General features: G+C 39.6%; 1 protein-coding gene and 1 long non-coding RNA gene across 11 annotated transcripts; one reads left to right on the forward strand and one right to left on the reverse strand.

Moving 5' to 3' along the window:
- The first annotated feature begins 13,453 nt into the window (after positions 1-13,453).
- On the forward strand, positions 13,454-234,868 carry SIPA1L1 (signal induced proliferation associated 1 like 1). 10 transcript variants are annotated; one of them, XM_065064464.1, is made up of 24 exons: positions 13,454-13,609; positions 14,066-14,289; positions 85,890-85,986; positions 105,032-105,108; positions 156,485-158,305; positions 167,575-167,705; positions 168,346-168,534; positions 175,378-175,552; positions 183,801-183,904; positions 186,386-186,543; positions 189,661-190,237; positions 191,361-191,635; positions 195,008-195,286; positions 203,650-203,799; positions 208,821-208,945; positions 211,673-211,791; positions 214,251-214,690; positions 220,900-221,139; positions 222,187-222,352; positions 225,606-225,849; positions 228,749-228,895; positions 231,369-231,483; positions 231,968-232,049; positions 232,756-234,868. In XM_065064464.1, the coding sequence occupies exons 5-24, from the start codon at positions 156,808-156,810 to the stop codon at positions 232,897-232,899; spliced, it is 5,358 nt and encodes a 1,785-aa protein (XP_064920536.1). In that variant the 5' UTR covers positions 13,454-13,609; positions 14,066-14,289; positions 85,890-85,986; positions 105,032-105,108; positions 156,485-156,807; the 3' UTR covers positions 232,900-234,868. The 10 variants fall into 10 exon arrangements, with proteins under 10 accessions (XP_064920536.1, XP_064920538.1, XP_064920534.1 ...); XM_065064463.1 differs by lacking the exon at positions 14,066-14,289 and adding an exon at positions 35,473-35,576 and having other exon boundaries at positions 13,475-13,609; XM_065064472.1 differs by lacking the exon at positions 14,066-14,289 and adding an exon at positions 35,473-35,576 and having other exon boundaries at positions 13,485-13,609; positions 225,627-225,849.
- Positions 234,869-243,246: 8,378 nt separating this feature from the next.
- Positions 243,247-247,629, reverse strand: LOC135579582 (uncharacterized). The gene is made up of 2 exons (XR_010472983.1): positions 247,228-247,629; positions 243,247-246,332 (listed from the first exon to the last, which is right to left on the reverse strand). It is a non-coding gene; the product is annotated as an uncharacterized LOC135579582 (long non-coding RNA).
- Positions 247,630-288,358: the final 40,729 nt, after the last annotated feature.

Genomic DNA, 288,358 nt, shown 5'->3' on the forward strand with positions numbered 1-288,358 from the left:
GAGGAGCTCAGACACTGCTTTCATATCTTTACGTGACTGTGGGTTCTGTAACAGGGCTCCCAGCTAGCTGGAAGCCACGTAATTTCATACCTGTCGCTAAAGTTTGTAATATACAGCACATTGCAAAGAGGTGCTTGTGTACTTCGGCTGTTGCTGGAAATGCATGACACAGTGGAAGATTTTGAAGATATCCTGCATAAACAACTAATAAGGGATTTTCACTCATTCATGAAGAATCCAACAGCAGAGGAAATGAAATGCTATCTCCTCTAGGAGAACCTGCTGAGATACATTTAAAGCCTCCGCTAATATGTTACACAGATGTCTGTTCTGACTGTTTATAACAATCCTCTATGGCCGATGGCACCACTCGCAGGAATGTGATGTCTGCAAGAGATTTTCTTCAAGATGAGTAGGATTTCTATTAATCCAAGTTGATATTACAGAATATCACGTTTGCTGGTAGCATAATACATGACAAAGGTGTCGAATGACTAATAACTGCATAAATTTTACTATAACCAGGTTGTAATACAGAGTTTTGAACCCCTGTTTATTCAGGTTTACTACTTTGTTGCTTACTTATTGACATCTTTTATTGTGATAACTGGCTGGCTGCTAGTCTGACTTTTCCCTTCAAAGGTTTTTTTCGTCTAATTAGGTTTTATAAAATTTTGAAATCCTACTGCTCCCTTTTCTGTTTTCCCATATGGTTTTAGGCCATGGCCTCAGATGCACATTGTGGACATTACTTCTCGTTAACACTGAACTGCCCCTTTTACAGCACTGTGGTAATGTCATTTATTTCCACCTCTCAGGCCATTGGAGCCACAGAGGCATCTTTGTGTAAGCAACAATCAGGCCCCATGAATCCAGACGTGAGGTCCTCTTGGCTATGGCTGTGTTTAGGAGTATGATAACAGAAATAACATTAAGCAAAATGAGCAAATATTGGCTCATTTAGTGTCACATCAGCAGTACTTTGGGTCACCATGCAGGAAAGCAGGATGTTGGGGAGACTGAGTTGCAGAGCGGTGGGAAGACAGGCTCGTTAGGGAAGACAAGTGGTTTAACATGGCCCTTCACGGTAAGTGCCTGCAGCCTGCTGATTGCTAAAGCAGCACTGAGAGGATCTGTAGAGGAGATTATACAACCAAACAGGCCAGCTAGCAAAGTCTGCTACAATGGCAACAGTTACAGCAGTTTCCATTGGAAAAGAGGGTGATTCCTGCTAGCAATGCTCTTATGACTCTGAAGATCACCTAGAGTAAGCATCACTTGGTTTACCTTGTTTATAAGCTTTTTTTTTGTAGTTTGTTTCTTTTGCCAGTTCAAAGAGGATTGCATTAATTTTTGCTCCTTCACATGTCTCTATCAGTTATCCTTAAGACGAGCCTTCCCACTTCAGCTGCATACGGAGACTGGAACCCTGATCATGTGAGTTGTAGGACAAACATTAAAATCTGTGGGGCTGATCGTGATTAAAGTCAGGAATGTGCGTGTTCTCTGGTGAAAGAGGTGGGAGAAAATGTCCTGTCACAAGAACTCATATTTGATCAGCCAACAGAGGTAGCTACAGAGTAGATGCTCTTCAGGTAGCACTCTTAAAATCAAATAACCAAAACCAAATATTGCGGTAGCTGCACAGAATGCTATCCACAGACCATGAGGCCAGTCCATAAAAGTACAGCTAATGATAACATCTGATTTTTTTCAAATGTGATTTTTCCAACCACCAACCATAAAAGACAATAATAGTCTCAAAAATTAGCAGATAGACAGTGTCTTGTTCTTGCCTGGTCCTGGTTGCTTTGTTGGAGTGACTGGCAAGCACTAAACCTTAAAGGGTTGCATAAAATTTATACCAAATACCCTGACAGAGTCAAGGTTGAATTCTTGGTAGGTTTAATGGTAAGGTTACTTGTGTTTTGTAGCTTTACAGTGTTACCAAGAAATCCTTCTACTGCCAATAAGAAATGACTGTAAATGGTAGAGGTGCGCCAAGAGCCACAAAGCACTGTACAAACCTGATCCTGTTCCTGCCAGGACTCAGATGGGTAGTGACTCCCACTGAACTGACCTGTCATGTGCATTAAGCTGCGACAATATGTGCATATTGACACAAAAAGGGCCTAGATCAATATAGCCACTTGCAAAATGAAGGGCATAGACTGATTCAGAACTAATCTTATACAATGTAAGAGAGAAAATTTGAGCCAAAAACATTAGTACAAATACTGGAGACAGTCAGAAGTGTCATGGGATGTTTAATATTCACACAGAATACAGCACTACGGTGCTAAAGCTCGTCACCTGGAAGATAACATCAGGAATATTTCACTCTGTGAGCTTGCATTAATTGTGTGTTTACATTTTTAAAAGGGCAGCAGGGACCTATTTAAAAGCAGATGGAAAATAATCCTTCATCAGCAACCATATCTGACTTCTAACCAAATGCATTTCTCTGATGTTAGAGCGGGAATCTGATTTCTATTAAACCAGTATAAATCTTAAAAACCTGTCAGTCAAATTTTATGTTGGTGATGGGTTACACTGAAGAACTTTCCTCTCCCACATTTCTTAGAAGCAATAAAGATAGTTGAAAAATAAACGCTGGAGGATTTGCAGCAGGAAAAACCTGCAAAATTATTGCATGTGCTTTTTCGGTTATGATGATCATGTACAATCATGAACTATTTGATTGCTTGCAAGAAATGTGAAGTGTTATTTGTTCCTTACATAATTGTCATATTTGCTTTGTCAAGGCTTAAAATTATTAATATAAGCAAGTTTTCAAGCAGTGACCCAGTACAAAAATAATGAATTTTTATGCTATTTGTCAACAAATTATAATGAAGAAGAGATAAGGACATGAAAACAAAAGGGGAAAACAAATTGGAAAAGGGATCTAAAAGTATTTGTACATGAAACTAATTTCTTGTACTTTTTAAAGTCCAATCTCAGTAAAGGTCGTTTAAGTATTTAGGCAAGAAATACACGCTAGGAAAAATGCACTGCTGCATTTACAACTATCGCCTTCAATTTGGAGGGCATTGCCAAAAACACCACTTTAATCTGCTTAAGTATAGATTTTTTAATTACTACCCCTGGGGCAACTACCACAGAGAATGGCCACATATAGGATGTCTAGACAACTAACGCTTACCTCATTTTTACAATACGCTTACATTTCTATTGAGCCTAGAGATCACAGGAGGCCAGACATAAAAGTTACTAATCCATTAATGTTCCTTGTTTGTTTCGTGCAGGGGTTATGAATTGTTGCAGTGTTGAAATACAGTGACTTCAGGGGTTATCAACAGATGTCTCAGATTAATGAGTCATAATTGCTGTGATTCAGCTAGGTTATGGGTTTTTTTTTACAGAAAAGAAATTAACTCCATCACACAATATCATAGAACAACCGCTGCAAATTTAACTGCAATATCTGCCTAGTGGGGCAAAAATGGAACTTCTATATGTATTCCCAGTGCAGAAAAGAACCATACAGAATTGAAATTGTGTAAAAAAAGGCAAAAATCACAAAACTTGTAAGGAAGATGTTAAGACAGGAAGTCCTGCAATCCATGTGCCTCATAAAGAGATCAGCAGACCCATCTGTGTCATTAGGTGGCTTAAGAGACACAGCAACTGAAAGAACATATATTATTCTGCTAAATGGCGTATGAAATCCTGTGTGCGATTTTTGTAAATATAAAACCTTGAAATTTGGAAAAGAGGGATAATATTTTGTTGAAACTCAAAATACCTATAGAACCAGTGCGGAAAATATTGGGTGTTTCAGGCCATTGGAAGTGAGGGAAAATCTAAAGTAAGTCTGGAGATGGGGGTGCAATGCTGTCACTGGGATGTCTCATTAAGGCAGACAGTCTTAGATTTTAATCCCAGGAGGGCTTTCAGAAAACTAAGAAAGAAACATAAGAATTTATTCACCAGAAACTGGGACAGAGAATTCTGCAGTTATGACAACAGCCTGAAGTACAAGTGTGGCAGCTGCTCTAGACCAGAACTGTTAAGAATATAATGAACTCTTCCTCTGAGTTTTAATTGAGGGGAATATATACCTACATGTAAAATAGCTCCATTAATTTCTGAATAGTTTTTGTACAGCATTATGCAGGGCTTTTACCTTTTCTTGAATGAAAATGAAAGATAACTTTTTCTTCAGTTTATAAAGCTTTTGACTCTTAAAATCCATTGTTTTCCAGTTTTGAAAATGAAAAAGGTTGAAATACATTTCTTCTCTGCTTTCACTGAAATGAAATGCACATTTTTGCAGCAGGACTTTGGCTGGCATTCTGAGATATAGTTCATTAGTCCCTTGGCAATTGCAGAAGATTTTTTCTTAAAACAGCGTCTCCAGGCAATTTTTTTTCTCAGCTCCCTCCCCCAGATAATTGCCAGAGCCCCCATTTTACAAGCTCCTCTGTATTTTTTTTTCCTGAGGTTCTGATACCACTGGGATTTGATAAAGTGCTGTCAGTACCTCTGGCTCTCAAAGCTCCAGCCATGTATTCAAGCTCAACGAGCTCTGTGGCCACATACATCTATAGCTTACACAAGTATACTTGGGCTTCCTCCTGTAAATAATTTTTGTCTGATTGTATAAGCTAATTGAAAAACCATTCAGCACTGAATGAACATTTATGTCAACGAATCATATTCCTCTATTCTGAAACCACAATTTATGATTAAAAAAATAAATTTTATTGATTCTGCTTGTGAAACTTTGGTGAAGTTTGAACAAGGACGGATAGGCAGGATGGAATATTCGACCCTTGAGAAGAAAATTTTTGTTAAGTAGCAAGAGGATTTCCCTAGAGAATATTGTCTTCAGGCCACAGGATACTTTCAAAGCTTCTGTGATTCTGCAGACCTGGAGGAGCTTTAGGCTAGGCCAGACCCTTCTGTTTTATTTCTTAGCAGCAAAAATAAATCTATATTGGTGCATTCATATTACTGAAAAGTGATACATCATACTTACTTGCTCATTGATTTACTTCAGATAACTCCTTAGTTTCTGCAGTTATGCTGGGTATAGGTTAACATAGGTGTTATTACAACATAACTAGTTAATAAAAAGCTTGCAACACATATTTGTAACTTTACAGCATGTTGAAGAATCTTATGGTGAAGATGTACTATGGCACAAGACAAAAATGCAATTCTCCCTCTCGCATGTATTTCATATGTAATATAAGCTGCAAAAAAGGAATAAAGAACTGTGTACATACCTGGCACATTTCCTTTACAGATTCCTGCACCTGTCTTTTAAAGATAACTTCAGTTTCCTCTTTGTTCTTAAGTTGAATTCCGATTGCAGTTCTAAGTTTAATTGCAGTTGTAAGTTGAATTGCAGCTGCAGTTCTAACATGTTCCTTTTTCAGTGGAGGCTTCTTTGGCAAAACATTTGGAAGATGACTGCATAGCAGCTGAAGCCTGCTGCACACACAGCAAGTGAAGAGGGAAGTGGACATTGAGTTTTGGACAGCACAAAGATTAGATGGCCTTATGAGATCTTAATTTATTAATTGCTTACAGGTAACCTCTACATCCTGCAATCAGATTTTCAGACCCTGTGGAGGCAGAAAGGCCAATCAGAACCAAAGGGTGCAAGGGTGGTTGCTGGAGCAAAGTCATACAGTTGCTGGAAACCCTAGGGAGCAGATACTGGGGGAGAGAAAATTATTATTTCCCTTCCTCCCACCCCATATTTGTGTTGACAGAGTGGACATGAGATGGGAAGGTCTTTTCCAGACAGAAAAGGTGGGATTCAAGTCTGAGATCTACAGAAAAATTTGGTGATAGATGGTGATCTAGGTTGAGCCACACAAAGCTGAATAACCAAAATAGAAGTCTAGTTACAAAGCATAGCTTGCTTCATTCACTTAATGTACTTTGTGAGTATAAATATGCTTTTAAAATATGCACAGTAACTAGAGATGGCTTAACTCTTTAAAATTGTGGAAAATAATTTCACATTTTAGCCATGTTCCAGAATATTTTTGTCAGTTTGGGAATGTCAAGAATCACAACGTGTGTTTTCCCTCTTCCTCCTGCTATATGAAATCTTCAGACAAACAACAGAATGACTAACAGTCTTTGCTATGGAAAGAATGAAATTGAGTATTCAGAGTTGCCAAATACAGAATAAACAAACTGATATAATAATTTCCCCCTCTTTATCCATTATGGTGATCTCAGTTTGAGTTTCAACATCAGTACAGAAATCCTCAGACAGAACAGATTTCTGAGCAGATAACATCTCCTTAAAAGCCATATTAGAAGAAGCAACTTACTCTGCTGAAAAGTTGAAGTCAGTGATACCACAACATTACCCTCTCTTGGTAATGATACCATCTCCTCTCCAAAGTAATTGTTTTTTCCACAACAATTTAAGCAACAAAAGCCTGTGACTGCAATTTGTGATTCTAAGAGAGTTCTCGGAACATATCCCAGAACTCCTGGTGATTGGCAGCTCTGTAAAAAGCAATAGCTAGCCCAACTATCCATCAAACAAATGAGTGGTAAGTCATTTGGAATCTCTCCCAATGCTATTCGGTTTTCTGTAGAATTTAATTCTGTTGTGTGTAGGAGAGGTTTCCCAAAGGTTAATAACCGTGTCATTTTATATTTCGCTCAGAAAACTGAGAGCTAGAAAACTGTATTTCAGGCTAAATGCGTATAAAATAGTTTTGAAAATAGTCACCTTGAATTATGGACATACAAAAATGAAATGTATATGAAGGCTTTTTATTTTATGTTTTCAAGAATGAATCATTCAAGTTTGTTTAAGAATTCTGCTCAAACTTACTAGACATTGCTAACCATACTGGTTTTTGGTTTCCCCTCTTGTTAAATGAATCTACTATTAAAGTCCAATATAAGAATAGGAGATACCTCCATTCCTTAGTATTCAGAGCCTGAAATTCTTTGCTGAGGATAAATGCTTATTACAAGTAGAAATGAGAAGCCGCTCTTTCATTTTGAGATGTTGCCAGCAGAAGAGTGCTGCTCTTTCCTGCCTGGACAAAACTTGCCTTGAAAATGGGGCACTTAAGTTAGATTTCTCTGTGGACCATATGAATCTCCAGCTACATCTCCCACTTTCCAGGCACATGCTGTAAGTATGCTGTTGTGAGCTGTTCTTGGTGGGAATGTTCTCTCTGACTTCTGAAATTTTGCCATTTCCTCAAAAGGAAGACAGGATTTCTGGTGCCAGAGAAAGACCATAAAATTCAGTCCTGAGACACTGTCTTTGGACAGTTTCTGAATATCATCCACAACATGTTCTTCATAAAAGACAGAAACAACCCTTGGAGCAAGAAGCTAAACACATTTCCTCCTTTCAGCTGACTTGTCTTAAATTGTACACTCATTTGCAGAATAAAATGGACTTCCTTTTCTAGATATAAGCTGTTCAGGAAAGCTATGAAGAGGAATGCCAATTTAGATATTACATTTGAACTCAGTGTACAAGTACCATCAGTGAAGAGAAGCACAAAGAAGCAAGACTCAAGGGAAAATGGTTAAGAAAGCAGAGTCAGGCAAAGTTTGGTAGTCTCAAGGTAAAAGGGCAGCTGGAATTGTGACCTCTTCCACCCCTATCACTCTCTACTTCAGCTTCTGTGAATTTTCCCTAAGTCTAGTCCTTGAGCCAAACTTTTTAATTAATGCTTTTGTGCCTCTCATGATGAAGTTCAACACTTCTGTGCAGAGTAGGCTGACACTACCATTAAGCAAAGGAATCCTACTTACCTGCCCTCTTGGTTGTCTGTTCCTGTATCTGTATCATGTTCTCTCCTGTACCAAGAGAAGCATTTATGAGGCATTCAAGACCTGCCTGGACGACTTCCTGTGTAACCTCATCTAGGTGTTCCTGCTCTGGCAGGGGATTGGACTAGATGATCTTTCAAGGTCCCTTCCAATCCCTAACATTCTGTGATTCTGTGAGGCCACACTGTAAACTGGATCTGGCTGCAAGCTAGTGGTATTTTTCCTGCTGGGTTGGTTTCTGGTTGATTTCTCAGAGTCAGTTGGCTGTAGAGTCACGTGAACACTTGTGCAGCACAAAGGTTGAGGCAGCACAGGGGTAAGAACAAGCAGCCAGGAGGGAGAAGGAGCAAGGTGTGGAGAGGACAGATCTGCCTGTTCCACTAGCAGTGCCTGTGTATGCTGTCTTGAAGTGTCATGTAAGCCACAGTTACTCTAGAGTGCCTGGGGTTTGATTTGCAGAAGCATTCACAATTACAAGTGAATTCCTGGGGATATGTGCTTCCTTGAAAAGAAGAGCTATTCCTTGCTAACCATATTGGAAAACCAGGTGCTAGCTATTTGATCTGCAAAATGGGGATAATAAAATCACCTCACAGAAAAGGGGTAAAAATTCACTTGTTGCTGCTCGTGAAACATTCTGTTCTGATAAAAGCTCCAGATCTACCTAGTTGGCAATGCAACCACCTGTCTTCAGAGCTAATGGACAACAGCATGGAGAAAGGGAGGTGTTGAGATAAGCTCTGATTCCTCAGGCTTCAGAGAAATTGTAGAGAAAGTTGTGTAATCATGTAATTGCAATTTGTATTACAGAGTGTATATGTCCAAGAAGTCTCAAACAAAGGTATAAGCAGGTAGTATTTGGTGCTTGTTACTTTTGAGTGTTCGACTTTTCACCCCTAATGTTTTAATGTATGGGAGGGGAGTTTTGTGTTAAATACAGTCTATAAAAGCACTTTGGAATTCTGCTTGTTTTTGAATACTTGAATAGTACACTTCTATGACTGACATTGTGTCGCATCACTTGAAAATTTGAAATAAAAGAACCTTCCCTCCACAATCGTCCCCTTTGCATCATCATCATCACAGTATCACAGAATGTTAGGGATTGGAAGGGACCTCAAAAGATCATCTAGTTCAATCCCCCTGCTGGAGCAGGAACGCCTAAGTGAGGTCCCACAGGAACATGTCCAGGCGGGTTTTGAATGTCTCCAGAGAAGGAGACTCCACAACCCCCCTGGGCAGCCTCTTCCAGTGCTCTGTCACCCTTACTGAGAAGAAGTTTCTTCTCAAATTTAAGTGGAACCTCTTGTGTTCCAGCTTGATCCCATTACCCCTTGTCCTATCATTGTTTGCCACCGAGAAGAGCCTGGCTCCATCCTCATGGCACTCACCCTTTATATATTTATAAACATTAATAAGGTCCCCCCTTAGTCTCCTCTTCTCCAAACCAAAGAGACCCAGCTCCCTCCACCTTTCTTCATAAGGGAGATCATCTCAGACAAGGAAAATTTCTAATTTTCCTTCTCGTTTCTTGCACTTTCTCTTAAGTCTGTAGTACTACAACTACTTGATACGTTATGCTGAATTAGTGAGCATTGGTCTAACCAGATATGTCCTTGTTCCAAGTACTGAATGAAAAAAAAAAAAAAAGTAACACCAAAACAATATTCTTAAGTATTCTGGTGTGCATCCTTTTTTTTTTTTTTTTTTTACAGTAGTCAAGGTTATTAACTGTGCCTTTACTATTGAGAAGCCTTCTTGATTCATTAAGTTAATGTGTATGTGCTTTGGTACCTCTATAAATGCAGACTTGAGACATATTCTGAGCGTGTGTTTTGCTACTTCTTTTCTGAGGATTATCTAGCTATGTAGGTACTAAGTGTCTCTCAGTACGTTTTCTGGGCCTCTCTTCTCTATTTCAGTAGTTTGGCAGTCCACTGAAAAAAAGAACAACGTGGATCCTTGCGAATGATGGGAAAGAGCCTACTGACTGCAGAACATGACAGACAGGCTTGGCAGGAGGAAACTGCAATGTGGATGGGTTCCTCTGTGAGCCCATGTACAGCTGAGAGGTCACAATTCTGGCCTGCCAGACTTGACACTGATCATTTCATTTTGTACTTCCTACTTGACAATCCCTTTGCAACAGCCTTCAGGCTCACCCACACACTTTTTTCTATGCTGCTGCTTTGACACAAATGCTCCTGTAACCTTTCTTTCTTTTCAAATCCTTTTTGAAGGAAATTATTCAATATTTCTACTAAGTTAAATATACCAAAGTCAGAAATGTTTCTTTGCATTTATTGAAAAATACATTTTCCCCACTTTTAGCTAATGTCTATTTCTCACTTTGAGTTTTAATGACCTTGAATACTTTATGCCCAATTAGTAATTACCCATGCCAATTAAATGGAAGAGATTTACTTGAGGGCGAATTCCTGTAAGCTGCAGAGAGGGTTGCTTGAAGATGCCTGTGAAGTCCCTTAGAGAGCTCAATGGTGACCGTACAAGTTGCTGGAAGTTATAACTGAAGTCAGAGATTTCATGTCAGAAAATGCCGGTTGGTGAGTAAAAAAAAGAACACAAAAGTTATAGTTCACAAGACACTGCCTTTCCTGCCAAAGCTGGCTAAAGAAGTTGCCTCTTATTCCTGCCCACAGTGCTTCAAAGCAAAACTAGAGTTTTCGTATGTCAGTGTAACTGTTTATATGTTATCAACTGGATCACTGAAATGATCCATGTTAAAGACAATCCTCTAAAACCCCCAAGCCAATAATGCTAGAAAATACTTTAAGACCCTAAAACCTTCCCCCATACACTGACTTCCTGGGACCATGAATGAGATTATGGACCTTTTCCATATCCTGAAACTCACTGATCTTGGGCTCTAACAAATATCTCTACACGAATTACTTCATCTATTTTTTCTGGTGTGTTGTATATCCAAATCATAATACTTCTTGGAAGGGTGTGCTGTGTACAAACTTTCACATGTTCATTGTTCATCAGTGAATAAATTACGCACTCTGTTTCAGGGTGGTTCAGATTCTTAGTCAAATTTTCCCTGTACTTCCAGTAGCTCTGGCCAGCCCTAATCAGAAACAGTCCTACTACTTACTCTTTCATAAAGCCAAACGTTCAGAGAGCAACATAAATGTTAATTAATTTACTCGCACTTTGCTCCTCTGAGGTAAATAACTGTATCATTTTCTCTTTCTCTTTAAAGGAGACTATTAAAACAGAAATTAAGTGACTTGCTTATGGTAACACAGCAAATTAGTGGCAGAAGAAGGGTTGGCATTCAGAAATTCTTGGGGTTCTTGGGGCTTCTCTACACAGAGAAACTGGAACATTGGCTGTGCGTCCTTTATTCTGCAACAGCTAGTCAAGCAGAGGCCAGTGTGTGAGCACTCTGTCAAAGGGATGAGAGTCCTTCTGTTCTGGAATTAATTGTGCATTATTGAGGCAAGGTAATTATTTTGAAATAAAACCCCTCTTATCCCTCTTATTCTAGATCAGCATTCTGATTCTCTTATATAGGCAGGAGGTAAACTCTAAATTCTCCTCCTCTCCCCCCTCTCCAAACTTAGTTTATTATTGCTTAAACATAAAGGCACAAAAATGTTTGTACTTCCATATAAAGAAAATAAAGGAGTTCTGAGTACCCTGAGACTTGTGAGAACATGCATCGTTCCTGAGGGCTGCTGCCCGCCTAACCGCAGTTCTAGACACCATACACATGCAGGATGTGGTGAGCACATCAGCTCGGCTGTGCCTCCCGCCAGCAGCCCCCACGCTGTGACCCCAGCGCTGGCGGATGTTGACCCCTTAGACCCGGGATACAGGGAGAGGCAGCAAGGCCTGGGAGCAGCAGCCAGCTCCAGCACTGGGCTGCGGCCAAGGGTGTTGCCTCCACCATGGTCTCATCGCAGATAGCACGTAGACTGGGCTGGTGCTCGGTGTCAAAGCATCTCCCTCCCTGTGTGACCCTTCTGAACATCTCCCTCATCTCATGTTCTGACACATCAGCACTGTGTGAAGGAAGATCACAGAGACAGTTTGGGAATGCACTGGCCTCATTAACCTCATTACAGAGCTTGCAAGCCACAACTTCCCTACCTGAATTCTTCTGATGAAGACAAATTCAGTAACTGCATATCACTGTTCCTGATGCTGCAGTCACATCCAGCACTGTTGTGCTTATACTCCTGAGGACTATAAGCCTGTTTGGACTTTTCTTTGTAAGAGTGGAGCTAGAGCTGCCATTAAAAAACTTTTCATTTATGTAAAATATGCTGAGCTTTTCAGATGGGTGATGTAAGATAAATGTATTTAAATACCACAAATGTTCCAATCTGTTTTTCTGGATTTCTAATTCTCTCTTTTTTTTTTTTTTTTTTTTTCACGCCAGAGCAGCACTGGAATTGGTTCTTCATCCATCCAGAACATTCCTTCTGCTCAGCATGATGAGACGGGGAGTGTTTTTGTGACCCCGTAACACCTGCAAGTGTTATGACCTCAAGCTGTGGAACCTCTAAGGGAGTGATTGCACTCTGGAAATCCACACAGGTATTTTTACAGTACCTAACACTGTGGTATTTAAAGAGCAGTACTAAAGATCCATTAGGAACATCTTCAGAAGCTTGCAAGCCATTTGGATATGTATTTTTGGTGGTCTTTGCTGTCCAGACATTCCTGGAAAGTGGACAGGGGCGAATCTAGCATCTCAGGAGTGGAGCAGCTGCTCACCACGGCTCCATTGCTCTGGCTATCACTGTGCTGCACAGTGCTGGAATGTCGCCAGCCCAAATCAGAGGTGTTTTCTGGAGTGTCCTAATTTCAGAGGCAGCTCAGGGAAAGCTTCACTTACTTTGGTTGAACTGAGATTGTTAACATTCTGTCAAGCCAAGGACGATAACAACAACCAGCAGAATATTCAGAAAGGCCCACCCACAGCTGATCTTGTTCAAAATGTGTGCCATTTGCAAACAGACTGGTGTTCCTGCAGAACAAGGGGTGATGCTGATGCATGCTTTTTTATTTTTTCCATGTGCCTACCCATGCCATTAATTAGTTAACTATGGTGAATACCTAGAGAAATAATTAATTTCACTTTCACTGTCATTAAAAGAGTTCCATGTATACTGTCTGTACAGTACTAGAGGGTTTTGCCCATGTGTCAGCAGCTACAGTGATGTCCTCCCTATAGGTCTCCAGGAAGCTGGGATTTGATCTAATGATCAAAAAGAAAAAAAAAAAAAGAGCATTTTAATGCAAAAAGTTCTGAGAAGTGCAACACTAAAGTGTATTCGGCATGCCCCGAAGAGTCGAGTTGCCGAGCCTGCACATACAGGTCGCTGATACGAGTGACCTTGGCTCTGTACCCAGCCCACGGCTGGTTCCGTGCGCGCTGCTCCGCCCGGGGCAGACACGCACCACGGCGCCGCTGCCCGCGGCACCTCAGCGCCCCGGCTCCCGCCTCCAAACTCACAGCGACCCCGCGGGGGAGGCGGGCGGGGCGAGGGCAGCTGGAGCGGAGCGCGCCCGGCGCAGGCCGCCCGCTAGGCCGAGCGCTTGGCCGTTGCTATGGGAACGCGCGCGGGGCCGCTCGGCCCCGCCCCTCGCTGTCGGAGCGCGGGCGGCGGGGCAGCCACTCTCGCGAGAGCTGCGGCGGCGGTGGGCGGGGCCGAGCGGAGCGGAGCGGTGGAGTGAGCTCATCCCGGGCGCGGGCGGGAGCGCCGCGCAGCGCAGCAGAGCTGAGCCCGGCACAGCCGAGCGGAGCTGAGACGAGACACCGCGGCAACTTTGTTGGGTGAGTTACGAGCGGGACCGCCGAGCCGGGGCGGGCGGCGTGCTGTTCCCCTTCGTCCTGCCGCCTAGCCGGGCGCGGGGAGCCGCCGTGCCGCTCACCGAGGGGGTGTGTGGGTGGGTGTGCTCGAGGGGAGCGGCCCCCAGCCCCGGGGCGGCGCGGCCCCCTGCCCGCCAGCCGGCGCCCCGGGGCTGACGGGGGCGCGAGGAGGCGCTGGGGGCCCGACGAAAGTGGTCTGCACAGCCCCTCACCGCCGCAGCGCCCAGAGACCCGCTCCTCTGCCGGGCAGGGGGCGTCCGGCCCGTACACACCCGGGGCGGCGGGGGCCCTCCGAGCCGCTGCCTGGGGCGTCCCCCCGCCTTGCCGGCAGCCCCGGGGCGAGGGCGGGTCGGGCGCGGGTCTCTCCGGAGCGAGCCGAACCGGGTGCTGTTTTCCAGATTTGTGTCTTTTTCTCCTCAGGAAAGGCAGCCCGGAGCGGGAGCAGCGCGGGCGGGCGGGCGGCCGGAGGCGGCGGTGAGTGGCTGCCGCTCCGTTCCGCGCCGTGCCGCTCCGTGCCGCTCGGCGGCGGCTCCCGCGCTGCCCGTCCCCGGCGGAGGCGGCCGCCGCCGAGGGCGCGCTCCCCCGCGGGCCGGGAGCGGCACGCTGCCGGCGTTCCGGGCTCGATAAATAACTTCTTCGGCGCTGTAAGTTGTACTTCAGCCTCGTTTCTTTCTTGACTCTCTATGGCTAGCGGGGCGGTGTGCAGTCGTGCTGTTTTTGTTCTGAGCCGGTGCTGAGACCACGCTAATGATAACAATTAGGTAACTGGGAGGCAATGCCGGTGGGGATGTTCTGAAAGCTCAGCTCATGAAAGAGGGGGTGGAGGAACAAAGTGTTTGCGGATGGTTGATTTCTTCACTAGTAGCCTGGAAAAGTGGAAAAACAGGGAATGCCTTAAACTGACTCTTACTGAGAGGGAGGAGGAGATGTTGGTGGAGAAGCAAGGAAGGGTGGAAGAGAAATGGATAGCCTTCCTCAGCTGAGTTTGTTTTCTCTTACCCCGTTTTATGTGGCATGAAGTCTCGATATTGATGTTCTCGTGCTATATGTAAAAATAACTATTGTTTGCATTGAGTAACTCGGTTGCAACTTCAGTTTGTTTAATGAGTTCACTCATTCATGTCTGGTAAAGCAGTGATACAATATGAGAATTGCTCAACTTAATGAAGATCTCCTTGTATAACCTTGGCCACAAGATCTGCCTGCTTTAGGTGGAGGCGGCATGATTTTTACCCAAAGAAGAGTACAGGGGCATTTTTGGGATAATGTTGTTTATGAAATCGCTCTTAAAAATTTTGTGTGCAAAATTACTTTTAAAAATTTTAGCGATGATGCTTTAATGAACCCATTACTGCATGCTGAATGAAGTGCATCTGTGAGCACGGAGCCTTAGTTGGTAATACAATGCAAATTTGTTTTCAGAGTAAAGGTGTCAGATTTCATTAGGTTCCAGATCTGTATGGTTGAACCAAGATTGACGTTTTCTTTAGAAAGCAGTTCTTTCATGGTGGTGTTTTGATTGAGGTGTTTTTTTTTTTTTTACTAGTTAACTATTGGAATGAAGCATTAGTTGTCTTTTATTTAAGGCATAAACCAGTTTTGTAAAAGAGAAGAGAGTCTCTCCCCCCCTGCTTTTTGCCTGTTGTCACTGCAAGTACTAACTGGAGAGTGAGTTTGGTTGTTATTTATTTGGAAGATATTACTGGGCTAACCTCTCTTGTCCTTCAGCTGGAGTGGTGGGAGAGGCAAGTGAAAGCACTAAGATAGAAGTTTGTGGCAGTTGTAATCACAGAGATCTATAAGTTGTATTTCACTCTCTTGGCTTTCATGCCTTAAGCCATCAGATGCCACACCAGTTATTAATCCAGAAAGAGTGTGGGAACTTCAGATTTCCTTTTTTTCTTGTTTATAAAAATGCATATGTTTGATTTAGGTAAACTGAAAAAGAAAAGTTTCATGATTGAATTCTTTATGTAAATACTATGTCCCTACTTTATTAATAGGTAGCTAGGGACAGAAGATTTTTTTTTCGTTCTTTAACAGCATTTATTTATGACCAGTTGATTAAAGGAGTGCATTTAGTTGCTCAACAGTGTATTAAGAAGGTATTATTGATGCTAATAAAATGCTTAGTTTTAATGTTGCTACTTTCAGTTGTGGTTCATAGAACCACTTAGCTCATGAAGTTAGAAGCAAAATGGGATGTCAGCTCTGTTGTAGGGCTTCAAAAGTTGCTTGACTAAAAAGGTGAGCAGGTGTAGAGGTAGGCACTGTCACAGAACTCTGACAGTATGGAGCTGCAGTAAGGAATAAAAACTTAATAAATAAGCGTGTTATTAATAATCTACTTTTTCTATAATAAAATGTATGATTGTTATTTCACTTATGCATAATTGGGTAGGTTTGAAGATCTCTCCTTTCCGCCCCCCACCCCGATTCCATGTTCATCTGAAATGTTATTTTAATGTTTGGGATTAACTTGTTAGTAGCTGTTGTTTTAAAAACCATGGCCTCTTCCTCCCACCAGGTTTTCAAGGAGATTTATTTTTTTATCATGCTTATAAGCATTCTGCTGCTGCTTTGGGTGTTTTGTTCTTATGTAGCTCTTTTTGTCTTCTCAGTTTCATAAATGTGTCTCAAATACATCCTTTAAAATGTCTATTTCAGAATTATCAAGTCTGCCACTATAAACACATCTTTTATTTCTATGATAGGAGAACAAAACTTAAATTAAGAACATAAAATACTCTTAATAGTTATTTTGAATTTTAGTAAGGTCGTGTTCTTCCAGTTAAGGAGGATTATTTTGAATATACATTGGGAAAATGAGGGGTAGGTTAGTAAGAGGTTGAGGCCCATTTGAATTTCTCTTCTGTTCCTCTATCTGTCTTGTCCTATAGCATGCCATGTCTGTTCTAGAGAAGAAAAAGGAGCAGTTTTCTCTGTATCAGTAGTTTAATCCTTTCAGCAAGGGGGTTGCTGCAAGCTATGAATTTCTAGCAGCTACCGATTGGAAATCCTGAGTACCCTACTGGAGTAAAGCAGCAGACCTTCTGCCTGCATCAAAATTTCAGTCATACAAGTTGGCTTCCCTAATTCTGACATTTTTAGAGGTTTAAGTTTATTCTTGTTGACCTTAAGTGTTGGCTGTTTGGCAAACAATTTTGATTTGTTGTTTCCTTGGCTTTCTTAGCTTCAGGCAGATTCCTTTTATTCCTCAGCAGCTCCTTAATTTAAATATTTTAAAAGTCAGTAAGATATTATTCAATTATCTGTTAGTATCATTTTATATCTTTGCTTTATTTACTTAACTATTCATCTTTTAGATTTTTATTTTATTAATTTATTCTGACACCCGTTTGTTTAACTTGTTAATAAGTTATGACAGAAATACAGCAATCCTAAGTGCAGCTATTTGTTTATCAGTATAAATTTATATATTCTAGGTGAGGCTTCTGTTGGTTTGGCATGTAAAATTAATTGTATGTTAAGTATCTGTAAGTGGGGGGAAAAAATGTTGTAATGTTCTGTGTTTTGTGTTTCCATGGAGATATGACTTCAGTGACTTGATTTCAAGTATATCCCTCTAAACAGCAACTTTAAAGTAGTCTAAGCTTTATATTTCACTGAGCTCAGTTTAACATTGGAACGAAGACTCTCAATCAGAAGGTTTCAAAGTAAGATTTTATGGGCCTATGAGAGTTGAGATATTCTTTATTTAATGAAAGGCAATCAGTATTTTCTGGCAGTGGAATATTATCAGCAGTTGTTAACTGAAGGCACAGTTGTAAAACTGCAAAATGTGGCCATGGGTGAGGCTAAGTGACAATAACTTAATGATTTTGGCTAATGATCCTTAATCTTTACACAGTTGGCAGTGCAAGACTAACACAGTCTTGTCGCAGTTTTGGTTTTAGCTTTGGTAGTAGTTTTGTACTCTGAACTTTGGGAAATCCTTTAGGAGTCACAAAGGCAGTAGAATTCATTGGTTATTTGACTCTGTTTTTGGACATGAATTAGAAGATAAAGTGGTTTTACAAGCCTGGGTTTGCATGTGTAAAGCTAAATTATGTCATTGTCTTAGTCTCTTTAATTTTGACTTCTGTGGCACCAGTTTGCTGGGTGGGTTGCTTGATTTAGATTATGCCACATGTGTTGTATGCTGAGACTAAGCGTTTACAAGTCTTTGTTTTCTTTATGGAAGCATATTTCAAGGAGCACTTCATTTGAATGTGGTAACATAACACTTTTAATGATCTCAATAGTTGGTGAATTGTGTGATCTCTAACCGAGTATTTGTCAGTGTTTCAGAAGTCTGAGTGTATAAGTGGATCCTCTCTTGAAAACTTGTGTTTGATTAGTAGATCAAAATAAATCGTGACTTTGTCTATTCGTACTAGTTAATCTCGTGTCGGATGCTGTGGTTCTTGTTCCCTGCACGGCAGATGGATGGATGCCTGTTTTGAAGAGAGACATCAAGTTCCTGACAAATACATTACTGTACAGAACAACTTTTCTGAATGTGAGTTATTTAAAACCATAATACAGAGAGAAGAGTTGTTACTGGGCATAGTGGATCATGCTTAGGCCTGAGAGGCACTTTCAAATTATTTGTTGATGTTTTAATATTCTTTTGGCTTTTGTCTCAGACTCTGTAGAAAGGGAAGGGTGCGTTATTCAGATGGATGTTAAAGATTAGTGAAGTGCTTTTTAAAACCAAGTTTTGTTTCATAAGTTGTCAAAATTGAAACTACTGGCATATAGCATGCAGTTGTTTTAAAGTTGGATTGTTCTTCATTGTTCCTTATGGCTTACCTTCAGTACTTGAGAACATTTTGGTGATGTTTTTTTCAATTTTTGTGTTGATTGTTTACTTTTTGAGATAATTTTTTTTTACCTCTACTCATTTAGACCTTGGAGAGACTGGTTTTTATGCAAATGTTGAACTTGTACATAAATGTGGACTTTTATCTTAGTGAAAGCATTTCATGTTAATCCTGAAATAGTTCTTATTTTTTGCGATTGATGATGTTACAGTGGATTAAAAACCTCAGCTAGCCAAAATCAGCAGAAAGCAAGCTCTTATTCCAGCCTGCTGGAAAGCACAGGTCAGAAGTTGAGTGTAACTTGGGAAAAGTTGCCTGTTGAGTCTGCTTGGGAGACTTAGTTATATTTAAAATACTTGGCTGGCATTATTTTGTGAATTTTCACTATTTAATTTCTGGGTGGGGGGAATTGTCAAGCATCTTCCTTTGCTCTGTAGCTCACTTTGCTGCCTGTCTCTTTGCAGCGGACAGTGGGGTTCCAGGAGGTGCAAGGGCTGCTCTTGTAGCACAGCTCTGCTCTCTGAATTTCTTGAGTCACCATGCATTTTAGAACACCATCAGCTAAATTAGTTGTCTTTTGACCTTTTAATTCAAATGACAGGCTTATTGTGTGCTGATGGGATGTGAAAATGGATTAATACAGAACTTTTTGTAATAGTAGCAGATAATATCTGTCAAACAACTGCTGTGGTGGCAGAACTTTCTGTATGCCGGTTGCTCACGTCAGCAGCTCTGATAGATATCTTGCGTTTTCTTGTTGGTGGTAATACAGACAGCTCTCTTTAGAGAGTTAGATGTTTTTTAAACACCTACGTTTGTTGGTTTGACCTGAAGTTGCGTAGCCCCAAGAACATTTTGATGTTGTTCTTGCAGCTTTTTGAAATTACTGAAGTTGTATTTTTGTATTGCCTGTTTTTTTTTTTTTTTTTTGGTCCTGTAATAAGCTACTGGTCTTCATGCTCACTCAGCATGGTAACTTCATACTGTCATATAAAGTATTTGGTGCAGGTCCATGATGGCTGGTGTTTTACAAGAGAGATTAGAGTTTTCTGCTTTATAACTATTTTCCCCTTTCTTCCTGGTTCAAAGAGTGCTTCTTTCCTTCATCTGACTTCTGTATTGCTCTCTGTGTGTTTGGCTTTGTCACTTGGTCTTACACTGGCAAATAATTTGGCAGAGTAGAATTAGAGCTCTGGCTGAAGGTGGGGGTGGTGAATCTCCCAGATCAACACTGTTAATATTTCAGTAATTTTCCTTTAGATAGAATGTAGTCTGGCCTCCTAAATTGGATGTCCCTAACACAGATGTGGTTTGTTGGTTTGGATGGTGATGACCATCAAGGGCTGGGCCAGGTTTGCTGAACTTCTGGGGAGGAATTTCTAGCTTAGTTTCCTCTAGGAGGAATTCAGATTATGCAAACTGAAACCAAATGCTGGTGTAGATACAGTTCAAAGATCTTTTAAAAATAAATGCCATCCTTGTAGCATTTTTTTTTTTTTTTTTCCTCTTAATGCGAACCAGTTTTACTTTGGTGTCCAGCTCCTGTCATGTCTTCTGCTTGGTTAGCAGTGCTACCACCCATGTCACTTTGTCATGGCTTCCTAGTGCTGGCTCTCAGGTTGCAAACCTGCAGCAGGAAACCCTATTTCCTTTATCTGTGGGCCGGCAAGAAAGGAGGGTTATTTATTTTTGCACAAGAGGAAACTTGTGCTTCTTGAACACTTATATTTTGGCAGGTCCAGAGCACAAATTTGCTTTTGCTGAATAAACTGTGGCAAAAATCAGAATGTGTGGTGATTTTTTTTTTAAAAATGTTTTTCCACATTTCTGAAATGCAACATGATTTTATCTCCATGTTTAAAAGAAAAAAATACAATGGGTGATGAAACTTAAACTGTAGGCTTAAATGTGTTACTGTTACACAAAAGTCATTACATTTCTTATCTCTGAACTATTTAAAGATCTCTTTATCTTTGCGGACTAGGCTTTTCACTTTCTGAATTACCCATCTGATTTAAAAAAAAAAAAAGTTTTAAAAACTAAAATGTTTGCTACTATTTTGGGAATATTGTTGCATGTGTTAGAAGACAATATGAGACTCCTCCACCAAATAAATCTTAGAGGGCCGTCCCTGTTTCTGCTGGATGCCGTTTAGTGCTGCATAATTGGACAGAAGAAAGCTATGGCTTAACATACTCATGCCTTGAAAATAAACATCTTTATGAATTACATGATACTGGCACTGAGCTTTTACTTTGCAAATGTATTTATCAGCTTATTGCATGACTCTTAATAAACTAGTTCAGTAGACTGAACTGTATTGATTGTAACAGCATTTAAAATAAAGAGTGAAATCTGATGCCTTCCCCCAGCTTTTTAAAACAAACATTTAGAAGTGAAAAAAGATAGGACATACTTCTGTAAATCTGTCTGTGTAGTTTGTCCTTTCCTTGGATTCTTTTTTTCCCACTCTTTCCCTCCTTTTGCAGTCCTTGAAGAAGACAGTGTTGACAGAAAGTCAGTTTTAATTTCCCCCCCATTGACTTGTGCAGCATCTTGCAGGGTAGTCAGCATATTGTACTTGATGTAACTCTGGGAATTCCTGTGATGTCCCAAATCTGGTATTGTTTTTTGCATTGCCATACAGAGAGACAGTAGGAGAATTTTGCTAGGATATTTTTGTTAATATAAACAAAAGGAAAATGCTAATACAGTCTTAAAACATGCCATTCATTCGAAATTGAAAAGGCCTTTTTGGGATTTTGAGCTCTGTGGGTTTTTAGGGCATGTCTGTGCAGTGAAATGAATGGCCTTTGGGACTGGAATGCTGCCTGACACAGACACTTCCACTTTGCAATTTGAACTGTGGGAGAAGCTCTATGGAATAATTTGAGAGCCATAAGTTAATTCTTGCCTTATTGTACAATTGCCTCCCTATCTAGACGGAGCCAGGAGATCTGCAGAGCCACGTTGGTGATTTATTTTTTTTTCTTTTTGTAGTGTACTAAAATTGTCAAGGCTTTAAAAATTTTAATCCTGTACTATTGTACTTCTATTTTTTGGCAGAGGACTTTTAATGTTAATTAAAATGCTAGATGACATTTGAGAACAGAAGAGGTTATTCTGTCTCCAAACAACAGCATTAGGATGGGGTATGAATGTGCAACAGTGTGCTATATATTCCAGATTTTAATCACTTGTATATATGTAGTGTTGATGCAGTAAAGACTTTCAAATTTGTTGGTAATTTAAAGCACATCTCCAGTAAAACAAAGGTATGATAATAAGCAGTAATTAAATGTTGCAAAGAGTGTTCATCACTGTTATTTTAACAGAAGTTAAGTCATTATCTGTTGATTGCTGGCATCATTAAATCTAAATTTTTAGTATGCAAGTCAGTGCTCACATACCTGAGCAGCTCAACTGAGGTTTTTTGTTCTTGCATCATTGAAGTATCTTTTTTACGGTTGGATCTTAAGTCTAATGACTTACCTCAAACTGCCAAGAACTTTATGCCTTCCAAGGCTTAGAGTGCAAATGTTGTGAATGTGGCCTTTAATTAAGAGATACAATGTGTCTTTTCTGAAAATTGAGGCAAGAGGAGCAGTCAGTTTCATTCAGCACAATTTTGCAGTTGTGCAGAGCTGACCACATGAAAAATAAGGGTTAGGGTAGCAAGGTAGACGTTGCTTCTTGTACAAAATGCTCCGAGCTAGAAAATATCTGAAGTGCTGGGGGAAGGAGGAGACTTTTGCTGTTTCTTATTTTTTCTAAACCTGCACTTTGCTTAAAAACAAACCCAAAGCAATTTATAGTAGCTGCTAAATATTTCCAAGTATGACACAGTCAAACTTTAGGTGACAGGTTTCTTCAAGTTCTTGAGTTGGGGGGTTAAGTGATTTGGGGCTAAATAAGAGGCATCACAAACTGATAAGGAATTTGTGGATAAAATCCTAATTTCATCTTTCGGTTACACGTAATAGGAGAAGGCAATTTTAATTAACAAGGGTCAACCTTGAAGAAATAATTGATGAAACTGAGAGCTAGTGGATTGCTTACTTGTTTGGAACAGGTTGTAAGGGAAGGTAGTGTCGTGAACATTAGGGAATCTGGGGAGGGTAATAACAGTAAGAATTTTTAGGTCATTGACTATTTAGGTAGAAATAAATTGGTTCAGATAGGAGGAATTGTAAGTCATCGTAGTGTCGTTTGCTTTACCATTGTCAATTTTTCTAATGTGGAGGACTAAAAGATCTTTGGCAGAACAATGATCTTCTATTTGACATGTTGTTAAAGCATCCAGAATAAGCATGACTTAGACTTACTTTCTGATAGATAACAGTACTGAAAAAGCAGTTTTTTGTGTTTAAATATTGGAGCTGAAACTGTACGAACAAGTGAATTGTATCATATTTTTCTCCTTCTCCTGCCCTCTTTTTCCTCAGTGTTATAATTTAGAAAAGAAGGGTTCAAAGATGCCTCTGATTTTTCTAGTGTTAGAGAAGAATTGAAGATCTATTTGAAAGCAGGTGGGAGGAGAATCATTAGAACTGTATACAGATGAAGCTAAATGCTTCCAACTGTGACTGGTCTCTTAAATTTGAATCCTGCTTACCTTTGGAATGACTTGCTTTTTTTCAGTGTTGCCAGAAAAGATGTCTAGAAGGAATTCTTACTTGAAACTTAGCTACAAATTAGAACTTCATTGCTTGTGACAGATAAGTACATGAGGAGTAGCATAGACAGTCATACCTGGTTTGTGTGGTCTTTTATATTCTTTTTTTACATGGGGGAAGAAAATGGCTTGTGGAACAGTGCTGCTCTATTACAGTAGCATTTTACAGGTGGCAACAACAACTCTTGGTTCTGTGGCAGTATGTGGGTGTTACGTGCTTGCAGGTAATTTAATGTTAGCATTTAATAGTACTTTTGAAAATGAAGTAGTTGTATGCATAGTATAATGCAAAATACCCTTAATTCTTCATTATGCTATTTTCTTGTTGCTGATAAAGGAGGTACAAAAACCTTTCTATCTTAGCAGTTCAAAGCAATTCTCCTGGGCAGAAAAATTGTCTTTGTAAAGGTGGTGGGTTTTTTTTTTCTTTTTCTTTTTTTAATGCTGTGTTAGTGCTGAGTGACTTTTCTGTTTGCACTGGGTTTCTGACTTTAAAATGTTGATAGCAGTATCTGTCTTGTTTGCTGTAGCCCTTCTTTGTTATCACTTTAGTACTCAGCTGAGTTGCCAAAAGCTCTCGAAATATATGGAAGCTTCAGTTTGGTTAGCCGTTTTAGTAACGGCACCCTGGGTTGCAAAGCAATGTGTTGTGTTTATCCCTGTGTTCAAAAATTGGAATTGAAGATATAGGAAACTATTGAAGTGCCACTGCTATTCAGCTTAACACCATGTTAATTAGTGCTGGATGTCACTGAGATGAACATATGCAATATTAATAAAACTACTTGTGAAATTCAACTGCTGACGGGATCTCATTGAATAGTTTTACTGAAAAGTTGCTTGACTCTTCCCCAGAAGAAAGGTAGTTACAATGTGTCTCTTGGGAACAGATCATCTGGTCTCAGGTTGCCTCTTCTATGCAAGATGCTGAATGGTCGGAGATATGGCTGCTGGGACTGTTAAAATAGCAGTATACAGTTTTGAGACTGCTCTCTTGTCATGGCCTGTTCTTGTCTTGTGAACAAAAAACAGTTGTCCCAGTGTCATGATTACATGTGAGGGGAAGGCTGTTGCTTCTGGTAAAGTTAATATGATCTGATCGGCTCTTTTTCTGCTGATGGAAAGAAGGGGGGTGTGTGGGTAAGGTTCTGTAAATTGCTTCTACTGGTGTTGGACAGTAAAGCTGCAGGTAAAAAATTGCTTCTGCTGGTGGTAGAAGCAATTACATCTGGGGTAGAGTTTGATTTCCTTACACACCTCAGCTTAGTTTTGGACAATAATACTACCTAACTTGATCTTTAAAAAGAAGGGGGGGGGGGGGGGGGGAGTGAATCAAGCAGGATAATTACAACATTGACAATATGTAAGTATTTTATACTTATGTCTGTACTTACATGGGCTGGAAAGGGCCAGAGCCCTAATCTGATATTTTAGGCAAAATGTGGAATCATGTACATAGCTAATGTGATGCAGTGTAGTTGCATTATAATTGTGCTGTTTTGCATTGAGTGCACTCGACTTTACTCATTTATGGATACTAATGAGATTGTATTTTGATGTGACATTACAGTAATATCAGTGCCTCACATTCATTCATTAGTTTACCTCATTGACTTGGTGAAATAAGGAAATGCGGATGCCCTTGAGCAAGTTGTTTTAATACATGCATGAGAAATCTGTAATAATGTTCAGAGCAGAAGCTGCCTTGGGCTTTAGATTTCATCTTTGTATGGACAAATATATTCATAACTAGCTGTGAAGCTGTACTGGAGACTCTTGAGCCAGCTCTGAGGAATCTAGGGACTTTGTCTGCACTTGTCTGCAGCCTGTTTTCTGCTCTGAAGAGGGGCTCTGCATGGCTGAAACCCCTCCTGTTTGCTGGGAACAGCCCTTAGTCCTGTGCAATCTCCTGTACATCAATGTCTATTAATAAACTTGAAGAAAACCATGCTGGAACATGTGGTAACAGTTTACTGGTATGGACACTTGTGGGTTAGTGCTCAAACCTGTGCACTGGCCTTACCTGATTTATTGTTATAGCTTTAGCTCACAGTGCCTATGTGGCTTAATGCAACACTGCTGAGTTGGTGGCTTGCATCCGCATGGCATTTACTAGCAGTGGCACAGCGTTGCGTATGAACTGACCAGCACAATGCTGTCCCCGAGCTCAATAAGCCCTGCTGAAGGGGGAGGCTAATGTGGCTCTTGCATTTCTGGCTCTGGTGTTAGGCCAGCGGGTTTAGCTTAAAGGTCGGAAGATCAGTGTTGCCAATGTAATAGCTGGCGTGCTACAAATAAAGTAATACTGGAATAGATTGCTTTTCATTTTAATTGCCTGTGAAATGTCCCTGTCTTAGTGAACTCTTACACATCTTGACTTCTAGGAATAGCGAATGAGATCGTCTATAAAACTACAAAAAGAATAAAATGAACTGCACACTAAAAGAGTAAATGAAATGTGTAGAAATTGTCAATTCTGAGGCCATTAAAATATAGGTAAAGTATTCCTTTATATCTGGATTAATATCTGGTGTGGGCTCTCAAATTGTTGTCAGGAAGAATTGTGTTCAACAGTTACATGTGAAGTACTGCCTGGCTGTACCGCAGAGAATGTCTGTACTGATGCTGTGCTTTCTGAGAGTCAGCCAATGTGCCTCATGTTGTCACTCCTGCAGGTTTTCCATTTGAGTTTTCGTGTAGTTCTAGCAAATGTGTGGATAGTGTTCTTTAGCTCAAAGCTAGCTCAAGTATCTGTGCTGCACGGCAGTCACTGCTGGGATTGCACAGTCTCTGTATCCTGGATTTCTGATAACAGATTTGAGGCAGGATTGCCCTCCAAGTTATTGGTTTTCTGTAGAAATTAACTTGTGTGGTTATGCTCTGTGCATGCCTGCCTGTTTGCTTTTTTCCTCTCCAACACTTCTTCCTTCTCCCCAGTCTCCTAAATATTTTGAATTCAAAGGCTGTTGTTCTAGCCCCTTATGCACACCTGAGGTCCAACAGGTTTTGTATGAAAGGACTGAGTGAGACTGAGCCAGTGGTGACAAGAGATGCAGCATGCACAAAGGTCTTGTTAGTCGCCAAAGAAGCTGTGTGGTAAACATAGTTGTGTGGGAGATAACCAGATTTGGTAGCTCCAGCTGAAGTAAGTATGACAGAAAGACTTGAAAGTACCAAGCTTTGTTATAATAGCTCATGCATAGACTTCTGTCAGGTCTTCCTTCCAAAAAATGAAGTGCTAATGATGAAATGCTGTGGGGAGCTTGAAGTGAAATCTGTATTAAAACTGCTTAATAGTTTTGACAGTTAAGTGTCCTGTGAGGGCTTTTTTTCCCCTTCTCTCCAGAATTGTTCACAGTACTATGTGAATAGCTTTTGTGTTGTGTGTGTGTTGATGTTTTTCTTCAGCCCCTTATGTAGCTGTTATTGATGAAAAATGGAACATTGGTTACCAGTAGCTTTCTCATACCAGCTTTTTTCGAGAATAATCATATCCAGGTGCTACTGAGATGTATGAGTGTTTTAAGGCCAGGCTCATCCTGCAGACATCCATCAGAGCAGCACAAACACAAATGGGATCCTGTTCTCTCACAGTCCTACCAATTCACTGTCTCCAGATGCTCCTGGCTTCCTTGCAGATGACTGGTGTTTACTGGCAAGTTACTTTAAGGCTTTGTTGAAAGGAGGTGATGTGATGGGTGTGAAAGATTTTTTTTTTTTTTTTTTTTTTTTGTTCTTGCTTTTGCTTGTCTGACCAGCTAAAACTTTGGCGTTTTTCTTGTCCAGATTCTTTCTGTTCTGTTTGAGAAGCCAAGCAGGTTGATTTGGTACCTAGTCAAGGGATTCAGAGACTAATTGTTCTGGTCTCTGGGAGACCATCCAAAGAGGACAACTGGACTCTGGGGAAAGATTTTTATCTTCTGCACTTGCAACACTTTTGAGTGTTGGACAATAAGGCTGCAGGTAAAGCAGGGTTTATAATGATTTTTTTTAAAACTTGGGATTGATTACAAGGTAGGTTTGCAATGTGAGATATGTCCCTTTTTAGGGCGGCAAAACAAAGTGTTTATGTATATCAGAGAGGGGAAGTGTTTAAATAAGCTATGTATTGACCTAAGTTGGCTGTGACAGCAGCACCATGTGAAGCAGTAAGGGGGCCAGACTCCTCTCCTTGCCGTTCAGCCCTCCATTTCATCCTCTTGATCTCAGCAGCTGCCGTAGGATGTGCAGTCTGGGCTCAGTAAGCTGTCATTGCTCCTGAGAGCAGAGATCTTTGATCCCTATTTTCTTAAAGAGTCAAGGATTATACTAGTCTCTTCAGTTACACTGACTATTTGAAAGGCTTAATACTAGACCATGAGGATTCATGTATTCTCTAGGATAATAACTTTTTTCATTTTTTGGGGTGCCCTGTTAACACAGATTTGCAGTTTAGGTGACAGTAGTCTGTCAAAAAGAATGAACCTTTTTTAGCCATTCAGTGTCAATCAGCACTGGAGTGTTGGGCTGTAGAGCTGCTGCAACACATCGCAGTTTTAACTTTCCTCTTTGTAAAAGGAGGAGAGAAAAATACTGCAGAATACTGTTAGTTGGTGGGAAGAGTATGTAATAACATATCCAAACTTATCTTAACCTTACAAAGTTAGAACATTGGTTTAACAGTGCTACAAGCAGGGCTTTAGGACTCCCAATACTGGATAAAAAGTAAAGTGGTCATATGTAAAGTATTAATCTCATAAAATTTTTGTTTGCTTTAATTGAAGCAAAAATAAAATGCATATCAGGTTGCAGCGTGACTTATTTGCATTAGGCGTTTTAGACCACTGTGATTTTATACTGGATTAGATAATAAGCACTTTCCTGCCACTGATACCAATTTGGTATCATGTTCTGGCACACTTGAAAAAAGTCTCATTTGGCTCAAACTTACCCTGGTCAGTGATGTGGTACTGCAGAGATTTGCTGTTAATGGTTGTGAAACCACCACTTCATCTTCTCTAAATTCCTGACAAATTTATCTCTAGAAATGGTTGAGAAACTTTACTTTGTTTTTTCTTTTTTTTTTTTTTTTTATTTGTAACTAGTAAGTGACTTCAAATACTGTTTGTTTTTATTCAGTGTTTGAATGATTAAAGAAGTGATGCTCTTTGCGTGCACTGTACAACCACTATTGCCTGGATTGTGGAAGGATGCTTTTAGATGTGGTAAACACTAATCTTCATTACGTTTATCTTCATTTTGTTCATTACCTATTCTTAATGTTATGCCAAAAACAAAGCCTGTTTCTAGTTTGTAAAAGGAGGGCAAGAAAAAAGTCCTAGTGAAGCAGATTGTTTCTTGAATTCTTTTAAATTTCCTTGATAGATGTAAAACCACGAATCTTTTATCTGGAGAATGTTTTTTTTTAAAAAAGGGGCCATTACACGAAAAGCTTTTAATGGGATCATAAATGTTCAATTTGGATGTCTTATTAGACATGGCTTTGAAATGGAATCTTCTTCGGAAGGCATTTACATATTCAAAGTTCTCAGTAATTGACCTGAATATACTAGGAGCTGCTATTTATGTTTCGAGACACGAATTGGTCTTATCTTTCAAAGTCTTTTGACCTTTCTTTGGAAAAAGGGGGAACAATCTGCTAAGGGTTGTGACTAAGTGTATTTTTTTTCCATACTCAAAAAATTCCAATAGGACATTTTCCAACAGAAGAGGAGATACTGAGGTTTGTATGTAGTGTCATGGGTGCTACAGAATGTGTCTGAATCTCCAGTGTCAAAAAGTGCAAGGTGAGGGGATTTATCTGTTGTTGTAGCGGTGGGAAAGTTTTGACAAAATGTTTAAGGACATGGCTTTAGATTTAATTTTTAATTTATTTTGATCTATGGCAGGTTTTAAAAATTTCCAATTATTTTCATAGGCATTGCATTTAAATTTTATCTTTAAAAGAAAAATATAAATCCTCAGTAGCATTTATCAGTAATGTTTAGAAAAAGGGAGAAATACTTGTTTCCTTCAGTGTTTTTTCGTGTGCAATGAAACAGAGGTGTGTTCTATTTACATCTTCTACAAGCTGAGGAGTTTTCGCTTGGCTTGATTATTGGATTTCAGTAACTTAAATTTATGATCAAGTCTAGAGGCATAAAACATACACAAAATATGATGCAAGTTTACCTCAGATTCTGCAGATTGATGTGTGTGTACAGACTCTCCCATTTTTCTGGAGGCCGATCTTCACTGGCTCTGCAGACGTAGTCACCTCAGCAGTTCTGGGTTGTTATGTGGCGGGAACCTCTGGAGATCCTCTAGTCCAACTGCGCTGCTCAAAGCTGGGTCAGCCAGAGCAGCTTCCTTGGGACACTGGCCAGCTGGGCTCTGTACATCTCCGGGGCTGCAAACTCCACAGTCTGAGTGAGCTGTTTCAGTGTTTAGTCACCTTTAAAGTATTTTTCTTTTAATGTTTACAGGATATTTCTGGTGTTTAACCTGTTGCAGTTGTTCAGTATTTCTGAACACTGCTTCAGCACGGTGCCTGTGAAGGGAAAAGATTCTCCAGGATACTATTCAGAAATTGTTTCATTGTTTGATTTCTATTATTTTTCTGTTTGTGAGCCACATAACAATGCCAAGCTAGTGCTGTTCTTTGGGTCTCTCAGTTAGATAAGCAACAGAATGATAAATTCACTTTTTGATCTACTAGTCTGATACAGCTCTTATCTAATATGTTAGGCTTTCTGAAAAGCTTTTAAGGAATGTCATCTATATCATTGGTGTTCTGCTGGCCTGTAGAAGCAGGTGACATAGTCCTTCTGCAGGTGTGCACAGAAATGTCCAGTCTTTCTGTGGAAGGTTGACACACACATGCTCTAGATCTGAACCTTGCATTTAAAGGGTGTTGATGCACACATGTGAGTCAGTCTCCTAGAGGTCTGTGTGGTGGTGTTTGTTGTTTTTTTTGGTTTTGTTTGTTTTTTCTCCTGAAGATGCAGGGTCTTTTTTTCCCTCATGAAAATGGTGGAAAAATGCATAGCAGACAGTTTATTGCTTTATCTCTGTACCTCCCCAAAAGCTCAGTATTGTAGTCTGAACTGTACTTTTTCAGGGAAAGTGATATTTTGTGTGCCTTGCTGTTAATTTTTCTGTTGACCCCACTTCTAATTGTAACTAAAGCATAGCTCGCATTTTAGGTGATGGTGGTTTTGTATCAAATAGGATGCTGCACAGCTGGTTTTAAAAACCTTTCTCTTTCCATGCAGTCAGTAATTTCTAGATATCTTGCTTTGCACTGTAGCAATTCAATAACTTCAGTAGTCAGAAAGCAGCATCATAATTGGGATGAACATTTTGATGGGCAGTCTCAGAGCTGTAGCTGATTTAGGCTGAAAGGGACCTCTGGAGATTGTCTGGTCTAACCCCTCATGCTCAAAGCATGAGCAATGTAAATCAAAGGTGTACAGTGGTAGTGAGTGCAGCTTAATCTTCGCTATATTCTTCCTTTAGGTAGATGTAGAAAGCAAGGTGATCATCCAAACATTTTGCAGAGTAACAAACCCAGGTGTCTCAGCCTGTCCTTGTTCCTCACACCCTTCAGCCCCCTAATCGCTCGCTGGTCTCTTTTCGCTGAACTTGCTTTGATGCGTCTTGCAGATACTGGGCAGCGTAGAGCTGGACACACTGGTTCAGCTGAGCTCTCGCTGAAGCTGAGGAAAAGTGTCTCTCGCTGGGTTTAGGCACAGTGCTGACAAGCTCTGCAATGCAAATACTGTAACTTAATCTTCCCTACAGCTTGAGATGGTGTATTTTCAGAAATGTCTATTTTTATTCTTAGAGTCATGAGGAGCCTTTGACTGAATAATTTTTTACCATATCAGTGTTTCCAGAAAGGATTATTTACATTATTTGGCTTGAAATAGATGTTCTAATTTGTAGCCAAACTTGTTTCATGCAGCTGCAAATTTAATCAATATATTTCTCTGCTCTTTGAAGTTGTGTTTTTTTTTTTTTCTACATTGAACGGGGTAATCACACATCATTTTAGTTATTTTGCTGTGTGTGGCATGATATATTGGTTTATATTGTATCTCTTCAAGCCAGACATCAAACAAACCATCCTTGTTGTCTGACTTTGAGTGGAAAAAGTAGTTTTCTGCTTGCTTTATTCTTTCTGTCGGCTTCCAATTTATAAATTACTGTTTGTTTATTTGATCTGCGTGCAGGGATGCACTTTGTACAATATTTTAATGTGTCATCGTTAAAATCAATAGAAGTCATGGCAGAATGAATGTCTGTGGGAGAAATCTGAAAGTGGGCATTCTCAAAAACACGGAGTATGGGAACAAAGCAGTGTTGGGAACAGTGAAGCGACAGCATGTGTGTTTTTGTCCAGGGTTGATCAATCTTCCACGTGAACCAGTGAGAGAAGACACTTGGTCCTTGCCACTTATGTCTTTTACCAAATTGCTTGTGACATCCTGCAGGCTGCACGGCACTGCCAGAGCAGGAGCTGGGCGTGACACAAGCTGTCCTGGTGTGTAGTCCGGGTCACACGGAATTCAGAATCCAACCCTTGAGTTGGGTTCAGGCCTCTCCTATGCTAATGTTTTCAGTCATATGACTTTGATTTTGGCCAAACACTAACTTTAGCTAAAACGTGCAGGGACCCGCACAACATTATTTTTTTTGGCAACTGCAGCACTTGTGCCACGGGCTGTAAGCAGCTTGGATCACTAGCTTTGTTTTTTAGATACCACGTGGTGTTTCAGGACGTAAACAGAGTATGCAAGCTGATTTGTCCTTGTCACAGCTGTCTTGCCTTTCACCTCATGGGAGAAGATTTATCAGGCATAATTATGTCTAATTGAGCCACTCTTGCTATCTTGCCAGTGTTACTTTTTTTTTCTGTTAATTTGATCGGGGGGACACAGATGAGATAAAAATGTAAACAGTGCTTATTTGAATGGCTTCATGCTTCTTGGATTATTTAATTGATTCTTTTAATCTGCCATGAAATTATGTGGGTTGTCATGTGGAGTGTCAACTAACTTCAGTTTTCTACCTCTTACAGTTTTACTCCCATGAGGAAGGCTTATTCTTTTATCACTAGTACAGGACAAACATATTTTTGTAATGCACCTGCAGCCTGCTTTCTGCAGTCATGAGTATGGGCTTTCTGAACTACAATTTGTCCTTTAAAACAACTTGTAAAAGTGTGCACTGTTCATGAGAGACTGGTCTGTGTTAAAACTGCAGTGAAAGGCTTGTCCAAGACGTATTTTTAAACTGTCAGAGGAGTGTATGTCTGTCTTAGTTTTCTTTCATATCAGCTCCAGGTGAACATTGACTGCCCGCTCATTGTCCCCCTGCCTTTTGCTTTTTTCATGTCACCAAGAAAAAAGCACACCTGCAGTGTTCATGGTTACAAACTTCTTAAAGTTTGAAACTATTAAATGCATTTTTTTACTGAAACTTCACTGTTCAGGAGCTTTTAAAATAACACTAAAGGCTTATCAGCTAAGATGTTAATATAGCTAATGGTGGTGCTTTCTGTTTCGTTTTAATAGATTTCAATTTTGTTGCTTAGATTCCGAACCTCAATTTTGAAATAATCTTTATAGTAGATTTGGGTTTACTGAAGCTCAGTAAACTTGTAGCAAACTACATTTTGGTTTATACTTGTAATTCACAGAATTGCAGAATGGTTTGGGTTGGAAAGGACCTCTAGAGATCAGCTAGTCTGAAAGCAATGCTGCATTTTAGGGTGGGGAGTCTCTGACTTCATTTATATGAAATACGGGTGGCTTTTGTATGGGAAGCTGTAAAGGTGTTATTGTTTCTGGGTGAAGGTCTGGATATCCTGAAATACAAATAGTATTTGTATTTTGAGGACTCAGTGATCAAGACGTGAAAATAAGAGGAAAGGGAAATAAGACTTGTTATTTCAGATTTGAGTTTCCTTATGTTTGAACTGTTCTGTATGTGGAATTGTTTATAGGGTGGAAAAGCTGAAGAACACTGCAGTATTATAAACGTGAATTCATTTTTCTTTCTGTGCCACTAAGTGTAGTATTAAATGGTTGTTCTTGTTAAAACTGGATATTCTTAGTGGCAAAATATTAGAATGTCTAGAAATATGACTTGGAGCCTAAGCCAATCTGTAGTTGGAGAGGGAGGTTTGCATATGTGTGGCAATTATTCTAAAACTGTGTTCTGTCATTGTTTTCTTCTGGGACAGTGCTCTACACCAGATAAACATTTAGTATATATTTTGACTGGAACATGTGAATTATGCAGTTGGCTTGTTTTTGCTTTTGAAGATCTTGCTGGCTGTACTTGCATTTCAGTATATACCAAATGCAGGTTTAGTTATAGAAACTAAACCTGCTTTAAAGCAACTGCAGCCAAGGTGAATGCAGGCCTGTTTCTCTTCAGTCCCTGGCTTCCCAACTGGGGCATTCTGAGAAATAATCTAGCAACTGTAAATTTGTTCTTGTTTTTGGTTTCCACACCCACAAATAATATGAAATACCACCCAACCTCCCAAAAGCTGCCAGGAAAAAGTCAGTTCCTGGTTAAAATACCTCTTCTCTCTTGGCAATCATACGGTGTGGGAGAGCTGCACTTCCCATGCTGGTGTGCTTGTAGAGGGTCTGCCCTGGCAGCTCCTGCAATGCTCTTATCAGGGAGCGTCTGGGGAACGGGGGCTATTGGGCTGTGATCTGCATTTCACAAAAGTAATGGGTCAGCCTGGAGGGAACTGAATGCCTTCCTCGTATGTCACGTATGAAACTGTAAGGGATGCCTATTTTTAAAGTTTCTTACACTTGGTTCATAAATTTGTATTCTTAGTTGCTTGTGACTTCATCAGATTGATGTAAAATTGCTTGAGCAAACAAGAGTACGGGTTTAGTGCTGAGGAGCAGAAGTCAACAGTGCGGCACTGGTGTTGTTTTGCAAAGGCAACATGAGGTTCTGTGGCAGGTAGTCAGCATTGCTAGTGCATTTTATTTTCTTTTTTAAGCTGATGCTTTTGAGATGTTGTGTAAGAATTGGTTCAATTTAATGAGTTTGATCCTTCGTTTGACAAGTCTGTCTTTCCATTTTCACGGTGGGAGAAAACATGATACAGACTGCTAGCTTGTTTAGTGTTGATTTTCATGTGTTTTAGTAGATAAAAAGGAGAATGTTCTTAAAAGCCAAATTCCACTTTGCATGAGTGCACCCATACTAAGTGAGTATATCAAACAGTAATTAATGGAACCATTGGCTAATGAACACTGGAAGAGGAGGTAAGTTAATGGGCAGGAGGGATGTGCTGCTATTGAACTCTAGACCTGTACCAGGATGTCTTTTGGCTGAGAGCCTTTAAGAAAAATATGCTACTAATTTGGCATACAGCTTTACAGCGTGACTGTGCTGATCAGTGCATCTCCTGAAAGATAGACCGTAACTCCAACCTGCAAAAAGAAGTAAAAACTGATATTAGAATATGCTTTCCAGGTACAATCACATTTCCATATTTTTAAATGTAGGCTAGTAATAAACATTAATGCTTGTAATTTTTGCACTTAATTGTGATAATGACTTTCAGTTAAATTGTATGCCAGAAACTTCTTGGCTGTATAAATTTTCTGGGACATAAACATTTCATTTTTAGAACTTACTCAAATGCAGTTCTTGGCATGTGTAAAGTAAGAAGGAAACAGAGTTACAAAACTTAAAGTAGCTTTGTAGAGCTAAGGCTACAGCCATACTACTGCTGAGAGAGTTTGGTAAAGGTCATCTTAAGTAATCAGAGGAAGATTAATTATGGGGGAAAAAGAACCCACCAAGCTTGTTATGACTGGTTATTTCTGCTAATAAACATATGGATCTGGCAAGTTTTCCAGTCTTCAGATTTCTATTCCTTTAGCAGAACTAAGTGGTTCAGAGCTGTGTTGCTCCTCTGCTTGTTTAAGTTACCGCTGTGGGATGTGAATGGGTGATGTTTTCAGCAGTTAAGTGTTCAAACTGATGGTTCAGCTAAAGGATGATCTTTCCAAAAGGGCTTTTTTGTTTTGAACAAATTGCACAAATTGATTCCTTTTGTATACCTAAAGGAATATTGAAGCATATGGTGCATCCATAATTGAACTTGCCATGTAGTCTTAGTTTATAACTTGGCTCTGTGAATTGCTTATATGGTTACAACTGTGATTAAATTTTTTCTTGATAAAGCTTTTACAAAAGAAGAGAACACATATAGAATATTTACTTTGGAAGAAGGTATTTTTGTGTGTGTGTCATGATGCTGTTGCCATAAAATCAAATCTCCAACTTTTCATATGTTTTAGGAGAAAACTGTTCTTTGGACTTGACCAGATAGTAACTCTGACAGGAATGAAAATAGGAAGATTTTTTTTGAACCTACAACTATCTAAAGGAGTTGATGAGCAGGGTAAGAATTCACTTATCTTGCATAAAGCTTACTTTTGCAGATATCTGGCTAGTGTAAAATAGAAGGTGCTGCTTCCTGCCGTGTAAGTGGAAGGAACAAAGGAAATTATGAAGAGTAAAGACTGCAGTCAAATTCAGTCTTTCTCCATTCTAGCATAAGGCAAAATCGTTGTTCTAAATAGTTAAACCTGGAAATTGTATTGGCAGACATGAAGGGCTTTCCACAGTACAGATATGTGGTGGCAGAACACTAAGGTGGATGAGGGCAAAAAGGTGAATTTTTTGCTGTCTGTTCATTTTGAAATGTAAGAATAAAGGGAAGTGCCATATTGGTTATGAAACCTGAGGGAAGCAGCACATTTTTTAGTATATTTAATATATGGAGGTCATGACTATTACTGAGAAATAACTTCAGGGTTGCTTCCGGTTTGAAATGTTGCAAAATGCATTTCATTTGAATTTGAAAAGGTTTTTTTTTCCTCTCGGATATTGAAGTTTTGCCTGATAAATTTTTGGCACAGAGTAGAAAGCTCACATTGTGAAGAAACTTGAACAAAAGCGGGCTGGGAATTAAACTATCTATTACTTTTGAAGATTTATTCCACAGTGTATAGCTAAACCATATCTGGATTTTTCTGTTATTTTGCTTCTTTAAGTTCATAGTCGTAGGTGATTCATCACAACAGTTTCTGACCTTTCATTCTTGTGGCCTCTGTTAATGGACTCAAAAGTAGAATGACTTTTTAAAAAATGGTAGGAATTAAGAAGGGTCTTGATGGCCAGGGAAGACCATTCTGTGGCAAAATGGACTTTACTAGTGCAGTGACTTTACACTTTTAAGCTCTTTGACTGCTACCAAAGAAAATGTAATTCCTGCAATGTAGTGCTAACATGGATTTGGCTTATTTTTTTTAAAAATGTGGAGCATTTCTGTGTTTGACATGATGGAGCAGCAGAAACTATTTTGCCTGTGTGCAGGTGGATTTTTTTCATGTTTTCTGAAACAAGGACAGCTGAGGGAGGAGTAAAGGTGCTGTTAACATACACTGTGGTGTTACAGATAAGCTAACAATAGTTTAGGTTGTCTTTGCTCCTTGTAGATTAGAAGATTATTGAAAATGCTACGTTTTTCTTTAGTGCCTTCTTCTGAGGAGTACTTAGGAAAGCTCTTCAGTGTAATGAGTTGAGTTATTCTTCCTTTGTCTTTAATTGCAGTTTGGGCTGTTTTTAATAGAAGGGTATTTTGTGAATTTTCAAAGTTTCTTAGGTAACTGCTACCAAAGAGAAACTTTACAGACATATCCCTTGTTAATCTGTTGCGTGACAAACAGCTCTTTTCTGAACGGTTGTGAGCCGGTTTTATGTGCCCCAAGGAGTGATGCATGGTTAAGACAGAATATAGTGTTTATTTTATTTGAAAGCTCTAAGCTTACATAAGTGCCTTAGACTGAAATGTGCTTCAGTGCAGGGTTTGGAGGCCAGGATTTCACTTGCTCTCCTTTGCAGTTTTGACATTGAGAGAAGTGTCTCCCCAATCTGTTTGACAGCCTGGGAAAGGGAATCACAACTTAATATAATATACTTAATGATGAACCAGAGTGCCTTATGTGTCAGATCTACACCTGAAACTACCTTATGAGTGGCCTCTTTTACTGGTCTCTCTCCCCAGCACATCACAGCTGTGGGAGTCAGAGTCATTTTGCTGTCTCTGTCCTCCCCACCTCGTACATACTTGTGCAATTGAGAAGGCAGTAGAGAGGCAAGAAGCTGCACCAAAAGATTTGCTCATCAAACCACATACTAAAAATAGTGTGGGAAGTTTAGGTGTTTCTGGGTCTCTCTATGTTGCCTTCTCTGAAGACCAGCAGAGCCAGTAAATACATCTTTAAAGAGCAGCGAATCAAACTGGGAATTACTTATCTGAAAATTTGAAAGCTGGTGTAACTTTTATTTGTAAAATAAGGAGAACGTAAATTGTAACAAATACAGCCTTGTGAGTATAGTGCAGCTGCTGTCTCCGTTCTGAGAGAAATTCGTAGACACAATTATTCTGTAATTCTTTTGTTTTCATGTGCTTCTGCATGAGACTGCTGTGGGTCATTTTGGATGTTAGGAACTGGAATGAGACAAAGTCTCTTTACACAAAACACAGCTGTTGGATGAGAATATTATGTTTAATCTGTGCTAGAAATCGATAGGTGGCAGATTCTTTTTCCTTTTTTTTTTTATCCCTTCTGTTTGAAGTGTGTCAATTCTTTCATTTCTGACTGCAGTTCTGAGGGGGATCAAGGAGAAACAACCCACCTAAACAGTGTCAGTGATCTGAGGCACTTATGAATTTTCTGTGTGTTCCTATAATGAAACTTACTTTTTTTTTTCCCCTCTTTCAAATTTGTATTACAATGGCATCGGTATCACTGCCAGCTCTGTACATGGCAGATTGCTTCTGTGAACGCATTCCAACAGGTGTGTTGTTTTTGTTTTTCTAGCGTTTATTTTGCAATTTAGTATGAACATAATACTTTACATCTGTATTTCAGTCTAGTTCGAACAAGTTTAGCTCAAGTAGTGGTTGAGTTGTGGTTTTTATGGAATGATTGTTTGGCAAGCTTTGTCTGTAAACACTTTGGTGCTTTCAGCACATAATATTTTGGGGCAGCCATAATGCAGTTGCATAATCTTAAATTATGTTTTTTACAAACAAGAGATGTTTATAAGTATTGAATGCAAGCCTTGAGCAGTTGAAAATTTGGTAGATGAAAAAGAATGTAACTTCTTGTCAGTATCCCAGGCTTTATTTTAAAAACTTTTTTTGTTGTTTTTTCATTATGTGCATATTTCAGTGTAATATGGATCTTCTGATGATACAGGAATGTGTGGGAATTGTTTCAGGTTTTATAGGGGCTCCTTAATGCAGCATGTTGTTCAACTTTGATTGTTGGTCTGTAGTTTCAGGTGTCTCATTTGGGACCCTTGTGACATTTTGCCCCCTCCCCTGCCCCAAATGGTGGCTAGAAAACTATGATTTAATAAGAGAAAGTTCTGGCAGCATTCAGGAAATGCAGAATATCATACATACCATAAAATGAGAGAACAACACTTCTTTTGATAATCTGAGGGTGACAGATGTTTATTCATCAAAACTGATTTACATGTATTGGTTTTGGGAACTGTTAAATTGAAGCCTTAAATACCGCTAAAACAGTACCTAACAGTACAATGTTTTAATAGTGTTCTGCTAGCTGTGGGACTGCCGGTGCTGGGGATGACACACTTGGGGCTGTTAATGTTAAAAAGCACTTGATCTTCCATGGATTAACTTCCTGAATCAAACTATAATTCTGACCCTGATGATGTCTTGTGATCACAATTACAATTTGTGGAGACAAAAATTGCCCTTAAATTCCTTGTTAACGTCTGGTTATCTTATTGAGATTTCACCAATTGTTGTATGCCATGGATAACTGTTTCCTGTTTTGTGTTCATGATTTTAGTTGTCTTTTTTTTAATCCCACCAAGGCCACAGTTGTCCATAATTTTTGTTTATATGGAAACTGTGCTGTATCTCTGTCACTTTTTCTCTAGTCCCTCTATTACCTCTTTGAACAATGCGAGTTGCAAACAGTCAAGAAGAACCATGGCAGATTGTTTGTGGCAAAGACTTCTGTTTTAGTTTCCTTTCTAAAATAGCCCAGTTCTCTTCACTTGCCTTTTGATGGTGTAAAGATGATAACGTTCAATGAATTATCCATATTGACTCCAAGTCTTTTTCTGAAGGGTTAACAACAAATGTGAAGCCTTTAAACATGTAGATTCACTTGAGGCTGTTTTACCCTTCCATGCCTTTATTGGCAATGAATTTCATCTAATGTTTTATTTCCCAATCAGCCCATCACTGCAAACCTTCTGTAGCCGTACACAGTGACTTTCAGACAAGGTTATTCTAATTCCGAATCTGACTCTCAAACTTTTTAGCTTTGCATGGTTTACAAAAGTTTGTCAGTTTACTCTATGTTTATGAGTATAGGTCAAAGTGTAGATCTGTGAGAAGGGTTATTGATGCACCATCCTCTTCCCTTTTCATTTTTTTTCCACCCTTGGTCAGCATTTAAAAAAACTTTTTGCTTCTGTTTATCTGCCACTTCACATTTGTTGGTTGGTTATAATTTCCAGGTAATTGTTGCTCTATCATCTTATGAGGACTTGGTTTCTTTAAGGCCCTTCCATGAGAGATCTTGCTTTTCTCTTAAACTTCCACTTGTGTTATTGAAGATTTTGGATGTATTATATGGAACATTATTTTATATGCTCACTGTCTCCTTTAGCAAATCCTATAATAAATGGTTGGACTTCACTCCATGGCAATCAGGGTGCTTTACCTTATTGTAAAGCATTGATGATGTTTTCCTTTGAACAGGCAAGCAAAGTAAGCTGAATAATAAAGAGTATGTCTCGCAGAGCCAAAAGGCACACCTTGTAGTTGTGGCAATGACATGAGATAACTCCGAATGTGTTTTGACCTGTTGTGTTGTGCTACCCTAAACCCGAGCTCCTGCACAGTAGAACTGGAAATATTTGCAAGACACATGTTCTTCCCTGCCAGCTGGGAGGCAACCACACCCTGACGGGTTTGCTACGCCTGTGAAGGTGCAGTTTTAATATATTGTGAACAGTTCCTCGCCTTTGCTGTGTAATGAGAAGCTGATTTAATTAAATTTTTGAAAGGAACAAGTACTGTAAATCTCAGCTTTACTTAACAGGTTCTTTTGTTTCAAGGCTTTAAACTGTTGAATAAAATGTGTGACTGCAATTAATTGCATGTGTTTAGGACTGTGAAAGAGCCCAGGTAGCACTTTGTGCCTGTTCCCTGCACCTGGTGCTGCTTTCCCTGAACCTTTCTCCTCACCTGCCAGATAAATCAATATTCTGCGAATACAGAGGTGTCAGTGTCCCTGTAGCTGGCTGATGGTCAGAGCTGTGCCATGTAGAGAGGGGGCTGGTGCTGCGTGTTTTGAAAGCCAATACAGTAATGACAAATAATCATTTGCACTCGATTTTGAGGGCATCTGAGAGGCATTATGTTGCAGTTCAGATAGCAAGGAGAAGATGCTTTGGATAATTATAGTCAGTTTTCCTCTAGAAGTATTTCTCTGGGACTTTTAGATAATATAAAAACAAGGAAATCTGTGGCTGGGCTCTGGGGTTGCAAAATGCCGTATGTAGTACTTGTGAAGCAGTTCATGATTGAAGTTGTTTCTGATAGTGTCTCAAGTGATATATGTTAATTTTAGAATGATATTCTGAAAAACCACATAATAATCCTCACGTAATTAGTGTTTCATGGATGGTAATGTTCTGTGTAAGTTTACTTTGCTTTTGAAAATTAATTGCAATTACAGAATGATGCTCAGTGATACTTCTGAGATGTCTGTTCTTTTGTGTTGTAAAAAAAATAATTACATGACTACAAGATAAACCGAACAAATCCTCTTAAAGTTTCATATTGGTATCCACAAAGATAAAGTTATCTGTTCTGGCCTGTTCTTGGGCGTGAAGTCATGGGAATAACAAGGATATTTACTGCTTTTAATTGTACCCAAATAATGATTTTGTGTGTGTGTGGTTGATGGCTACATTGTTTTCTCGTCTTTTATTTCTTAGTGCTTTTATAGTTAGAAATCGTGCCCGATGGAGAAAATACAGAAGTGTTGATCTCTGAAGATATGCTCCCAAACATAATTATTGCTCAGTAATATAGTGAGATCTTAGTAATATAATAATGCTTCTTCCATTGTTCTGTAGGTTCCTGTGGTGGTACTTTTACCAATTCTGTTACTTTGAAACAAATTCTTATATGCCAAATCATTGTTGCAGATATTCAACAAGCATACATTTTTATTTTTGAAGTTATTTGCTGTTTTAAGGAATCAATCAAACTTTTGTTGATGGAAGCTCAAGTGCTAGAACACAAAATGGCAGTTTCCAACAGAAAGTGCCGCCTCATTGAACTGCTGTGGAGTGACTAAATGTGGTTCTATCTGATTCCTGAAGAAGATAGCAAACTATCTAACTGGACATGTCGTTCTTCTGTGTACTCGACGGCCATCAGTTTACCTGATTTATGCTTTGATTACTGCTTGTCCTTTGTTATTTTTGGTATTCCATACCCAGGTGGGTCCTGGGATCATACTGCACTTCAGAAGACGGTAATTTAGAAGAGTCAGTCAGTGGTTTCAGCACCTAAGAATCTGCCTCATCTTTCATAGAGGAGGTGGTCAGTAGGTAAATTTTAGTATTAAAAAAAAGGGGAGAGGAAATACCCCAAAACAGTTTTTACTGGTAAATTTCCTTAATTAAATATGAGCTCTCTTGTATCTACCTTTTAGTTTGAAGTTGATGCTTATAAGGTTCTTACAAGATATTTATTGCCGCTAATTTGCTCTGCTGATGCTATTTGTTCGTCGTGGCAACTTGTGAATAGGGAGCTGACACATAAACTGTAGGCAGACCATGAACCGAAAATAATCGGTAAACTCACTACTTCAGCTGGTAAGTTACTGGGAGGCAAAATGATCCTTCCAAATTACCTGGTTGCAATTATGTCTTGAAACAGAGCAGTTTGGGGTAATCTGGGAGAATACAAAAGTTAAGATTTGTGTGCTATTCCTGGATTTTGAGTAAAACTCTACTATCACTGATGAATATTTACTGTGTTTTTGAATGCAACACCCTCCTCCCCCCCTTCTGTTTTATAAAGAGCAGTACTACTTTCTGCTCTCTTTCTTGTTAAATATTCAAGGAGGAAGCAAAGAGTGTGATATGATTAACCTACATTAAAATAATTAAAACCATACTTGTATAGTGGTTCTTCACTGATAAAAGAACAATTTAAACGTATTTCTCTTTGTAATTAGGTTAATTAGCTGCATTTCCATTACACTTCTACAATTACCTGTTTTTAAAACAGAAGCAATATTATCTCAGTATGCCATGTTACTGTGTGTAATGGGCTATAATAATAAAACAAAAATTCTAATTTTGAAACGATATTCAACACCACTATAACATTTGGAGTTTTGTGCGCCAGTGAAGAAATTTTAGCAAGCTTTTTGTCGATGAGGAAGACCTTACTTAGTGGATTTGGCAATAAAAATATTTTGGAATGGATTCTGGTAATCTGAGGCAAGTTTGACACATTCAGGAAAACAAAGAAATATAATGTATGTACATTTTAATTGTGGATGACATCAAACCTCACTAGGTACATGATGAAGGCAATTGAAACTACATGGTGTTTAGCATTGGAGTTGAATCTCTGTGGGCTGCCTGATGCAGAACATTGTATTTTTCTAATGACTGGTTCTATTTCTGAACTTCCCTTGGCAAGTTGCAGTTGGCTAGTGAGGTTGAAAGATTTAGTATAAAGACTTCTAGCTTCTAAAACTACATATTAAATTTTAGGAATAGCTTGTAAGATTGTGAAATTGCAAAGTTTGTAAAACAGTGTTTCTTTCTAAAACATTTTCAAAGTAGGCCACTTATGAAAAAATTATAAACCCATAAAAATTGTAAAACTTGAAACCTGCTAAGCATACATGACTCTTCATCTCCACTGATAATTAGGAACAGCTCTGTTGGATATTTCAAGGTCTCATCTATGTACTCTACTAAGGCCTCCTGACTCTTAAGTGGCTTTGTATTCTTGGATTTCTAGAAAGGTGTAATTATCAGATGGATCTAAAAGCCAGACTTTGTTGCCGTGACCAGTTAGTATAGAACAGTGTTATACTGCCAAATTATGTTAAGATCGGTACTGGTAATAAGTATTGCAATTTTAGACTAATTTCATTTTTCAGACTTTGCATTTCTAGGGTAGATGAGCTTTTTATTTTAAACTTTGAAATGGTTGTAAACAGCCTCACAAAAAGATTTTGTTATTTCTCAGGGAGAATTTTCAAAGATATCTTTTAATCTTGAGTATGCAAATAGATGAATGATTTGTTATAGTGATTTTTATTTACAATTGTACACTTGTGCTTACTGTCTTAACATGTTTTGCCAAATACAAGTTGTTTTATTGTTGCCTTTTGTTAAAAGTGGCTTTCATTACTTTTTTTTTTTTTAAATATAACCCATAAGCAGAAGGCTGATAAGCGTTACAACCTTTTAAGTTCACTTGTTGCCACAGCATAATTGCATGAAAATATACAGATATTTACACAAGGAAGTTTTGAGTTGCTAAGAGTTGTATGTGGATAATGAGCAGAAGACTGCTTTAATGTGTCATACAGCTGTGGTGACCGTGAACGAATGCTTTGAGCTTTCATTTGTTGCCTAGCTTATTAACTGCCTTCTCTTTGTGGGGAACACAGTCTTATATTTTGCATGGTAATATTTTTTACTTTGCAGTGTAGATTGGGGTGGAACATCTTTTGGAGCCAAATAGTTTGATCCAGTTAGCTTACAGGTGCATAAAAAACAGGTATAGATTTAAAAGAGCAAAATTCAATTAACAAATAATTTTTTCCCCCTACCAGTTTCTAGAAAAATTATAGGAACAAGTAATGCAGAACAATGTAAGAACTTTGTTCATGTACTAAACATTACGCCACAAAGACCAACTTCTACATTATTGTAACAATGTATATTATTATAACCATAAATAACAGTGTATTTTATATAGCCTATATGCGTATTTCAGAGTGCTTATGGTCTTCATACTCTAGGAGAGAGTTGCTGCGTGCTGTACCTATAAAGGTTATTTTCTCTCATGTCTGGTCACTGAGTCTATTTCGTCTAAAAAGTCTGTTAGTTCCTGAAAATAATATCAGCTTGTAGAAATCTGAGTAGGATAGTCCATCCAGTAGCTTGAGCTCTGAGTTACGCTTGTAGCTGGGTGGAAATACTGGATTTCAGGGAGTCAGCTTTTGAGGAATTGGGCAATAGGAAGATGGTGATTTTCTCACTGTGTTTCATTTAGTGCTTCTATATACTGCTACTGATAGTCCTATCAGAATTATATTACTCTGCGAAAGATGAGCTGAGCTGAAAAACTTTTATCACTTACTATGCATTTCTAAGGGAACAAAATTAATGTGCAGACCTCCGGTACTATTCTTTTTATCCTTTTTATGAAGCAATCTTTCTTTCTACTCAAGCTACAATTCCTCATCTGTTTCCAATGTCAAAAGATAGACAAAGAGCTTTGAAAGCAATAATTACTTAAAGGCATGTGAGAGAGAGATATCTTGCACTGGAATCTTCAGTCTATTTTTGCTCATCCTGTCCATTAGTGGTTTTTGTATTTTGTCCACTCTTTAGCATGTTTTTTTCCAGTTAAAAGTGAAGTGTGGAGTGCCACAAACTCTGTAAATTCTTCCTTTTGAGTTACAAGGCCTTTGAAGACTTTGACCACTCATCAAGAGAAATGAATTTTCAGAGTATGAATTCTGATGCTTGTATGTATTTTACAAACTAGGCTTCACTTTGGGGCAACATTTTACTGGCATCTGTCATTGCGTAGCACAGAGCTGCCTTGTGAGGAGCACCGACTTCTTTGTGGGCTGCCAAGAAGTGTATGTGGGTTGGCGGCATGAATGCCATCTTTGGATGAAAATTTTCATGCCAAGATTAAGCCGCAAAAAGTGGAAGAAAAAAACCAGCAATGCTGAGCCTGTTATTTAAAAAAATACATTTAAGTAAGTTAGTCTTTCAGTATAGAAATGCTGAAAAATAAAGGCCAGCAGTTGCTTCATGTTGCTTCACATTTAGAGACTTTAACCTTTTCTAAAACAATTTGAAATTTCTGAGTGATTTGTTTAAAAAAGGGTATTTCATTTGCATGGTGAGCAAGCAGGAAATTTTGAAAGTGAATATTATCTAGTTCAGTGAAGTTCTTTGGCTACTGCCTTTATGTAGAATTTTAGAGTTATTAGGTGCTTTGTAATTCAGCTTTTGGTTTCTCATCTCAAGTGGGAGTAATACTAAAGTCACTGTGTTCCTTGACCCACAGTTTTGTGGTAATTGTATAATTCACTTAGAATTTGTGAACACAAAAGATGAAGTGAAGTGCAAATCACGTAAGTTATTTAATGAATGCAATGGGATTTAAAGTGTCTGAGAGTATCATGTTTGCATTAAATATCCCATTTGCTACTACATAGTTTTCCAATATAGATTCTGATTTCCCTAGTGGAAACACGTTGTTCTGAAACCATGTGCAAAAAGTAGTTTAGCTAAAATTTGGCAAAGAGTCCTAAAATTAAGTTTAAAGCCTGTATTGAAACTGAGATTTGATCTTTGTGGTAGGTTACAGAACTGACTGATTCCAGACCTTGTGTTCAAAAGTCAACTCCCACAGCACATCCAGTTGGAGTGTCCTGTGTAGTTACTGCTTCAGCCAGAGATAAACCAGGATCCCATGCACAAGGTGAGGCTTTGTGGTGGAGGCAACCTAAAATTGCACTGCTGCTGCTACATAATTCTGCTGGAGCATTTTGGTTACTTTTCTTGCAATAGTACTAATATACTAGCATAGAGACAGTGAATCAGATCAGCTCATGGATCAACAGTGTGGTCCGACTTGCTGCCTACTAGTGTGGACGCAAGGGATGATTGAGACTGTGTGGCTGAGACTCAGCATCTTCTGCCAACAACCGCAGTGCTGGATGGTCCTAATACCATTGTAAAATTTCAGTGTTTCACTGCTTATGGTGTCAGAATTTTGCTTTGCATGTCTTCTTAATATAGTAAAATAATCTAGCTATAGAAAATTTAAGCTTAATCAGTTTAGCTGTATTCTGAAATCGTCTAAGAAAATCTGACAAATTCTGAGTAGCTCTTTTCCTTCCTTCCTTTTTCTCCTCTGTAAAAAAAACCCAAACCAACCAACCAAAAATAAAAAACAAAACCAAAAAAACTGAAAACAACAACACTCTGAACTATTTCATGCTATTTTGTTGCATCAACTTCCTTTTTGTGTATGATCATTATTTCCAGAAAGCAGAGAACTATGATAGGTTAGTGTATTTTTTTTCATTTTAAAATATTTGTAAGGCAAGAAAATGCTGTATAACTGCTAGGGCGTATGCAATTAAAGCAAAAAAAGTAATTTTTTTTATTTAAACTAGTGATAAGCACAGCATATCATCACGGAACAGATGTTTTCTACTGATGACAGGTTTTTTTTGAGGGAATGTATTCCAAGTAATGCAAGAGAATTGTATCAAAATTGTAATCACTTTTGTAAGGTACACAGCATTTTCTGCATATTTAGTTATTTATTTTCATATTCCCGTTTGGTATTTTGTTTTGCTTGCTATACTTCCATAAAAGATTGCTGTATTGTGCCATCACTAAACACTAAATGTTGCTTTTTATAAAATGCATTGTGTAACTTGTTTGTGGCTTGGCTTCCTTATTGAAAGGATGTCCTGTATTTGTTTACCTCTGTGGATTGTCATATTTTCTTGTCAATTTTATAAATGCCATTGCATTTAATATTCTCATGTTTTCTATCTTATGACAAAAAGATTTGATGATAGTGAGTTATTGGACTGTTCCTTATTACACATGCTTTGAAGAGAGAGCTTGACTAGAAGTAAACATTGAAGTTAGCAAATATTTCTGAAATGTGTTTGAGTGTGTTAGACTGGGGGGTGTTTAGAATGGGCACACATGGGCTGTGGGAAGAGGTGTAAAGCAGAGAAAAACTCAGAACACGTAAGTATCACACAGAATCACAGAATGTTAGGGATTGTTAAGGAAAGGAGACTGATGTAGTGGCCCTGTATGACCAGAACAAGGAGGTGCAGCAGTGTTGTGGTAGCAGTGGATGTGCTTCCTCTTCCTTTCCTGTTTGTACCTTCTCCAAAAAAAAGTAACAGTGATTGGACTATTCAGTAGAGCTTCTTTTAGGCAGCAGGTACACTTATTTGGAAAGTAAGAATGGCAGAGTGCCTCTGGTTTTGTGTCGGTTTCCCTGTCTCTTGCTTCCAAGTGGGTGGTTATCAGGAAATCTTGCAGTCTTGTGTCTGGGAGGGGTAAGAGTAAAGCATGGATGCTGGGAAACAGTTTAAGTCACTTACATGAAACCTAACTTGAGATTCTGCTTTAGGAAAAATGTCCATATGCTGAAAAATGTCAACACATGTTCATAGAAATGAGTAATTATGAAGTGGAACTTGACTGAGTCTCCCTTAATGTTCATATTCATTTAAAAAAACCATAAAATTACTTTTTCTAAAGTAAATTGCTAAAGTTTATTTGTCTGGTCCTTTAGATAACTAAATCTTGTTGATATGGAATAGTACATTATTGGGCTGTGAAATAGAAAAGTATGATTTTGAAATGAATATGCTAAAAATAATTTTCCAGAGTGTAGACATGAGTGTTACTGTGAAGATGGTGCAGATGCTCATAATTGGATCAGTGAACATGATGTCGTCTTATCCTGTTTTAAAAAATGGTAATGAAATGTGCTCAGTCACTGGTGTTGAATGCACTGTTGCATTAGTAATTCACAGTTTTGTCTCAGTTTGGGAGAATCTCAGGCTTTAGTTTGTCATAGAGCTGAAAAGGCTTGAGTGCCTTTTGATGGTGTGGGGCAGATGGGGCTGTATCCAGGATTATCTGGCCTCTGTGTTGGTGCAGAAGGATATCAGCTGCACTTCCCCCTTCCCCCCCCCCCCCCCCAAAAAAAAATATTCATAACAGTTTGCTGTCAAAGCAACTGTGAATTTTGGAACTGCAGGCAAGAGCTTGGTTTGCTTTTGTGTATTAGTTCAGTCATAATAGAATGTTGTTTTCTACAGGTATTGTGAGACTCTACCTGCGAATAGATAAAGAGCAGTGAGGACTGAAATAGGTATTGGATGCTTAGGCTTGTTCTTAGATGCTTATATTCATAAACATTTATTGTTTCCTTGGGTTTCTCTTGTCTTATCATGTTTTAACTGCATCTCCATTTATTATAAAAAGTATTTTTAAGCTCTCAGTTGGTATAGTGTGTCTTCATCTTCAATGCTAGCTATTTAATAATAGCTTGGACTATAGTGTAATGAATGCTGTAAATTTTAATATGCTTTTTTGAAGTTCTATTAATTTGTTCACCTTCTTTGTCAGGTCACTATAAATAAAAGGGTGTTGCCTTTTAATTTTAAGTTTAATATCTGCTAAATTACTTGTAGCCGTGTGGTTATTTTTAAAGTATAAAACAATATGGAATGGTGAAAAGGAGGGTTTGCCTATACAAAGCTTTATTAGAGACTACTTTCTACCTGGCTTGAGAAAACTTTATGAAGGTAGGAGGGATGATGTGAAGTGGTTTAAAGTGCTGGATTCTTTCATTATTATTACCCTACAATTCTTCATCTTATGCCTTTGTGCAGGTGAAAAAGATGTCTACACCTGTTGGTGCATGCCATTGCAGTGTGACTTCTCCAATTCTCAGAGAAAAAACACCATATTGAGACAGACCAAAGCTGGCTTTGAAAAGGGCCCTGTGCTTTTCTCACCACCACATAGTCCCCTGTTCCCATCTTCCTGATTTCAGCTGCAGGGATTCTGAGAGTGGTGTTTATCTAAGATAGGCTTGGCTTGGCTCCTGCCTAACCTGCTGCTTGACTCTGCCCTGAATAAGTGAGGTCTCACTTGTGTTAACCTTGGCTGTGAGCAAGTGCTTTGGGTTATTACTATCTCCAGATAAGCTGACCGTGTACAAAACAAGTTTGCCTGGGACCTGTGTTTGCACAGTGAGGTTTGGTTAGACTTTTTCTTCTCTGCCTGGTTCAAATGTCTGCTCCCCAGGGCACAACATGACAACCAAGGTCACTTTTGTCATATGCAGAGGTGACAATAGCATGTATAAGGAAGACAGCAAAGTGCCTTCTTTTCAAAATATAGCCTTTGTCTTCTACTGTTTTCACATGCAGAGGATGGATTTGATGTTCCCAATTATTCATTTTATGCAGTGTTAATTGGAATGATTCATGGAATGGTTTGGGTTGGAAGGGAACTTTAAAGGTTTAAAATATTCATCAGAATGTTGCTGAAATGGAGCCTGGATTTATGTTTGTTTGTACAGGCCTGTTTTCATTGTGATGTGCTTTCAAGGAAAGGATGGGCCTGAAGTCTTAACTTTCTTTTTGAATTAAATTAATGTCCTTTGTTGCAAGTTTAGTTCCTACAAATCTTAATGTGCATTGCTGGAGTCAAGAGTTTTAGACAGGCTGGATTTAGCAGCACTGTTGCTCAACTGTAATAAGAATGCTTTCTTTAATATGCTTTGGTCCTAATACAAAGAAAACCTGACAGTTTATTTGAAGAACAGTTTCTCTGCAGTTAGATTGGTCTGGTAAATATTTTTAAAGTGTGTGTTTAGATGTCTATAGTAAGTGTTTTTAGAGCTCTCTGAGGGAGTCCAGAGAACACCCAGGTGAGTGCTGGGCAGCACAGCAGTGAGGAACATATATGCAGGTTCTGGTTGAGACAGGGCATTGTCTTGCATCAGGTTTCTGTCTGAGAGTTGTCTTTGTTTAGAAAGATGGAAAACTGCCGTTTCTTTTATAAGGCCTAACTCGAAGTTTCTGAAAAGCTTTGAGTTTAACAACTGTGTGTAATGTGTCATTGTATCACACAGAATAATAGAGGGTAGGAGGAGAAAAATTTGCAATGTAGTTCTTGCAGCATTGTGAAAACTTAAAGTTTTGTTCTTTTTCAAATACTGTCTTTACATTTAAACAACTTTTCTGCTCCTGCTTCCCTCTAATCTTTAGCTCTTCTAATAACAAAACAAGTGTCCTGGTTTTGGCTGAGATAATTTTCTTCCTAGTAGCTGGTATAGCTCTATGTTTTGGATTTAGGATGATAACACAGGGATGTTTTAGTTGTTGCTGAGTGGTGCTTACACTAAGTCAAGGACTTGTCAGCTTCTCATACTGCTCTGCCAGTGAGCAGGCTGGGGGTGCAAAAGAAGTTGGGAGGGGACACAGCCAAGACAGCTGAGCCCAACTGACCAAAGGGATATTCCATACTATATAATGTCATACTCAGTGTATAAAAACTAGGGAAAGTTGGCTGGGGGGTGACGACCATTGCTCAGGGAGTGGCTGGATGTTGGTCAGTGGGTGGTGAGCAACTGCATTGTGCATCAGTTGGTTTCTATGTTCTGTTATTATTATTTAATTTGTTTATTTTGACTTTTCTGTCCTATTAAACTGTCTTTATCTCAAACCACGAGTTTTACCTTTTTTCGAATTGCCTTCACCTGTCTAACTGGGGGCAAGTGAGTGAATGGCTGCATGGTGTTCAGCTGCCTGCCAGATTAAACCACAAGAAGAAGAGGTAGAAGAACAGTGGAACATCTGTATGCAGTTTTGGCTGGTTGGTGTGGTGGTGGTTTGTTGTTTGTTTTTTTTTTTTTTTTTTTTTTTTTTAAAAGATGCCAGGAACTGGTGAAATTAAAATTGTTTGCAGTACTGGTTGCTTATCTTTTCATACAGCTGTAGAACAGTGCTCTGCCCCTCGTAGTTTAAAATTGAGTGGGTATTGGTTTGAACTGCAGATGCTGATTTTACCCTCTTTCCCCTCCCTGTTTTTTCAGATTGTCATTTACCATGGTAACCTCTTGGCTAGGGTTTTTTAGTTGCTAGGACTAGCACTAGATGGAATTCTTCTGTTTTTGATTTTTTTCTTTTTTTAAATTAAAAATAAATGGGAACCCAGTAGGTGCAAATAATATACTGGAGGCAGAAGCCAATGGGGCAACTTAGAAACTCACCCATCAAGGTGCTAACCATGGACTACTTCCATTGGCAAGAATTCTGCAAGAGAAATAACACGTGGTTTATCAGCTTGAATATAAGTGGCTAGCAAGCATTAATGTGCACACTAGCATTTTTTGTCATTAGTGATCTTGGAATATAATGAAAAACAGTAATACTGGAGAACCACCGCTTTTTCTGGGAGCTTACCTGTGGGAGGCTTGTGGTGAACAGGAGACTTTCTTCTGAAGAAGTTTTGTCATCAGTGTAGTTTGAGAGAAGAACAGGTTGCTTTGGTAGAAATATTAACTTTTTCCCAAATGGTCTTCTCTTTAACATTTAAATCCGAAGTTGACGCTACTGAGCAATAAATTCTTGCTTTCTCCAAGAATGTTGTGTTTTGAGAAACACACAGAAATATTACTTTTTGCACTGTATTTAAACACCTTTGTAGTGAGTGAAGAAATGAAGCAGCTTAAGTATCTGAACCTCTTATGGGGGAAAAAAAAAAAAGCAACGCAAACAAAACCAACCAACCAAAACCAAAAAACCCAACAAAACCAAACTCTTTGCTTTCTTCCTTAGCACAGTAAAATTTTCTTTGTCTGAAGTGAAACACATTTTGGTTCAGTTGCTTAAACATTCAGCCCCATTACAGTGTCACAGTTGCAGACTGTTTCTCAGAGGCGGTTTGGAGAAGGGTAGCCGTCCTGTGGTCTAAAGATGTATTGTGGTTGAAGTTGAGGCCAGTAGGCAGTTGCAGATTGTATTTTGGTCACATGATTTAGTTCACAAAAATATAAATTACAGTATTAGATTTATGTACACGTATGAAAGTGTTTCATTTGGCATTTCAGGTTTGTCTGCACTCTTTCCTCTGAGTTTTAATAGCACTCAAAATTGTTAAAAAAATAATTTAGAATGCAAGAAACACCATTTAGCTGGAAGAGACACCATTACACTTTTTTTTTCCACAAGAAGTGTAGCAATGCTTCTGCAGGCCTTTATGATATGAAGACGATGTAAGACGCCTTTCTACTTGTTTGGAATATATAAATTCCAATACATAAAATGTGGACTAAACATTGCTTTTAAAAAGGCATATGTGAGTGGTGAAACAAGAATTTTCAAGTAACTACAAAAAATAAATGGCAAATGCAAGAACAAGGAGGAGAGTATGAGGAAAGCAGAGGTAAACTAGACTGTAAAGATATGGCTTGAACCATTTTAAAGCAGGTGTTGTGTTTGGAATGTTTTTCGGGTTGTGACAACAGGGCAACAGCAGCAACAGTGTGTTTTCTCTTGAATTAACTCCGAACTTTACTTAAAACCTATTTTATTAGTAATAGAGTGCCCAGACCTGCTGTTTCTGCTCTGCTGTCATTCTTGCTGCCTGCATGCTTCATGGGTTAAGAGAGGGTTGCAGATTTCAGTTGGAGGTGGGAAAGGATTCCAAGGAAGATTCACATTTTAATCAATTTAAAATTTATTCCTGGTTGCAGTAGAACATGGACTACTTTTTTTTAATGATTAGTACATTCAGCCGTGATGGACTCAGTCAACTGTTGGAACTGAAAAGCAGAGAGTGCTTTGTTGTGAAAGTATGTATGTTTTCTACGGTAAGGAAATCTTGGTCAGTGACAGCACAATGTTTACAGTAATTACAGAAAACAAAAGGCATATTCATTCTTGATGAAAGATTTGGCTGATATGTAGGAGTTGTTGTATACAGAGCCTAACACCAATTACCAGCCTGTATTTCAAGACATTGTACAATCGTCAGTGGTGCCAAAGTTCAGATTCTGGTGGCCAAGAAACAATTAGAAGTTTATCACCTGCTGTTTCACTGGGTTACCATTGTATTTTGTCCTGAGTCTTGCTATCTTTTAAACTGTAACAGTAATAAAGTATGTGAAATTAAAATACTTTATCAATCTGTTCATTTACATCTTCCTTGCTCCATGCTTTTTTTCCTTTTCTGGGTAAACAAACAAAACCAAAAACATTGTTTGTTTAACAAACTGAGATATGGTGCTGTAATTTAAGTGTTGAGTTTTGTCAGTTATCATAGTCAATATTGCTTAAGTCTAGCTGATGTTAGCGTAACAAAACCATTGTGTACTATGAACAAATGAGTTGCAATTGTTTTTGGATGGGATAATTCTGGGTTATACAGAAGTAAGATGATGGACAGAAGATACAGTATCACATAGAAATTATTCACAGTCTTAGCAACTTTAAAGTAAAATTTTCTTTGGAATATTTGTACTTTTTACCCCTTTATGAAGTTCAACATAGGCAACATAGTAGAGAAAATGGTAGGAGAAGATGAACTCTGTGTGCATCAGCTACTTGATAAGGCCACAGACTTCAGTTTGGACAGTGGTGGTGTCTTGGGGTAGTGCTATATGACCAGGGAACAAAACCAGTAAGATGCAACTGAAGGTTTAGCACTTCTTGTCTAATGATGAAAGGTCATAAGGTTTTAAAACTGAATTCTTTATACTGAAGGGCATGCTTCCTTATAAACTTGAGCAGTTTCCTAGGACAAAATTCAGGTGTACCAAATTATGCCAAACAAGCTTTTTAAAAATGAAGTGTTTATTACTTGTTAGCAGGGAAAGATTAGCTTTTCCTCGTGAGCAACATGGGTAGTGTAGATACAGTTTTAATGTACCAGTTTTCTTCTTCACTGTTACAAGCTTTCTTGGGCGCACTTGGAAAACTCGTTACTACTTTTTATTTCATCTTGTTTTTTGCCATTTTCTGAAATTGAAAGCTGTTATTAATATTGTCATGTTTTAAAAAATGAATCAATTTTTATTAAACTCCAAGCCCCAAGGGCTAGTCAGTTGAAGCTGTTATAAGACCAAAAGCCTGAGATTGGTGGAGTTTGGGAAACATTGTGTTTGTGCCCTCTGAAAGTAAGTCAGACTTTCTGCTTTTAAAGGTAACCTATCAGAAAAACCCCCTGGAAGTCGGGCTTGCGTGGCTTTGACCTGCTACTTTGACAACCACTGCTGCTCGCTTTATAAAAAAGCCTTTTTTTAACCCTGTGTTGTGAGCATTGTATGTGTTGGTTCCCTTTTTCTTTAAGGCTTATATGCTTCACGGAGTCTCTCAAGTTTTACTTTTTAAGGGCTTATCAGAGAGGCCAAAATGTACCTGTTACTGTAAGTAACAAATCCCATTATGAGATAACTGGAAAACCCCTTAATCACTGCTTCTCCAGTACCTCGTCTTTCCCAGGTCTTCTGCTGCAGCCATATAACCATCAAGCTGTTTCACCAGCACTTTGCCTGTTGTTTTGTGTGCTGTCACTTGGCCAGGTGACTGCCAGTTGGGGATTATTTTTGTGTTGTCTTTGCCAGGCAATAGAGCCTCATAGAGGCCGACTGTGTGGGAGACAGCAGCAGGGAGGGGAAGTCTTTATGGAGGTGAAATATATATATTTGAAAGTTCAAAGAATCACTTTTTGTAAGCGTAGGCTAATGTGTTATTTTCCCGGAGGGTAACCTGTCTTTCTGTAGTTCAGTGGAATTAGCCAACAGTGTTTATGGGGATAAGCTGAAAACAATATGAAAGTTATATAGCTCTTTTAAAAGGTTATTTTCTAAATGCTTATCTTAAACTGTTGAAGCAATTAGTATTTTTTTTTTTTAAGCCCCTTTAAAAAGACATTCTCCCACTTCTGTCAAAGTTTGTGTGTAAATGGTTGCAGTGTGGAATAAAAAGCCTGAAAGATAAATAGGACAGCTGCTACTTACAGCAGAAGGGAAAAAAATGTACTTTATAATTCTTGCATACATTTAAAAATTGGTTCACTGGGATTTTTCACTAATTAATTTTCTGAAGTAATTTGGCCCTTGGGATAACTTTAGGGGGCTGCAAATACTCAGAGTGGTGGAGTTGAAAGAGCATTTTTCATGTGTTTGCAGAACTAATTCCTTAAATGTTCTCCTGACAGTTCATTTTTCACATTGTGAATGGTGGTCCTGATCAATATCTTGCCTTTCACAGGTACCCTGCTGTACCATTTTTGGGGGGAGCCCCACACCTGAATTGGAATAATAGAGGTGAAATGAAGAAGCCTTACTGAGAAATGGTGTACCAGTTGTTGGAAAATAAATACTTTTTACTTTTTTGACTTTCTTAGAAAAACATATTTAATTGATGGGATGATGAAAGAACTGCTTTCTTGTTTCTTGGTAGAAAAGGCTCAAATTTTGAATATTAGAACAGAGTTTGATTAGAAGATCTGTTCTAACTGATTAAAGGTGTGATATTTGCATATCAAAAACCCCAAACCAACTTAGCAGCAATGTATTTTGCTAGGGAGTTTAGGAGGAGTCTGTGGTGCTCTGGTGTGGTGCTTCCCAACAGCAAAGCAGAATCATCTGAATGTTTTCTGTATCTCTTGTTCCTGTTCTTTTTCAAACTACATATGTAGAAATAGATGCTGTCACTTCAGGGAACTATTGAATGTATTGTGGTCCTGCTGCAAATTCTCTGGGGAAATGTTAGCTTTGAAGAAGTTCACCTTCAGGCAGCATGAGGAGCTGCACAGCATTTGATGTCATAGTGGCCCTGGATTGATTTGTTTGTTTTGAGTTTTTTCTTTTGTTTTTCTCTCCTGTCTCCCTCCCCCCTTAACTTTAGATGTAGTCAGGACACATTAAGGACTTGAATGTTCTGCCTGAATGTATGCAGCAACATTTGTCAGTATTTATCCAGGGTTTGTCCTCAAAGGGCAAATGAGGTCACCACTGTCACTAGTATGGGAATTGGGCTGTGAGCTGGAGGTGCAGTGGATGGCACAGCCCTGCAGCCTGGTCCCTTCAGGTAGTGCTGCCTGAGGAGCACCAGGTCATTGTGTGCGGTGAGGTGGCTCTCAGGGTTGCTTTGAGTTGGCCATGGGTAACTTCCTTTGTAACACCGCTCCTGGTGCAATTACAAAGTTGGTTTTGGTTTTTGCCATCATCAAGCAACGATGGGTGCAGTAATTTGGCTCAGACTGGTAGAAAATACTTCTGAGCATTGATGGAGTGGAAGGGGCTTAAAAGCCTGAGGGTATAAATTTAGGAATTTGAAACAGATTTCCATCACTGGTGTGGGTAAAGTAGCTTTAAAGTCACTTCCAGAAATTGTTTTACCTGCCTGCATTGCTGTGTCTGAGTCTGAGTCTTTTGTGGATCAGGTGTGTGTTACTAGGGAGATGATGAATTCCGGAGCTCTGACTGCAACAGCTTAAACCAACTGAAACACAGGGATTTGCGTGCTGTATAATTAAATGATAACTTTACAGAATTTATGCAGATCAGATAGAAAGAAGCAATCCAAACAAGGCGTTGCACAATAGAAAATGAACTTGTACACCCTTAACTATATGGCATCTTTCCCTCTGGCAGAGACAACACGGTTTCAGTATTAATTGCCTAATGCTCACAGTATATCAAGTAGTTTAGGTAATTATCCCAGGAACTGGCTTTGTTTTTTCTGCACCTAATACAAAGTAGGTCCTATTTTGATTGAATTTGTTATGTGCTATAGTAATAGAAGTATTTAATAGTGTTTAATTCTTACTATGTGTGCTTTAGAATAACAGTCATAAGGAATTTTTATGACCCTTGAGGAACATTTGATACTCTTGTTCCTGAAGTCTAACTACCACGTTTCCCAATAAAGTCAAACACTTTATGCTACAGCCTGTATTTCATGTAGCTGCTGCTCCTGAGCATGCATTCACATTCCGTAATTGCCCTGTGACTATTCAGATATAAATCTTTTCCCATTTCTTGTCTAAATCATCTTGAGGGTGGTGGGATTTTTGTGGGTTTTTTTTTGTTTGTTTATGGGTTTTTTTGTTTGTTTGTGGGGTTTTTTTGTTTGTTTGTGTGTTTTTTTTTAATCTGTATGGCATGGCATATCAAAGCATTAATTTACTGTATGATAGACAGGTGGCATAACTTGTTACATGAGATTTTTTTGTAGCTCACCAGAAGAGAGAATTGTGATGTGTGATATTTATGCACACACACATCCTTCTTTAGGTGTTTGCCATTGTCATTGCATAGCGCATTTCTTGGGTTTCATCGTCACATTCAAGGCAGACTTGGGCACTTCATTGCAGCTGGATGGATTTGAGTAATAGCCAAGCGTCTCTCAGGGAGGGACCTGCAAAGCAAAGCTGCTCAAAGTTGAAAGCAAATATTTTGTCGTCTTTCTGAACTGGCATCTGAAAGAAATAAGATTAGCTGGTGCTTCAGCCCTGTTTCATGGATTTTTAAAAACAGAATGAATGAAGAAAACCCCTCTTTGAGCCAAAAGCTCCGTCAAAAGATTCTTCTAAAATAGCACGTTATCTTGGCTCTTTCTATTCTGTGATTTAATAGTCAAGGTGAAGGTAGAAATGCTGAATGAAGTGGCCATTTAATGTATTTTTCTCTTACGGGAACAAGAGTTTATATAGTAAAATTAATTTTACTTTTTCAACTAAGAGATTCATTGGTTTTGCTAACTCATTTGAAATTGGAAAATAACAGTATTTTTAAAAGGGTAACCAGTTGTATTAATTTGGTGCTTGAAGAAGTGATATTATACTCAAAGGCATAATATAAATGTTTTTCCCTTGAGCCTTTAGCACAAGTGCGTTTTAAATATATATGTGCCCAACATTCAGGCTATAAATGGTTATGCCATGGAAAGGGGGAGATGTAATAACTAAGACACAGGAAACTGTGATACATGAAATGGAAGGTGACATTGTGCTGCTTCTGATGACTGGAAGCCTAAATTATACTATGGATTTTGTGCTTTAGAATGGCTGTGCCATTTTCTGAGTATGTAGTGGGATTCCCAGTAATGTGCTTTTTATTTCTGTTTTCCGAAGCCTGGAGAGCCTCTGGGCCATCTATTATGAAGAGGCACTAGAAAAGAAAAGGCATGCCAAAAGCCAATGTGCTGGGAATCGCATGTGCACAAACATATTTTCTCTTCAGATTTTCTCAAGTCTCCCATGTACCTTCCCACTTCTGAACTTGTTGTAATTCCTAAATCTTTATTATGTTGCTCCTGTCTCTCTGCTGGTATTTCTTTCCTATTTAGAGAAAGAACATCCTAGTTGTGATCTTAGGATCCTCAGAGTGGGTGCTCTTCAAAATCTCACATGGCTTCAGTTTCTGTTGTTTTCTTTTGGAGGTCAATATACTTCTGCCTGACTTGAAAGCCTTGCATAACTCTTTGTGGCTGTGTTTGTTGTTCTAGTGAGTAAGGATTTGATTCTGGTGGTAGGAGGAGATATATATATGTGTGTGTATATATATATATATATATATATAAAAGCATGCAACTACCTATATAGAGATGAGTTATGCTAGTGCAGGCTTCATTAATGCAGTGATTGTTTAGAAGTCTAGGTCTTGGTTTATAAGCAGCTGTACTTGATTTTAAGTGTAAAACTTAAGGTAACGATACAGTTTTTGTGCAACAGTGTGTGGATCTCCTCAGTAGTACTAAAGTTAAAATTTTAATTGCTTGGAGGAAACTTAGAGAAGCTGAAATATGGACAGTGTTTCTCCCTGTTGCTAGGAGCAGGGTGACAAGCTGATGAGCACTCTCCTCCTGCTGTAAGACTATTTCAGGTTTGACAGCAACTAAACTGATCTGGTCTAAGAGGAAGAGCAAGGACTGACAGGACATCTTTTCCGTCTGGGATAGGCCATTCCTGCGAATTTGCAGTTTGAATGTAATCTTGTATGGCTTAAAGCTGAAGTGTATAGTCATAGTAAATGTGACACCTCAAGGCAAAGGGAGAGTTTTGTTCATAGTTGTGTCTTGAAATAGAATTGTGTTTTGGCACTGAAGTACACGTTTGGCATACAATTGAAGTCCATAAGTCGTATTTCCAGGATTGCTTTGTCTCTTTCTTTTTTTGGATGTTACAAAATGCATGCTTCATTGGTAACAAAAGATTATACCACCATGAATGTGGAGAAAATTAATTAGGAATGGTTGCTTTTCTAATTAATTATGATAAAAATCAGAAGACTTGAGCCTGAAAATGAGAAGTCTTGGATCTAGATTTTGTTCTTGTCTGTTCATCTCTTGTCCAATGTTTTATATTAATTAAACCAGATCTAATGTTGCTCTTGCCTTTCTAATGTATGCTGGTGCTGTTCAATGAATAAAGTGTCTGTTAGTAATGCAGTAAGTTTAAGCCAGGAAAATCCATTGGTATGGCAAGACTCTTAACTAACGATTGTAGTGATAATCTCAGGACTGTTTTGGTGGTTGTAGTCTAATTGGCATTTTTTAAAGTGTTGATGGAAAATATTAGTGGATTATTGAGTGTAGTTACACATGAGTTTACTAGTAGTCTGGCTAGTATAAAGAAATATTTGGGTTGTTGGAAATGTATTTCTATCACGTGTACATACAAAATTGAATGTGTTTGAGATGTTAAAAGATAATGGGTTGGAAGGGGCTACTAGAAGTCCCGTAGTCCAGTACCAGGATGAAGTTAATCCAGGTTGCTCAGGACTTTTTCCAGATAAGCACTGACTGTTTCCAAGGGTGGAGTTTCTACAAACCCTTGAGGTGGCTTGTAGCAGTGTGTTTGATGTTCCTGTCCAGTTAAGAATTTGCTCTGTATTCATTTTGGCATTTTGTTTCTGTGTTTCTGAAGGCTTCTGGATTCTTGAGGTCTGTAAGAACTGTGTAGCACTGGACCTCTGTGGTATCTCTGGTTGGGGTGCAGGTTTGGATGAACCTTTGGATCCACTACGGTTGTGGAGAATGTAGCCAGGACTGAACTTCAGAGTTCATTGATTTGGTCAGTGATGGCAATGAAAGTCACAGCAGATACTTTGTCTACAAAGCAATGTACAGATGGAAAGACTCATTGGAGAAATGAAGTAAGTAACTGACTTCTAATTAAGGATTATTTGTGCCCTCATCTGAACCACTCATTTCATTCTTTGACCTCATATTGTCCATACTTTTGGTAAGGTAAGATATATGCGACATTTATTACATGCAAATGTAAGCTACATGTTTTGTTTTATTCATGGTTACCCAATTTACTATTTCTCTTCTCACCTTTGCTTTGATACTTGACACGTGACTCTATCTAGAAACTTTCTTGGTTGGTTTCCTCTCTTCTTATTAAAAGAGATGGAGTGGCTAGTCAAAATTAAGACAGCTTATGTCAAAAATCATATGCTTAATTACTTGCTTTTCCCTCAACTTTGGTCTAAACATACTTATCTGGAAATCATCATTGTCCTAATACTGTACTACTCCTTGGATGATTGCTCCCAGCATTTGGTAATTTAGTAGTTGCAGGAGGGCAAAGAATGCCCACTATTTAAAGTAATTAAAAAAATCCATTTCTGTCTTAATTTATTGGTAGTGTGTTTCCATTTACATAAAAATAAAAGTGGCTCTTGAGCAACAGCAAATTGCTAAGTTTGTGTTCTGGGTTGGTGGTCTGGGCAAGCTTTGTACATTGCCTGAGAGCATGAAAGCTGAAAACCATAGCATGCTGGCTGTGAACTCCCAGTAACTGACTTTCTTCTCGTGTCCCAGCAAAGTGCTCCCTTGAGACCAATTACAACAGGATGTGTTTCTTTCTTTACTCTGTATTTTGTGGTCAAATGACTAGACAGGATGTTCCTGACCATCTTGGGTTGTCTGTTGGTTAGAACAAGAGCTTGTAATAAGTTGTAGAATCCTTCTGTTAGTTGACATGCATTCAGTTGTGTAGTTTTTACGATAGTCGGGTTGGGACTGCCCTATCAAAAAGCCATTCTTAGCCTAATGCTGAAACTGCCATCTGAATCTTCAGTTTATGTTGCCGTGTCTTGTGTGTAAACTGGAGCCTTTGCTCTTGTTACCCTTTGCAACAGAGGGGAGTAGTGGGGACTGTTGAGCTTCCAGAGGTATGTAAATGTGACCATGTCAACCGTAACTGCCAAGAGATATTCCAAGAGAAAGGAAGCTGTTAAGCTTGAGAACAATATTTAATTTGTCATTAAATTTTATGTTGGTCTTTCTAGGGAGCTATTAGCTAATATTATGGGGGGAAAAAAAAAATTTAGTCCAGGAAACACATGGGGCTTTGAAACTTGGAAACTTAACATCAAGCACATCCCCAGTGTGACCAAATGTGGGTGTCCAAGCCTGCATTCAAATCTTGCTTACAAGATGGAAGAACCTGTCTGTCTGTTACTGAGAAGTTTTAATCATACCTTTACATTGTTTCTGGAGCCTGTCTTTTGCAGGTGACTCAACCAAAGCTCTAAAGCAGAGGTGTCAAAGCCATTTTCACCAGGGGCCCCATCAGCCTCGTGGTTGCCTTCAAAGGGCTGAATGTAATTTTAGGACTGTATAAATGTAACTACGTTTATACATATAGTATGCATATGTGTATACACACACTATATCCCTGCTCTAAAGTGTTCCGTTTAACTCTGGTATTGCAAAAATTTGCATAATCCAGACTCTATAGATTTGTCGATATGTGTGAAGTGTGTAACACTGGGCATTGCATTCCTGTCTGTCCATGTAACTTTGGAAACCACAGATGCAGACAATAATTTTAAGGAGGTTTTGCTTGTAATTAAATCTTTAAATGTTAATGCATCATGTAGTAGATAAAAATGTCTGTTTGATTTTTTTTTTTTTTTAATTTTTCATTAAAACAGCATGTCTGGTATTTAAAATAATCCTCAGTTTGAATTTTTTGTTTTTTTTTTTTCTCCTTCCGTAAGATATACCATTGAAAAAGAAATGTGCAATTTTCCTTTTTCTAAAAAAATGTGTGTTAGTTCTAGGGTGCTCTAATCAGTTTTTCAATTAAGATGCACCTTAAAATAAAGCCATTGGATTTCTCAATTTGGGAAAAGTTCTTCCTAGAAAACATTGGGAAGTCTTCAGGTTCTGAAGTGCAAATGAAAGCAATTGCAAATGAAAATTTGAGATCTCTTGTGAGGGGCAGTCGTGTGGTATCCATGTTACAGAACGCTCCTTTCTCTCATCAAAACATATCTGTGCTTGCATTTCAAAAGTGTTGGCTTTTTTTTGTTATGGGTGGTCTGTATGTTTGGTAAGTTGGTTTGTGGGCTAAAGTTTGGTAATACCGTTGAAACACTCAAATATTTAGATATGTGCTGGGGTTGGGGGCTAGACTGACCTATTGGTTCACTGAAAGTTTTGCAAAGTATCTGATTCAAACAATTAAAGCCATATGGTGTTTCAGATCTTCAAGACCAAATCATGAAAACTCCAGCCCTTTTCTGCAGTGTCTCCAAACCCAGTTGGTCTGTGGGCCTGAGATGTTGGCCTTGTTGTAGCTCTCTTTTTTTCTAAATGAGTTGGGTCGCTTTGAAGCATTTTGTCATTCTTTTTGGTTTAGGGCATGTCATGTTACTGTTTTCACTGCAGTCTACATGTACTTTTTTTTTCACCAGGTGTGTGTTCTTGCTTACTGTTTGTTCTAAGGGATGTAACCATGCAATGGCATAGGTGGGAACAGAGACTGCTCTGTATGGTTTCTTCAAAGGAGTGCAGAAATGCATGCAGAAGGAAATCGATGATAATATGGCAGAACGGTCATACTGGTGTGGGCATGAACAAAATAAGCTCATGTTTTAGGTTACTCCTGAATGGAGAAGAGCAGGATTTCTTGGAATTAGGGACAAAATCCAAAGTGGTACTGGAGTTAAAATCACGCATAGTATGTGTGGTGCATAGAAAGAATCTGAAGTGGTCGAGGCTTCAAGCTAGTTTTCTGCACTTAGTAGCCCACTTTTTGGGTTGTTGCAATCCAAATCTATTGGCTTATTTCTGTTACCTGCATTTTTCTAGTTTGACCACTAGAATTCTTAGGTAAACACTGATTTAAGTATTTTGATGTAAAGGATGTTAGAAGTACTACAGCAATTGTCTTTTAACATGTATTTAAATCTCTATTCTGAGAGATCTGTTTCCTTCTTAAAAGGAGAGTGAAATACAGGCATTTGATATCTAGGCATGCGTTTGTTTGTGGTCAGTTAGATTTATTAATATCTCTATCCTATTTGCTTTTTCTCATGAACAGGAAAGTCATTTGAAATGCATCACAATCCCAAGGAATGTGAGGATTTCAGTGACTCATCTGTTTACTCTAAAACGTACTGTGAATAGGTTCTATGCTAACTGAGAGGGTATGACTTCAATGAAGTTCTGACTATTTGGAAATCAAGGCCCGAATATACAAAAGCAATTAATGTGAGATCTGGTGTTGTTTTGTGTGTTCCACTTCTGGGAAGCACCAGAGGGAATTTCACCAGGTACAATTAGGAGCAATCCTGCACCACTTCCTACGGCTCTGTCATTCCTCTGAAATTTGCTAAGGGTGAGGTGACAAAAATTGATATGGCAGTGTCTGCTCTGCCTGATTTCTGTCCAAACACAACAATTTTGCTCTTGAATTTCAGATCAGAACTGCAACCGCAGGGAGTGCCAGTTCTGATTGATGTGATGGGCACACCCAGGGTGTATGCTTAGGGAGGGAGTATCAGGGGTTTGTAACTCCTACTCATGATGTTTCATTAGTTTATCTTAGAATAGAGGAATATCTCATAGCTCATCTGTTTTTACCCTTAGCTACCTGGACTGTAGGACTGAAAAGGAAACTGCAGTTGTAGAAATGTAAACTCTAGAATCCATTATTGGGGGCCAGGGGAAACCAAACAAACCTCTCCCCTCCCCCCTCCAAAAAAAAAAAAAAAACAACCACCAAACCCGAAAACCAAACCAAACCTAAAACAAAAAAGCGAACCTGAAAATATTAGCTACAGTGGCATTCAGCTGAATGTTATTTACACAGGGCTGGGTGTAGCTGCGGGCTGGGAGAGCAGAGGGAGAGGTGCAGCTGTGCAGACACGAGCCAGAGCAAATACCTGCCTGGTGATCCCGGCAGGGCTGCATTAGCCCTTCATATACAACACCAGCAGACCTGGACTTATCTCTGAGCAGACACCTGGGAGCGATAGCAGCATGGCATTGCTGAAAATGAGCTTTTTAGTGATAAATTTAATCTTGCTTGAGGGGCATGTGAAAGTTGTTTTCAAGCAATGAAGAGCACTGCTCGTTTGCTCTGGTGTAGCCAGTGGATTTCTCTTGGACCGGGAAGTGATGAGATGTTCCTTGCTTCGTTTGTCAGTCAACAGTTGTAAAAGAGCTCTTTTATGTTGGCAAAACAAGTTAGAAGGCTTCAGCTTCTCATGAAAGACCTACCATGCACTGTTTTTTGAACAGGGTGATATTTTCCTTGGACTGCACTGTAAATTTTTCATTTCCAATTTGTTTACTTATTAATATTTTTTTTCCCAAAACCTCATGCTTATAAAGGACAAGCTGGGCAATATACCTGGGATGTGTGTGGATTTTTTTTTTTTTTGGTCATGAAGAGTAGGATCGGGATGGGATTTTTCTGGCGATGCTTTAACTGAAGTAGCTAAAATCAGCATGTTACATTTCTTTTTCAGTATTTCAAATTTGGAGGCAGATTATATTCAAAATACTCCTTCAAGTAAAACCAGACTTGGCATTCCTGTTCTAGGTTTAAAGAGGCAAGAGTGTAAGAAAATGGAGAGGTAGGTTTTATGCTCAGTGTATCTTCTTACAGATAATGGCTTCGAGTAGGTGCATCAGTTTGAATTCTGCTGCAGAACATTCATATTTTGATAGACAACTTGTTTGGTCTCTTCCTCAATATAGAATTGGGACATCTTCGGAATATCTTCATGTGTTTATGTAGAGTTCACTAATACTGAGGAATGGGTGACTCTGTGTTCCATGATAGTGGTAATTCAGAAACAACATTGCAGTTCAGTTGCTGATAAGTTTCTTTTATTCCTTGCACACCTCTGTTTATGCATTGCTGTTTACCTGAAATAGCTAATTTTTTGAATGTGACTTTCTCTGTCCTGCAAATACACTTTTGGCTGCATCTCTGGTATTTCTTGTCAGTTGTGACTAAATTCTGTAGTCTTAGTACAATGTAAGGAACTCGCCACGAAAGTATCTAATCTTTAGCTGTAAAACAGCAGCTTTCTTTTTCCTTTGAGAATAGCCAGAGGTTCCTGAGCAGAGTACCCAAAAGGTGTTCTGATTTTCTAATATTATATAATATTTTAATTATCTAGGGCTGACCCAAAGCAAAGATGCTTTCCTTTGACCAAACAGGAAAAAAATGGTTTTAAAACATTTCCATTTTTATGCAGTTTTGCATTAATTTTATTTTACCTTAACAGTCAGCAGCAGAGGTTAACTGGAATTAAAAGCAGGGAGTAGCTAGTACAATGTATTAAGAATGAATGACTACATTAAAGATAGACCAGGCAATATCTGTGAACAGGTTTGCAAAACAGAACTTTATGTGAGTTTCCTCAAATTGAGTAAACATGGTTTTGCTCATTGTCTATTGATTTACAGATATTTCTTGGGAGGGCTTTAGGATGTTTTACGATTAGCGCATTCTTTTGTGTTCGAACTCCAATATGATAATTTTGTAGTCACCTTTAATGTTTGCTTAGAATGAATGAGTCAATTTGTGTAATGTAAATGGATGAGCAGGTGAATATTGCAAGAACATGTTTTAATTTGGATATTCCTCCCCCTCCCCCAACTAACTTGTTTTAAGATTGTGGAGAAGTCACTGAAAGTTCTTCTTTTTTTAATCTAGGAAAAGGTATCTACCTTGAGGATGTAAGTTCCTGATTGTGACAACATGAGGGTGTGTATGTAATTTGTGAGCAGTCCAGTTAGCTTCAGCAAGAATATTATCATAAGTAAAATAACTCGTGAACATTGTAGGTGTCTTTTTAAACCGGGTTTTGTAATGTTTTAAAGTGGTAGTTTGTCAGGGATTAAGTATATAGTTACCTAAGGTTTCATAGGTAGAAAATAACCCAAGTTTGTCTTGTTTCTGGAAGCCAGTTTAAGAACTCTTGGCACTTTTTGTTCTGTTTTGGTTGTGAGAATTAGTGGAACTGTTAAGAGCACCTTCCCAAGCCTCTTGGGGCACTGGCAAAGCAGGGGAGTTATCTGTACCTGAAGCTTTAATTTACTTTCCATCTGGCATAAGCTGAATGACCTGTTCTACCAGCCACAAAAGCCTGCAACAGCCTTTAATTTATATTCACGCGTGAACACTGTGTAATTCTTGTTGCTTGCCTGTTCCAGAAGTTCAGTGCAAAGCCTCCTCCTTACCCTTTCTCATGAGACCTGGAAATCTAACCTTTTGTTTACAAAAGGTCATGTGTTTTAAAAAAATGATTGTTTCTTGGGACGTACCTTTTATGAGTGCTGTCTTAATAGCAGGAGGACTTATCTATGGTTTAGTCTTCACACTTACGTAGCAAGTATCTGTCTCCATGTACTGTTTCACAACTTGCTCCAATTTAACCTGCTTTTTTTCAGGCTTATCCTCCTTTCTCTGAGCTATGAGCACCTCTTAAGGTGACAGCTTTTATCATGTTATAAGTTGGAGGTAAAGGAAGATCAGACACTTTGTTCAAAAGAAGATATTTATAGTAACATTGCACTGTGCACAGACTTCATCTTTAGGCTCGAGCATTCACCTTGAGACGGAGTAAGAATTTTTCCTTGTGCTTGGTTTGCAGAATTGTTTCTTTGCGCTTGTCTCTCTCCTCTGTATGTGTAAGTTTGTGTTTCCAAATTCCTGCTTGGCTTACAATGCATTATTCCCACGAGTGGCTTGGTTGGTAATGGCAAGATCATCATGTGGTCGGCATGAAACTTCAGAGGCACCAATATCTGTGTTGTACAACTAGAAATAATTTTGGTAAAATCAAATTTTGCCTTGCAGGGTGGCATGGTAACATGGAATTCTAGTTATGTTGAGTAAAGGCTACATAGACTTTATATAAAGTTGCCAGTAATTTTACTTTTTAACCAATGTTTTCTACCGATTATCTCTGCGTTATTAAAAACAATACTTGTGCTTGCTTTCCTTTTCCAACTCTACAGGCTTTAATGTATTCATACCTTATACATTCAGTTCCTTTAGTCTCCCTGGATATGACATCCACCAGGTCCAGTATTTGCTGCTATGATTTCAGTATTTTGTTTTAGTTGTAGGATTTTTCTGCTTAGCTTGTGGGAGAAAAGACTATCACCACTGGCTCCTGTAATGCCTTTTTGTTTGAAGTTTGGGGTTAGAAATATAACCTCTGTTTAACCTGCATGGCAAATTGCTGCATTGTGAGTGGTTGTATTTTTTGAGAGTTCTGATTAAAGGTTAGAAAGACACAATCAGCGTGATGCTAAAATAATATTGTGTGATTCAACTTTTTGTTGATATTTAGCTTTTTCCCCTACTGTGACAGTCATAAATGTATTATTGCACATAGTTGAGTAAAACTGATTAGATTGCCTGAGACTTCAAATAATTATTTTCCTTTTGTAACTGCCTCAAAAGGAAAGAGTCAACATAACTGGGCTGCAGCAGTGTTCTACAATGCCCTCCAAAAATCTGTCACTTATTGAATGCTTGTTTTATTCAGTATATAAAAAGGAAGATGGTAGTATGGGTTTTATTTACGTTTTAGGAAATCTCGTAAAACTAGAAATGAGTATAAATTTAAGTCAATGTAATGTAGATTGGGTTACATGACAAAAATCTGGAAAAAAGTGCCACTTTGTTTATAACTAATTTCTTTGAATATGCGAAGTAGAATGATGTAGGAAGGAACTTGAATTTGTTGGTGGTGAACTGGTAGATGACCAATGTGCAGTTTGAAAGGTGGTGAGAAAGCTTGGTTACTATAAATGACTTGGGCATTGAAGTCCTTGTGGAATGCAGTGGGGTACAAATGAGAGCAGTGAATGAAATGTCTGGAGCACCTGGAATGTGAATATCCACCACTTCTGGACTGGCTTGTCACTGTCTTGTGTATGAATAGATTTATATGTGGGTTTGCAAATGTGAGTAAAAGGTATTAGAAAGAAATAAAGTGTTTCCCGAGTGGTGAAATTGGGTGGTGCTCTTACTACAAGACTTACCGAGTACTTCACCTCCAGCAAGAACTGAGACTGCAACAGAGCTACAGCTTCTCTCTGGCCATGAAGGCCACTCATTCTTCTTGCAAAAGCATGTAATAAGAAGGTCGTACATGGATCTCCTTGGCAAAGTTTGCATTTGAATTTACAAAGTTCATCTGGTGTCTTCTTGTGCTTTGTACAGGTCCTTGATGCTAACTCCCTGCATTTGTTGTCCTTAAAACAAAACAAAGCAAATGCTGTTTAATCATTAAGCTCTGGATAGGAAACATTTGGAAAAAGGTGTTAGAAGTATAAGCAACAAAATAGGAAAGACTTGAATTTTGAGGGTCAACTTGTTTTATGTACGCTATAGTATTTGCACTTAAAACCTATTTTTTTTTTTTTCTTGATCACTCTGGATTTGTAACTTCTTTCACAATGATGAGATTTTTTAGGATCTTTAATGCCCTGTTCTTATGTAGATCACTTCTTTAAAGTGGTTCTCATGGTGATGTGCCCCAAAGTGTCTGAATGATGGACAATCTCTGCGTGTTTCCTGGAAGCCAGTCCTCTCTTCTGGCCAGACCTGCTGGAACAAGATGCTGTGAGCACCTAACATTGGAGTAAGGTGGTGCAGGAGTCTGAGGGTTGTTTTTTTTTTTCTGAGACCTGTTAGCTTACGTAAGAACTTATTCTTTGGGATGCTCTCTTGTGTGAGCTGCACTTCCAGGTCTTGCCCTGTGACTGCATCTAATCAAGAAATACAGCATTTTCTTCACTTGTATAGTGTTTGTGGTGTCTTGGTGTCATTTGTTCTTCCGAAGCACCAATAATTCACTGAACTAAACCCGTCATATTTTCTTCTGGTACACATGCCAGTCAGGTTCCTTCAAATGTATGTCACTTTGGAAGTGTAAGTAAAGGTTCTTGCTGATGTGAGCCCTCTATTGAATGGACTTACAGGATGTTTTCAAACGCTTATTAAACTGAATCTTATATTGCTATAAGTTTGAACAGGAAAACATTGTTTTTTCACGATTTTTGTTTGTTGTTTGCACACATGGTTTTGTCTTTCTCCATCTATGATTCTCTTTTGGAGCACAGATGAGTGTAGCACTGTACAAGTGCCTGCGTGTGTAGGTATTTCAGATTTCTTTTTCCCTGATAAAGTGTTTCTACTGCTTAGGTGGCCTTTTGTATCTTTGTTACTGCAGCAGTTATGCTCTCAACTCTTTATATTAGAAGCTTTAAAATTTACAGATTAGTTTACACTTCCCTTTGTAAAGCCAAGTCACTCTTTTAAAGATGTAACTTGCTGTCACTAACCTCAGAGCTAATGATAACTTCTGGATGCTGGGTGCTGACATGATGGAAACTTTGAGCTCTGCGTCTTCACGTAGGAGCCTCCAAGTCATTTGCCTGTTTCTTCCTTCTGTTGCTGGTGAAATTGGTGACGGTGTATTAAACTGTTTAGAAGCAAATTTCAGTTCACTGACATCATGTATATTCCTTTTCCATGCTCCCCCTCATACAGTATCAAGTCACTGCATACCATTATTAATTTATGGCCTCTTCAGGGCATAGTTGTCATTTGATAAGATCTGCTTTGGTCTGCAGGGAAATTACTGGTATTTCAATCAGTAAGAGTGATATTCAGTGAGAAGTATATTAGTTATCCTTGCTAGGTCACAGACAATTAAAAATCCTTTATACTATTTCGATTTCCCTTGTTTTAAAAACATGAATTTGTTCCCTAGAGCAAAATATATCAGATATTTACAGTTAGGATACTGTATACATGAGACAATTATGCTTGTAATCTAATTCGAAAGTTGCTGAACATGTCACCTGTATAATTATTTCATGACTTCCTGCATAAGGCATTTTTCTCTTAGAACTATGTTAAGTTCAGAAGTTATTTAGAGGGTTTTTTAAAAAGTATATTAACGTAATTCATACAAAAATGATGTTTTTAGGAGGTAAAATGTAGTTTACCATCTTTAAAAGGTGAAAGCCTTTAGACAGTTTTGTGAGCAGTCACTTTGTGGAATGTCAGGTTAATGCACAGTAAGTCTATGTTCATGTATTACAGGATTTGGACCTGCTGATTTAAAGAAAAAAGTACACGGGGGGGAAAAAAATCAATTGCACTGTCTCAAATCTGAGAAATGCTTACTTAGCCTTTATAACCAGTATTACCACCCACCTCCTTAAGCTGTGACTAGCAGTGTCTGTATTAATTATTTCATGTGGATCACAGTCATCTTGATCTGTGTGAGATGTACTTAAACTAGGCTCTAGTTTAATGATTGTGTGTTTGATCTGCTGAATTAGGCCCTGGTCTACCTGGTGGTGTGATGGAAGATGAGCTTATTTCAAAACTCAGCTCTTATTTCCTGGTTTAGGTCTTGTTTGGCATAAGAGAATAAAAATTATCAACAGGAACAGAAGCTTGGGAAAGTGACTTGTGGAAGCCAATTAATAATGTAGCTCCCCAGGCAATTGTAATCCAACCCGAACTGCCAAAAACGGTGGTCTTGTACCCGCCTGTGCTGTGCCATGTAGCCTCTTGCTAGCATGGGCGTTCTGGTAGCTGTTCAGCAAAGTTGACTGAAAACTGCTTTTTGTTAAACCTGACCTACCAAAGACAGTGTTTTGGCTTCCAGTTAAGCTGGCTCTCTTGATCTGGTTCATCATGGCACTAGCTTCTTGTTGGTGACAGCCTGCAAAAGGGCTGAGAGAATGGGAGGAGCCAAGACTCCTGTCCTTTCCAACTCCTGCTTGCTGCAGGCTAACAGAAGTGTGGCATTGCCCTCCAACAGCTTAACCCTGAAGGGCAAAACTAGTATTTTGTGTGCCTCTTGGATGTATGTGTCCAAGTACCTTTCTTTTAGACAAACGTGTCCCTTTGGGGAGTCAGGCCTTAGTTATGGTGTTTTTTTTTTTTTTTTTTTTTAAAAGATGGTTCTTTTCCAGTAGTAAGTAATTGGAGGGCTAGCTGAAATCCTGTTAAAATGCAATAGCACACAATTAGAGTATGTTTCCACAGCAGTGACAATTCACTTGTGTGTATGGAGGTATGGGGTACTGGGCTGTAGGTTGGCTGCCTGGGGGGGGCCTGAGGGGCCCAAGTGTGCCCAAGGAGAGACCTCCTGACACTCAGCTTCTCCACCTTGGTTGTGTGTCTCTGAAATGGCACAGTTCTTGTTTCACAGAAGTGCAATCAGGTGGAATGACTGAAGACTCCATTAAGGAAGTTATAGGTCGAATACGGACCACTCCTGGCCTGTAGTGTTAAATGTCTTCTGTAACCCATGTGAATCCAGTATGTTAGTATAGCTTTTGCTTTTCTGTGATGTGTGTAGTAAAGTTTACACAAGTCTGACTGACCTGGTTAATAAGTTTACTAAACTTTGACTTTTTCTTTTCAAAAGAAAAAGGATGTTTAATCAAAATTGCAATATGAAGACAAACAGGAACTTGTAAGTATTTAGTTCTCAAACCTGTGGGGTCACTGGGGACTGTTAACTTCAGCAGTGTTGTTGAGACTCACTCTGAACTAAAGTTATGCTTCAATATGGCAGAGGTTGAGGGAAGGTTGTATTTTAAGAATTTAGACCTAGGTGGACTTAAGAAGAGGGTTTTGCAGATGTAAGCACAGAAGCAGTGTTTTCCAAGTATTTAAGTAGAATTATTTGAATGCATTAGACGTTCAGTACTTTGCTAAGAGGCATTGTGAAATGTTTTTATTTAGGCACCAGCCTCTTTAACCTGTGCAGGCTGGTTGATAAACATCCTCTGTTGCTATAAACATCCTCTTGACCACCTGCCAACTAAGGCCTGAAAGGAAGGAGGAGGAAGGTAGGACCCTTTCATTGAGAGTTTGTTTTAAGGCAGATATCCCATTATGTATGTATTTTACTGAGAAACACATGGTTTATGAAATCAGCCTAACACAAATACAGCAGCAGCAAAAAAAACCCTCTTGTGAGTCCTGCAGTGTGGTATTTGTGCTGTGAATATAAGCATGTTTAAAAAAATATTAATGACTGTAGTTAAAGGTAAATTGTTTGAAAGCCACAGGTCGTGTTTCTAAAATATAAGGACACATTTATAAACTTGTTGAACTTCACAAAAAATTTTGAAAAAAAGAGAGTAGACTTTAGCCAGTAATTTCTTTCAAGTTAAGAGCTTTGGTGTCTTGCTGTTCTCCCATTTCTTCCACTTTCCTTCCAGATCTGGGCACAATTGTGGGCAAATGAGTGAATGTGAATCAGAATTTGAATTGGTGGAAAATTAAATGTAAACAAAGCACACATGTGCTAGTAGACAATTTCTGAGAGTTCCTCTAATATTCTTTCAATAGCTAGATTTATTTTGTGTTTGCTACCATGCAGCCAAATTTGTTTTCCATTACAATAAGCACTTCTCTCTTTTTTCTTTTTTTTTTTTTTTCTTGGGGTAAATTGATTTGGAATAGAGTTTACCTTGATTTTGCTTAGAGGTTAAGGTCACCCCAGGGCCTCCCAGGTGTCTCTGGCACTTCCTCTCCTGACGTGCTGCAGGGAGGGAGAGTTTCAGGACTGAAGTAGGGTTTTTTTATTTTATTTACCTTTATTTTGAAGGGCTATTTTGTTCTAGCAACGCTGAACATTACCTTTCTTTGTAATTATGACCATTTCTTTTTCCTGAAATGGTCCATCTGTATGGGGTCTCTAATTACCGTGCACAGTTAAGATTTGATTGGCAACATATTAAGATTTATTTTCTGTAACTTGTATAACACAAAACTAAGTGACATGCTTGAGTGAGGGGAGCAGCAAAGCACCAAATCTGTGACCACAGGCTGTGCTGATGGCACTGTTTGGTGAAAATAGTTTTTCTGCAGAGCCTTGTGCTGTGTTGATGGTCCTGTCTTCTCAGCCAAACCGTATTTGCAGCCTTGTGCAGGGATCACAAGGAGCATTCTTTGGGGTGAAAGCAAACACTTCTCTTTTGAGAAGTGCACACAAGTAACAGTTGGGTTTTTGGGTGAGGTTTGTGAAAGGAGAGGTTTTCATGTGTTGAGTCTAGATGTGAAGAAAGGAACCCTTAGCTGTGCTTCACTGATAACAAAATATTTCAGAAAGTCAGAGAGGTGGGAGGAGTACTTGTCATCTAGGTACTTTTAATCTGAGACTGTACATTGAGACCTTGTTGCAAGGTAAGTAAAGAACCGAGGGAGCAGCATGATGGGAGTCCCTTCTCCTCTGGAGTGAACTTTTTTTAGGTAAGCACTGTGCAACCAGTCTGTGTGGAGATAATGTTTGTAAAATTTTCTAGAAATGTGTTAAAAGCCTGTGCATCTCTGGAGCGCTGTGTTGAGCATGCTGATTGTGATCCTGTGCTGAGCATGGGTTTGCTGTGTGGTGTCCTCCCTGTGCGATTTTCTTAATGCTTTGGCTTTACGTGGTGGTGGTGGTTGAGATGCTCATGATGGGGATGACCTTTTAGGTCATCATCTTACAAAGTATGTGGTATTCTCTGAAATATCGTGAAAAAAACACGTCTCTAGATTTGGAAACTTTCCCTTTCTGCATATACTAAATCAAAACTACAACTGCTAATTATTCTGTACCTGAAAACTGAAGCGATATATGGGATGGTGGATTTATTTATTCTGAATTTCAAATACCTTTTCATGTAACATACCAATAATATTATATTTTCTGAATATTTGAAACTGGGCAGTGAATTGTTCTGGTATGTAATTGCTAGATAACCATTTGTGACCTTTCTAAAAACTAGTTCAGTAGAGCAGTTTAACATATGAGTTATGAGATTACTTGCCGCAGGTCAGGAGAAGACCCATTAACAGAGTGCACCCGTCTAGGGTGATTTGATTTGTTTTCCATCTGTGGGACGTGAGGGCTGTGGAAGCTCATCTTCAATTCCCCTTACATCAGTCATGCTAAAAAAGGAAAGTGTGCCAAGTGTGGTAACTAGATCTGCTGCGTTTGTTTCAAATGCTTCTGCTGAATTTGTTGGAATAAGAGTCAAACTGTGTCCAAACTTAATTTTGGAGGGTATTGACAGATTTTAAGCTTCCTTATCCCTGGTAAAATTAGTATTTTAGCTGAAGTTCAGGTGTGTTTTTCATCAAAATTGATGAATAATGGTCTGGGGTAACTAATTAAGCCAATGGGATGAGATCTTTAGTTTGGCTGCCTTAGACCTCAGTCCTCTCTCTTGGCAATTGCTGCTGCAGCAATAGTGGACGGGATCTGAATTTTCCTAGCAAAATTAGAAATTTTCCTCCTTGGGAGCTGAGGGTGCAGAGGCGCGGCCATGCCAGCCCGGCACGAGCCTGTGCAGTCGCTGGAAGGGCGCATCTCACTATGGTCCTTGCCCTGCTCCAATTTGGCTGCTCCTTCCTTACCTCGTCCGCTTGTAGATGTGGTTGTGCAGCTGCAGGGTGGGCTCAAGTGAAGCACTGAACCTGCTGGAAGCCAATGCTTCCAAAGAAGGAGGGATGAGAGCTCTCCCCCACCATCAGCATGCACATGCTTTATAATGTGGCATTGTGTGGCTTCAGCAGGTTGTTTCTGAAATCAGCCGTTGCTTATATGTCTGTCTTTTTTTTTTTTTCTTTTTGTAAGCAGGATTTGTTAAAGTTGTGCTTGTGCCTTGTGTTGCTGCTGTAGATTATTTGAATTCCATTTACTAATGTTTTCTTTGCCATGCTTTTCTCAATCCCATCAGAAGCTAACCATTGTGTGTTTGTAGTAATGGCACTGTCACATTGTTAGGATTGGGTAAAATAATTTAAGGCCTGCCTTAAGGTCTTTGTAAACGTTGCCCATGGAGGTTAAGAATCATATAATAATCCTATAGATTTTTAAAATGGGTCTCCAAATATATAGGGGGAAAATTCTGCTGTTGGTTAATTCAAATGGCCACAATGCAGCTGAGACGGTCATTTCTGTGAAGCATTTTCCTATTTGTGAAACAGTTTGAAGCTTTGTGTGTTCTCAAGACAGCGCATTTTGAAGCTAATCTTGAAATTGAAAAATTTTAAATAACGCTTGCTGGCTTCCACTGCAGGCATGTAGTCAAGATTTGTTTAGCTAGGGATAATGTGGACAGTATCTCAGGGTGATTACTTGTCACTGAATTCTTATTTAATAAGAGAATAACAATTTTTAAAAATGAAAGACATGCATTTATATCTACATATTCAAAGGAATGATGTGTCATGTGGAGTCCATAGCTTCTACCTAATAGTGCTGATTTCTAGCTCCTGTTAGTATAGCTCACACTGAGCTGTGCAAAATTTTGGTTGTCTGATACAAATAGACAAATATTTTTATGAAAAACTGAAGAACAGCATGTTATTTTTTTACCCTCAAGATTTGTGGACACTTTTTTATTTTTACATTCAACTGGTAGAATGTAAACCTTTGCTGGCATGTTTATGTGAATGAATCACTGGAACAGGCTTTTCTCAAGGCACTTATTTAGAAGAGTAGTCGTGTTCTGCCCTGAAGGATGTAGGGACTCGGGTCAAGTATTGATTTGTTCCTGTGTATTCTTGAGTGTGATGGACAATGACTCAAATGGACTAGAGCACAAGATGCTATTTGGATTTTGAAACTGCTGAAGGAGAAATGTTGATTCGTAATGGGTACAGGTTTTGTGTTCTGTTACTAGTTCTCCTTTTATATTTGAATTTTTTACCCTGGGATAAGATTAGAGATTTTTCTCCTCTCTAATGGAAATCTCAGCCATACAGAGTGTATTTGATTAAGAAACAGACGTGGCCAATAGGTGCTCGTGGGCTGTGGGTGAGTTGGGTGCTTCTGCTGTGGCTGGTACGAGGTGCTGAGAACGTGGTGGCCGCCTCCTGGGGCAGCGCTGCTGGTGACCTGTCACCTCCTCCATGGGGCTTCTGTGGCCTGGGGGTTAAAAACAAAACAAACAACAACATTATTCACTGGCCTCTCTAACTGCCAGTGTCATGCCTCCCACACACTCTTCTTAGTTTTATGTTCTGTAACATCTGTAGCTTCTGCAAGTTCTGTCACTGCAGTTTGATTGTACTGGCCTGGTGCTGCAAGTTTGCAGTTACATTTCTCAACTTTTCCTTAAAGAGTATCTTTTTGTAAAGTAAAAGTAAACTCAGTTTCCTGCATCTAAACAGGCAAAAAACCCCCACCAAAACCTGTATTATCACCTTTATGTTATGGTATTATATTAAGTCACTTTTTTTCCCCTGCTCTTCTAGGCTGTTTTTTCCCAGCACTAATGAATACTTGCTGAAGGGTAGAATCTCAATTTGTGACAACATGGAAATGTTCTTGTATTTCATTAAGAGTGGATAACCTTGCCATTTTCTTTCTCGATAATCTAATTTCCTATATTTACAATTTTCTTGTTTTAGTTTATTTCTTAGAATTGCAGTTTCTTTAGAAACAAGTGTTTCTAGTTTTTTTACTGTTCTTGTTAAAATCCTGAGTTCTTAGAGTGAATCTTTCTGTGTATCCAAGGGTGTTAGTGACAGTGTTTTAGCTGTGGTGCTTGTAGAAAAATAAATATGCTATTTTAGCCTCCTACCTCTGCCCAAAATATTAGCCAAAAATGTCTTCCCTGTTATCCATCCCCTAACTTGAGTTCAATGTTGTATCTTGTAATTACTCATACGCCTTCTGACCATGGTACTTTTAACAACGATGCATCCAGTGTTGGGGTCTGTGTCAAGGTGGTAGGTATCATATAACATGCTGTCCATCAAACTTACTCTAGAAGTTCTTCAAAATACCCAAAGTAATCTACTGGAAGTAGCCTAATTTCATAATGCTTTTGGTACTAAAAAGCAGGAAAAGTACGTATTTGTGAATTCATGTTTCTGCAAATTTACTGACAAATAAGAGAACCCGTGCTAAGAGCCAGACATTCAAAATCACTTGCTTTTTAACAGAAGAAGAAAAGATGTGGGCCAGATTCTCAGATGTACCTGGTCAGCCTGGACACAAATGGTTCTGTTATAGTGACACCACCTTAAGAATAATGTTTGATTCATTATATAGTACAGTGATGTGGATTGGGTAATTTTTCTGACCTTGAGTTGAACAGTTGAAGCTGGGAATAGGCTTTCATGAATCTTTAGTAGTTAGCTATATTAATGGTCTCTGGTTTCACGAGGTACTTTCTTAAATTTCTCTTTTGGTTTGGGTTTATGAAAAGTGGTGTGTTCAGGCTGTCCTGTAATTCTCTTCCCTTTCTTCCCATGAATAAATGAGCACCGTGTTTTTAAAAAGCTAAGTCTCATTTTATTAGTGAAACTGCAGCAGCTTTGGAATGGGCAAGAATCAAGGCAGATTCCAAAACTTGCCTATTCAGATAAAAATCTGGTGTTAAAGAGTCTGCTGCTGTTCATGGCTGGGCATGTAGTTTCAGAGAAATTATATTAACGTTGAATTTTCTTTATTGTGTGTAATTTTGCTAATATTATTGGAAATGCAAAAGTAGCTGGTTCTGCTGCAACTCAAATGTTTTGTCATTTGAAAATGAATATAAAATCTAATTTGTTTTTCCTTCACCATCTGTCCTCAGAGATCTATCAAATTACCCTCTCTTTTAGATTCAGACTCTTTATGGAAATTAATCATTCTGACCCCTGTGAAGTAAATATTATTTTCATTAATGGGAAAATTGCAGAACAGACAAGTACAACTGCATGTTTGAATCATGCAAAGCTCTTAGACATGTGGTCAAATTGCTAGACTGTGCCTGTTTTCAGTAAATTCTTCATAGAATTTTTTTATGCAAGGTGTAATAATATTGATGCAGTCTAAGCAGACAGAAAAAAGTTGCTTTTTGTTTCCTGAAGAGTTACGTGACCAAGAGGATAACTATGAAATATTGTTTATGGAACACTTTATCTTGAAATGTGGCTGAAATATCTATTGAGAAGAGTACAAAACTGTTTGCCTGTTTTTCCAGGAAAATTACAAAGACCCCATTTAAATTTCATCTTAATTGGGCAAGGAGCGTGAAGGTCCTTGAGTGGGCAGAGAAACCCCCACTCTAGTGGAAATCACCAGCTCTACCAAGCAAGTCAAATGGGGATGGAGCCGTAAGGTGCTTGTGTTTTATGGATTGTCAGTTCCCATTAAATGCAAGTGTAAAAGGGCCTTCTCCACTGAAAATGGAAACCCAGGGTATGGCAGGAGAGAATATCTTGAATTATCTTTGTCTCTTTTGGTAGGATGGAAAAAATGACTTCTGCTTTATCTCAAAGGTGGAGTGAATGAAAGTATTCGTGGAAGGAAGGCTTGGAACGTAGGAAAGCAGAAGTCTGGTTACATATGTAAAAAGCTTTCTAGCTAAAGAAGTGTATTTTTATTATAGTTAGATTTTGAATTAGGGATAGAAGTTTGACACTCCATAAATCCTATCTTCTTAGGGATTACTAGGATTTTCAGTTTGACATTCTTTCAAAGCTTTGGAAGACTGAATAAATTCTGGTCAACAGAATGTAATTTTTCATATTCTCTTGGGTATTTTGAAACTATAGCCATGTATTTAATGCCTCATCTTTTGAATTTTATGGGCAGTATACACCTATAGAACTTTTCCTCTGAAGGTTCCTTCTGTAGCAGATGTGTGGTATACCTTGCTGCTGTTCTGGGCGGGGAATGGGAGGCTTGGGGGGGTGCTGCTCACAGCACACGTGCAGCTAACCAAAAAGTGCATTTGGATATTTCTGGCTTTAAAAGCTTTTTATGGTGAAGTATAAAATAGTGGAACTTATGCAATATGCGTATTATGCGGTGAAAGATTGGGGAAATTTGATTACATGTTTTGTTCGTTGGCAGATGTTGGTACCCACCAAGGGAAACCCATTGGATTAGTGTGCAGCTCCTGTTTGGTAACAGGGCTTCAAGGCTTGTACCCTGTTTCCCCGAATGTAAGCTCTAGCATGATTTCTCAGGAATTTTGAGGATGCTCAAAATATAAGCCCTATGCCAAAAATAAGCTGTGGTTACAGTTCATAAAAAAAGTCAATTTAAATAGTGTCCAGGCAGCAAGACATGTAAAGAAGTAATAAGTTTTGGAGCAAAAATTAATATAATACTCTGTCTTATTTTTTGGGGAAACAGGGTAATTTGTTTGTGGTTCAGCAGTTCTCTGCCTTCTTGTTTTTGGTGTCTAATTTGTTTAGCTAATGTATTGTTGCTTACGTTATCTGTGTTATCAGTTTATCAAAATGCTGATGAAAGGCTTCCTATAGAGTGAAGCTGTTATGGTCCTTTGCAAGTTGGAAGACTAATATTTCTGGCAGCCGTGTGGCTGCTGGGTGACCTTGAGCAACTCCTTTTCTTTCTCTTGCCTTGATTTCCCTTTCTTTGTAGTTGGTTTAATGATATTTACCTTATCTGCAAAGTACTTTTGAACCCTTATCAGTGGAAAGCTTTCTAACAGTGGCATATTCTCTATGGATGCTTCCTCTGTTTTCATTGACAAACATCTTTAAAATTCCAAATACAGAAATCAGTTGAGATGCCAGCTCAGTTTTTTATATAACAGCAGTCAAATGGATTTAAATTGCATATAAAAGGGGAGCAGGGTTGGAGGAGGGCAAAATGGAAAGAGTGAGCTTTCAAATAGTGAATTAACAAATTCTTTGCTGGATTTGCCCTTTATTCTTTCTCCTCTGGTATTTTTTTGCCATAGACAGATTATCAGTTCTTTGCTTGGAAAATCCTGTCCTTCTCTTCTAGCTTAACTGTGACAGAAAGCTAGGCTGACAAAGAAGCAATAGGACATATTTTCTAAAGAGGAGGATCTAACTTTTAAAGAGTGAAAATTGGGTGGCAAAAAGCGTGGTTCACTACTACTTGTAAGGAGGGAAAAAGGTGGACTGTGTTTGCATTTGTTATTGGTTTTCTATATTTCAAACTGAAGTATTTACTTTCCTTAAAGGGCTTATTGTTTTCAGGATAACTCCAAAGCTCACACTTTCATGGTTGTTCTCTATATATATTCCTTGATGTTTTACTTCGGTTAGTTCAATATTTTCATATTTTTTGGACAAAAGCATTAACTTGAAGAGGAGACGTTCTTTCCAGTCAGCAGTATCATCTTGGTACAGGTATTTTACTTGTAGGATGTGCAATTATATTATTAAAGGTAAACATAAAGCCATTTATACGCTATTACAGTCGTATGCTATGTGGCTAGAAAAACTGGCCTCAGTCTGAAAGTGTGTGAGCTGTGGGGGCTACGAATAATGGGGAAAGCTTATGGCTTACTGCAGTAAAATGAGGTAGTAAACGTCAGAAGCAGCCTTTTCAGGTGAAATGGAATTAAATGAAGTTTTTTTTTTCCCCTTACCCTTTTTGAGAAAAACGTTGAGAATTACAGTGATTGACTCCTGTTGACAGGGCAGCAAAGTAGTTAATTAATTAAATGCAATGCTACTAATTTTGATTGATACTGTATAATTATGTTGTCAGAGTCATTTGAGTTTGTATCAGACTGTAATTCTGTATCAGACTTCTAGTTTACCTTTGAGATGAAAAAAATCACACTCAGAACCCAGACACATTCCCCCCCACCCTGAGCTGAATCTCTATTCATTCAAAAATTGAAGTACAAATCAATTTCAAATCTATTTTTCTGTACTGCTATTTTGCAAAAAGATGTTAGAGGGCAAAAAGATTTCACTAGTTCTCCTTGTTAGCAACATCTATCTGAGAAATTCCTAAAGGTCTTAGTGTCTGAAAAGCAAAAGGTAAATACCCTCTCTGAATTTTGATAGCGGCAACAGAGAATCCCCTGATAGCCCTCTGTGCTCTTCTAGGGTTTTTTTCTTTCCTAATAGCCATGGTCCGACTGGAGATCTTAGAACTCGAAGGTAAAAGGCAGCCTTCCAAACGACCTGGAGCTGTTCTGTCCTCAGTAAGAGGAAATACATCTTCAGCTTACCCAAAAGTGAAATTTAGGGAAGAATACAAGAGATTAGATTATTCTGGCAGCGACTCTTGAAGCAAATGTTCTTCAGCTTGACAAGCCGAGCATGAAAGGATACGCTTTATTAGGATGCAAATCCTATGGATGTGATTCATTTGTTGTGTAATATTTTCATGTGTTTTTGGTTTATTGGAATTACACGTGTATGAGTATGTAGAGGGGCTTTATTAACATGTCAGAAATATAATGCCACTGTTTACCAGGTTGAAAGTCAAGATGGCTATAACTTCAAAGCTTAGCAGGAGTCTATATACCGTCTTTTATAATAAGTGACTCCAGTTTTGCTGAAATAAGGGATTTCCATTCTTACTACTTTTTTTTTTTTAATACACACTTATTTTTTTGTACTTCTCTCTGCACTGCCTTTACTACTTTTCTTGCTTCTGTGTTTTTCACCATTTCATATTAACTATTTCAGATGTTCATTTTTTTTTCTGGATGTCCTACTGCTGATCAATTTTATACCTCCCTTTGATACTTCATCCCTACCTGCCTTTCTGACCCAGAAGAACGTGTGCCTCAGTGAGCTTCAGGAGCAACTGTCTTGTGTTGTAAGAGTAATTTAAGAGTTTAGCTGTGACTTTTAAGCGTGCTGCTTTTGCTTGCCATGTAGATTTGCGCGAGTCAGCTGTCTTGGTGCTTTGTAAAACGCTGTCTTACCTGTGTTTCTGATGTGTATGAGTAATAGCCGTTAGTGCTTAAAAGTCACAGTTGAAAAGATGTATAAAAATGGAGTTTACTTTGTAGTAGTGTTACTTATCAGTTTCTGGCGTTCAGCATCTTCAGTGACAGCGTATGTTTGGCTGGAGATGAAACTGAGCACCCTGTGAAAGCTCTGGCTGGAGGTGGCCTTGCGGGAGTGCTGCCGTGGAGGCTGTTCTCTGTTGTGGTCACGTACTGTGGGTGCAGGAATTCAGTCAACTGCTCAGCACGGGGCTTTGAAAATACCAGCTCAAAGGCCCAGGGGAATTAGGTGCTGAAGTCCTATCTCCTTGTGACTGGAGTTCACAAAGTAGGTTGTCGGCTGGTGTCCAATGCCCTGGGAGCAACTGCATCTTTTCTCTGCAATGCATCATCTTATGTTTGTTGAAGTTCATTGGTGAAGCTTTTCCTGCTGTCTTAATTTCTTTGGTAGTAATTACGGTAATCATCAGCTAATGAACTTACGTCAAAAGCCTTTTGTTTTTATTATGAAGGCAAAGACAAACCTAATAAAAATATTTTCATAGCTTTATGATGGCACGAGAACAGTTTGTGTAGACTTGTTTGTTTAGAAATTATAATGCATATAGGTGGTGCCTTCCTAAAGAAAACTGAGCTCATTAGTTTTTTTCTTTTGAAATCTGGGTTAGTCAATAGGACGTCCTGAAAGACCGGCTCACTTTTCTTGGGAGATGAAAGCGCTGGAGGCTCCGTAGGCTGGGGAGGAAAAGGGTTTCTGAAGTGTCTATGAGAAAAGTCTGAACTTCTTTTAGTTATTTTTTTCAGCCTTTTCAAATACTGTTAGATTCTGTTGAGAATAAATGCTACTTATTTGTAGCGTTTCTAGAGAGTATTCTCTTTTTTCCCCCCTTCCTTTTTTTGAAAAGGCTTTGGCTACGCTTCCAGTACTTCCTAATGTTATTAATTACATAAGGCTTTGCAAGCTCTGAGCTGCTGTTCTGCAGGTGCCTTCCTGCTTTGTGAGAGCAGCTTTTGCAGGATGCAGCAGAGAAGTGGGGGAAGCGAAGCATTCCTCGGGTGTGTGGCGGGTTCTGAAACCGGGCGGGGGGGGCTGAATTTGCAAGAGTTCCTCATGCTGTTTGTAATACTGCATATCGGCATCTGGAAAGTAGCAAACAATCTTTTGAATTCTCTTCAAGTAACATATTTTAGTTGTTTCAAGGGTGATGTAAGAAAATAGCCTTTTACAGTAGAACCAAGTCCTTTCTTTCCTCCCCCCTTATGTACGCCTACACCAATGTTTTTTCAGCTCTGCAAGTATGTTTTTTCTCACTCTCTCTGCTGTGTAGGCGGCCTTCCCAATCACAATTGAGCTTCACAGGCAATCTTTAAAAAGAAAGTTGTCTTTACACAGCAGGTCTGTAATTTAACACCAAAGAAAATGGAGACTTCTGCGTTCGAATTATGATACACCTTAGTAATGCTATAATAGGTGAAGAATTTTGCCCCAAAGAAAACACGGAAAATTTTTCTTGACCAGAAGGCTACCACCTGCAGAAATTATTTATCTGCTGCCCAAATGGCTTGCCAAAATGTCAGGAGCAATCACAGGCAAATAGATTTTAAATCTTTTACTTGCTTCATTAGATTGAGTTATAATTTAACTTTTCTGCTCCCAAATTAGAATGTGATTCTAGTTAAAAGAGGTAGGGTCAGTTTGTTAGTAATATGAAAGTTAAAATGCAGTTCTTCTGGGAATGTTACGTTATTTTAAACATGAGTTTAGTTCTCTCTACCTTTTGGAAACTGCTTCTGTTATACTTGATCATTATTTCTCTTTTGCTGATGCTTCTCTTTTTTCAAGGTCTTAATTTCACATGCTATTTTGTAAATAAGCAAAATAAGTAAATAACCCAACTGTGAAAGCTATATTATTAATTGCTTAAAGGAAGGTAGCAGTAATTACTCTTGAGCTCTCTTGGTAATGCTGTCTGGCACTTCTTAAAGAATTTTGGTTGATGCTGTGTTCTTGACACCAAGAATCCAAACTTTATTCAACTCTGTCTGGAAAGACCTGTTGGGAGAGTACTAATGGGTAACTTAAAATTATTTACTTATTAACCTATCAAGTTCTAGAGCTCATTATAATGAAATAAATAGATCTTGTACCAAGGTTTTACATGCAGCTTAAGCTGGCCTGAAAGCAGCCATCCTTTGCTGCTTATCCTGTCCTGTGCCTTTTCCGCCTCATGTCAGCACAAGTGATTATGTATCCATGCAGTGAACTAGATTGGGGAAAACAAGGCTGAAGAAATGGTCTAAGTCTTCTCTAGTCTCCTTATTTAGAGCTGGATTTCAGTCTGTTCCTTTGATATGATTCATCACACATATCATGTAATGCGTGAGCTTGGTGGGGGTAGAAGGGGACAAAAATTCATGGGTGGTTTGTGCTCTACCTCCAGCTTGTGCCTCTGCGGAGTGCTCGCGACTGCGGCATAAATCTCCATGGTTACATCTGTGTGCCCAGGCTAATTTTAGAGGGCTCCTAACATATACAGATGCGAGCCTTTTGCAGCAACAGACACAGGTCAGATGTTAAGGCTAATGATGAAACACAGAATCACAGAATGTTAGGGATTGGAAGGGACCTCAAAAGATCATCTAGTCCAATCCCCCTGCCGGAGCAGGAACAGTTAGATGAGGCTACACAGGAATGTGTCCAGGTGGGTTTTGAATGTCTCCAGAGAAGGAGACTCCACAACCTCCCTGGGCAGCCTGTTCCAATGTTCTGTCGCCCTCACTGTGAAGAAGTTTCTTCTCAAATTTAAGTGGAACCTCTTGTGTTCGAGTTTGAACCCATTACCCCTTGTCCTATCATTGGTTGTCACCGAGAAGAGTCTGGCTCCATCCTTGTGACACTCACCCTATATATATATATTTGTAAACATTAATGAGGTCACCCCTCAGTCTCCTCCAAGCTAGAGAGACGCAGCTCCCTCAGCCTTTCTTCATAAGGGAGATGCTCCACTCCCTTCAGCATCTTTGTTGCTCTGTGCTGGACTCTCTCCAGCAGTTCCCTGTCCTTCTTGAACTGAGGGGACCAGAATGGGAAACAATATTCCAGATGTGGTCTCACCAGGGCAGAGTAGAGGGGGAGGAGGACCTCTCTCGACATACTAACCACCCCCCTTCTAATACACCCCAGGATGCCATTGGCCTTCCTGGCCACAAGGGCACGGTGCTGGCTCCTGGTCATCCTGCTGTCCACCAGGACCCCCCAGGTCCCTTTCCCCTGCACTGTGCTCTAATATAAACAATACAGTTTTTATTACAGTACCTGGTAAATAGAAAGAACTAGCTTTGAATCTTGTTTCTCTTTCTGCTTTGAGACTTCTGAGAGGGCTGCAGTTGGTGACTTAAATTCACTCCTGCTCTTCCTGGTGTTTGATATGTGTGATGGACTTTATGTTGAATAGTGAGGAAGAAAGTGGGCCACAGCGCTGCTAAATGTCCCCTTTCTTTCAGGTGTAACCAAATGGTTTTCTTCATCTCCAAACGCCTGGCAGAATGTGTTCTGAAAGAAAATAACTTGATTCAGAAAAAGGGAGATAAAAGAAAGGTTGAGATTGTTATAGTGAGAAACTTCTCATGCAGGCTCTCTCAGATGAGTAAGTTAACTGTAAAAACTTAATAGGGTTAGAGTTTTGTAACTCTTCAGTGTTGCTTTCTGGCCTCTTAAAAGCAGAATTTTGACAATACCCTTTACCTTTTCAAAAAGATTTTACCCATTCATTTCCCATTCATACCCATGGTCTTTCTGCTTCTAGGTTTCACCATGCTGTGATTCATCTGAAGCTGGTTGTGACAGCCACCAGGAGTTTTTGCTAAAGCTGCGTGTGCCTGCCTTCTCAGGAATGTGGATAGGTAAGAGTATGGGCTCCCCTTTCTGTATCATCTGGCAGTCACCCTTTGGATGCTGTGAAAGCAGAATTGTCTTTGTGACTGCTGGTAGCACGTAGTGTTTCACACAGAGCAGAAGGGGTAGTCTCCACCAGGATGGTTTGCAGGGCAGGCTTGCTGCTGCCGAGTGCCAGACTGTATCCCAGTCTGTTGCCAAATGCATCCTCTGTATCTGAGAGGTTTTTTTCAAGAGGGAGATGCAAGGGGACTAGGTGGCTACTCCCTCATGCTTTCTACTAGGTATTTGTAGAAGTGTTCCTAAAAACAGGTTGGACTCTGTTCAGGTTGTGACAGGATGCCTGGTTTTGTTACGTTTTTCTAAAACACAGTCGTTCCTGTAGGTGGTTTCTTTTAATCTACTTGTGAAATGAAACTAGTGTTGTAGGGAAGAAGGGATGATTATTCTGGATGTGCCTGATTCTTGAAAAGGACTGGCTTTTGTTTGATACATGATCTCTCCTTTCACAGAGAGATACAATATACTTTTAGGGAGTTTATGAAAAGATAAAAAGGAGGCTGCAAGCGTGAGGTGCTGCAGTTCTGCCTGTGCAGCCTTGTCCTCCGGCTGGTGTCAATGCAAGTCCGTTGCGGGTGGGTAAGGACCTGGTTCAAGAGGGCATATCAGGAAGGCTGGAAAATTGCAGTGTGTGGTTTTTGGGGCGTGGGGGGAGAAGGGATGGGGAGCTGTGGTATTGGTTTTGCAGAGGCAGACAGGGCTGGGTTAGTTTTCAGATGAATTGGTCTTGCGACTTAACTCAATGTGTTGTGCAAACTGTAGTGCTGTCTGAAGGGAGGTGACCAGCTACTTGCCAGGGACTGCACGTAGAACAGCGTTGAGAGCTGAACTCAGATCAGTTTAAGCTGACTTGCAACCAGACAGTAAAAACACAGCCCCATCTGCTAAACAGATGTTAATGATCTGTTTATTAATGAATATTGAAAGCTATAGATATAAAATATGTGAAGGAAGCCCAGTCTGGAAGTGACAAGCAATTTAATAAACATTGCTTCTAAAGAAAAAACCCTCCCTTATAACATCATTTCCTCTGTCTGTGGGATGTCTAAAGAAACAAATAAGTTTCTTGTTTGTTAGAATCTGCCCTGCAGTTGTTGTTGCAGTTGTTTTGGACAATGTTGTTGTATCAAAAGTGGCAATTTAAATCTGTTCTTCCGAAATGCTGTCAGCAAAGCTGTATTGTGTCAGCAGAGGACTACTTAGCCTCTGAGGTTTGATTTATTGTAGCAACAAAACCGTTTCTTCAGAGGACATGTATATTGGAAACAAACATATTTGCAGATCTACAGCAGCCCCTGGAAAAGGATATTTTAATTATTTTAGCTTTCTCTTGAATCATCTTACTTTTGCACTTTGTACCATCTTTAGTGTTGATTTTTACATGCAATTGTTGTGGTTTTCTTTGATATATAGTTTTCAAAGTTAAAGGCAGAGGAAAAAAATGTTGCGTCCATCTCTTATAATGAAATACGAAAGATTTTGATTTGATTTTGAAGCTTGTGGTTCCAAGAGACGCATTTTGATCCTAAATACTGTCTAGTGGGGCAGGGACAGTGAAAAAGGGCCGTCTTGAGTGATAAATTCAAGTCTTTTAGCTATTGACTTACTAGTGGAAAGTAAGCGAACATTCCCCCCTGTTCTTGCCGCTATGTTTGGATTGCACAGTTTTTGTTTTTGTTGAATACTTTCCATAAAGTATGTCCAAGTAACCAAACTAACTCTGTCAACAATGCTGTCACCATGTTATGTCACTAAAATACTTACTGAAGGTGCTAAGTTCCTTTTTATTATACACATGCAATTTTTGTTAACTAATGGAAATTCTTCCTAGTGAAATTTTTTAAATAATTGAATTGTAGCTTGTAACAAATCTACTGATACGAAGTTGTATTTAAATTTTAATTAGTTACACTAGTAACAGTTCTGGTTGTTTATGAGCTCATAAACTCATGGTCCTGTAGACTCAGTCTTGTTTACTGAAATTCATGAGCAAGTTTTACAGTCGGGAGTTAAATGTTCTGGTAGAGTATGTCCATGTTAACAGGTAGCTTTTTTAGAATTAGTAACATGCCCAGTAAAGCTGATTTTTGCTTATATTTTAAATACAGAATCTAATTGGATTTGTAAAGTTATTGAGGTGCAAGACATTGAGCAGCATAAACTTATTTTTGTTACATTTCCCACATTCTTCTGTTAATATTGAAATAATAAAACTTGTAAAATTCTGCATACAATTTAACCTGGGAGTACTTATTTCTCCTTGACCTGCACTTAAGAGGAGGGCTGGGGGGAGGGAAGAGAAAGGGATGGTCTCTGTGCCTACGTGGCTGATGTTGACTATAAGTTATATATTGTAGGACAGCATTTAAAGCTACTGGTTTTGTCAGTACTATTCCTGTTGACAGGTTGAACGCCTTTGGCTTCATTTATCATTGGTTATAAGGCCTGGTAGTGTGGTGTAGGGCTGCAGTGGGAAAGGTTTTGCCTCTGTGATTCTTGCTCTTTCACAGGGACATGGTACGTGGTGCTGTGTTCCCTGTAATGGGAGATGGCAGCTGTATGGGTATGGTTCCTCTGAATGGCCGGGAGACGTACAGAGTTGTATCACTTTCTTACATTTTGCAGGTTGTAATTTTTCTCAGAAATTTCCCCAATATTTAGTTGGTGCTTGTACAAAGGGTTTCTGCTATTAGGATTGTGTAGGTCTTTACTTCAAGCTGTTTCCCTGAGGAGTCAGAAGAAAGTTAGGAAAAACCTCTGCAATTAGTGCTTACAGCCTTGGCCTCCTTAGGTGTTGTTAGAGGAGTGTATGTATATATTTTGCATGCATGCATGTGCATACGCACACATGTGCCTGAGAGAGAAAGGGAACAGCGGTATTAGGTACTCTCATTAATGCGTGGATGTTTCCAAGTTAGCAATTGCCTTTTGTAATGTTCTTGTGCTCTGATAGTGCAATGATAACTGCAGTTATCTTTAAATAGAATAGAAATAAAAAGTGCTTAGTATATTTTTGCCTTCTTTGTTTAAAAGCAGTGCTGTGAATTACCAGAAGTTGGCATGTTATGGTTCAGAGATTGGTATATGCTAGAAATGGAGAATTGCAATTGGACCTTTCAACAGAACTGGATAATGTTCTTAATAGCTAAATATGTTCATTGTAATAGGAAATGGGTGTTCATGAGGAAAGTCTTGCTTCCATTTAATTGTGTGTGAGGCTGAAAGAATTACATATTCAGAAACTAAGTGTATATGAGTGAATGAGAAGAGCCTGGATCTCATTAACTTTTGGGTTACCCATAAACTGGCCAGGGTTTTATGCTCTGATTGCTGTTTTTTCAGTCGAGAATGACTGAAGACTTAGTGCTATGGAATGTAACAGTCCATGCTCTTTTCTGTTACGAGCTTCTATTGACTGCACAGGCCAACACTGAGGGTACGTACGCTATGTGTGCAAACTTCCTGATTTCAAAATGGCTAGGACACACCCAAGATAGCTTTAATCTAGCTAGCCTGGATTAAAAAAGATTGCAAGTATTTAACAGCGTGGATTTTAGCATAGGCTGTTTGAGGCTGTCAGGGAATCTGGGTGCTTAATCACTGCAATCCTAGCCTCTGGAACCTGAGTGGGCTTTGTAAATCTGACATTACTGGGTCTGTAGCTTGCATAAAAGTGGAGAGCTGTTGGTAGATTAAATACGTGTATTTATTATTATTCTGTGTATTAATTTCTCCTAGTTTTACCTTTAAAATCTGGAATGTAGTATAATTTAGAACTAGCAAATATGTACTTTGTACTATGTATGATTACAAATGTACAGTGATTAACAAACAAGATGTTTTCTGTAGTTGATCCTGTTATTTTAACGTTTTATGGGAATGGCTAGTGAAGAATGAGCAGCCCTGGTATTTTGAGTACCTGCATGTCTCAGCTTGTGTATTGCTAAAGTACAGTGTGCTGTGCCTCTTAAATTTAATAGCAACAGATTTCTACAGTTAGAATATTTTTCATTGTTGCAAGTTACTAATAAGAATTGACAATTAAACCTGTGACACTGAACAGAACTGGAATCTGTGAAGCAGTAAAAAGAAGTTAATTCCTGGACTGAATTTAAAAGGAAACAAACCAGTTGTGGTCAATGGGGCAGAGTCTAGTTGGAGGCCTGTATCTAGTGGAGTACCTCAAGGGTTGGTACTGGGACTGGTACTATTCAATATATTCATCAGCCACTTGAATGAGGGACTACAGTGCACTGTCAGCAAGTTTGCTGATGACACCAAGCTGGGAGGAGTGGCTGACACGCCAGAAGGCTGTGCTGCCATCCAGCGAGACCTGGACAAGCTGGAGAGTTGGGTGGGGAAAATTTAATGAAATATAACAAGGGAAAGTGTAGAGTCTTGTATCTGCATAGGAACAGCCCCAGGCTTCAGTATAATTTGGGGAATGACCTGTTGGAGAGCAGTGTAGGGAAAAGGGACCTGGGTGGTCCTGGTGGACAGTAGGATGACCAGGAGCCAGTACTGTGCCCTTGTGACCAGGAAGGCCAATGGCATCCTGGGGTGTATTAGAAGGGGAGTGGTTAGTAGGCCAAGAGAGGTTCTCCTCCCCCTCTACTGTGCCCTGGTGAGACCACATCTGGAATATTGTGTCCAGTTCTGGGCCCCTCAGTTCCAGAAGAACAGGGAACTGCTGGAGAGAGTCCAGCGCAGGGCAACAAAGATGCTGAAGGGAGTGGAGCATCTCCCTTATGAGGCAAGGCTGAGGGAGCTGGGTCTTTTTAGCTTGGAGAAGAGGAACAAAACAACAGAAGGGACCACAGAGTAGCAAAATTGCAACTGGGAAATGTGAACTTCATTCCTGTATTGCCCTTGACTATTAGTGTTATTTCTCTGCTTTGTTTTTCAGCTGTTGAGGGAAGATGCTTGGTTCCTTTGTAGAATGTTTTGAGAAATGTGCAACTGCTACTATTACAACATTGACTATTAGATTTCCTAAATTTGTGCTTCAGAATAGGTAGACCAAGGTGAAATACAGCATTTATTTGGAAACCATCCAGTTTCAATTAAAACATTCATGGGAATTTGGAAATGAGCAATTCTTAAATGTTTCCATGTATATGAAAATGAAGGAAGCCTCACTTCTAGCCTGAATTTGCTTAGGGGTAGTTCCCAGTCACTGGTGATTTTTATGTTTTTGCTTGATGAGAGATCAAATTCTTCCTTTCTCTTTCTGTGTTCCTCCTAAAGGCATTTTATTTTTTTCTCCAGTTTTTCAGCATTCTTCTTGAACTGTAAAATCAAGAACTAATTGCAGTTTCTCTTTGCCAAACAAAGTAACATAACTGCTTTGCGCTCTTATTTGATATTCTTGCTTTTTTAAACATTAGTTGATTGCATCAGATTAGCCACAACTATGTGTTGTAAGTTTTCTATTGCATACACAGGTTCCAGGCAGCTAACTAGTAAACTGGAGTAATGTGCAGAGCTGTCTCCTATGAAGATCAGAGTTCACACTTTCCACCTGAGATCAGAGACCAGCTTACTTTTCAGTCTAATTGTACTTACTGCTTATGCATAATGCAAGACCGCAACTTCACTCCGCTCCATGTGATGAAAGATTAAGATCAGTTTCTACTAGACAGTGTGATAATAGCTTTACAGATCCCATCAGCATGAGGCATTAGTCATGTCTTTTTATGTATATAATATAGCATATGTATATATACACAACATAATGTGGATGATGCGGTATAGCTTTCGCATTATCATAGAATAGCAGGTTGGAAGGGAAATCAAGGATCATCTGGTCCAACCTTTCTTGGCAAAAACACAGTGTAGACAAAATGGCCCAGCACCCTGTCCAACTGAGTCTTATTAATGTCCAGTGTTGAAGAATTCACCACTTCCCTGAGGAGATTATTCCAATGGCTGATTGTTCTCAGTGTGAAAAATTTCCCGTTCCTGCTGCCTCTCATCTTTTCCATGTGACTTGTTGTAAAAAGGGACTCTTCATCTTCTTTTTAGCATCAGTAGTAATGCAATTAATAAACAGTGCTTCCAGTTAATCTTAATTTGTATAGGTTTTTTAGCATGTTGGTCTCTTTAGTCTTACACTATGTATGTGTTAAGATGAATTTGTCATCAGTCACTAGTTCACTCCATCATTTCTATATGTGAAGGCTTGGTACTAATATACAGTTCTTCAGCACCTCGAAGCTATGCTATTTATTATGTTGACCTTTAATACTGCTAATATTTCATTTCACTGAGTATTATTAAAAAAAACAAAAAACCAAAAACAAAACAAAACAAACAAACAAAAACCAAAGGAAGCTTGTAATTTGCAGAAGTTGCGTGCAATTTTCGAACTCATAAGGGTAGTTGAAAACTCAGCTTTGGCTTTTATGTATGGTACTTTTCCAGAAGTAAGCAGAATGTCTTAATAGATTTGAACTGTAATCTCTCCCATGCATGTCCATCTCCAATAGAAAGATTTCTCAACTGGCAAGCCCGGGGTTGCAAAGTCTTCTAAAATTGAGAAATTGGTTGGGTAGAATTAAATTGGCATGTAGTATGGTAGATTTTTTTTGGTTTATTTTTGTTGGGTATTCTGTGTGTGAGTGGAGACCTTCCCAGATCATGTGAGGATCGTCCTCTTCTTCATCCACATCACTGGATGTTGTTTGTGAGGCTGAGTGTCTAGAGCGGTGCTGGCCTGTCTGGCATTTGGTGCCTTTGGTTCCTCTGCTCTGTATCCACACAAAATGAAGATAGGAAAACTGCTTTCTCAGTTGGTTGTTGAGTCAAGCTGTTTACAGGGCCCTGCACACTTGGAATTGTTTGGAAGCTTCTGGTTGTGTAGCTGTGACACAAGAAATACTGGAGAAGACCCTTTTTTTCTTTTATCTTTTTTTTTTTTTTTCTTTTTCTTTTTAACCAGACTTGTTGGTATTGGTGTAGTGTGGCTCCTGGAAACCTTGATTTCTTTGTGTGACAGTCATACCTTAGGGGAACAGCCACTGCTGTCCTTGCTTACTCATGCTGCTGTGCACTTGGTAATGTGTTTGTAAAGCCCATAGCCCAGAGATGTGTATGTGTAGTAGTACAGATACAACTCTTCAGAATATGAGGAAGCACTGAATAATCATTGCTTGAACAAGTGGTGTTCCTCAGGGATTGGTGCTGTTTAACATCTTTGTTGGTGACATGGACAGTGGCACTGAGTGCACCCTCAGCAAGTTTGCCGATGACACCAAGCTGTGTGCTGCAGCAGACACGCTGGAGGGAAAGGATGCCATCCAGAGGGACCTTGACAGGCTTGAGGGGTGGGCCTGTGCAAACCTCATGAAGTTCAACAAGGCCAAGTGCAAGGTCCTGCACATGGGTCAGGCAATCCCAAGCACAAATACAGGCTGGACAGAGAATGTACTGAAGGCAGTCCTGGGAAGAACTGGGGCTGTTGGTTGATGAGAAACTCAACATGAGCCAGCAATGTGCACTTGCAGCCCAAAGAGCTAAATGTATCCTGGGCTGCATCAAAAGGAGCATGACCAGCAGGTGGAGGAAGGTGATTCTGCCCCTTTACTCCACTCTCATGACACCCCTTCTGGAGTCCTGTGTTCACTTCTGGGGCCCCCAACATAAGAAGGGCACAGACCTGTTGGAATGAGTCCAGAGGAGGCCACAAAGATGAGCAGAGGGCTGGAACAGCTCTGCTGTGAGGACAGGCTGAGAGAGTTGGGGTTGTTCACTGTGGAGAAGGCTCTGGAAGACCATATTGTGACCTTTCAGAACCTAAATGGAGCCTACAACAAAGCTGGAGAGGGACTTTTTACAAGGTCATGTGGTGATAGGACAAGGGGCAATGGCTTTAAACTGAAAGAGGGTAGATTTAGATTAGATATGAGAAATTCTTCACCATGGGGGTTGTGAGGCACTGGAACAGGCTGCCCGGAGAAGCTGTGGATGCCCCATCTCTGGAAGTGTTCAGGGCCAGGTTGGATGGGGCTTTGAGCCACTTGTTCTAGTGGAAGGTGTCTCTGCCCATGTCAGGGGGTTTGGACTAGAAGACCTTCCAATCCAAACGAGTCTATGATTCAAACCACAATTTTATTATTTCTCCTTTGTGCTCTTCTTTTATTTTCTTAACTCTGTTCTTTTTCCTTTAATTTCTCTACTGCTTTCAGGCATTTATTTTCTCCAGTATAACTTCCCCTTTTTACCCATCTTTTCTTCCCTTCTAGAGCTCTTTGTAGAGGCTGATTGAAGAGAAAGGTTGAAGTTGCAAACTAGCTCACCCTTCCTTCCTTGAGAAGGTGAAACTGCTGCTTTAGCCTCTCTGAAAAGAAGTGACTGTTGGGAGAAAGTTGTTTGGAAAGAAGATGAGCTACAAAATGACTGGCGGCTGAGTGCCTTCCCAGCTGGGATTAATTTAGAATCATAAGTTTATAGCATTCTTTAAACATTTACATACTCAGCTGTGAGGGAGGGAAGGAGGAGAGATGTGTGTTCCTTGCAAATCTTTGCGTCTTGCATCTGTCCTTGACTATAAAAGGGAAGCAGTGGTCAATTTAGTAGGGCTAGAAATTTGAGACAAAAGGGCAGGTAAAGGCAATGGCTATGTAATATTTCTGCTATGGAATTTAGTTGCAAGCCAAGAGCTCCCTCTTGGATTATTCTGCAAAGCAGTTGGCATTTCTTCATTAGTTAAGGCTACTCTGGGTTTTTTAGCTTTGCTTTTATTAAAATAGCTTGGATGTAGAAAGCAGCGTTGAGGCTCATCACTGCCTTTTTAGATACTTAAAAGATACTCAAAAGAGAACTTTACATATTTGGACAAACTGGATGCATTTTGTCATACATGAAAATATTAATTGCTGTCTTTCATCCAGAAATCCAGTGTTTCAGTTAGCTTATAGTATTTGGTCAAGTCCAAATTCCTTCTAGGTCAGAAGCGCTGCCTCTGACAGAGCACAGCAACAGATGCAAATAGAGGAACATAATACAGGTTTGCTGCTTTAGGCTCTTGCCCTTTCATTCTGCTGTAGCTTTTTGTAACTTGGGAAGAGCAGCACTGCATTTACTACTCAATGCAGAAATTTCATTCATTGGTGTGACAAAGGACCAGTGTTCTTTTCAGGAAAGATTCCTAATGCTGTTGGTGGGGTGGTTATTGGTTGTGGTGGTGTGTTATTAATTAATGGATACAGATAGCTTTGTAGCCTTCAGTGTAATGAGTTCTGCAAGAAATTTAGAAGTGCCAGGTAGTATTGGTAATGGATCTGGTTATCATATGTGATTATCTGCTTGGTAGAGTCATTTAACAGTGAACAGATCTGTGAATCATTTCAGCATGTAAAATTTTCCAGGGTTTTGGCCCCTGTATTCATGCTTGTCACAGTTAAATAATACCTCTACTGATAGGCCCAAAGGCATGCCTACTGCATTTTTATTACCTTTTTTTACTGTTACTCCATGTTCATCAAATAATATGGCTTTGCATTTCTCTGGTTACATACCTGCAGCCCATAGGAGCCCCAAGAATGAACAAAATGGCCTTGGTGCACTGAGGTCATTTCTGGAATTGTTCATCTGCAGAGTAGAGAGGATTGTGGCTGACCTTCTAATGTTTTTATATAATCGGGATTTAAGCTCTTTTCTAATTTTACCTATTAAATTAAAATGGAGATTTAGCCTTTCCATTAGATGAGCAAGTTCTGAAGCAAATCAATGTAAGAAACCTCTTCAGACCCCTAGGGCTTTACTGTGCATGTAGGAAATTGCAAGACTGTACTAATACGTGCTTTGAAATTCTGGTACAGAATGTGTCAACAAACATCACCATTAGACAAAATTTTGAGGTCCTACAAAAGCTGCTTTATCTCTTATAGCCAAAGAACTACAGTTACTGGTTCTGCTGTTTCCTGTCAGACACTTTTTTTTCACCATAATTCCATTATGGCAAAAATGAAACATTTTCTTCCTTATCCTTTGGTAAGCCATAGAGAACTGACACCTTTCTCTTCCTTTTTCCAAACAGAACCAAGCCTTGAGGGTTTGGGCTTGGTGTTCCAGCTATGAGCCTTAGAGGGACTGCTGCCTCTCTTGTCATCTCAACTGCAAATACAATTTACCTGTAAAATGATTTCCTTCTGTGTTAATAGCTATGCAGTGATTATGCTCCAGTTCTAAATTGTCCAGTGAGGCATTGAAATAGAACCTCTTGCTTGGCCTTTGGGTTGTCAGTGCAGCTCAGGATCGTCCTAATCATGGCCAATAATAATTTTTAAATCTTTCATGCTTTTTATTTCAGCTGATCTGTCTTTAGTCTGTATTTAACTGATCTGTCTGTCGCATAGTTTTCATATTTTTCTTATTTAATCTGTATTTGCTTGCATTTTTACAGTTTAGCTTTGTGGCTTATGGTATTAGTTTATTTTACCACAAGTGCACTAGACCTGCAATTTCATGTTTTAAAAACAGTGTTTGGACAGTAAATACTTCTGACAGTGAATTACAGAAATATATTGAAACCATTTTGGTAGTAACTATTATAAAGAATCCGAAACAGCTATGTCAAAATGTTTTTGCAGTTTGTGGCAGAGGAGCATACATAAGTACATTTGATTTCTTTTCAGCTTTATAGTGCACGAATAGAAAGTATATTAAAATACAGAGATGTTACCTTCTATCACGTGTTCCTAAAATACTGTACTTCGTATTACACAATAAGGTGGTGTTTGGAGAAGTCTTGTTCCTGGTTTGAGCAGCTGATAAGCTCTTATTTCCATTTTTCCTGCTTCTGTTTTTCTTTGCTGCTCAGAAGTAGGGGGATCTCCTAGCATTTTAAAATAATAATGAAAACACTGGAGGTAATGTACTGTTAGGTAAGTTTAAGCTTGTTTATTTTAATGTATTTATTGTAGATTTTGAGCCTGGAGCTCCTATTCCTGTGGTTATTTCTCTCCCCCCCGCCTTCCCCCACCCTGCATCAACAAGGTGCTGTTTAGAAAGCAGCATGGCAGGTGTTGTGCTTTTTGGTTGTGTCTTTCCAGTGCTGGTTACAGCACTTCAGCGCAGAAGGGCCACTGCCAGTGGAAACCCGCACTGCTCTTGTTCCTCCTTTGCTGGTGCAGCTCAGTTACTGCTGGGCACAGCTTGCCCTTTCAGTGTTTGCTTTGCAGAGTGATAAATGATCCACGCTGTCTCATAGTTTTACAGTAGCTCTTCATTTGTATGTTTAGTGAAACAATAACCTCACATTGCTGGATTTTTCCATGTGGCTCTTTATCGTGAAGTATCCTGCTTGCCATGCTACTGACTTCTGTGCATCTCCGCTTCAACTCTTACAGCCATTAAGAATGTATTGAAAGTAATTCTGTAAACTGTTTCTTCCTGCAAAGCAGTTGATTGTACACATAAAAACTTACCTGTAATCTAGTATATATTCAGGATCAATGTCCAGTATGTGTTCTTTTACTTTGTAAATATGGACAATTCAAATTGAAAGAAAAATAAATAACTTGTTCTCTGATTGGGTTGAGATATTTTTGATAGAGGAAGTTTAAGACAAACAAAACCCCTAATTTCTATGCTGGACAGAAATACTCTTACTTGGTGTGTGTATGTGCTGTTTTTTAAACCTGCTTTAAAGTCATCTAGACTTTCCTAACAGCTTTTGAACCTGCTGATTTCTGTCAGTTTGATAGATAGATACAAGTTTCAATTATATTACCTTCCAAATGGTTTGTGCAGAGTGGTGGCGTGACAGGAGAGAAATTCAGAAGTGCCCTGATGGGGTATAGTGTGAGCAGTTCTCAGGAAATGGAGCTAAAAGTATTAAATTGTGGAGATGGAAGATGCTGTGGAGTGTAGGGCACAAATCAGTAAGACACTGAGTTCTGCTAGTCTTGATAGACTAATTTTTATTACCTTGGTTTTATAATATCTTTACCCCATGATTACCAAATAAATTGGCTCTGCTTGTCATCTAGCATTGTTCTAGGATAGCTGTGTAATTAGTATTTTTATTAGTGACAAATGTGCATGATCTTGACGATGCTCTTGTTATATAGGATATTGTTTAACAATAGGTAAATAAAATTCCTTCAAATTTTGGAGACATGAGATAGATTGAATGTCAATTTGAAGAAAAACACATACCAAGAAATTACAAATTGTATTGAAGATGCAGAGGCTATAGATTTGTCAGGTAGTAGTGAAACAGAGAATATTTAGAAATATATTTTTATGCTTTCATCTCTGCACATTAAGCAGATCTGGTGCTTTTTAAACAAAAGCAACAATTTTACTTGTCTTTAACAGTGACACTCATTTTGTGAGTTCACATTAATCAAAGATGACCTTAAGCGTAAGACAGTGCTGTAAATTCCTTTGTTCGTCGGGGAAAGTATTTCATATTATCTAGATTTAGTAAGCATTTTCTTAAGTGCCTTTATTAGGCTGAGGGTATTTGCAGTGTGTGTTTTAGTGCATGAATTATATTGATAAGAGTATACAGGTAATGACAGATTTGTTGCCAGCAAGAATGGGAGAAACCTCAGCATTGTTTACAGCATGATCGGTATAAAATGTAACACAGGGGCCAATATTTTGTGGTTTTCATATAAAACAGATGGTGCTTTCTTGTATTTGGACAGGTACAGGCTTCTAAATCCAGTAATAGATTTTTATTTGTCAGAATAAAATTGTCAGAATGTGGTCTAATGTAAAATCATCTTTATTCTGACAAAATACTTTGAAAAAGAAGCTCAACTATTCCTACCCCCATCCCCAAAACAAAAAGCAAACCCCACGTCCTACAGAGTTTTATTTATGATAGTGTGAGGCCTTTGGCTGATCGTTTTGAGACTGAAATCCCTCACGATGATGTAGGATTTCATTCCTGGACTTCAGTAGATGTTTAGACAGCTGTTTATTCTCTAATGTGACTTTTTTTTTTCTTATGTTTTGTGATTAAGATGGTGGATTCTTAAGGGTTTACCTGATAAGTAGAAGAACTGTTGTCTAAAAATGGAAATGTTGTATCAGGTGCCGTGAGCTTTAAATTACACTCCTGATTTGCCACAGATTAATAATATTACTGTCTCTTTTAAGCATTAGTCTCTCCATAGAAAGTGTCGGGTTTTTTTTTTTTCCTTTTAGAGGCATTGAGGCTTCACAAATTTCTTTCTCATACTTGGGAGTTTGAGAGTGTGGAGACTATTGGTAAATATGATTGGTGTTGTGATATTTAAAAGGTCTCCACCATTCGTTCAGTGTCACAAGTTCCCAAACAATAACAAAATGTAGGAGACAAATACTTTGAGAATTGCTTTCTGATGGAAAATGCTGTGTTAGGAAGAGAGATCACCATTCTGTGCAGCAATGATAAACTTCGCCATTATTTCCAATTTTCCATAGTGTAATGGTGCATCGCTGTTCAGGCAGATGTGTAACTTGTTTTCTTTTACCATATTGTTTTATGTTTTTCTCCAACTTGTTTGTCAGATTTCTGATGTTTTCTCTGTTAATGCAGATGTAAAGCAAGAGAGGTGCTAAGAAGGTTTGTTTTCAAAAATTTTACAAAATCCATTGTATACACCAGATGCTTAATTGGGGTGTTTTGAGTTCTGCTGGTGTGTCTGAAAACACTGAATTCTGTCCATAGTATCAGAGAAATAGCCCTTTTCTGTACATATGCCAGCAGTTGCCTCCTTTCCTCTCACAGTGCTGCAGGTACTTGTCCTGTAAGTAGAGGAGTTTTACATTCCTTATCATGTGTCTGTTGGACCCAGACTTCATGGGCTGGTTTCACAGATGATTTAGAGTAGTTCTGGATATGTAATCAAAGTATTGTTATGTCCTTCAGCAAATATTTTCACACAATATAAGGAGTCTTGGGTTTTCAAACTGCCTTTTTAAAATGTTATTCTGGCTTTTAGGTCTCTGAACTAGTAAATATGCATACATATTTTAAATGGAAAAGGAGGATGCTATCTGTTTCTAGTTTTATGGCCCTTGTATGTGTTTGCCACTTTGTTTTCATCTACAGGTTTGTAGAAACTAACCTGTGTATGTGAATAACTTACCATTATAAAATTTCTGGCATAAAGGAGTGTTGAAGAAAAAACTGGGGTGGTGGTGCTGTGAAATCTAAATGAGTTGCTGACAGTCTGAGTTCTTTAAAAGGCTGAAAGATGGTGTCATACATTGGCGTGTGCTGCTGACACTTCAGCTCTGATAGATGCTCTGAGTGAGTCTACTGGTGTAAATACATGTCAGGTTTTGGTGAAGTACGAGTTAGAATATTATTGCTGTTTCACAGGAAAGCTGAAAAATAAAATCAGAGCTAAAATAAATGTGTGCAAACACAACTAAAGTCTAAATTGTTTGATGTTAAAGGTGTAAACGCAACATATGACATCAACTGGAGTTGAAATGTAACTACTTTCTGAATGAAAGAAATCCTCACATTGAAACTTGTTTTAAAATTGGGACAGCTTAGAGGTGAATTGCTGAATGTAAAAAGCAGTAGAATTAGTGTGGATATCAAGCATTAGTGTAGAGTGTGTAGCTTTTTTGGGAACTGCACTGATTAATTCTATTTAAAGTATTTCGTGTTAGTTTTACAAGAAGACCAAGAAAAGAGCAGACTAAAGTTGGAAGGGATTTTTCTATTTGAGGAGGGGAGTTGAAGGGGAAGATAAATCTGTTCGTGTGCATTGTTGCTTAAAATAAGTTAAAAAATGAGTTTATGCATGAAGACCACTTTTTTTTGTTTACTGTAAACACCTCTTAGAAAACTAAATATACATAACTGTATTAAGATGATGAGTTTTTGTTTTCAGGAACTGTGTATTTTTAATAACCTTAAAACCAGACTTTAGGATCTAGTCCTAAGAATATGTGATATTTCAAAGCTAGCTATGTGTGATATTTCAAAGCTAGGACAATGGTGTTGAGTAAACTTTAAACACTTTCACAGCTTCCAGAATATTTGGCTTTTCAGAGCAACATCAGGTTTATGATGGGTTCTTTTCTGCTTTATTACTCTTTAGATGGCTAATTCTGTGGAGAGGATATTTAATTTTCTCTTTCAGACTTACAGCATTTAGTTTTGCTTTCACCTACCTGCACGGGCTTTTCTCTGGTTGGCTTTAGAATCCCTGACTTCCCAAGCTCACCTGGAATGGGGATTGCCTCTTCCATACTCCTTGTAACTCCTGCCCCCCCCCCCAGTTTTGTGGCATTTGCAGATTCTTCAAGGTGGACTCTGGTCACCCAAATTAATAATGAAAACACAGGTTCTAGCTGGACTGACCTGAAATGCTTTCAGTTTTTTATACTGAGCCACAGCTTTAGTTCTCTGAAAGCAAATTTTCCAGTAGTTATGCTTATCTGCGCTGATTATTTTGGAGCTGTGGCCTCCAGGTCATGCTGAACAGTGTCAGAAGCGTCATTTACATAAACTACACCTGCTGCTTTGCTAAGGTATTTACCCAAGGGAGAATATTATAGTGGTTCGATGTGGCATCCTGATTGTAATTTATCTTTCTCCTCTAACTTTAAAAGATTTTAACCCCACTTCTTTTTCCCCAGCAATATATCCAAGTCTTCCTAAGCATCAGAATTCTAGTTTGTCTTACCACTTCTTAAGTAGTTTCCCATTTCAGTAATGTTAAAGGACGTGTACCTTGTTTCATATTGCTCTGGGATCTCCTGTGTTTTAGTAGTTCTCAAAGTAGATCAGTTAATAGTTTAGAAATTAGACTAGTTATTTTTATACTCAAGTCCACATTATTGTAAGTGACTGGATTAAACAGTGTGTTAATTTTTGTAATTCAAAACTTTTTTTTTTTTTTTTTTTTTTTAAAAAAGGAGAATGTATTTTCAATGTTACCTTTCCTAACTTTCTTGCTGCTTCCTTGTGGAGCTCTAGGGTGTTGGGGTCCCTCATCATCTAGACCAGATTCTAAAATTCATTGGTGATACCATATGACACCACAAGTTTAGTCGTGTCCATAGGCCTTGATGGCCTGGGTGAGATCCAGACTCAGTGTGGGCTGTCCCACCCAGCCTGCTATTGAAAAACCACCATTAAGTAGCTCATTCTTAATGGATTTGAGAGCGGTGTTGGTATTTTTCAAAATTAAAATATAACATTCCTCATTTTTTGTTGTGAGTGTGATTTGTAGCCTACCAGCCCTGAAACTATCTTGCATAGCCTTGTTGGGCTGGTATTTCACTCAGGAAGACTTGAAGGGAATAAGTAATTCTGTGTTGGTATGGCTAACCACCTACTTGCATGTATGATGTTTTTCTGCAGTTCCGATCTGGGCAAGACTGGGATTGACTTAAAGGTCTTCTTGCCTGAGTCAGAGCGGTATAACAGAGTGCGAAGGAGGAGGTTCTTGGCTTGCAAAGATAAAAAAAAGCCAGAAAAATGAGTGGCCTATGTGACTATTTTTGTTGTACTGTATCTGTCATTTGAGCAGACTTGCTGTAACTTCAGGAACATGCAGTATTGCTGGTTAAACTGTGATACAGATCTTGGGACTGCTTGGCTGATTGGTCTCCCACATGTGATGACTGGAACCATATAGTAAAGGACCATGGTTTTAAAAGTCTGCTCAATTATCCATAACACAACTACATGTTCTGAAAGCTGAAGCCATGGTGACTGGAAACTATCTAGAAATCTCTACTGATTCTTTTCCTAAATGGTTGCTGTTTGACAAATCTCTTCTGTGAATTACTGAACCAGTACTGAACATCCTTTGCTGGTCTTGCCAATTACACTACTCAAATAGCACACTAAAAAAAAACCACCCTATTCCAAGAAGATACCGTATCTCTTGCTTTATTTAATTCTGTGAAATATGCTGTAGTGGTAAAATCAAGGCATTAAAGAGGAGACAAACAGATGCAAATTCAGTCTGGGTTAGTATTTTCTCTTCCATGTAGGTTTTCTGATAACTTCTACTTGATGCATGGGCTTCTGTTTAATCTGTGTCTGGGAAGGCATTTTAAGTGCAGAACAAGTGGAAAATAATTCCAAATGGCTCAAGGACTGAAAATGTAGTTGTGCAGCAGAGTTTTACATTAGTTTGCCTTTTTTAACCGGAAAGAAAATGTATGGGTATTTGCTAAAAATAAAATTGTAAGTCCTAAACGAACAGGGTTATGTTACTGACCTTAGGAAAATATTACAGTTTTGAGTGAAGGTCACTTTTTCTATTTATTTTCTTTCTTCAGCGCTAGTGGAATTAATCTTACTTGTGCACAACTGTTGAAATAATAATTCCTGCTACTCAAATTGTAGTTATAATAATTCTGTTTTCTTGAAAGTCCCGAGAAGATTTAAAAAGCTAAACCAAAAACCTCAGCTGGTAAACCCATCAGAGAATAAAGCAGGCAGCTTACCCAATAGAAGTTGCAAATGGAAAAAAAAAAAAAAGTTAAATAGAACATCCTTGAGTTTGGCCTACATGTTATTTTACTGAATGCTTTACTGAAGCTGGTGCCCCATTTGGAAGGGGTGGTCCTGGCTTCTATAGTATGCTGGTTTTATGGTTGTTCCAGAGTCTTTCATCAGGAATTGAGAGAGAGCGTGGGTGTGTGAAGTCTGAACTGTGCACAGCACATGTGCTTGTATTGCCCTGTTAAGTACAGGGGACATCTCTTAAGTGCCTTGCTTAGTTCAGCTAATCAAATATTTCATGGTGGGTTGTGTTGCAGCACAGGTTCTGTTGCATTTAGATAAGTCTCTCATATAGTATGAAGCTGTACAGTCTAGCTCTGGAAACCGTTATGTCAGGGTTCGCTCAAGATTTTTTTACTAATCAAAAATGATCCTTTTCGGAATGACTTTGCCTGATGACTGATGGTAGCACCTCTTCATCTGGCTGCCTCCAGCTGTTGCCCTCTCCTGCCCTGCTGAACAGAAGGCAGAGTTGCTCGTCAGTCAGTCCTTAATCTGCTGAGGTTTGTGGCAAGGCTGCAATGGTGATGGTTTGCCTTAAATGCCCTTCTGAAAATGTTAGTGCCATCTTGACTCATTGGTCAGCGCCCTGGGACCTGCAGTGCAGGGGAAAAAAAGAAAACTTTTTGTTTAGCTTAATCTGCAGTTATTTAGATGAGCAGCTCTAGCAGTTCCATCACTTGGAACTTAGAGAGGGGCTGTTGTTCTGTGAAAGAGCTGTTGCCTTTTACGCGCTTTTTGTCAGAGACATTTAACTTGGACACATTTCACACACTCAGATCAGGTTTACTGTCCTGGCAGCTAGGCTTGCCTCATTTGCTTCACTCGTGGTTTGTAGCACATTGCGGGGACTGGCGGGGCTCCTGAGCTTTCCCTGCTGTGTGGCTGCTGTGCCCAAGTGGTCTTCTCCTTGCATCACCTTCCTCTGAAATATCGGCCTCTCTGAGCTGTAGGTCTCCGAACTGAGAGCGCAGGGACGATCTGTTCGGTACTGGTGGTGCTGCCTGTGCTGGCATCCAGCGCAGAGCCGAGGGAGGAGACGATTGTGATTCACATACCAGGGGGCTGAGGAACGGAAGATGATGATGCTGGGCTGGGAGACCGAGGGCCGGGCACTCGGAGGGGAAGAAGGAGAGACTGTAAGAGCCAGAGACTGTTTAAAAGAAAAAAGGGAAAGAAGAAGGGAGGGAACAGGGCTAGGAAAGGTGGGAGGAGTTGATTTATAAGCAGTGAGCAGGAATGAGTAGCAAAAGGATGTTCCTGAAGATAGGGAAAATGCAGATAATTACTTGTTTGGTTTTAAAAAGTGCTGGATGGCTTGTATGTTTCTTCTGTGAAAGTACTGCTTTTTGATACTGCTGAGATTTTTGTGGCAGATGCTCTCAGCAGAAGGTTCTTTTTTAAGGGATATTATTCTCTGACTCTTTGGCTATCTACATCATGAATTACTTAAATCTGAACAAGAATATTTTATCTCTATATTTTGTTTGGTTTTGTCTCTATTTTACCAGCTGCTGTGTCTTTGAAGAGAGATTTCCTGTGCCCTTCTTCAAATGCCTGTGATATTTCCAAGAGGAACCATCTTTCTGTAAGTGGAAGTCTTCTCTATGAACATAAAAATAATTATGTGAATCAATTGAATGTATTAAAAGGGGATGTGGGTGTGCAGAGAAGTCTGTACAGTTTAAAAACTGGATGGTTTTAGTACATAATATAGTTTTCATGATTCATAATTGAGAATAATGATAATGATCAGTGCTCAGGGAATTTTTTTGTTTGGTTTTGGTCATTTGAAATGAATGGTACACTTCTATTATGAGCTTAGAGAGTGATAATAAAAGCAGTACTTGTCTCTGTCAACATTTGTGAAAAACAAGTCTCTGGAGATTTCTGAATGTTTTGTTTAATGATGAGAATAGTAAATCTGTCCTGTGTAGTGTCTGGGTGAGCTGTCTTATATCAAAACATTATTAATTGATTTTTATACTTTACAGCTGTGTTTTGGGAATAAGTACTGGAATGAAAGCCAAAAGCTCCATTCCGTATTGCAAGAGCCATTTTGGAGCAGAGTTATGGGATTGATTTATTTTTCTGGTTTAGAAATTTTGAGCAGGAGGAAAAGGGAGGGACTTGAGCTGCCTGCTTAACTTGCCAGCAGTCTCGGAAGGAGTTAGATCATCACAGGAGTACGGCTAACCAGATCTGTGCAAATATCTGGGTATATGAAGATAAACACCCAGGGAGATCTTAATTTGCACTTAGACCCTTTATTAAGATGGAATTGTGGCAGTAGGGGTTTACCATGATTGCCGAAGAACTGTGTATTTGCTTCTTTACATATGAATACTGTGAAGGCCAGTCTTCAGAGCTTCTAGAAAGACTGGGTTGGTTTTTTTTTGGTGTGGGTTTTTGTTTGTTTGTTTTTGTTGATTGTTTTGTTGTGTTTTTTCTTCAGTTCCTGAGACATTGTGTTTTGTCTCAACTTTGTTTTGAAACTCATAATGAGATCAGCAATAGTCAGCAGCTGCTGAGATGGTGTTGGCAGTACATGGTACAGTGTGTGGATAAAGGACTATGCATGCCTATAATAGAGCTTGCTGCAGCTTGATTAAGAAGAATTGTGAGAGTTTTCTCCCAGTTTAGAAACATACATTTTCAGGGAAAAAAACAGCTTCACAAATAGCTGTGCAACAGGAATTTGTGGGGTAAGTTGACTCTTAGATGTGTTTTGCCCTCACAAGGAGACATTCCTTTGAGTGTTGTATTGCAGGCTAATTTCAATTTAGTTGAGTTTTCTACAGGCATGTGTCATATTTTTCCTTTTATCCTCTGACTTAGAAGGCACACACGCATTCTTAAAAATCTTTAGGATATAGTAAAGTTTATAAAAAATGTCTGTAAATTTGAATTACAGCTGGTGGGTTTGCATTACAGGCAAGCAGGACCCTGAAAGATTTAAGTCTTGTTTCTGCTCTTCTTTCTTCTGTTCCTCTCCTTAGTTCTCACCATAAGATGATCTGCTGCATCATCTCAGCAAAAAGAGACTGATTCAAGTTTTATTACTGGGTTAGTTTTCTACTGCTTTGGAAGCTGAATGTGTTTGTAATATGAGGAGATGATTGTAGGCCAGAAATAGAGACGGGAGGAATGGAGGAGATGGGAGCGTTTGGTCTCCCTGTTCCTGGCAGTGGCAGGATGTCAGCTGGGCTGGAGCTGTAATGTTAAAACAGCCTCGGGCTCAGTGTTGGCCCCAGCTCGGTCCTTGGGAGCTTTGTAGATGTCAATATCTGTTTTGTCCCCAACACAGGCTGAATAGATCAATGGGGTGGCATTTAGACAGCTCGAGACTATAGACGCATACAATTGACATTGTTTCGCAGTGCAGAAAAATATGAAAGTCTGGGAGAATACAGCTGTGTCTTTTCCCACTGTAAAATAATTCTCAAGAATGTGCTGCAGCACATTTTAGGAGTCTTTTCAGATGAAACATTGAATTCTATGGAATTATGGCTGTTAAAAGTTAAGACTGCATGTAGTATCATAATTACTTCCTTTTGCATGCGTGTGTTGTGATGTAGGTATCTTGTGTTTCCCCAGCTGCTATATTCTCGTGGAAGAGTCTTCCCATTAGGACCCCATTGTGGTCTCTTGAAAATAATAGCATTTATCTGATTAAAGAGCAACTTCTTTATGATAGGTTGTCCCTACTGAGGACATGCAGCATGCACTGGAGAAGGGTTTTCCCTTCTTTCCTCTTTAGCCCTTATTTTTATCCTTTCTGAAAGCCAGAAAAATGATGCTGAGCTGTGAGGAGCAGGAGATGAGTATGGTCAAAGTTTGCTGTGGTGTGAGAAGGAAGACAGGTCTGAATGTGAAGGTCTTGGGAACTGTGGTGGTAGTGGATTGATATTGTGCTGCTTCCAAACTTGGATTGAAAAGTCTGTGGTTCTGTTCTCTGTTTGTATTCCTACCTTGCATTATCAATTTCTACCCAATTGTGTTTTTGTACATGTGCTAATGTTTGGACAGAATTGTGTGAATGAACACAATGTAACTGAATGAACAGTGGCTGTTCTTTATACTAAGTTTTGCATAGAAAAGGAATGGAAGAATGTTTATTTGTCTTGTACTAAAAACAGGCCCTTGTATTCATCTGTTAATAGGAAGGATTTTCATCCGCTATAATGCAAGTAACAAAAATAACCAAACAGAACAGTTTGTGCAGCACCCATAGCTACAAACAGCATCCAAGTGGCCTGGAGAATAGTTAAGGCGTAGGACTTGTTTCTCTAAAAATCAGAATCAGTTTGTAGACGGTTCAAAACTGGAAAAAAAATGGACTATCTGTACTAGCTATCCTTTGAAAGTGAGCTGGTTCATGGTTTTATGAAAGCAGGTGTGTTAACTTAGTAGTCGTAGTAGCACTATCATAAAAATGCCAGTTGCAACCTATATTGCTTTCTGCATAATTCAAATTTTAAAATTCTTATCAGGCTTTTGGTGTAGGGAATGAATGACAAATATAGATGGCTAACTGCATAAACAACAGAACCCAAAACCACAAACAAAACACCCCATTAGTGACAAAAAGTTGAAGCCTTAGTGACCAAGTTGCTTGTATTTTATATAAAAGGATTTCATAGTGTTTCAAGTTATCTGTTCTTCAGATGTGGAAGTATAGGGAATGATTTATGTGAAGGAACTTGAACTAGGAGAGGATTTGACAAAAGGTTTGATTTCAGTGCATCCAACAAAAACTGCAGAGCTTCTTTTTTTTCCACTTGCTTTACATGAACACTCTGTAGTTGTACCAAAACTATTTTGGTTTCACAAGTATAATTCTTACTTGCATTTTGATCTGATCATACAGTATTACTTTTAATTTTTAAAAAATGCACTAAACTGATTTTGTAAAGTTCAGATTTATGAACTTGAAGACATCAAAGGAGTAGATAGGCCAGTGATTGGGGAAATGGCCGCAAACTGTAAAGGATGGAGTAACAGGAGAATGGCTAAGAGCCTGGGCTGTCACGTCTCATTTGCAAGTAACTAGAGACATAAGGAAATGAGCAGATTATTTGATGGGTTAGCAATGAGTTTAGCTGGAGCAAGGGCATCCAACAGCTTGTCAATTTGATGGATTACGCCCCAACGCTTGCTTAAAAAGAAATAATTAAAAAAAAAAAAATAAATCTATTGCTTTCATATGGTTTACCAGTGTTTGTTCTCAGGCTGTGGTGTGTGAACCAGCAGTGGAATTTAGAGCCTGCCCATCATCTCTAAATGGAAGTATTTTTGATAACCATGCAATTGAGCAGTAGGACTGCAATAATTCCCAGTGTCTTAAAAAATGCTGAATAAAATAATAATAAAGAAAATATAAACCTGAAGGTCAACGTGGAAGCATCTAACAATCTCCTCGGTGGTCCCCAGACTAGGCAGGATGGTAGCTGATCTCTCTGACCTTTCAGCAATGGGGCTGCCCCCATTTCACTTTAGCCATCAACCTCCTTCCTTATTTGTATTTTTGCATTGTATTGTGTAGAGCTCGGGTTGCGTGTGCTCGTGGTGCTTGGGGTGCAGGAGGCGTGGAGGGTTGTCAGTGTTCCCCTCCCGCCCCTCCGTGGTGCTTTTCAGAGCTCTGCCCTTAGATGTGTGTGTCTTGTGAATGAGGCCAAGGGTTTTGCATTGGGGCTTCATGGAAAAATTGTCTTGAAAGAAGGCAGGTAGTTTTCCTGGAGCTGGTGCTAACTGCCTGTTGTTTCCTCCCAGAGTTTTTGTGGGGAAGAGACACCTTACCTTCTGCAGTTTCTCACACTAAAGCAGTTTTTCAGTAACTGAGTGGCTGAGTGAAGAGCACTTCAGCAGATCTTAAGGCTCATGGCAAGACTCTTCCTTTTGTTAAGCTCATATATGTGCTAATGAAAACTGCCTTGTGTATCAAGGTACATGATAAGTTTTTAAAATGTTAGCATGAATCATGGATATTGGTAATTCTGCCTTCCAGCTAGTATTAGCTGAGACATCAAATACATGTTAAGGATACTTAAAATTGCTGTATCTTCAAGAATATAGAAACAAATGTGTTCCAGTGGGGATGTATTCATAGGTGTAGGAATTTGAAGGATTTTCTGTAACAACATACAAATACCCATATGATACAACAGCCAGTGAGAATCACTTCTGTAAAGTTATTTTGATAAGTTTTTTTTTTTTCCCAATCAGCCTTCTAATAAGTTTTTAAACTTTTATCAACCTATAGGACTGAATCTGCTTCAGCTGTCAGTAAAGTTTCAGTGCTTACAGTGGTGTCTGATATTTACAGAAGCTGGGTATGATAGCTTTACGTCAAACTTTCAAAGCAGAGTTCATTTGCAAGTGCTTCCTAGATGCTTAGCAGCAGCATTTTAAAGTGTTATGGAAAAGGAAAACAGATTCAGCCTTGTATTGTGATAGTCAAGTCTACAGTGATTCCAAGTGTAACTGGGTGTAACCAAATACTTGGATCGATTTTTAAATTTTTTTATAATTGTAAAACATTTTCTTCATAGAGGTCTGCTGCCTGTTGGTATCTTTCAGATGCCTGTCAAGGTATCACCATAGTTCTTGTCATGTGTGCACATTAAAACTTTACTATATCCGTACAGAAAATATTTTAATTGGAGAACTTGCTTTTAAATATTTATGGATAAAAATATACCTGTAAATTGCTCCCTCCTTAAAGACAGCCTACATCTTACTGCATTTGCTAAGTCAGAAATGTGGATGGAATTCACCTGGCCATCCAGTCATGGTATTTATATTTGACTGTGATATAAAATGTATATAGAATTTACCTTCTGTGGCAAACAAATCTGAGAAACAATAAGAACTTTCAGATGCAAGTTTTATATTGATCACAGTTTCTGCGTCAGCATCATAGTGCATTTTAAATGGCTTAGTAAGTATTTGGTGGGTGCAAGAGGGGGACCTCAGAAAGCTTTAAAAAAGAACAGAAGAGATGTGCCACAGTAACTTCTACATTAAATGGAAGATTTATAAATGAGACTTGTGTTGGATTTTATTATGTGGTTTGTTATTGCTGTACAGATTCATGTTTTATTGTTAAACACTCTTAAGCATTGCCTTAGCAGGCTGCAGACTTTTTGCTTTTTTCCCTTTTGTAGATGCTTATTTTCTTTTATTCTAAAGGGCTTTCTAGTGTCCAAAATGGCTTAAGAACTGTTAAACTGCATCTTTTCATAATTGTGTTTTCTAGCTCATTTGAGTTGCCTATTGTCCCATTTCTTTTTGTTGACACCCTCAAAAGAGAGAGCGCAGAAGGTGGTGATATTGCAGGTGGCGTCATGTCCTCAGAACCTGACCACATTAGAGTACTGCGTGATTGGCACGTACAGAGTCAGTTTGAAAACCCTTACGATGGGGTGAGAGCGTAGTCTGCTCTCCAAGAGGCCCTTGGATTCAAGGGGAGTCGGCGATGATTGCAGGTCTTTCTGCACCAGACTCTGTAAACAGGGCAATCACAGCTTTTGCTTTTCACAACAGACCCTTCTTCAGCAGTTTCAGTCGTGTTCTCTGTTATGGATGCATTAACCTTGCTTTCTATTTTTAAACTTACTCGGAACAACTGGAAAAATTCAGGAAAGTGGCATTATTAGATCAGACTTGTTTTTCTAGTATAACCCAATAATTCAATACTTAATGCAGGTATATTTAGATTCACGCTGAAATTTGTAGGCAACCAGTTGAATTCTGTTTAGTGTTTTCTTCAGCCCATATTCGTGCACGTTTCGTTTAGTGTCTGTTCTGTAGATTGCCAGATCATGAATCTACTGAAGAAAATACATAAGAATATATAGTGTCTTCTTTCTTACAGTCTAGAAAAAAGTGAGATCATCCCTGAAGCAGAAATATTTCTGTTAAATAACAAGATAAAATGCTGGAAGATGGGCTTAACCTTACCTAAGAGCCTTCATGTACGGGGAGGACATTGGTTTAACTAAGTCAGAACAGTGTGACTTTGTATATTCAGTTGCTGTCATTTATTTGTATTGAACTCACTTTGCCCCAAGCTACTTTTGGACAACCATTCGATCTGTTTTTTCCATGTCAATTTTTCCATGTTTAAGAGAATCTCTGAATTAATGAAAATAAATAATGGATTCAAGCCAAATGTAATTACTTCTGTTCCTCCCCCTGTGTGTTGCCCCCATCACGCATGCACAGAGGAATGCACACGCGTACAGTGGAATGGATTTTTGTTAGATTTGGGGTGTTTTAACTTGTACATACAGTAGAAAAGTTATTCTTCAGTGGTGACTGCATGAAATGTGCTTTTTAACAGGCATCCTGATGAGTTATCTATCGTTCCTGACACAGAAATTGTAGCTCTAGTATCAGGTAACCAGTTGATGGGGGGGTTTGATTGGAACCACTCACAACTAATGGTTTTCCATGAGTGGGGGTACACTTTAAGTGACAGCCATACAGAAGCTCAGCACTTCCCAGCTTACTAGTTATTGTTAGGTTTTAAATATTAGGAGAATAATACTTGACAAAGTAAATGACTGCTACAATAATCTGAAAAGAAAAATGTTGGTGAAAAAACTTTCTGTAGTATGTTTTAAGGCTTTATTAATATGCAGCCTTAAAACTATGTATCTATAAATCAGTTCCAAGTTTATAGTGAAAGCTATTTAAAAAGAGGCAGATAAATGGAATGAGACACTTTGAATGGCCTGACCCCACCTCCCCTCGCAAGCGCAGAAATTTTTATGAACTAACAAATGCAGAAGGCTGTGAGCGCTTTTTCTGTGATGCAGTTTAACAATGTCCATGTTTCTAGTAGGGAAGGGGTGACAGGCAGGAGAGTAACTTTCCTCTCTGTAGAGATCCGTGACGTAGGAATGTCTTAGTGACTTAAGCTTTCCTTCTGAAGAACTATCCGGAGACTTTTCATTAAATTCCCCACATGCAAGAATTCAACTCTTCTGCCTGGTTTATTTGAGAAAATCAATGACTCATACAGAATACTCAAAGTACATTGCTCTCCTTGGTGATGGTGTCATAAAATTGTGTTAGCCAGAGAAGAGATGCTTTGCTGGCACATACTGCCAGGTGGGTGTCTTGTTTGGACTTGTCTGCTGGTGCTGGTGCCAGATGAATGCTGTTTCTGAGAGAGGCTGAAGGGCATCTTCCTCATGTCTTCACACAGAATGCCCTAGTAACCAGACTCCTTGTTGCTTAGGTCTCCTTCAGGTGATTCTTAATTTAAGAACATGTGTATTAACTTGTTTCCTCTGACTGTTTTAAAGTGGAAAGGGGATTTTTGTTTATTATCTTACCATAATAATATTTCCTGGCAACTTAATGAGGTTGATGGATAGGCACATTTTTAGAACACAGACTCATCAGAAGCTCCCATGACTCATGAACATATAACTTTTCATCCAACAGAGTATTACAAAAATTCCATACAGGTGCATCTACCAGAATTGCCCTTTTTACCAGTGAAGCTTGAAAGATTTTTTTTTTTTTTAAGGAGGAGGGGCATTACTCACTTAGAGGCATACTCGCTATCGTATGCTACCACTGTCTCATTTTTAATACCTGCCTTAATCAGGTTCCATTCTTTTGTGGATTAATTATTGCAAGCTTTATTCTCAGTCTATTACCAGATTTGGGAATGCAGCTTTCCATGGTGCATCTACACATTTTCAACCTGCGCTTAAAACATGTAGGCAGAGGTAAACCTTCTTACGCTTTTTATTTCCTCTGCCTGTGTTTTCTTCATTTCTTTTACTGTGTGTGATGACCTTACCAGAAGATTTTACTGCAAATGGCCTCTAGCTTTTATCTGAACATGCTGGCTTCTTCCACCTCTACAAATTTCACTGTACAGCTGGGATAGCTGTGCTTCACTAGTTTAACATGCAAAAGGATTCATTTATTAGCTTGATAATCTCATTGTTTCTGGAGTTAAATCATATTTGCATCTGGTGGAGTTTATGGAAGGCTGTTTTCTCAGTACAGAGACTACAGAAAATACATTGTATGTAATCTTAGAGACTATTATTTTCAGTTAGTGTCATATACCAGATGGCTTTGAGACCGATTTAGCTATCTTTTTTTGTTAATCTTGTTTTGCTTGCTTGAGACCTCAAAACTTAATTTCCCTACCTGCTGATAAATATAGGGTCATAAGAATTGCCATGTTGGGTCAGACCATCTGTTCTTTAATTAGGAGTACGAACAGATGCTTGGGATGATGATGCAAAAAAATAAATTTACAATAGGCAGTTTTGACAATAATATACTCCGGGGTATATCTCTCTGGGATCCTGTTAGTTTGGCTTGCACCATAAAACTCGAAGACGTTTGTATCTATTCCAGCTCTTTGTTTTTAAATAATTTTATTACAGTATAATTTTGTTTTCCCCTTAATGCTGCTAAGCTTTTGGCTGTGCAATCTTGTGTCCCTCAGCAGCGTGTTCCTCAGGTAGAGGTATGAAGAAGCGCCCCTTCTCGTTAATGATGAACTTGTCAGCTTTCGACTTAGTTGAATACCTTCTCTTGCTCTTGTAGTGTTCTGGGAAGGAAATTCTTGCTCTCCCTTTCCTGTGCTATTTTCTATCATTTTCTTGGGGGGGCGGGGGGAGGGAGAATCTAATTTGTCCTGATTTTCCCCCTTTATATTGGTATCTCTCTGTGGCTTGTTCTTCATTCCTGCCTCTGCAAAACTTTCAACTAAACTGCAGTAACTGGATGATTCAAATTTCCCACTGTACTTCAGTTAAGGAAACGCCATTGATTTCTGTGAGAAAGATTTTTCTCATCTTGTGCCATGGAAGATGTATAATTCATAAGAAACACCTTCAGAATTTTGGCTTTTAATTGCGGAGTATATGCTTTGTTGTGATGGTGAGGGTGGCTTTGCAATAGGAACGTTGCCTAAACCTGCAGCAACCTGATCGGGACAGAATGTGGCCCGGGGCTGTGAGGCTGAGGGAGGGTCTCTTTTCGGGGCTGGGGGGTGTGTGCGCTTCTCTACATCGAAAATGAGAAGCAGCACCTTTTCCCCCCCTTACTGCAACTGGAGTGGTATTTGAAGGATTGATGAACTGGGGGGCAAACATTGATTGCTGTTAATAGCAGCTGCACTAATATCTAAACAGCAATTCCCATACTAGGAGTATGGCAGCTGCAGATGGGTACAGAACCAAAAAGAGGTTAGTTTGCTGTGTTTTGGCATCCTGCACTGATCCAAAATAGATTTAAGAGCAGTGGATACAAAAACCAATTGATGTAGGTTAAGACTATAGTTTTAAATATCTCTGCAAAAGGTGTCTTAGTTCTCTGCATCCTTGCCAGTTTGCAGGAGGCTGGCATCTTAGTGGATTATTGCCTGGGTAGTGCCAGCCCCCTTCAGTCGCATTTTTCTACACTGATGCTTAGAAAATTCATTAAACCTGAAGGTGAACTTGAGTTCGTAGTGAAGGAGTCAATGGGATTTGAGTGAATGACTATAAAGGCAAATAAGAAAATTATGGGGGAGACAGATTCTTGTTAGATAAATTAATACAGAGGAATGAAGTGTTGAATCCTATCCTAACTAGCAAGGGAATGCAGTTATTTTTCTAACCTGCTTCTAAGCATTAGATAGAGCCAGCCGTCTTTGTTGTGTTGTGTTCAGGTTTCCAAGGAGATGTGAGATATTTTTGTGAAACTGAGAAATCATGGGAAGAGGAATTTTAAATTGCATGTCAAACCACAAATGCTGTGGCAGGGACAACCTCTAATATGCAGTATTTTAATGGTAGAACTTAAAATGCCAAATGGCTGAATCCGTCTTTTTCACCAGTGGTAATGATTAATGTTTAACTGAGGGCTATTTTAGGATCATAAACAACATTCCTTTCATTTTTAGCTGTTTGGAGGGGAGACCAAGTGCCCAGTAATAGACGCTGTTTATTTCAAAGTCTGCAAGAATTCTTTACTTGGGATCAAAACTCCTAAAATGTTACTAAGAACTGAAGTTTGTTTAAAAATGCTGGAGATCTAGTTCTTGAGCTAGCTGTTCGGGTTGAGTGTGTTTATTGACTAGACCCTGCAGATTGAGCAACCCAGGAATGTTTTGTGTCTAGGACGTTAAGTGCTACAGAAGACTACATGAAGTGCTTAGGTCAACTTCTTGAGAAAACTGGAAATTTTCAGTTGAAAACAGTGTGTGTGTGTTACACACTGTTATATTTTATATGCAAAAACTACTCGGATGCAGCCTCGAGCTTGGGAGTTCTGGGTAGCTGCAGTGAGTCCTATGAATTTCTGTGTTGGTGGTGGGATGGAAATTTTTATGTTATAGAAAATTTTAGTGTAGTGTTGAGATTGGATAAATGAGTCTACAGCAGGCTTATCAACAAAAGGAGTTGAGTAGCATCTCTGCTTACCTAGTGCAAAGTACATTCTTGCTGCTGTGGCCTGTTGAGTCTTAAAATTTATTCTAGGCATGTGATGATGTAGATTTGTTGTGATTCTCCTGGCTGTATTTCTGATTAATTTGTTTATTTGAATTCTTCTGTGATTTTACTTCTGCTCCTAAGCTATCACTAAATGTGGCTGATCAGTGTCTCTGTCACTCTGGTTATAAAATTATTCATGCATCTCCGATATGGCTGGGAAGTTGAGCAGACAGATAGGGCATGTAGCAGGAAATTATTGGGATATTCACTATGAACCTCAATGGAAATTCAGGAGGAGAAGGGTAAGTGGAAACAATACTGCCGTGTGGATTAGAATTGGAGCTGCAAGTCTGGTGGGATTGTGGTTAGGGACTCTAGGTGGGGGCGGGAAGGGAAGGAGTTTTAATGGGCACGGGAAAAACTTTGACTCAAATGTAAGTATAATGAATGCATTAAATCAATCAACAGCAAACCATGTGTCTGTTGGAAATCAGTCTTCCTTGGTACTACTTGTTTGGAGAAGCCAGCAAGCATGGTAGTGTTGGGTCCCCAGCTGTCATAGTTCTACTTCACGTTTATTACGTAGGTTAATAAAAGTTTTCTTTGCAAGCAGGCAATAATGTGACTTTTATAGATACATGGGATACCTACTTATATTTTTTTAAAGTATGTCTTTTTAGAACATCACTATATAATAAAAACCAAAATGCAAACCACTGTCTTAAACGTTTTGGTAGAAGGAGAGAGTCCTATTCTATATTTTTATATGTTTAAAATCTCTATTCTGTATAATGCCTTCAGCTGGCATATCTCTTTATGGTGATTTCATGCTGATTTTACTTTTATTTAGGTATTGTTTAACTGAATATTCTAGGAAGAACTCACCTCTTTTTATTTTGTAATCTGTCAAACTTTAATTTCATCCTGTCACCCTCTAAGATATTTGAACACTTATGTAAACAAACAAGTGAACTGAAAACTTTTGTTTACATTAATTAAAATATTAGTAATAATCATATTTGAAAATACTGTTGTTCTTTGAAAACCATAGAACACAATGAATTACAAAAATTTTGAACATTATGAAAAGGCTGAAGGATATTTTTTTGTTGCAGAAGACATCCTCACCAGCTTTCTGTTATTGTAGTTTTCATTTACACATACAGATTTTTCTTTTTAAAGTAGCAGACCTCTGAAGTAAAAAGATGGTTATGTGAGTTTTGTGAGATTATAGGAAAAAAAGGTTGAGTAGTTTCAAAAAGGATTGAAAACGCAAAAACTTTGGGAAATACCAAAAAATATTACTGAAGGTTGCATTACTTACTGTATAGGAGCAAATACAGAATTGTATGTGTAGAAATGGTGAAAGTTGCAGGGAGGGGATTATATAGGGGCCAAGTGGTGAGAAGAGTATCTTGTTCTCTATTGTGTTTGGCACCTGAGTTACCTAGAGCAGAATGAGCTTCAGTCAGCACTTCCAGTTGTGCTGACATGTGTAGACGGCAAAGTGATTTTTGTTTGTTTGCTTTTAAGTAAATAAAGTTCCAGTGAAACCTCAAAGCTGAGAGGAATTTAAAAATGAAAATAAAATGATCATCTGTCAGAAGAGATTCATTGGCTGCTATTCAGAACAGAAGACTGTGCAGTATGCTTGTGTTGGGTTTTTGTTTATGGCTTTTTTCCTTGCCTGCATAATGGAAGGTGACTAAATGAAAATTATTTAGGCAAGATCATAGTTGGTTAACGCTCACTTTGTAATTAACGCTTTTCTGGAAGAAAATGTTTGATTTTTCTGAAAATCAGTTTTATGCTGGAGGAGTTACACTTTTTTTTTTTAATGTACTTCATGAGTTTTTGTCTCTTCAGTTATCTCCCATATAAAACTGATATCAAGTTTCATTAAAAGTATGGTTTGCTACTGTGAACATGTAGCTTGTTAAAGCACATAGGGATAGTCTTTCCTAAATGTAGTTCTTTAATAATTTTATCCTTAAGAACCAGTGCATGGGGTATCTCAAACTGCACACATCCTGTCCAAGGGAAGGTCTTGATTATGGTATACATTTTGATATATAGTCAGAAGAACTATTGTCTATGTTAGTTTTAGTAATTAAAATAGTAAATAAAATTCTCCCAAATGCTTTTATTCACTATCAAAATTGATGTGGTGAATGAAGCAAAGATTTTGCAGCAAAAAGTGGAAATCTGAAGAATTGAGCATTTGTATAGTCACAATCTATATACATGAAAGAAAAAGCTGTCTAGCAATGTAACAGCTTTTCCAGGTTAGTGTTTTAATTGTGATGTTTTAGAAGTTTTTACATGATAATTTGTTTTAGAGGCAACTGAAAGTGGATTGCAGTGCTAATTGGTTGGCTGCAGCAAATTGCTGTGTTCCCCGCAAAGGGTGTCTGTCAAGCAAACCTTCCATGATGCTTTTTTAACTCCGACAGGAGAGAGAGATCCCTGCTCCTGCCTGCATGCAAGTGCCACGTAAAGAGATGAAAATTGGCTCTCTGAATAGTGAACGCTACTTGTGCAGTGATACACCAGCTGCCCCCCGGATCTGCCGGTTCCCAAATGGGGCGCTGCCTCTGTCCCCTCCGCCTGCGCAGCTGCGCTCTGGTGACAGAGCTGGGCCTGGAGGTTCAGACAATGTGGCAGAATGCTCTAGGGAATGTCGGAATTTTGTTTAACCCCCGAACTTAGGAAGGTGCTTATGTATTCTCCATGCAAAATGGAGCAGAAAGGAGTTGTTTTTAACGTGCGCAGTAGCTGAGCTCAAATTTATCTTTATAAAGCTATTAATTAGGTGTATACTTTAAATCTGGATCAGTTCTTCTATATGGTGTCTGTATGTATGGCTGACACTAGAGAAGGGACATATTATTTAGCTGCTGCTTTTGGTGGCAGTGCTGGCTTGTGGGGTGGCAGCACACAAGTCCTGTGTTGGCTCCCTGATAGCGACTGGTGAAACACGGTGCTGTTGTATCCAGGGAGGTGGGAGGAGGTTGTGCACAGATTGCTGTGTCCCGTGGAGCTGTGACACAGCAGCTGTTAAGCAGCTATAGCATGTGCTTCTTGGTACTTGGTTCTGGTGAAAGGAGTTTTGCTGGGCCAGGCAGGATTGCTGGCACTGAAGTCCAGCCGAGGCACTGGAAACATAAAGCTGCTCTGAGTTTGTCCATGTTTGGTCAACTTTCAGAACCTTCATAGGCAGAACTTTTAAAAATAAAAAAAAATAAAAAAAAAATAAAAAAAAATTGAGGGTTTGAAGAAAAATGTACTTTACCTCCATTTACTAGAATTTGGGCATTATGGTTTTTGCCAGTGGTGATCATTCTCCTACTCTCTTTCCATTAGTGAAATCCTCCTTTTTCCTTCCTAGGTGTTGTAAATTTACTGCAGCAATGTCTCGCTCTTTACTTATGATCAGTGTTTGATTCTGAACTCTCGTCAGCTGTAGACACCTGATAGCATTTTTCATAAGAATATAATTATTCTATCTAGAGTGATGTGTAGTCAGTTTCCTTTATTCTTCCTTTATTCTACTTCTTTTCCTTTGCCACCATCCTTTCCATGCAAATCTTGATGTATTGTGCTTAGTCCAAACAAAAACTAATTGTTTACAAAAATTACTTTCTACTTATTTATACTTTTAAATTTGACAGATCAAGAACTATGAGAAAGGGCAAAAGGCAAGCTCAGAACAAAATATCAATCCTTTTTTTCTTTCCTGATGTGATTTCTTGTGTGTTTACAAGCGAAGATGCAACCCTATTCTGATGGCTCTGAGCCATGTGCATCTCTGGCTGGGATAGAGAAGGCACTAACTAAGGAAATTGTTTTCCCTCTTGGAGAACTCAATTTTGAAAGGCCTGTGAGTTTGGCCATTTGATATGTGTTACTGGGCATAAGGTTGTCACTGGGGAAGAGAAATACTTAGTTGGGGCACTTTATAAACTTTCCAGTTGCCCGTGAGATCATCTTTAAGGTGGACGCTACTGGCTTGAAAAAGAAAATGCCAAAGGACTGTGAGGGGAAAAAAGTGGGAAACATACCTGTTATGACAAAAACATGTCACATGAAGTAGCATGACGCTGTAATATAGGAAAGTTTGAAAATGCAGTGGTGTGAGTCAATGCATATAAAAATGCCGGTGAAGCAACATTGCTTTCCTAAGTAATAGTACATTGTCCCGTCAAATCTTGAATTTGGCCCTGTGGTGGTGGAGCCCCTCTCCTGGAGGCTTTCCATTACTGTGCAGGGAAGAAGTTGCCTTTCTGGTGCTCCACGTATAGTGCTACCTGTGCTGTTTGCATTATTATTCAGTTTGTAAAATGAGTAGCTCGTGGGTGTCTTTGGAGCTAATTAAATGTCGTCCTCCCAGCAACCAATTCTCCATAAGTAGAAACAGCAGAAGCGCAGTACAGTGCTGGGTCCCAGTGAGGATGAAACATTTCCCTAACTGCTGCTTCTGCCTTGGTTAACAAGTCATATCCGTTTTGTCAGCCACATTTACATGTGGGAGCTCTAAGCAAAAACCTCAAGGCATAGTACTGCTTGATGTATAATAAGTACTATTTGCTTTTTTTAATGGCTAAATGAAACGTGCATTTCAACCTTTTAACAAGAATCTTTGTAAACATTTTATACAGCTTTAAAACTAATCTTTAATATGTTTTTATAAGATGTCTGCTTAATAAAATGTATTTTCTCACTAATGCTGTCACCCGCAGATTTAGAGGAAATAATATATGGCTGTAGCTGAAAACTGTTTAACAGTTTCCTAATGGAGTGATGTTAAGGAGAAAATGAGTATTCTAGCAGTACAGACGTTTGGCAGGTTGGGGAGGTGAAAGTGAGTTCATCAGTGATGCCAAATGCAGGTGACTACGTGCAGATTGGGACTGAGGCACATTGTTGGGGCTCTGACGGCCTTGCAATGTTTGTGAGCTGGTTCCAGCAGTCTGTCTCCTGTTAATCAGATGCTTATGACTTTTTACAGCTGTTTGACCTGCAAAGAGCTGATTTTAATAGCTTTATAATGCACAAGAGGCATGCCACATGTTACTCTCATTCTGTTTTTCTCATCTTTACAGGAAAAAAAAAATATGGAATATTTGACCGAATCTTAACTAATTCCTCAAAACAAATCTTTCAATAAAATGTTATTGAACAAAAATCAAGATTATTATTTTTTTTTCCCTTAAAACTTCTCCCTTGTCTATTTCGCATTCACCCTTGCCTTCTAGCAAACAAAATACACTACTTCTGTGAAGTGAATAATCTCTGTAATGGATGGCACGGGCTATGTCGCTGTGTTAAGGGAACAGATTTCACCAGATGCTCAGCTGTCCCGGAGCCTCCAGCTGCTGCTGCCCTTGCACTTCACACCCAAATTGCTTGGAAAGTGTTTGTGGTGATAGTGAAGGTGGACTTTGGTGTATTTTAGGCAACATGGACTAAAAAAGAATTTGATATTTCTTGCTGGACTTTAGAATTGTTTGGTTTGAGTCCATTGTTAAATTAGATGGTAACATTAAAAGAAAAACAATAGTAACAACCAAAGTTTATCCATTTCTCTTTGATCTACCCCAGAATTTCTCATGATATATTCTTGTGGGATAACACTTTTTCTAACATGGTTCCTCTGCATTCTAAAAACAAAACACAGAAGTGGTTACTGTCATCAGGGTTGTATATGTGTACACTTTCCTTGTGCAGCCTAGAGTATTCAAAAAAGATTTCTGCAAAACAAAGTATCTCTTCTTTTTTTTTACTTTATTTTTAAGTACTTCTATACTAAAGCTTCTTACTGACATTGAAATTCTCTTGTGATGTGTTTAATTTTTTGTAATATCCAGTGAATTATTAGTTTAATACAAAAGTGTCTTTAAAAAAACTGGGTGTCCTGATTCTCTGTTACTGTTTTTCTCATTGGCAGTCGTGAGGAGTGGTAGAGGAAATAGTTGAATCCCTGAAGATATGTGGTTTAGCAATAAATTCAGTGATGCCTTTAATGATAATACTACATGGGCAGTCTTTTTGCAAGGAAATTCAGTTCAGTAGTACCAGTGTTATAACTTGGTATTATTCAGTAGTCATTATGCACAGTGAAATTCACAGCACAGTAGAAGAATAAAAAGTGACGGTTGCTTGTTCCAGTGTAAATGGCGTAATAAAAAATTACGATCTGTGCCAGAATTTTTAATTGAGCTTCTTATACACAAGTATCAATAATTATTCGGACATGCTACTAAAATGATGGTGAATATTAATAAAATTATTACGATTTGTAGTTAAATGCATGGTTTTACTTCTCATGCCCTTCTCCCTGAAACAACACTTCTGTAGACGGCTGAATTTGAAGAAGTTTACCAGATTTTGGGGCTTCTCCTTTTATTTAAATATCTAAAGTAGCCTTGCAAATATATTAGCATATATTTACAAAGCTATGGGTTTTTATATATTTATTTGAGAGATTCTTAAATCGACTTCTTGCATAAAATTTTATATTGTGTAAAATCTGCCACCTTCTTCCCCCCTTCGTTACTTTTTGTGAGGTTTTTGCCAATACTATACTGAAAATGTTGTAGAACTGTTGCTGCAGGGTGATGTTTTTCTAAGTCCTTGTTCCTGGTCAAAATTTTCTCTTAGGTGTCCAGTGGTTTCTGTAGGTTATCTACGTACATGTAGATAGTTGAACTGTCTGAAATATTTTTATATATATATATTTATATGTAGCATCTACGTGGATGCATCTACATTGATATATCTGTGCAGGAATATAGTTCTACGTATTAGGTGTTTCATAGGTATCCTATAAATATAGGAAGTTTTTTTCTGAAGCTTCTCAAATTGACATCTTCAGTTACCAGCTTTGTTTCTCACCTGTCCAGTCTTTTCCCAAGAGCTGCAATAAACATCACTATCTGGTGTGCAGGAAGATAGGGAAATGACAAAAATAATGTATAAAGAGGAAGGTTTTTTTACTGCTATTACTGTACCTTTAATGTACTGTTCCTTTAATGAGCCAGAAGTGATAAGTGTGTCTGCTCAGATTGGAAGGTGTAGTCAACTAAAATGAGATTCTGTAATATAAGTTTTTGACAGTCTTCATGATAGATGGTGTTGATATCCCAGCTTTTAATGCTGCAGATGTATTTTTCAGAATACCTTTCATGAAGAGTTTTTCTTAAAATGGTTTATCCTTGTTTAAAATATTGATATGTTTGGCAGTTCACAAGGCTAGATGAGCATGCCAACATTTTATGTTCTTGGACTCTAAAACTAAGATTCCTCCAGTTCAAAAAGTAGAGCATATTAGAAGTTTTGGTTACTTCAGGGAGTTAAATTCCTTGATTGTAAATGGATTTTGTGGTTTTGAGACTGAGGCTGAAAATAACTATAACACATCTACATAATTTTTTCTTCTGCTGTACTAATCACTTGTGAATCTTCACAATTAAACTGAATGTGTCTCACTTTAAGGTTGCAGTTGCTGCCCTTTTTCAGATTCATATGGATTTTTCCAGTGTGGCTCAAATTGCATGGAAAAGTCTTGGAAGGCAGCTACAGGCAGGGTGAAGTATTTCATGTTGGCGTGAAAGTAATGCTGTATCTGCTAAATAAATAGCCACCCAGCTCATTTATCATTTTCTGCTGTGTGGTAGCTATGCCAGCTAGAACAGGCTGAGTATCCCTGGATAAATCCTGCCCCGTTCTCTGTGTTACCATGTCAGTCTCATGTGTCCTTTACCATGGCTTTCTGCATTTCTCTTTGAAAAGGCTCTGCTTGTTTCTTTGCTCCTTGTGCCTGATCTCTTGCTGCCACTCAGTACTTCTGTGGGGTGTAGAGTTACTCACCCTGCTATGTACTCACTGTTTGAATGGATTCAGCTGCCTGCTTGAACATGAGCTGTCTGAGCTGATCTGTGATGACTTTTTAAAAGGGATTATTCTGTGCTATGCTTGTGTCTTGTGCGTGTTTTGAAAATCAGTAAGCTTGTGAATGGTATGCTCTTGTTATATTCCAAGTGTAGGCTGTATAGCTTTTGTTTTGTGCTCACTTTTTTTTTTTTTTTTTCCAAAAAATGAAGTTCATTCTCCTGTTGATGTAAACTGTTAGTAGTTTGGCAAATGTTTGTTAAAACAAACATTTGTGCTTTCGGATTTAAAAGCAATTTCTATTTCTGCCTTGCTGTGCTAAACTTGATCTTTGTTCTAAAAATATGGATTGTCGTTTTTGTACATCAAAAATCCTGTAGTCACGTCTATGTAAATGCTTGTCGTAAATGCCATTGGTTTAGGAATCTTTGCTTAGTGCAGTAATTTGATCTTTAAACTGTGCTTTGTACTTGGTGTCTGAAAATGACCCTTTGGGGGCCTGTCTGGAACCTGGAGCTCTGCGCCTATCTTGAAAGCAGTCGCCTAGCATGGGCAAACAGACCTGCACGTGGAACTTAACCCAAGGCATGGGCACTGTCGGGACCGAGGAGGGGAAGGAAAAGTCCATCCATCTGCGGTGGTTCTTCAGCTTGAGTATGCTGCAACACTCAGCACCGGCCTGTTGTGCCACTGCTGTGTGATTAATAAAACTATGGGCTGCGTAAACATACACCTGTGTACACCCTGTCTGCAGTGATGTGTTTTTAACCAGGACAGTAATAGATCTAGTGAACTGCTAAAAGCTTGAAAACGCATCTTGAGTACACACCGGTTTTAGTGTTTCTGTGTTTCCTTGCCTATTGTTTAACATCAGGAATACAAGACCAGACAAGTAGAAATGTCTGTACCAAATGTCTGAAGTGCTTGAGAGGAGAAAGAGTATGTGAGATGTCACCTAAGATAACTTAATTATTCAGGCCTTTTTTTTTTTTTTTTTGTGTGTGTGTGTGTGGGAATTCCTGTATTTTATAGGAATTTCCTGACTATTTACTTGGGTGGTATCTTCTAATATTTTTTTTTCCGCTGTCAGTGAATCCACTCATTCCTGTTCAAGACTTTATGATATAAAAATGTTCTGGGTTGTCAGGTCTTTGAGATGGCCAAAAGGATGTAGAGCAGAGTCAGGACTGAGTCTTCTAAACAGGGCTGTTACTGCTTTTAATGACTCAGGAAGAAACCCATTATGAATATTTTTCCATGCCCCAAATCAGCCCATTTTTGTCTCTCTCAGGCTTCAGAGTCCTCTGAGTTGGTGGTTTGCTAAGGTTTGGTTTTGGTCTGGTATTCCAGTAGATGAAAGTCTTAGAAATTTCCTGGGAACCCTGTGGCTCCATTCTCCCTCCAGGCTGATTGGAGGCATTTGCCCAGTCTTCTCCCCTTAGGATTTTACTTTTGTAGGGTAGGACCTGTCATAACTTCTCCCATACCTCACAGGATGACGGTGTAGTTGTACAATGCTGGCTGAAACGTCCATCTCACTCTGTTTCCTTTCTAGTTGGTCTGAAGGTTTTGCTTCAGGATTGCAGGATTCATGAGACTGGTTTTAATTCAGAAGGATGACTTCAGGTTTACAAAGGCTCATTGCCTCTTTTGTAGTTTCAAGAGATTTCTTTTCCCTCAAATGAATCAGAGCCAATCTCACCTTCTTTCTGTCTCCCAAGGGTTTTCCTGTCGACTTTTTGATAATCCTCTGAGCCTACTCAAATCCTGCCTTTCTGCCCTAGCGTAGCTCGGTCAGTTATGCAACTATTGCTTTATTAATACAGCCTTAGAAAATCTGTTGTTTCATCTCCTTAAAGCATGTGAGACAGTGTTCTTGGAAACATATCTTTATTTGATCATCATAGATAATAACCTTTCCAATATTTCATGAACAGAAATTAAATGATGTGTCTCTCAGATTTGTCTGCCCCAGGAAATCAGTTTGTTTTGTCATTCAGCAGAGACTTCATTCTCCATTTCTAAGGTTTGACTTTTCTTGGAGAAGACCCTCCTTCTCTCTTCTGCTAACGGAGTAAATCAGCCAGGCTGTTTAATATGTGTGAATTAAAATAGCATACTATTTTTTGCGGATCACTGGGGAAATTACTAGACTCAAAAATTGCTGAGTTCTTCCAGCTTTTACATTTTTGACAGAAGATAAAAAATCTTCTGATTTTTATTTAGCAAATTCAGTGCTAATATTTGACTAACAACTGTGGCTGAACTTCACGGCCCTTTTTCAGCCTCCGTTGCATTAGGCAATGGACAGCACTCCGCAAATTTGTATCGAAGTATTCCAGCAAATTAAGAAAATTTAGGAGTCTCCTGCAAGTTGTGGCTCAAGTGGCGTTCCTAATCTGATACAGAAGTCCTTAGGGGTTTTACAAAATACTTCTTTCCTGGACAAAAAGCTCTTCTTACCCTTGAGTTGTGTGCTTTGTTTTTAATTTCATTATCTTTTTAGAATTGTTTGGGCTTCTCAATGACTTAATGGGGTAAAGTAAGATTCATGGTGGTTAGCACCATTTCAATTTTCAGTCCAACACCAGTGGTTTGGCAAAACCTACATGGTGCAGGTCAGAGTTTAAATGGCTTCAGCCTTCTTTTGCCCCTGGCTGTTTGTATTGAGAAATAGGTAATCTTGATCAAACTGTTGTATCACTCTTCTTTTTTAAAAAGCTCTTTATCCTATATGTTTTGCTGAATAAAAAAAAAAATACAAAACCAGCCAGAGTAGCAAGCTCCTGTTTGAAATGTGATTGAATGAAAAGTCCAATCCTTTTTCAAATGATATGGGAGGTAGTAAATACTTATCGGTGTTGTGAAGCTGCACTGACTGCAAGGGGACAGTCAGGATGGGATCTTCAGTGATTTGAGTGATGGCCAGAAGCCATTTCATTCCTTGGTGTCATTTATTGGTGTACTGACTTCTCAGAGCTTTTAGAACCACCCTAGTTCTTTCAAAATAATTGCTTTGTAAGATTGTGCCTTTGGGGAGCTTAGGTCAGTAGTAGTAATTTGAAAGAATATTGAGGTTACAGAGTACCACTTTTAATAGATTGAGTTAAATCTTTATTAGTTGGTGAGCTTTGCTTAATTTACCCTGTGTGATTTCATATGTGTATAATTGCCTGGACCACCAAACCGTTGCCAAGTTAAACACTAGCTTCCCTCCATCCTTCACTTAATATGCCTTTTGGAACCTGGGTGTGCTACAAAACCAATTTAATTGTTAGCTTAAAAAAGGCATAAGAGGCTGTATCTAGCTGATCTAAAAGGGTTTCCAGAAGTCTGCCTAATTTGTAGTTTTTAACAAAATTTGAGGGAAATGCTGACAATAAATAGGTGTTAGGTTGATGCAAAAAGAATTGCGGTTTTTGCATTGTTGAATTTTGCCATTTGATTTTGGAATACATTCTTAAATGTGATTGTTATACATCATACAAACTATTTCTCAATTGGATTGTGACATGTGACAAAAAGTGGACTGTATGTGACAACTGGCGATGACCAGCTCAGGGGCTGGACCGAGAAGAACCTCCAAAGCACTTCCCAAAGCCAAAGTTACACCAAAAAAAAGTCCTGGTCATTGTTTGGTGGTCTGTTGCTAGTCTGATCCACTACAGCTTTCCAAATCCCAGCGAAACCATTCTGAGAAGGATGCTCAGCAAATTGATGAGATGCACCAAAAACTGCAAGGCCTGCAGCTGGCACTGGTCAACAGAAAGGGCCCAGTTCTTCTCCACGACAACACCCGACCACACATCGCACAACCAGCGCTTCAGAAGTTGAATGAGAATGAATTGGAGTACAAAGTTTTGCCTCATCCGCCATATTCACTTGACCTCTCGCCAACCAGCTGCCACTTCTGCAAGCATCTCAATAACTTTTTGCAGGGAAAATGCTTCTACAACCAGCAGGATGCAGAAAATGCTTTCCAAGAGTTTGTTGAATCCCAAAGCACACAATTTAATGCTAAAGGAATCAACAAACTTATTTCTTGTTGGCAAAAATGTGTTGCTCGTAATGGTTCCTATTTTGACTAATAAAGATGTGATTGAGCCTAGTTATAGTAATTTAAAATTTGTGGTTCAAAATGGCAATTACTTTTGCACCAACCTAATACATGTAAGTGGTCATAGAGTATGTCTGGCTTTACAGCTGAGGCAGGGTTTGTAGTCTTGAGAGCCCCAGAGATAGAGAATGTCTGATGCTTTCTGTTCATCAGTTCTGTGTCCAGGAACATAACATCTTGGCCGAAAGATTGACCTCACAGTTGAAAAATACGTATAAACATATTCACAAACCATGCTCTCAGCACCTCTGCTCTTACACCTGAGTCGCAATCCCTTTCCTAAAACATCCCCTGAAAAATAATTTGCATCACAATGAATGTAAAGTGTGAGTGTATTCATAATATAGGTGAGTTTTACAAAATGGCTGTTCCCTGGAATTTGTACATTTTGTTTAGGATTCAGGTCAATGTTGTTCTGCCACAAAGACACAAGATTTATGTTTTCACTGTGGTCTCCAGGAAGAGGGGAGAGAAAAGGCCAACTGTAGTAGTTTCATGGATAGTTGGGAGAAACTTCCCCTTGGTAATGTCACATTGACATTATTCTTCAGGCCCTTGAAAGAAGCATTTAAACTCTTCTAGATACAAAATGCTTTAAAAATTCTGAGAATTGTTCATACTTGTCATCATCAGCCTAGATGGAGCTCTGAAGTACGTTGTTGATGTTAGTGAACTTTGACTTTACTGCAATTTTGTGTGTTATGTAAAGTGAGACGTTAGATTAGCCTTCTGTTGATAGTTGTCTCTTATTCTCATGTTTCAAGGTTATATTTGTCATTAACATTTTTCTGTCTGAGCTTCAGTTGCTGAAGTATCATGAGGGTCACAATGAAGGATGCTGTCTTACCTTTTCCATTGTTTAAATATGCTTTCTATTGCATCCTTTATATACAGTGCACAATGTTATACTAAGTGCTTTGGAAAAAGTCAAATGAAGTTACAAAGTTCATTGAATGACAGCACAAAATGCCTCAGTTGCAAATATGTTGTAAGCTTCCTAAAATACTGCATAGGTTGGATGACAGTACAAGCTGCTAATGTTAAAAACAATAGCTTTATTTTTCCCTTGCTGATGAATTACATTGGTTTGTAAAGCACATACTAGGTATGAGGTTAAGCAGTTTAAACAGCCCTTGGTAGACAGTACAGGTGATTTCTCATTGCATTTTTGACAAAGTTACTAATGTTGCTTTTTACAATGAAGTTTATTTTAGAGTCCCCACTGTAAGTGCTTTAAGTGTTTCAACTGACTTCAGGTATGAATGAACATCAAGGTTGTTTTGTGGTTATGTGTCTGTCGTTAGTTTGTGGATTTTTGTTTTGAGGAAGTTAAAACAAGTATGCACCATTCTTTGAAACCAGACTACAGTTTTTAAAAATCTGAAGTAGGAACTTAACGTTTGGAAGATGGTGTAAGGGATGTGACTTTATTTACAGTTTCCCTCAGTGAATTTTTTCCAGAAAAGCTATAATCTTTGTAAGCCTTGAAAAATTGTTTGCATTTATGCAAAGGGATTCTTGAGAGTTGAAACAATATATCAGCAGATACAGTCTTTACAGATTCTCTATTTGATTCCTACTATTGATATATCAGCAGATACAGTCTTTACAGATTCTCTATTTGATTCCTACTATTGATTGTACTATTAAACTAATTTCCCCTATGGAGGAAAACTGAGCAGTTTTCCTCATGTGTAGTCATTTGAATGTGTTTCCTAATAAACTGTACTGAAAGACTTTCTCATACTTGCTTTAGAGATACTGAACTTAAAACAGAAGACTTCTCATTCCAGAAAAAGACATTCCCCTCAACCCTCTTAGACTCTTAAAATGACCGTGGGTTGGCTAAAGTGAATATTTAAGTTTATGGTTGTCACTTAAAACCATTAATTCCTGTCCCCATCTATAAACTGGTGTTGTGTATATATATATTTAATATATGTTCAAATGAATCTCCATGACACTTCATCTCAGTTCTTACAAAACAGACTCTTGATTTGCCTTGTATTTTGGTCATTAGGTTTTCTGTTTTCTTGGATATCAGTTAAATCAGGATAACTTTACCAAAACTTTTGGAAGCAGGGACACAGAGGGTGGGAAAGAGAGGTCTTGGCTTGTCCCTCTTTCTGCTGGCTGGGGAACCTGAGGCACATTGCAGTGTCCTTACTGTCATTCAACTACCTGTTTATTTATTTTCTTAAGATTGATTTATTTTGCATGTTGTGTAGTTGACAAATTAAGAAGAAAGTACAAAATAAACATATCAAGTTGGTAATTTTTTCTTTTCCATTTATTTTGAGTTTTTAAGTCACGGGCCGCTCGACAGTAGATGCACCATTTGTAAGGGTTGCCTAATCCACAGAAACATGGACTAATCCAAATTGTCATTGATGAGCGCTTCGAAGACTGCGGTAGAACGGAAGAGCGTCTTTTGGAATGATGTGAAGGTTCCACACAACATAATTTGTGTGTCTACCACAGGATTTAAATTCTGTATAGAATCCTGTAAGGCAATAGCTTTTTGCTTCCTTACAGCCATACTAAGCTTTTCTGACATTTTCCAGCTGTGGGCTCCAGAGAAATTGCATGAGGAGATTCCTTGGGAATCTCTTAGAGGACGCCTGGATTTGGGAATTTAATGGTCTCACGGAACATCTTATTTTAGCAGCCATCCTCCTTGCAGAGGAATCAAGTTTTCTTCAGCTTCGTGCCTCAGTATCTCCATCAGCATTTTAAAATGTTTACCTACGTCTCAGGGGGAATGTGGTGCATAAAGCAATACTGCACTGCATTTCTTTGAATCTATGATGGAGAAAATATATATATCTACAGAACTTATAGGAGGATTTGTGGTGCGATTTCCTCCCTGCCCCCCCCCTTTTTGTTCTTGCTTCTTCAGAGATATTTAGTTACCATAACAACAGAAGGTAATTGTCAAATGCATGCTGAGGGGTTGGTTTGGTTTTTTTTTTCCAGTTTTTTCTGCTGTTTATGTTTGGAAGTGTATGCACAATGAAACCTCAGTCACTCAGGAGCAATATGACAATTGTTAGTGGATTTTATGCTGAAACTAAAATACCAAATTGATAAACATGAGGAAATATTTAGGAATGACACAATGGTTTTTATACTTTGAAGCTAAACTATGTAAATGTGTATTCAGGCTATAAAAAGGACTTACAAAAAATATCATGTCTTTTGTTAGTCTTCCAAAAAAATAGTCTTAAACCATCTGAGATATTATTAGGGCTTACAGAAGTGTGGCACTTTGATATGATGCATCTTTCCCTGACTGCTTTTCAGCTGGTAGTGGAAACTGTCTGTCTAAAATACCGATCCAAAAAAAGTGGTGAAACAGACTTTTGCGTTTATTCTGTTTTCTGGTGGGTGCTGTCTGTCTGTGTCTTTTAGCATGTTAGGCTAGAATCTGCAAATAATCGTTCTTACCAACAGGAAGTATATTGTTGCCGATGAGGAAATGCTTGTGTTTATTTGCTGATTTCGGGCACTGTGAAGGTGAGGGGAGCGCAACTGGTCACCGAGCACACCGGTAATCAGAGCCGTCCACCACGTAGCTGAGTGGAGCAGAATGCGGCGGTAGGAAATACATCTGCTCCTCTTTGTGTGACTTTGTGGTGGGCAGAGTGCTGCACTGGCTCAGCTTCAAACTCCCAGAAAGCACAGACCAATGGAGAATTCCAGCCAAAATGCAAAGTTATAAAAGAAAGCAAACGTTGTGCTTTGGTTTCTGCCGGGTGCTGAAGCTGAGGAGCTGACATTTCAGTGGCAGAGTGATGTCTTCATAGATATGATGAGTACAGGCTGAGTCATGTCATCTTCAAAAACTAAAATTAATCTGCTGTACATGAAGTTTCTCATTGCTGTCAGCCCACTCTGAAAACTTAGTTATGCCATATTTGCCAGTTTAATTGCAACAGTTTTGGCTGGCTTTTTTTATTTGGTTTTTGTTTTTCTTTTTAGGAAAGAGCAAAGTATACATAATTTTTCTAGGAATTTACCAACAAAATGCATCTAAACAGCCACAATGTTACCTTTTCTGAGTTACTATACCAGTTCCTTATGAACTATAGGCTGTCCGTCTTAGCTTGATTGCTAGCTAATTCCAGTCATCAAAGTCCAAATGAACATTTTCTCTTTATGGGTCAGTTAAAATAACTTCAAGACTAAACAGTAATGTAATTTGGTTTTCTTTTTGTTCTGGGATTTTTTTTTTAGTATTTTAAGCAAATAAATTATATTCAACATTCATATTCTGCTGTCAGTAATATAAACTGGAATCAAGTTTTAGGGTGTTTGATTTTTACCTTAAATAAGGTGCACCCATGTCTGTAAATGACTCAATAATCAATGTGGGAAGGGAAGGGAAGAACATGTTTTCTCGAACCTTATTCTATTTGGTATAATGTTTCTGAAGTGGATTATGTAGTATCTTTGCATGCGTTATAGGAACAGTTAGGGCATGATGTTGAAGGTATAGAATACTCCTGAGATCTGGGTTGCCAAGGGAAATGAGGGAAGATAATTCAGTGGTTTGAGATTTGGACTCTCCAGTATAGAAGGTTGCTTGTTGTGTTTCCATCATGGTTTCTGAAAACAAATGGGGGGAGGGAACAAAACGAACAAAACCAGAATCAAACACACAACACTGTCTGGGGGAAATGCTAGCAATAAGGATCAAGATACAAGCTTGCTTTTACATTATTTTGGGCCTGTTGGCATTTTGTTTTTTTTCTTATTTCACTTGCTACAGTGATTCTGTTTTCAACTTCATTTATTTAGATGTCTTAAATTACTGATGGTTCCACGTGGTGGTGGTACCATATACAAATTTCCTGACTCTGCCTGTGTGCCTGGGCAGTGTCTCCGAATACTTGGCTTGCTGGCCCCTGCCAGCTTCTGCCTCCTTTTACTCTTTTGTTTTGCCCTGGAGCTCAGTCAGGACTTCCCTATTGAGCCAAGCTGGTCTCTCTGTTTCCGATGGGGTCCTACCTGCTAGCTCCCTCAGTAATCACCTTACTAATCGGTTCTCGTGAAGTCTAGGATATGTGCTCTACTACTCTTCCTCGCTCCCCCCAGGCTCTTACCCGCCTCTGTCTGTGGTCACAGCAGCCAGGGCTGCATTGAGCCTTGCACCCCCAGCCAGGTCTTCCTGGCTTCTGAACAGCAGATCCAGCTGTGCATCAACCCTGGTTGTGCCATCAGGACCTGCATCAAAAGGTTATTATCCCTGTTGCTCTGTAATTTTGCAATAAAGTTGGGGTGGGGGAATTTTTTTTTTCATTGTGTTAGATACTAAAATGAATCCTAGTTGATTAAAAGAAAATGTGATGTTGTATTGACAGTGTCCTTATGGGGGATTTCAACTTGCCAGGTGTCAAGTGGGAATATCATACAGCTGGTACAAACACATGGAGAAGATTCCTGAGCAATGTGGACAATAACTGCTTGGTACAGGTATTAAGGGAACCGACCAGGAAAGGTGCCTTCGTAGATTTGCTGCTCATTTGCTATGCATTGGTGGCTGCCTTGACCACAGCGACCACAAAGCAGTCTGGTTCAAAAATCTATGCTAACAGGAAGAAAACTGCCAGCAAGACCTCAGTTCTGGGTATGAGGACAGCAGACCTTGGGTTGCTGGGAAAAAAACTTAGTAGGATCCCCTAGGAGGTGGACTTGATGGTCCTTGGGAGTCCCTTCCAACTCAGGACATTCTATGATATAAAATTGAATATAAGTGAGTATATTCTGTGTAACCATTTGCTTTTATGTACAAAATAGAAATCGGGAACGAATCTTGGATGGTGGTAAAAATACATTAAAGACACTTTCTTTGCACATATCGTCAGTATTTTATGAGGCAGAAGCAGAGGAAGATAATCTAGAATCAATACAAGCTTTAGAATCAACAAATTATTTTTCATGTGTGCTAAATAATTGTGGGAGACATTCATTGTGAACAAGCTGGTAATATTTTTCTACACACAGTTCTGAAAAGAAATTTCTGCTATAACAGTAACATTTGCCAATTTGTTCTTAAATGATTTCTTCCACTTTGCTAAAGCGTAGTTTGTTGAAATAGGGATAGCACAGTTACTCTGTACTTGTTTGTTTGTTTATTTGTTTTTTAGTAGAGGGATGAATATTAGCCTTGCAGGCCATTTAAGTCATGTTTTTCTGTTGTTCTGTTGGGGTCTTTATTTTTCTTATCTCTGTCCTTCTGTGGACAGGATTTGCAGAGGAATATAACAAAACATAAACTTTAGCTTTAAAGCTTGATTCTTTTACCTCTTCAGTTTACCACAGAGTTTACACAAGAATCTCGTGTGATCTGTGATTCACATTTTCAACTCAATGATGTTTTAATAGAGGCTGGAAAGATTGATGAATGGGTCACTGCCAAGGGGTGTTAGCATCATACTAATTCAGTTTATGTGGTGGTTCTCAGCTAAGTATAAATGCTGAGGTATAAATAAATAATAGTTTCTGTGGGATTGAAACCTACATAGGTTAAATAACCTTATGATGTGGTACCTTTGTCTTTCAGTTGAAGCTTGCCCATAATTAAAGATTATGATGCATTAATGTTAAATATTAGTTATCTCATTTCTGATAATTATTGAACAGTTTTCTATTTCATAAATATTTATATTGGTGATAGAGTTAAAAATATTTGCTAGCTATAAGACTTAAATAAAAGGCACTAGAGAAAATGTGACTTGAAAGTGATGAAAATTTTTCCAGAGTAATGATTATTAAATCAAGATGTTGGGCATCACATGCTGGTAGGGGAAGAACTGGAAATGCTGTAGTACCACTTATTTAACTCATCCATCACCTGTTGGAGGTGAGTGTGTGGCAGAAGAAGTGAAACGGAGTTGAGAGGCAGCTTTTGGGCTTAAGTTCTCTTGCCTCTTAACCACTGAGAAACCTCCTTTCTCTGATGGAGTTGCCTGTGTTTTCTTCAGGTCTTCTGTCTGATCTCACCTTCTGACAGCATCACCTTATGATCTGGCAGTACTCTATTTGTACAGGAACATGTATTTGTTGCTGGTGGTCCCATCCAGGATGTCTCCTTTTCTTCTTAAAATGTAAGGTTTTCATATAGCTGAGTAACAAATGGAGTTTTGGCTATTTTTATCTTCCTAGGCAGACAGAAATTTCCTTATCATTTTTGAGGGGGAAATCCAGACCTGTAGTTCTTGGTGTCTTTCCTTAATCCTAACCTACTTGACCAGGTAGGGCTGTCATAATTTTCTGTGATGGCCACTCTCTTTTAAGAGCAATTATAATTAATGTAAAGTGTTTCTTCTGTGTGCAGGTTGGAAGTATGGAGTGCATTTGGCTTGCCTCCATGAAACAAACTCAAGGTTGTTTTTGGAGTTTAGGTGGGTTGTTGGGATTTTATTTTGTGGTGGTGTGTGGTTGTGTTTGATTGTGGGCTCTCTTTTTGTTTTGTTTGGGGTTTTTTGTTTTGTTTGGGGTTTTTTTCGTATATGGTGTCTGACTCATCACATTAAGCCCTTTTTTTTTTTTTCTCCTTTACTTGAGAAAAGATGAGTTTTCCCAATGCAAATTTAGAACCTTTTATAATATTTAACATAAGGCAAACCTTAACCTGTGTATTTTTTCTAGTCTTAAGACTTCTTATGGAACGAGTAAGTATGTTGGTTTTTAGAATACTTTCTCATATATTAGCTGCTTTTATGCTATGTTAGTTACTTTAAGGCTATTCAGCTTTAATTTAAAATGGAAAAGAACAATTCTCTTGGAAGAATGATACTTAGTTCCTTGCATCCTACATACAAGCTATTTGAGTGATGTTTTTGACAACCATGTTACATACCTTTTAAAAATTTTCTGAATAGGATATTTTCTGCTCTTTTCCCCATCCTTCCTTCCCGCCCTGATTTCGTAAGTCTTGGTCTGCTTGCTAAAGGCAGGATTCGTATACTAGGGAAAATGTCATGAATTGCTGGTACATCTGGGGGAGTTTTGTGTTCTACTTTGTCATCTCCTGTTTCTTGACAACTTCAGTTTTCAGCAGCTTCGGTTCACAAAGGCTTGATGCTGGTACTGAATGTGAATACGAACATTATTACTGCATGCTAAAATGCAGGCTGTAGAAAATAAAGTGAACAAAAAATAATATTGCACGCTGCCATTTTAACCAGACACCCGAATCTCTTGATATAATTTGAAATCCTTTGAAGTGAAGTCCAGACATCAGCACACCACAAGGTTGATTAATATCACCTTCTGTCAAATAGCGTATCCCTCCATCAGCTTGCTGCAGATGCTAATCTCTGTTTTATTTTTAGCAAACCATTAGTCTCTCATGGGGGAGTGTGGGAGTAATTGTCAAAGCCCGTGAAGGACTGCTATTTAAACCCATTGCTGAAGCAGGTGTTGGGTGGGATCTCCTTTGCTCTTATCAATCAGAAACTAGTGGCTTCACATTTTAAAGCCATGTGAAAAGCGGCCCTATCATGCAAGTTTTCCTTGCTTTCCTTTTGGTATTGTTAGGTTGGATCTTTTGACAAATAAGCCTTTCAAATTTTCTGTTCTTTGTCAACATACAATAATTTGTACTATGTAAATCCTTTCCTAATCTCTCGGTTAATTTTTTTTTGGTGGGGATCTTTTGTAGGGGACTGCATTTAGTCTGGGCTTCCTCTGGAGGTGAGGCTTTTGTGATGGGCCTTACCCATCCATCAATATCTTTCTTTTATCCCTCCTCCCTCACTCCAAAATGAACGGGGGAAAAAAAAATCCACCACCACTTTGGGTGTTAACTGGCTTCTAATTTCCGTCAGTGATAGAGGTGTAAAGCTCTGAGGATAGAGCAAATTGTTGTGAAAGCTGGTAGTTAGGTAGAGGAGACAAGTGCAGATGCTCACTGAGAACCAGCTAGGTCAAGTCTAAACCATACTGGTCCTGGGTGGCCACAGATGCTACTGTCCTGGCTTTGCCAAGCAATGTACATCTGCAGGCTTGGTTATATCTGTGGTGGTTCATGGCATGGAAGGTATACAGGGATGTATGAACTGGGGAGAGGAGCGCACAAGGACTGTGCAAATAAACGGGGCCTGGTGGTATTGGCAGCCATCGGTAACGTGAGTTGGGTCTGCAGGGAGGAAGGTGATGGGTTGGTTTCTTTCTATCCTGCATGTTCTCTTCATACCAGCACCTGCTTTATCCATCTTTATCTGTCTGCTTTGCTTTTCTGAAGCCAGTGGTGTTTGAGGAGTTTGTTCCTTCAAGTGTCTGTAAAGTTGGAGCCTACAGCTTTGTTTAAACAGAAAAAAGCTGTGGTTGCGTAGAAACTCTTCAGTTATCTTTCATTTATCGTTGTTGGAATCCAATTAAAGAAAAAGTTTAAGAAAGGCAAGGCAGGAGAGGAAAAGATTGTACAAAGCAGAACAGGGGCTCCTTGCCTTGCATTTGCCTATGCCTACAAAGTACTACAATCAAGACCAATTGTATTTGACAGAAGAATTCAGTAACTTTGATGCCTTTATTCCTACCTCCCTGAGAAGCTTGTTATACACATGTGGATATTCAGGATGCTTATGGCAGCACAAGAGAACAACTTAAAATAAACACAGTCCCCAGCAGGGGAGCTCTTAATTGAGCACTAAAAACAATAAATAAATAAATAAAAATCTTATGCAAAGTGATGATCCACCTCTTTTTGGTGATGGGATCAGAGCTAATTAAGATTAACGTTCTCCTGCAATCATAGTTGCCTCAAGTTCTACAAATTAAAAGCAGCTGTTAAAGCACCATGAACAGTAGTCAAATAATTGGCCTGCAAGCTGGCTCCAGGACCTTGCAAATTATAAAATTCTGTAAGGTTTTGTGAGGAACTGTAGAAACAGAATTTAGTTGTATTGCCGGTTGTATTTATAGGGCTTGATTGTTGCGTTTTCCTCTGAGGATTACAACTAAATCCGTGACATATCTCATGGATATAGAAATCAACTTTGGCCCTTGATTTTGGAGAAAAAAGGAAATAACGCTGTGGTTCTGAGATAATGGGAATACTATTGAAAATAAATTATGTAATTACATTGAATATGCCTGCGTGTTTATTTCCTAGATGGAACACGAACTTGTGAATTGTTTCGTGCTAGGTTTTTCTCAGTCCTGCATTAATGGTTGGTTGTACCTTACTTTCTTCCTATTATAAAGCTAAAAGATACAGAAGAGATACCATATCTTGAAGATAAATCCATACTGCTAAGAAGTCTATTTTTAGTTTGGCTAATGACTTCATCTAAGAAGCAAAGTATAGCATACTGCATGCCACAGTAGTGTGTCCTCTGGCCAAAATCAGTCTGGTGATAACAGGAGCTCCTTACTGATGAATGCTTTTTGCATTTGCTTAAAGAATTTAATATCTACTTGCGTTTATTCTGTGGCACAGCACAGTTTACTTGGTTTGTTTGTGTACAAAGTGGTTATTTCAAGTAATTATTTGACTTAAAATTCATCTTTGTTATACTAAAAAAAAAAACTAACACCTTAAATCATTTATATTTTAAAGGTTTAACAAGTTAGAGGATTAATTATATTAATTCAAGTCCTACCAATAAAACCTTTTTATGCAGAAGAGTAGAGTGAGTATGGGTTGAAAACAAATCAATCCGCTTTTTAAAGCCAAGTGATTATGAGCCTGAAGTTTGACTTAGGCTTCTTAACCTGTTAATTCCTAGACGCTTGTCACGGCAGTCTGCTCTCAAAGAGACATTCCTGGTTGTTGGCAGTGTGTGATAAATGAGGATGCTTAAAAGGATCCCCAATGCAGTCACAATGCAGTGATGAGTATAACCAGAAGAAAAAAGAATCTTTTTGTGTTTTTCTCCTCTTACCCAAATCACTTGTAGGAATGCTTCTAGTATCCCTCGGTTTTGCAGTCATAACCCTTTTACCTGCCAGCATGGGAGTGCTTGAAAAAGACCTTAACAATTTCTCGAAGTTTCTAAGAGTGCAGAGGAGTCTCCTCAAGAGTTTCCACTGTATGTGAACTGCTTTTAACTGCAAGATGCTTTAGTACTGCTTTGTCTGCTTACTTATGTTCTGGTTTAATAGTGATATGGATAGTAATAAATAATTTACATTGCCAGTTCATGCATAAAAATACTGTGTGTTTTACTGAAGTGCTGTTTTTTCACCCACTCTTGTTGCCAGCATTTCTTTTTGTGCCAGTATTTCAAGCTATTTGGTAATTGTCTGTATGCACCGAAGGCTTCGCTCTGCTCATTTTCCCCTCTGCTGATTAACTATTGATCATTAGCTGCAGGAATTATGTGCTAATACAGCCTCTCTGCTGGAAATAAGGCTGTTGGTCTAAAATAATATTTGTTAGGATCGATACCCTAGAAATACAGCATTTTACTGCTGCCACTTATCTTTATCAGTCAGCATCTGTTCAGACTACTCATTTGGTTGTTACACCACTATATATTACTAGCAGCTGAAAAAACAATATATGATTCTGTTTCTCACAAATATTGGTATATTTTATTGGCCTGTATAGGAACTCCTGTATAGAAATGATGATAAAATACCATAAAAATATACCTATAAGCACGTACTTTTTAGCTACTGCACTGATACATAACTATTTCGGTTAACAAATATTTTTCTTATTGATATTTTAAATAGTTTTCTATTTAGGAACTTAACTTTTCATTATATATTTGAAAAATGGAAGCTAATCTTTCTGGATGTACTCTCACTCCTTCACAGTTAGTTCTCATTGTAGTTGCCATTTCTCAAACGTTACTGAATTCTGCACTGTGGGTTGACTTCTGTCTTTGGAGTTCAGTTTTAGGTCACTGGTCTGTGTTCTTGATGCTTTTGCTTTCTTCTATGGATATACCTTACGGGAGTTTTGACCACTTTTTGAGGACACATGAGGGAGGTGCGAATGCATTGCTGTCAATGTAAGTTGAGTGCTGCAGGTTAATGTCCTGCAGCAAAAGTAGCATTTCAAAACAAAAATAGTGTTTCAACCAAAGGAAGTAAATTAAAGTTTTGAATTATTGTACTTTATTTTAAAGATTCTCTTTTAAAATTAAATGGATCATGTCAAGAATTTCTTTAATCAGACAGCATTGTCTTAATTTACTTTGGGTATATAATTCAGATGAAAACACAGTGCTAAGTCAGAACTGAAGAATTAATATATTCTTATGTTACTTTTTTTTTTTTTAATTTTTTTTAATCTGTACTAGGAACATAAATAGTTCTCAAAGAGATGATAGATGTAACCAATCTCAATAAAACTTAATTCTCACAGGAGCAATAATCATCACATTCAGTCTATAAAATGTAATGAACTGGAAAATTTTAGCATCATGTAACTGAGATGATGACATATATTCAAGGGGATGTTCCCAGCTGCTGTGATCTCTCAGTGGTCATTTGCAAGAGCAGTGGAAGGAGATCCATTGACTTAATTTTCACATACATTAGCATGAGTGCAGCATCCCGGTTTCTTTCCATCTGACTTGTATCCAGCTTATCTTCTGCCTTTTTTCCTCTCGCTGCACTTTCTTCCTCTTTTCACATTTCAACATACACTTAGGACTGAAATATTTTCTCATGCCATACTTGGTACTGATGACTTTTCCCCTTGAAATATGGTAGAGTTAGTGAGGGTTGATGCAAACATTCTGTAAGAGTGGGAAGTTATGATATCAATTTTAAAACAGTATGTTTTGAAGAAAAATGGCAATATCAGTTTTTTTCCAGTGCACTGTTTGCACAGTTCATTTATAATATGTCAACATCACAAACTGATCAAAAAACAATTAGTGTGGTATAGTAGCAGTGTGCAGCCCTGTAACATCTCCTAGTGTATGCAGATTTTTCAATTTAAGATAGGTACTGTTGATGATGTAGCTCGGTGTATAATGTACTTTTCGCCTTGAAATCAAAGCTTTCCATTTTAGAAAGAAATCTTTGTAGTAGCTTCACTATTAGCTGTGATAAATGAATGGATGGGATAAATAACATTTAAAAAAAAAAAAGCTATTATGTTTCTGCCTTCCCCAGGCACACCCTTTTTGTTCTGTTTATTTTGTTATTACTCAGATCCTCTCAAGCTGTTAAAATTATCTAGTACCTTTCCATTCCTCTGTTTTTGATTTACATCTTCCCATTATCTCATATGGCTTTGCAAACGATCTTCAGTTTGGGAACTGTGGGTGGAGGGACCACTCACACTGGCTAATGTCAGCCTGGGCACTGTGGGTTAGTAGGCTTGCTTATGATCGGTGTTGAGAGACCCAAAACCTCCTTTAGGGGGCAATTCAGAGAAAACCCGACTTAGATGCTTATGTTTTAAATCCAGCAGGGTAAAGACAGAGAGGTTTTCAGGGAAAGAGCTTTTTGTTGAAGCAGTTGCTGTGATAGAAAAAGTCCTCAAACTAGCTTTAAAATATGCTGTTAAATATATTCCTCTTACTGTGGCTGCATACATTTGCAAATTGCCAAAACACGAAAATGCTTATTTTTTGTGATTTGACAGACAGTCTTGAGATTAGGTGACATCTGAGCAATAGGTCTTAAATGAGTATTTTGAAGTTGGCTTAATTCAGAAAGTAATTTAGTTGCCAGAAGCTGCATTAGTCTGTACCTCCCTAAACCTGGTGTTGACATCCTTTTCGTATCTTGTTTTCTTCCTCAGTTTGGCTGCTCTGACCAATAAGCCTCTTTTTAAGCCATTTCACTACAGTAGCATGTTTATTTGGAGAGATAAATTTGCAAGATAGAAGTAATAGCCAAGCTTTTGATTCAAACTTATAGACAATGCAAATGTCACAATCCTTAAGGGCTTTACTACTGCTTTTTATCTAAGATGGTAATATAAATAACATCTATTTCTTTAAGCTAGTTTATCATATTAATAAAACTTCAATAAATCCTGGGTAAGAACATAAAAACAGCTGTTCTGAATCAGACAACAGTTATATCTCTTTGTGTGAAAGAGAAAGGTGGGAGCAAGCAAATAGTTTTATGTCTTGTGATGTCTTTTCCCAGTTTCTAAAAGTCTGAGTGAAGGACTTCTTCTCCCAAGTAGCAAGTGATAGGATGAGAGGAAATGGCCTCAGGTTGTGCCAGGGGGGGTTCAGATTGGGTATTAGGAAAAAAATTCTTCACAGAAAGGGTTGTTGGGCACTGGAACAGGCTGCCCAGGGAAGTGGTGGAGTCACCATCCCTGGAGGTGTTTAAAAGGTGTTTAGACAAGTTTCTTGGGGAACAAGGTTTAGTGCTATAGGCAGGGTATGGTTGGACTCGATCCTGAGGGTCTCTTCCAACCGAAATAATTCTATGATTCTTCAACTGTGTGATGAACTATTTGCACTCGAAGCCCTAGATGAGATTTTTTTTTTCTTTTTTAATATGAATTTATGTGACTGCTTTTTCAGTTCTCTGTGTTTTGGCATCCCTAAGTCGTGGCTATGAGATTCATAGTTGAATTATGCGAACTAGTTGGTTGCTTTACAGATATTTTCTGCTTCTAGGGTAACAGAACTGTTTGTAATATTCCAGTAGACATACCATGAGTTTGTAGCACATAACTTTTTTCTTCTCTCTTCCTTTCAGAATTCCTAAGGTTATTTTTGCTTTTTGGGTGCTCAGGAGCATTGAATTTAGGTTTTCAGAGATCTGTCTGCAATATGTGCAATTTTTTTCTTAAGTCATAAAAAGTTGAGTAGGACTTACCGTTCCATATGTATACTCAGGCAATGTCTCTTTCTTCTCTGTGTGTTTAACAACATTGAAGAAGCAATAAACTATTTTATGCAATTCAGTCATTATCAAGAGATATCTTTGCAACTCTTTGCATTTCAGCTGTTGTTGGATCTCTCACTGTGAATCTTTTATTACTATCTCAAATAACCATACTTTGTCAGCAGATGTTAGTGTCTTACTATGTTTACCAGACCATAAAGAAGTGCTGAACTACACGTTCCCCAGTGTTGGTGACCTCTCTCTGTGGAAGTGATCACGTGAAGGTCCTTTCCCTTATATCCTCCCTTTATTTATTTAGTCATTCGTGAGGACTTCCTGTTTTCTCTTCTGATGGTTCTTTTTTCTTTCAGTCTTTAGCAACTTACCTTATTAGAGGCTTTGGGAAATCAGTCACACATGAAGCGGATGCGTCTCATACTGGATGATTCCTTGAAAGATTTGTAATAGGTCAGCAAGGCAGGACTTCTCTCCTCATTACATCATTCTGTTATGGCTAAATGAATTACTGTATTTTTTCTTATATTTAGTTTAATGATCATAGGAGGCTTGCAGCATTTTTTGACCAGTTGAGAACATCATGGGTAACATCAGTGTCTTGTGAGAAAACTTACTCTGTGTTATATTACATCTGAGGCAGTAATATTTTCAGTTCCTTTCTTGCTGGATCTTATCTCTGCAGTATAAAGGATTATGAACTGTACATAAGCACTCAAACTGTCTCAGGACTTTGAATCCTTTTTAAACTACTTGTCATTCCCGGTAGCCTGTAAGAAAAGATGACTTTCAACTGCTGGCCTACAAACCAAATACAGTAGGGTGAGTTGCCCTGAGCAGTTGTTGCATCTTTAATAAAGATTAAAATGAATTAGAAACATCTTGTCTGGCTGTAAAAATGCTCTGGTGAAATTTTTATAGCAACAGTTTACAAAGAACAGACACTTAATTATGTATGTGAAGAAGTCTAAAGACTCAAAAATCTGGTTTGCTCCACTGCAGAAATTCTGCCTTCTAGTAATTGTATTTTTCTTCATCGTGTTAAGAAGAAAAAAATCAACTTTACTCCTTCTTCTGAGTTAATAATCTGCTTGAGTATCAGGAATTTCACATGTTTATTTCAGAGAGAGATTATTTATTCATTCATTCCTCACAGTTTATTTATGTTTAAAATCTGCAACTAAAGTGATTGCTCATCCTCAGTGGAACTTCAGGCAAGTTGCTATTAAAGTACAGGTGACCAGAAATTTATCTGAAAGCTTTACTTTGAAGAAAACCAAATCTTTTTGTTATTAAAGTTAGTGTTTTGAACCACTTCTGTGATCTTATGAATCCATGCTCACCAAGCTGTTTTAAAACTGTTTTTAATCTGAGCCATCTCTCACTACTCAAAAAACAGTTTTTTGACTGGCTGAATTTGCTACATGATGACTGGATGGTTAGGATGAAGGACAAAATGAAAAAATGGGTATCTGTAGAACTAACTATACAGTGCTTTTTGCTGTATGTGACCTACTCCAAATAGATTTATCTGCTGCGTAATACCATTGCTGTGCTCATGGTAGGCTTGAAGATTAGAGGTCTAGTGAGAGTTACAACCCAAACTGAGTTGACAGGGTCTGATGTATTGATTTCCCTCCCTTTCTGGCCCTCCCGCAAAAACATGTGTACCTAATTCAGCTTAGTTACAGTGGCATCTTTTTGTGAAGTCCCAGAGATGTTAATTTAAGTAGGTGTTGAAGAGGATTTTTTGCAGTGAGAGGATGAATTGGTTTAGGTGCTCTGGTTTCCCTGTCTGCTTGGGGTCCTTGCCGGTTGGAAATCTCCCTTCTCACCAGGCCTGTGGAAATTCAAAACTGCCCCTGCTGGCAGCGAAGGGCTTTTGTTCAGTCTCACCTCATGAGAGACACGTTTGTGTTTCTGCTTAGATTCAAAGTTTCACACCCTGTGGCTTACTAATGAAATAATGGTAACACAACAGTGTACTTCAAAGTGTATAGATACTGAATTCCGTTGCTGTCTCTCTGCTCTCCCAAAGCACTGATTTAAGTGTGACATTACTGCGTTTGCCTTTGTCCTGTGTAGCCCCTGTTAAGGAGACAGGTTTTGCCAAAGGATGCTTATCAAAATAGACCCTACACTGCTGCTGCTGTTGTAACTGAGAAAAAGCTTTATGATGAAGACTTAACAGTGCTGATATCGTACTGGCTACTGAATCAGCTACTGAAATTGTCATAGAAGACAAGCATTTTTCTTAAAGGTTTTCATCAGAAAGAGCTCTGTGTTCCTGTACAGAAAGATGAGTTGCTGTCAACAGTGATGGCATCAGTGAGCAAAACTTCCTTAATGGATGGAGGCATAAAATTGTTTTGTCTCTACACAGCAAAAACAAGACCTAATTAATCTTGAAATCTAACAAGCAGATTATGGAGCACAGGTACAATCCCTTTCTGATTACTGCTTCTACTAAGAAATTATTTGCGATGCTTCACAATTGCTGACATTTTATGGATAGTATGTGATATTGATAAAATTCCATTTCAAAGTAGAAGACGACTCTCTCTCTCTCTCTCTCTCTATATATATATATATATGTGTGTGTATATATATATATATATATTTTTTTTTTTTTTTTAAAGTGTGCATACTTGAGAAAATGCAGCACTGTGAATTGAGGAAGGCACATTTGCCTTTAAAGTACTGTCTGTGTTACTAAAAACTCCTGAGAAGTCCTCGTGGGGCCTTCAGCTTGTGAGCAGGAGATGTGGCTCCAGCTGGTGCAGCGGGAATCAGTTCAGCTCTGCGTGAGCAGGGGGGTCCACAAGCCTTCCCAGTCTGCTTTCCATAGGGGCTCTGCAACGACCCCGGGGGGTTGGTGGAAATTGGAGGAGGGTTCTGCAGGTGTCACCATACTATGTGTAGGGACAAGCTGCAGCCTTTATGTTTATGGGTAGTTCAAGCTGATTCCTGTGGTTCAAAGTTGACTATTGAGATTTTTCACAAGGGTAGGACATATCTAGAGGAAGTCACCCCCCAGACACACACACCTCACCTGTGAAAACTGGTGGGAGAATCGTATTTCTCTTTCAGAAAGGGTTAAGAAACATTCTTGCTGAATTGTTATCAACGTGATTTTTATATAATGAACCATAATCAGAAATAGTATGCAAGGCTGATTAAGGCTGTTGATGCAGTGAAACAGGAATACACCCACACATGTACTTTCTGTAGGTAATTTGCTTTTGAAGCTTTAGTATTGGAATTTAAATTATTTCAAATCTGTTTTCATTTTATAAAATGTTTTGCATGCATGTAAACCAGGAACAGATGTAGATATTTTCTTCTACTGACCATGGCCAGGGAAAAAAAAAAAATCACATAAGGCAAAAAGGCTTTTCCATCATACTTCCTTAGTTTTTAATGCAGAAGCTTCAAGTAGAGTCACTGTTTATGAAAATGGTAGGTTTATTTTTCTTGTTTCTGCCAGATACCATAGCCCAACTTACAGAAAAGAGAGTAAATCTTCTAGAGAATAAATTCACTTGGGCTGGAAGGACAGTTGGTAAAAGACATCTACAGTGTTGTGAAACCTGGGGTGTACCTGCATGGGCAGGTCAGACACACACAAGTTGACTTTATGCTTTGAGATAACTTGTGACATCCAACCATCCATGTAAATTTGCCTCTTCTGTTTAAAAATGCCTGGATGAAGTGCCAGTACTGCTGGCATATGTGTGCTTGTAATAAATAGACTGATTCTTATTTAAATTGCAAAGTGTGTTTTTTAGGTGTCAGTGCCACCTTGCTTGCTCTTTTCAGTTTGTATCCTGCTTTGCCAGCTTGACTGTCTGTATTCGTGACCAGAATTGCTTATGTTGTGTCTCCTTGCTGTTACAGCATGGTGTCGGTCACTTATATAATGGGCTGTGAGTGAATTTTTCATAATCACTCCTTAAGAGCTTGTGTACATGGCTAGCTAGGTATTATTTTCCCTTTTTAGTTACTGGAAATAACTCTGTGCCTTCACTGCGTCACTAGTATAGATATCAGTATAATTTAGGTACAGCCTATTTAGATGTTTTCAGTTGCTGTTATATGGTGTATGTTAGAACTATAGGACATAACATAGCTATGTCATCAAACCAAAGGGTGGTATCTGCCTTTGATCACCACTAAGACATCTACACAAGAGAGAATTTCGCAATAGTGAAAAACCCACTCTGTTTTCTGCATGTAAAGGGTTTTTCCTCTATTTAAGTCTTCTGAAATCCAACCTGAACACCTACTCACAGTGCAGTGCTCACAAACAATGAATCAACAAAAATATTTATATCTAGCTTTATTATTGTCTAAACCGTACATGTTGCAATTGTGCAGTATGCAGATTTCTGCTGAGTAATTGCATATTTTGGCAAGTAACTATTTCTTCTCTTTCCACGTTGCTTCATTCACCTCTATTAGGACTTGAAACATTTTAGATGTCGAACAACAACTCATCTGTGAGTCTGCTTCTGTGTTGTGTTCTTGTGTACATTCCCATATACAAAAGGAGAATACCATTGAAATATTCATTTATTTAGCAAAGTATAAGGCTTGTGTACTTGTATTCTGTTCCCTGACAGGTTTTAGAGCTGTTGACTCGTTTATCCATCAGTCTTTTGCATTTTACATTGAAAGTTTCAAACATCCCTTTGAATTTTAAAGGTGGTATCATTAACAGATGTGACACATTCATCTTTATCACCAGATGCCTAGTGCTCAGAAATTCATTTGAGTTGTTTACAGATCCCATCTATATTTTTCTGCTAGACTTTCATACCCACAAAACTGCTGAATGCAATTGCTGAATGACTTTCTTTTGGTCTTAATTTTGAAGGACATTGGAAGTACCTGCAGGAAAATTAACAAGAAAAGCTATATAGAATCCTATGTGGAGCTTGAGTTGTTTATTCCTTTGTAGCCATAAAGATGGTATTTTGGAAAATAAATGTGTCATGCGTGTGACTGTCAAAGGACAAAAAGCTCTTTGTGTTTTCTCAAAAAAAGCAAAGTGAACTATCCCCAGGGATCTCTGATATCGTGCCTGCTTATGTTATATAAGAGTTAGAAACCTAAAAGCTGGTGGGGTTTTTTTGTGTTGGTTGGTTTTTGTTTGTTTTTTCCCTGGTAGATTTATGATGCCTTGTAAGTTTAGATATACACAGCATGTCTGTGTCAAAAGGTAACCTAAGATGCTTTTCCTTTTTAGTCTGTGGGATTATCCCCACACTTGGCTCTGAATGAAGCCGAACATAGTGAATAGTGAACATAGTGAATAATAAATGTATTCCTTGGACAAAAATTGCGACCTTTTCAGTTTAGGAATATCCATTGTATCTGAGGGCAGAGAGGACTTGCCGTAAGCACCGTGCAAAGAATATGACCTATTGAATCGGTTGCTGTGCCTTCTACAGGAACAGTTAGACTGTCTGAAGAAAAAATGTTATTTCATCTGGTTATAGTTTTTATTTGCATGTATGCATAAAATAGACTCCAGAAAACACAAAACATGGTTCCAGACAGAAGTTTGTGCCCAATGTTCAGTTTCCCACTTTTGGGTGGAGTATATTGGAGAAATTCAGCATACAGTAAACCATCAACAGCAGCAAAATACTGGTCTACATGTTTGGTAGTGGTTTAGAATCCTTTGCAAATTAGTCCTGCTTTCATATAAAATCTGTTGCTTACTAATTTTTGGTTTTATTTTCTAAGATTGGTATCTAAATAAGAGTACAGTTATAACTTTAAACGCTTTGTTTTAGCTTCCTTTTATTATTAAGGGGAGTGTTATATCTTTTTTTGATTCTAGACTTTTAAATCAAGTTCTTTACACCAACATACCGGTATTCTTTTTAGGGCTTAAAAGTATAGTAATACCAAACTTGTCATTTAAAAAAAAGTAAATTTGCATATTGCTGAGAAGAAAATTACTGAGTTTTTTTTTTCCCAAAGGATTTATAGTGGAAGGCTGTGGAGGGTTCAGCTGAGTGAATTTCAGTTTGAATGTTTCAGCTGCCCACAATCATAAAAAAATCCCAAATATTGTCCAAGTTTTTGCTTAAAAGTCTGTATCTTCCTTTAAGGTTTTTAATTGACTTCTTTCCTCAGTGCTGCGCACTTGACTGTATGTGCCAATCACTTGTAACAAGCTGCTGTACTTGTTGCAAGGATTATTTGAGGATTACATGCTGCCTTATCCAAACACATGAACTGTTAAAAGGTTCTGTCTCCTACTCTCTGTAGCGCTTGAATGACTTTGTAGTCTGGACTATGATTTTCGGTATCATTATTTTTGTGCTCTCTTTACTTGACAGAAGTTTGAATACTATGAATACCTAATAGATTTCTGCTGTGGAGCCTATCCCAGGTTATTAGGTTCTGTAATTCAGAATTTCCTATAAAACACATGATGAAAATTCAGTAGTGTTAAGTTTACGTTTGCGTGATTTTCTTAACATCTTGTAGCGTAAATATATGTAAATATATGTATACAAAAATATATGTGTATGTACATATGTACACATGAAAGCAAAACACCTTTTTGGGGAAAATACTTTAACTTTGTGTGTGCTATCATAAATGAATACCATTCCGATAGGCCAGTGGCGTACAAGACACTCTCTAGATGGTTAATACGGGGGTTGCTGGGAATAAAGCTTATTAATTTTAGGCAAAATTTAACTTTTACTTCTGAAAAGCTGCTTTTATTTCTCCCTTGACTTTGTGACCAGTCACCCTGTGGGGAAGCAGTACTCTGGGGAGGTTTGGGAGCTGGATGACTTTCATGAAGATGGCAGAACAGCTTCTTGCAATTCTTTTGCCAAATCGTGAGTTTAGGGAGAAGTAACTGCAGTGATAGAGAAAAGGAATAAAATGGTGTTGGGAAAAATATTTTAAACACTAGCAAAATGATCAGTTTATAGGTTTTAATAATCCTGTTATTAAATTAGTGACACAGTCTAACACCTGTCGCAAGAAAAATTACCTTTGAGTTGCACTCCTGACCACTTAGAAGCAACTGGAAATTTAGAGGTAGCAGGTTAAACGCCCTCTTTCGCCTCTTTCAAACTGAGGTCTCTCACTCAATGCTGATATATGTGGGATGTCACGGGGCACATGGTGATGACGGCTGGCACTGGCACACGCGCGTGGCCGGCAGGAGTGTAGCCACGGTGCAGCACAGAGGCCACGGGCTGAGCAAACATCTCAGCATTGGCACCGGTGTGATGCCAGAAACAAACCTGTGGCCAGGCTGGAGGAGCAGGGCGGTGAACGAGCCTTTGTGCTGTGGGAGCGTGAGCAAGGATGCAAACATCTGGAAAGTGCAGCCATGGTACTTATTGTAATGTATGGCAATTGCACTCAACCATACCCATACCAGCAAGTACCGGCCTGTTCTCTTTGGGGGCTGTTTCTTGGGCTGGTGTTTTGTTTTGCTTTTTTTTCTTCTTCTGTGTTTGGTTTGGGTTTGTGAATATTCGTAGGTCTCACAGTGTCAAGAATTAGTCAATTGGGTTACTTGGGCACTTTGCAGATAAGTAACTTTTACAGGAGTCCACACACCAGAGAGAACAGTCTGTTTCTGCAACCATTACTCAGGGATGAAATATATCAACAGCTAGAAACTAGAATAGAAACATAGAATACAAATATCTCTTTAAAAAAAGTGAAGAGATGGGGCTGTAGAACTCTTTTGTAGTTGTTAAAAATTTATTTTCTTGAGAGATGGTATCTGGGAGCTAGAATGTTTTGCTCTCATGTTTTGGCACTGGTTTAGAGTTGCTTCCTAGAGAGCAAGTGCTGCTATCAAAAATAAACTACTGCTGTTAACAATTCAATTCCAGGAATAGAATACAGTGTAGCATACAGTAAGACTTGTCAGTGTCTTTTTTTCAGATGCAGTAAGCTAGCTTCCAAGAAAGGGATTCTGCATTTAATTAACTAAACGAGTGACACTGGTGCCAAAATGGAACATAAGTGTTGAAGTGGGAATGACCATGTGTAGGGCCTTTTTTTCTGTCTCCCTGTCTGTCTCAGTTAAAAGTAGTTTTAAAGGGTTTGCTTCAGCAACGGTTACTTGTACACTTGAGTGCTGATTAATGGTTACAAAATTAATGTGAAAACACAGGACACAATTCTGGCTTGAGATATGCTAGTGTTTACATGGAGACTAATGAGTGAGAGATCACAATGGAGCAAAACGTGCTGAAATGCCCAGGGTAAGCTATTCTAGTCCTCTGGATTCCTTTATCTCAATTTGGTAGCATTTATTATGCTTCATTTACTGTCCTGTTATGTCATGAACATTTTAGTGCTGACTGCAAGTGTGTATGATTATTGAGTGTGACTCCGTGGTTCTTTGCTCAGGGAGCTGGCAGGTTTGGTGCGCTCTGAGCCCACCAAGGGTTTACGACCACGGTCAGCAGCGCCCAAAACCTGAGCTAGCAAATTCTGCCGAGAGCCACAGCATGTGGGCTCAACCTCAGCACTTCAGCAGAGAATGATGTTTGGAATAAAGCTCTTTTAAATCTCAGCAGATCAGTGCAGGTGATCGTTGTGTATGTGGCAACAGATGGTGCTCTGTTTCCTCAGAGCGAAGGTTCTCTTCTGAGGGGAAGGGAGCAAGAAAACATTCAGAAAAAAAAGGCGGAAATGCAGACTTGCTGACATATAGATCAGTGGCAAATTCTGTAGATCATAGAAATTGGGGAGGTGGGGGGAGAAGAAAAAGAAGTTATAAGGAATCTGGCTTTCATCCCAGAGAGCTGACGATTGTTACCTTCGGTGAACAGAAAACCAGCAATTCCTTGAAGTGTAATAAAAATAAAACTGATAAGCTACTAAAATGCCAAACACTGTTCTTTAAATATAGCTGTTCAGTTGATAAAAACTTCCTCTGAAAGATGAACCTTTTGACTTCAGTTATAGTGATGAAAGTAATCCTGGGAAGAAAAGTATAAAGTTAATAATAGGTAACCACATAAAGTCTTTCTGAAGATTAAATTGAATTTTTCTCCTTTGAGGGATTCATTTTATGAAATGAGACATTATTTTGTTCATATAATAACTTAATTGTCTGATAAATGAATGTTCCCCTCCCCCAGGATTTGATCTGTTTTAATTCAGGTAAGAATTTGTGACACAAATAGATAAAAAGCTTCCATACCTGAAATATTTTTCATTGTTCTCATTTGTTTTTGTGGTTTAAGAGGAGCTGCTAGTTTCCAGGTTTTACGGCAATGCCAGTTCTTTTCCCAGTGAAAGATAATGACAAGGGTTACTGTCATTACTGTGTTTGTTGCACTGAGTTTCTAAAGTTGGCTAAATTTTAGTAAATTCTGTGGAATAGAGGTGACTTCATTTAGATTTATAAAACTTACTTTCTGTAAAATGCTGTTACAGCTATAAATGCTATTAATTGCACCTTACCCTACAGCTGTCAGTATCTTGAAATATCCCTGGTTATATGCTGCATTTACTGCTATCTGCTATATTTTACTGTTTTGACTGGGGAGTTGGGAGGGGGGTTATGGAGGCTTCACAGTGTGGAGACTTCTCTAGACTTTGACACCGATTCTCTTCTTCCCAAATTTTTAATTTATGAATTGCCACTTTTTAATGAGGGCTGATGGTGAAATATGAAGTCTTTTTTTTTTCTAAAATATTATGAATCATAAATAATTTGGTGCTCCCAAATCAATCTCTGTCAACATCAGAGTATTAAGATAATTAGCATCTGTGATCCTACAATCTGAAGTCTCAGCATGTTCCCAGCAGATAACAGAGTAATTATTAAATCCCTTCAAGTAAGACTCGGTTGTAGGTAAAATCACTATTTTGTAAGGAAAAATAACATGATCCCCCGTAAATTAAATCTAGGAAGAGCTGTAATAGAAGGCCTCTGACTTGATGTCTCAGGCTTGATCTCCTTTTTTTCCATTCATCTGAAAAAATAGTCAACTTATCTTATTTGGTGCTTTTTTTTCTTTTAACTGTCATGAGCTGATTGTAATCCAAAGGCCACTGGATGAAATCTGGACTGGTAGGTTTTGTTTTCCTGGTGGCTATTCATGAGGAATAAGAAATCAAGATCTCTTGACTTACCTGCCTTTTAAGAATGACACAGGACTGCAAAACTATTTTGGGATTCTCCTACAAGGATGCTTTAAGTTTGATCAGAATAGTCCTTTGGCCTTCAAGCTGGAACCCCAGTTTTGAAGTAGGAAGGAAAGTAATGAAAGAGCTATAAATAGACTGGGAAAGAATGAATGTGTGTTTGTAGCTCATTTTCAGTTGAAAATAGACACAAAGTCCTTTGCTGCTGGTAAAAAGCAATGAATAAATTTTGTCCTGAGGATTTGAGACCCGTTTTGAACAGAATCTTGGGCTGGTTTACTAGTTAATATATGCAATCTGATAAGCAGATCATTGGTTTTCCAAGCTTGTTCTCTTAACTGGTTTTTAATTGATATAATCAATACTAAATTTTTATGTACCTCTTTTTGTAGGTTTTGCATATGGTTTCAATTTACAGCTTTTTATATGTATCCAATCATCTGAGTATTTTGTTGGCTTCCTCAGTAAATTCAAATGAATTGGAAAAACATATGTTTTCTTGGTTATGCTGGTTTGTCCTTACCATATTCAGTTCATATAGAAATTCATAGTTCTACCCTGAATTATATTTTTTTGTATATTGAAATAGCAATGAAATAAGAATGGCTACTCTTTGTAATTACTACTCTTGTCTTTAGAAATAGGTACCATACTGCCTATGTTGCAGTTGTAACTAATTTTAATAGATTACTTATTTTGTGTTAGATTTTAACTTTCTGCATGTTTTCCAGTTTGTAACACAATCTGTTTATTGGTTACTGATGGTCACTTAAATCAAGTGTGATTCCCCGTCTTTGATGCTGTCATGTTTTGCAAGCAATGGATATGAAAAAACGTTAGAGATTTCCATCATTGTTCCTTTTCCATTACATCTGATGACCAGTGTACCCCGGACCTGCTTCATGAGTTTTTAGTGTTTTCAAATGTAAAGTTTTTACTTGATTTTGATTGGAGCTAATTAAACCTTTAAAGATCAGGCTGTTAGGTCTCAAATTAGACACTGGGACAGGAAGGTCTAGGGAAACAATCACAGGTAGTTACAGTCTCCAAAAACTGTGACTTTAGGGATTTAACTCATATAAAGATAGGGGCAGGCAAGACTGGAGTTCAGGTCTTCAGTGTAGGATATTAACTGCTACCTTAATCATTTATTGCCTGTTTTCCAGCTGCTACAGCAGATGAAGTAGGACAGCTGCAAAAACCAGCAGAGCATGAAGCAGCTGGTCCCCAGAGTGAGACATCCTCGATGCTGAGTCAGGAACAGACACAGTATTTCCTCTGGAAAATGTGCTGGGTGGTCATGTAACTAATGAGTATAACATACATGCAACAGGTCAAGAATAAATTCCACATACCACTTTGTATTTTTTTATATATGATTTTATATATATATATATATCTCATTGATTAAGTAGGATTGTTGTCCTTGGAATTTTTGAAGGAAAAAAATTGGGCGGGGTGGGGGGAACTGGTAGTGTTTGGATCCTTACGTGGTTAACAGCAAGTATGGAAATTTTTACAGCTACTGTGTGAACTTCTGCCCTTCAGTTAATGAGAATCTTGCACTAGTAGGTTATCTATTTTTGTAAGGACTGGCACTTGATGGGGGGAGATGCGTACTTGGCTTTTAGAGATATGGATAGTGGAAGGGGAATTGCGAAGGACAGTAATCTTGGATTTCCTTGCAGGCCCTGAAGAGGGGGGTGTGGTAGTGGGCACTGGTACTTCAGCCGGGTTCGTGCCCCACCCTCAGCTTGGCTCCTCCTGCCCTAAATCCCTGTCAGTTTTCATTCTATTTTCCTTCCATTCTGCGTATAAAAGCAAACCTGCATAGCTCTTTAGAAGGGGCAATGCAGTGTTCTCTTTCTTAGAGCTTATAGGATAAAGGATGTTTGCTATGGCACCGTCAAAAAGCACAGACAGAACATCAAGTTATATGATGGCGCACAGTGTTTGCGTTTTTCCTTCCTTGGTCTGATTGGTGCATGAGGTTGTTTCACCAGCTTGATCCAGTTCTTAGACTTGGAGAGTGTTTGAAATTTATAAGAAGTTACAGCTGAATATTCAGTAGTTATGCAGCAACTGCTTGGATAGACTGCCTTTCTAAAGTTATTCTAATTATACAGGTGGAAAAAGCTGTTTCAGCAGTATCGTTGTTGCAGAATTACAAGGAAGGTAACTGTGCTTATGTAAATGGTTGTGCAAATACAGTAATACCCTACATCACTTGCACTGTTCTTGTTTTGTGTGATGCAGTCAGCATGCATTTTTAGTATTTCTTATATGTTCAGCTTTGTATAAATAGCAGCTATTTCAAAGAGGTGCTGTCTATGGCATGTGGAGTTAAAACATGCTGCCTTTTGAGGCAGAAAGAGCCCTGGCTTGATATTTAATTGCTGTGGAGCAAAGTACTCCATAGTTTTGAGCAGAGGGTGCAGAAAGTACTGGTTTCCCTGCAAGTGTCAGGAAGCCCTGTCTCGTAGACAATGCTGTATTGTCAGCGCAGTGCTGGTTCAGCAGCGTCTCTCTGCAGCATTTGGCAAATATTTAAAGGCCGTGTTTTGTGTAATTGGTTCAGCCTTTGAAAATCATTAACTTCTTTGTGTTAAAGGATGTACACAGCAATGCAAGATTTTATCTTGACAATCTCATGCTTTTGTCTTCTACCAGCAAGGATGGATTATTTTTTTTTAGCTCCTCAAAGGGTAGTATACTAAACACTTTGAAATCACTTTGGTACTGATGAGGTACAGGAAAGCATTATTTTCCATTCCTTTGTAAGGACGGATTACACAGGAGCTATGGCATACGGTATTTTGTTAGCCAGGGAAATGGATGGAACTTTTCATATGAAGTTATTTAAAAGTTTGTGTTTCCGTTTATCTTTAGTCTTTTCATATGTTGTGAAATCTGAGCGGAGGTAATATATGCTTTCTGGGTTTTCCAGCTAATCTGCAAATAAGGCTATGCAAAACACCGAATAAATGTTATTGACAGCCGTTTTCTCTATTATCATTTTGTCATCTTTTTGTTAGCTTCCTTCCTTTTTTTTGTTAGCGTATCATAGTTATTTACATTAATGGAAAAGCTGAATAGGCATTGTTAATACCTAATTGCAACTGAGGATGTATGACTTGAAAATGCTAAATTCTTTAAAGCATTTATAAACAAAATTTGAAGTCCTGATCTGTCGCCTCTATAGTTTCTACAGGAAATGTATGTTGTAGGTGTCCTTCAGCTAAGGAAATTAGCTCTCTGCATGTGCTTTGTAAAACTGTCCACTAACCCAAATAAAAAATAACACTAATCACTTAATAAGGAAAAAAAAAAAGTATGTGGAATCCAACTGTAACAGTATTTTTTCAGAAGGCAAACCAACAATATCTACAAAACTCTTCACCACTATGTAACATAACATGGCACTTTTGAGATGATCAACAAGATTTAAAAGCATGTTTGTCAGAAATATTAATTCTGTGTAATAACTAATTTGATAGTTTCAGTTACAAAAAAATTATGTATGAAATGACTAATGCTTTTATTTCCCTTTTTCTCTGTTCCAGGCTTGAAAGAAGCATAAGCGATTGGATTACAACTCTGATGTTTTGGAGCACAAGTGATGTTGAAACAATTTGAATGTATCGGAGCATGGCTACTTCTTAAAATGCAAAAGTTAAAGGATATTATTGCTTATCAAAACCTACTGAATATCTGAATTTTCTAGACATCCTGCATTTAGCAGTGTTCTTAAATGCCCTTGATTATGATGTCATGCAACCATTGTATATTTTGGAGACTATTCTCCAAAAGAGAGCTGTGCATTTAAAAAGCAGAAATGACTGTGTTTCCTCTTGGAACTTACTGAGGTCAAACATACTGAAAGATCATGACCAGCTTGAAGCGGTCCCAGACCGAACGGGCTGTTGCCACTGGGGTGTCAGTCGGAGCAGATGGCACCTCAAAAGTCCACTCGGATGACTTTTATATGAGGCGCTTCAGGTCACAGAATGGCAGCTTAGGATCTGCAGTCATGGCACCAGTTGGACCTCCTCGCAATGAAAGTTCCCATCACGTTACCTCTACCCCTGGAGTCCCTAAAATGGGAGTCAGGGCAAGGATTGCTGACTGGCCCCCAAGGAAGGAGAACATCAAGGAAACAAGCAGATCTAGTCAAGATATTGATACATCAAGTTGCCTTGACAGCATGTCTTCTAAAAGCAGTCCTGGGAGTCAGGGAAGCTCTGTTAATCTGAATGCTAGTGATTCTGTCATGTTAAAAAGCATCCAGAGCACACTTAAAAACAAGACCAGACAATCTGAGAATCTAGACTCCAGGTTTCTCACACCTGATGGCTATCCCAGTTCCCCAAGGAAAGCTCTTCGCAGAATAAGGCAGCGCAGCAACAGTGACATTACCATAAGTGAGCTTGATGTGGATAGTTTTGATGAATGTATTTCACCCACTTTTAAATCTGGACCATCTCTGCACAGGGAATATGGCAGCACATCTTCTATAGATAAGCAGGGAACTTCAGGGGAAAGTTTTTTTGACTTATTGAAGGGCTATAAAGATGAAAAGTCTGATCAGAGAAGCCCAGCCACATCTAAGCTCAGTGAACTCCTGATTGCCAGTGGAAGCAAGGGTTCAGGATTCTCTCTGGATGTGATAGATGGACCTATTACTCAAAGGGAAAACCTGAGACTCTTCAAGGAAAGGGAGAAGCCACTCAAGAGACGCTCAAAATCAGAGACAGGAGATTCGTCCATTTTTCGTAAGCTGCGCAATGCCAAAGGTGAAGGGGAGCTTGGGAAGTCTTCCGATCTTGAAGATAACAGGTCAGAAGATAGCGTCAAGCCTTGGACTTGTCCAAAGTGTTTTGCTCATTATGATGTGCAGAGTATTTTATTTGATTTAAATGAGGCGGCAATCAACAGGCACAATGTTATTAAAAGAAGGAACACAACCACAGGTGCATCTGCTGCTGCCGTAGCATCACTTGTCTCTGGACCCTTGTCCCATTCTGCAAGTTTCAATTCCCCAATGGGTAGCACTGAAGACCTGAATTCAAAAGGAAGTCTCAATATGGACCAGGGGGATGATAAAAGCAATGAACTTGTGATGAGTTGTCCTTATTTTCGTAATGAGATTGGTGGAGAAGGGGAGAGGAAGATCAGCCTTTCCAAATCTAATTCAGGTTCCTTCAGTGGATGTGAAAGTGCCTCCTTTGAGTCAACTCTGAGTTCTCATTGCACGAATGCCGGCGTAGCGGTTCTAGAAGTCCCCAAGGAGAATCTGATTTTGCATTTAGACAGAGTGAAGAGATACATTGTTGAACATGTAGATCTTGGTGCATATTATTATCGAAAATTCTTCTATCAGAAAGGTAGGTAAATTTTATTTCTCTTTGTTTTATTAATTATTTTTTGTTTTACCAACATACAAAATTCAGCTGATGTGTAATGGTTTTTACAAGAATTATGTATTTTTTTAATCATCAGTGCTTAAACATGCTATATTTCACCCATCAGTACATGCCGTGTCTAACAGTTTTCCAGTGTTACAGTAAAAAAATGTTGATGATTTTAGTACTGGTATACGTAAGAGTTAGTAATGGCTACAAAGTGTAAATGTCTTGAAACACAGCTTTGGGAGTGAGCAGGGGTTGGCATTTGAAAGATAAAAAAGAAAGGAAAATCCTAAAATATGAGAACTTGTTTCCTTCCATGTCAAGACTTGATTTACCTAAGGATTTAATGGAATATGCAGCTTGGAAAATTGGCGTTTACACTGATCTTTGGACATTTAAATATTGTAATCATCCATTTTTAAATGAGGGGGATACTTAAGTCAATAATATCACATAAAATAAAGATAAAAATCTGTCTTCTGTACTATTTTCACTATAGTCACCATTTCAGAAAGAAAACTCTAATTTGTCAGATTCAGCAGAAAAAAAAACTATTGTTCTGTATACATGACTATATATACACACACACACATGTATGTTGCAATGACAGCAATGTATCTGAAAAAATAGAATACAATTATCTTATCACAAGAGGACTCTAAATTTCCATTGGGGGTATGCAGGAAAAAAAAAAACAGATCAAAGCTTTTTGACATATAGGAGCAAGCAAAATCCAAACATTACCGAGATATGCCCTCACCAAAATGATGGTGCCCTGTGAGATGCAGATCTCGCTGTTTGTTCTTCCTGATTATGAAAATGATCCAAAAGGATCAAAAAGCAGACCAGAGTCCTTTAAGAGAGTTCTGTCCACAGGATTGTGTGCCTTGCTGGTGTATCTCCTGCTGGATAAAATTGTTCTAACGACTGACCTGAAGACCACTTGTTCTACCAGTGATCAGGGTTAGGTTTCATCTGTTTTGTGAAAGCAGCTCAAAAGAGCTTGTTTCCTGCAGATGAAAGGAACAGGGATGCGTGGTTAAAATCAGTGGAACGTCAGTTTAAAACAATTTCAGCTTGTAACTTGTGTGTTACAGCTAATAATCTCGTCTCCCATTTTTCCTTTGCTGTGAAATACGTCTGTCTGTCGTCTCTTTGTCCCTGCGTTGTCCCTTGGTTGGGTGGCTCTTGTCACCCTTGCCGTAGTCTCCTCTTTCGGCAGCCATCCTAGGTCTGAGTGGTGTCCTTTGCTGCATAGGTTTAGAGAATGCTGATCCACATCCCTTGGAGAGAAGGGAGTGAGGAAAAGTGTTGGTTTCCTGAGCACAGTAAGCCAGATGTGCAATGTAGGATGAGGTACCTTTGCAGGGGAAAGCCTGAGATTAGAGACCTTTGGCTGCGATTACCTTCCTGTCTGCTTCCTTCTGGAACAATTTGATTCGGTATCACTCTGGTGAGTTTTGCAATCAGCAACTGAAGGTGCAGTTTCTTGTTACAGCTGACCTGATTTAATAGCATTTCAGCACTAAAAGGGAAAGACTTTTTTCTCCCCCTTCCTTGTACCAGTTTTCTTCTGAAAGCTTAATAAGCCAGTTCAGTTTACTAACCAAGCAGAAATCTTGCCGTCACAATAAATTTACTTTTTATTGCTTGGTTGTTTCTCTCCAGCTTTCCTTACAGTTAGAGAAGTGCCAAAGCTTAGTGCCAGGTAGGCAGTGAGAATGAACAGCAGAAGAGGGAGGAGGCATGAGGGGGATTCCAGCAACAGTAATTTATTCATTTAGCTCATACTTATGGGAAACCACACCCTCCTGGTACTACAGTGCCAGTCACCATTATATCTCCATTTTTTTCCAGTCGTAATGAAGATGAATTAGATAAAATTGAAGTAACTTGGTCCTAAAGATATTGGTTAGGGGTAACCAGATATGAAAGTGTCAGTATGTGTATGGAGTGAGTTTGGAGGGAGAGAAGCAGCTGTGTTGTTTTTTTTTTTTTTTCTCCTTAAGCCCTAAAACTGGATTTTTAAATTCACGGTGCTTGTGCAGGAGCCAAGGCATTGTTCCTACTAGCGATTTCTGTCTGAAAAGAGATGTACTTAATAAGCCTCATCAGATATGCCCAAAACCCACAGTTCTACAAGTACCAAATAGATTTTTGTTGACCACCCCGTGTATTGTCTTTCCCCAAGCAAACTTTAGGCTCATCTCAAAGAGACAGGATAGTGATAAAACTTAAAAGCAGCATAATAGGAAAAAAATATCAAGGAAGTAGTTTGTAACTGAACGTTTTTATAATGTGAAGCAAGTAATGATGCAGAATCTTCCTTGTTTGAAGAGGAGGTTGGATGTTATGGATGGAATAGACAGTGACAGAAGACAGTTCCAGTGGGATCAGCTAGTCAAGTCAGCAGGCCTTGAGTAGTTTTTTAGTATTAAAAGTATGAAGCAAAGAATTCTGCTTCAGCAACAATAACTTTTTAAAGATTTCAAACCAGGAAACTTTCACAAAATTAGATAACTACTGAAGTAATCCTAGAGCTTGTAAAGAATAAAAAGTGTTGACCCAGGGAATTGTAATCCTTTAGTTTGTTTTCATTCCAATTTGATATAACAAAGCAGATAATTTGGGACTAGGACTATATCAACAAAGAACTGCCAGTTAAAAATCATGGATTATGTCAGTCAGCATGATCTATGAAAAGTAGGTCTTGTCACAAAGAACCCTCACACTGTTAATCTTTTGTGTCTTAGAAAAAAGAAAATGGAAAGCCATTGCATTGATATAGTCCATTTTAGTTTCTCCAAGGTAATTTGGTGAGATGCTGGCTTGACTGAAATCTTTAATTATATGGAAGTAAGAGCTCATTCTTTGCAGATATTGTTAACTTGAATAATAGATGCATCTCAAATTTTAGCAGTGTACAGGGGAGGTATCAGTGATCTGGAGTATTACAAACAGTGCAAATTAATTAAAATATCTTTATCTAGTTAGTGTAAAAAATTTGCATGACACTTAACGGATGAGTCTTGGATGAGTTTGTTGAATGCAAATGGATGAGCCTTTGTAAAGGAAATACTAAGGTGAAATCAACATGTTATTTGACCCTTTACAGCCCAGCAGTAAAATTATTGATAAATAATATTCTGGCTTGGTGTCCAGACTTCTAAATGTGAAAATAATGGTGGAGACAGTTTAGCGGAGGTTAGAGAAATGGTACTGATATTGGGAAAAGAACTTTATAATGGTAGATCCCAAGTTTGGATTCAGCTCCTTTACTTTACATCTGAGCTGATTATGCAGAGTCTCTTTGTACTCAGTGGAGAGAAATGAACCTTGCAGTGCAATAGGAACTGCAGTCTTACATCCCTCAGTTCAGTGCGGAAGACTCATGCACAGCTGTCTCACATGATGATATTATACTGTAAGGAGACTAATGCTGCTCTTATATAGGAAAATATATATTTGCAAGGAGACTATTTAAAGGTGTATTTCAAAAGGTATATTTGGTAGGGGGACTTGTAATTAGGAGTCTAAGTCTAGACATCTATAAGCACTGAGATATGTGGTAATGCTAGTGCTAAAATGAGAGGGGGTGAATCCAGCACAAGAACAAATTTGTGAAAGTTGAACAAAAAGGATAACTTCATGGGAAAATCTGTTAAACAAAGTTGTTCATTGTTTCAGTTTTACATGGCAGTCGTGTTTCTTTGTATGGCTTTTTCCCTTCTCTTGAATTCAGTGCCTGAAAAGACAATTTCTGACCTGTTTGAGTTAAGATAACAGGGTCTCTTCTGGCATCTCTGTTTCTTAATGTGGTGGTATCCCTTCTTTTAAGATGCCTCTTTATTGAAGGGGTTTGCAGTTGGCATAGATGTAGTGGGTAGCTGGGCAGAGCGAGGCTGGCTGCAGTTCAGTATTGCTGTGGTTCCTCATGTGTGCCATAAAGTGTATGTGCTTTTGGCTCTTGCTGCTTGCTTGTATCAAAGGGCAGTCTTGTAATCGGGCTGAACTACACTACTATGTCATTATAACAATAAAAATGGTTCAAAGTATGCTGGCGCAGGGCAAAATTTTTAACGTCTGTAATTACTGAAATAAAATCTTTATCTAAACATGATGCTTCTAGGAAGGAAGGAGGAAGGAAAACAAGTTGGACTTGTTTGTTTTTTTCTTTTCTACACAGTGGCACCAAATGTAAGGGCAGAGGGAGGGAAGATTTCAACAACCTACCTGTCAGTTGGTTTTGAGTTACTTTCTGGACATTTTCCTTGTGTAGCATTCTAACGTTTTTCATTTCTCCTGTGACTGTGGTTAGTATAAAGACTAATCTTCTAAGAAAATAAATGTTAAGGCAGATGATGAAATTCAGTTTTGGTAAAAATTTTTTTGATAGAAAGAAGAAAGAAGTTGTTCAGGCCTTACTGCAGTGTAAGAAAATATGTCCTTTTTGTGAGAAAGTGAGATTCTTACTTAAATACATAAGTTTCTGTCCCCCACAATTTATTTTGTACTATGACCACAATGCTTCCGCTTTTTTAAAAGGAAAAAAGGGGCGGAGCCGGGGAAGGAGCAGAGAGAGAAGCGAGAGAAGTAAACCCTTGAAATCATTGCTTCTGGACATAAAATTACAGTTCCCAGAGAACAGTCATCTTAGGTCAACCCAAAACTTTTAGTCCTATCATCTGGCAAGGGCCATCGGCAGGTACTGAAGGAAGAGCAAGAATAGTGCAAAGACACAGTGATACTTCCTGGTGTACTTTCCCAGCCTCTGGAGATGTTTAGATAATGGACCTCTTAACCTGGTAATAGTACCGTTTGTATTTAGTAGTCTGTGGACTTGTCTTCCAGGCATTAACCCAGCTGTCTGCTACCCTGAGTAAACTGGCAGCTGTCAGTGCTCCTGCAGCAGCAGGGAGTTCTGCAGTGGGCCTACATTGGTCATAAAGAGCCAGCTTTTAATGGCTGTGTCTGCTGGCTCCAGAATCAAAGCCAGGACCATCAGATTACACAGTCTGACTGCTAGGTGAAATAGAATTGGTTTTCTCACCTTTCCTTGCTACATGTTATTTTATAAACCTCAACCATATTATCCCCCTCAATCATATTCTATTGCCCTTCTCTCAGCATTTTCCAGTTGGCATCAGGGCACAGTATTCAAGACACAAGCAAACTTCATCCTTATGTTGTATCATCATGTTTTCTGTCTTCACCTTAAAAATTCTGAATGTCTGGCTATAACTTATCTTAGAGACATGAATTTCTTTCCCATACATGACTAAAAGCTTTGCGTATGTATTCTGGATGAAGTCTTATAAATGTTTGTATATTTAGGTAACAGGTTAATTATTAGCAATAAAGTATTTTTCAAGGACAGACATTTAGCCGAACTATAGCTTGATATGAGAGACTTATTTATTATTGGTAATAAAACCATTGGAACAGAAATATTAGTTTCCATCATCTTTTCCAAGTGCTGCTCAGAAAAGCGAGCACGTTGCTCTGGAGGAGCAGTCTGTGCTCTCTGCCCCCCGAGTTGTGTCTGGGAACTACAGTTCTCATGGGAAGAACCAAGAGCATCCCATTAGCTTCCGTCATCATCAAGCAGTGGTCGCTAACATCATTACCATTTAGGACAAATTGGAGTTACTGTCTCAGAATGAAAGAGGTGACTGAGAAGTAAATAGGTTTCTGAGCTGGTTTTATAGCAAATGAGCTGCTTTCCTTTAGCTGTTCGCAGTCAGTAAAAAACCCCTGATGGATTATATCTGCATATTCTGTCCCCAAATATTTGTCCCAAATATTTTTAAAAGTGTGTATAATCTGTTTTAATGACCAGGTGCAAGCAATTAATTGTTTCTCTTTGGTATGGATTTATAAATTAACTTTTGGCTGTTGCTAGTTATGTCTTTAGATTAAAAAAAAATTTCAACAGGAGTTTAAGTGAAATAATGTTAAGCTTGAGAAGTGTTGCTTTCAGTGAGGTTCTGTGTGGGGTGGAGGAAGAAGCTGTCTTTCATGCTATTTGTGTTTGGCATAAAATTATTGAATTATAGTTGTCAAGTAGCCCTTGTTTTTATAACATAACTCCTAATTAACTACTTTCGGTCAGATATTAAGCTTGAATTTTGCTACTCCTTTTCCTGCTACAGGAGAGAGAAAATGGTTGGATGCAAGGTAGTTCAGGACACAGTGGAAAATCAGGCGGAGATGCAAGAAACTCTGTACCACAGGGAAAAGTAGTCAGATACAAGGATATGTACTGTAGCTTGCTGATTGAATACAGAGGCAGGGGCTGGAGGAGGAGAAAGAGAATAAAGGTGAAAGAGTGAAGGACCCGGTAGTAAATGTGAACAGAGCAGAGGACAATGTGAATAGAAGAGAGGACTGAGGAGAGGAATAAACTGCCCGGCATAGAGTGCAGGGAAAGAGGACAAAAGATGTTTCCTGTTAGCAGAGAAGTGTGAAATTCCGCACTCCTTTGTGTGCATTTTTTCAAATAAATAGCTAGGTAAAAAGCTTAATCAGATGATACAAAATTGTATATGTATTTTCTCGCAGCTTGAGGCATTCCTCTTGCCAGCCTTCCTAAGTATGTTTTCAAGATATCGAGTAATTTCTCCTGAGAAAACTCTCAATTTGAATTGCAGGCTAGACTGGTTACAAGGTACACAAATTTTATCATCTGTGCAGCTGCCAGTACAGAAAACTAACATAATTTTGGACCATTCTAGTACATATTAATGTATCTTTTTTTCTGTAAAATTTTCTATTTTATAAGCAAAGGTACATCAACGTTTTTAAGTCACTAAGCTGTTTAGGGTGGAGATGGCCAAGCCATCTCAGGTTTTGGAGGCTGTGTAATATCCTGTTAGAAAAGTGATCTCATGTTCTCTATTGAATGTTGTTCTTCTACTACCGTGTTTCCCCAAAAATAAGACCTACCTTGAAAATAAGCCCTAGAATGATTTTTCAGGATTTTTGAAGATGCTCGAAGTTACAGTTCCTGAAAAAGTCAATTTAAATAGTGTCCAGGCAGCTATACATGTAAAAAGTAAGCATCTGTTGCAGCAAAAATTGTATAAGACCCTCTCTTATTTTCATGGAAAGAGGGTATGGCCATCTCTGCCATAAACTGTTTGAGATAGAAACATGCTGAAAAAAAGCAAGTTACTTAGTGGCTGAAGAAGGAAAACTAGGGTTGGCAAAAAGATGTCTGGGTTTTTTAAACAGAAGATCTCAGTGGCATTTGCAGGGCTAATATCAGTGGAACAATATAATGATGTAATTAGGCTTATGTGGATGGTCTAATTTATTTGTCATTTCCTGACTCATGACTAATTCAGTCATCCCAAACTTATGCCAATATTTACAAGATATTCCACATATTAAAAGAATTTTGAATCTTTATTACCTCTGTGCAGAGTATTGGCTTTTGATGACTTGCAGAGGAACTTGGTGGAAAGCAGGCTTTATAATGCTGTGAGCGTGGGTTTTTTATGCCTTGCAAGATATGAAATGTTAAATAGAAAACCTTGAGGAAAGAGTAATAAAATACCAGATACTGGTGAACAGAGTAGAGCCCCCAAAGGTTTAAAGGGGTGGACAGTTGTGTGAAGAAGAAGGTGTCATTCTAGGGTGCAATTAAGCTCACAAGGAGAGAGCACCTACATAAAAAGCGTTTAGTCTGTTGATGGAAAGTGTAGCAAGAACGGCAAATATAAGAAATACAATAAAAAATTAGACACTCAAATTTTTATGATCATAAGTGGTTATTCATTGGAAAAATGACTGCCATTCACTACAGATGGAGTGTATTTCCATATCTATTTTTAGTATCTTTAAAGATGGAGTTCTTGAGAATTATAATATAATGTTTTACACTCTATAGCAGTATAACTTATATTAAGCTGCTCTAGAAGTTCTTGTTGTTTTGATGTTCTGGGTTTTTAAGAATAACAAGTAATCTGTATATAGTAGTTTGGGCCAGTATGGGTACGTTTTCTTTCAGGGCAGTTACATCTTTTTTTCATTCCACTGAAGTTCACTTTTCTTCTTTGAGTTGTTGAATTTTCACATAGCTCTAACTCTCTATTTTTGTGCATGTATAGATTCATATGTGCAGACATGCATCATGTGAAAAGTGATGACATAGGACTTATTATTCTTGTACAATGCTTGACTTCTATTTTTTGACAGTTTTCTTAAACTTTCAGGTATTTATTTAAATTCAGTTATTGTCTCTTGAGATACGTGCAACTTTGTTTATATGTTGCTGCACCTCTGTTGTCAGTCAGGATAGTTCTTAACATCCAGATGGCTCAGTAGTCTTAAACACCAACATCTTTAAATTGCTGAGCTTTAATTTTTTTAAATGCACTTGTATAACATTCTTTCATGTAAAGCTTAGCTTTACTTGTGTACAGCTAAACAAATATAAAAATATTTTCAAATAATCTCCTGTTCAGCTAGTGAGTAATTTCTCCAGCCCTGTATTCTCCTCTCTGCCACCTTCCTTACTAGGCTCAACTATTAGCAATTTAAATTTACCCTTCAGGTTGTTTGACACTTCACTGTTAAATATTTATGCTAGACACTTTGTTTCTTGTGCTTAATTCATTTTTTCTATGATATTATGGATTTTTGGTTGTTGTTTTTGTTTGTTTAGGTTTTTTACTATGCACAAGTCTGCCTTCTTTTTCAGCTTCGTCAGTTTTTCCTCTTTTACAACTGAGTAACTTGTTTGTTTCGTGGTTTTTTTTTTTTTTGTTTTTTTTTTTTTTTTTTTTTTGTTTTTTTGTTTTTTTGTTTTTCCTATACAAAAATAAGTTACATCCTTTGCCAAGTACAATTGTTTGCCCTCTCGTTTTGACAGACTGGTGAGTTTCCTACTTTAGTGCATTTGGTTTCCTTGTTTTTATTTTTAAGGGGGAATAATTGATTGTACTTATCTAGCTCAACATGAATGAAGCAGGTTTTGATGTAAGAGGTAAATCCTGTTTTAGGCCTGTTTAAGCAGAGATGCAAAGTTGAATTTCAGCGTTCTTGTATAAAAGAAGCTCATTAGAGAACTGAAGCAGAAGAATAAAATCCCAGTACCACTGAAGACATGCTCTTACTGACTCTAGTGGAGCTGGCAATTTATTTGCAGTATAGCAACTAAGTATGAAAATATAGATGAAGTGTAGGAAGGAAAACAGACTTTTATTTCTATGTTCTTTTTTTTTTTTTTTTTTGTATGCAAGAACACTGGAACTATTTTGGGGCAGATGAGAACCTGGGTCCCGTAGCTGTGAGTATAAGAAGAGAGAAGCCAGAGGAAATCAAAGAAAATGGACCTCAGTACAACTACCGGATCATATTCAGAACCAGCGAGGTAAGTGGTTCAGGAATTATGGTAAAATAAACTAGAAGAGAGCAGGCAAAACGAGGTGGTATGGATGGCTTTATGTGCTTTGCAGCATTGATAATAGGTTTCTGTCGCCTCTACATGTGTATAATCCAGGAATCTCCTGACAAAGTTAAGCCGCATATTTGTATTACACAGAGCACAAGTGTATCAGTGAGTGAGTTATTCTATAAAATCCAATACAGAGGAAACTGTGAAGGTTGTTTTTGGTTAAAGCCTGAGAAATTTACAGGAGTTCCATTAGGTAGAAGCAAGCAAAGAGGAGGAAAATGGCTTTACTCCACTTCTGTATGTGACAGTGGGTAGACCTGAGAAGCATGCTTTTGTACTTTGAAGCGCTCCGCTAGAAATGCTGCTACGAATCTTTTCCAAGTATTAGTTTCCTGTAAAACTTAATCTGTTGAATCATTTGAAATACACTGGCTGCTCTTAGCTATTACTGAGTGACATTTTGCAAATCAGTGTTTTATGCAACATAAGTTACTTAATGTTCTCAGTCTCTATTGAGAATTGGAAAAATAGTATGTTTTGCTCCACTGCTATCGCTAATCAACCATTTCTCAGTGGAAACTTCAGTACATGAGCTCTTTCTGGTTTGTGTGTTTAGCTTATGACATTAAGAGGCTCTGTGCTGGAAGATGCTATCCCTTCAACTGCAAAGCACTGCACAGCCCGGGGACTTCCCCTGAAAGAAGTCCTGGAGTATGTGGTTCCTGAGCTGAATATCCATTGCCTAAGGCTGGCCTTCAACACTCCAAAAGTCACAGAACAGCTGATGAAACTGGATGAACAAGGGGTAAGTGCAGAGTTATAGAACAAGACAATGTCTTAAACTGTCAAATTACTACCATGAACTGCAAAGTTACCTTTTAGCTTTAAGTTATTAGATTCAGTCTAATAAAATGCCTCATTTAAACTAAAGCTTGTCATCTGTGTGGAGAGTTATGTTGCATGTCTTTCCTCCAAATTAACCAGAATATTTGATATGCTTGAAATCAAGTTCATTGCTGTTAGAACTCTAAAGTTTTAGATTAATGTTATGGCAGTTGGCAGTTTTAATTTACTTGGAAAGACTGTTTTTTCAAAGACTGTGGGGAGGAGGGGGTTCTGTTTTGGTTTTCTTATTCCTATTATAATGACAGGAGAAGTCTCCTGTGTTACTAGATATTTTGTTGTAATATATTGGCACAACCAGTTTCAGGATGCTACCTTTTTTGTTTTATTTTTTGTTCTTCCTCTGAAACAAAGCACATGGCAAAATAATCTACGCCTTTTCTTCATACAAGTGGGTTTCGATTAGGTGATAGTCCCCTAGTTTCTTAAAGATGGACCTGACGCTCATTAGCTGTATAGCTTAGACAAAATGGAAGTCCATGAGTAAAATTAATTTTATTGTTAAAAACTTCAGTAGTGACCTTTAACAGCTTCGCGTACTGAGACTGTCTCCTTCTTCTCGTCCTTTTTGCTTCTCGTGGTCAGCCTTTCCTGCACGGAATTAACATCTACGTTATTATTTCTTCTTGCTGTTGGTCTGACATTGGTGTCATAAAACTGAAGATCGAATCATTATCTACCCCACAAGGGAGAGAATATAACTCTTTTAAACAGGTTTATAAGTGACTATGGATGGTGACTTTGGTTCAGTATGCTTGCTTATCTCTTACCTCTTTACTAATTGCTGATACTTTATTTGCTTTGCAGCTACTGTTGAACACTGAAAGTATCTGTTCATGAGCACCTAAGGTTCTGTTCCTTAGAGTGCAAGTCAGAGCTCATTGCTGTAGATACAAAGTTGAGTATCTTTGTACTACATGGATCACTTCAGGCTTTACGTGCACTGAGGTTCATCTGCCATTCTTCTCCCCAGTTATGTAATACCATAAGGTCCTTTCATAGCTCCCATAGCTAGTATTCAATACTGTAGAATAATAACTCATAATGTTAGTAAACTTAGTTACCTTACTACTGATCACCTCTATCAGGTTGCTAAAGTGTGTGTTGAATACTGTATGTCCAAGTTCAGAGATCCCTGCCTTATTCTACTGATCTTTTTCTTCAGCTTTCTTTTTGTCTTTTAGCTAGTTAGATGTATCAGTGAGTTCCTTTTTCTGTACCCTGGCTATTCAGGGTTTTTAAGACCTTTTGAAGAACAAGCTTTGTTAAATGTCTTTTGGAAATTCAAGTATACTCTGTAGCAGCCTATCTCCTGCATCTGCTTGTTGGCTTTGGCAGAGATCGGCACTCCAATGAGCCAGCAAACACATAAGCTTGAGGGGAGATGGTTTTACTTATATAGCCCATGGGTGTCAAACTCATTGACTGTCGGAATAGTTACATTTATACGGTCCTAAAATTACATTTGGCCCTTTGAAGGCAACTGCGAGGCTGATGTGGCCGCCAGTGAAAATGAGTTTTACACCCCTGGTGTAGACGTAATTTTTAGGTTCTTATGCTGCACAGTATATTTGCATTCACAGGATGAAATCCGTAGAAGGCCTGAGTGTTTTCCTTGCATGATTAGACCAGTAATTTCAAATATTCACATACTCAGTGTTTGATTTATTATCTGACCCTTAGCCTAATCTGCCCTTCATTAAGAATCAAATTTGTCAGGCACTTGAAGACTCAAGGGTATCTTTCAATCTCTTTCCAAAGTTTTCTGTTTCAGCAATGGAGAAAATGGACTTTAATTCATCACGACTTAGGAGCCTTTGAATTCAAGGATCAGTACCTTCCAGATATGCCCATCAAGAACCTGAAATCTCAGTAGTGTTGATGGGAAAATTTTCACCAAAAATCTAGCAGAAAGTTTACTTTACAAATTAAATTCCAAAATTATTTCTAGTAATTACCTAATTTGAAAAGTAGTTTAGCATAATTTGCTCCAGAATTTGATTATGTCTAAAAATGTGTGAAATTAAATTATCCTTATTTCATATCCTGTATGTCATTAAGCTCCCAAAATATGGTGTATAGTATGGTTTTCTGCTACTGCTTAAACTTTTGAAGATCATTAAGGACAAGTGATAGTTAAAATTGTATTATCTACATCAAAGTATTTTCTGGTTTTGTAGTAATGAAACAGTTTGACACTTCTAACAGAAAAAGATAAGCACACTCTGTACTAATTAGAAGCTGCACTTTTTATCAATTCCAGGCTAACACAAAAGTTTGGGTAACAGCTGCTGTACTAATTAGGTACACAGAATGTTTATCACTTCTTGCAGAGTGTGGAACTGTTTCATTACAGCATGAACAGGTGCCTGTTTGATATAGCAAATAAGATGTTTTGTAAATTCAAGAGTTTAGACTATGAGGTGACCTTAGCCTGACTTAGCCATTAAATTCCACCCAGTAACCCCTTCATTGAGCCAGATTTGCATGCACCTGTTTTAATTAAGATAGGCTTTTTTTTTTAAGATTTAAGTGAGTTTTTAAACCAGTTGGTTATATTTATATTGAAGAATTTGCAGTTCTTTATTTGAATTTATCTGCTTTTGGCTTTCAGACTTCTGATATCTTTCTCAGCTACAACTTAAGAGTCATTTTGGTGTGAGATTTTTTTCCAGCAAAGGTTTTTGTACACAGTGATTAAATCATCTGTTGGTCTTGTTTATGATAAACTAAACAGATTGCACTTTTCAAGTCTTTCACTGCAACATATTTTCTCTGAATTTCATATCACTTTTATGCTTGAGCTCTGTCTCTTCTGCTTGCTCAATATGTGGATGTGGCATCCGGTGTCAGAATGGGAATATTCTTCTTGCCCCTATTTTGTAGTGCCGTTGCATGTTCCTCACTTCAGATTGCTAGAGTCATGGTAACATCTGCTGTTGTGTACATGTGGCCAACATTACTTGTTACCTAGTTGTTCTTTTATTGCCTTTATTAAAATGCATACATTTGAATGGTTCTGTGTTAGAAAGCAATCCAGTCGTTCCATAGGACTGTGCTACCTTCATGGCTAATTACTATCTACTAATCTTTGCCTTGAATGCTGAGTTCATGGTAACTAACTTGATGTTTGCTTCCAAATATGATTTAAAAATTTGAATATCAGGGCAATTACTGACTTATTCTAGTAGAAGTTTATGGCAATTTCTCATTCACAGAAATACTGTGAAATGTTATTTGGTTTTTAATATAATTCCATATTTATAAGATAAACTTGCTGACTGGTTAAATTCAAGATATACTTTCTGCTGTCTTTCACTGGGTACTAGACAAATACTTGAAGTGCATTTTTCCCATGTATATAAATATGTAAATACTATTAGATTATTAAAATGAAGCTGCTACTTTATGAGCTTTACCACAGCAGAATTCATCCTTCAACTTTTCTTTTTAGCTTTTGCTTGGAGGTAATACACTTCTAAGGACTCTAGAATTATCAGAAGGAGATGTAGTAATGGGGGCTGCATGCCCCATGACAGATCTGCTTTGTTTGATTCAGAAATACCAGCTCGTGTTGTCCTTATGGAACTTTTTTTTTTTTGAAGTTCAGGAAATCTAAGAACACAGCTAGAAGGTATATCCTGCTCTTTGCATAGTCTTGTTTAGTTTCTTAGGCTGACATTTTCAAAGCAATAAAGGACAGTTATTTGGTTGCTCATGGCTGCTGCAGATCCCACTTCTGTTTCTGCCATTGAAAATAACTTCCTTCACCCAAAATTGAAGCTTAAATATTCTGGGTGTGTTTGGTGAGAATGGGTTTCTTTGTCCTAACTTGTTTAAGTAAAATTGCTAGAAACTATGGTAATTAGCAGTGCAGTAAGGCATTGTGGCCCCATGAAACCTTTCCATCCATCATATTTCCCTGGGAGTGGACAGAGAGGAGCAGCTAATGTTGCCTGAACTGTCCAAGCCAGGACCTGCTGCTGCTGATGGGGAAAGACGACAGCTGTTCTGGCAGGAGTGGCTCTTGCCACCCTTCTTTTGTCCCCTCCTATCTCCTCTCTGCACCCATGTCAGCAGTGGCTGGCCCAGGTTCTCTGTGACAGGACACAGCCCTGTCGGTGAAGGCGCCGAGTTTGGCAGCTCCAAGGCAAGCAGCTTGCGGTGAGTGGGATCATGTAGTTCACTAGCTAAGCTGATGTCATGGGAGTGTACCTGCAAACCTCACCTAGCTCCTGTGATTCCTGAAAATAATTTAAACCTTAAACAGTCATCACGCAGAATCTGCTACAAAAAATACTGAGAAGTGTGTGCCGCTGGTCTGTATCTGGGTGGTTCTGAGCATTGAGTGCACTGGTTGGTTTTTTTTTTTAAGTGAATGGAGACTTGGAATAAATAATCGTAATAATAAATTGTAATATCAGTTTGCATGTGCTCTGTATTTGTTTTACAAATAAATGCCTTTTCTTCAAGTCTAAATAATTTGTTGCCCAAAATAGGCAGTATCCATTCTTGAGAGTTAGTATTTTTGATTGAGTCTCTAGTGCTGAAAGAGCATATTTCCTTTATAGTTACACAGAAAGCATTTTAAATTGTTAACCATGAGAGAAAAGGAAATAAAATGTTACTTCAAGGCACTTTTTTTTTTTTTTTTCTTTCCTGCTTCAATTTTGGAAGTTGGCCTCTGAATATTTCTTTCCTAAGAAACAGATTGAGATGAGGACAGGCTGAAAGAGTTGTGGTTGTTTAGCCTGGAGAAGAGGACACTCCAGGGAGACCATATAGTGGCCTTCCAGTGCCTGAAGGGGACATACAGGAAAGATGGGGAGGATGTAGTGACAGGATAGGGGATAACAGCTTTAAACTGAAAGAGGGTAGATTTAGATTAGCCATAGGAAAGAAATTATTCACCATGGGGGTGGTGATGCACTGGAACAGGCTGCCCAGAGAAGCTGTGGATGCCCCATCCCTGGAAGCGTTCAAGGCCAGGTTGGATGGAGCTTTGAGTGACCTGGTCTAGTGGAAGGTGTCCCTGCCCATGGTGGGGGAGGTGGACTAGATGATTTGTAAGGTCTTTTCCAACCCAAACGAGACTGATAAAATATGAGTCCAGCATAGAATCATAAGAAATTTGGACATATTTAGAATAAAAAAGTCAGGTAGTCATTGTCTCAGATAATAAAATAAGGGACGTTCTGGAAGGGAAAAAAGAAACAGCCTAGAACTGTGACTCATCACATATGCCTAATTTCTTCAGTGGGAATAATCAGACCAGGTCGATCTTTACCTTTCTTTTTTCCTTAATTTCCTACTACTAATATGTTATCCTGGTCACTATTCATCTTTGGTAGTAAAAGAAGAATACAGTAAACTTGCGGTTTTCAGAGGCTTTTAATTTTAAAATCTAATTTAATTATAAACAGAGTAGGACCACTTGTGAGGGCTTTTAAATTATTCCACCATAAATATAAATTAAAATTAATGAACTTCAGTGTAATTATGTGGGTCTGCATCATCCCAGCAAGTTCTCTCACAACCTGTGATAGGGGCTTGGAGAGAAAGTCACAGTATATTCAGATGACTTTACTTCCAGTGCCCTTGCAAATAACTGTTTTCACTTCCACTGACCTGTAGCCCAAACTTGTAAATCTCATGCCAGTTTCGATAGACTTTCTTGTGATTTTGCTCTGGCAGATCTGCTTGGTATTTATTTAAAATGGAGCCTCTGCAGAAATTTGAGAGTGGGAGGAAATATTATTTACCATGCAATAAGTATGTGCTTTTACTAGATGAATTACATGGGTGAATCCCAAGGTTCTCCTTCGTGATCTGCCGGTCAGAGTTCCTGCCTGTGACTCTGGTTTTGGAGGCGGCAGTAAACGGCTGTGGGTGCTGCTTTATTCCCTCTGTAACCTCTGTTTCTGTAGTCCAGACTTGAAGGGCACGGATGTGGTCCTTTGTGTGTGTGCAGGAATTTGGAATTGGTGGGAACAATTTTGCTTTGAAGAATCAGTTATGGTTGGGTAAAAAATGACTTCATTCACATCTTCAGTTTCTGCTGTATGAGGAACATCAAACACCAAATTAGAGGAAAAAATGGAAGTAAAAGGCACAAATATATTTGAAGCTCTGTGCTAGCAAATAGTGTCTTTATTACCAGCACTTCTCAATTTAGCTGTTTTCTTTGTTACTGCATTTTTAAGTCAGAGAAGGCCAACTGAATGATATGGACTCTTTCAGCATTGCTAACAGGTGAATGCACTAATAAGTGAATAATTTTTATCTTCTCTTTGAAGTGAGGGAATGTTAATTTTGTTACTTCTTAGAGAAATGAGCACATGCTGTGCCTTAACCTTCTGCATGGAAGGTTTAGCATAGGATAGTAACCATGGTACCAGCCTAAGAAGGAGAATCAAGTTCCTGGCATTACTCAGCCAGGGCTTTCCATGTGGCTCGATGCAAGACATTCAGCATTTGCAATCTGCAGTGTTGTCCTCCTGAAAATAAGGAACATTAATGTTGGTTTCACTTCAGAAAGCATTTTGACATCTTTAGTTGAAATATGCCATCATTGAGGCAATTATGGTGAAGACAATGAGTATTTGGAACTAGACTAACATCTAGAATTAGACTGATAATTGGATGTTTTTTCTTTGTGACTTACGGGTCTATTGAAAAATGTGAATCGTTAAGTTGCTGTATCACTTGGTATACATATAAGATTTTTATGTTTTTCCCTTTGCAGTTAAGTTACCAACTTAAGGTGGGTATCATGTACTGCAAAGCCGGGCAAAGCACAGAAGAGGAAATGTATAATAATGAATCAGCAGGCCCAGCCTTTGAAGAGTTTCTTCAGCTCTTGGGAGAACGAGTTCGACTCAAGGGATTTGAAAAGTATCGTGCTCAGCTGGATACAAAGAGTAAGGCTTTTTCATTTTTTTTTTCCTTTAAGTGATTTTTTTCCCTTAATATGATTGCTAACTGACTTTTACAGAGGTGTTAAAAATAACCTCTCTGCTATAAGAAGGCAGTTGCTCAATATTAGAAGTGAAAGCAGAGCAAGTATGTAATTTGACCCATGCCCATATGGTCTTTCAACTCTGATAATTATTGGATTTTTGTACTAATTTGGCATGACATTGTCACTAAAGCTGCAACAAGAAACCGATAATTATGGAACCATTATCAGCATTGCAAATTCATCATCAGTGTGTTGTCTAAAAAGTAATCAATGGAGTTGGTTTGTCATTTTTTTTTTAATGATATGCTAATAGACCGTCACCAAAAAAGTTTTGAGAACCCATCTATGTAACTCCACCTTGACAAGTTGATCTGTTGGTTTTCTGCTGCATCTGTTGCATGTAGTTTTTCTTCTAGGCGGTTTTGTCTTACTCCTACAATCAAATGTATTCCTCTATGAGTTTTCTTTTGAGTTATAAAAATGAAACTGGATTGGGCAATTATATTATCAGCTTCGACCGTAAAATATATTGCAACAAAAATGCAGTGGGAAGATGATCTCGGGCTGCAGTATCTATAAAAGAAATATCTATAAAAGTTCTGGAATCAAGCTTGTGAAATACCTGTTTATCACCTAGTGTGTACTATATGCAATTTATAAATCTCTTTAGAAATACTCAGAAGGAAATTTTGGCCTGTTTTCATCATCTTTGAGTATTTGAGCAAACCTGTTCCCATGGAAATCTTTTGCTATTTCCCTCACTTGCAGCAAAGGAAATTGAATAAGGAGTTGATTCATGAAAGCTGAAAAGCATTAATCAAGTTTAGAGCAGCAAAAACTGTGCTCTTGTCATGAGTCTCCTGTGACAAATACAGTAACTTGCTCTGCTTTAATGCACCACCATTCCACCTTGTGTCCTTGATTCCTTACAGGGATCATGTTGCCATTTTCTCAGACTGTACTTGGTCAGCCTAATCATCACTCCTCAGAGGGTTATAAAACTTACTGTGGTTTTAAACCTAAATTAATACCTGTTTCATACACGTTTACCATTGAGCCAGCTTCCCTTTAGTTGCAATACTTATATTTCCTCTGTTGTATTTACTCCCTTGAGTGCATTTACACATTGCAGTTGTACCTCCTGTATGCTTTTGTAATATTACCCTTAATAAGCCAAGTTTCACAGGGATTTCTCTGCTCTCCCCACCCCTCCCCGCAGTATTGCCTGGTAACCTTCCTATGTGCTTGTCCAAGTTTGAATTCAGTCTCTTCAGTTTTAGTGGCTAGGACTATACACACAATTCCAGATGAGATCCAGGCCGGTTTCTTGCTGCAACATTTCCTTGCCTTTACTGGAAATATATTATACAGTAATTCTCAGGCTGGGTTTTCCTTTTCTGCAGCTCCCAAAGTCTTATTTTCTCAGTTATAAAAACACACTCAGTCAAAAATCAAATGTGTATGGAAAACAGAAAAAAATATATTTGTTATTTCATAGCTTCTGGGTTTATATTGTGACCTCCTTGCTGCTTTCAGTAGTTAAAGTAAAATCCTCTCTTCATTTTCTTCTGCTTTAGTTATTTAAGACATCTGAAAAAGAAAAACCTTTTTTGGTGTCAGTCCACGCACCTGGAAATTATGTATGATTAAGTGTTGACTCATTTGCTCAGATATACCTATGAAAGCCATAACAGTGTTTTCAGTACTTGTTTGAAATTTTCTTCTAAACTGCAGGATTTTCCAGTAACGTTTGAGTTCCTTCTGACTCAGAGAAATAAAATGAGAACTTGACAAAATTCTGTACCTTGATTTACCACCTGTTGAATGGACATATATGTAAAGTTTAAATTGACTGAATCTCTCCAGGTTTTAAGAGTTGTTTTCTTGCGATGGATTTTTCATGTTTCCCAGCTCCATTTTGTGTCTAAAAATACAAAAGTCAAGAGGCTTTACATGAACAGTTCACTGTGATCAGAGGGGAAGGGGGAAGCTCGAGTGAAAACTGCTGCTTTCGTAAAGGATTTCCTATGGATTTTTTTTCTTTTTAGTCAGGCTTTACAAGCTCACATGCCTGGGACCTCTTCAGCTAAAACTGCTTAGGAATGCCTAAGTTGTCTGAAATCTTTTGGGTTATCTTTTCTGCAGGGTCACTGAGGAAACACACAATTAGACAGCATACATGAGTTCTTAATGAGCAGGTTTAGACAGCAGTAAATGTGAGCAATGGCAAGAAACTTAACAAACGTTTGTAATATATCTTGATGGTGCTGTGTTTTCTGCCAATATGCAAAACACAGACTGGAAGTGGCGGAAGAGAAGGTGGTATTTTGCGGGCACAACGCTAAGCTCTTTGGATAGCTACATTCAGAAACTGCTATTGCGTATTCTGCATAGGAAATTGGGGGGGGGGTGTGGAACACACAGAAAAAAAGGCCACCTTGTGATAGGCAAAATTCTAGAGACCAGAGATGCTCACAAGAGCTGCATCTCAAGTATGGGGAATATGTGAACAGCAGAACAGAGACATGCAATGTATCTTCGATAGCTGCCCTAAGTAATCAGTCAGTGTTTTCTGCCTTGTCCCTAACACAAGAAGGCCTGCATAGGAGGAGGTTGTGGTTTTGACCATGACTTAGCTTTATAGGGTTTTGTTGAAACAGCTAGGCCTACAGCTAAGAAACAAGCCGCTCCTTTTCCAGCTCTGTGCTCTTGTGTTGCTAGAGGTCACTGGCATGGAATAGTTTGCACAGTCTCATTACTCAGGAACTTTTCCTGCATAAAAATTCTGATCAATGTCAGCACAGCTGATTGCTAAGATGCTCTTAAAAAACAAATGTCTGTTCATTAACTTGCAAGAAAGGTCAGAGCGATGTAGGCTACCTTGCTAATTTCTATACCTTTGACAATACTTTGCAACCTATGCAAAGCACATGTATGATGTAAGACAGGATGAAAGGTTTTCTCAGCGTGGAGGGAAGCTGATATGTATATGTACTCTGGAAATTTTCACAAGATATTTGTGATTTGTGCAAATTGGAAAAGTGAAGTTGTTCTAGCAAAGGCAGTTTGAAAACAGTTGTTGTTCTTAGAATGTTTTAGAATTAGGGGCCTAATTGGTAAGTATCTGTAACAGAGCCAATTTTTAAAAGGTGGAATCTCATGCATCCTGTTAACTGAAAGCATATTTAAGTACATTGGATCCTTCAAGGGATTTAGCTTTGGATCCCTGCCAGTGCCACTGTGGAAAAGAGCTGCTGCTTTTAAAGTTTTGTTTGTATATTTGTAGAATTACCAGAGGGGAACCATTCTATCTCCTGTTAGCCTGCAGGCTTTGGATAGGAGATAGAGCTAGAAAATGTCATCTATCCCACTTTTGCTAGAAGTTTATGGCCATCACTTTAAAGTAATAGACATCACAGTAGTCTTTCAAATCATAACTTCAGTCACTTTATTTTTTAGTTGTAATGCATGCTTTATTTCCCTCCTCCTCACTCAGTCTTATTTCTCAATATTTTGAATTGGTGAATGGGATCAGCTGGATAATGCTGAGCCTGGTAACCTGGTGTGTCTGTTCAGCAGAGTTGTTTGAACAGGAAATGAAGGAGACTGATTGATGTGAGTTGCAGGAGTTTATGAAGAACCTATTTGGTGGGATTATAACATTAGCCAATAATGATAACTTTCTGAATTAGATGTTTATGCTGCATGACTGTTGGTTAAGAGATTAAAAGAATATAAAACTAGCACAGAATATATTAAATAGATTGAAAATCTAGGGAATGAATGGACTTCAAATTGATGTTTAATTTAGGGATTGTCAATATACCACAATGTTTCTGATGAAACAATATAGACAGATTACCGTGCACATCTTAACTTGCACTATTTAACATCTTTTCAACCACATGGAAGTAAGAATAGATTTATTGTTGGGTCTGAGACATTCACTGTGAGGTCTGTTGTCAAGGTCAGAGGTTCCTGGATTGCTTAAGAAGCAGAAATGGGGATGGGGGCAAGTCCATCTGCATTTCTCTATGTTTGTGTTACACATATACTTTTGTATGTTACAAAACAAAGGATTCTGTCCTAGGAAATCGTGTCTGAAATCAACTTGGATATTACAGAAGTTGAACATGAGTGCTTGGTGTAATACTTGTGTAAGGGAAAGGAGAGCAGGTTTGACAGGTGCTGAATTTGGGACAAAACTAGGAGAAATCAGAAATAAGGCAGAGCTTTTTAATAGCAATGGTAGATTGAAACAGCATTAAGCTCTGAAACTTCTTGTGCCTTTAGATATGAGCACTGCTGCAGTTTGTAGCAGTGGCTGTTTGTTCTCCTACCTCATCAGTATGGTTTATTTTTTGTTTTCCTGCAATTCCTTGCAACATGTTTTCCTTGAAGCACTGAGTTAGATTTTCTGCTCATGCTGGTTCTTACACAGCTTTCTACTGAAGAGGTTTTAAAAGCTGCTGTAGAGGTAGGCTAACTAAGTCCTGTGGCTTCAGTGGGGTGAATTTATCAGCAGTACACTGTTGGTATCAGTCACGGTTTTGAGCATTGTTGGTGCTGGAAAAAAACACATGGAAGCCTGTTAAGACAGTCCTTCTGAAGATAGCCTAGAAACAGTGGAAGGACAGAAGAATAAGATGGAATTTTAAAGGTGAAAAATCATGGAAGGAAAAGAAGTCCTCAGCTAAGTAACCAAATCAGGTAACGGGACAAGACTGAGCAAGCAGCATCAATAGATACACCATAAACTGATGGCAGGAGGGGATGTGTAAAAAGGTGCCAATGAATTTGTAGATCCCTCAGGCCTCTGTTAAATGCAAAGAAATAAAAGTTGGTTGCAGTGCTGCCTTACAATTCTGACCTTGAAATTATGGATACTATTCCAGTGGACCGTCTTGGATTTTACTGCAATGGCAGTGATTTGATTTAGAGCAAACACCCGTAACTGTTGTGTTGTACTTCAGAAAAAGTATTCTGGACTTAGAGGAAATCTGAATGGCGAGAAAGATGCACAGTCTGTAGCGGATGTGGATTTCTGTTTCTAGTTAGATTTTAATAATAGCGATTGAAGCTGTGAAGTACTTGGAAATCATTGGAATAATTAAGTGTTTCATTTGGATCATAGCCTTATTACTTACTTTGCAGAACTGGTGCTGTTCTGAGAAAGAACCCTTTCCTGCCTGAAATGAAGTCATTCTAGGAAAGTTGAAAGCTTGGCTTAAATGAATAGGTGTTTTTCTAATATATTATTTGTCAGTATTACTTTATACTCTTCCTCTTCCCCCCAGCCTTTTTTGGACCCCTTCCACTTTTTTGGGGCCTTCCTTCCTCTGTCATCTTATCCATTTCCCTTTATTTTAGCACCTGCTCCCCTTTTCCAGTTCTTTGTAATATTTTTGCATGCTCTATTTGTGAAAGATGATTGTGGCGGGCTCACCCTGGCCCACCAAAGCTGCTCTATCACTCCCTCTTCTCAGCTGGAAGGGAGAGAGAAAAATCTAACAAAAGGCTCGTGTGTCGAGATAAGGACAGGGAGAGATCACTCACCAGTTGCCATCATGGGCAAAGCAGACTCAAATTGGGGAAAATTAATTTAGTTTATTACCAATCAAATCAGAGTAGGATAATAAGAAATAAAAAACTCAATCTTAAGACACCTTCCCCCTTCCTTCTTCCCAGGCTTAACTTCACTCCCAATTTCTCTACCTCCTCCCCCAAGCAGTGCAGGGGGACAAGGAATGGGGGTTGTGGTCAGTTCATTGCACATTGTCCCTGCCACTCCTTCCTCCTCAGGGGGAGGACTCCTCGTGTTCTTCCCCTGCTCCAGTGTGGGGTCCCTCCCACAGGAGACAGTCCTGTATGAAGTTCTCCACTGTGAGTCCTTCCCATGGGCTGAAGTTCTTCATGAACTTCTCCAGCATGGGTCCCTTTCATGGGGTGCAGTCCTTCAGGAACAGATTGCTCCAACACAGGTCCTCCTGGGGTCACAAGTCCTGCCAGCAAACCTGCTCCAGCACGGGCTTCCCACAGGGTCACAGCCTCCAGGCATCCACCTGCTCCAGCCTGGGGTCCTCCATGGGCTGCAGGTGGGTCTCTGCTTCACTGTGGACCTCCATGGGCTGCAGGGGCTGCAGAGGAACCTCTGCTCCAGCAGCAGAAGCACCTCCTGCCCTCCTCCTTCACTGGCCTTGCTGTCTGCAGAGTTGGTTCTCTCACATCTTCTCCTCTTTCCAGCTGGTGTTGCACAGTAACTTTTCCCCCTTCTTAAGTCTGTTACCCCAGAGGTGCTGCCACCATCACTGATGGGTTTGGCCTTGGCCAGCAACGAGTCCATCTTGGAGCTGGCTGGCACTGGCTCTGTGGGACATGGGGGACACTTCTTACAGCTCCTCGCTGAAACCATCCCTGTAGCCCTCCGGCTTTCAAAACCTTGCCACGCAAACCCAATACAATAATGTACAAATGAGCATATTTACAGTTAGACAGAAAAAAAAAAAGCCAGTAAGGAATTATGTTGATGTTTCGGTGACTTTCAGGTGCATCTGTCTATTCGCAACTGCTGTGAAGTGAGAGATTAGATTATTCCCTTTCGTCTCCTGTGGTGTCGTAATTATCATTAAAAAGAAAATATTTAGCCATTAGCTAGTTTTTCATAATGGCAATGTTGAATGCTGGAACAGAGCTGAAACATTGAGATATTTTTGATAAAATTCTAGGGGTCCTTTTTTTTCTTGTTCCCATTATATTCTATATAGATTATTTGGAAATGCAAAATCTCTATGCAGCTATAATGTGAAAAACTTTCCATTTAATTTTATGGATGATGTTATGGTTTACAGCAGAGCTACCTCCATTTTATTATTTTGAATTTGAAAGAAAATGAAAACTTCCTGTCAAAGCTTATACCAAAAATCTGGGTAAATAAACTATATATTTATGGTATTGTAAATGCCTTACAAATCTTAGAAATATTATCTCCTTAGTGACATGATTTCTCTCCTAATAAAAAATGTCAAGGTGTAATATTTAACAGGTTTTTTAAATACACTGCTGCTATAAATAGTTGGGATTATATAATACAGTAGCATGTTTATATAACTTCAAGTAACCAATATGCTTTTTTCCATCTAGTTATTTTTAAAATTGTTTGAAAACAGGCTTTTTGCACTGCAGACAGCAGTTACATTTAATAGAATAAATTAACTATTTCAGCTTTAAATGTGTTACTACTTAAATTAATGGAACATTTTTCAAGGTGTCTCCTTTTTTGAGAAAGAAAAAGTTGAAACAAGAAGTTCCCAATTTGTCTCTAATCAAGTGTTGTCTTCAGCCAACACTTTGTAAACTTTAATAATATCCCCTCTTCTTTTTTTCTTTCTAAACTTCATAATCCTAGTTTTTATCATTTTCTCTCCACATGGAAGTCTCTCCATCCACGTATAATTATTTTTGTGGCCTGTTTCTGGATCCCTTCTCTTTCTTCTATAACTTTTAAAATAGGGTGGCCAGAACCCAAAACAGGTGAGAGTACCTTTGATTAATATACCAGCATCATAATGTCATTGTGAGCTTTTTCCATCATCAGCTGTAAGCATGCTGGCATCCTATTTGTGTTTTTGACTGCTCCTATCCATAAAGCACTTGTTTTAGTCAAGGTTTTATCTGACTTCATTACAGCTAGCTTAGTCCTGATATTTATGTTTAAAAGAACCCATTCTGTTTGTTTGTGTATTGCGGGTTATATGTCCATTGATACCGAATTGTGCATGAGATCATGGCATTCATTCACAGTATCTGTCTCTCTTCCTTTCTGAAGTCCTTTTCATATTCCTTAGAGTTCCATTTCATTCTGATTAGCCTGAGATAACTGAGCAGTGGATGAAAAAGTATTTTAGACTTTGTTATCACTTTTTGTACTTACGTAGGCTTCAGGGTTATGTAGTATAAATTCCCTATTCTTAACAAGTTCTTCCTTGGGGAAAGTATGTAGAATTATATGTGCTGTCTCTATGTGTTATTTACTTTGGCAGGTGAATAAATTCCGGGTAAGTTTTTGCTTGGTGACTTTTCAGCTTGAGTCAAGGATGAATAGGAAGTCTTGTCTTGCCTGATGATTTTCTTTGATAATAAGGGAACTTTGTTTTTAAACTTTTTTAAAAAATAATGCTTGTATTTTCTCTTTTTTTCTTTCACTGAAGCTGATTCAACGGGTACTCACTCTCTGTACACAACATACAAGGACTACGAAATCATGTTCCACGTTTCTACTATGTTACCATATACTCCAAACAACAAGCAACAGGTAGGATGGACCATGCCTATTTAGAATTAATTTTTCCTCTATCTCCAAAGTAGCTGAACTATTGAATATTTATGACAACGTTCATTTGTTACTAGCAAAGAAAACACTTAAAGAATCAAAAGTAAAACTGACCATCTCTGTGTCAGGTAGCTGGGCAAAGCAGATCATTGTAGGTACATCATAGGTGGATTTTTCTCCATAGGACTGTTTCTATTTAATCATGCATAATTTACTGAAAGTTTGTAAATATTATTCTATGTCAGTAGCACATCTGTGTTACATAAATAAGAGTTCAAATATTAAGTCGAAAGGACTGGTGTACTTAACATGATTTTCAGCCTTCTGCAGCAGAGTCCATTGCACATTCCCCAAGTTGTAATTAGGACAGAATCAGAGGTGTTGAGTGGGTGGTCCAGCACACTACACAAGAAGACATAAGACAAAATCCTCCTTGTTGGTTTTTTTTTTTTATTACACTGAGCAGATATGTAGGCTGACCTGCTTTGTTATTCTGAAGAACCTAGTCTTGATAAATACTAGGCCATCTGGTTGTGTATGATGTGTATGCATTTTAATCTACAAATGATGTTCTTTTGTGTTTCTCAAAATAGAAATTTACTTTAACAATTAAAGATAATACAATGTTCCTTTCAGTTTGCTTTTGTATACTAAATGCTGTACTACTAGGTTGGTGCAAAAGTAATCGTGATTTTGGACCACGAATTTTAAATTGTTATAACTCGGCTCAAACACATCTTTATTAGTCAAAATAGGAACCATTACAATAAACAAGTTTGCCAAAGAGAGTTGTTTGGTTCCTGTAGCATAAAAATCTGTGCTTTGGGATTCGACAAACTCTTGGAAAGCATTTTCTGCATCCTGCTGGTTGTGGAAGGGTTTTCCCTGCAAAAAGTTGTCAAGATGCTTGAAGAACTGGCAGCCAGTTGGCAAGAGGTCAGGTGAATGTGGCAGATGAGATAAAACATTGTAGCCCGATTGTTCAAGTTTTGAAGCGCTGGTTGTGTGATGTGCAGTTGGGTGTTGTCGTGGAGAAGAATTGGGCCCTTTCTGTTGGCCAATGCCGGCTGCAGGCCTTGCAGTTTTCAGTGGATCTCATCAATTTGCTGAGCATCCTTCTCAGATGGAATGGTTTTGCCAGGACTAAGAAAGCTGTAGTGGATCAGACTAGCAGCAGACCACCAAACAGTGACCATGACGTTTCTTTGATGGAAGTTTGGCTTTGGGAAGTGCTTTGGAGGTTCTTCTCGGTCCAGCCACTGAGCTGGTCATCACCAGTTTTTTGTATACAGTCCACTTTTTGTCACACGTCACAAGCCGATCGAGGAATGGTTCATTTTGGTTGTGTGGAAGACAACGACACTCAAAACTATGATTTTTTTTATTTTTGGTCAGCTCATGAGGCACCCACTTAGCAAGCTTTTTCACCTTTCTAATTTGCTTTCAATGCTGAATGACCATAGAACAGTCAACGTTGAGTTCTTTGGCAATTTCTTGTGTAGTTGTAAGAGGATCAGCATTGATAATTGATCTCAGTTGGTCATTGTCAACTTGCGATAGCCAGCTACTACGCTTCTCATCTTCAAGGTTCTCGTCTCCTTTGTGGAACTTCTTGAACCACCACTGCACTGTACGTTCGTTAGCAGTTCCTGGGCACATGTGTTGTTGATGTTGCGAGTTGTCTTCACTGCTTTATGACTAATTTTGAACTCAAATAAATAAGAAAATAGGTCGAATTTGCTTTTTGTGTAACATAATTTCCATGTCTGAAATAAATTTACAAGTAATAAGTCAGTAGCAAACAAACAAACAAACAAAAAACAACAAACTACAAACAACCAACCAAAGCAAGAAAAGCGCATTAAAATTATGTATAACATAACGACCTTTTTTTAAGAATGTATTCCAATATCAAATGGCAAACTTCAGCAATGCAAAAAACACAATTCCTTTTGCACCAACCTCATACTTTGTAGTTTACTTTTTTTCTTCACTGTTGTCTTGGATTTACTGAAAGAAACCTATCAGAAAATTATTACAGAGTGTCTTAAGGACAATTACAGCTATTTTTTCAACTTGAAATAGAACCTACTTCTGGCTTTTAAAAATATGTGAATTGGGGAATGATTTCCAGCTTCCAGTTTAGTCTGATACTAGCAGGTTTTTGTTGTTGTCTTTCCTCTCTGTTTAGCTCAAAATTTTCCCTAACAAGATCTTCTGTTTGTTATGTGTAGAAATTAAATTGTTACAAAAATGAAAATGCCCATGCCTAAATTTTTTTAGATGAATAATTAACATTCTAGTACTTGTAATGTAAAATGGTTTCAGTTTTCATCTTGAAGTATCATTTGGAATTAAAAAAATGAACAACAATAATTTATAATAATGAGAAATAAGTAATTTAAAATTGTGAAAGGCCGTGTTTAAACCTCTACAACTTTTATTTGTTTGTTTTTGTTAAAGCTTCTGAGAAAACGACACATTGGAAATGATATTGTGACAATAGTTTTCCAGGAGCCTGGGGCACAACCATTCAGCCCAAAGAACATCCGGTCCCACTTCCAGCACGTCTTTGTCATTGTGAGAGTGCACAGTCCCTGCACTGACAGCGTTTGTTACAGGTAGCTATCACTGGTTTCACTGAAAACACGGAACTGGGGTGCAAAGGGAGGTGTCGTTCCTCTTCTGAATTCTCAGTAGGGAAGCACACTGAAAGATGGGGGTCAAGGACTTTTTTGGTCCTGTGAATGTAGAATACTTCTTTTTAGAATGTAAATAGACACACAGAAGTAAGCAAAGGAAAGGCACTCAGTGAGAAAATCAGTGCTGTCAGTATGTCTGTACATACAGACACGTGTATATAGTTAAGCATTTGGGAATGATTTTTTAAATTCTGTTCTTACTTCCTTTTTATTCTGTTCATTAAGAGTATGCTAGAAGAGTATTTCTATTTTGATTCTTACAAATTCACTTTTTGTTTGGACAATTTGGGCATCTGAGCTTATGTTCCATTTTCAGTCCAACGAAGAAATTCTAGAGCATTGTGCAGCAAAAATATCTTAATGTGACCTTAAAGTCAATATAATTTAAATAGAAGATGGTAATTTCAAGTGACATATAACAAAGAATTACAAGATGGCAATCCTATGTAGCATAAATTTTTTTAACCAAACTGAAAATATATAGAAATAATGAGTTACACTTCTTTTTACATTTAATGAAACTTTTTACCTTTGTTATATCTTGAACTCTTAATGTATTTTTATTTTTAAATGAAATGAAGTGTCAGAGTAATGGATTTAAAGTAGTTATCTTGAAATGAGGTAGATGTAGAATTAAGTTGTCTTTGCTGAAATACAAATATTCACTTAAGTGTTTTATTCAGTCAAGTGCTTATTCAGAGGAAGCACTAAGACTGCAGTGGTGGAAATGGAGTATTGATGTATTCCAAGTAAGTATAGTAAGGCTTAAGAGTTTTCCCTCATAATTTTTTGAAAAAGCTCACACAGCACTTCTGAACTGATGCTGAACTTTGCATGTGGATCAAACTCTTCTGGAGTAGGCAGTTCATGTTGGTACGCATTTTAAGGCAGCTTGCTGACAAATTCTGCTGTCGCATAATTTATGCGGACATAGCTTGTTCTTAAACTTTTAGACATATGTTTCTTCTCTCATTCAGTACAGAAACTGATTTTGAAATAAAGGTAAAATAGGAAATACATTCAGAAGGGCTACAGATGCTTTTTCCATTTAAATTGGGTGTTGCAAACACAGATAAATACCTGCTTTTGGTTTTATTTTAAATAATATGACTGCATATTTTCAATTTCTTCCTTTTAAAAGGCATGGGAAAGATTCATGCTTGTTATACAATAATAATTTCAAATATCTCAAATATTTCTGGCCTTCAGACTTACAAATCACCTTCACAAATGTTCACAACTACAATGGCTCGAACCTTACCAGTTACTATTGGTGGATAAAATTTGAGAATTTTGGCTCCGCTGATACTACAGGTTTAAATTTTAAGGGGAGAGGGAGCAGGTAGGAAAAAAAATTGTGGGAGTGTCAGCGTTCATTTTGATAGAGGAGACCGCTAGAGTTTTGGATGTTCTGTGTACTGTCTTTAAGATTAAAATACTTTGGTTTTTTGTCTTCTCAGCGTGAACACTTGATTTAAATTTACAAAGATCCATTTTAGAAAGTTTTTCTAGGAAACTTTTCAAATTAAGTTTAACCTCTTTTCACAGAATTGTTTGGAACAGTTTCATAGATTCATAATTCTAGACAAAACAGGAAGCCATATAGCATAAAAATGTACTAGAATTTATATTAAAAACTATGTTAAAGGGATAAAACAAAACATAGTCTTGGCCAGTGACTCTCCCTCCCAACTAAGATAAACAATATTTCAAAAGTCTGGCTTCTCTGTTGGCATCGTTCACTTTTTAAAACTTCTCTAGCATATGTTGAAGATTAAATTGTTATCCCTGTGATTCATGATACTGTAAACCTAATCATCAAACCAGATATAACCGGCCAATTTTCATTACGTCCAGTAATTGTCTTTAACACTTAGGCTTCTATCTCTTAATAACAGACCCTTTAGGACCACTGAAGAGGATCAAGAGTCAGATGGTTGCATCATTAGCACCTCCTGTTCTATAGTTTGATATATTTGGATGCATTTGAAGGATACATGACAGTCAATGACATCTTTCAATATCAGTTGCCAGAAAATAGAATTTATTTTAAAAATCCCAACACACAAACCAGAAGATATGGTTAAAGATTGGGTGACTTCATTTTATTTTTACTATTCCTGCGTGCCCAACCCCCCCAAAAGCTTTACTATCATTTCTGCAATCTCAGTTATTGATTTGGGGGGCAATTTCTCTGGTTATGTTTTAGGATTCAGATATTAGAACAAAGTGTGAAAATAGTACCAGCCAGTCTTCCAAATGAGCCACCACATACATTTCTGGTGTGTTCGAGGTCCATCCTATTTTTCTAAAACTCAGTTACCATGATATTTTGGGCAGAGTTAGTTAATGCCTTTTTCAGATCTAGTTATAGATATGTAGTAAACCTGATTTGAACTCTTGGAGCGTTTCTTGTCACAGAACGATTGAAGTACAGTTGTCAGTCTCTTCTTAGGAGAGACTGCCAAATGAATGATACTGGACTGGAATGGCAAATCTTCAGTGATGCCCCATAGTTCTCATCCACTTTATATCAAAAGAGAATTGACATGGGAAAATAGTGAAGCTTGTTGGCATTGCCTAAGGCAATCTTCTTGTCAGTCCATATCTCGCTACGTACAGAAACTAAAAGGAACAGTTGAAAAAGAAAGCATGTATTTCTGTCTCCAAACTTCTAAGAAATTGATTATTTCTAGTATTTTTGGAGTCTGCCTCTATCACTAGCATGCAGTATCAGCTATTGCAGTTTTTGATCCAGAGATTTAAAAATCAGTAGTGTGAGGTAAACGCACAATTTTGTACTTGAAGCTCTGTTTAAGCAGGATGCAAAAATAAGTGGCCTTCTCTTTGTACAATAAGGGGCACATAATCTCCACACTGGCGAGATTAAAATATAATTATGGGCATATTGCTGAGAAAAAGAAAGTTAGATTGAGGGGTTAAGGAAAAAAAGGAAATGTATTTTTCTGTATTCAAACACTGCTGAATTTGCATTGCAGTGAAACACTCTGCTGATTCTTTTTTTATTTCTTTTAGTGTCGCTGTGACAAGATCCAGAGATGTACCATCCTTTGGACCGCCTATTCCAAAAGGTGTCACGTTTCCTAAATCAAATGTTTTCAGGGACTTCTTACTAGCCAAAGTCATTAATGCAGAGAATGCTGCTCATAAATCAGAAAAGTTTCGTGCGATGGCCACCAGGACCCGTCAAGAGTACTTGAAAGACTTGGCAGAGAAGAATGTCACCAACACACCTATTGACCCTTCTGGCAAGTTCCCCTTCATCTCGCTTGCTTCAAAAAAGAAAGAAAAGTCCAAGCCTTATCCAGGAGCAGAGATCTATAGCTCTGGTGCTATTGTATGGAGTATCCATGCAAAAGACTACAGCAAGGGTATGGAAATAGACTGTCTCCTGGGCATCTCTAATGAGTTTGTAGTCCTCATTGAACAGGACACGAAAAGCGTGGTGTTCAATTGCTCCTGTCGAGATGTGATAGGATGGACTTCAACTGACACAAATATCAAAATATTCTATGAGAGAGGTGAATGTGTTTCTCTGGAGAGCTTCATCAGCAACATTGATGATATCAAAGAGATCGTCAAAAGGCTGGAGGTTAGAATGTGTTTTCTTGTTTGGTTCCCCTTCTTTGCATTCTTCTCTTGCCCTGCTGCCAACTAAGGCTTCAGTTTAAGTAATGCTTGAGATCCCTAAAACTATTCTAATTGTTTATCATGGCATCTATAAGGACTGTCCTGCTTTTATTTCTCAAAATCCAATATTGCCTTCACTTTTATCACATAGCAGGCAACCTCAGCTGGCTCTGTGTGTGTCAAAATGCCTCTATATATTAAAAAAAAAAAGGCAGAGCCTTCAGGTGCATAAATTGCTCCCACACAGTAAGTACAGAAATGTCACCTTATTTCTTTTCCTTGTTTTCCTTCCCTTTCTGTGTTTTTATAGACTTGTTGTGTCTTGTTTTAGATGAAGCTGTAATATCTTTGAGACTGACTTACTATGTTGTCAGCAGGGTGCAGTCCCAAACCCTATTGCAACCTTCAGATATTCATTCTCTGGATGCATGTGATAAACTAAAAATACAGTGAATCATGTTACCTGTTTTTAAAACATCTGTCTGTGCTCATTTTTTATCCAGTTAAGTTAGGAAAGAATGTGTTATGTTTCACTGTCTTTCCTGTGATTTCACAACTGTAGTTGTATAATGACCAGGAAAAAGGGAAAACCAGGCGCTGTTAAATTGCTCTTGGTGGTATTCATGCTCATGGTAGATGGAAGAGTTGGCATAGACTCCACTTCACTGTGCCTAGAAACCGTACGCCACCGCATTCTGACTGAAAGTAGTCTTGCAGTTTACTGAACCAGCCAGAAATGTAGAGTGGTTGCTTGGTTATTAATGCATAAAAGATGGAGTTGAGATGCTTGCATAACACCATGTGTTTTTCTATTATGTGCTGCCATGTATCTTCTAAAATTCCTGTGGTTTCAGTAAAAGCTTCAAGGCAGAACTTGGATAACCAGACTGTACTGAAAATATTTGTTTCAGTGACAACACCCATTTCAGCTGATTATGTACCCAGGACTGAGATACATATTTCTTGATTGTGTCCCACCATTGGTCTTGGGAGTTGGTTGATTGTACAAAAATGGAGCCCTTAGACCTCTGTTAGCACTGAAGATCTCTCCTTGCATTAAGCTTTGTCTTCATTTCAATTATCAGCTTGTGACTAAGGGCTGCGAAACAGTGGAAATGACTCTGCGTCGGAACGGTCTGGGTCAGCTTGGCTTCCACGTGAACTATGAAGGCATCGTGGCAGATGTTGAGCCCTACGGCTACGCGTGGCAAGCAGGCCTGCGCCAAGGCAGCCGGCTGGTGGAGATCTGCAAGGTGGCTGTGGCCACTCTCAGCCATGAGCAAATGATTGATCTTCTGAGAACATCAGTAACAGTGAAGGTCGTCATCGTCCCTCCGTATGAGGACTGCACACCGCGCAGGTATTGTGTAATAGCTACATTTGATTTGAAATTATATATTGATTTGTGGGGCCAGGGTGGGGGAAGAAACACAAGAGAATAAATGTTAACCTCCAAATACCATGACATAGTTATAATACAGCATTTAGTATTGTAAGGTGAGAGAAGAGGGCAGGAAAAAATTTCTTATATTCAGACTCCAGGCCCCACAAAATATTTATGGAATACCACAGTCTAATAAAATATGTGAAGAACCTTGTGTATCTTTTAAATTCCATGGAATTTAACATGGAAATCAAACAGCTTTTGTTGACTGTTTTGTATTTATGATGTATCAAAATTAATTGTACATTTCCCTCCATACTTTCCCATTTAGTAATTTGCAATGTCTGTCGATGTAATTCCTGAAAGCTCTGAATAAATAGACTTACATTCTTCTACTTTCACAAATAAGAAAAGCTGTAAATGATGAAAGTATATCAAAGGTATGGATCTAGCCAGACAAATTGCTGCAAATTGTAGTTCTTCTTTACTCAGTAGTAGGTCTTGCGGCATCTCTCTTATTTCCTATCCGTTTTAAGCCTGAGGCTTGTGTCAACTGTGTTATTGCTTTTATAGCTTTAAAATATTGCTTGATCATAAAGAAGCAGTAATACGTGTTTTTTTTCTAAATTGGATTTTAAGTCCCTCTATTTTTCTGGGATTCACGTGAAAGCTTTTTAGAATTTGTACTGCTCAGCCACATCGCTGAATGTTATTCTGATATTCCTGACATCCTGTATTAGTATCTTGAAAATGCTATTTGATTTAAATGGAATGATCTTTAATAGAGTAAAATTGCCTACAAGCTAGCTCAAAGTTTGTGCTAGATTTGCCAAGAACAAGCAAATACAGTTATCACTGTGTTCCTTGCAGTATAAGACTGAGACAGTGTTTTGTGCTGCTGTTTTCTAATCAGGCATTATCTTTGTAGGGGTAGATGCTAAATCTTTGTATATTTTAGGTTGGGGCTGAGCTTACATGCATATTTATTACATTGATATGAAATTGTGTCTCTGAGCAAAGACCTTGTACTTGCGTAAAAGAAGAATCCATGTTTGTTTTCGCTGTGAGCCATATTAACTCATTTTTTAACTGGTTGCAAAACAGGAGCAGAGAGAAAAGAAGTTTTATTTGTCCTTTAGTTGTCAGTGGAAAATTGAATACATGTCAGGGATTAAAATGAGCAATGGCAGAAGGTCACCCATGAGGTATTTGGAAAGCTTTTATACAGTATTTAGCAGCCCGAGGAAATGGAAGTTCAGCTGCAATCATAGCAAAAGGATTAGAGCAGAAAAATCTATGTGGAAAGCACAGATCCTATTATTCCTGAACTATATTAAGTACAGCCAAAAGCAGGCTTAGCTTTAGTGTATCCAAACACATAGCAACAGGAGAAGTTACTGCACTTTTTGAAATAGTGTAGTCAGCATCAGTGAGTTTTGTTGTTGTCTTGTAGTGAGCAAATGTTCATGGTGGGTTATTACCCAGTTATAACATTTCATAAAGCAACTCTTTATCCTGCTTGCTGTGTCTGAAACCATTAAGGTTTAGGAACTGTCTTGAATTTGTAGCTATTCTATGTATTTTACTAGAGACTTGACTTAAATATCTGCACAAAGCAATTTCTCTTTTGACAATCATTTTTCCAAAATTGAAGTCCTTTCAGTGTGTCCTCTGGAGGTCATTCAATATTTCTACTACAGTATCTTCTATAGACCATAACTAAAATAAAGATCGGTTCTGCTTGGTATAATACATTTCTATAAGAAGCAGTCCCTATCCTAATAAATTGATTGGCATTAAGCTGGAGGAAGAGCAGGGGTGCCGTTAGATAAGGTGACTTGCCACAAGCACATGTACAAGGTCAGTAGCAGATACAAAAATAGGTCCAAATACCCTGATGCACAATCTAATGTCCTTACCCAGAGGCAGACTTTGTTATGGTTATATCTCTACTAAAAGACGGTCACTAACACATTGCCACTGAACTCATTTAGTGGACTGGTTGCTGACCATTAAGTTAAGGACAAAGCAGCAAGAGGAGATGGTGTATTCTTGCTTCTTAAAATGCAACTATAATGTGTCTGAAGAAAGAAGGGAAAAAAAAAAAAAGAGACCCAAACTATTGAAGTGTACAGTCACAAGGAAAACAATAGCAGAGACATAAAATAGAAAAAACAAGGGTATCAAGATTTCAGTTAGGTTGTGAGTGGACTTTGAAAACAAATCTGCTGATCATCCCCAGCTACCATGCAGTGGTTCACTCACATCAGAGTGTCCTGGGAGCACACAAACGTTTCCTTTCAGGTGAAGCGAAACTACATGTACTTCAGAAGCACACCTTGTGCCTTCCGACTGCTAATTTCATTTGCAGGTCAAGACCAGAGCATAGGCCAAAGGAAAACCACAAAATGTGTATATTGTAGACAGCAAGACCTCAGCACCGACTGTTTCACTTTGTCTGCTTCTGTTAGACTGCACCACTTGATGATGTCTGCATAGCCAGATAACAAGTGATCTGTTTTGGTTTGGATTTTAGCTTGGAAGAGATATTGATAATTATCAGTACTAATGGTGTAATCACTTGGAGGAAGAGGTAGAAAATTTTGCTCTGATTGTTTGTTTTTCCTTCGCATTGGATACTGATCTGTGTAAATCAAGTAATCACAATAAAAAAGTCACTTAGGTAGAGGTATATACATTTGTCAAGAGAAATACCAGAAATAGCCTCACAGAAGATAAAGGTCACATCTACTTTCCAAGTCTCTCATTTTAAATATATGCAGGAGTTTGTCCTGTGTCTCACATGGACTGCATTTGTTTATATCCTGTTTTACTCCCTTTTTTGTGCTGTCTGATTCCTGTGTGTCCTCAGAAAGCAAAGGGCACCTTTTGGGCTCGGCACCTACAAGTTTTAGCAAGTGTTTTGTTTTCATAATGTACAAATTTATCAACTGAGGTACTCCAAAGCTAAACAGGTTTGAAAATGAAGTGTAATGCATTGTTTCATGGTAATCTTGTCTTTTCATGGATATCTGTGCATCAGAAAGATTTATCTCAAAAAGAACAAACATTTTAGCTCTTATTTGTCTAAAATGCATGACTTTTCAAATTAGGAAGGGGAAGATAGCCTTCTAGCAGATTTTTTTTTTTAGCCTTTATAACCCAATAATCAGATGAAGAGTATCAAAATTTGTTAAACATATGTTTCTAAAAACCAAAATACTACATTTACTGTTTTGTAGGATTGTTTCAGCTCAGTCTTCAGATCTCTATCCTTGTGAACAGGAGACATATTTATTTATTTATTTTATTTATTAATAGCAGCATGTTAAATTTCTTCATTTCCAGGAGTTCTTCAGAAAACTACCGTATGCCAGTGATGGAATACAAAGTGAATGAAGGAATGTCATATGAATTCAAATTTCCCTTCAGAAATAATAACAAATGGCAACGAAATGCAAGCAAAGGACAGGGGCCTCATGTGACTCAGGTACCATCCCAAATGCAAAGTCCAGTAACATCTAGGATTGGTGCTGGGAAAGGAGAAGGGAAAATGCCGCCCCCGGAACGAGCAGCCAACATCCCCCGAAGCATCTCTAGCGATGGGCGCCCGCTGGAGAGCCGGAGGTATGTGTCTTCCTCACAAATGGCTTTTCATTGCTGCACAGAGTCTTGTCTGGAAAAAAAGCACTATAGATTTATCTAAGTATTTGAAGACTGCTTTTAATCTAGACTTTAATTAGTTAAAAGGTAACATGAACATGAGCAAAACATTAGCCAAAAGGAAATACCTTTCCTGGCATGATTAACCACAAAATGAAGTGTTACAGGATTGTTAGGCTATGTTGCCCTGTGTTGGATGGTATTCTAAAAATGCTGTATTGTTATTTAAGTTTTAAATGAGTTACAGTCAAAGTTTTAGATCCGAGTGTTCATGAACTTCTGCATTTCGAAGAAATGAATGGAAATTTTAGCTTGTTCATGGACTGGGCAGAATCACCTGAAGCTCACAAGGCAGAAATAGCATCTAACGGGGTGTTCAGCAAGAAAATTCTGACCAGCACAGGAAGCATATTTATCTGATTGTGAAGTTTTCAGACTTTTTAAGCTCGAAGAGGTTATTTTAAGTTTGCATTTTTCCAGGGTGGCTAGGAGTGAGTTTGTTTTTTGGTTTTGTCTTGTTTTGTGTTTTCTCTGTGTGTGCGCTCAACAAACAAGAAAGCAATTATTGTTAATGTAAATGTATTGAGCACATCCTGTCACACTATTTGCATTCTGTCATGGAAAAAAATGTATTTTATAGTATTCTAATGAATTGGCGTTGTTTTGATTATCTACACAAATCTGCCACTGTGTCTGCATTTACAAAAACATCTGCTGAGGGAAACAAGCTTATAGCTTCTGGTTTTTATTTTGGAAAATTCCTTAAAAAACTGTAGAGATTGTGCTTTATGTTACTGAAGGATATATAGAGCAGTGGAAATAAAATGCATATTATAGAAAACTTTAAGAGGATTCTAATAATTTAAATTAAAGGATTTTTCACATCCTGAAGAACATAAAGTAGGATAAGAAGTAAAATGTTCAAAGACAGTACAGCCAAGACTAAGAAACTACCAAGGTGAAATTGAAACTACTGAGTAGGACACCTTGTTATGAATTTATAATTGTTGCTAAGGACATTTTTTTTTTCATTAGACACTATCATACTTCTGCACTCAAACTGATTAGAGAGTGCCCCCCCCTTGTGGCTTTATGTAAGTTCAAGAGATGTTTAACTTAAAGCTCCCATCAGTGTGAGTTGCAAAAGAAAATTTGCAACACTGAAAGCAGTAATAATAATTTCACAGACAACTTGATGAGATTGTCTGTGAAAAAGGCTGCAGAAGCCAGTGAGACACTGGACTTAGCTCTCTAACGGTGTATTTGCACCAACATAAAAATTGCATGGCTTCAGTCCATATCCGCCTGTTACAGCTGAAGATGGGCAGATCCTGAATTTGAAGGAGTAGAACTTGGGGTGTTGGGGTTTTTTTTGCTCTCTCCAGTGCTGTAGAGTCTCAGTCTGCAACAATGGAAAGCGCAGTAATACCTGCACAAAGTTAAAGGCAATGGCAGAAGGTAAAATTCATTTGGGTTGCAGGTTTTTACAGGCACTTCCATCTCTTCATGGTATTAACCAAAGAGATTTGTCTGGAGTCTCAAGTCTCCTTGTGCTGAGGAGCATGAGCCTTTGGCTGTACTGAGAAATACAGTAGTATTATTAACTGTGTTTTTCTTGTGCATAAAGTTCTATGTGGGCAGCATTGCATGCCTAAAGCATCCAAGATTTATCCAGTTGCCGGATGCTTCTGGAGGGGGTTATGGCCTGACAAATGTTTGCAAAGTGAAAATTACATTTTCATATACGCAGTATTTGTTTTCAAAAAGTGAAACTTTGTTCATTTCCATTATTTTCAAGGTATATAGCCGGGGTTTTCCTCCTCTAGACATTCTTTTAAGTATTTTTTATTATTATTCAAAAAGGATCCTATGGGATCTTTTCATCCTTAAAAGTGTATAATCAAAGTAGCTTTTAAGTTGGGCTGGGAGTTTTTTTTCTGATGCCTGAAAAATGGCTCCTCTCTTATCTTTTTGGTCTGCTAAGCATGTTACTGTTGGCTGGATCAAGTTTAAAATAGCAGCAGCTTCATAAGGTTAACGTATTTCCAGTTAAAGTGAAGAAAAATACATTTTTGTAATTTTAAAGGAATAGTGGGGGGAGGGCGAGAAACAAAACCAAAAAAACACACACAAGCAATAAGCTCGCTCCAAGCTTCATTTGTCTTTTTTCTGCATGATAAAAGAAGTGCTTCTGGGGAAACTCAGATACTTCTGTCCTTACTGTATAGAATCTCTAAAATCAACCCAGGTGAGATTTTCATAGCCTCTCTTAATTACTGTCTAATTTAAATTTTCACTGCTAACTTTCAGACTTCCCATAGCATAAAGATCCCTGTGAGGAGGTGCTGGAATCTGTGTGTTCTGGCACAGGTGGCAGCGATCCTGCTGCTCTTCGCTCCCTGTGATCGGTTCTTTGCTCAGCTCTCGGTTGGTTGGAGAGATGGAGGACCAAGGGTAACCTGGTAGTTGCGGGTACTGAGATCTAGAAATGGTGGTCCCTGTGATCCACAAAGGGCTCTCTAATTAACAGGATTACAAACATGACCCCTGTTGATATTTTATCTTTATTCCATTTAACTATGTTAAAAATAAATAAAAGCTGCATTACCAGTCCTGAGAACAGGAGCTTTTTGCTTTGCATACGTGAAATCATCTTGCCTCCTTATGGAGACTGCCGCTGTAGGTGGGAGCCTGGCAGTCCATGACCCTGAGAAGACAGGCAAGTGCCCAATCCTGTGCCTAACGAGCAGAGTGCTTAAATTTGTCTTTATTGGATTGTTCTCATGTATCCAGCTCACTGGCTTATACTAAAATTCTCCCTATTTCTCATAGTATTCCAGGTTCTTGAATGTATTCATGATTGATCTGCACATTTGTAGGCAGGAGACATAACCCAAAACTTTATAAATTTAAAAATAAATCTCTAATGTTACTGCAACATTAAGACTGAAAAATCAAAATAATATAAATGCAATAAATTCCAAGTTATGGCTTCTTTCATGACATTAATTAGTCCAAATGGGACACTATATAGCCTATAACCCAGAATAAATATCAGTGTGATACATTAAGGAAAACAACCATAAAGCATATATATGTGAAGTATGCTAGAGCTAATGTTATTGGAGAAGATATTATTGATATTGTTTTTCCCCTCTCAATTTTCAGTTTTTATTTTGTATGCTTGGTTTCCAGACTTTATTAAGAAAGAAATGTGCAGGGAAAGGACATAAGATAGTATTAGATGATAATATCTTCTTAATTTGCTCAAAACTGAAACCAGTCTTAACCAAAACTTGATTCAACAAATATTTGAAAAGTGTGAAATCTAGTGAGCAAGGCACACTGGGTGACTTGTGCACTTCAGTGCTGTGCTGGATGAAAGCTCAAGGCCGCAACTAGAAAATTTCTGAGCACAGTCAAGATTTTAAACCAAATGAAAAAGTGAACTATGGCATGACTGCAGTTAGGCACTGGCTGTAAAATTCCACGGTATGGAAGTGTTAAAACAATATTCATTAAGATTGGTATTAGGTCTTACCAAGGACTTTCGAGCAGTCTTGCCCTAAAACTTCATAATTCTTTGAAAGATGCTTGTGTGTAGTCACCAACAGTAAGTGTGCCAGCAGTAGTTTATAGGTTAATTCCTGCAGATAGATTCTAGTTCAAACTGTTCCCATATTATATAAATACCCTAATCTGCTGCTGTTTAGCTTGGATCAGTGACGTTTTTCCTAATATGAACAAGCAAGTGTCTGTGCTCATCTTGCCACCTGCCAAGTGAGTGATGCAGCACGTCAGTTGCCTACCTCACAGGGCTTGAAGATTTGTATTCTAAAGTTTCCGTAACATTCTTCAAATTAAAACACATACTAACATGAGATTTTGTATTATGCGTTTCCTACTGGCACCAGGACCTAGAGCTGGATGTAGCAGAGGAAAATCAAAGGTTTGTTGGTACACATGGCTGTATGGCCAAACTCCTGTATTCCAGAAACACCTGAGAGGTGCCATGCTTTGTCATGTCAGGAGTTGGTCTCTTGTTTGACAGTGGCCACCAGCAGGGACCAGGGAAAAGCATAAGGAATGCTGCGGGTGTAAAGGAAGACTCCTCACCAGCTCCCTGCTGGCTGCTCTGTAAGGTCACCCAGGGCCAGATGCAGCTGTTCTGCTGTGTTCAGCAGCTGTGGATGGGATCTTCTCATCCAGCTACCTGCTAATTGGTTTCTTGATAGTTCCAGGTCTCCTACTTATTTTTTTTTGTCATGAGGCATAATGAATAATGATTTTGTTTCCTTGATCCAATATAATTCATGGATTTGAGCAGATATGATAATATTCTCTATAATCTAGAGCCGTATGGTCTCGTCACTGTTTTTTCATGCAAAAGCCATCTGGTTGTCCTGTTGCTTTTCTCTGTCTTTTCTTGTTATAATATGTGTTTTCTGAAATGCAATGATCAAATTGAAGAAAAATATTTGAGAAAGTATACAGCATGTTGTGAGAAGGTACAATATGACAGCATAATTGCATTTTCTGTTTCATTTGCTATCCCCTTCCCCAAAATTGCTAATGCTCTGTTTTTCCTTTTTGAATGGTTTGTTTCCTTGTTAATGTGAGAGCATTGAATCAGTGTTTTCAGAGAACTGTTACATCTCACAGTGTTATCAGGGTTGCAAAAATCAAATACGTGGAAAGTAAACGTTCCAGAATTAAGATTTGCTGTGCGATTTTATTCAGAACTCTTGTGTAATCATATTTTCTGATACTTCCTTTGATTAAGTTATGAGAAATTCTTTTAATAGAGGACATCTGCCTCATTCAGTTCACACAGTGGATGCAGCTCATTAAAGAAGAGCTATTTAATATTTTATTTTCCTCTTCATTACTCTATCCCTTATTTACTGGATGGTATTCAAATCCTACTGTAAAGATGCAATTATTAATTCCCCTCAAAGCTTTACAGTGGTGCCCATTACTATAGTTTCTGAATGCTTCATGGGTGTTAATTAAACTTAATTTTCAAAACTCTTGCATGAGAAGAGATGTCATTGGCCCTCTTCAGATTAAGAACAAAGGCAGAGAGAGAAATTATGTTCTGATCATTTGCTGTGTCCTATTTTAGGCATCTTGTATTTGGAAGTGTGCCCAGCATTGTTAATTTTTTATATATTCAAATTACAGCTTCAGTTGACTTCAGCTACTTTGGTAAGTTTAAATCTCAGAAGTAAATCAGGCTTTGGAATCAAATAAGGCCTTTGAGAAACGTGCAATTAGTGACAATGAATGGAAAATTTTCTTTAACAAATGTGCCAGTGGCGATATTGGAGTGCTGCAGCAAGAGCAAGAGAAGGATTCGGTTTGCCAAGTCAGCGCTGCGATGCCGTGACTCTAAGGCCGCCCCTTCCCTTCTGCCGGCCCGCGCCACCTTCTCCGCTGAGCCGTGCGGCTCTTGCAGGAGAAGTTGTATCACAAAACCAAACCGCGTGGGGCAGAGGTCCTAAGGGAGGAGGCACCTGTGGGTCATCCTACAACTAGAGACTGCTTCAGGCCGCAGGCACAAAGTGTGCTAGACTGACATTTTTCTTATGATGTGTATATTAGATGCCTACGCATACTGAAGACATGGGGAAAATTATAACTAATAACATGGAAATTAATTTATTAAGAGCAAGATGGATGCTTTTGATGTCTGTGTTGTCATGCTAAACAAAATAAATGTCTGTCCATCCTACTCACTGCCTTCACAAAAGAAGATTTTCTTCCCATACTTGGCAAGACTCAACCAGTCCTTTCAGGATGAGCAAGATCTGTTAGAATTAAATCATGCATGGTATAATCCCAGTTCAATTGACTGCAGTGTAATTGTATCTGTTTAATGCAATGGGCGCTTGGCCTATTTTTAAATTCAATTATGGCAGTCATGCACTTAAACATTTTGGAAATTCTTTTTAAAGTTGTCTTTTGAAATAGATAATAGCTTGTTTTAGTTTGGATTTTAATTATAAATAAAAGACAAGCACCAAATATCTTAACTATAGGGACATACTGCTAACACAATACTCCTTTCTTCTTGGGAAGTGCCTTTCATCAACAGATTTCAAAGCAGCCCAAAAAGTCAATTCGAACTAATTTACTCTAAAGTTCTCTTGTCTTATTTACACGTTTCACATCAACTTAATGTATTTTGCTATTAATGGCTTTATGGTGCTATTGTGAACTGTACCAACAAAATGTATTGCTGCTTTAAATAATAGGATGTCCTAAATGTCTGGTTGTTCATTGCTGTTCTTCAGGCCACATTTATAATACAATTTAGTTTGCCCTTGAGGTCTTTCTTCTTTGTAAATCAGTTATAACTCTCTGACATAGTTCTGAAATCTTGATGTTCTTTCTGAACAGTGTTGTCACTTTTTGATAAGGCACAGGAATTAAAGAAGAGGCATAGCTGGATTTGAAGTGAAAATGTAAGCATTTCCCAACAGGAAATTGTTTTACAGAAATGATTTGAGAAGCAATTGGTTTCTGTGCCATAAATTGTAATTTAGTATTGGGGAAAAAAGGTCATACTTTTAAACTGCGTATTGCTCTGCAAGCATAACTGAATTGAACTGTGTGTGCCTGTACAGATGGGTGAGTGCTATTGAAAGCACGTCTTGTTGTTGGTAGACCTATTTTTTTTCTCTTCATAAGAGTTCTGCTGGGAAAATGAACTGCTTTGCTCATGGCTTCTCAAGTTTCCAACTCTTGAACTGTCTTTGTTGCAACCAAATATTTCAGAATTGTTGCTTGATAAATGTTAAATAAGTTAAATTTAGTTTTGTAGACTAAAAAGGAATTACTGGATTTAGTGTGGTGCTTGTGACACTCGGGTATTTGATCGTTCGTTTCTTGTCTGGGTAAATGAGTTACTATTTGTGATATGTGCTTTATGAAATTCCAGATGATCAAGATGTTTGGTCCAGTCCTACTGTTCCTTCCTTTTAAGAATTTTTTAGTGCACTGCTTTTTAGCAAAGTACTGAGGGGAGACAAAGCATATTTGAGATATATATATATATATATCTATATATAGATAGATAGTTATACACACATGCACTCTCTTTAGATATATAGACATACATAAGTAACATTAGTCATGCAATGCTTTTTCCATTTTCAAAAGTGTTTTTGAACTTCGCAAGTCCTAACAATATTGTGGTGAGAGCTGATTAAAATCTGCCACTCCTTTACAGATACAGATTAAGTGGCTAGGCTACGGTCTTGTAAATCCCCAGACCCAAATTGTGTACTGAGGCAACCATCTGTATTTTTCATTGAAGTCAATATGCATTTTTTTAAATGTAAAATTGCTATTTAAGTTGTGTAAGTTATCGTATTTTTCCTAGTTAAAATGAGTAAAGGTTTGTGTTCACAAGAGGATTTTGATGTTCCTGGATGGTCTAATTCAAATTCCACTTAAATCACTGCAGAAGTTCTAAATAGCTTCAGTCACCACTGAGTAGAACAAAAAACTAGCTACCAGCAGCAATTCAGTTGGGGTTTGGGAAACAAAATGCACAAAGCAGAAAATGATCTGAAAAAGCATTCAGCTACAGAACAGGATATACAAGTTGAGCAGTACAAGCCTGCTGCTTCTAGCCATTCTGCCCAGGTGCATGTGTTGCATTTCTAGCACATTTATTTGGTGTGTGGTTATTCTAAGAGAAGGCAGCTTAATATGACTCAGGTCTGTATTTTCAAACAGAGTTCTGATATGTTGAGATAGTTTTCTATTAGAATGTTAAGTTTCTAGGGGGGGGATTTTAAAGTCTGTCTTTAAAAAATTCATTTTTTAGCCCTTCTGATATAACGTGGGCAAGTTTGGTGGCATAGAGATAAGCTTGATGCTCTTGGAAGATTTTGCGTAGACAGCTTACTACAGTTAGTTTAAATTCCAGGCAAGAGTTCGTTTTGAGAGTTAGAAATATTTTGTTCTGTTTGGTATTTAGGTGAGGAATGACATGCTCCATTATTCCTTATAAGCAATCTGTAAAACCAAATCAGGACTTGAGAAACTGGGTCATGTTCCCAGTGTGTCCTGGCATTTTCCTCCCACGCTTGCCTCTGTATTTACCCCCTGCATCCAGCTTTGTACAGTTGACTTTCCACTGTTTCCAATGGATTAATCAGGGGAAAATGTCTGATCCTTCAACTGACTTCATTTCTGTCTCCATGGTGCCATGTTCTTTGCTGATGTGATGATTTGCATGATGTTGTCCATCATGCTTTGCACTGTGATATTGCTGTTTGATACTGCTGATTGACTGGTTCACTTGCTCTGAACAGGTTGTCCCCAGGTTCTGATGTCTACGTCACAGTTTCATCCATTGCCTTAGCAAGATCGCAGCAGTGCCGTAATTCTCCAAGCAACTTATCATCCTCAAGTGAGACTGGCTCTGGTGGGGGCACATACAGACAAAAATCTATGCCAGAAGGGTAGGCACCAGACTTTTTTCGTATTCTTTTCAGGCGGGGTTTTTGTTCTCTGTTCCATTTGTTGTAATGTATGTATGTTAAACTAAAGGAGTGCTTAGACAGCCTCCTGTCAGCTGTTGTTTGCATGAGTTAAAAACATGTTTATTCTCAAATATCATTGTCATGCTTCTTTAAGAAGTTTAAAAAAAACCCTGCTTCCACCTCTTCCTTTTGCTACTTAACCTCTCTCTGATCCTAGTCTACAACTGCTCAGGTTATGATACAAAGGAAACTTTATGTATTAAAAATCTTCATTAAAGCTACTGGTTTCCTGTTGCAAATTGTTTCATTTCACAGGTTGAGATTCTAAAATTAAAAAAGTGAAAGGTTTGGGACTTTAGCATTCTGTGCTAGTAGTTGAAGCAAAGTAGTGTTGAGTGCCACTAAGACTTCAGATGTGTAGGCACAAAAGTGCTAATTAATCCAAAGCTAGCATCTCTTTCACATATTCACAGTCATCCTGTTTTAAGGCACGCTCTTCCAACTTTCCAGAAATCTTCAAACTCTCTGAAGTGATCCAATGTCAACGTAAGGAGCAACTTGCACAGGAAGAAATTAAATCTGTGTCATTCTCAGAGAGCACTGAAGGGAGCAATAAATCAAGCATCTCCAAGTAGGGGAAAAAAATAATTGGCAGCAGGAAAGCTGTTGGCCACGTTCCAAATTACTTCCTATAAAGAAGATAAGGGGCAAAACTGCTGATAGTTCACACTGCTAAGCTTCCCTCTGAAGTCTTCTTGAGTACATAGCAGGTCATTGTGTGTGATTCATTCTGGGTTGGGTCTTTTATCAAGTGGAAGGTATCTCTTTCTCTGTTTTAAAAAAATATATTATTAGTAAGATTAAATACCTTTGTCAGGAGCTGCTTAGTAAAAGGCACCATCTTTTGCCTGTTCAGGTGCCTGTAGCGGGGCACTGCTCATGTCAGTCCAGAGAACACTGTTCTGAGCATGTGTTTTTGAACAAGTCCCGTTTCTTGCTCCAGGGTGCTGAAGATTTGTCCTTGCAGCTCAGTTTGTGGCTTTCCAAAGATGCCGTCTCTTCTCTGCTGCAAACCTACATGAAGGCTTTGACTCATGAGACTAACAGGCCTGTTCAGGCCATTGTTTAAGTTCATGCTCAAGTCCTACTGACACAAGGAGTTGTGCTCTAAACCCATTAAACTTTGCAGTAAGGAAACTAAATAGAAGTGTGTCCAGGGCTCTGCAGCTGGAAGAAGCACTTAACCTCTTTATACACTGCAGGCTTCCTGGCACATCCATGCCAGCAGCACTTATGTGAATTCTGAAGAGCAGCTTGTGCTCCCAATATCTTGTCAGCTCTTTTCCAACTACGTCATTTGCTCTACAAAAAAAGGTATTGCTGCCATATGTCCTTAGACTATCACAACTATTACTGCTTGGGTTAGGAGGGGATTTTCAGGCATCAGGTGGGGTTTTTGTTTTGAATTGGCCTCAGAGCACATCAGCACCCATCCCAACCCTTTCCCATCTTTTAAGTTAATTATACACGTATGTTTACTACAACATTCTGCAAGCATTTTGCAAGTTCAGCAAAGAGATGTATCCTAGAAACCTTGCATATAGAGTCTTTTTGGTTTTGAGGTTTTAGTTAGGTACAGGGAAACACTGGTTAAGTGGAATAATGAAAGAAGTAATTAGTACGTGAACTTTGCATATTCTTTATTGAATGCTTTTTTAAAAAAAGTAAAGTTATTTGCTAAGCTTCAGTTACTGACTATTATTTTTTGTTCTTATAGGAAGAACATTTTGCCTCCCATACTGTTCTTGTACACATGAATCACATTTACTCGGCACTTTCTAAACATTTTCTGCCAGCTAAATGGAAAACACAAAAAAAATGTAATTACGAAGGAAACTTTCCCTTGCCTCAGTAAACAAAGTAATGTCTGTCACACTGCTAAAAATCTTTGCAGTTTCCTGTGCGTCTTCTGGTCTCTCAGATGAATCTCAACAGATTTAGGGCAGCTCTGTAGTGATGTTCAATGTACCAGGTAGAGCTGGTCAGCAATTAACCTGTATATGTTGTTAAAATAGGGAAAACCTGTACGTGTTATTCAAATAGGGGAGAGATATTGTAGCCTTTGATTGCTCAGGTGTTAGAAGGATGGGCAGGAGTAGGTATGCAGACAAGGAGGCACCGTGTCCTGAAGGTCACCTTCCAAAGCTGGGGTTCCCATGTGCTCCAGGTGTGCCAGTCACTGGGATTTCCCAGTGTAGGAAATCTGTCCTGCATAATTTGTGTTTACATTTCATTCTTATTGCGTGATATGACAGATTTGGAAAGTCTGTGAGACTTAAATGACTGACAGCATGGGTGTGAGTCCGGTCTCTGTCAGACATTGGTAAAAGCAGCAACTGCTGCCTCTTCTAGATTATTGGTCTGTGTCCTGAGCTGGGTATAGGCAAAAATTTCACTACTTTCAAAAATATCCAGATTGGTCTTGATGTATATATGAGTGTTTTGTATACTTATCCTGCATTTACCTGAAGGTACATATATGTAATAAATGGCTGTAGAATGTAAAAATTAAATTAAAAAATACCGAAATAATTACTTTTTTCTTATGAAACATACATATAAATGTATATTTAAACAATCTCACTGTGGTTTTTTTTTTTTCCCCCTTTGAGTTTTTTTTGGGTTCATTCCTCCATACTCTAATGGGCTATACATTTAAGCAGCGTAGAATATAGCACCACCTGCATTTATTGTTCTGGTTTTAAATAGCCCAATTTGTGTAAAAACATTAAAGACATTTCCTGCTGCTCCATTAGTAGAGCAATCATTTTAATGAAGTAAAGTTAAATTGAAACATTGTGGGTTTGTATATTTCCAGTCTTGGAAAAAAGATCCCATATTGTAAAATGTGCCAAATGCAAAATTGACTGCTTTTATACATGGGGGGTTTAGGTAAGAGGACAATGTATAGAAGGTAAAATATTGATGTAGTGCAACTTCATCACACTTTGGATATGGGCTTTTTCTTTAGATACCAACTTCTAGTTATTTTATCGTGAAAATATATTCTTCCCAGAGTCTTAAAAGTTTGAAAATTACCTCAGATCAATATATGAAGAGCCAATCAGCTTTTGAAATGTTGCATTCATTAAAGAATCAACCAGCTTTGAAATGTTGTGGTTAGACTTTTTATACATCTGTTGAACTAGTCTTGAACTCATTATGTTTAAGTATTTGATTAAGTGAAATGCTAGCTAGTCTGTGTGAATAGAAAAGGAAGTTCATCACTCACCTAGTGCAATTTCAATTTAAATTCTTTGTAATCAGAAGGCAGATGTATCCAGGTTTTCTTCACTTTTTTCCAAGTCATCAAACCATATGTTGCCTGTACCAGGGAGCAGTGAACAAAAGGGAAGCAGGGTCATGTTTGGGTAAAATTTAGGAGGCCCAAATTTCAAAATGTGACATTTTGGAGCTGTAGTGCATGTGCAGGCGTGTTTGTCTCCTTGTCTTTAGGGGTGGGAGTGTGATTTCGTTGTTCTGAGTCATATGATGTTGCTTTGGTGGGTTCATTTGAGTTAACAAGTAAGTGAACTTTCAAATGGAATAGCCACATGTATCTTGTTCCAGCATTTGGGCAGATACCTATTTTACATTGGAGGTCAGGTGGGGCTGTTAGTAGCTAGTAGAGTGAGTAGAAAGCAGTTTAGTTATTTTATTTTCCATTATTTTGTTAGATACACAGAGCTAGAAAAGCTCCTTACTATACAGAGAATGTATCAGCTTGTAATTCTTTGGGGTGTTACTCCGTTTGTGTAGAGTTTGGGAATTTTTTTTTTTCCTTTGAGGTGTGTATGATTATAAAAAGAAAAAGAAGGTGCCTCAGAAATGCATTATTCTTGATAAATTCTTAATGATTGATCTGCTAATTCTGAACCCAGCTAAAACTCTTATAGACTTCTAAGTGTAATAGATAATTATAGATTTAATTCTCACAGGCTTTTAGGCATATAAGGCATGTAGACTTCAGTGTGGCACACTGTGACACAGTGTGTCTGCTTTGTCGTTAGATTGACTTCATTGAATTTACTATATCATTATTGAGCTTTGAAATCCATCTGATTAATCCAGCAGAATTTACAAAGTACATGGAACACTGTTTTCCTTCTGTATGTTTTCTACTACAGCAATAGGTACATGTCTCACTGCTTTCTTACAGCTGTATTTAGGTTACACTGGTCCACTCAAATTATTTTTTGATGAAATAATTTAACTTACAGAATTCATAAATCCCAGGGTTTGGGAATCTGTAACCAATACAGTCAACTTTATAAAAGCTTAACTAAAATATTTAGCAGTGTATTATTGTCCCAAGTGAATCTATGTTGTTTGCAAATATGTCTGCGTAACCTAGGTGTGACCTTACTAGTGTTTTGCTTAGAACCCAGGAAACTGGCTGAGATCCATGGGATTGTCCCAAGAAACTTTCTGGTGCTTCCTTTGACTAGTTTAAGGTTGTCCTTTCCCAATTAAAAGGACCCATCCTTGATATCTTTTCCCAGTAAACACACCTCATTTCCCTGTGTGATTTTTATCCAAACTTCGAAGTTTTACTCACTGTGGTCAATTTTCTGTAGCCATGTAATGGTCTGATCATGTTTCCATGTAAATGTCTATGTAAATGAAAATTAATAATTTTCTTTCTGGATGTTTTTGTCTTTTTTTTGATTGTATGCACTGTAACTAGATGTTCTTGATCAAAGACGTTTGATAAATTGTCGTGTGCTGTAATCTTATGCAGTAAAGGTGCTAAATGGGTCCTGAGAGCTGCCACAAAAATGAAGTGGAGAAGCGTTATAAGCCCCTCAAGCAGTTGTGCTATGCATTGGTCTGCCCTGTTGTTTGACACTAAGTTCTTTAAAGTGCACTTTTCCCCTTATGTGAGATTTATGTTTATTTACAATAATTATCTGCTTTGTGTTTTTGGGGTGTTACAACAGGTTTGGAATTAGCCGTAGATCCCCAGCTTCCATTGACAGGCAGAACACGCAATCAGATTTGGGTGGTAGCGGCAAATCCACACCCAGCTGGCAAAGAAGTGAGGATAGTATCGCTGACCAGATGGGTAGGTAATTAATTCTTTACAATGAGCAAGTGGTGCTAACCACAAGGTGACTTTGGCAATACTTCTCTGTGCAGAGAGAGAACTGTCTTAAGCACTGTGTTTTCAGTGTCTTTGAAAGTTAACCTTGTTCATCAGGATGAATAATTAGGTCTGGAGCATATACTAGCTTCTGCAATCTGTTTCCTTGAGGCCTATGAGTATCACCCGAGGGAAGAACTGATTTCAGTTCTTCATTTGATTGTGGGACTAAATCTACCTTAATGCTCTTACCCTGAAACACTCTGTCCTTTTAGAAGCAGTTGGGTAGACACGCTTATTAATTTGCCTTGCTGTTGAGGATTTGTTTGACCTCACCTACTCTCCTGAGTGACTTGGCTTAGTTTAATTTTTGCTTAGTTTGTCTAAAGTGCTTGTGATGTTCCCTTTCAAATGGTGCTATATAAATGCAAATCGATTGTTTGATTGTTGAAGCTATGAGATACTATGCACAAAATAAAAAAAATGCAATTAAAGTTTAAATAGTTAAGTGAATCTATAGCTTGGCAATCGCCTTCCACCAGTGTATACATTTTCATGGCACTTGGCAATTAAGCTGTCAGCTGAGAGAACATATTAACTACATAAAACAGCTGGGTACTGAGAATTTGCATTGTTAAACTTTCATTTGAAGTTTTTGCACATCGACTTTTTGCAACAGCTATGGCTTGACTTCAGTGGATACCAATGAGACTGAAAACAAAGGAAATTGATTCATCGTGATGGCCATGATCAAGATTGCTAGATTCTTTTTTTGTGACTTTGTTACCATAGATTAAACAATTTCATACTTCTTTTGTTGAACATATAGATCATAATTTTACTGCATCACAGCTTTTGTTCTATATAAATGGACAAGTGTTGAACACAGGATAAGGTTCAGTGAGATCAGCAGGCAAATGTCAACCTCAAGCTCTGCAGATGTACTTTGTTCACACACCTTCACAACCTCAGTGAGCCGTGCCTGGATACTGAAGCCATCTGTCAGTCCCTCCCTCACAACTACCCCCACACTTCTCGCTAGAAAGCTGTGATTATACTGTTTTGCAGTTCTCATTCTGACAGAACAATTTTTAATCACATATGTTTCGGTACTGTGTGATGGTGACAATACGTATAAAACTGATCTTTTGCTCAGCGTTACTTTTGCAGACCCAACAGTTGGGTGCTGGTTCTGGCACTGACTGGAACTGCCAGTAAGTTCTGTTATACAGTGTCAGGTGTCACCATATTAGTGAAATAAATAAAGAAGGCCAAGAAGAACAGGAAAAATCGTGTGGTAGAAGAAATGGCTCCGGCATTTGGTGAAGGCTGAGATGTACATAGTCACACATAATCCCTGTGTTTTACCTCTTGCATATTGTCCTGCATTCATGGAGTTGCAGTTGGAAGCTGCATCTCTGACTGGAAACCTTATGGCCAGTCTGGTGAATCTAGGTCAAAGGTTGGTTCTATGACAAAGACATTTCCACTTGGTATAATCTATCTCAAGATAAATAAGACATTATGTGCAGGGATTTCGCACACTCACTCCTTCCTGTCCCATTCTTAGCTACAGAAGACCTTTGTTCCTTGTGCACCAACAAGGCTTACTACCACTCTCCAGGGGGCATCAAATTTGTTTAATTTTTTAAATTATTTTTTTAATATTTAAAAAAAAAAAGCCTTTTTTTTTTTAAAGTAATGCTGCAGATCAAGATGAACAAACTGTAGCTAATTACCATGGGTATTTTTATGTACTTGTTGTTCATAAGCACATGTTCTACTTAAAAAGCAGCATTTTTAGAAGTGCAGAGTTTTGTATAACCACAGGAAAGAAGATACATGTAAAAGTCACAAGTGAGAGAGATTTTTTTAAAATACTGACCTTGGGATCTGAGAAGGCGATTACCTACCTGATGGGCTATGTCTGAACACCCTCTAGACCAACACAGTTATCTCCTGGGAAAAAAATAAGTTTAATTGGCAAAGAGCACTGCTATGAGTGTCCACGTAACACATGTGATTTGAATTCCATCTACTTTTATCAGGCTTAGTTTAATAAGTATTCCTTTTCTACATCTATGCAGTTTCCACTATCACAGCCATCAGTTTTTAAGGGGATATTGTGATTCAACGTTATTTTTGTCTCTTCAATTAGAAAATGTTTACTTAACTCTCACCTTAATTTTGACAAGAGATACGTGTAGTAGTTGTACTGTAAAAAACCCATTTATTTAAGTGATCTCTGTAGACTTTTGCTATTGTCCTGCCTTGCGTAGGCTACAATTTAAGGAAATGTGGATGTTTAGGTTTTTTATAATCTCTTGTCTGCAGGCAATGTGCATATAGACATAAAATGTCAACGTACTCTGAATGTGAGTATTGTGCTGTTTATTGCTCTGATGTAGCACAGTTGGACATTAGGGGCGTGATACCATTCAGGCGGTTCTAACAGCAGCCAGAATGGTGGCTGCTGGCTCTTCATCAAGTCTTACTGGTTTACGCTGGGTAGGAATGGGCCCTTACTTACTCACCTGAGTTTTGTCACAATATGTATTTTTGTATTTGGAATTAATTTCATATTAGGTATCCAAAGTTTTGGGGTAATGGTAATACCAGAAAAATTGCAGTGGAAAATGAGGTTACACATTTTCTTAGTTTGTTGCGCTGCATGTGCTCTTCAGTACATCATTGTGTGCTGTGTTGCAGAACCAACCTGCCATGTCCCAGCAGTATCGAAAGTCCTGCCGTCCTTCAGAGAAAGCCCCAGTGGAAGACTGATGAGACAGGATCCTGTGGTTCACTTGTCTCCAAATAAGCAGGGTCATGTAAGTCATCTGAAAGGAGTTATTTAATGTTTTGTTTTATAAGCTCTTGATACCAAAAGTGTTGCTCAAAGATATATTTAGAGTGTCAATTAAAAGAAGAAAAAACAAATCCTCAAGCCCTGTTCCCTACTAGAACATGGAAGCAGCAGTAGGGTAGACCCGTTGTTTCCTGAATCCTACAGAAGCTAAGCACAGCCTATGGAAATATTTATTAGTTAATAAAGTTTTGTTGCCAGTTGAACAGCAACTTGTTGCCTGTTATCTTGTGATAAGTAAGGAATTTGTTGACGTTTAGAAAGTTATTCCTAGGCCTCGTGTGTGAGACTTAAAGTTTTCTAACATTTTTCATAATGCAACACTCAGCTGCTCCTTTGAAACAGAATAGTGATCGTGCTCTTGGTTTTTGTAATTTCTCCATTTTCCTCATCTGGTGTAACTATTACTTTCCATAACCTGCTTTGCACACTGTTGGAAGACGTTGTCTGAAAGATCTGCTGGAAAAAAACAAAACAAACCACACTGTCTTATTTCATTTATGTTTAAGGTCTAAATGGTAAATTCTACCTTTCTGGTCTCCACAGACACAGATATTCACACCTCTTTGGAGACTGTCACTTCCTGATTGACATACAGAAGAAATAAAATCTGTAATGTTCATAAATTTAATATGTCTTGAAAATTATTTAAGTCACTAGGAAAAAAAAAGTTAAATGTTAAATTACCCAATAAGCTTTATGAATTTTTTTATTTATGTGTACAATCAGCAAAAATATGGAGCGGTGTTGCCTGATTATATGGAAAGTATTAGTTGCATTTATTTAGGTGTGAGGAAGTTTTTAATTGGCTTTGATATTTGTTCCTGCTTACTGGCATTCTTCTTTCAGTACAATTGGCACTGTTGCTTTTAGGCTATTAATTCACAACAACACATATTTATTATTTAAAAAAAAACAACACACACCTATCTTCATATTCTTAGGAGCACAAACTAGTTTTTATATTTAGATTGACCTGTTTTCCATGAGATGTATTTAACCATATGATGATGTAATACATAACTCAAGAGCTTGTGTGGAAGGTGCAGCACTGGAATTACTAATACGTGCATTCTTGTCATTTAGTCATTGTTAGAGTAAATCTTTATTATGTGGACAGATGGATGGGCTGGAGTGATGCAGTTCCTAATGAAGAGCAGTAATTTTAATTAGAGATAACTAGGAGTCCAGATCAACATATAATATTCCTCCTGTTTTTCTGTCAGTTGTTGCTTTAGTATAATAAGAAACGTGGATGCTGAGATTTCTTGCTCTCGGTATACACCTATTCTCTATTTTCCCTCTTTTCCAGTGAAAAAGAAACAATATCTGATTTTTTTTATATTTGGCTGGGATCTCCGCCCATGCATGTTTGTTAAAATTCCAGTAGACAAATAGGAAGGGTGGTTCTAAGTCTCCTCTCCATCCTTTTCTGTTATTCCTAGGCCATATGGTCACCAAACAAGCCAATGGCCTACTGAAAAACTCCTTCAGTTCTGATTAAATAAATGATCAGAACTTAGGTAAATTCTGTAGATGGAAACTAAAATTAAGGAAGTCAGATGGATATAAATACCCCAAAGGTAGATGAGCTACTAAGCAGTGATGAGTGTATGGCAAGAAATTCTTCATGGAAAGGGATATTCCACCAATGCCCACTATGGAATTGAGGACATTGAGTTTCTTTGTAACAGTTGACTGTAACCAGGGTCAATACACACAAACCAGCCAGGCGCTGGCATGCCCTGATGGGACAGTTTAAAAGCATTGCATTAAAGCTTACTTTCTTTCAATTCTGCCTTTTGAAAAACAACTTCAGATTAGTTAAATTAGCATTTCAGTGGTCATGTGCAAAGGACACTCCTATTGAGGAGCAAATATACTCTACTACAAAGGGGCAGGAAGTGTAGTGGTTATTTTACCCTGCTTTAACCTCTTGATAGGCAATTGGATTATTAAAATAATGTGCACTTTCTGGGGATGGGTTATGCTTCATGTTCTAAAACACTGGAGTCTTAAAATTAGAAAATTTTTAGTTCTAGTACTGTTAAGCCAAGTCAAAGTCTACGCAACTCAGCCAGTTTCACTGGTCTAGGCTGAGCAGAGCTGTACTTGAAAGGAAACAGTGTGAAGTATTTTGGGGCAAAATACAAACAGCTCTGACTTCCCCTGAATAGTTGAGACATGGCATCCAAATCCATATGAGAGCTTTTTATGTGCACCCAGAACAGAGCACATGCATTGTGCTGGAATTAAATTTTTAGAGTTTGTTATTCTCCTCAATTTCTCTATCCAACACCTCAAGGTAGAAAAGCTCCTGTTGTGCAGCAGTGACTTTTGTAACTGTTTATTTCCTCCTTTACTGCCGTAATTCTAAAATAAACTTACAAGTGTGGGTTTTTTGGATTGTTATTTCTTGTGTAGTCGGACAGCCACTACTCCAGCCATTCCAGCAGCAATACGCTCTCCAGCAACGCCTCCAGTGCTCACAGTGATGAAAAATGGTATGACAGTGGAGAGCGCACCGAATCGGAGCTGAACAGCTACAACTACCTTCAGGGGACTTCAGCGGATAGTGGCATCGACACCACTTCCTACGGACCCAGCCACGGCAGCACTGCCTCCCTGGGAGCAGCAACATCTCCCCGCACAGGGCTAACAAAGGAGAAGGTGGCACCGCTGTGGCACAGCTCCAGCGAGGTGGTCTCCATTGCAGACAGGACATTGGAAAAAGAGAGCCACATGGACCGAAAGGCCGAGTCTTCACTGAGTCTGGATATTCACAGCAAGAGTCAGCCACCCTCCAATCCTCTAACGAGGGAGAACAGTGCTTACAGTCTTAGTGATGCCATCTCACACACAAGGTAATTTTCACCTCTCATGAGAATGACCCCTCCACACTCATTTTCCCATTACAGAATCACAGAATCGACTGGGTTGGAAGAGACCTCAGAGATCATTGAGTCCAACCCTTGGTCCAACTCTAGTCCATTTACTAGATCATGGCACTAAGTGCCATGTCCAATCTCAGTTTAAAAACCTCTAGGGACGGCGAGTCCACCACCTCCCTGGGCAGGCCATTCCAATGCCTGATCACTCTCTCTGTAAAGAATTTCTTTCTAATATCCAGCCTAAATTTCCCCTGGTAGAGTTTAAGCCCATGCCCCCTTGTCCTATTGCTAACTGCCTGGGAGAAGAGACCAATCCCCACCTGGCTATAACTTCCCTTCAGGTAGTTATAGAGAGTGATGAGGTCACCTCTAAGCCTCATCACTCTCTATAACTACCTCACTCTCTAACCTGTCAAAAGTGAGAAGTGAATGTTGGAGAGAGAGGTTTCTACTTATGTAAACCAGTGTTTTGGAAGATCTCACTGTGCAGAATGCTTGAAAATTAAGACCACTTTTAGTCTTCATGTCTTCTACTGCTTATAGCAATAAAGAGTGTCTTCGAGAGCATATTCCATACTGCTACTACTAAACGTAAGGCAGACGTGTCTGATGCATTCAAAAGGAATATTTTGCAACAACTGCAGTTCACATGTGGATCAGAAAAGGAGATCAGTCCATTTTATTAAAGAACAATTTAATGTAGAGGTCTTTTTTTAGTCTTGCAAGTACACATTTTGGATGTTTTGCATTTTTTTTTTTCACCAGGTTCTTTGTTTAGAAATCTGCTTACAGTCAGTATGATCAATACTGAGAGCAAGTTGCTTGGGAATACAAGTGTAGATTTAATCTCATTCTGCTGCAAGCTTCTGGTTATAACACATTACAATCACCTTCCCTCTTTCCCGCAGTTTTGCTACTTGTAAAATTGGCAATATCAAGTACATGTATGATGTACTTGAACACCTCAGGTGGAAGATACCCACTTGACAAGTTAATCAGAGCTGCTAGAGAGAGAAAACATTTTAGACCATTTTCCTAACCTATTTCCCAGGAAGTATTCAGTGTGATTTTTTGAAAAATACTCATACTGTGTCATACTAGCAACCAAAAAAACCCACAGCTCTTTCAAGGAAGTTGTGTGATCATCATAATTTGTTGGCCCTGCGGAGCCTGACTTGCATTTTTATTCATAAGTTGCCTTTGTTTTGAGTGTGCAGCTAAAATACCTACAGATGGGAAGTCTGAAGCAATTTTCGCTAATTGTTTTGAGCAAAGCCACATTTATGCAAGGCTAGATGTGGATCAGACAGTTAACAACTCCACATACAGTAGCTGCAAGTAGGGGTTGTCATAGAGACTGTAATGTAGTGAACTGTCTCCGTGTACTTTGTCATGGTAATTTTGACTAAGTAGTCTATTAATGGTGGTCCTGTTCTGGTTTTCTGGATCTCATGGTTGGCCATTTTTGGCAATAAAGCTCATATTCAGTTGGTATAAATCCCACCCAGGTCTTTGAGGCTCTCTAGTAGCTATGCATGCATGAAGGACTTGAGCAAGTCTGTAGCAAACACTATGCAGAGGGATTTACTTCAGTTTTGGGCAATATCAGCATGTGTTGTCAGGCATTGGAACAGGCTGCCCAGGGAAGTGGTTGAGTCACCATCCCTGGAGGTGTTTAAAAGATGTGCGGACGAACCAAGACTTAAGTTACATTTGGACTTAGTCTTGAGGGTCTTTTCCAGCCTAAATGATTCCATGACCCTGCATGCCCCTTTCTTGAAAGTAAAGCTGTATATGGTGTTTATTCATAGTTTTATCACTTTTATTTGAAGGCAAACATGCTTATATGCATTTTTTTAATGTTAATTAGGATTTCCCGTGTAACCTGTGGTACTTTTTTGAATGTAACTAGCAGAAGCATTAAATGTGAGATTCTTATACAAAATGTTAATTGTAATAAAGATGTCAGCATTTCCATTTGGAAGGATTTCTTCAGAAGTCATTCAAAGAAGCTTGGAAAACTCACATGTAATTCTTGGAAGGTTTATTGTAAAGGTGGGCCTTAAAGAGAATGGCATCTTTGTACATGTGAGGTTCTGGTTTCTTCTTCTCTGAGCACCAAATAGGATTGGTTCAGTAGAAAAGCCAAGGAAATTTAATAGAAAGAAACTTATCTTCCCAGGGCAGGCATACCCTGACAGCTCTCAACTTCATCTCCCTTGGGTTTACTTGGTAAACTGATTGCAAACTTAAGTCTAGGACGTTGTCTCATTGTTTATTATAGTATAGCATTGTGTCTTCAAACATGGTATTTTCTCTGGTTGATCTGGATTAATTTACGTGATGTTTCTCTGATGATACTGAAATGATTCTCTACATGTTTTTGCGGGACTGTTACTGAAATTGTCAAGATAAAGTTTCCTTGGGCTTTATGCTAAAGAAAACAGTTGGCTTTTTTCTTTTTTTTCCAGTTTCATTTGAAAATCAGGTGTTAAAAACGGAGCTCTTTGCAAAGAGGAGTAGTAGCAGTTTGTAGAACACATGGGATGTGACACTTGAGAAATATTGCAATCCTTGCACTCACATAGTTTATTTTGGTGGAATAAAAGCTGACTGACTTTTGTTCGTTCTTTATTTCTTGCTTTTAAAGACTAGAACATGTGTTTGGTGCTTCACAATAAAGCAAAGGCGCAGTCTGGGCTAAAAAGCTTTCATTTTGTTTCTTGTGGCGTCCTCACTTGGTGGCCGCCTACTGGACAGCAGAACCTGAGGGAACCCTTGGTCCAGCTCTTTGCTCCCAGTGTTCCCATAGCTCTTTCTCTGAGGGCACAGCAGCTTGGAGCTGGAGGCTTCTTCAGCTGGCACTTCCAAAATGCAACCACAGCTGCCTGCTCCAAGGAGGTGAAGGAGGGGAGACTGAATGATGATTCTGAATAGGTGACTTTCAATGAGAAATTAACAGCTTAATTGGTGTGTTTCTCTATCAGTTTCTAAATCGTTTTCCTTTGTAGGTTCTCGCTTTTTTTACCTTTTGCCAGAATGTCTGTAACGTCTTTAGAGTCAGGTTTCTGAGCAAGAAGAAAAGGAATTTGGCCCTAAAAAGAACTCAGTGACAAACGAAAAGAAAATAACCACAAATTAGAGTGTGTATGTCTGTAGAAGACAGGAGCGATAATTAGCGTTCAGATCATTTGATGGTGCATAAAAGAACTTGTACCTGAGAATTGGTGGCAAAATGTAAATTACAGTGATTAACTTTTAGAGCAGAGCTTCTGGCTGGGTTTTATTTTTCTTCTCCACCCCCATTGCCAGAGTCCTTCCTGATGATTGTGCAGGTTTCTCATAGCATCCCTGGAGAATTGTATTATGTAGGCCAGTAATTATACAGAACTATTATAGCTGAATGTCATTAAATGAAGCCATATGTGCTGATGGCATGAATTCCCTAAGAAAAAAAAACAAATAAAACTTTCACTTCCACCTAGACTGTGTGGTTTCTTACAGTCCTCTTACAAAACTAAAAGGAAGATTCTGGCTATTTCTAATCAAGTATCTTTTTCATTACTTCTAGTAATTTTACAATACTCTAAATCTTATTTAATGATAGTAGAATGCTTTTATGAATGGCTCATCTGCAATTTTTGCAGATTGTTCTGTAATATTTGAATTTTTCCTTAATGTAATCCTTGATGTCTCAATAATTGAGGTGGGGGACCAGCAATGGCTGTCTCTGTGTCCTGAGAATGAGGACTGAATTTCTTCCAGATATAATCAAGCTGGTCCAGGACAGTATGAGGAACCTTTGCGTGCTTCCTGGTGTTGAATGCTCTAATATCTTCCCATCGCTACCATAGAGCTCCAGCTCTGATTCAGTTATTCTGAATCTTACCCAAAGCACTTGCTGACAGTTAACAAGTGTGTCTTTCCATCTATCTATTGACCTGCCTGTGTTTACCTGTAACGTGAAAAATTTTAGTCATATTCACGGTTCTGTGCATAGTTTCTGAAGCAAAATATCCTCCCAAAGTACTATATTGTAAAACCACAACTCAAAATATGCAATACATTTTAAAGAAAAGTATATTTAAAACCGTATGCTAATTTTCTTGCTTATTTGCCAGGCTGCTCTTGGCATCTATTACATGACACGTATTAAAATAAAGTAATAATATTTTAAATAAATGCATATATGCAATATGATATGTAATAAAATATTCTCATTATTTTATTATATATACATATGCATTTTATGTAGAGCATACTGAGCATCATTTTTTACCCTCTTTGCCTGGGAATTTTAAGGATCAACACTACCAGTCTATCTAGGTGTTATTGCTTTTTGTCAATATATGTTTTCTCACAACTGGCATTTCCTTGAGAACTACCTGATGGACTAAAGAATTCTGAAATGTGATCAGAACTTCCATTTTCCTACACTAAAGCAAAAGACTTCTCCAATTTTGAGTGTATATAGAAGGTTATAAAAATGACAAAAAAATAGCCCGATATGTTTTCTTTAAAAATGTGCATCTCCAGATTTTGGTGGTTTAATTTTGTGGTGGTGATGTCTCACAGAAGGGCTGGTTTACTCAGTGTGTGTAGGAGTTTTCTTTCAGTATTGAAAGAGAGAAGGGAGAATGAGATTTACTGCCTCTCTCCCTAGATTTTATTTTTCTCTGTTTTCTTGCTATATGTTATGTTTACTTATATCTGCTGCAAATAAGAAGGTTGTGGTGTGCAGAGCTAAATATACGGGCTTGATGGACAGGAAAATTTCTTCCTATATTTTCCCAATCTGCCATTTTTGTGTAGGCCTTTCAAATGTAGAGATGGAAGGAACAAAAAAAAAATCTATAATACAAAATTTGTATGGTGGTTTCTTTTTTTTAGACTCTTATCTGTTGTCAGTGGTGAGAGAGGAGAAACTGCAGAGCATTAATTCTCCTCGTGTATCTGAGACAACTAATTTAAGAGGAGGGGAATCACCTCCCAAGGAAATTTCTCCATTGACTACAGCAGGAGCCAAGACAAGAGGCGTACACTAGATAACTGGCTTCTATAGGCTAAGTTTAGGTGAGATTACTTTTCCAGGTGGCAACATAAATTTAACCTTAAAGTCTCTTTGTCTGCTTCAGCAAGATGTAAAAATGCATTGTTTTATAAAAATATGAAAAGTCCTGGCGAATTTTTGCTTAAGCTAGGAAAGAAAAGATTACTCAGTGACTTTATTCAGCCTCCCAGCTAATTTTTATTTTGCAGTCAGAAACTGTTCTTTAGCACGGGGCCATCTGTTTCATATTCCTTCCTTGCACATTGGATACAGGGATGAAAATGTGACTAAGTTGTGTAGAGGACTCAGAAAACTGGTCTCCAAATCTATAACACCATTTCAGTACTAACGTTTTGCATTAAGTTTTCCTGTAACTGCACTTAGAAATGCCCGACCTTTTAGGGTTGTTATAGTAAATATTGTCTTAAGTCCTTGTGGTTCTGGTATTATGCAAGTTGCATCACATTTGAATATCTGCATAGCTAAAGAGTAGCTCCCATCTAAAGCTCCCCTCCTTCTTTCAGCAATACACTGCAGTTGGTCATCCCGACTCTTTTTGCTCTCTAGACAAATTGTGATACATGCTAGACACCTGCTCAAATTTCTCAATTTAAGAGTCTTTTTTTGCAAATGGTAACTCCCTTTCAGGCAAAACCCAGGAAGCCCTGCTTTGAAGGAGATATGGGCTTCTTCTTTGGTTTGTTGTGGGGTCTTAAAGAGATGTTTCCTGTTGCTTAAGTTCCTTCAAAATATGTTTTCTGCCACAACCAGGAATCCCAGCAAGAAATTGGACCCTGGGCTCTTTTTTTGCTAATTCAGCTGCAATCTCTTATATTACTTTTAAGCTGCCTCCTGACTGTGAACAGATTTCCCATTTGTGAAGGGGAGTGAGGGTATGGTGGTGTATTGCATCTTCAGAGGTTGCTTATAAAATTTTTCATTACTATGTGAGATGTTTTTAATAAAACATTGGTGGGAATGCCCATAAGAAGAGCAAAGTGGTTTTGCTACTCTACCTGCTGTTGATCTAAGTAACATCTTGTGCTCAGAGTTCTGCTTTAAAAATAGGTAAACAAGGTGCACGTATACACATTTGAGGCAAATTTTGTCTTTATTGTGTTTTTTCTCATAGTACCATGAGCTCACGACACTCTGCCAGCCCGGTTGTTTTCACCAGTGCCAGAAGCTCACCTAAAGAAGAGATTCATTCTGCTACTTCTCCCCAGCTCGCACCTTCTTTCTCCTCTTCTTCTTCTTCCTCATCTGGTCCCAGGACTTTCTACCCTCGCCAGGGTGCTACTAGCAAGTATCTGATTGGATGGAAAAAGCCAGAAGGGACAATAAACTCGGTGGGGTTTATGGATTCAAGAAAGTAAGACTGGTTTTTGGTTCTCTTGTTTGGTTGTTCGCTTTAATTGTAAAGAAGCATTGAGATCTGTGACATTTCTCTGTATAGAAGAGCTCAAGACTATTGAATAGAATGCTTGGTCTTCTGTAGAACTTTAATCTAGAGTTCTCAGCTACGCTTAAATATTTGATAGTTAGCTAATCTCGTTCCCTGTTTGCTTGTAAAATATCTTTTTTTTTTTTTTTACCATTTCTAGAGATGTGTATGGATTTGAGCTTATCTTTCCTCGGGTGCTCTTGAGAGTGACTCAAAATGCTGTTTGAGCAAATATTAAAAATCATCTTAACACAGAGCCTGAGTTTTCCTTAAACCTCTCATCTCTGTAGTAGTACCATGCATTAGCACTGTGGCACTCCATGTGGCCTTGTTAAGATTGCTGCCAGTGTCCATTGTAACTGGCTGTATGCAAGCCAAGATCTCTCTGTGTTACAATATGCAACCATCTCTTTTGAAAAAGAAATTGAGAAACAACTTCCTAGTGAAAATATTGTTCCTATCAGTCTAGTATGACTTGAAAAGCAAGAGGTTCAGAAAGCCCATTTCAAATATTCAACCCCTCTTGACATACATTGGGTCAAGCACGGTATCCCTAGAAGATACTGTGACTGTCAAAAGGAGATGGTGAACTTTTGTGATAACTGCATTATGAAAAGCCAGTTGAAAGGTTGAAGAAACTTAGTGATTTGCTGGTTTGGGGCTCATTTAAGACATTTATATTTTTTTAGTTTTGTACAGAATGCATGTTATTTTAATAGATTCAATCCCATATTGGGAAAATGTTATTATAACCTTTAAGTGTATTGTTAGTTGATGTTTTAAAACAAGTTTATTGCTTCAACAGGTATTCATTAAGATGAGGCTCTGCTGTATTAGCGGAAGTCCCTCCTCTCCTCCGTGCCCCCACCTAGCTTTTTTCTTTGAAAATCTTGAGGGTGCTATAATTCTTGTTTCATTCATGCCTCCTGCCCCAGGGATTTGAGACCTGAATGTGTCTGTTCCATTTCGTTTAAGACGTCACCAGAGTGATGGCAATGAAATGGCCCACCCTCGGCTGCGTGCTTCAGCAAGAGATCTCCGAGCATCACCAAAACGAGCATCCAAGTCCACTGTTGAAGAAGAGCTGAAGAAATTAATAGATCTTGATAGCCCAACACCTGAGTCCCAGAAGAATTTTAAGGTATGTTAGAGAGTCTGTCATCTGGCCATCTCCCATCACAGTTAAATGAAATCTGAGAACACCTGAAGGGCAACACACAAGCCCTCTTCTGATCCAAGTCATAGTTCTGTTGTTACAAAACAGAAATATGTAAAGTTACACTTTATAAGGATTTGATTGTTGAGTTCATTGCTGCCTAGGTGTATCAACTACTACAACAAATGCTTCACAATTTAGAAAAGAATGACGACTGTGAAGCTCTTAAGATGTCTGTGTAGAAGATGCTGAGTGCTTTCAAAGCAAAGCTGAAGCGTTCATTCATACAGGGCTTGCAGGGCTGGACTTTGGACTCAAGAGTTTCTCAGGATATTTTGAATTCTCATCATGGACAGAAAGTCATCCGTTTCTCACAGACTTTCTACTAGAGAAATATATTTGGGGAACAGTCCCTGCAATACTACTACAGTTTTGTGTGCAAATTTGAAGAGACTGGTATGCCAAATTGCAAACATTTAGGACTGCTGGCTCATGGGAAATCCTGTAGTGTTGTTATGCGTTTTTGAATTGTTCTTCTCTGATTGCATCACTAGGCAGTGACTTGTTGGCAGCATTGAAACCCTTGCAAAAAGCATGCTTTTATGCCTCTCTAATCCTGTTACTGCACAAGGACAAGAATGCTTCCTCAACTTAAGCAAATATTTATACAGCATAAGTAGCTAGAAGTATTTCTCACTGTGTTTCAAAATGTGTATAGTAACCCCAGTGCATATGTTAGTTTTAAAAATCCATGATTGTGAAGAGAACATCTTGATTTGTACAGTCTCCATGTATAGTCAGTGCCTAATAGCTGGGGCTCATCACCTGGAGCTCAAATGCTTTCCACAGCCTCTATGCAAAAGAGAGAGCTGTAGCTTCTTTCTTTGCTTGTGAAAACCCACAGTGGCTTATTAAAACTTGTAAGAGCTAGGTTCTGTACACAGGTTATTTCAGCTGTTACTTTTGAGGCCAGAGGAAAAAAACCCTTGCCAGTGGCAAGATGCATTTTCCTTACATTACTGGTAGTTCTGAGGGGAGTGGGACCTGGGCAATGTGAACATCTCCTGTTGGTTCTTTTGAGCAAGAGAATTGTTCTCCTTCAAAAAAATTCCATTCTGTTTAAAGAGGTGGCCTGAAGACCATGAAAAGTGTGTATGTTCCCAGGGTTTTTTTTCTGCTTTGGAATTAGTGAATCAATTCTTACTCTGATCTTTATTTCCTGGTGACTGTGACTAGTATGTTAATTCTGGTTATGCTTTTGATAAATTTCAGCAAGTTAATAACATTCTATCACACCAATAAATTGAATCTTTTCCATTTTAAAAGTAGCTGTCATTTCTGCTCACTACACGATTTATATTTCATCTTACAAAAAAGTTGCTCATAAGACATAAAATTTTTTGACAGTTAAAGATTTATAATGCTGTTCATTAGTTCACTGCACAAAACCCAAAAATCCTCCTCCTTACTGTCTGTTGTCTGCCAAAGGCTTTGTTTGCTAGTAGAATTTGTTCTAGGCTGTGATTTTGTGTGTCTTGTACATTTTTTTAGTTATCTTTCCAGCCTTCCTGATCTCCTTATGCATTATATCTTCTCAGACAAGTCACCCTTCTTTTTCTCTTCCCTCTGCTCTGTTACCAGAAGACAATTCCTGCTCGTATTGCCTCTGTTCAACTTCATCAAATACTTGTATTTGTGCAACCTTTTAATCTCAACATCTGGTATTAGCTGGTGATTCCAGCTCCTAATTCTTTGACACTGAGTGAATTACACCACTGTTGAGTAAATGCTGCTTGACTTGGCAGCCCTTTCTTTCCCTTTGCCACTTCAGGACAAGCACTGGGAGATTTCTCTGGATCATAAGATATACCTGCTGGTTGAGCTTTTAAGTTTCAGAATAAAAAAGCAGCTTATCCTCAATGTAACATAGTGACAACTGCGTACCAGAAGGTGTCATTTGTGTAGTGTTAACTATGTATGTGGGTTTCATACTGTGATGGGCATGTCCTGAGGAAGGCAACGCAGAATGGAGAATTTGATGTAATAGAAGTTGGCGTCAGACATGGCTTCTCTTTCCTTCCTTGTTTTTTGATGATAGCGGGTTTTTGGAATCTTAATTGTTTCTGGTCTTTAATCATAAAACCAAAATGTGCAGCAGTCTTTTAATATCAAAATCTATAATGTTTTGGGGAAGAAAAAAAAAGAGGCATATTATCTTCCTTTCTACAGTACCAATAGACCCTCTTCCATGTTCTTCTCCCACCTCGTAGTGTGGGGTTTTGATCACAGGAATAAAGTACTGTCTGTTTAAACATTCTTTTTTCCTCTTTCTGAGAAGAGAGAACCATTTTAATGTGCAAATGAGCAACCCTTTATAATGTTTAATCACCTTTTCCGGAAATCGTATTATCTCCTTTTTTGTTTAAACTTGCTTACAGGACAATGAGGGTGGTGAGATTGTCCTTTGTTTGCCATTCCTCCAGGAAAGCCTTCGGACCAAATTTGCACTAAACCATAAAGAAATGTCATATTTTAGAGATAGTTACATTGGTACAGGTGTCATGAAAACCAGTGTCTCTGCTGATGGGCATGGTTGTGTGTTCTGTGACAGCAGCTCCCTGGCACTGGCCAGAGAGTTGGTAGCTCCAGGCTAATCCACTGCGTGGCTTTCTCTGTGGAGCATGGAGGAAGCTGGGATGATGGTGGGGGTAAGACATAAGTTTTCTCACTCGTGGGACTATTTACTTCATTCTGATTCAAATCCTTCTGAAGAATCAAAGTGGTGGTGGGCGTTTCTCATCGTTCCGTAATAGGAGACTGCTAATGAGCTGGCATTTGCTGGTGCTCTGCCTGCAGGAAGGCAACCGCCCCCATGCAGGAGGGACAGCTCTGGTTTATGCAGCATTCAGTCAGTTTCTGTAAACATTATCTCTGCTGCACATTGGCTCTAGAATCTGCAGGGGCTGCCTGAGGTTTCCACTTCAGGGGAAGTTTGAAGGGTATTTAAAAGGTAGAACGCGAGATATACAGGTCTTTTTTAGCCTATGTTATCCAGTTATAATTTCCTTCAAAGCAGATTCCTTTAGTTCTTTTTCCTATCCAGCCTGAAAAATATGTTAACACTTGTGTTTTTATTAAAAAAAAGTTTTAAAAAGCTATTTCAGAAAATATTTCAAAATTTTCTTTATTGATTTTTTTTTTTTCTCATTTCTTTTTATTTGTTTTTATCAATGTATAGTCACACACTCTGTCCTGTCAGTCTCCCTTTCCCAGCACTCCTACCACAAGGCGTGCCTTGCAAAGGACTTTGTCAGATGAGAGTATTTACAGTGGTCAGAGGGATCACTTCTTCGCCTCACGGGCCTCGCTCTTGGACCAAGCAATGCCAAATGATGTCCTGTTCACCAGCACATACCCTTCTCTCCCAAAGTCGCTGCCATTACGGAGACCGTCATATACTTTGGGAATGAAATCACTACATGGTAAGTGTATTTCAGGTTTTTCTACTTTCAAAGGAATCCTTTGTTAATCACATTATGGGAAAATGTTTGTTATAGCGATTAGTACTTCCATCTTGATTTTGCTAAAATGGAGAGAGTCAGGTCACATGCCTGAAAATATAAAATAGGATGGAAATTGTTTTTTTTCCCTCGCTTCAGTGGGTATAAGGCTGCATGAGGTAAGTGCAGTTACCTTTCGCCATTTTTTCCAATGGGCAAATAATACATGCCTGGCTATACACCAGTGACAACTGCAGGTGTCAGTTCTATTAGTGTGGGATTCTGGGAACAAAATACTATTAGGAAAGTAATGATATAAAAGTGGATAAATACAATACTAGTGGACATTTGGATGTACAGCTACACCAGATACAGATTTTATTGCACAAACTTTTTACATTCACTCTGTTACCCTATTCATTTTGCCAGAGTTGAGTTAATTATTTTAGTCACACATCAACAGCTAACAGGAAAAAGTCATTGGCAACCTGCTGTCAAGAAAGTGCTCAGCTTTCCCCGTTATTTTACTGAGAAGTCTCAGAAGGATTATCTGATAGGTTGTGTGTTGCTGCATGTGAATGTCTCAGTGGGTGAGAAAGGGAATTTTCACAGGTTCCTCCTGTACCTCGTAACTACATGTCTACTAAATGTGTTTTCCAGAAATAGAGTTAGATCTCACAGTGTAGGATTCTGCAGTGTTTTCTGAAGAACTATGTCTGCTCTGATTTATTCATGGTTTTTTAGTGTGTTTCAAGAGGAAAAGGCAAAGCTATCAATAGGTTGAACTCACTACAGCGAGCCCTAAGCACAGTCTGTATTTAGATACACAGGATACATTTGACAGTGAAGGCTGCTGAAGAAATCTATTTTAAATTCTTTTCATCTGTCTGTGATCACCAGGCATCAGTTTTCAGTGTTGAACCTGACATTTTCATGAGCTGTTGTTTCTGTATAACGTGTTTCTTGTGTAAGAGTTAGGAAACTGAGCTCTCTTCACTTCTGCTTTTTATATGCACTAAAATAACTTTGCAGACTTGATTATGCTTGTAACTGGCTGGTGGATTTGGCTTCTGAGGGCTTGGGGTCAGAAGATTAATGGTGCCATCTGAGTAGAAGTGGAAAGCAGCACTTGGTCTCTTTTCATTTAGATGTCTGTATTTTCCAAAAGGAAAACCACAAAACCTCCTTTTGCTGTCACGTTCTATTCCACACCAAACCGATTAGTCCTCCTAGTGCTCAAGCTTTATACGTGTGTCAACAAAACAAGATTTTCCATTTTCTATAAAAGGTAGTCCTGCCTGATAAAAGAACCAGTGACACAAATTGTCTCCCACCACACTTGCCTTTGCTGAGAGAAGGATTAAGTAGAGCTGGATATTTAATACCACAAGTATTTGGCTTCCAGCTATTCAAAATTCTTTAAATTCAAAGATCTGAATAACAAAGAACAGCTATTCCAGAGCACCTTCATTTGTTTTGAGGAGGGAAAACAATGAGCTAAAAATATTCTTATTTACTCATCTGTCTTACTTAACGATCCAGCTCACACTTCTAAAACAGGTAATTTTTCAAATGGTTATGTTTTTTCTCCTAATTCTGTGTGTCTTTTCACTAATTGTAAATATTTTCATGTTAAGAACTTCCCAAATAACTGCCCTCTCCTGGGGAGATAATGCAGGAGTCCTCAGTGTTAATAGAGAACTGAACTTATGTTTATAAAAAGTAAACACACACAGAGGCAAAAAAAATTCAAGATTTTTGAGCAGATGAGTGCAGTGTAGCTTTTCTCATCATTGCTTCCCATGCAGCAATATTATTTATCTGAAGAGACATTTGTCTTCCAGTGGGCTCATGTCCTGCCCAGCAGGCTCTCTTTCTGTTTGCTCTGGTCCAAATGGATTCTTCACTATACCCTTCTTCTCTGCAGCATCCTCCCAGGTGCCCAGTCCATCTTCTCAGCCCTACATCTCTGGAGCTTCTAAAGGCACCTACAGTTATTTCACAACTTTCTTTATGGCCTGCCAGAGGACACAAGGAAGCAGGTTGTTGCTGCTTCTGAGCTTACGCATGTGCTGACTGACCAGGCATTGCACATTTTTTTTATTATCCAGACAGTAAACTGGAATAAAGTAGATAATTGTTGGTTTACAATTTGATCTTTCCTTAATTAGTGGCAATAATTCAACTGTTTCACTTTCCTAGGCACCAGTTTGTACAAAAATTACAGGGACTTCATCTCTTTCTTACAAGCTTGCCAATTTTATTTTCCATAGCAGGCCATGTGTTATACCAGCTTACAGGTGGGTGTCGTGGGTATTTTTCAGTAAAGATCAAGAGGTTTCACTAAACTGTTCAGAGATGGCAAATGCTTTGTAAGTCATTTGAAGGGCTTTCTTGTTCTGATTCGTCTTGGTAGACCTAAGTCTGCTCTCATTGGTTTACAAAATTGTAAAGAGAAGAAAAAAAACCCAGAACGCCCAGTTTTGTATTTTTACAGGAGCAAATAGGTATCAGGGACCATAGAAGCCCCAGTGAGCTGCAGAGCCCTCCAGAGTATCTTCAGCTTGTGCAGAAACAGGAATTGTTGGGTAGAAGAGTGCTGCCCCCAGCCCCAGTGCTGGGAGGAGGCAGAGATTGGCTTTGAAAGTGCTGAACTGTGAAGATTCAGGCAGGTTAGAAAAGAGCTGAATGTCCTGGTGAGAAGCACTGTCTCAGAAAACTGGCTTGTAACATGCTCTATTTGGTCAACTACAGTTGATCAAACTGGTTCCAAAAGTGCTATCCCAGAAAAAAAAATTAAAATGGGGTTTGTATTAGTATTAAGAAAGGAATTGTGGGGTTTTCTTTTATGGAGTTTATAATTTGTTCTGCTGTGCTCTAGGAGAGTTTTCTGCCTCAGACAGCTCCCTCACAGATATCCAGGAGCAAAGACGGCAGCCTATGCCAGACCCTGGTCTTATGCCATTGCCTGATTCTGCCTCTGATCTGGACTGGTCAAACTTGGTAGATGCTGCCAAAGCTTTTGAAGGTAAGTTTTCAGAATATAACACTTAGAAAGTTAGTCTTTGTGCATGCTTTATTAGGGCGTGGGTTGTTGTTTTGCTGTGTTTTTTTTCCCACTTGTTCTTTTGTTGCTGTTACTGTTTCTACTTAGTCTGAAGCTAAAGCTAATTTAAAATAGCAATTCAAGTCTTAACAGCCTAAAACTTTGTATGTAATTCTCAGGGACCATTTCTTCCTACTGGAATCCCTCTGTGCTACAGTTTGGCCAAATTTCTGTGAGACTGGCTACTTTTCATTTCATGTAGAACAGGTGCAGACATCACAGCTAGGGTGGAAAGACATCTGGCACAGAAATGGAAAAGTAAAGTCAAATAGCAGGGGAAAAGCATATGAGCACACTAATGATTGCTTGCTTACTGCACCAGCAAGAAGTTTCTGTAGTGCAGCTGAAGTGCACTGCCAAGGTAATTTGGGAAATATGCCTTGTTGATTTAGGCTTTTTCATTGCCATTCTTCCCCTTGTGTTCTCTGAATGCATGGATGTGCACGTGTCATTTCATACTATGGCACTTTCCATCTCCTTGAAACTTAGAAAACTGAAGAGAACTGTAAGCTGCCTAGATGTATTTGAATTTAAAATTAAATACACTTCAGCCCAAAGGGAATTTACCTCACAGTTACTATAATACAATGGAAAAGTCTTCTAGGTGCATTAAACAGAAGTGCTCTTTCCTAATCTCTGCATAAATGCTGTCCCACCTTCCTGAAAGTGTTTTCACTGACCCCGGATCTTTTAGACATTATTCTGCATGGTTGGAGAAGGTTGTGAAGGAACTTGCTTTCTGGGCTCTTCTGTGGTAGCAGCCAAATGCTTCCATAAGACAGCACGTGTCTAAGCTGGTGTTCAAGACGTACATGTGTGCCCCACTCTGTTGCTCTAGGAGTTGTAGGATCAGCATGTCTCATGTTTCTGCTGTGCAGCATTGGGAAAGAGTGTTCAAAGTGAGCCTTAGTCCCTAAGAGGAGATGAATTTGTAGTTACAGTTTTTTACAGTTTAATAGAGGTGAAACCCAGGTTTTAATGCATTTCACTGTGATCAGCAGTTTCTGTTTAAAAGATCTCCCTTTTTGTTTAGATTTGACTGTCCTTGTTAACCTGAATACCTCACTTTTCTAGCCCCCAAACTCACTTGTGTTTCTCTTCAGCAGTGTGAACAAAGGTCAGTGTGGTGGAGGTAACAAACTGACACCTCAGATGAAGCAAAGCTGGGGTGATGTGTTGGCTGGCACCTTCATCTCACCGCTGTAAAAATATGTTCAGATTTGGCTTGGAGGGGGAACAGCTGTCTGATGTGGATATAATCGCAGTCTCTAGTCTCTGCCAGGTGCCAGTTGGGATTGACAAGTACCAGGCAGCCTCAATTCTGATTTGTGATTCTGGACGCCTCTCTTCTACAGCATTGATTGGTGTCTTCAGCACATGCCCTTGAAGTTACAAGTAGTGATATCTGCAACTAGCTGAAGCAAAAGCTGCCCGGATCCCTGAGCTACACCAACCTTCAGTGTTTTCCCTCAAAGGAAAAAGAGAGGAGCAGGAAAAATGGAATCAAATACCAAGGCACATTAATTTTAGCATTGTTGAAAGCACAGAATTAAAATTTGCCAAGGAGAAAAATATATTATTCTATTTCCAGTGAAAGACCAACAGATGTTGAGGGAGAGAGATGTTAATATATTAATCTGAAAAGTATTTCTGTTACTGTTTGTGCAAGGAAACTCCAGAGGTAGGAACAGTCAGTAGTTCAGTCACAACCACACGTCATAGTGATTTAGAGTTGTGTTTAAAAGATCTGAGCAGTTACAGGACAAAAAAAAAATACAGACACAAGGGAGGAAAGAGGCTTCACATTTCAATCTAAGAACATTTTCTAAAGCATAAGGAAAAAACTCTGGGTTCTGAAAAATTACATTGGTCATTTTACTTTCCACATGTAAATTGTGCACAGTGAGCTTTTCTTTCCTCAAGATAAAGGGATCCTTTATGGAGATGCTGAGTTACTGGGCAGTGTCATGCAGTTGTACCCAGGAAGTTCTGCACAGTGTTTGTTGTTCCTGCTTGGCTTCTTGCCTCTCTTGGAACTGGCCTTGGGTGGACTCTGTGAGTGTGGCTGGGGTCTCTCTGCTTTGCACTCTCCAGCATCTCCCTCCTAGAGAGCTGCTTAGCCCGAGGGTGATGTATGACCTGTGTGAGCATGCAGGGCTGTGCCAGAGCTACTGTCATACTTGCTTGTTGAATCCAATCCAGTGGAGAACCTGGTGCAAACATTTGCAATGCCAGTTTGCCTCCATCAAGTGGATATTGGTATGTCATATCACCACTTTACCTTGCTTGAGATAGGCTTAGATTGCTTTGAGGTCTTGTCAGGTAGCTGTTGTGTGATACATGATAAAATAATCATCACTGCTGCCACTGTTTTTCTCTGTGTTTGCCTTCTCAGTTCAGCGAGCTTCATTCTTTGCTGCTGCTGACGAAAATCACAGACCTGTGAGCGCTGCCTCCAGTAGTGATCAGGCTGAGGACCAGCTTACTGCACAGATAAAGCCTTATACAGGGTACGTAAATGCACCAGATATGCAGGCTTCTTCAGCTATAAACCAAGGAAAAAAGTAGGAACGCCATCACCAGGCTTCACAGAAAAACTCTTCACAAGGTCGTGAAGATGGTGGTGGGAAGTGAAAACAGAAGAATCATAAGTACAGTTTAACTTTTTTGCTGGTTCTTTCTTGTCTGAGATGGTCATGAACGTGTCCAAAGCAATGGTAATTCGAGGCACATATGATGTGTAGAAGTAGAGTAATGTAGAGAAGTCAAGTGATGGGATAGCCCTACTTAATGAACACACAAAATTTAATTATTAATGCGCTGCATGTGTTCCATGTACTCTTTGTTAGGTTCTTTTTGTTCCATTTTGTGAATTCTTAGTGTACCCAAGTGCATACCTACGTAAAGCCACTTGGTATAGACAAGGCTTTTAGCTACCCTGTGGGAACACAGTAAACCATAACAACACCTGTTTTTGTTCCCTGCTTTCAACAGTAAAGAATCTCCTCCAACTCTCGCCTCTAAAGTGGACCAACTGGAAGGTTTGCTGAAGATGTTGCAAGAGGATTTAAGGAAGGTAAACGTTTAATCTACAGAAAATCCGTAAGACATATATTTCACACTGATGGGTGATGCTAATAACTGTGTAATCCTGCTGTGCCGTGCCTCAGCCTGTGACAGTCTCATCCTTGTATGAGAAAAAGACATTTCTTTGCTATTTTTCTCAGACCATACTTCTAATTATGCAAGGCTAAGGTGGGTGATTCAGGGTACCTCCACTCTGAATTCAGGTGGCACTGCAAAAGTCTTGAAGTTAGTCCATGTAACTATATCCTGCTGATGTTGAAAAGTTGGTAGTATTACCTAAACATATCATTTCTTCTGTGGAAGCTTTCTGTATTCTGTTATTGCTTCCTTAGTCCAAGAAGGATCTGCTATGGTCAAATGATAAGTCTCTTCGCTGGGGAGGTATTCGCAGGAATATTTCCTATCCCTTATTTAACTATGAGCAGTTGTACATATATGTTGTGCCTACAGAACAGGGCATGCCCAGCTTTATTCCACTACTTGGGGAGCCAGCTTCTGTATTAGTACTTAATATAGAGAAATCCTGCTCATTAAATGTCACATTTGTCCATTAGGTACAAAACCATGTGTTACTGCACATAGAATCCTTACAAAGATGAGAATCATCCTTTCTTAAGAGAGTCTTGCTGGTCTATATAGATAGGAATCATCACTTAAAATTTCCACTAAGATCTGTATTTTTCCTCACGCCTAAGGAAAAAGAGGACAAGGCCAATCTCCAGGCTGAAGTGCAACATTTACGGGAAGACAACTTGAGGTTACAGGAGGAATCCCAGAATGCAACCGAGAAACTGAAGAAATTCACTGAATGGGTTTTCAACACAATTGATATGAACTGAGAACAGTGTACGGGGAAGGAAACTATCTGTTATGAATATTATTACTGGGGACTTAAGCTTTAATGCCACCTTAACCATGACATGTGAAAGTATAGTCAGAGCACTTCCCTGTCTTTCATCTTCCGATAACCCTTTTTTGCATCTCTGCGTGCACTCAGAACAATTGCAGATCAACAATCAATGTCTGCCTTTTGTAGAAAAATTAAAGTAAATAATTTTAAAAAGGTAAAATAAAAGTTTAACTGCTAAAATGTGAATGTCTATTTTTTGCACATTGTCTCTTTATCTGTTATGTACAAAAATTATTTGGAGGCTAGATCGGGCTTGCTGTTCCGTCTGCCTCTGTTTCCACTAACTCTTTTCTCTCTGTTTCAGGTAATCTGCTTTTCCTTGCAGCTTTGGCAAATATTATGACATCTAGAAAATTAGAAAGAAATGTTTATTTTACTGCTCTTCTTACGTTGTTTTCTGAAGTATGCCACAGACAAAGGGATGTAATGCAATGTTTTAGGTGTCTCCTTAGCAATTTGCGCTTGGTTGCTAGTGCTGCCTTCCCATACATTACAGAGAGCACGTGGCCATAGTGTATGGTACAGAACAACCAGCATCGTAACGTTTGGAGAGCGACTAGAGACATGAGCCATGGGCAAAGCGTATTATCACACATCCATTGCATTGGCATTTCTGACAGCCTTTGTTTCCTGTGGAAACAATGGCTGCAAAGTAGCTTTATGAACAGCAAAACTGGGTGTGCTGCCATTCATACTGCACCGGGCAGGCAGATTGATCCTGAGCACGGCTGCTGTAGCACTGGGCAGTCCCCTTCCCTTCCATGGGAAGCTGTCACTTGCATGTGTGCTGAAGACTTAGGCTGAAGTTGTAAAGAGATTTAGGATTTTTTTGCCCTGAACTGTTTCCATGAAAATCAACGTAAACCATTTCCATGCATTTGCCTTCCTATTCCATTTCTCTGGACTTCTCAAATCACAACACATTTGAGAAATGTTTATTCAACTTGTGTTTTATTAAATTAGAGGTCTTCTAAATCTTTGACTATGGTAGACAGAGGAATATGTAAAGGTGAATTAGAGAAGTGTATTTTTCGAAGTACTGGGACAGGGTTGGATAGGGTTGGAGCTCTGAAATCCCCAGTCCCCGGTGAAACTGTCTAGCATGAGATGTCCCAAACCGCCTCATGCCAGGAAAGTTTCTTTCTTGTTCTTTGAAGGAGCAGTTAACTTGCCACAACATGTTACCTCTCCAGAAAATACCTTTTAGGTGTCAGAACACGATTTTTAAGCACCGCAGTCTGCACAGGCATTGAACTGTGCAGTCTGCTGGGAAACCTTTTCTACTCCATTCTGAGGATACAGTCAATACCTTAATAACTATTGCCTTGCATAAAAATGCAGTCTGGGGGTTAATTTCAAGAGCATCCACTCCTTCCCCTTTACCACACGCTCAAATAGACAGATTAAAATCATCAGGCATAGTCTTGTCACAGAAACTTCCACGCTCTTTTTTTCAGCTCCCTTTTTCATGCTCTTTAATCTTGCTCCACACAAGTACACACTACACTTCAACCTCAAACTTCATTTGTGATGCTAATCCCCATGGAGTTCTTCTCTAATGTTTTGTCATGGAAATGGATCTCTTTGGAACTATTTCTGGAGTGCTTTTGTAAAGGTTTAGAATGTCTTGGGTTTTTTAATGACTTGTATGAAGGAGATTTATATAATGCCTGATATTATTTGTAAATGGGAAATATTGCTAACATCTCTGAGCATCCTGAAGTCTTGCTTTTATTCTCTTTTATTTTTAAGTTTGGTTTTTATTTTATTTCAAAAAACTATTTTGGGACTTGGGGCAGACTATTTATTAGAGTTTTGCAACAGAGTTCTTGTATGATGCCACTGAAGGCTACTTGTAAAATTCTGACAATAAAACTCATTTTAAAGGCTCTTCTAAACCATTTTTTTCTGATTTTGTTGGGTTTGTTGTTTAAGACTTTTCAGAGTGCATTTCTTCCTGCTTTCTTGTTGTATGGCTTTTCTCAGTGCTTAGCAATAGAAGAGTTTTGTTCTCCATCATACTTCCATGTTTTTATCCTTTGAAGGCCATTACTTGGTATGTACACACGCACTTCATCCCTTGATTTTTTTTTTTTTTACTTGTATTACTGCAAAAATATTTTTTCTTCCCCTATTTACAAGGTTTTTCTACCTTTAACAGTGACTCTGAGCTTCACCAGGCTGATACGGTAAAGGAGGAGCAGTGGGTTTTTGTCATTTATCAGAGTTTTAGAACTTGGAGAAATTGAAGCTGATTTAGGTCAAAACCAAACTTGTCTGGCACATTTGCCCAAGGGCAAACACAGCTTTCAGCATCCCAGAGCCCAGCCTGTGAGCACACAACATGACGTGTTAGGTTTGTTTTGCAGATCTCCTCCTTTGACTCGGAAGATGACCTTGAACACGTTTCGAACAGACCTTTTTTTAGTTCAATGGATCAGTGTTCTAAATAGCTCAAAAATGTGGAACTTATGTCACTTTGCAAGAAAGTGTCTTCCAGGTTCGCTGAATGGATCCTTAAAAGCCACATGGGGAAAGAAAATCCATCTCTTCCTAGCAGTGAAGTTACCTGACCAAGAGAGCTCTGAAGCAGCAAGAACAAAAAGAAGCATCCAATTGAAAAATATGGGTTGAGAAAACTCGATGCTGTTTTACCATTTTTGATTGGATACTGGTAACTGAGTTGAAGCACAAAGTTTCCTGCAGGTCAAGGAGTTGTGCTGCCCACGTTCATAACAAAGTCACGCCAGAGGTTCCCATGCTCCACCATGCACATGGTGAGGTCAGCCTAGAGCAGGGCAAGATCTAACTTGCCAGGCGCCTCCTCACAGCCTGAGTAGTTACTGGCCTAAGCAGAAGGCGGGTGGCTGCGGGAGGAGTGTGGGTAACAGGGGCTGCCTTCCGATTTAATTTCTCCCAAGAAAGTGATGTTTTATATTTCTAGAAACAGTTCCGTATTGCTTGTCTGTGTTCCAGTGCATAGGTGCTCTTCTCCCTGTGGTGGTGTTTTGGACAGCCAGATGTAGCTGGCACAGCAGCAGAAGGCTGCCTTCTCCCAAAATCCCCAAACCAGCAGGGGTTCACTATGGGGGTTGTCACTTGCATGATGTTTGATGCTCTGTGGGAAGGGAAGCAGGGTGTAGGTGGCAGTGGGTATCAGGCTGAGGTAAGCAGCGAGCTGTGAGGCACGCAGGAGCTGGGATTGTGAGGGGAGAGGCTGGTGGGAAGGAGACTGGGGAGCTGGTTATGGGGTATGGGGAGAGGTGTCGTGGGGGTGAAATGCCATGCATCCAGGTATTGCTCCTCTAAAGCCTGAGCACTGTATGACAGCATATTGTTTCTGTAGGAAGCCTTGAAGGAGCCTTTTCCCCAGCTTTTCCTTTTGTGGGAAATGCCCTCATGAACCACGCACCACCTGGGAAGGTTGTCTTCTCTCTTTTTAAAACCTTTATGTAATCCTCCTCTCATCTCTTGGTGCTTTCTTTTGGGTAGATGGTTAACTAAGTCCTCTTTTAAAGCAGTCAGCTGTCTCCTAGCAGACGCTTCATTATGGTTTTAGTCCTGTATGTGAGCAACTTGTTGGGAACAGAAGCAGTTGCTGTTTATCAGCTGGTACAGCATGCAAAATCGGATTCTCTGGAGAAGAGATGGCACTGTGGTGGAAAGGGTTAGGGTCTGTATGCCCCCGCAGTGGCCTGGGGGAGTCATGCTCAGCTTTGGGTAGACACAGCTGAATGCTGGGGGACCTTGCAGGGTTTGGCCCCACTCAGCATGCAAGGTCACAGCAGGTAAGTCCCTCCCTCTGGCACCTTCTCTGCTTGCATGGACCGGTCTCCCTGGAAAAGGGGATTGCAGTGTGTCACAACCAGCTTGTGTTTCTCCCACAAGTTTGGTATCTGAATGATTTAAAGTAGGCTGGGCTGTTTGTGGCATGACAAAGTGTGGACAACTCGAGTGGGCGCTCCCACAGGGAGTCACACTGGGGTGCTGCAGCGAGCTGCACAGCCTGCCCAAACCACAGGGGTAGGGGCTGCAGTGTTTGTGGAAGTTAGCTGGTTGGAAGGATCTTCAGGGAGTCTCTTGTCCAGCCTCCAAACAAAGCAGGGTCAGCTCTGAGGTCAAACCAGGTTGCTCAGGGTTTTATCCAACTGGGTCTTAAAAAAAACAGCTCTAAGGTTGGAGACTGAACGGTCTCTCTGGGCAATGCATGACTGTCCTCATCATGGAAAATTTTTATCAGAGTAATCGGTAGGAATGTATAATCTCAGCAGCACTTGCAGGCTATGTTTTGCCTGTGTTCCTCCAGGAGCTTGTGACACAGGAGTCTGTACCATCCCCAAAAGTCTGCGAGCTGTGCCCTGCCTGGGGCCGGCAGCAGAGCACCCACGTTTGCTTTCCCTCTGCTGAGCCTGGCAGGAGGTGTCTGCTGCATGCTGAGCTTTGCTTGCTCCACTAGCTTCTACTGTACACTTATGATTTTTTTCTCGTGTATTCTCATATCTCTACTCAGTATCAACTATTCATGCTTTAACCAAGGCCTGGATTGAGCCCTCTGGTTCTGCTTCTCTCTGTGCTGCCTGCGGGAAGGACACACATGCTGCCCAGTGGGAACAATGGCTGCTGGGCAGATGATGCTCTTGGCAGCTGAAGGAGGCCCTGTCAGCTTTATGCACACAAAGAAGTCAGACACTGAAACCAGGATGTGTTCAACGATTAGGACTGCATGCGGTTTCCTAACCTCATGTTGTGATAGTGGCAAATGCCACCAACTACTAACTAAAAAGAAGTTTCATGCCATGGGGCAAAAAAACCCCAGTGGTTTGTTCTGGTGCTGTTTTAAACTTCATTGTTGTTCTTTTCTCTTGCTTCCTCCCACCTGCTCCTGCACTTCCCTTCCAGCAGTTTGTTGGTTTTGTCTGGTGGCTGCTGTTGTGCCACCCGGAGCCTGGTTGGCAAGAGCGACTGCTGAGCCAGTGCTGGCAGCAAAGCTGGGACTGCTTGTGGCTGAGCTGAATGGAGACTGAGTCGAGCAAGTTTAAATAAATAGTTTTTAAACAGTAGTTTAAATAGTTTTCTTATGACTTTAGGTGAGAGGTTTTTTTCTTCAATTTCAGCTGCAAAAACTGTTCAGTGTACTTATATTCTCTTATAAGCTCAGAATTTCGAGGGCCCAAAGGGTCCCAGGTGTCAGTTCAGTTACTCAATGCTGCCTTTTTTGTATGTACATTTGCCCAGCTTCAGTTTGTCACATGTACAGCAACACCACTAGTTCAATGATTCTTTGGGTGCTAAATTATCATAGAATCATTGAATGTCCTGAGTTGGAAGGGACCAACAAGGATCAAGTCCAACCCCTGTCCCTGCATATGACATCCCCACAATTCACAACGTGTGTCTGAGGGTGTTGTCCAGTCTCTTCCTGAACACTGTCAGGCTTGGGGCTGTGACACCTCTCTAGGGAGCCTGTTCCAGTGCCCCACCACCCTCTGCATGAAGAACCTTTTCCTAATGTCCAACCTAAACCTCTCCTGGTACATCTTCCTGCCATTCCCTTGGGTTCTGTCATTGGTCACTAAAGAGAAGAGCTTGGTGCCTGCCCCTCCTCCTCCCCTTGTAAGGAAGCTGTAGCTGCCATGAGGTCTCCCCTCAGTCTTCTCCAGACTGAACAAACCCAGTGACTTTGGCCGCTCCTCATACAGCTTCCCCTCCAAACCCTTCACCAACTTTGTACCCCTCCTCTGGACACTCTCCAGTAGCTTAATATCTTTTTTTATCCTGTGTCTCCCAGAACTGCACACAGTGCTCCAGGTGAGGCCGCACCAGTGCAGAGCAGAGCGGGACGATCCCCTCCCTCGCCCGGCTGGCCATGCTGTGCTTCCCTGAACAAAAGAGCTTGCCTGCTCACTTGATTTTGTGAAAGGGGTTGAGGCACATTTGCATCTTCTTTGTATCTTGCACCCAAAACTGAGTTTGCTTAACTGGAGCTGGGAGGCTCAGCTGATAACTTATCTGTACAGGAGGAACAAGCTGTGTCATGCCCAAAGATCTACATGCTGGAGAGAACACCTGGGATCTGTGCCCACACGCAGCAGAAACAACCAGCATGTGCTCGCCTGGCACTGCATTGCGTGGGGGATTCAGCTCGGTCCAGCCCTGCGCAGAGGAGCGACCCAGAGCTCTGCTGTGCCAGCTCCTGCTACAGGCACAGTGTGGATGTCAGTTTGGGGAGATTCCAGTCTCTTCTTTTCTCCCTGACCCTGTCTATTGCGTTTTAATATTCTTTGTAGATCCTTTTTTTTTCTTTTCCTTTTTTTTTTTTTTTTTCTTTAAGAGGTTAGGGTTTTTTAAGCTGTGCACAAACTTTTGACAAATGCTGTTCTTCCTGTGACTGCTTTGTGTTGGTAGACACATCAGCCACCACAATTCTGCGAGTCCTGGTAGCATTATTGACTGGCAGACTGCTTTGTGATCTTCCTTGCTTTATGTTATTCCTCTGCTCTTGCTCAACATGCAGCCTGGAATGGAGAAAAATAAAGGGCAGAGAAATGTACATAGAACTGGCTTCTTGCCCACTGAGTCTTTGCTTCTTAACGTTTTGCCATACTTGGGACTGTTATAACTGAAGAATTTTGCATGTGTGAAGTTTCCAAGATGACCTGGAATTCCCTGTTGGAGGGCAAACATCTGAGAGCAGCACCATACTGTGCTTAACTGTACAAGCACCAAGCAAGAAATCACCTCCTCTTCTTGATGAGAAGCTTGATGAGGTTACACCTGTAGCACGGAAAACATTAGTCTGCGATTTCTCTTTCAAGGCTTCCATTGCTTAAAAGCAGCACTGAAACTAGCATCAGTTTCAGAGCTCTGGTTTGTTTGCCCTGATTTCCCAGTTAGATCTCAACTGATGTTCTCTAGTTAAAACCTGCAGGTTTTAGCCAGATTTGTTTTCTGAGCCATCTTTTTTAGACAATCAAAATATGTATGGGATGTATCTCAGTCGACATAGAGGAGACTCATCAGACTCAGAGCATTTAGTGTGGTCTCTGGTCTGCTGTAAGATGTCCTGCCCTAGTCTTGCCACTCTTGCAGGTCTCATGTGTGCTACCTGCATCATGTCATCTTTGTGTTTGGAGTGGGTGGAAATGATGGGAAGTGCCTCACAGAAAGGTGCTGGCAGGCAAAAAGCCATCCCTGTCTGAGGTCAAGAAAAGGCAGACAAGTTTCTCACACATAAGACAAGTTCCACACACACAGCCAGCCTGGACAAGAGCCCTTGAGGTGTTTTCCCAGCAACTTAGTGGCCAGCAGAACAGGAAAAACCAGGGCTGGGCTCTGTGAGATGCCGACCATTGCATGACAAGAAAAGGGAGAGGCAGAGTGAAACTCTGCGTGTGAGCACACACCAGTCTCTCCATTACTGAAGTTTCCTGAGTGAGAAGCAACAGCAGAGTCTTGGAGCATGCCTTTGGGAACACAGAGAAAATTTTGCTTCAACTTCACAAGGTTTTTTGGGAGGGGATGGGGAGTTGGTTTGTTGTGTTTTTTTTAAGGCACACTATTGTGTGTGGCACACTTGGCACACTTGCAGCCTAGTCTGTTTGAAAATAGACCATATTTTAGCAGTTTTATACAGGACAGATTGGAAAAGATCAACTGGCAGTATCTAAATACACAGATAAAGGATTTATTGCTTTCACAAGGTGCTGAACTGGGTGAAATGCCTAGTTTTTGCAGGCTCCTGAACTTCACCTCTGTCCCCATGTATTGGGGAATAACAACAAGGTTTCCCCTTACACAGCTTTGTACTAGTGGGCTTTGTAGCCATGGCCAGCTCAAAACAGGAGGCTTGAAGGGAAGGGTCATGCTTTCAGGAGAGCTTCTCTTTGGGTTGAAGAAGAAAGCAGAACAACCTGAGTCATTTTGGGAGATTCCAGAGAGACCTGACCCTGCCTGCCGGGACCAGGGGGCACCTCTGTGCTGCAGCAGCCCTGGGCTGGCCCTGGGCCAAGGCTCCAGGCTGCGCTCAGGAAAGGCTCACTGACCGCTATTTAGACTATTGCATTTGGAGATGTGGCTGTTAAGCCAACTGTAATCAATCTTCATCCTTGGGGGAGTGAGTTGGTCCCCTCTGTAGCCACTAACAAGCTTTCCCGGCCTGCGCCACGCTGGGTGCAGTGAGGGGTTTGTCCATTCGAGAAGGGATTTTTTTAATTCTGCCCTGTGTTTATACTTTCTAGACATTTTGCTGAAGAGAGGTGCGTTGATTCTCGGCACGTCTCATAGCACTGAAGCATGCTGGTTTGTTCATATGTATAAAAGTACTTCGACAAATCATATTTCTGATGTTCACATTCTTATGTCAAAAAATGATGGATGATGCATTCCTCTTTTAAATTTGATTTTTTTACATGCCTGACTTGTGTCTGTTTGGTTGGAAACTGAACAAACCAGCAAAGTTTATCAGTTAAAAAGAATAACATGAAGAGATAATGGAAAATCAAATAAGTTAATTAGACTGTACTTTCTGTTTGAAATGAAAAGGCATTCTTTTTGGTTAGTTAAATGAAATTATTGATCCAGGTCCCCCTGTCCCATAACTTCTGGAGTTGCTAAGTCTTTTTTCAACCTAGGTTAGAAAAAGGCGGGGGGGAGGCCTTCTTTCTTCAGTTTCCCATAGGTTTCTTAGCTTTAAATGAGCTGATCACGGCATTGCACTAATTGGAAAACTGAAATGAGGAAGATATTGTCCGCACCCATGTGAGGGGTGTCTGTCAGTGAGAAATAGCTGTAGAGCTTCAGCAAACATTGTTTCCAGGTTCTTAGAGGTTTCCCTCATTTCCTTGGGTTACCTGTTTTTTCAAGTGTCACTAACAAATGTTATGTGGGAGTTATTTCAACCCATTTCAACACTGGCAGACCACAGCATATTTCACATGTATTGGTCTGTGCTGGCATTATTTTAAAATTCAGGAAGCTGAATTTACACCTTGCTGGGAGCAGGGTCTGGGGAGCCAGGGATGAACGGCCCTTCCCAGATCTGTCGTACTCTGATGTCAGACCAGTGGGGACGTCACAAAGCTCCCCAGCCAAAGCACTTGGTAGTTCTGCACACCTAAGCTTCATGGTACCAGCACTCACTACTCACGAGGTCAAAGCCTTGTATGTAAGACATGACCAAAAATCACTTTCTACAATTAAGACATTTAAGACGATTAAGACACTTTCTACAAATTAAGACATATAAAATTAGTAGCAAACTTTGAGGACGTCTTAGTCTTACCGCCATCCACTTTCCTCCAAGTTCTCTGCGGTCTTGGTCTAACAACACCTACTAGGAGCTACTTGACAGGTGAACTGTGGGATGTACAGTAATCCATTAATTATTTGTTCCTACAAGGCTTTGGTAATCAAACTATTCAGCACTTGTTATGCTATATACCAGGCAGTATTGCAGAGACTTCTTAAATCATGAGACCATGTTTTCATTTGCCTGCCATGGAAAAATGCATTAATGCCAAATCCATTTGTTTTCACACTTTCAGGGAATGATGTAGCATCACAGACAGAACCAGGCCCATTCTGAAATTTAGAAAAAAAAAAATAAAATAATCAGAACATGGAGACATAGGATGTTCTGCTTCTGGCCTGTCTGTAGCCATCTATGTATTTAATGCCTTGCTGATGGCAGCTGTAAGTTTCTTCTTCCTCTGTGTCTATACTGTGAGCTAGTTTTAAGTTTCACTTCTGAGACTAAACACATTAATAAATTAGTCCTTATTAAACTGAAGTCTGTATTAGTTATCCTCATCTGGACATGAAGAACTACCAATAAAATATTTTTTTATTTATTTGACATAAATCAAATACTCTATTTGCTCTGAAGCAGTGCTCCCCATCTGGGGCACAGACAAGCTCAGCAGCTTGGCAGCGTTGGATGAGATGGAAGCCAGTCTGGCTTGGTGTTTAGCACTGGGTATCTGGTCAGATGTATAAGGTTATTCCCCTGCACTGTAGCTACAGCAATTCAGTTTAGTGAATTCCTGACCGGAGAGGTCACGTTTGTATGCAGAAGCCCTCAGTGGATTTTTTTGCATGACCTTTTGGTTTACGTTGTTCAGAACCCATGTAAGATTCCTGCACCTGTCCCAGGGTGACTCTGCAGCCAACCCCCCATTAGCTTACTCTGAGTTTCCACCCACTAGTTCACCTCATTCTCCTCAGTTTATGCAAGGCAGGGACAGCAAATGATCACTCCCCATTTACTACCCCCAAACCATTAATGATTTAAAATACCTTTATTGTGTTGTCCTTCAGTTGTCCCTTTTCCAGTCTCAGTCTGGCCTTAGTCTTTTTGTATGGAAGCACTTTCAAATTTTTCCCATTGCTCTTCTTCAAGAACTTTATGTTCTGCTAAGTCCTTTTGCAGCTGGCAGGACCAGAAGTGCGTGCAGTCTTTGGGATGCAGATGCACCACCGTATTATCCCAACATTCTCCATTCTGTTATTTCCAAGAATCAGCTCAAGAGCCCATCTTGATGTAATGAGGTCAGCACTGCTTTTCCCATGTCCATTATTTTGAATTTCTAGGTTGCAGTTTTTCTACTGTTTTCTCACCTTGTCACTTGGTGGCACATGGTTATTTTGCAGCTCTTCACAGGTAACCCTTCTGGTTTTACTCAGCATGTCCTCATGCCATCAGCAGGTTTGTCACATTTATTGCCCACTTATTTGCCATGTAATGTACTGAGCCCACAGAACATCACAGCCTTCAACACTTACCCTCTGATACTGCCCTGGTGAACTTCCTCCATTGTGAAAGACTGCTGCTTATTTTCACCTTTTGTTTCCCACCCTTTAATCATTCATCCACTTCTTATCCCATGAGAGTTTATATTCCTAGAGAACCTTTGGGGAAGAAGCTTGCTTCAAGGCCCTTCAGTAGGATAAGCAGGTGCTTGTATGCACTGAGACCTTCTTGTCTACACACAAGACGGCTGCTTCAAAGACCTCTAATAGAGTTCCAACATGAAGACAACGTGGGAGGTAGAAAGGGAGCAAGAGGGTGAAAGTGCCAGTATTACCTCTCTTTTGCCAAAGAGCCCGGTGGGTATAGAGTCTGTCCAGGATGCTGAAAGATTCTGCTTCACTGCCTCCTTTCTCTAACGGGATTTGATATTGCATCTCCCAGGGAACCATTCTAACTACCAGACTATTAGCTTAGCTTGTCTTTTCTCCAAGCTTTTCTTGTTAGATCTCTTTCATTTGGCTTAAAATATGCACTGACTCAGGGATGGAAATGTCTAGCATGGTGACTGTCATTTCAGTTCCTTTTTATCCATTGCTGTTTCAGTGAATATTTGGTTCCTCCAGTTGAAAGTGGAACCAATGGCAATGAAAATGACTGACAGCAGAATTGCTTACAGCCCACACATGAGGATGCTTGATTAAGAGAGAGATGTAAATGTGAAAAGGCTTGTTCTGGCTTTTGCAGCACTGCCAAATAGAGATTTCAACTGCCTCCTTCACAGTGAAGTCCAGCTTCCATCATCTGCCTGCTCCTGTTCCTCCTAGAGAACACCTTAAGCTATTGAACAGTCTTGCTCTGTCTTCAGACACTTGGAGGGATTATGTGTGTGGTGGAAAGCTTGGGGACAGAACTTCTGGAAGTGGGAGCAATGCAGGCAGGTGTGTGCCCAGAGCTCCTATGATGGGGAAAGGAATGGGGACCCTAACATCTAGGAGGCAAGTTGGAAGGAGAGACTCCAGAAACAGGGAGGATTACCAAATTCTGTACTGCACTTGTAGGAGAAGTTGGAAAACCCAGTAAAAGAGGATGGGGAGGAGGCAGGTTTGGGGAACACAAAGTTGGTGAAGGACTGGCAAGTAATCCCTGGAATGAAGGACAGGACATCAGGCAGAAAAATAGGTAAGCAGGTGTGTGAAGGGATATGAAGATTCCCCAGCTGGTGTGATGTCCTGGGATCCCCCTGTTAACACCTTGCCATGTCTGAGGCCTCTCAGTGCTCTGACAAGCTGCAAGCCAGTTTTCAGCCCCACTTCTGGCTGGAAGGAGAGGTCAGTGTCTGGCTTAGGTTTTCAGAGCATTTTCCTTTCTTGTCAATGTCACACTCCAAGCAAGTGCATTGTGGATATTCACAACCTCCTGGCAGAGGTAGGAAAAGCAGAGATGAGCAGTGAAAAAGGATGTGACTAAAACCAGGTAAGTGTAGGAATATTATAATTAAGTTAAATGGCAGTTGATAAGCAAGGAAGTGGTTTCCCTTTGGGCTTGCAGTAATGGTGTAAAGCTCTGTAGAGGAGCATTTGCCTGGCTCAGCTCTTTGGCACTCCTGTCCTTAGGACGTTGCACATGGGAAATCAATCACAGATCTCTGTTGCCCAGGTAAAACAAAGCACTTGCTCCTATCCTACACAGACTAATCCTACTGTGTTCCCCAAGGATGAGCTAGGCCTAATAAGATCTCTTCTGTATCTGATGTCTGTGATAAAGCCAGAAACCCTTATTAGGGTATTAGCTGACACAGTGGTTACTCTAATGCACTTTGTAATTCACTTTTTATTCATGAGGCCTGACAGCTGTTTCCAAAATATGCTTCAGGACTGCATGGTCTCCATTGAGAGGTTTCTTCTTGCTGTGTCAGGTACTTTGGGTATTGAGAGACAATGATAAAAATGTTTGTGCATGGCAGCTTTCCTCCCTGTTTTTAAGAAGGCAGAAGAGAGCGGTAAGCTGTTGTCAAGACAGAGTCGGGAACATGGTTTCAGGATTCTTTTACTCCCTTTGGCCTCAGATAATACTTTGGACTTAACTGCTTCTCCTGTCATGGCTATGATTTCTTCAGATGTACTCAATACTCATGGAAATTGCCTGGTCCAAGCAGCTTTCTGAGCATCACAAGGCTGCTCCTGTTTAACTCTCCAGTCACTGCACTTACCAAGTGGCCAATTCTGGGAACAGCCTTGCAATGGCTGGGAGCTGCTTGGATGGGGCAAGAGCCCCTTGACTTGGAAAGGACTTTCAGCAGCAGAGAGGGTTTCTGCTCTGTGCTGGCTGAAGCTAATAGGAAGATCTGTACTGAATTCAGGATGTGCCAGCTCATGTGGAGTAGGATTTCATAAGCTTGTGTGGCTTTCATATTGTGATATGGTTTGCCTTCAGTGGCAGTCAGGCATTAGGAGAAGAGAAGCAGATTGTGCCATGACAGGCAGCTGGGCGGTAGCCTGATACAGTAGGAGGGATCAGACATAGCTGAGAACGCCAACCTTTGTCATGATGAAGGGGGAGGTGGCTAAAGCCACAATATATTAGTCTTGTCTTTAGCATGTTTTTCTGACTGCAGTCTGAAAAAAAAAAAAATCCATTGGAAAAATGAAGAATGTAACACCTGAGAAATACCTGACCAGCAATTTTTGCATATCCCGGGCTTAGTAGGAGGTAAAGACTTTGTTAGGAATGCTAGCTTTTTCTGTACGTGCTTGTGCTGAGCTGGAGAAATGGCAATGGGTGCTCTGGACCAACACACAGGGTGTAATTATGTTCCTGTGGCAGCTTAGTTAGGGCTTCTTCTAGCCAAAGTCCACTGAACACAGGGTCTTTTACCTTGACCACAAGAAATCAGCCCAGGCCTATCTCTGGGTCTTCTGTATAAGTTTAGTTCCCCTAATTTGACTAGAACACATTTAATGTATGTCACAGATGTTGTTTTGAAGTGTGACTGAGGCTCCGAAACAGCCAACTTTCAGTTGTTGCCAAATCCACCTCCCTAACATCCCTAACACCCAAAGGCTGTTACAGCTGGCCTTGCAAGACACTCTGTCCTCTTACCTGTCACAGGTAATCAAAAGTCTGGGTCTGCATCCACATATAAAGTTAGCAGTGAGAACGATGCGCTGCTTTACTGGGAAGCAGGCTCCCTGCTGGGACGGGCAAGCAGCCCTTTCCCCGCTGTGTGTGGCAGCCCGGGGGCTCCTCTCTCTCCCAAGGGATCGGCGTGGAGAGGCCCGGTGGGGCAGGCGTGCGGGGCTGGTTAGCTGCAGAGGAATGCCCCGCTGAGCTACGTGCAGGATATTTTTTGTTCCCTTCCCATGAAGTAAAATGAGAGAAAAGGAAGGGAGGGTCCCGCACTGGTCCCCGCGGTGCGGGGAGCTGAGCTGCGCCAGCGCTGGTGAAGCAGCAGCCACAGCCGGGCACCTCCTGCACCGTTGTCGTCGCCCCGCTCCCAGCTCAGCCCCTTACCTCACCCCGGGCTCGGGCAGGGTTTGCTCCTCTCAGCCTGCAGACACCCGGGTTGTCCCCGCTGTCCCCGCCGCGGGTCTGACCCGGCTCGGCTCCGCACCCACGGCAGCTCCCTGCTCGTGTCGGGCCGAGCGGGACGGGCCATTGGGAAGGGCCGGGGCGCCCCCTGCTGGTCCTGCCGCCAACCGCAGCTGTCAGCTGCCCGAGGCCCGGCGCCGGCAGCTGTTGGCAGCTGAACCGGCCCCGTTGCCCCCGTGCCTGGCGGTCAGCACCGGCAGCCCAGCTGCCACGGTCCCGGCTGCTCTTCACGGGCCGCGCCGAGGCGGGAGCTGCTGGCGGGGATCCGGGGCCCAGCCAGGACGTCTCCTTACGGCTCTCCCGTCCTCCACCTCCTACCGCTGCCTTCTCTTCACACGCAGCCCTCCCCCTGTGGTTGGTTTCTTTACTGGCTTTCACCGCTCTGCTACTGTCACTCCGTTTCTCCTCGGTCTCTGTGAAGAGCAGCCCCTGGCTGAACATCTCTCGTTTGCGGCAATTGCATCTAAATACCCGTTAAACCTAAAGGGTGAATCCCCGCGCTGTGCTGATGACATTGGCTGTACTGCTCTTGGAAGCCGTTTCCAATAATCCTCCTTCCACAAAAGTTGTCATCCACTTTTAGTATACAGAAGGCTGTTTGCTCCTAATGGGTAATAAAAATGCTATTCTCTCCCTGCTTTTCTACCTGTAGAGCTGGACACTGCCCTGCTACATGGCAGCCAGGTGAAAAGCGTAGCCCCCTGGATATGAGGACAGGCAGTTGTTCCAGAGGTTTGTGCTGCTTTTTTTCCAGCAATGCAGCTATTTTGGAAGGAATAATGTTGTGCAAATAATTTCGTGCCTCTGTCCCAGGTTTCCAGTGAAGAGATTGAGCACAAGAGCTCCACTTCCCTTGTGAAGTGTATTGAAATGTGCTTATAAAAAAATATATATATATAGGAACAGTGCTCTCTGCTAATAATGGATGTTCTGTAGTAACAGTGTTACTGCTACCTGTATGGAAAGAGATGGGACAGCTGCACACTTGGCAGCTGTGTTGAAGCCCAGGTTATTGTAATAAGCTATTCTCCTTTGAGGGTCTTAATGTTGTCTGCTGGGAAAAAGATCCTGTTTCTTACAATTACAGTTTTTAATCTATATGTCCACATGTTATTTCAAGCATAAAAGTTGCATTTTGTTTCTTTAAGAAATCAGAGCTGATTTATCTTTGGTTTTGCAGCTGTGTTTCTGAGAGACAACTGTGTTTCTCAGCTAGTAAATGCTATTAATATTACATAACTGTCATGATAAAAAAGAAAGCATGCTGCTAGTTTGGCAGAAGTTCCCTGGTAAGAGAAAACATGTAATACTCTTATTGCATTATTTTCCTATTTTCTCATGCTCCACGTCTTCCACAGATGCAGGCTGGAGATGAAAAGCATTTCACATCCTGGTTTTCTTGTGAAACCTACTCTCTTCTCAAGAATGTTGCTTTAACTTTTTAAAATTGGCAGCTCTGCTCAATCCCTGTTTCTCCTCCTACCTTTTTATGGCTGTAAAGCATTTTAGATGTGTAGTGTGGTTGTCATAGGCCATTTTCCTCCTGCTGTGCTGAATCAAGGCTGTAGACAGCAGAGCTTCTTCTCAGCGGGTGAAATCAGCTGTCAAGTGATAAGAAATGTGCACTTCCTGCTTTTTACATCCACTGTTACGGGCTAATGGATGTGGCTGCTAATCTTAAAGAAGCAGCAGATGCAGAATATACCTTGCCTGTGCCTTAGTGTTTCTTGGGATGAAGTTTTCAGTTGTTCAGCAGGGTGTAATGTGGTGGTGGGGTCAGTTTAGCCTGTAAGCATCATGTGTAAAATTGTTGCTGCAAGTATTGCTCAGCTAAAAGAAAATGGTTGATTGATTTTTGATGCTTCTAGTGAGGTTATGTCAGCATGAAAACAATGTTGGAAAGTATTGTCCATATATGAACAGCTGTAAATTTGGTTTGCTCAGAGGGTTTATAAAACAGAGCTTTTGCCACTCATAGGAGGTTCTTTCCTAGAGGCAGCTGACAGCTCGCTGGACCCAAGGAGCAGCTGGGTGCAGTGTGGGGCTGCTACCACTGCCTGGGACCACAAATTTGCAGCCACACCAAGCACATCAATTAAGAAAAAAGGGCAACAGCAGGAGATGTGCCTTCTGTAGGCCTGTGCCCAGCAAAGTTCTGAAGACCAGCCTGTTCTTCCTCCTGTTTATGTCCATTGCCATCACTGTCAAATGCTTTCAGACCTTTTCCTACAACAGGCTCAGAGCTCGAGTGCTCAGCTGTATTCAGTTGAGCAAGCTGAAAAAGGACAAGTGGCTGGATGAGTGGTGAAAAATTTGTCATTACAGATTTGGCTGCAGAGGAGTCTATCTCAACAATTTCCTGAGGGCAAGTGAAGTAAAGCTAAGATGCAGAATTTGTTAATGGGGCAGTATATGGTATGCTCTGGTCTTCCCAGCAACAAGCAGCAAGAATCACAGACAAAACTGCATTTACCTGCTGCTGGGAGCTCATCCTTCTCCTGCATGTCTCACCTCTGCTTAAAAGAAGTGTAGATCAGCAAAGCTGGAGTACCACCAAAAACTGACCTTCAAAACAAAGGTGAGTGAATGCCAACAGGTAGCCTGCCAAGTTAGCGTCTTTCTCTGATGAACTTTGCTTCTTTTGTCTTCTTTGTCTTTCTGCTTGTAAGATGTTCTTTGAGAATCTAATTCTTGCACTTGATGCCTAGCGAGCAAATGCAATTCCCCAAAGTTTGCTAACGCCATGGTGGGAAAGAGGCAGTATGATAACTTAATGGTAGCAACTCATGCAGAGTCCTGCCTGTCCTCCCGACAGCTGCAGCACTTTGCACCATCACTACTGCCATGGTGACATGAGGTTGTTCCTTAGCCTATGTAACGTTTGCAAATGCTGTAGCCCAGCAAGAAGGATATGGGGTAATTAAACACTGAAGTCTTTCTCTCTGCTCAGCAACGCAAGTTATTTCATGTTCCCCAGCTGTTCTTCTCAGAGAGCCCATCAGTTGCACTGTGAGGAACACAAGGGTCTGTCAGGAGGCCAAAGGTGATGCAGTCAGCGAGACTGGTCCAGAGATCACATTGACACTCAAGAGGACAGCTCGACACACATCATCTCGGGCTCATCCTTCACATCAAAACGGCCTCTCTGACCACCTTGGATAGATCGTGTTCCTCTTCCCCACAGAGCTCACTGTATTTGAAGCCAGGTTGAAGAGGCTCATCAGTCCCACAAGTACTTCACAGTCAGTGCATAACCAGCACTGTGCAGTATTATGGAGCAGAGGACAAACATGTAATTGTGACTGGGAAGCTTTATACCTTCCTACAACCATTTTGTTTATCTGAGCAGTAGCTGTGGATCAGTTTCATAAAACCCAACACTGTAAGTCTGAAATAAATGTGTTTTATGTGTATTAACATTGAGAAGGTGAGTAGATTATTGTCCTGGCTTTGTTAAAAAACAAGTTTCTCTTTTAGTGAATTTTGCCTGTCAGCTAAAGCCTTCATATTAGCTGCATTTTCCTGGAGAACCTGATACATCTTTTGGTAAACATAGCAATGGAATGCAAAGTTATTGATAAGCATGGATGGACATCTCGCGAGAGGGGCAATGAGAAACAGGTGACCAAGAAACTGACCAATGGTGTATAACATCCCATTCACGTGAATACTTCACATAAAAGTGGGAGATCACGAGGATATCGTCCCTTTTCCTTATGGCTGACATTAGGAGAGGACCTTGCTAGTCATCCCTGTGAACTGAGGCCTAGTGACAGACTGAATCCAGCTCCGGTTGGCTGCAGAGTCCAATCCAGGACTCTGGGTGCCGGCTCTGCAGTTGCTGGGACTTTCAAGATTGGCTTTGTATATTTTGTATTATTTTCTCTATTCTTATTAGTAGCATTAGTAAAACATTTTTAATTTTTCCAACTCTCCCCTCTCTGTCCTTCTTTTCCTCCCGATCACCTGTCCTTAGTGGGAAGGGGGGGAGAGGGAGGGACAAAAGGGGGAAGTGGGGGGAGGAGAGGAGGTTAACAACACATCTGCCATGGTTTTATTGTCACCCTGCAATCAAAACCACAATTATAAATTATGCAAAATGAGCAGTTATCCGGTCAGCCTCACCTCTGTCCCTGGGAAAGTAATGGAACAGCTTAACCTTGGTGCCATCTCAAGGCATATCAAGGATAAGAGGGTTATTAGGGACAGTCAGCATGGCTTTACCAAGGGTAAGTCGTGCTTGACCAACCTCATTGCCTTTTATGAGAATGTATAAAGGTGGATGGATGATGGCAGAGCGGTGGATGTGGTCTACCTTGACTTCAGTAAAGCCTTTGACACAGTCTCCCACAGCATCCTCACAGCTAAGTTGAGGAGGTGTGGTCTAGACAATGGAGTAGTGAGGTGGGTTGCAAACTGGCTTAAGGAGAGAAGCCAGAGAGTGGTAGTCAATGGTGCGGAGTCTAGTTGGAGATCAGTATCTAGTGGAGTGCCTCAGGGGTCAGTACTGGGGCCAATATTATTCAATATATTCATTAACGATTTAGATGAGGGAATAGAGTGTACTATCAGCAAGTTTGCTGATGACACCAAGCTGGGAGGAATGGTTGACATGCCAGAAGGCTGTGCTGCCATCCAGCGAGACCTGGACAGGCTGGAGAGTTGGGCGGGGAATAATCTGATGAAATTTAACAAGGGAAAGTGTAGAGTCCTGCATCTGGGCAGGAACAACCCCAGGTTCCAGTATAGGTTGGGGAATGACCTATTAGAGAGCAATGTAGGAGAAAGGGACCTGGGGGTCCTGGTGGACAGCAGGATGACCATGAGCCAGCACTGTGCCCTTGTGGCCAGGAAGGCCAACGGCATCCTGGGGTGTATTAGAAGGGGGGTGGCTAGTAGATCGAGAGAGGTCCTCCTTCCCCTCTACTCCGCCCTGGTGAGACCACATCTGGAATATTGTGTCCAGTTCTGGGCCCCTCAGTTCAAGAAGGACAGGGAACTGCTGGAGAGGGTCCAGCGTAGGGCAACAAAGATGATGGAGTGGAGCATCTCCCTTATGAAGAAAGGCTGAGGGAGCTGGGTCTCTTTAGCTTGGAGAAGAGGAGACTGAGGGGTGACCTTATTAATATTTATAAATATATAAAGGGTGAGTGCCATGAGGATGGAGCCAGGCTCTTCTCAGTGGCAAACAATGATAGGACAAGGGGTAATGGGATCAAGCTGGACCACAAGAGGTTCCGCTTAAATTTGAGAACAAACTTCTTCTCAGTGAGGGTGACAGAGCCTGGAACAGGCTGCCCAGGGAGGTTGTGGAGTCTCCTTCTCTGGAGACATTCAAAACCCACCTGGACATGTTCCTGTGCGACCTTATCTAGGTGTTCCTGCAAGGAGATTGGACTAGATGATCTTTTGAGGTCCCTTCCAATCCCAAACATACTGTGATACTGTGATCTTGAGTGTGTGGTCCACACCAGGCCAGACACCTCAGGTTGGAAGCATGGTTAAAACCAGATGCAAATGTAGAAAGGAGACATGGAGAGAGGCTGCTGCTGCTTAAAAGCTTGTTTTAATGCTGTAGTGAAGGCATGCTCAGGATGTGTCCTGGTTTTGTTAAAAAACCAGTTTCTCTTTTAGTGAATTTTGCCTGTCAGCTAAAGCCTTCATATTAACTGCATTTTCCTGGAGCACCAGACACATGTTTTGGTAAACCTATCAATGGAATGCAAACTTAATGATAAGCACAGATGGACATCTCGCGAGAGGGACGACGAGAAGAAAGAGACCAAGAAACTGACCGTGTATAACATTCCATTCACGTGAATACTTCATATAAAAGTGGGAGATCACGAGGATCTTTGTTGCTTTTCCCTTTTTTTCCCTTCTGCTTATGGCCGACATTAGAAGAGGACCTTGCTAGTCGTCCCTGCGAATTGAGGCCTAGTGAGAGACTGAATCCAGCTCCGGTTGGCTGCAGAGTCTAATCCAGGACTTTGGTTGCCGGCTCTGCAGTTGCTGAGACTTTCAAGATTGGTTTTGTATATTTTGTATTATTTTCTCTATTCTTATTAGTAGCATTAGTAAAACATCTTTAATTTTTTCCAACTCTCTTCACTCTGTGCTTCTTTTCCTCCCAATCGCCTCTCCTTAGTGAAAAGGGGGAAGAGGGAGAGGGAAGTGTGGGAGGGGGAGAGGGGGTTAACAATACATCTGCCAGGGTTTTATTGTCACCCCGCAATCTTAACCCTCGACAGGATGGATTCCCATGACTTTTTACTCTCTTCCTCTGGCTCAGCTCCTCCCAAAGGTTCAGAAGCCTGTCGTCTGAGAGAGTCTAACTGGGAGTGACCCCAGGCTGCAGTGCTGCCCCAGACTTCTGCAGTGGTGTGCTCAGCATCTTCCCAGCAGACTGGAGGAGACAAGTGGGAGCAACAGTGAGAGCAGAGAAGTTGCCTGATGTTGCATGCACCCAAATTTGAAGGAAGAAGGCATCAAAGAGCTCTGATGGCTATTTCTGGTCAGCAGAGAATAGTGCCTGACGTGCTTTGTTATGCATCAAGCTGAACCACCTGCTGCAAGCGCTTGTTGTGCCTGCTGGAAGGCACTGGAGGTGCATCAAAGGGACACCATCAATTGTAAATCTGTGCGGCACCTTGCACAGTTCAGATTAACTTTCCTGACGCTCTCACTGTTGTTGCAGTATGAAGCTATCAAATAATAATAGTAACAGCATTATGCTGCTGCCTCACAGGAAGCAGACTAATGTTGCAGACTCTCATCTAAAAATATGAGGATTAGATCACGAACTAAGAGCTGTCTTGGCCCAGGGTGGCCTGGAGTCATTCTGTCCTCATGCAAAGTACATCTGAGGGTCAAGCCTTAACCAGCCATTTTGTGTGAGGAGCACAGAAGTATCTTATTTTCATCCAGAGCTGCTTGTGCCACAAGACACTTTTAAAAATTTCAGTTTTGTTTATCCCTTTGCAGAAAGGGAAAAGCAGAAATGCAGCTCTTGAACTATTTTTCAGTAGCTTCTAGCGTGCAGAGGTTTATAGTCTGAGCTTACCTCTTTCCAAAGTAGTTCTGTACTTACAGTTTCAACCTTAAAGTATTTCCCTGTACTGGATATGCCCTGGCCTTCTCTCTCCATTGAGTTATCATCTTTCCCCCAGGAGACCTGGCTGTTGATGTTTCAGAGTTGACATTAATGGGCTGACCTGGACTGCCTGCCCAGGTGAGTAAGCAGAGCAGAAGTGCTCCTACCCAGGCTTCACAACTGACACAGCAGCCTGACTGTGCCCGGTGCTAAGTGCATAGGAGGGAAAGGCCAGATCGTGGGCTGGAGGGTTTTTTCCTGCCCCCATCCATCAAGATATTGTAGTTATGCTTTGTGGGGTTGTATGCTCATCACACAAGGTTTGGTATACTGGACTACTAAAAATAAGGATTGCTTTTGTTCGCAGCCAGGTTTTGTGGGGTCAAACTAGCACAAATATGTTTGCACAGTGCTGCTCTTGGTGTAACCAGCCCTGCCTGCCCTCGGCTGTGACATCCCCATCTTTTCCTTGCCAGGGCTATGTGCCCCACATGCTCCAAGTAGGGCTGGCCAACTGGGGCTCTTGACCCACTGGTGTCAGCCCGGGGACCTTGACTTTCCTCATTTGGTCAGGGCAGAGTCTGTGCAACTGGCCAGCCTTTGGACACAGGTCCAAGGCAACAAACCAGCATCCAGTTTCAGCCTTATGAGTAACAAACCGTACTGGGTACAGCTCTTCTGTGGGCTCAGACCTGATTTCCCAACTGCATCACACCTCTTGGAGTTGGAGCAGCTGGAAGAGGGGACGTGATGGGCTGTGATCTCCCCACGAGGGATGGGTGAATGCGTCCTTCACTTGAACTCCTTCACTCTTTGGGTTTTCTGTGCTTCTCTGCTAAGGAAGCCTGTGTGGTGCCTGCTGCTTGCACCCACTGGGTGGAGCAGCTCCCTTTTTGTTACTTTTTGCATTGCCTGCTGGCTGCTCTTCCCCTCCAGAAAGACTTGGATCCAAAAAAATCACAAAGAAAGTGGAGACAGGGAAGGGGCAAAGCAACACTGCAGGAAGAACTGCTTCTGGCCAGAGGACAAAGCTGAATTTTGCCAGAAAAAAAGGTTAGCGAATGTCTCTGTATACAAACAAGGTGGGGAAAAACAATCTTTTTGAACAACTATTGCTTAATTGGGAGCAAAGGGGCCACTTTAGGGCCTCGAAGCTCCTTAAAAGTTGTCTTTAAAAACAAACAAGCAAACATAAAAGCCAAAGTCTTCCTAAACATTACCTTTGTAAACCCTATGACATCAGTAACTTAGTGATGTAGCCACTAAGGCAGAAGATCAGTCAGAAAGGGCTCCATGGCTATGAAAAGAACTACTCAGGATAGTTTAATCTAAATTACTTTCTTTAAAATATGTCTGTTAAGGTGAATATTTGGGAGGTGGGGGGATTAAAATTAGATTTTATTAACAAATTTAAAAGTAAACCAAAGAATATCGAAGTATTTTGACAGGCAATAGTTTAAAAATGTGGATGTAGGAGGTTTGCTTCATTTATTTGCTTGATAGCCCGCTGATTCCTCCACTTATTCTCCACTTCAGGCAAAAGATTGCAGGGAATATTTTAAAATGTCAAATGAAAAAAAGAAAAATCAACTTCAATATGTTTTCTTCATCTTTTTGGTGGTTACTACAAAGAAATGAACAAATGCAAAACATGTTTCTTCTTTCCACAGTAGGGGAAGGGAGACAGTCCTACATGCATCCTGTCACAGCCAGCAGCATTCAAAGGATGCCCGTGAGGTTTTTGCAGTATCTTTCTTTTCCCCTGGAACTGCATGAAGCATCTAGAGAAAAGTCCAACAGGAGTGAAAGATGCTGCAGTCATCAGCAGCTCCATCCCATGGGGAAGGTGTCCAGAAGAAAACATAAAAACATGACTCAGGATCCCCAGGGCCTGCTGGGCACTGCAGGATTTGTGGTAAGGAAATGAATCTTCAGTGTTGGTAAAGAAATTATACTCCTCTAATCCCTTTCTTTCTCTGGGTAGCAGCTACACATCTCTCATGTGTAGATCTCTTGGACCAGTTGGTTCTTCTTCCAGACTTCTCTGGTAAAGCAGATCTAGCCACAGGAGGGACAACAGCCCCCGGGGAAAGCTTGTTCTATATTATCTGGTCTCCAAAGGAAGTGAGGGTCACCTGAACTCACACCCGTCCTATACATTTACTGCTCTGCTTTGCCAGGAGGTGCCTGTACCTCCTGTAGGGAACTGTCTGTGAGACAGACAGGCTTGTATGGTGAGTTTGTTCCTGTGACTGTTGACATGAAGAATCAGTCTCTGCATCAGCCCAGCCCCAGTGAGATGGTTGTCACTTTGAGGACTAGGTTAAATTTCTCCGGTCTCAGGCAGGAAGATGTGGTAAAGCTCTTCCTACAGGAGCCCATAAACTTGGCTCAGGTAAAAAAATATCTTCATGTGTCATTAAACAGACATAGGTATCAAAGTCTCTGAGGTCCCATGAGTCTTACTTAACACCAGTGCACAGTCTGAGTCCAAAACAACTGTCTCCCCGTTATTCCCCCAAACCACTTTGTTTCTGGGATCTGCTGTGGCAGAAGTACCACAGCTAGAATTCAAACATACTTCAGCATCAGGAATGCTGCTGCTGGATTCTTCTGGCCTAGCGATGGAAAAAGCAGAGAATAATTTCCTCTTCCTTCATTATTGTGTTTTTTTCAGTGCCCAGTGCAAGCCAGAGAACTGTCAGTCCCTTTCTTGGTTAAACTTCCAGCTTCCAAAATGGTCTGACCCGTTCCCTATCCCTTTTATAATGTATGAAGTTCTAGTAACGTGGGAGAAAATCCAGACTACTTACAGCTTTGATCTAAGCCATTTCAGAACAGGGAAAAGCAAAAAGTATTTCTTTAGCTGGAATGATCATGTGGACACTGTGGTAAAGGTACGATCCATGTTTTCAAAAAAATATTTGGTGTAGCTTAGTTGCACGTTCTTGTACTGTGACACATTGCGACTTCTGAAGGCAAATTTTGAGAGGATGGAAGTAGGAGGTTGACATAAGTCATGAGTGGTCTTTACTGGAGCGAATGTGAATGAAGTCATCCCAGCAGTAGGATGGCAGATACACGAGTGGACAGCTTTTAGTAACCTGTATCTGAAGAAGGCAGAATGGGCTGAAACCAAAGGAAATGGCGTATCAGGGTGCTGTGTAGGAGCTTGACTGCCCAGGCTAGGGAGATGGCATTCTGGGTGCTGGGGAGCCGAGAGGCGAATAGAAGATATAGTTCAGGGGCAAGCTTGCTTTATGGACCCAAGGCAGTCCGTATCTCCTGTATGGACCGTAGGCAGGGGCCCTCTGCATGACGTTGATGGTCTTCTAGCAGTTAAGAAACGCATTTTTATTGTCACAGAATGCCTGTGCATCAACACCTTCCTTCATCACTTGTTCAAAAAATTTGGTTTCTCATTGAGTCTTCCTTGAAAAGTCTGGTGAAGGCGAGGGAGGACAGCTTGTTAAAATCATTTCACTGCTTAATTTCTTTCAGTGGATCCTTCCCTGAAGAGCTTCTAATGAGGCTGACCTTTATTAGCTAATTAGGCTTATTGAAATGGCACAATCATTTTTTGTTTGTTTGTTTGTTTGTTTTTCCTTCTGTGTGTTTTCCAGATTAAGTTCTTATTATTAGGCAGGCTGGAAGGGGACTTGTAACCATGTGTGGAGGTCAGCAGTACAGAGTCCACCTCACCTCCCTGCCCCAGCTACTGAAATTGGCAGGGAAGCTGTGCCAGATGCTGCCAAATAACAGTTTTGACTAGACTGTGATAGTATTGACTTAATTCTGTAGCTATTTTTAGCAAGTTGCATGCCTATGTGTGTGCAAAACAGTTGCTATATACCAGAGACCAATCCAGAGTTTACAGATAAATTCAGCATTAACAGTATGGTTACAAAAGTAATCCAGGCCATTAGCCTGTGTTGTGCTGTCCTGCTTGAACAACAAATGGAAAAAGGTCTGGAGGTTTAACAAACATTGGAGTCTCTTTGAGTTGTTGTTCTCAGTCCGGCTGCCCTGTGGGCAGGCCTCGGGTTGGCTGTGGTTGTCACTGCTGCCAGTCCTTGATAGCTCTTCCAGCAGACTCCTTCCTGATTTCATCCATCTTCTCCGTATCTGAAGATGGAAGTGGCACACGCAGCGGGGCGGCACATGGTACTAGCAAGCTGGGGAAACAGTATAACTACAAGATGACCCCTGCTGTCCCTACCTGATTCCTGCATCACTCTCTTCCACTTTGGGAGCAACAGTGGGGTAATTAACTGTACCATGCACCTTTACAAGGAGTAAAAAAAATTACAGCATTCATCAGACAAAACAGACTCCACATCCAGCTGCTAGTTTTAGAAAAGAATTCTTATAGGATTACTCCATGACGAAGGAAAAAAAAAAAAAAAAGTAATACAACAAGGTAAAGTTTCCTTTTGATCATTACTGTTAACTGAAGCCTTTTGATGTTGGTGTTGTTGGTTTCTTAAGGTTTTGTTGGTTTTCTGAGGACCTAGGCATGAATCAGTTTTATTTATAATCTCAATCTTTACGCCTCTTGCTGTTGAGAAGTTTGAACAGTGTTGCAGACGCTGCCACAGGAACCTTTGGCTGAGCTCCCCCTAAGGGTGAGTGGGGAGCTTTCCTCTGCTGAAGGCTCAGACCCAATAGATTGGTTAACACCTCAGCCATCCAACAAAGTGCTTTAAGCATGTGTTTAACTTAGGGGCACTGTAATTCTCTCGCCTTGTGTATTTAACTATCTTTTTTCTTTTTCTACATGAGAAGTGTGATGTATAACAACCAATTTTAATAGGAAAGTTTTCCAATAATGCAAAGCCATTAAAAAGAGGAAATTACAGTAACATAAGATAAACTTAGTAAATGGCTTGTACTTAATAGTAAGTGCTTGTGCTGCAACATACATGTTAGGTGAATCTTAAGGAAATTAATGTAATTCTCGAAGGCCTAAGTTTTCTTTTTTTTCTTTCATGCAAAAGCAAACTGTGTTTTATTAACATTTTATATGTATAGGATTGCCACAGTGCTTCAATGTCATCTTATCCCCTTGTGTGCTGTGGGCTAGACATGGCGTTGCTTCATCACCTCACATTCCCCTGTGCTGATCCTGAGCTGCAGGACTGGCAGCATACACTTTGAAGAGCCAATGCCAGTTTGCAGCTTGTCCATTCTGCAGCTCCAGGACATCATCCCTTGTCTCTCCTATTTAGTAGGTTTGATGTATTGCCAGCAGATTTGGCATACAGTGTTTACATGCTGAGAGTAACTCAGATTTATATTTATGTGTATTACCATAGCAGAGAAATTAATAAATGTAGCTCCCTAATCTGCTTTCTATAGGACTTTTGCATTGCTACTGTCCTCCCCCTCTCTGCTGTGTCTGCTCCTCGCCTCCAGAGCAGTGTGGCAAGTGGGACAAGGGCAGAGTGGCTGAGCCTCCTGTCAGCTAATGACAGAGCAGCAAGACAGATGGCAGAAAATCCAGGGTGTTCTGGTGAGATGACTTATAGCATTGTTGCATTACTGTAAGTAACTGTAAGTAACCCCCATATGTGCATTTAGTGCAGTGAAGTTACTAGAAAGTTTTTGTTAAATTTCTTTATTAGACTGATTGCTATGATTTTCTGGGGGCTAGAAGTACTTATGGAAGGCTTCCCAGTAATTTCCTTGCCTAGCAGCTCTCCTTTTTGGAAAGGCAACAGAAAGCCTTGTGTTTAAAGAGAGGGCTGAAAGCATCACAAGTCTGACAATAAATGCAGACCTATTCATGACATGGTCCAATAACTGTAGAAACCACAAAGACTTCCAAAAAGCCCTGGCAGAGTTCTTCCCACCCCAGATGGGGGAACTACAGCATTTGCCAGAGCCAGTGGCTAATACAGGTTCCTGGCAGGGCTGAGCCATGGTGAGGAGCTTTAGAGCATTTTACTTCTGCTGGCTAAAGCAGGGAATCATTTCACATTTGCGTGTCCTCCCCCAGGAATGGAGAGGGATGGATAAAGGCACAGACACCATATCTCTGCAACCCCATCCCTGTTTTGGGAGTGAGATTATTTTCTCTGAATTAAACCAGCTCAGAGACATCCTGCTGGCTGTCCCTAACACAGCCGGGAGAGCCAGGCAGTGTCACACAGATGTCCCCATGCACATGCCTGGTGCTGCAGGACCAGCAGCTGCCACAGGTGCATCCCAGGGACTGCTGGGTGTGCAGTACCAGCTCACTCCTGACTGATCTGCCATCACTTGAGACCCCTCAGAAATGTTTAGGGACATAGGTTGGTTTTATCCTCTCTTCAGAGTCGGTATAAAATTACTTTATGCAAGAGTTTTAGCTGTGATATACACTGTTTATTTACTGTCCACTTTTGCACTTATCAGAGAAGACAATCATAGGCCCAGAAAATTGAGGGACTGACCACTGTAGCAAAATAAGTCATTGTCCTGTGACTCAATTAGATAACAATCTTTTGGCAACACTCTACTGTGGCTAAAACAGACAGAAGATGATCATGATCTACAGAATAAGTTATTTCCCATTCCACAGCTCATGTTTCTGTTGGTTATTTCTGTCAACAAATTCTTAAAACACTTTCCTGAATATGGTCACTCAGTGTAACTTCTTAATAAAGGTACCAGAAGGCAGTTAGAGGTGCCGCTCACCACAGCCATGAGGACAATCTGTCTTTTTATTACTAGCCAGTATCCTATTCATGCTGAATTTTCCTGAGCAATGCTGGCAATGACAGGCACTGCTGATTCCTCATATGTAAGCTAGGTTGTCCACAGTGTGGTCCTATTGACTTTGTTGCTTCAGTGGGGTTCCCTGTAGGAAGAGGCATGATCCGCTACGAATCTGCACTTTCAGTGAGTGTTTCTCCTGCGTGGAAAATTCTCTTGTGAGGATGCTCTGTAATCCACCACTACCATATTATTGCTAAATATCGACTGGGTAAGGAGGAGGTGGAGCGGAGAATGAGGTTAAGGGACACTTGTAAGGAGAACTGACAGGACTTCTGTTGGGATTTATATTACTTGTGTTGTTACTGCAGTAACTCCCACTTGAATGCATGCAGATTTTGGAGGTGATAGCCTCTATCTTGCTCCCTTCCTCGTGGCTCCTTCACAAAGTCTGTTTGCACTGAGCCCCAAAATAGATATAGCTGCTGACTGCAGGGTGTCAGCAGAGCTTTTGCTTCTTGTGGACAGAGCAAGGTGTGCATGTGGCTCCATGTGAATGTAGATCCTGGGACTCAATGCAACCTGAGCTCTGCAGAGATCTTAAACTTCACACTCGCATTCCTCTTCTAACCTTTTTGTTTTACTCGTCTCTTTTGTATAATTATTCCTTTTTTTTTTTTTTTTAATAGGAGTGTAACTTGCTGTGATCTTAAATATTCTTAGGCTTTGGATTTCAGTTAGTACTTCAGGTTAGTATATTTGCTCTTTTATATTTACTATCTTCCTGGATCCATTCTGAAAACTGTATTTCAAGAGTATTTGTATTTCAAGAGTGGTGGAGGGTGAATATCAGAGATTCTACATCAGTCACAACACTTGCCCACTGCTTGGATAAAAGATGTAGAAAGCCCCAGGGATTTGTCCTGGGAACTTGTGAGCAGTCATTTCCAAGATGTATAGTCATATGGGTTTGATCTGCCTGAAATTTTTTTGAAACTCATTTGAAATCTGGACTGGTATATAGGTCAAACTGTAAATCATCCACCGAATAGTTCAGTGAAGTGTTGAAAAAGCACTTCAGCAATCTGAGGCAAAATATGGAGCTTTGAAATAGCTGATAAAATCTATGATGTCATTGGGCTTTTTCACTGCAGTAGTGATGTCTGTGCTCCCTTGGTGGTCAGGATCTAGGTCTTGAATTTTGGTTTCACCTAGAGGAAAACCTGAAATTCTCCATCTTGAGATGTCACATTAGTATCAGGCATGCAGTTTCCAAAGTCTGATATTGTTTAATTAGGGTGATTTAGCATTTGCTACCTGCCTGTTGGGTTTGGCAATGTCTCCAGCTGCGCTGTCTCACCCCATGGGAACACTCAGCCCTGGTTGTGGGACTGGCGGGTGTGCAGTGGGGCTGTAGGTCACCACTGTGGGGTCTACTCTGTTGCTGCAGGACAGCTGGGCCACCACAGGCCTTTTTGGCAGAGCCTCAAGGAGCAATGCTGGCACTGGGACTGACCATGCAGCAGCTCAGCACCAGCAGGATGGAGCTCCCTGCCAGCATGTGGCTGAGAGGGAAAAAGTTCCCTTTGTTCATCATAATCTTTTCTGCTCAGCAAAGGAAAACTGGCCCTGAAAACTGATGGCAATTGATGTGCCAGTGATGGCAGCAGAACTGAAAGCTGGACAGGACCCTTGGGATAGGCTAGAGTAGATAAGCTGTCTCTTGTCAGACATATAAACAGGCACTAGAATCCTTCCTTCATCTCATTTGCCATGAGCAGTTGGCATAACACAGAAAATAAACTAAAAAAGGACTGCGAATCATTTTAACTAGGGCACTAATGCTTAATAAAAGTCTATTGCAGAGTAAGTGATTTCTAGGTCACCTCTTAGGTGAGCTCACATGTGTTCCTTGAACTGGAAAAGGGTGGCCAGGCCTTTTTTTCTCTTCCATACACTGCTTTACCCTGCAGTCCCAAAGGGCAGTTATCTCCTCCCGGCTCCCTAGAAGCAGGATCTGTCCCTGTTTCAGCACTGGCAATAGCAGTGGCAGATCTTAAATACCAGAAACAAGTTCAGCAGGGAGATGATGGGGGCAGTCTGAATGCAACACAGACCTGCTCTGCCCATCTCCACCCCGACATTTCATCCTACATGTTACCTCACTCTCAGATAGTGACTTCTTACGTCTGCAGTGAACTTGCTTCAGAATGGACCCCACTAGTGTTGTCCCTCTGGCCAGCACTGCCTTCAGCTCTCCCATGGGAGCTCTCCCACAGCGGTTTTGCTATTCAGACAATCCTCTGAAAGAAAACACATCACTTTACAAATTCATCTGTCTCCCTTCTCTTCCTTTATTCTGTGTGCGCATACATATGTGTGTGTATATATATATATACACACACATGAATACATATGCATATATGTAAATTTGCCATCTTCAGGAGCCACTCTCAAGGGCAGCAGCAGACTTTCCCCACTCTTTGAGCTGGAGCTTCCTTCAGGCCAGTAGGTCCTGGCTGTGTTTGCTCCTTGTGTTGATGAAGAACCACAGGCTTCACTGGCTATGATGCTGTTTATATCCCACTGATTTGAGCAAGGGTAAAAAAAAAATAAAACCAAACCCACAACATTTTCCTAGTCTTTACAAATCAGGATTAATATGTTCTGGTAAAATGATGGGGGACTGCTAAAGAATACTAAAGAACACTAAATTCACCAATAAATGTTTAAAAGTGTATGGTGAAATAGATGTTGAAGTGGGGAGGGGGAAGGAGGACGAAAGAATGCATTTTTGTTCTGTGTAATTTCAGACCTTTTAAAGGACAGTATTTCCTATTGTGACGGGCAGATACTTGCAGATAATTACCTCAATGCTTTAATTAGCTGTGCGCCAAGTCCCTTCCATTATTTAGATCTAGGGTTGTGTATGTATTTCTTAATCTCTGCATTAATGCCCAGAAAGAAACACCAGACTCTGCATGATCATTCACCACTATCCCCCACCATCCTTGCTGTGAGTGAGTGGAAGCATCTTTCTCCTACCACCCTGTAAAGGGTTAAGATTGCGGGGTGACAATAAAACCCTGGCAGATGTATTGTTAACCCCCTCTTTCCCCCCCCCACCTCCCCCTTTTTTCCCTCCCTCTTCCCCCTTTCCACTAAGGAGAGGCGATTGGGAGGAAAGAAGGACAGAGAGAAGAGAGTTGGAAAAAATTAAAGATGTTTTACTAATGCTACTAATAAGAATAGAGAAAATAATACAAAATATACAAAACCAATCTTGAAAGTCTCAGCAACTGCAGAGCCGGCAACCAAAGTCCTGGATTAGACTCTGCAGCCAATCGGAGCTGGATTCAGTTTGTCACTAGGCCTCAGTTCACAGGGACGACTAGCAAGGTCCTCTCCTAATGTCGGCCATAAGCAGAAGGGAAAAGGGCAAAGGGACGAGATCCTCGTGATCTCCCACTTTATATGAAGTATTCACGTGAATGGGATGTTATACACAGTTGGTCAGTTTCTTGCTCACTTGTTTCTCGTTGCCCCTCTCGCGAGATGTCCATCCATGCTTATCAATAGGTTTGCATTCCATTGCCAGGTTTACCAAAACATGTGTCTGGTTCTCCAGGAAAATGCAGTTAATATGAAGGCTTTAGCTGACAGGCAAATTCACTAAAAGAGAAACTTGTTTTTTGCAAAACCAGGACACACCCACCACCTCACATTAGCGCCTTGTTGTGGTGCCCATGCCGCAGACCTGTGCAGCCTCTCTCTCACCAGTGCCCTTTGTAAGAGTTGGGAACATATTCTGCCCACAGACAAACCCGCCTGTAAATCTAGAGGGTTACAGCAGAGCTTTTATATTGGGCAAATTCTGCATAAGTTCTAAATACAGTTAACAAGGAGCTGTGATAAAAGTAAAGGTTATGTTTTATAGAAAATACATCTGTGAGAAAACTTAGCTGCCAGAATGAGAAGTATCTTTTTCTTAAGTGAAACATGTATACAGCCTTTTCCAAAAAGAGTTTTTGGAAACGTCTTATTAACTTGCTGTGTCTGAAGTAGAAGTCGGACAATTCCATTTAAAAAGCCGGAATGTGGCCGGGTGCACCATGCAGCTCCCAGTTTGAGGAGAAGCTGTGTACGATTCATGTGTGATTGCAGGGCTGGGTCCTGCCTTGTGGGGGTGCAGGGAGAAAGGTGCGCTGTATGAACATGGGTGCTGTGAGAAGAGTGGCTGTCTGTTTGGTTTTACCTTCACTTTGAGCGTCAGAGGCTGCTCTCTGTATATGCATATGTCTGTGCAGTACTGGAAACAAATTGGGTCTTTCAACAACTGAAAAGATTATTCAGTGGTACCTGTGTAAAGGTCTGTATGTGCAAAACCACAAACTTGCCTGGTTTTATGTATGATTGGCCTGTGTGACAAAATGTAAAAACACTCATCCTTAACAGTTATCTCCATCTTGCCTTTCCATTCATCTCTCTGTGGGACATTTGGGCATCTTTCCACTCCGAGCAGCTCCAGAGGTGCCATTTGCTGTTCATTGTAGCGAAGAAACCATCATTCTCTGTAAGTCTCTTTTCTAACCTTGAATTTTCTCCTATTTCTTACTCCACAGAGATGTATTCAGGCTTGACTTACTCTGGTAGCATGATGAATTGGATGTAATTCTTTACAACTAACAGCTTTTTTTGTGATCTAAAGAATAGATTTGTTCTAGGTTTCAAAGTTCTTGACTCTGTACAACTAAGAATAAGAGTTTTATACTACTACTACTACTACTACTACTACTCTTCTGAGACTTGGCACTAGCACCTAGTTTCTGAAGACATCAAGTTACTAGGCTTCAATTTTCTAACAAGGTAAGTATCTTAAAAGAAATTTCTGAAGAGCCCTGAAAAAATCACTGTAAAAATATACATTATTGGAATTAAAGCTGATGAAATAACTTGGCTTTATGTTGGGGGGGAGGGGGAGGGGGAAGAGCATGAAAATATTTTGTAACTCTTTAAAATTCTTTTTCTTCGTTGCACTCTGAAAAAGAATGCTGTGCACTGGTCTATGTGCAAAGGTTTGACCAAGACTTGGTCAGAGTAACCTATGCAACCAAATGGCTCCACCACAACTTTGCACAGTACTCTTCTGAAATTCATAGTGATGAGACCTCTGTACCACATTAGCCATTATGTATTCCTATTGCATGTAAATGGTCAGGAAACACTTTGTCATATGTCAATAAACATCTGTGTGTTTTTAATGCATGAAATGCAAATGCCCTCACAGCAGTGGTTTGGATTGTAAATTTGTTTGCTGAATGGTGTTATCTCATTGCACATTTATGACTGTAAGGACGTGTTTTAGGTAAATGGAGAACAGATTTTGTACTCTTCAAAAATCCCCTCTGTTAGTTCCAGTGTCTTGGCCAAAGTTGTTTAAGTTGATGATGCAGATAAATCACCTTATGGCTGTCCTGGTTCTACAGGACAGATGGAAGGAAAAAGTGACGGGAACATGCTTTATCCAGCAGCATCCCATTTCAGCTGAAATATACAGCTCTAGGAGGTTTGTTGCATATAAATGTGACATGTTTTCCCAGTTAGCATGTGTGTATGCAGAGCAACACTTTGATCTCTTTTGTTTTTGGATGGGTGTTACTCCCCCAAACTCCATATACAAATGTATTGATTCTTTGTCATGTAATCTCTATATTTGCTTACACTTACAGAAAACATGTTTTGAGCACATACATGCCTATTCGAAGTTTTCCACTCACTGGTGATGGAGGTGGTGTTGCGCACTCATTTTGAACTCTCCTTGCCAAGACAAATGCCAACTTAACATGAAAGATGATGGAGAATCAGATAGTAAAACCTTTTTGCATTAAACAGCTTCTGTCAAGTAATTTCATTACCCTGTCACTCGTACACAACACACCCTATAGCTGAAGCATGTGATCTGCTTGCTCTCCTCAGGATTGGTACGAATTCCCCCAGATGCTTTTAGGTCCACAGATCAGTCAGTCCTTTCCACCAGCACCTCACCTCATGACACCTTCTTATGCTTTGTGAAAGGTAGGCTACTTCTACCAAAATGATTGGTGTTTCTTTCAGATCGCCATACATGCTTAGAAGTACGCACTCCAAAGCCATACTTCCCTTTTGCCAGTGAGCAGCTAACTTTGATTGTGTCAGCACAGAGTGTCATGACCTGCCCAAGAACTTCTCTTCTGTCTTGTCAATACTGTAGAAAATTCAACTCTTGAAACGTTTCTATTACAATTATCATTTTAAACAAAACCACAAGTTGACAGTAGCATTGTCATTTGGGGAGTGTAGAATCTACTGTTTTCATTCCCAAGTGTTATTACACATCCCTCTCTCAATGTGAGATTTTTGTGTCATTCGAAAACATGTTTCTTTAGCAATTTGTTACGGATTTTAAAAACTGACTGTATCTGATGAATGCAAATGACAGGATAACTGTGCCAAATTTCCATTATTTGCTGTTTTCTGAGTTACTAATTATAAAATCATAGACAGGAGGAGAGTGAGCTTGGTGGACACTGGGTGCATTTGGAGACCTTCAAAGCTACTGCTGGGGTCAAGGAATTAAATCCTGGCATGGTGTCAAGACCAAAACACCTGCAGGCCTTCAGAGAAGGACGTGGGAGGTGACTATTTTGAAACAAGGTGGCAGTGCCGACTGTTCTTGGAGAGACCATGAAGGACCAGGAGGGTTTGACAGCAAAATGGGCAAAACTGTGTTTGACAAAGAGTGCTCTGCTTCAGCAAATGCTTGCACCAGGAGGGGTAAAAAGATGTTTCTCCGCAAATTCAGGCTAAACTGATCTTGCCTTTCTAGGCTTGTGCTAGTCACACACACAAACAATCTCAAGTACTTCATAACGCTACACAATGTCTGTGGGGAGCACTTCTGGTTTGACTTGCATGTTCAGTTCAACTTAAATAATTTGTTGAGTGAACAGATGGCTGGGGCCCTATATTGCTCTAAGTAATAAGTTGCTGAGCTTAGTGCAGGGTGAGGGTTGTGTCCTGGGACTTCTTGGTAGATTAGGAGGAATTTTTCTCAGCATATTTGTCTTTTTCTTTTGCACAGCAGCACAGAACTATCAGTGCAAACATGCACCCCAGGTTGTTTCAGCTTAAGACTGTGAATCCCCAGTGCATGCCCCTATTGTATAGGCAGCTCCAGGGAAGCAGTCAAGTCATTTGAGGTTTTTTGTGAATATACAGGAAGGAGATAAAATTCCTTCTGCAGCTCTTCAGCTTTCATACAAGAGGATGTACTGCAAGCAGGTGACAATGTGATAGTAACCCTTCATCAGAAGTGAGTGATGGAGGGAATCATGATCTGCATGGTGAGAGTTGTGGCTGTTAATTACCAGAGCAGGTGAGGTGACAACATTGTAGTCTCACTGCACCTGATGTCCTCTTATCTGATCTGTCTTCCTGTAGCTGACAGTGTATTTCTTCAGCTTAGTTTCAAGTAAGTACACTGTGCAATGTGACCGAGATAATGTCATTACTCCCATTACTAATGCATATGCATAATTAAATCCAGAGGGCTAATTTACTGCTTTGCAAGCTTTTTATCATCCGAGTGGAAAAATGGGATTCCCAGGAAAAACTCACTTGCAAAGTAGAGGCTAAGTTGTGCAGAGAACTTAATTTTAGTGTTTTGGTGCTCAGTTCTTAGTGTCCTGATGCCCAGTGAAATGAAGATTTGAGAGTAGGAGTTTGCTGGTACCTCCAGGAGTGACAGAAACACCCCACAACCAGCTCTTTGGACACACTTTACCCCTCTTTCTCATCACCTCTTCTTTATGATGGCAGTGGCAGTTTATACCCCCACACCATCCCCTTCCTGGAGCTACAGTTTGTGCTAGCTCTGGGTTGTCAAAATTCCTGCGGGATCCCAGTTAGCAGATACAGCTGCTAGAAGAGGAACACCTTACCTGTGAATCCCTGTAGAACTGAAATACTGAGTTATTCTGTGCTGTCAGGACTTGAATATATTTGGGCAGGCCCAGAGGCAGAAATTTAAGCAACCAGAGAGCTTCACTGATGGGATCTCATGTGTCCTGGGCATTGAGCCAGCTCCAAAGTTAGGCAATAGCTGAGAAGGGGACTCTGAGGATTTGCATTTTCAATGAAGGAAAAATCTCTCTGCAGATTTAGCCTGCATAACTATGCAGGACGGAAGGCAATGGGGAGCCAACATTATATTAATTGTCTGAGCAAAGTGAAACCTAAAATTCCCCTCAGAGCTCTTCTGTCTGTTAGACTTCTTGTTCAATAGCTGAAGACTGTTTAATTTAGAAATATGTGTGACAAAGTCCTCCGAGATGCACTGTGAGTAACATTCCTGCCCAAGACGTCAGAGAACTGACTAATGGAAATGAACAAGACTTCCCATTGTGACTCTCTATGACTCTGGCTCTGGATACAAGGTAAGTATTACATGTAGCTCAAATACATAAATCTGCTGCAAATTGATTCTGCTTCACAGAAACTTAGTTGCTTTCCTTTATCCCTGTGTCTTTCAATGGAATTGTGTTATTGAACTGGGAGTGTTTCTGGCGCCAAAAGACTTTAAGGGCTAATATAAAGATGGAGTACGAAAGTCTGGATTCCTTCAGAAAATAATTTTAGAATATAGTGCTATACTGGGAACAGAGACTGGTGGGAAGAGCAAACAATGATCTTTGAAGGATGGCAAAAAATGTGTATGTGAAAGACTCATTTTCATGATGCATTTGGGGGATCCCCAGTTGACCAAAGTCCAAAATTTGTATTTTAGTAAATTTTTTATGAAAAGGGGGTGAAAGCAGATAAAATACCTGTTAGAACCCATTAGAGATACCTATGATCAGGGCTGGGTCAAGGTCTCTCAGTGATAAGGACAAGGCTCGGCTTTGCTGTGGTAGAGGAGTAACGTAGCCAGCTGATTTATCTAGCAGAGGTACAAAGACGGGCAGAGAAGGACAAGCAGCCAGAGAGGTCAAGGAATGCTTGTTTGGTCTTGTCATCCTGCTGCCTGGAACATGGTCCTGCCACTGGACCGTGTCCTCTGGCTGCTGTGAGACTTGAGGATCATTCCCTCATGCATGTTTGTTGCCCTGGGCAAATGCCCAACTTGACCTTCATCTAAGGTCAGGCTTTGGGACTTCTGAACACTTGTTGACCAGCTGGGCTGTTTCATACACCAGATTTCTGGAGAGGTGCTTTTGTGTTAATCAGGTCCTTCCTAGGCACCGACGTTGAGAACCTAGAAGCAGAAGGGCCCATCTTCACATTTAAGACAAAATATTTCTCCGTCACATTTGACAGCAGAGGTAAAGAAACCAGCAATGGTGGAAATCAAGCCAGCAGGTTTCACTGCCCACTCTGACAGCAGTGCCGTAACAGGCTGATACTAACAGGGACCAGCAACCTGTCGAGGGTTCAGATTGCAGGGTGACAATAAAACCTTGGCAGATGTGTTGTTAACCTCCTCTCCTCCCCTGCTTCCTCCTTTTGTCCCTCCCTCTCCCCCCCTTCCCACTAAGGACAGGTGATCGGGAGGGAAAGAAGGACAGAGAGGGGAGAGTTGGAAAAATTAAAAATGTTTTACTAATGCTACTAATAAGAATAGAGAAAATAATACAAAATATACAAAACCAGTCTTGAAAGTCCCAGCAACTGCAGAGCCGGCACCCAAAGTCCTAGATTGGACTCTGCAGCCAATCGGAGCTGGATTCAGTTTGTCACTAGGCCTCAGTTCACAGGGACAACTAGCAAGGTCCTCTCCTAATGTCGGCCATAAGCAGAAGGGACGAAAAAGAAGGAAAAAGGGACAAGATCCTCCTGATCTCCCACTTTTATGTGAAGTATTCACGTGAATGAAATGTTATACACATTTGGTCAGTTTCTTGGTCACCTGTTTCTCGTTGTCCCTCTCGCGAGATGTCCATCCATGCTTATCAATAACTTCGCATTCCATTGCTATGTTTACCAAAAGATGTATCTGGTTCTTCAGGAAAATGCAGCTAATGCAAAAGCTTTAGCTGACAGGCAAATTCACTAAAAGAGAAACCTGATTTTTAACAAAACCAGGACACAACCCTATTCTACATGAATGCACATACAGTTTCCATTTCAGCCCTTAAGGTGAGCTCTCTGCAAGTGAGGATTTTCACCTTGTCATTACTGTATTTGGCGCACCATACACTTTTCTATCTAAGATCTTCAGTTCTTCCATGTTGCTTTTATTTTTTTTTTGTAGTTGCGAAGAGCTGGAGGTCACTGTGCCCAAGTAGAGATGTTCTTCGAAGATGGAAACTAGGAAAACTAGGACAATAAACCTCTAGCACGCTGCTAGTAATGAACTGCATTTGAAAAACATTTATTTATTTTTTTTCCCTAAAGCAGTGCACATAGTTCTCCTAACAGCCTTTTGGTTATGGCATTTATTATCTTCAGAAAATGGCTGGGGCTGGTGAAGCATAGAGAGCATAGCCCATGTGTCCAAGATGAGGCTGGTGCTGGAAGGACATCACAGGTGATGCTCAGTGCTGTGCACCTGTGCTATTGAACAACAAAAGAGGGGCCTCTGATTATGAGAAATGGGAAATAATGAAGATTATCAGAGCAGGTGGAAGCAACATATATACATCAGGAAAAGCCTGGAAGCCGAGGTAAGACTGAAAACTGAACATAAATCCTTTCCTAATAGCTTTTGATGGAAATCTTTCACCTGAAAGGTTTCTGGAGTTTAACACTTTTCCATGGAGTAAGCTAAAACTACTGCCCAGAAACAATAAGCCACCAACCCCAAACTTCTGGAGTTTGCTTTCCTAGCTAAAAATAATAATTACTGTATCTTTCCATCTGCATCAATCAGTAGTTAGACTCTTTTTTTTCCCCAGAAACTGTGTTATTACTCTGCATATTCCAGAAAATGGATTGAAAAACCTTAAGCATAAAGACATGGAAAATATTATGTTCTATCTACTTGGCTTCAGCAGGTGCAGCGTCTGCTTTAATGAACAATGATGTATCTCTGCAGATGAAGAATAAAAATACAATCCCCATTATCAATTCTTACATTAAATTTTCAAATAATCCATTCAATATTAACTAAATATAGCTACAGTAAAATAAAGAAGAAGCATTTGTTTGTTCATACTCCCTCAGCTATGCAGGATACTATTCTGCAAATATTTCCTTTCAAATTCACCTGATTTGAAAGGCAGGGTTTTTCCTGACTCTGCAAGTCAGCAGAGAAAGTAGCTGTATTTTATCAGATTCAGCTGCACTTTTCTTGCTGAAGCATGTTCAAAAGCCAACAGATCTATTTCTGTGATTCATTGCAGTCCATTCTGCTGCTGTTCAGTTGAAGGAAGCTATTTTTGTAATTATTCAGTAGCAAATTTATCAATTTAGTTAGTAGTGAAAAAATTCCAGATATCTCTTTGCTGAAGGCTGATAAATGGATCCAGAAGAAAATTGTTCCTCTACAAAGGGAGTGAGCTGGCCTGGGAGAGGCTTGCACACAGCTCTGAACTAGCATCACCAAAAAGAAAAACTCTGCTTTGAAGCAAGAGAAGGGCAAAAAGTGGTTTTTGAATATGTTGAGGCTTTTGCATGTGAGTTATTTGGTATTGTATTAATCACCTTGTTGTATTTATTATGAGAGAAATCTTGAAAAGGGTCTTGAAATATTAGTCTGATGGGTTTAGCCAGTTCAAAGAAAAAAATAGAAGAAAGGCTGAAAAATGTCTAAGAATATCCCTTCTGACTGCTTGAGGGAGGTGAAAATTTTTGTTTCTTTAAAACGTAGGAAATTGGCCTCTCATCAGATTTAACTGTGGTGACCATTAGAGCAAAACCCAACAAGCATGCCCATAACAGGTCTGTGACTCTGTCTCCCTTTTGTGGGCTGAACAGCAATGTCTCCATTCCAGGAAGGAGGAAGGACATTAGTTACCACATCAGTTCTCAAGACCCAAAGCAAATAACTAGTTATCATTGTATTTAGTATATAAGAAACCTTCCTTCTAGAGCTGTAATCAACTGGAGAATGGGGAGAAAATATGTGTCTGGGTTCACCTTTTGAGTGATGCTCCAGGCATCCCAGCGACTGAGGACAACTGCACCCTCTCTACATCCCGCAGGCTAGAGCCCTGCCAGGGGACAGGAATACAGTTTGGGAGATTGCCCCATGGATGGTGATAACGGGGCCCTGCTGGGACAGTTTCCTTGTTCTGGGCCAGGACAGGTCAGGGCACGGATGTGGGGCTGCAGCCTGGGGCACACTGGCAGCACTGGATGGCAGTGTTACACAAGCTCAAGCTGGATTTCTCTCTTCCAGGTTTGGGAATAAAGACAAAGCATGCCTTGCCTGTGACTGGGAACGTGTGTTTTTTTGAGGGGGAACCTGTAAGTTCTATTGTGATATACTCATGTCTCTTTTGACCAGATTCACTTGCTTCTTCCATCCTCTCTCTTCTTTTTACCTGGCTACTTTCCCATGCTTTCGTTCCTTCCAGCTCTCATTTTATTTTCCTCAGTGTATACTAGCGTCTTTCCCATGCCTCTTCTGAGCTGACTGGGCACTAGAAAGGTCACAGAGCTAATCAGCAAGCTTTCCCACTGCAAAAGCAATATATAAACCCCCAACAACCACATACCAACAAAAACAGCTTCCCTTCCTCATTCTAGTTCGTTAGCTTCAGGCAGAAAGGACTGGGGACAAGGATAGTGCATTGGCACCAGCCTAGTCTATGTGCATTTAACATTAAGCCTGCTAGAACCAAATATACTGCAGGGAAAATACAGAATTTGTGCAGCCGACAGTTTATTCCTGTTATGGAGTTTGCCTGTCACTAATAGTGGCACAGATTAATGATTCCAGGGATGATACTAAGCCAGAGCAGCAATGTGTGTGTAATCCTGGTACTGATATACACACCAGCACCGTCACTCTAGAGACGTGCAGAACATACTTCTGGCAGGGAGACAGTAAGTCAGTAAAAGCAGCTGAATAGATATCATTGTGGCTTTGTTCCACCTGCCTGGATCCTGAGCTGGGATTTGTCTCCCTTTCATCTCATTTCTCATTGTAATACCAGGGTCACACTTTAATACAGCAAATATAATTACAGTGCAGTTACACCGTGTGACTCTGTTTCATGATACCTATAATTACCATTCATTCATGTAGCTAGGAGGTTACTTAATTCAGTGAATGAATTACTTATCAGTCTGCTTTCTGAGTTACTATCTCACATTTTAATTGCAATAGTACTTTTTGCACATATATCTGAGGGTTCACTTTTACTGTGTGACAGTCATTTGTGTTTTGTTAAGATTATGATTGAATAACAGCCTGTTTCCAAGTTTATGGTGTTTGTTTGTGTGGCAGTAGTATGACATGTCAATTTAAAAAATTAAATCAATATCCACGCTGGCAGTGCACACCTATCAGTCCTACCTGAAACCCCTGCCCTGCTGAAACGTGTGTATATCCTAAGCAGTACAAGAGGTGTGGAGGGGTTGGCTGTCATGTTTATTAGCCTCCCTGATTTACACGCACTGCTTTAGAGGTGGTCCACAGCTGCCTACATTTCAAATGACTGGCAAGTTTGTAGCATTTTTTGTTTTAAATAAAAGTATTTTGCCCACTTTAGTAGCATACAAGGATTGGTCACACTTGAAAGGATTCTCAGGCTGAAGTCCTGTGGCCATTTGATGTTAGAAATAGGCAGCTCCCTGCTTTTTTCCTTCCCCTCCTCTCCTGCCTTTGGCCTTTATCCCCAGATAAACTTGCTGGCTGGAACCAGCAGCAGCAGCTGGGCCAGCAGTGAAGGTCTGCCATACATTGCTGGAGGGCTTCCTCAGCCAGCCTGGAGCTGCTGCAGCCAACCAGCCTATTGCTCTATGCTTTCCACCTGCTTGACTGTCTTCTGCCATGGCAGGGCCTCCTTCCAAAGCCCTGTGCAGAAGTCAGTTGCACCCATTCTGCCTCAGACCTCTCTATTCCTTCTCCCTTGATTGTCTATATACGTTTTCTTATTTTTCAGGCAAAGAAAAAACAAAACGAAACAAAAATTTGATAAAAAGGTATTGGAGCCAAGTAGAAAGCAACAGAAAGACAGTGAAAGGGTAATTTCCAGCTTGTATTCCTAATCTCCCCTTTTTTTGTACCTCCCCCATTTCCTTATTTCCCTGTGTCTGTTCTTTCCATCCTTCCCTCTTAAAATTTTCTTTTGCTACTTCCGAATCTTCCATTCATCTCTCTAGGCTCTTCTTTATAACCTAATGTGTTTCTCCTGGGGAATTAGATTTCAAACCCAGAGACAACCTGTCTCTGCACACTAGAGGAAATTGTCACTTGGTTTAGATTTCTTTGTGGGCCTGTGACTGCAGGATTTTCAGAGGATCTTGGAGTACAGAGGCACTCACACTTCTAAAAAGCACTGGGGACTCAGAGCCTAAATCTTCTGGTACTCCAGGATCCTGTCTGAAACCATGGGATGGCAGGTGCTGTGAAAGGACCAGGGGGCACAGACCACTTTGGTTTGTCATGCCAAAGGGCCTGGGCTCAAGACTTCCCTTCCCGCTTGGTGAGTACCAGCTGCTGGGAGGGCAGGTTGTGCTGGGGTGGGGGCAGGAGACAGGGGGCCGTGATGGGAGCTGTGCCTTAGCCAGCTTGTAAACTGTCTTTGTACATGTACAAAAATTAAGATAGTTGTATCTCTTTTAATATGAGGCAGTTTGTGCGCTTTTGCTGTTTGTATGTATCTAGAAGGAAACTGCAGGCAAGCGCCTGCCAAGTATATCCCTAGAAATATTTTTGAAACTGTCATTCACAGGCATTGAATATTGAGGCTGTTTAATCTCTCTCCCACTCTCTTTCTCTCTCTAAGCCCCCACCTCCCACTTTCTGGCCTGGTTTTTGTAGAGAAAAGAGTTTGACTTTTTACTGCAGTGTGAAGAATTAGTATATCGCTACATTGGTCAATCTTTAATTCTTTATTAAATTACAATTCATGTATTGGCAACTTCTGAATTTCTAGGTGACTGTGATAGCTGTGAATCTTTGGCTCGTAACTGGTTACAATGCACAGAGGCAAAAAACCCAAGTTGATGGTCTTTCTGAGGAGCTGACTGATTTGCTTTTTTGATTGGGTATAAAAACATTAATTATGTTCTGAAGGCCTTCAGCTGTTAAAACCAAGTTAGAAGGGAACACAGGACTGTCTAATTTATTGGTTCTACCTTTAACAGCTATTGCCAAAAACACTGGTGACTGTTGTTTGGCACCAAGCTTACCTTGCATAAGGCTGACCTTTTAAAAAGTTGCCTGCCATGTCCCTCAAAGCTCTGTCACCAGGCTATGGGGATCAGTGACACTCTTCTACATTTTTTTCTACAGCTTAAGCTTTTAAGAGAAGTTACCTCCAATACTGTGGTTCAATATTTTATTTGATAGGGCAGTTTTATTACTATTATAAAGTATTTACTGAGCATTTGCACCGTGGCTGATGCAGTCTCTCAACAGGACAACTCAGTGGACAGGGTGTGTACCTATGTGTACTTGTGTTGCAGAGGTGGGGTTTGGAGAGGGGGTTTCCCTGGGTGTACCTGCTATACCTGGGCAGTGCGCAGCTTCACGGTGCTGGGCTGCTGTCAGCGGGGTTAGACCCTGCAGCTCTGATCACTGGCAACAGCCAAGAGCAAAGACATTTCCCTGGAGCACAGAATTTTACATCTTTGCACAAATCAAAATGAGTAGTTATCAACCATAACCATTGCCTGTACTTGTGTCTTCCTTGACAGCCAAATGACAAACAAACCAAGTCTTCGAGTCACTGCTCCAATACATACATTTTGAGTAAATTAAACAGCTGCAGTTATTAACTGGTGGGGTTAATGAGCCTTTCATTTTTGCAAGGTGGTGCATATCAGGACAGTCATCAACTTGTATTTCCTCGCCCAGGTAGCATATGCTGCTTCAGGTGAGTGCCACAGTTGTCTCTCAGCCGCTGCTGCTGCATTTCTTCGGGCCATGGGGCCGGTCTCTGCTTCAAATGAACCTGTGTTAAGAAGCTCAGGTTATTTTATGTCACTCCTGGTTGCCTATGTCTTTTTTCCTCTTGTTCTGTGTTTTAAAGTGCATTCTTGCACTTCAAGAAGATGGAAATATATTCAGGATGAATGATGTCTGCAAGATAAGAATACATCCATTTCTCATCCTGAGTTTACTGTGACAACATACTGTTGATACATCTTTAACAAGCAAAAAAGCAATTTTAGTTTATTTCAGCTTAAAGTTTCACAAAATGTCAAAGCAGTGCTGAGTCTAGAGCAAGAGTTGATGGCAGATTCTCAGCCTGTCTGCTGGATGGGAGTATGGTGAGACAGCTTTTGCAAGCTCCTGTAAGAAACCTGAACCTTGGGAAAAGATTGTCCAGTCTATTAGGTCCTACTAGTCTCCCTGAGACACAATTTTCTCATATGTTATTAAAAAATTAACAGAAGAATAATACATGTATATGCTAGGTTTTGGGTCCTCTAGCAGAGTGACAAGCAAGATGCATCAACATCTCATACACATTATTTTTTATTAATCTCCAAATAAATCCAAAGGAAAGATAACTGAGTCTGTCCCTACCAGTAATAAAGTATGCTGGAAAATGGATCAGCATTTCTAGTGATTTTATATTTACTCTTTTTGGAGGTGACTGGGAGACCCTGAGAGGAGAAGAGGCATAGGGTTTTCTTCTTCCCAGTCACTGAAGTACTAAAGAAACATTGCCCCCCATTAAAAGGAAAGTGTGAAAAGTTATTTTAAAAATGTATTTCTCTACAAATCTGTCACAGCACAGGACACCGAAGCTTTATCTCAAGACATATATTTCTGTGACACCACAAGCCAGAATGCTCACCTAGTCATATCAAGGATAGAAAACTTCTTTTCCTTTTGAGATACAAAGCAGGGAAGTAGTCTCAGAAATAGTTAATTACAGCTTTTCTGGGAGTGATTGCATTCCTCTATCCCCAAAACAGTTAATGGGGAGACTGCCAGTGTATTTCTGCAATTAAGAATAACTTAAGAGCTTTTCCCTTCAGTAAGGAAGAGCCCCATGCTTGTTTACAGTATTCGGGCTGCAGAGATTCAGTTTCTGTAGTGGACATAAGCTGGTAGCACCAGCCACAAACATGCGTGTTGCATTTTGGCAGGTGGAGATGCTGATGTTCCCCATTAGGTGAGGAAATGTGTGGGGTTTGCCAGTCTCCGCAAGGTAAGTGCTGTTTTGGCCCATGTCCCAGGGTTGTGGCATCTCTGGAGGAGCCACCGCACAGCGAGGAGCTGACGTGGCACTGCTGCTCCCAGTTCTTTTCCTTGTGGCCCTGTCTCAGCTGCTCCTGGGCTTCTCCCCACACCTGGTAGGCAAAACTGCTGGGGCCGGGAAGCCAGCAGTTGAGAGCCAGGGAGAAAATCATGTTCTGAAAGGGTTTTAGAATGTGAACCTGCAGAAAATATGCAGCTGCTGCTCCAGGGAGACTGAAGAATAATACAGCTGCCTCTGGAAAAATACCTCATCTTTTCCCAGGATGCAGCCCTCACTTCTACCCAACAGAAAACATCCATGAAACATTGGAAGGCCTTAAAACAGGTAAAAACATGATTTGGAGAATGGCAAGATTTCTATATGAGAACAGACGGAGAAGGTGAAGCCTGAGTATTTTACTGAAGAGTTACAGCATATATGGTTTGCACAATGCCAAGCAATACAGAAGAAGTACGTGCAGGTCCTGTGCAAGCTCCTTGAGTGCACTAACAGGGGTAACAGGGGAGGCCTGAAGGAAAAGGGAGAAGTGGAAAAAAAAAGAAGAGAAGGGGTACTTTTATCTATTTTATAACTCACCTACAGAAATCCTTGCCATGAGATGTTCTTTGAGGGGTTTGTGGAATTCAGGACCAGCTATCGCTTACACAGTCCCAGTTTCTTTCCTTTGGGCAATTAAGTAACCACATGACCACAAATAATGCTGTGACAAGCAAGATTGTATCAGGATCCATCCGCCTTGAAAGCCTTGGGAAGTGTTATTAAACAGTGCGTTGGGTGATATGAAGGCTGCTGAAAGATTTTGCTTTCTCTTATTATTCACAGGATACCAAGAGTTTGGGAGGCTTCAGCTCCCAGTTCCAACTTAGCCCTGACATTACATAGAGGGTTTGGGGTTTTTCTAGTTGTTTCTTGCTTTAGGGTGTGCTGCTGTGAGCAGCTCTCTGCAGAGACAGGAGAGGAGGTTCAGCTCAGCAGATGTTGCTTGTGGTTGTACTCACCTTTCCACAGAGGCTGAGGCTGCTGCTTTCCACGAGCAGATCTTCATCTGTAGCATTTTATTGACTTGAGTTGTCCCAGTGACTGTCCACTCAGAGTCCAAAGTCTGTATAACATTAAAAAATCAGTACCTCCCAGCAGTTTTCTTTTGGTAGCTGCTGAGATCTGAGGCTACGTGCTGAGGCTCTCTGTCCCTGCCAGATAAGTGATGTGGATGAGAAGCATCTCTGAACTGAACCAAAGCTGGATGCCCAACTCCATGTCCATACTCTACAGAATTTCAGGTACTTCTTATTGACTTGTACTTTGTGCTACAGAGCATAAAATTCACCATGGTTCACAGAGAGCCCTCCTGCATTGTGGGTCTTGGAGTCCTCTCTCCATCTCCATTTTGGGACAGATAAAATCACATTTCCAGAAGATGGCAGGGAAGAGAATGAGAAAAGAGTCATGTGAGGATTTTGCCACTCCTTCTTTTTCCATTCTTATTACAGGAAAGCAGCCTTTGAGATTTTCTTTGGCTGAATTCCTTTATAACCCTCATTTCTAAAAACATGCCATCTCAGATTACAATCCAGATATTTTTCTGTCAAAAGAAAAGAGAGAAAAGGTTGGTAAGTAGGAGAGGATATATTGACCTGCTTCTATCCTGAAAAAGGAAATAAGATCTAAGGGTTGGGTTTACCCTTTGGAAAGACAAGAGATTTAAATTTATCTGTGTATGTTCTGGACATGCCCACGCTGTACTGTTTGTAGCTGGACATGCCAGACCACCGAAGACTTCTGAGACTGAGTTACCACATTTGTCCAAAGAGCTGGGTAAGGTACCCATCTCCCTGCTTGGGGCAGACCAGGAGCTGTGCCAGGTACACTTGGGCTTGTGTGCCTGGAAGAGCAGGAGAGCCTGTCCAAGGTCACAGGCTGTAAGAAATGCAGAGCAAGAATTGTTTACCTTTATTAAAAAATGCCTGTCATAACAGCCCCTAGTCCCGGTCAATCTATGTCTGCTGATGTAAATATTTAATGAGAGCTTCTAATGCTCCATTTTTTCCTCCCTTATGCATCCCAGTATTATTTCATGTTCACTGAGTCCTGAGGAAATGATGGCACTGATGAAAACAGGAATAATGAGGATTGTTGTGTACAGCTGACCATTGCAGACAGAAGGTAGTAATTTGGCAGGGAGAATATGAGAGATTAATTCTGTGTTTATGAACTGTATTTATGTACTCTGTATTTATGAGCCATAGTTCATATAGGAACTATGTATTCTGAATTGAGAATATGAATTCTGCAAAGCTAGACCCAAATCTGTGTTTAGGAATGCTGTTATAACTTCTAGACAGTAAAGAAAAAGAATTTGTAAGCATTTTTGGGGTGAGACTTGAGACACACTGCTTTGTTGCTCCATCATCATCAGAGTTAGCAGTTTTCCTGTAACCATGATGCAAGCCTCCCCATTATTTTTTTGAAGAAATGCGTAATTCCATGTTGACATTATGGAAGAAATAACTGACAGAACATGGGTGCCGCAGTCATGGCAAATATGAGAATATGAGAGCTGGTTGAAAAACTGTGCACAGCATATAGACACTAAACAACAAAAGTGTTCAGGGATTCCCTTTTACTTGAACTTTCCCCACATTCATTATGGCCTGTGATGAGCAGAAAGTGAAGGACCAGACTGGGCTACCCTCCTGTGGTTTGTGTGAAGTCCTGACACATTGTGTAGTCAAAAAAGAAACGGGAGGCCACGCTTTTATGCAGGTATAGAGGGCCAGAGCTGACCCTTGGTGATGGGGAGTAGCTGGGGGCATTGGGGCGGGCGTGTGGACAGAGTAACATCTGAGGAAAAGAGAAGGTGAGAAAAAAATTACTGTGAACAGCATTGTATTTGCCTCCCAAAGAAAGGGAGAATGAGAAATAGGAATCCTGTTGGCACACAAAATCAGTCATGGTCTTTATTTCCAGAGACTGTTAATTGCAGTAAACAGCAGTAAATTGCAGTGTCCCAGGTCTGTGAACGCACAAGTTTAAGTAGAGAAGTGCATTTCTTACAAAGGAGACATCGCAATTTTCAGGCCAAATGCCAGGTGCTGCTAGCCTACATATATATATTCTCAAAATCTGTGGTACCGTTAAAATTAAGGCAGAAAAGCTGAAGGAAGAAAGGACTGAGCAAAACCTGCAATGTGCTGGGGATTTTTCGTAAAAGGGTAGTTTTTACATTTATGGTAAAAGACAGGTGTCACGGTACTTCTGAAAAGAGGATTTTACTCTCCAGTCTTTTTCACTGGCTCTGGGTATTTTTCGACAGTTGCTGTAGAAGTGTTCTCTGTGTAAATGAAGTTGTGGGATAGACAATGGGCAGCCTACAACTACAGGACATTCCCATGGCCTCTATACCCTCCATGGTATTTTTCCTTGCCTAAGGCTACTTAGAACTTTTAATCCAGCTTGGATCAAAAATACTTCTAATGTGGAGATGGGTCTAGCTGCTATATTAAAACGTGAAAACTTCCAGCTATTTGAAACTTCCTGATAAGGCAGTCTGTTAAAATTTTGCCAAAATTTTATGTTTAAACTGCAACAGCTAGAACTTGGATACCTGCACAGGAAACTTTTTAAAAATGCTGGTCCATATCCGGGGTTGTAACATTCCTGTGGGGAAAACAAACAAGCAAACTTAAAAAAACAACAGACAAACAAAAAAACCCCCAACCAACCAAACAAAACAAAAAAACCCCAGGTTTAAGACAATCGAGTAAAAACTAGGAAGATGTCTCCCTACAGTGGATTGTATCATGACCACAATAGGATGGCCTAAGGCAGCAAGTGAAGGGGTCAGCAAATTAAAAGCTGGGGTTTTGATTAGTCTCTCTCACTTCTGTTTTTGTCTCTCACGTTTTCTTTGTGGTTACCAGTTTCCTTTTCAGGAGTTTTTCCTGAGAGTGCAGCAGTTGTAGCTGGCAATGTAGTGTACAGGCACTGAAAATGTTCATCTGCAGGGTAAGTCACTGAGAAAAATTGTTTGATATTACTGACAGACTAAGCCTGCTACCCCTGCAGCCAATGCTGTGTGCAAAAAGCATCTTTGAAGCTGGTCCTATTTTTTCCTAGTGAAGTAGTTTGTGTTGTTGTGTGTGAAAACTATTATGCATTAAATTGCTGGTCCCATGATTTCTTTTTAATGGTGGTTGCAAAGCCAGAAACCTTGGATTTCTTGAGGTCTCCTACATGACATCTATAAGGATGTTTCAATACAACAATATTTTTGCATTTTCATTTGTAATTTTTGCAACTTGCCTTTAAAAATATGTAACAGGATAGGTCATTAAATGTAAAAATAAAATAAAATAAAATAAAGAATTACGTGAGTCATGGTTCCGCCCACTTCTTTTATGCTTGGTTTCTCCTCAGCTGTAGAAAACAATAATGAAGGCTAATGTTTTGTCCAAAACTTCCATGAAAGTTCATGGTGTTTTGCACAAACAAGTCCATTCTGACTAAAATCCACTATCTGAGTTTCTTTTCCCCCAGCTCCTAACAGCTGATCTGAGCTGGTTGTCCAGGCCCTCCTCAAAAGAAGGAAGAGATGGTGTCAACTCCAGAGGGCAACACATCCCATAATCAAATCTGTATCTAAAACAGGTGCATTCCTTGCCCCCTGGTGATTATAGAGTCTGCGACATTGTTTTAGGGGATGACCTAACTTTTTGCCCAGCAGAGGTCATAAGATGAATCAGTCACTTTCTGTAGGAGAACAGTCCCACTACCCGGGTCCATGCACCATCCCCATCAGATAACACGGTCCTTCAAGGCTGAGCACAAGAATAAACAGAGTACTCCTAGCTTTGCTTGGATTTAATTTCTGATAATCTAAATTCCTATGAAATTGATTGGAAGATTAACGTACACACCAGTTTAGCAAAGACCAAACAAGTGTGGCTGTTTTTAAAAAGATGCACTGCCAGGGAAGTCAAGGAAGAGCCAAGGCTGGGTTTTGTCATGGAGCATGGGATTTTGAACTGTACATTAAAAATTAAACCTGCTGAAAATAATTAAAATCAGACGGCTTAAAACATGTGGTCAGGGACTTATGCATGGAGGCTAGAGGGTAGAAAGGAGATAAATATGCAGAGAGAAGGCAGAGGTGACAGTTTGTGTCACCTCTTGCATCTGTGTGTGTCTTGCATCTAAAAAGAGCTAAAAAACAGTAGCTTTTTTCAAAGGCAGTCTTGCCTCATGTTGCAGCTGCAGAGTCATCTTCATTTGTTGTTTTTGTTTTCCATCAGATCTGCCAGCCAAATCAACCAGTCCTGTAGCCATGTGGCCACTAGATCAATCTGATGGAAGTGTGGAGAATGTGTGACCAGGGTGAGGAGGAAGCATTTCGGTAGCAGGTAGCTCTCAGAGCATATGGAACTTGCACTCCTCACCCCGGTGGACTGGTGAGCTGGACTGGTTGTTGGCAGCTACATCCATGGGGGTGGCACTGGGTCAACATGTAGCTCCTTGCAGATGTGGCCAGGATGGTAAAAGTTCCATCTTCATTGGGAGATTTCATAGCTACAAAGCAAAACAAGAGCATGAGGTGTAATAAGGAACAAAAGCTTGGCTGTCATTTCAAGGTGACATCTGCACTCCCAGCTAGGCTAGATCTCCAAAGGGTGTCGCTACTTTTTTTTTATCTTGGTATTTTACTTAGAGCTATTCACTTTGGAAAGTCCACACATCAGACATGCAAAGGTAAGGAAAACTCACCCTGCTCAAGAGGGAGAGATGCTGGGGGAAAACACGCTTTTGTGTTTTCCTGATCATTCCAAAAGCTGAATAGCTGAGCATCTAAGAAGGGAGACTTGCCTTCATGTCCTGAAAGAATAAGGAGGATCAGCTGTTATAGCAGAGTGAAGAGAGCTCTGTTTTTTAGCATGTGTGGGTAGATCATAGCTCATAGCCACATGAGCTGATCTGTGGGCCTTTTCTAAATATGTTCTAACAGCCGTAGAAGGTATTATTCCTTTGCACAATATGGGGTTCAAGGGAGCAAAACTGTAGCATAAGGTGCCTAAGTCACTGCAAATACAAAGTTTTTACTCAAAGTGAGGTAGTCCAATGGAGTATTAAGGACTTTCTCCATGTTTCAGTATTTATGCTTTTCTGTGTGTTATTGCCATCAGCTGCCGAACCAAAATCTGAGAAGCCTTTTTGGAAGGGAGGACAATGAGAGACAGGCAGTATCTAAAAGAGTGACTACTTTCTGTGGATGCTAATAAAAGTGCACTTAAAGATATTTCCTTCAATTAAGTATTTGAATGAGACATTAAATTTGCTTTACCTCTGCTCAATCTCCTTTGAAGTCTGGGTCCCATTAATATCTTCATAAAAGAATTTCCTGAAGGGAAAAAAAAAAGTTTTAAACAGCTATTTTGCAGGGGGTGAATTGTGAACTTGTAAATATTTGTACCAAAAATGTGATGCTGAGTTGCATTGGCAGGCCATATTCAAACATGAGTTACAGATATTTAATTGTCAAAATGTAAGGATGAGTTGCATGAAGTTCCACAGAGGATTGCTCTAGGTTTGGCAGTATTTATTAAATTCATTAATGAGGTGGACGATGACACAAAGAGAATCTTTATTAAAGCTACAGATAATTTCAAGCAGCAAGAGACTGCAAGTATGCTAGAAGCCAGGATTATAATTCAGTGATCTTGATAAATTGCAGATATGATCTGAAAAATGTGGGTAGCATTCAACATGAATAAGAGCTACATTTAGACAGGAATGAGGAGCTGCAGAAACACAGGACAGCGAGGAACTGTTTTCACAGCAGTTCTGTGGGAAAATATTTAGCAGGCGTCTTAGCCACAAATTGAAGAGAAGGCAACAATGCTGGGCTGGTGCGAAAAAGGGGAACGCCACCCTGGGCTGTCAGTGCAGGAAGGGAGTGCTCTGCTCCACACTGGGGAGGCATCAGCCAGAGTGGTGTGTGCACTCGTGGACACCAGAAACATGTGGAGCAGCTGGAGATGGTCCAGAGGAGGGCCCTCAGAATGGTGAGACATTGAAAAAACAAGCTGTAAGGGAAGAAAATCAATGGTGTCTAATCTGATACAGAAAAATGGGTAAAAGTGGTGAAAAATGCAAAATTCTGCTCCAAAGAGAACAGTGATAATATGCTTCCTATATCCATGATGGAGGAGAAGAAATAATGGGCTCCAATTTTAAGTAGAGAAATTAGTCTTCAATATTAGGATGTAACTTTGTACAGATCATGTTTCACTAAACACTAGACTAAATTTCCTGGAGTGTCTATGGCATCTGGAGCACTGACTGTATTTGAGGACTTGTCAGGAGTAACGCAGGCAGAGCTGAGCCTGCCTTGAGCAGTGGGACAGACTCAGTGACTTTCAGTCCCCTTCTCTGTCACAATTTGATAATAAGAAGCAGAATAAAACGCAAAACCCCACTGAATAATTTACATGTTTAGTTAAAATTAACTGTACTATTCTGAATATGCATCACTGCAATCAGCTTCTGGGAATTTAGCCTTCAATCGCTAAGAATGTAAGCAGGAACAAGTTGAAAATTTCAGACTTTTTAACTTGTCAAAATTTGGGCAGATTTTCACAGAACAGCATATCCTCATAACCAAGGACCATCTCCCTGATACATTTTCAACAATAGCCTCAAAACATGGGCATATTCAATTATAAGAATACATTCAACATGGGGAAAAAAGCCTTTTTTCATCATATCTCCTTGGAAGGAGTTAAAGTGGTTTGCTGAAACATTAAAAAAAAAAAAAAAGAAGATAGAAAATAAGAAGTCAGCCTTGTGCTATTCCATAAAATGAAACATTTTAGCCCAAGCAGTTGAAGAATGGCAGAATTTCAACCATGCCTGCTATAGTTATTTACGTGCAAGTGGATTTGAGGGCTCACTGTCTCATTAGCGTTTATAATGCTCTCCAAGATCCTGACATGAAACCTATTACATCTTTTAACGATTTATGGAGTTGTTAGTGGTGATACAGATCTGAAGCAGTTTCTTGGATAACTAGAAAAAAAGTATAATTAAACCTGTGTTTTTTAAAATAAATGCATTTTAAAATATGCATTGTGCAAGTGTGTTGTTCTCACATTCTAGTTTAACAGAGCAGAACAATTTGAAATGTTTTAACTGAATCAGGGTGCATCGATCTATTATAGTAGCTTAGCAGGCTGAGTGTTGAAGTAAGGAGTGTGTTTCAGGGAGAGAGCTGCTCGTGAAGCTGTTCTGGCTGGAAAGGAGGAAGATGAGACCAGAACTGAGCCCTGGGATCCATCTCATATTTGCAGAACTGGCATCTGGGTTCCTGGCTTTGTAGTCAAGGGAGATTCACAAAGCTAGGGAAGGTGAACTACAGTTCAGCAAGGCAAACATTTGGCAAACCTTCGGCAAACCTTCTTACAGTCTTGTTCCACCCAACAGAGAGAAAGTTCTTTCTGGCACAGCTTTGAGCATCTGAGGTTACATTCCAGCTTTGAATCTCCAGCTGTATCTACCCACTATCTCTAGTGAGAGCCTAGAAAAATCAGGTTTCCTAGGCTAATATCTGTTTTTTGAGTCCTTCCGCCTCCCACTTCCCACATGCAGTAGTTTCTCAGCAGCAGACAAGCTTGAACAATAATTGAAAAGTAATCCCTTAATAGTCACTTGAATTTCCAGGTGAGTTTTAGGGTCTTTTCTTATTCAAATAGTAGAAATGTTTGACTGCTCAGGCTTTACTGCTGTTAACAGGAAAAAAAAAAAAAGTAACTGAATATTCACCAAAAGCAAATGTCAAATTTTAAACTCTCCTGCCAAAACCAGAAAATGCACTGTGATGTTTAGCTACGTAAATTAGGCAAAGAGGGAGAAGTGGCACCATGTGATTCAGATACATCTTAAACAACCTGCAGTTTTTTGGTAACTATTTGAGAAAAGATTTTGTATATAAAAGTGTGTGTATATACAAAGTGGATATATGTAGACACACAAACACACAGACATGCGCTTCGATATTTGAACTGTGTTGGTGGCTACTATAAATCATCCAGGTGCAAAAAAACCCACATCTGATGGTGATGTTTACAGTTTATCCTTATGTTAAACACTTTTTTCAAAAGCAAGACATGATATAGTTTCTGCTGTGACAAATGCTTTAATAAGGCAGAGATAAATAGTGGTGAGAGAGGGTATCACATACAAACAGCATGATCAGGGCTATGAAAGGCACCTACTGTATCTTGCTAGTTTTAAGCATTCTTTTTTAAACACATTTCATGCCTTCCTCCACATTTCAGGCTCTTCATTCCCACTGCACAGCAGCTCCCATCACAGCTTATGTAATTAATCATCATAAAACCTATTTCAAACAGAAAAAAGTCCAAAGGAAACTTTTGCAGTATCACAGAAGAAAATAGCTATGGATGCTGTGATTTATTCAAAGTAAGTATTCCTTGTGCATGTTTTCCAGTCCAGGCAGGTGAAGACTGACTAGAGAAAGCCTGAATTCAATAGGAATTCACACATTTCTGCCACTTAGTGCTGTGAGCTTCACAGTATTTGGACACTCAGTATGGCAGAAGTGGAGGCTCTACCTGGTCTGGGAAAACTTTTCAAGTTCAGATCAGATGGATGGAATCTGGGCAGAAAGCTGTTCTTGACTAAAGGACAGAAACGAAGAAACATTGTTAGATATCAAGGAACTGATGTCCTGGTGAACTGAAAGAAGTGGTGGGGAGATTTTAGCATGTTCCTAACTGTTCTAAAAAAGCTAAAATCCCCTTTAAAGACCCAGCTTTAGCACAGGAAAGAATGGGACCGTGCTACTCTCCTCAGTCAGCCAGTGCTTGGATTTGTTCAGATGTGAGATTTC

This window comes from Columba livia, chromosome 5 (genome assembly GCF_036013475.1).
Source record: "Columba livia isolate bColLiv1 breed racing homer chromosome 5, bColLiv1.pat.W.v2, whole genome shotgun sequence".
Taxonomy (NCBI): Eukaryota; Metazoa; Chordata; class Aves; order Columbiformes; family Columbidae; genus Columba; species Columba livia.

What these genes read in the sequence shown, in the direction of transcription:
- SIPA1L1 (XM_065064464.1), top strand. Translation starts at nt 156,808, where the DNA reads ATGACCAGCTTGAAGCGGTCCCAGACCGAACGGGCTGTTGCCACTGGG. An exon ending in TGAAACTGGATGAACAAGGG is followed by an intron (nt 168,535 to 175,377) that starts GTAAGTGCAGAG and finishes TTCCCTTTGCAG; the next exon opens with TTAAGTTACCAACTTAAGGT. An exon ending in TAGTATCGCTGACCAGATGG is followed by an intron (nt 208,946 to 211,672) that starts GTAGGTAATTAA and finishes GCTGTGTTGCAG; the next exon opens with AACCAACCTGCCATGTCCCA.